The sequence below is a fragment of the Melozone crissalis genome, unplaced genomic scaffold (assembly GCF_028551555.1).
Source record: "Melozone crissalis strain CALT ecotype California unplaced genomic scaffold, PUWL_Pcris_2 ptg000029l_1, whole genome shotgun sequence".
Classification (NCBI taxonomy): domain Eukaryota; kingdom Metazoa; phylum Chordata; class Aves; order Passeriformes; family Passerellidae; genus Melozone; species Melozone crissalis.
In genome coordinates, this window is record NW_026535807.1 from 68,261 (window position 1) to 356,618 (window position 288,358).

The window sequence follows — 288,358 nt, forward strand, 5'->3', positions numbered from 1 at the left end:
TAACACCTTATGTCAACCTAGGAATAGCACCTAGAGCCCAAGTAGAGCCCACATTACAAATTCCAACTCCCCAGGCCTGTCCCATTGCAGCAGGCCTTGCGGCAGGGCAGAAGAGCTCCGGCACAAATGTGTGCAGACACCCGTGACACAGAACGTGACAAACAGGGGGACATGAAACACGACACGTCATGCTTGTGGTGAGGGCCTCGAGGGGAAAAGGCAAAAGGGACTTCAAAGACACACTAGGTAACACACAACACTGGACAACATGACACAGACCAGAGCTGTTCTGCACTGCCCGCCTGAAAGCTGCCATCAAAAGTAGAGCCTCTCCCTTTAGCTGTCCTAAGAGGCCCTTGGAGAAGATTGCTTTTCCCTCTGCTAATTTTTAAACCCGTCCCAAGAACTCCCAACCCGCTACTCTACCATCTCCAGGCCGTGGCCCCTGACTTATCTTTTGGATGATCGGTGATGGGAATCCACGTTGCACCTGAAATGAGTCTGCCTCAGAGGGCCTTGTGATCACCTGTGAGCCTCTTGGTCAGCTACAATAAAGACAACCAAAACCAAAGTGTGAGTCCAGAGTTACGTGGGCCAAATCCCACCAAGGCAGCTACTTGCCCTCTCCTGAGTTTGCCTGGCGCCTTCAGGCTCCAGCTTCATCCTGATTCCAAGGATGTGGCCTTTATTAGGAGTGGCACCTGGGTTAGAGAAAGGCAAAGTTAAATGGCATTGCTGTGAGTGCAGTGGATGACCTTGTGTGCTGTAAGACATGGGAATGCCTCTGCTACGCTTCTGAAAGCCTTGGGATGGGGGTGGGGGTGCCTCAAATAAACAAATAAACACCCTTTCTCACCTGGCTGTCTTCAAACCTTCCCCCACCCACAATAACTCCTAACTGGATACCTGCTCACCCTCCCTCTCCCAGTCACAACCCTCAACTCACCTGAAGCCTCAATCTCAAACATCATCCTTCACACTGGGCAGATGCCTCTTGTGACATGATGAATCTGCTGAAAAAATGTAATTGACACAACTGGGAATCTCTGGAAGCTACACTCCTCCTAAAAAAAAATACAAAACAAAACAAGAACAAAACCAGAAATTACAAATGCACTTTACCACCCCTAAACACAAAACCCAAAATCATGAATCTAAATACTCTCTGTATTCCATGCTGTTTACTTCACAGTATTTTCCAAGCCTCTGTGCTGCAGATGCCCAGAAACACCTGCTGAAAAGAAGCTGAGGTAGCTGAACGAGTCTCCTCACTGAAATGAGAAGAGAGCTCTTACCCCAGCACATCCCAGAGAGGGAATGAAGCCCCTCAGCCAAGGCTGGGGTTAATATACCCCTGATTGTGCCCGCCTCTCGTTCCCATGGCACCCGGGAAAAGGGAGGGGGCAAATCCCACTGGGTATAAAAGCCCTCAGAGCAGCTGCAGCTGTTTGGCCCCTCTGACTTGAATTCAAGGGGAGTAAAGGGCTTGTTATAGAAGAAAACACTTCAGAAAAATAACAGTGCTTTCTTTTTTGCAACAACTACTTGGAGCAAAAGGGCAGAAAACTGGTAAGAAATAAAACTTTTTGTTTAGGTGGCATAACTAAGTAAATTGGGTAATTTGCTGTTAACTTACATAATTATTCCTTAGTGACTACTAAATAGTACTTCCCATGTGACTAAGCTGTGTGGAGAAGAATATTAATGATATGAGTAGTCTAAGTCTCCTTGGGACCTCTAATTCAGGCTATCTACATTAGAAGTAAAAATAAGAAAAATAAAAGCCTCCCAGGCAGTGTAAGGGTTAAGTGCATGTCAGGCTCACCTTTCTCTGAGATACTTGGTCCTACAGCACAGAAAGAAGTGCCCTGAAATGGAGTTTTAAACCCTTAAATGCTAAAAAAGGCAGAGCTTCCTTACAGTGAACTCCTTAAAAAGAGGAAATGGGGCAGTTACCTCTACTGAAGCTAATACAATGGTAAATAAATAGTTTCTGCCCTTTAATTTGCTCTCCTTAAATATTGGGAAAAGAGGGGTTTTTCCACGCTTTAAATCTCTCCAGTGATGAAAAAAGAAGGATTTTTCCCTCAGTTCAAACCCTTAGGATGGAGGGATAGCTGGCCTTCTCCCTCAATTTAGGTCTCAGAACAACAAAAAGGGGGTGGCTACCCTTAATTCAAACCCATAAGAAACACTGTCAAGGTTTTCCCCTTCTTTTTAAACTGCCAAATAATACAGAATGGGGACTCACTGTCAATTAACACCCCTAACAGCATAGAAAAGGCAGAGATTCTTTCAACTGAGACCATTAAAATTGCAGGGAAGCCGAGTCCCTACCAGTTTGAACACAAAAAATAATGGAAAAGGAAGCTTTTTCCTTTCCTTCTAAACCCTTTTTCTCCTAATAACCCCTCTCCTTTCTGGGAGTGCTCTGGAGGGTCTGGGGCTTTGGAGAGGGACTGACACAATAAAAGGGGAAAGTTGAAAGCCCTCTCCTGGAACTCCACATGCTGCCTGGCCTGCTCAGATGCTGCCCCTTGGTAAAAGGGCTCTTCCCTTGGCGTTTTCTCAAAGTGATGCCCCGTGCCCGGGTGGGTCCGGCTGCTCCCTAGTCTGTGCTGGATGCTCCGACCATAGTTCCTGGAGAGACACTTGGGATACCCCTGTTAGCCCCTCTGGCCTAGCAGCTCCCTGTGCAGGTGTGCCCGGGTAACCCTCTGAAAGCAGCTGGTCACACAGGGGGCTGCTAGACCTTGGACTGGGGGTTGAGGTGAAGAAAGATCCTGTGAGGAGCTCCTTCCCCTACACAGCCCCTCTTCTGCCCCTTAAACCATGGGGTGCCAGACTTTCCTTTCTAAGCAAATTAACAGCCTTTCCTCTCTGTGTGCCCATGGCAGAAACTGCGATTCGGCCTCCAAAACTGCAGAGGACAATTTCTCACAGCCCGCAGCTGCCAACACCAAGAACTCTCGCTGCCCTTGCAGTGCCACGTGCCTCCTGCGGATGGACGTCGACACTCAGCAGGGGTGAGTTTGGTTTTACAGGGTACAGGGCCGGCACAGGATTTCTCCAGGAGCAAAGCTGCCCCCACCGAGAACTCGGGGTGCCCTGGCAGTGCTAAGCACCTCCTGCAAACTCAGGAAACTCAGGGGGTGGGGTTTTTTTTGTGCAGAAGTTCTCCCAGACCAAAGCTGAGAGCATCTAACCCTAACCACAACAACTTAGCTGGGTCTAAAACTTACAACCTTTGGACTGGCAGTGTGGGACCCAACCCACTGTGCCGCCGCTGGCCCCTTTCTAAAGCATTCCACTGCAGTCCTAAAACTCTGCCTTTTCAGAGGGTGTTTCCTCTGACCCTGACCATAATCTTCAAAATATGCTAAAGAATCATAAAAATGGCTTTGAAAAAGCCCCAACAATACCCTAAAAAGTCCCAGAAGAGTCCCTTCCAAAATCCCCTAAATACCTTTAAAAGTCCTGGAAAAAAACCTCAAAAACACATGCTCAGTCTCTGAACTCTACCTCTTGCTGTCTAGCCCACAGATGTCATCCCTACCTTTTTGCAGTGGGTCTATTGTCCTCTGAGGGTTCTGTCATTGACCTGGTGTGTGAGGGTTGCTGTCTGGTCTCGCTGTTAGGGTTGCTGTGCTGTGCTGCTGTTGGGGGAAAAGGCTGTTTTTAGGGGGGCTGGTTAGGCTGAGCTTAGGGCTGGGGTGAGGGGTGGTACAGCTGTACCCTGTACCCCTGATCTCCACTGGACTGTCCAGCCCTCAAGCCCTCTTTCTTTACCCCTCAACCCCTCTCCTTTGCCCCTCAGCCCCCAGCTTCTCATCCTACAGCTGCCCCTGCCACTCTCGGCATCTCTGTGTGTCACTCACTGTCCCCTCTCCCTGTTCCTCCCTCAGCTCCCAGCCTCTGTCATCCTCAAGCCCCCACAGTGCCCCTCAAGCTGCCCCTCAGCCTCCATGTGTTGTGCCATGAAAAGACCCCAAAAAAACCTAAAAATTCCCTGAAAACCCCCAATCTTCAAAATGTCCTAAAAACTCCATGAAAACCTAAAAATAGCCTCAGAAAACTGTTAAAATACACTGAAAGTACCCTACTTTTATAAAACCCCTAAAACAACCCTTAAAATCCCCAAAGAACCTTTAAAAATCCCTAAATATACCCTAAATAGTCCAAAAAGAGCTCTAAAAATACCACAAAAATCCTTAAAATGCCCTGATAAGACCCTAAAAAAACCTAAAAATTCCCTCAAAAGCCCTCAAAATACCCTAGCCCTAAAAAGTCCTCCGCATACTCTCAATAGTCCTAAAAAAACCCCAAGAACACCCTGGTCCCCACACAATTCTTAAAAGTACTTAGAAAGCCCTTAAAATACTCTAACAAAATCTTTTAAAAGCCCTGAAAAAGTCCTAAAAGTATCCTAAACATTCCCAGAAAATTCCTGAAAAACTCCTCCGAAGAAGCCCTAAAATATCCTTTTAAAGCCATAAGAAAAACCCTAAAAAACTGCTTAGCTCCCAACTCCTACCTGTCACTCTCTAGACCACAAACATCATTGCTACCTTTTTATTAGGGTTGCCGCCTGCAGCTGCTGGGAGAGTTCTGGGGCTGCCCCAGCACTGGCCTTACTGCCTTGTGCTGCTGTTGGGGAACACTGGGGTCCTAGGGGTGCTGTTTAGGGTGACCGTGGCGTTGGGTTGAGGGCTGCTGCACCTGTACCCTAACCCGACCTGGTACCCTGTGTCCTTTGTACCCCTAACTCTCAGTGTGAGCTCTCCATCTGTCAAGCCTCCCCTCCTTGCCCCTAAGCCCGCAATGTCTGTGTGTCACCCTGAGACCTCTGACATCGTCCCTTGGCCCCCTGGCCTCCACCGTGCACTCTCCACCTGGTTAGGGGTGGTTTTTAGGCTAAGGTTAGGGGTGGTGTGAGGGCTGGTTCACCTGTCACCCTCAAGCAGCCCCCACTTTGCCCCTCAAGGCATCTGCTCCCCCTCACCCTCTTCTTGTCACCCTCAAGTTCCCCGCTCTCAGCATCTCTGTGCCACCCTGGAGCTCCCCAGTTGCTCCTAAAGCCCCCTTCTGCTCTCAGCTCCCCCCATGCTCTGTGTCACCCTGCAGCCCCCTCCCCTCAGCCCGCAGCCCCTTGTGACACCCTGCAGCCCACAGACGTTGTCCCTGCCTGTCTTACTTGGGTGTTGTCCTGCCGCGAGAGCTGCGCTGTCCTCCAAGGGTTCAGGCTCCTGCGTGCTGCTGGAGGGGACTCACAGGTGGGCGGTGGGTGAAGTAATGGATGGAGCGGGAAGTGTGGTGGGACGGGTTAAGGGCGGAGTGAGGGATGGAGCAAGGGCGGGCTGGAAAATAGAGTAGGGTTAGGGGCGGAGAGGGGGACGCAGCAGTAGGGGGCTGAGGTGAGGAGGTGTTAGGAGGAAGCATAACTCCATAACTCCAAGACCAAGTCTGCAGCCAACGAGAACTCTGAGTGACCTGGGAGCGCCAGGCAAACAGATGTAAGGAAACTGGGGTGGTGAGTTTTGTTTCCCATGGAAAAGGGATGGCATTTGCGTCCGTGGGCCTGCACCCTGCCCAGGACCTTTGGTCTCGAGTGGGCTGCCACCTCCTAAAATTCCAAACATCACAGGTGAGACAGGGGGGTGGAATTTTTACTTGGGGTAGAAACAAATTTTGGATTTAGCTGAAGTCTGCTGGTCAAACTTGTGTAGTCTGTTAATTGGTGTGCTTGCAAAAAGGCCTGCAGAGAGAACAAAGGAAGTTCAAGGCTACTTAGAAAGGAATGCAGGTGTCCAAGCTGAAGAGAGATAAGGAGGGGAGGCCCCCACTGCAGAAAAAAGTGAATCTGGGCTACAACTGACTGCAGTCTCTGTGTGAGTAAAATTTGAGGTTTCACTGGCAGCCATCGCTGAGTGCTGAGGGGTCCCCTGATCTATAGGACAATTTGGGAGGGGTATAATTTTAACTCAAGTCTTGGGACAGAGCTGATAGCTCCTTTAGGACAAGAATATTTACATGTAGAAGCAATTCCCTCACTTTCATCTCATTTTATTTAATCCCCAATAATTCAATACATATCACAAGCGATGTGCAGTTCTGGTTTTTCCCTGTACACTATTTGTACAAAGGACTTGGACACAGCACGCAGTCATGATTCAATGGAATAAATCCTGGAATCCTGGTTTACATTTCAAAGGGTATCACTGTGAAAAACATGTTCACTCTCCTGTGAAAATTGAAAAAGTTTATTAAGGGACAATAGGAGACAAGGACCATAAAGCAAACGTTATTAGGGCTGGCTGCATCGTGGCACTGAGCCAAGACCACACTGTTACCTTTGGGGATACCCCTTAAATACCTTTTCTCCTTTTGCCTGTTGCATATTCATAGACCCTTATGCATATCCATAAAGTAGTTTACATTTTCCAGAAACTATTTTACATGGCCCCTCCTTGAGCCTGCTTTTTAGAGCATGTGTTTTTCTTGGCTGTGGTTTTGGCTCCTTCTCTTTATTGCTTCCAGTTTGGGCCTGTTATGAATAAGAAGCTTGACTAGGCCAATATTCAAGCAGCAATCAATTTATTATTTAATATGGTAAAGTATGAGCAATACAGCGCTGGGTACTGTGGGGGAAGTTGTCCCTCCAACTGCACACTGATAATTGGTGGTTATAGGTATTTATAGGGGTACTCATCAGCTTTTTCAGCAGTTTCTATTTCCAATTTTTACTCATCAGCAATTTTTGTTCCAAATTATTACATCACAATTCTATACACTATTGTGATTTTAGTTTCTCGGGATGTATCTCAAAGGAGTGTCCCCAGATGGTGGTGGTCCAGTTTCTAAAGAAGGACAAATCCCATCTGGTGGAGTCCAGCTCCCCAGAGGTGGGTCCACCTTTTAATTGCAGAGACTATAAATCTCATAACAGTGATGTCCAGCTTCCCTTTGGTCAAAACCATAAATCCTTAAGGTGATGTTCATCTTCCTTTCTCAAGCTGTTTTTCTCTGCTTCAATAAAGCATGAGATAAGCATATTTCCTTTATATATATCCCAAAGCTATATTTTCAAGGATATAAGTAATATTCTAAAATTATCTTCAAAAGGGTATTATTGCAGAGCTCTTTATGGATTAAATGCAAGCAAAAAGCAACATCCTTAACAGTTTAATTCCAATGCTCCTAAATCAACCAGGGTTAATTACAAACACAAGATAGGTTCAAAGGCCTTTTTCCATGCTTTATTTTCCTCCGTTATGATTAGAATTCACAGCTCTCCCATTGTTGGGGCCCACACATTTCACACTCACAAATACACACGTTGCCTGTTTGTACCTGACACAAAATACAGCGTTGTATTTCACAGGCCTTGGTCTGTATTTTATTCAGATGGAGAGTGCAGACAGTTGGCATATCTGTAGCAGGTGTCCTCATCCTGTGTTAATTGGATGTTATCCCATCCCAGCAGGCATTTGAACACAAGCATAGCTATTTCACTACTATGTCTAAGCTTAATTAACAGTAGAAATGCAAGCTATATCTTTATAACAAAGTTACCTTACTATCACACATATAAAATGTATTTTAAGATTTGTGAAAAACCAATATTATAATATGTATCTAAAACATGGTGTTGGCAATGCATATTTGCAGATCTGGAATACTCAACTGCCATCATGGCCACATCGAAGTATGTGTGCAGCCCAGATCACAGCCCTGCAGTGCTTATGGTCCCAGCCCTACAAGTCCCCTTTCTGAACCCCAATGATTTTAGATCTTAACTGACCAGCTTAATTTCACTGCCAGCTCTGTTCTTCCAGCTCCAGCTGCACATTTCTACAGCTCTGCTTCAGAGCAGTTCTGCTGCCATTTAAATGGCAGCATCCTGGTTTTGGATCCAGCTCTAACACAATTCAGATGTCGCCTGAGACTCCCTAAGCCCACCCCACCACAGATATCCCCGCCCTGCATTGATTTTTTAGCTCCATCCATAGAATTGCCATCACATGCCCAGACAATATCCTGTCATAACTGGGGTTTTGAGGTGCAACCTCCACACATCCTGTTCTACTTTCAGTCACAATACCCAGCCCCTACATCTGTGTCACAGGCCTACAGTGATTGTGGGGAAAGAACACTATAGTCTATGTGCCAGCCCTATGGTTCCCATGCCTTACTCAGCTCTGATGCCATGCAATGACAGCTCTAGGCCCAGCTCTTTCAGATCTTGATGCACAAGCTTTATTTTACATCCAGCTCTCTTCTTCCAGCTCCAGCTCTGTGTTTCTCCAGCTTCAAATGGCAGCATCTGGCTCTTGGCTCCAGCTCGGCAACAATTCAGCTCCCGCACGAGCCTCTGGAAGCCCATCCCACCATCCATATCCTAGCCCTGCAGTGATTTTAGCTCCCACCGAACAGGCCCCAGTCACTTTGCCAACCCATGCATAAGTTCTGGATGCCCACAGCCCCGTTCACAGCTGTAGTGCCTTTGCCATTTTCATTCAAATTGCCAGCCCCGCAGTCCACTTCCCAGCCCCACAATGCGCCCCAAGAGGTGCCATCACAGGGGCAGGCAATATTCTGCCATTGACGGGGTTTTCAGGCGCAAGCTTGCAGCCCCCTTTTCCCACTCCACACATCCTGGTCTACTGTTAGTCACAATACCCAGCCCCTGCATCCATGTCACAGGCCTACAGTGGTCTCGGCGCAAGAACACTCCAGTCCCTTTACCAGCCTTAAGGTTGCTGTGATGTGTTAAGCCGCAATACCAGTCCCACAATGATGACAAGCCCAGCCGCAGTGATTTCAGCTCTTTCAGCTCTTGACCCACAAGCTTTATTTTATTGCCAGCTCTCTTCTTCCAGCTCTGTGTCCCATTCTGTGATTATTCCTCAGATCCACAGTGAGAATCCCTTGTAGCAGTGACCGTTTCTGCAGCACTGCAGTCCCCACCCCGTCCCCAGTGATTTCAGCTCCAGTCCCACAAGCTTTATTTAACTGCCAGCTCTTCTCTTGCACTTCCTGCTCAACATCTTCACAGTAGTGCCACACAATACTACTTCTGCTTCTCAGGACAGGATCTTTGTTTTAGCTCTAGTTCTTGAGCTCAGATCACAGCCCTTACAGCAATTTCAATTCCAACCATGCAGTTCACCTCCCCGCTCCACAATCCCTATCCCAGCCCCACAGGGGTTTTACACCAAACCCTACCATATTTCTGTCTCCTCCAGCTCTGCTGCCTCAGCTTCAGCTCCTCAGCTTCCTACTGGCTGCAGCTAAAAGCTGCTCATGCTTCTCACTGCACCTTGGGGCTGTTGATAAGGCCACAAATCAGTTACTGCCATGCTTTCAATTTCAATATCTCTAGAAGCTGTCCCATCCACCCACCCACCCCTAAGTGGCAACGCTAAGTGGCATCCCAACTCTGGGGACACTGGAGGCCTGAAGCTCAACATCCACCTTCCCCCTCACCCTGGCTCTCAGCCCAGCACCTGCACAAAGGCCCCCTCACCTCCCCTCAGGCAGCTCCAGGGGCTGGGAATAGCCACTGGACTCCTGCCCCCCCATCCCAAAAGGCACTGTCGGGCTGGTTCTCGGGCCCTAGAACCCTCTGAGCCCCCACACCCTCAGCCCCTCGTTGGTACCACAGGGCAGGGGCTGGGAACCCCCAGGCATAACCTGCAGGCCCCGTCCTGCAGCTCCATGCCTTCCTCCCATGGCATTTATCTAGCCTCAGCATTTCCACCACTCCACATTGTTTTGGGCCTGACTCATGCCAAAATCATTATTCCACACCCTGCGGTTTTATGTCCCCACTGCTCTCACAACTGGTGTTTCAGCCCCAGTCCCACAACCCTTACCGAATTAACACAAGATATCTAGTAAAGAAAACAAATCAAACCAAAAAGATGTATTAAAACGGGCAATAATAAAATAACACAATTAAGAAAAAAAACATTACAAGTAAAAACAAAATAAAGTAATAAAAATACAAAAAGCAAGCTTTATTCCTCGTATTCTGAACATTTCTTTAAATCCAGAAACCGCGAAGCGGCTACTTCCCAGCCCCCAGTGACAGCAGGCGGTCCCCCTCACTTCCCAGCCCCCAGTGACAGCAGGTGGTCCGTCCACCCCGCCCCGCCACTCCACGCCCCATACCAGCCGCCGGCTACCCGAGCCATGCAGGGCGCGGCAGAAAGAACCGGACACGGCCGGCCCCCAGATACCGCCGCAGGCGCCGCGTCCGTGCTCACCGGCGCTCCCCCGATCAGCTGCCGCGGGGGTCCCGTCCTGGCGCAGCGCCGCTCCTCGGATCGCGCATCCGCAGCTCCCGTCGCTCCCCGCTTCACCGCCGAACTGACGCCATTGCCCCCCCCCCCCAACGCACGCTATTTATGCCCACGGGCAGACAGCCAGCCAATCACAACCCGAGGCGGCGCCTGCCGGCTCCACCAATCCCAGCCCGCCCATTCCCGCCGCGTTCGGCTCCGCGACTCCCCGCGGTCCCTTCAAGCGCTGCTCCCGCCGCCGCCATTGCAGTGGCCGCGTCCGCCCGCTCCCCGCCGCCTGCCCGTTTCCCTGCACCAGAACCTGATCCCGACCAGGACCTGAACTGGAAGCTCCCGGCCGCCCTTCCCGTCCGCAACAGCGCCGGCCGAGGCAGCGGCAGCGGGGACGCTGCTCCGCCGGCTCCCAAAGCGGCGGTGGCGGGAGCGGCGCCTCAGACGTACGGGCGAGCGGGGCCAGTCTGAGGGGTCCAGCCGCGACTGAGCGGGCTGAGATTGACGGGACCGCTTCCGGATTGAAAGGGCGGCTGTGATTGGACAGGGCGGACGCAGAAAGGCGGGCCGTGATTGGCAGGCTTGGGAGCCGTCAGGCTGAGGCCCGTGGGAGCGTGGGGCGGAGCTCGGGCTGCCCGCAGGGCTCGCAGGCGGCGGTGGTGCCGCTCGCGAAACCCCCGTCCCCTTTTCCGGCCCTCTCTCGTGCCCAGGTCCCGGCGAAAAGACCCCCGCAGAGCCCCTGCCGGAGCGCCCCATCGGCACTCGGGGCAGGAGGCGGAGAGCAGTGTAGCCCGGGAGGGGTTCCGGGTCGTCTTTGCGACAGCAGGGCGGACCGGGGAGCGGCGGCGATTTGGTGAGGGGAAGGCTCGGGAGCGGGGAGGGCGTGCAGCGCCCGCTTCGGGCTCTGGGTGCCTCTTCTACCGCAGCGCTTCCGCTTCTGCGGGGACTTGGCCTGCCCCGACTGGCCGAGATCAGCATCCTGGCCAAAGTTAAGTGCCCGCGTCCCCCTGCCCGCCCTCCGCCTGCTGCGGGCTCGCTGCTCACTCTCGTCGTCGGATGTTATAGATGATAAAACAATATTGGCTTTCACATTCATAGATTAGCTTTTTGCGTTACAAGTATTTTGATATGGTAAATCTTATACTTACTTTTAACTGCTTTGTATAGTGTAATATGCCAGTTTATGTATGCACTGTATATTTCGTATGAATACTAGCGTGATAAATATATCGAAGGCTTTAGCAAAATGTTAAAATAGAAACTAAAGTACTTCTATGTAACTAACTCAGAAAATGGTGTAAAGCAATTATTCTGTTTCTTATAACTGCAGACTGCCCCTACCAAGTGATAATAGTGACAAAAAGAGCTTAAGCATCCAGGAAGCATTTATCGACTCTTATCAGTGTTATCAGGGAGTGTGAAGCAACAGGATAAAACTACAGGAAGAAATAAAATGTGTAGACCTAATTTACAGAATGTTCTGCAGACAAGTCAGAGGTTAAAACCAAATGAGAGAGTTCCTGGAACATCAAAAAGTCAAAGGAATGTTTGAATAATGTGTAAGTTAATGAATATGCATGTAACCTCAGCAATGTAGCAGTATATAGTGAACATGATTTTAAGCTACCTCTGTGCTCTTTGGCTGTGGCTAAAAGCATCCCAGTGCTGGATTATTTTGTCCTTTTATCCTTTATTAAACTTTTAAAAATTTTAAAGAATGAACTCTGTTTATCACATCAGTGAAGCTTAAGCTGATCTACATCCAGGTGTTTTGGGACCTGCTGGGGGAGGCCATCGAGCTAAGTGTGGGGCTACTGCAGTGGAGGCCAAGTATTTCAACACAATAGCATAATCAGCAACATTAATTAATTTTGTGTTCTTCATGCAAGCCTCAGCCTTAAGAACGCTACCAGCCTCTACTAGGATTAATAATACGCATAGTAAGTGTTACTAGTATTAATATTTAGGTAAGAATTGTTAGTGTCAACACTGGTAGTAATTATGTTAGCTGGTATTTACTGTGAAGCTCTGCTCTCCCACAGTATGACAAGGTCCTGAAGCTGTCCTCAGGTGCAAAGTTAGGTGAGCACTGCTGTCCTTACCACGATGCCCCGATGGAGCCACGCTCCAGAGACGGGCAGCAATGAATCTGCAGATGCCTTCCCAAGGTGACAGAGCTCGCCCTCCCTCCCACCTGCAGTCAGGGGATGTGAAGGCAACCATTGCTGTCCTCGGCTTCATCATCTCCAGTGCAGCCAAGCACAGTATAGACAATGAGTCTCTGTCAAGTGAGCTGCAGCAGCTGGGACTACCCAAAGGCAGGGGAAGCCCTCAGGGTGGCACCATCAGCCAGACCTGCTGGGATGTTGCTTACAGTTCCCAGCCCTGCCTTCTTCACACCCAGATGGAGGGCAGGCTGCCTGCTGTGCTGTCCTCCATCACCTCCCTTCTGTACCATCAGTCCCTGGGGGCTCCTCAGGTGCTTTGGTGAGGTTTGGCAGCTGCAGGTCTGGTGTGAGCAGAGGGATTCTTCTCTTGTCTCCCCTCATGAGCAGAGCATGCCAGCCAGCTGTGCTGTTTTACATGTCACTGACCCACAAAATTGCAGAAGACTGAGGACTCGTAACAGGTGCAGGACAGGTTCAAAAGGAACTTGGGACAAAACCTCTGTCTTTGTCAGTCCAAAGGGACAGCAGAGCTCACATCTGCTCACAATAATCCTCTGGAGAGTGGAGCAATGTTTGTATGGAAAGATGACTGGGGGTAAAATCAGTGGAAACCGAGTTACATTTGTATCCTAACAGGAGTTATAATGGGACAGAAATTTTAGGGTAAAATACAGGTGCTGTTCCCAGGATGGAGCTGGGTTGGCATGCTCCACGATGATTCCCCATACAACCATAAGGACCTGCTAAGGAGGGGTGCAGTGGAATGGAGATACCACGACCAGACTCTGCCAAAATCCCTGGCAGCAACTTGATGGTACTTTGAAGCTGATTAACTGCATAGCAGCTGTGAGAGAGGTGTCTTGCTGCTAAGCCAGCAACATGGCAAAATCGCTTTCCTCAGATGAATGTGGTTCATTATAGCCTAATTGTAATATTAATGCACACCTCCATCCCAAAGTTAACTGCCTCCAAATTACAACAACCTCTCATTGGACATGAGCTCTATACATTTTTGGCTGTATCTTTGAAATTGAAGTGAGAGGATTCTATACCAATCAGTAGCAAATATATGCATGAGTAGAGTCATTCAAGCTTCACCTAAATATAAAGAAATACTATAAAAGTAAGCCAAGAATGGAGAAAAAGTTATTGAAGGCTCCACCATAACTGCTGGGATCAGTCAATGGGCTGTCTTCTCCCCTATAGGAATGCCTGTTGGGTTAGAAATGCACTCTGCCTGCTGAATATTTTTATTGGGAACTACAGCTTGTATGGATAGTGCTTTAAATAAGCTTTTGCAGTCAAATACTATCACTGACAGATACCATCACCAAGAATCCCTGAACCTTAACCTGTCACAATTTTATATTTATAAAGAGTATAGTTCCATAAACTGTTCCATAAAATTCCAAAGTGGGACTCCATGGATGCTAGCAATTGCCAGCAGCAGGTAACATATTCAAATAAGAAGTCCTACTGAGGGGTAATAAAGTGGGAAGACCTGCTGAGGAGTCTCCATTACGTTCTTGGCCTATTTCCCTGAATATCAGTCAGACTTCCCTCCAATCCAGCAGGATTGCTCAACAAAGGGTCCCTGTAAGAGGATGCTGACAGATTGGTCAGGCACAAGGGTCTCAGCGTTTCTGGGGCACTGACAGCTGGGCAGCTTGTTCTTCCTGGGATTTCTTGAGCAGCGAAAGTGCTCCATAAGCGCTTCTCAAGTAATAGCCTCCTGTGAAGGACAGCAAGGAAAGAACTCAGAATGGTCCCAATCACAAGTACAGGCAGATTTCTTTGAGGTCCCCAAATATGCACAGGGAAGCACCCAGCCACACACATAGATATGAGAGTCCCTGTATTCTATTGCCAAAATATTTACACACAAAAGTGAAACAGCTCACTGGCTTGCAAAACACTGGAGGGTGTGTTCTCAGCTGCTCAGAGAGATGCAGTGGTTGCATGTCCTCCATATTACACAGCAGCACCCATGGCTGGTTCCTCTCATGCTGAGGAAAGCTGATTCCTTAAGTGACTCCTGAGTGCTTACTCCTCCACTCTTGGAACACCAGCTTTATTCTAAACAATTTCCAAACACTGTTACAGTTTCTTCCCAAGCTTTGGAGGTGGACAAAATAAACATGGCTGTTCAAACAAAGTAAGACAGTCTACCAGTGTTCATCAACTTGAAAGCAACCACCCTCAATGGCAATAAAGCAACAACTGAATGTGAGATTTGTACTCTGGAATCATCCCAAATAATTGCATTTGGTTTTAAAACAACAACTGATCTGTCACCTTCTTAGCATTCCCCATAACATCCAACCAGCTCAGGAGATGGTGTGTACAGTCGTGCATACTCCACCTTTATTACAGGGGTAGAGAACAAATTAAAGGCATGACAGAGTTGCCAACATACAAAAGAAGCTGCAGGGTCTCAAGAGTCTCAACGGGAGGTAACAGACCTCAGCAACCAGGAGAAACAAAAGACATACTGTCTGCTTTTCTTTTTCAAGTCAACTATTTGAGTGGGAGTGTCCAGGTAAGAGGTAGCACAGTCTCTTCAGAGGTATTCAGATGCATTCTATGCCCACAGTAATATTTTCTGTATTACTGACAGCATCCCCTCTCAGCCTTTAGCATGGCAACAAGATTAACACATAAAATTCATGCAAGACCCATTAGACAAACTTGACAATACATTACAGTTGAAATGCACAACACCAAAGCACTGAACTTTTTTTTTTCCTGCACAGCAGAGCTAAGCCAGTGCAAATGACAGGCCCAGCCAACAGATGGCCTTCCTTTGCTGCATTCAAAACAACATGACCATAGTCCAGTAAACCTTTCTGCTTCTCAAACATGTTCATGATCTCCAGCTTCACATCTCAAGTATCTTCCATGCTAAGATTCCTAACAATGCACTCAAGAATGCTCTGTACCCCAAGCAAGGTACAAACTAGTGCCAAATTGGAGGAATCATGGCATGAATTCTCTCACGCATACAGCATGCAAGAGGATATAGCAATTTCAGAAAGCCAAGATATAGGAGAACAGGAAACCTCCCTTCTGATGGCTCACTACAGGGGTTTTTGGTATAGAAACCTCTGAACTGGACTTCACTGAGCGGCAACACAAAGCTGCTCACAGCAGGCAAAGGCAAGAGGTGCACACAGCACCAAGAAGCAGCACCTGGACTTCGGGAACACAACTTTATCGAGCTCCAGAGGGGATGACGTTTGGGAACAATCCTTGCTGACTGGAAGCAATTCAGGCCACAGAAGCAAGAGGAGACTACGAATGCCTGGCAGCAGCAGCGCCACTGCGCGATTTGCACTCAGGGCACTGTGGCCGCACAAGGGCAGGACAAGCACGAGGCGGCGGCACCCAGGGAAGGCGCGAGGTCCCGGCTGCGGTACGGCATGTTTGTTACAGCGTGAGGCGGCGGCACCCAGGGAAGGTGCGAGGTCCCGGCTGCGGTACGGCACGTTTGTTACAGCGTGAGGCGGCGGCACCGAGCGGAAGAAGCCGCGCCGTGCGCGCCGCCGGCCCGGGGCACTGCGCGTGCGCAGCTGCGGCCGCTCCCTGCACATCGCGGCTCTCCCGAGTCAGCATCACCTCCTGTCAACCAGCAGGTGGGGACAGCGAGCTGCACCAGACGCAGCTTCCCCCGCCACGTGCGCATGCGCAGTAACTCACTGTGCTGCGCGTGCGCCGCTCTGCGAGTCGTCGCTCGTCCCTTTGCTCTTTTGAGTCCTGCTGCTTACGTGCACGCGTTTTTGCTGGGTGTTTTTATGTTTGAGTAGTTTTATTACTGCTTTTTAATTGCGCATGCACGGCGCTGCAGAGTTCGTGTTCACGGGTGGGATCCTCTGTTGTTATCTCGTTGTATTTCATATTTCTAGAGTCCCGTACTGTCGCAATCATATTTCTAAAGTCTCGTACCTTCTCAGTGATATTTCTTGGGGGCAGTTCTTCGTAGTACAGACTTCTGCTTGTTGCTGCTTCTTAGCCAGGGCTCGTTCCAGGCTCTCCCTGACTGGCCAAGCCCACCCCCTTTTATCCCAGTTATCTTCACTAGGTACAGCTGCAGCCCAATTAAGGACATCGAAGTTGCAGCCCATCAAAAACAACCGGGGTTTATCAGGGCAAGGCCTATATACTGATATTCAAATACAATACAGATATTCAAGTACATTATTTCCCCCTTTACTTTTAACAATTATACAAATACAATACATATATTTTACTGGGACTCCTACTATAATCCTCTGTGCGGCACACGTACAGCCTTCTTATCTGCAGCGTTAACAAGCAGAAGAGCCCAGCCCGTGCTTAGGTTTGGGAGGAACGCATCAATGCACAAGATGGACATTTCAAACAAGGCAGGTCATTGCAGTGCAAACACCCTGGCATGTAAGGGTGGCACAGAACAAAAGACTACTGCACAGTAGCAGAAGTCAGAATTTCCAGTAACGTGGAAAAGTATACTCTGCTTCTTACCCCCAACACAGGAGCCCAGGATGGACACTTGGAGCACATCCGGCAGAGCACCAAGGCGCTCTGCAGGAGCCACAGCCCTGAATACTCACGGTGGCACTCAACACCTTTGCATCCTGTCAGCCTCACAGCTCTTAACTGGCCCCAGGATGGGATGAGGCACTCAATCCTGCAGCGTGTTCCCATTCACACATGGATCTGTCATCAGTGGCCTCATCAGGGAGATCTGGGCCCACCACTGAGGATCAGGTCTGACTTTGAATTGCTGGATCCAGCAACCAGCCACAGTTATTCCCGATGTCTCAAAACCCTGGGAACTAGCAGGGCGCGTGCATGTGCGAACAAGACAAAATGCATGTTTGCACAGACACCTGCATGGACACACGTGCGGTGTGCTAACAAAAATCCGCTGGCATGGACCCACAAGAGCTTGCACAGATAGGTGCACTCATGGACAGAGATCTCACAGCACAGCCACATAAATGGCAACTAATCTGGCTGCTGCCAGTGTCCACCCATCTGCAAGGCAGCCCTCCTCGGAGAAGGCAGCTGGGTCTGGTGGCACCATTCTTCCCAACTGGTGCAATCAGACCCTCTACTCTTCACCAATTCCACTGGGCATTCACCCATGTCACTCTTTCATTTGCAATGAAGCTCGACAAGGCTGTAGAACATCGAACTAACGCATCACTTCAACCACATTTGTACGTGGAGCTCCTTACATCGCTCACCTTCGTGGAGTGGTGTTTTGTTACAAAGACTGAGGGAAATTTTTTTTCAATATCCTTCAAGTCACATATTTATTAGGGTATCAGAACTTGTAACCCTATTAGGGTATCAGGCTTGTAACCCTAAATGTATTGAATGCATATAAAATACTGACTACTTCACTGTAGGACATTTTCTTAAGCAGTACCATCTACCTCAGCAAGGATTGAACATTTATTATAAACTTCAATTCACCTTCTTCAGAAATGAATTAGAAACATCTCCACATATGCCTGGACCTTCACTTTTCAGATCAATGTCCCGGAGCTGTATTTCAACTAATTACTGAATAATGCTTGTAAGTGTTGGCACTGAATGCCTAAAGTTACCAGAATGGGCAGAGAAATGTGCCATTTCCTTAGCATTCCATTTTCTTTCAAATCTTACAGATGACAGGCTAACTTATGTAATGCTAGCAAAGTTAACTGCAAATCACGAGTTCATTTCAGCTGGTAAGGCACATCCTTTGCTCTGCACAAGTTATTTTTACATAGCGCAATAATAAACTAAACTCATAGCATTTCAACATACTGCACTCTTTGCTGACACATTGTTTACTGAGGCAACTACAAAACAACACATATCTGTAGGACATACAATTCCAATACATGTATAAGAATTTATTGTACCACCATTTATAGAAAGCATTTCAATCCAAAATGGTCAGAACAATCTAAAATATCTGGGTAAGAATTCAGAAACATTAGTGAAGATATCCCACAGACTCCAGCTTTCTATGCTTTCAAGTGTAAGTTCTGGTAGATATCCACATTTAAATGAAATAGACAATACCAGTAGAGATGCATACCTCTTTCATCTTTATTTATAAAGAAGTGACAACACTAGAAAACACATTGATAACCGGCGCTTTGAACAGTGAGGGTGGGACCTAAAAAAAGTCTGATTAAACTGAACAACCTAAGGTCTTTATCAAGTTGCGTATCTGCCAGGAATGCTGAAATGCAAGAGTTTACACCTGCAATATTCCATAATGGAACAGCCACATGATATCAAATATAATCTCAGATTTCCAAACTGGTACATAAAAAAGCCATCACCAAGTATTAAAAGACCACTGCAAGTTCTTATTGCTTTTTGAATTAAATAATAGTCTTCATATAAGCCTAAATCCAAACAATCTCTAAGGTATCTTGCTTATCCTCCTGTTCATTCATTAACAATGGAAGCAATCAGTTATATGATGCAGCAAAAGAGGCATTTAAGAACACCTTAACAAAACCTATTTAAGTACATGGGCATCCCCACCCTCCCGCTGAAACCCCCTATAACCACTTAGTGCCAGTACAGGAGCAAAACTCGGTAAGACAAAGCCAGAAGTCTGACTACAGTAAGAAGAAAACACAAAGGGAGATAGAGCTTCCTTAAATATTCAGAATCTGACGTCTTCCAAAACAAAGCACAACATCCTCATAATTTAAAAAGGGAAGTTGCTTTCTATGTATCTAATCTGCACACATGCTGAGTAGTTTTCAAGTCTACTGAGCTCCACTGTGCAGCAGTTGATTTTGAATTCAACAATGCTTCAAAAACTACAGTAATATTCAATGCGCATTTTACTAAGGAGAGGAATAAAACAAATGCATGTTGATGTTGTTCTTGCCAGTTCAGCATTTCTGCAGCAATTCTGTTTGTTTCTTGCAGTATGAAAGTTCTACCAGCATCAGTCTTCAGAGTCATCTTCAGAAGCTGTCGGAACAACACAGTGTAATCAGAAGCCTTGACAAAAATGTGTGAAAATTAAAGCATTTTAGGATGAGTAAAGGAAATAAAGGTGATTTTATAATATTAAATAGCAGACTGCAACACCCACCCAAACCTTCAGTAATCACATAACTTAATTCTTAAATGCATCTCATGTCCTAAAAATGCAGCATTTTCAAATCAAAACTCAGTAGAACATACAATATGCTGTGCCCTCCTACTCTCCTTCCTCAAAATAAGAGGGACAAAACTTAATTAAGCCAGAAATTCAACTTTTATATAGTGCTTAGCGTGGCTAATTCCAGCAGTAGTCAGGGGAGGATATACTCAATCCATGACAGTAGCACCCAGCGTAAGTTAACACTAAGTTAACGATTTGGATACTAAAATACCTAGAATGATCCAGCAGAGATGGAAGCTTGGTTGCATTAGTTTGCTGATAGAATTTAAGGGGGGGGAAATGAGGTGGCAGAAAGCATCTCACGGCAGCAGAGCTCTGAACCCCGCTCAGACACGGTTCAGTACACACAGCCCGCGGCACCGCGCGCGTCACCCGCGGCCAAGGCCGGCCCCTCGCTCGGGAGGAGCCGCCGCCGGGGTGGCAGCGGCCGAGCAGCCCCGGCAGCGCCGGCCGGACCACGCGCCCGCCGGCCGCGACCCTGCTCCAGCCCCACGGCTCGCCAGCGAGCGCAGGCACGGCCACGAGACGGGCGAGCGGCCGGGGCAGACCCTGGCGGGGGACGGGGCGCCGAGCAGCCCTCGCCCGGCGCAGTGCCAGGGCTCTTCTCTGCCCCAGGGGGGACCCGGGCACGGCGGCCAGGAAACATCCAGAGGCCCGTGGCCGTCCGCGGGGATGCGCTTACTTGGTCGGGGCCCAAGCGAGCTGTCCGCAGCTGGGAGAAGAGCGGCAGCGCGGGCGGAAGCGGGTACGGCTCGGACGGAAGTACCGCAGCGTACGGCGGGGCTCCGGCGCCCGGCCTGCGCCCGCCCCGCGCTCACGGCTGAGCCGCGCTCGTGTCCTATCGGCCCTGGCCGCGCTCGGCGTCGGGTGGGTGCTGCCTGGCCGGACGGAAGGCGCGGCGGCTTCGCTCTCCGGAGAGACAGCAGCGTGCGCCCGCCGGTTGGAAGGGCGCAGGTCTGGAGTGGCCAAAAAGTGTTACCGCTGGGCACGGGCGCACAAAAAAGTGCTCGGTTCTCTGTTCCCGGCCTCCCTCGCTGCTGCTCCCGATCTCCAGCTTGGAAGAATGTGCAGCCCTGAGAGCTCCAGATACTGAGAAAATACAGATTTGGGAGCCCTGGACAAAACAGGAAAAGGAAGACGTTTAATCCAAGCCAAGATTCCAGCTGTAAAACATACATCGCTTTTCCGCTTTCAGTTTTGATGGGTTACCTATGTTTGTCTGTGAGTCAAAAAACCCCAGAGAAAAAAAAACCACAAGAAAAACCCTCCCCTACACCCTAACACGTTTTAAAATGCCAACTAATCGCTGCAAGTGTTGCAGCAGCAGAGGAAAAAGGAAAATAAGCAGCCTGTAATTTTTATAGGCTCCTTTGTCACATATGTGCTTAAAGTAAATCACCCAAATAATGGTTTTAATTCCACATTAGTGCATACAGCAGTTTACTGATTTTTATGGCTGATGGTTAGACTCTCTGAACACTTAGTATTTCAGTACTACAAGGAAGGAAATGCTGAGCACAGATGTTTGCAAACGGTGATAATAAGATAATAAGTTACTGCAAAGTAAAGACAAGCTCTTGACGTCACAGACCTACTCTTATTTATGCAGAAAAAATACCTTAATGCATTCAGTAAAAAGTTATCAGGAATTCCTGGCTGGTGCTGCAGTGGGCAGAGATACAGCGGGCTATGCCTGAACATTTAAAGATTGCTCTGTCATTGTTTGAGCCGGCCTGGTGGAGGTACTTCTCATATCTAATGCTTTTAATTTTTTTTAGTTGACAGCGGTAGCTGAAGCCCGATGATGAAGAAGTGTGTTTTGGAGATGGCAGAGGCTGGAGGGTGCTGAAGTAGTTCTTTTCTTTCTTGCAGGGCAAGGCAAAGCCATTCTCCTCATCACCACAACTCACAGGAATTGAAAGCTGGGGAATAAGAAGAGGGTTTTAAAGAAGTGGATGGCTCCAGTCGGAGCACAGGATCTGAGCCCCTTAAGATTAGACCACAAAAACAAAATTGCTGTAGGTCTGTGCCTAATTCCTGCTTCTCTCTTTTTACTACCTGTACCCAGTGTATGCTTGGTCTGGAGTATCAAAACTAGACAATCTGTTTCTGAGACAGATCTGAATTTCAGCGCACGTGCTCTTCCTAACTAGCATCGTGCTGCCTGCAGCCTTTCCACATTCTCCTTGCCAGGAAAATACCACACGTACTTTTAAGACATCAATACAAGTCAAGAGCACTTGTTGATCCTCTGCTCATCCAGGCATAATTTTGGAGATTCAGTATGGACCTGTTGGGACAAGCAGAGGCTCCAAGCAGCCTCTCTGATGTGAAGCATGTCACTTCTTGCAGTCACCCTCCTGCGTATTAGCTATTTCCTACCAGGTGAAAGGAGGTGTGCAAATTCTTCTGGCATCAAAAATTTTATGGCACATGCCACCTGGGCACATTCCTCAGTATGCCTCTGGCAGCTGCCAGTTCTCAATACTGCTTAAATAGTTCTCTGCTCCAAAAGAATTTACTGATTTTCTTGATTCTTCCCAGCAGATTGTAAGTGAACCTGACGGAGCAGAAAGTGAAGAGAACATATTTTTGTGGGCACTGGTTTGGAGCACAAAATTTAACTTCGGCTCAGAACCCTTTTACAAAGATCTTCGAATACTACCAAACTACAACAGAGACTGGCTGCAAGTGAATGAAAAAGCATACCAAATCTCCTTTGCCCTTTAAAAGATAGAAACTCCCTAGAAGACAATTATATTTAGCAGTGCTGAGAAAAAATGCTTTAGGAGTAATCAACACAGAAAAGGTCCTCTTCTTTTTATGCTAGGTTGTCTACTTTCCTGTTCCTTCTTTAAAATTGTTTCTCTACATCTGAGAAAAAATAGATAAATTAAAGCAATTTTCCCGTGTCACTCATAGACAGGAAATGGTGATGTGTTTAAACACTGATCTAGTGTACAGAAACCCTCCTCACATAGCTGCAGGGACATTATATATATCTCACCTTCCTAGCGTAAGTTACTTTGAAGCCCCTCTGGGTAGAAACACAGAGACAAATGCAATCCCATGCATTGTGCTGCTCATACCCTCTCTCCTCACAGAGACTTTTCCTCCCCAAAAGCAAAAAGATACAAGGGGCCGCTATAAGGTCACATGAACCAGAACACAATGAAAGAGGGGGAGGATCTATAGGCAATATATGCCCAGTATTGTCTGTTCCTTCAATAGCTCTTAAGTGCAAGAAAATTAGCTGTGACTCTTTTGACATGAAGCGACCACCAGTGCTACTGAGGTGTTGCTGGATTGGAGTTCCAGAACTCAAAGTATTTCTGTGAAGGAGTAGGAATGTTAGGTGTTTGCTCCTGAAATCTTTCTCTCCAAACAGGTACTGTCCCTTTGAGAGTAACAGGCATCTCATGTGGTTGTTTTTATTTAGTGCCTTCTTGGTTTTGGCAGAGGTGTTCCTTCTTTGACTGACCTACTCGTGTCAAGGCTCCTACTTGTGAAGGCTCCTTTCTTTGACCTTTCTAAAACAGGTGGCAAGGCAGTAGTTGTGAGTGAAATATCTACTATGGCGTTGTAAAGGCTTTTGTTGCAGTTTTATGATGTAGCTTCTATGGCAATGGAGAGGCTGAAAGTGCTATTTCCATGTGAAAATATGTCCGTTTCTCATGTCTGCTATGTCACCTCATGTTACCACATTAAATGGTTGAACCCACATTTTATTTCAAGTTTATTGATAGTGCAGGTAGAGAAGGAGAACACAAGCTGAAAATAACATTATGCATGATTTTTATCACACGGACATGCTGTGCTGAACCTGGAGGCATTCATTGAACAGAAACTTGTTTATCCAAAACAGGCACAGTCCATTGCATAGTTTATCCATATGATCACTCTGTGGTCACTAACCCTGGTTTCAGAATTTAGTCACCACATTAGGCAACCAGTTATTGGGGACATAATTGTCAGTTATTCTGAGAATCTTTGTCTGACTGGCAGAGTTAGATGAGGATCCATCTAACTCTGGGACTGGGAAAAACCTAAGCAAAGCAAAGGAGAATTTTCTAGCTCTGCTATCAGCTCCATGCCCAGTAGACAGCAGGAAATAATGAATAGTCACTGTTGCTTGTTTTAACTGATGTGATATTTCTCATGCTCAGGAAAGAGACTGATAGCAGGCATTGCAAAGCCACCCTTGTCACATCTTTAATTTTAAAAGAGGTTTGTTTTGTGGAAAAGGCGCAAATTAATAATTTCTCCCTCCTCAAAGTATTTCAGGCAAACTGGCCTTTTCCAACAGAAATTCCTTTTAACCACTTTAAGTCCTAAGTAGTTGTTCTTGTAAATAGAGAACTGAGATATTAGGCCATAGTAACAATAAAGTCTCATCCCAGTCTATTAAAATATTGAATGGAGATTGATATCTATCTCAGGCAGCAATATGCAGGGGCAGGAACTGTAGTATTTTCCCCCATTTTAAATTATTAAGCTCTGGAATAGAGAGGGTTTTTTTCAGAATTTCTTATCAGCATTTTGCCTACATGAGCAACTAAATAAGCATCTTACCACACCCTTTCCAGGGATAAGATAATTCATATATGGGTAACTATTTTCTGTGTGTCTTATAAATACATTGGGAGAAGCCTAAATTTTCTCTTCAGTTGATACCACTATTAAAGAGAATTGGGTCAGAAAGAAAGGTTTGAAAAAGTCTCAATTTCTACAATTTAATTTACTTTTCCTCCTTTTACCTGAGAATTTTTAAAGCCAAATGCCTTATTATAGTTTTCCAGTTGGGAATGTAATGCAGCATTGGTGGATTCACTGCCAGTCACAACTATCAACACAGCTTGAATGTATCATACTGGATGCTCAGAGATAAGTCTCAAGATAAGTCATAGAGTTATTTGGTTTAATATTTTTTAAAAAATTATTGGGCAGTTTGCTATCTGCCTAAAGCACTGCTCCAAATTTATCTGTTTTTTCATTATTAATTGGTATATAGTACTCTAAGGCAGATGGCATATTCAGGTAAAGCAGAATGTAACAAAGGAAGAAATCAAATGCAGTCCTCTTGGCACTTTGTTTTCCTACTAAACCCTTATGACACGTTACTCATTATTTAGCTTACAAATTCATTATTTCCACTGTAATCTTGCTGGCTTGTGGCACAGGTGCAGAAAAGCCAAGCAGTAAATAACTGAACTAGGAATCTTGAGAACGGATGTCAATAATTCCATGGCCATTTCAAAGTTCTTTGTGTTGAACCTAAATGTGAGATCTCCATTCTTTTGTTAGCTCTCCTGAGAGAGATAGGATTGTTAATATTCATCTTCCTCTGATACGATTTGGTTTCAGAGGCTCCTTGGGAACCAGACAGATCGGAATAATATAATCATCGTAAATTGCTTGTGGCAAAAATTGTATATAAGGCCGCTCTATTACATACGTTCAGTCTCTGGACAGCAACAAAAACATCATAACTGAATTATACTTTTAACAAGATTTTGACAATTGATGAAGCAAATGCAACCTTTAAAACCAAAAGTTCCCTCCCCCTCTCCTTATCATGTCTGAACTGTCAAGAGAGAAATCTGGTCCACCTCCTTCATGAATTAGTCTCTCTATTTATGTATTGCCTTCCTCAGTGTTTCCATTTGCTACAAAGCTAGCCAACCCAGCTAATTTTGTTCCAGCATTATTAAAATTACTATTACCATTGCAAATGTTTCCAAGGGAGATAATATTAATAACACTCTCTCTCATCAGATCCTGTCAGTTCCTGGAGTGATTAATATTCCTGTCTGCAAGAAGCATCATATCATTTAGAGAGGGCATATTGCTGGACTCATAGGCTATTATTCTTCATGGTCTGTGATGAGTGCATTGTGATGTGTTATTATTGCTTTACTGCTTACACATCTTGAGATACCTTATAAAGCAGTTAGGAATAAGATGAAATTCAGATAGATTCAGCTCTATCTCACACTCTGCAGTAGTGTATCTGTATATCTGTCACGCCAAAGCCATGACAGATATATAAAATGCATCTCTCTGAAGACCACCACAAGCAAAGCATGCCTGTTCATGTGGCAGGAACAAGTCGTGCTGTGGAAGCGGCAACATCTCAGTGTGCTATTAAGGTGACTTTTAAGTTTCCATTCAGATTTAAAATCCACTAGTTGTCACCTTGAAGCACTATCACCTCCAGACTGTGCAGGAAGGTGTTCCCTTTCATCCTTGAAGAAAAAGCAATGGCAAAATTGTCCACTTTACAGTGGAGGCACGTGTCTTTTCTGAGGCAAAGAACATGGTTTCATTTCTGTGGTAGCAAACATTGCAAGACTACGCAGCATTTGCTACAGACAGAACAGTTCTGTCTCTGTCCCTGGCTTATTCTGCAAGGGACAACTTTAGTAGCTAGGCTGGTAAAAGAAAAAGCTGTATAATTCTTTCGAGGAAGTTGTCTTTTTGTCATTCTGCCTTCTGGGCACAGAGTCCACTCTGGAATCTACTACACTGTGTCATTTTACAGTTGTTCTGCTCAGAGGGTGCTTAAAACTGAGCCAGTGGCAACAGAAGTAAAACAAACAAACAAAAACCAGAGAACAAACTAGCAGGGTGGGGAGGAGCATGAGGGGAAGCGAGGGGCAGTCACGAAGTGAGGGACGGTATGCCCAACAGTATTTATCTGCTTTTGCAGTCTGTTTTGCTTTTGTTTAAGATGTCTGCTCTTTGGGCAGGAAAAATATATTTTTCCTTGGCATGCATAACAAATAATAACAGCAAATTTCCAAGAAGGTTGTCAGGACACACTGGATCTTTATATATGTTCATATTTTGTTCTCCCAGAGATCCTACTTGTGGGTTTAAAAATGACAGAAGTAAATGATTGTCTTGCTAATTAAATCCACATAGGGACCTGTGCTATACAGATTACATTTTAATTGGTTATTTTATAATTTTTGCACTATATCTGAAAAGCGGGTTTCATGCTAGGTTAGTACAGATTGAGCAGATTAGTGTCTATGTATGTGTGGGCAGTGTATGTGATAAAAGGATGTGGATGGATAAATTTGCACATATTTTTCCCTAGAATTGGACTTTTTGCAATTCACTTTCCTAAATGCTCCTTGCTGTCCATCAAAGAAAATTGTTAATTTATTAATCTATATCTGGCCTACGAGGAAACTAGAGGTTGCTGAAAACAATTCGGGAGTTTACCCCTGCTATAAATAAAAGATGGAATATGCAAATTGTCAGAGAAGTCAGCTGAGCGAGGGAGTTTTATAGGTAGATCATGTAAGTCAGATGACTTGCAAGTAGGAGAAAACCATGCAATGAAAAAGCATTCAGAGAATAGAGACAGAAAAAGGAGTGTTGAATCAATGATGTGAAGCAGAAGATAATGAATGAATTTGAAGAAAATAGGAGATAAGCAAGATTACCAGCTTGGTTTCATGCAGGCCATAATGGGAAAACATGACTATTACTAAATCTGAAAGTGAAGAGGGTACAGTAACCATCAGAAAAGGTACTAGGGTCTGGGTAACTTCTCTGTCTGAACAAAAAGAAAAAAAGGGACAGCTAAATAAAAATCCTAGACATGAAAATTGTTCTGCAAAACCAAGTCACAATTCCCTTGTAGCATTCAGAAATAGTCTAAATTTTGTTTTAAGTTATAGTTTGTATTTGATGGAGTTATTGCTGAAGAGATTAGCAAATCCTTTCAGTTCAGAGACATTTAAATTTAGCAACAGGAAAAAGAAGTTTGTTGAGTGTGGAATCCACCCCTGCTGCTCCAAAACAATCAGAAACAGGAAAAAGTAATCAAAAGGGAGTTTTAATGAGTTATAGAGCTATTGTTTACTGGGGAGGGCTGAAAGCCTGAAGTCCAAGCCTGGAGGACCTCTGTGACCCTGCACTGCCTCTTGGTGGCAAAATATTTGCTTGAAATTACGTCAAAACAACACAATGTGTGTGTCTGAAGGCCAAGGGGGTGGGGGGAGCACTGAGAAAAATAGTGGAAATTCCCTGAGTCTCTGAACGTACTGACGGCTTTCCCTGAAAAACAAGGCAATAAACAGCAGCTGTATTTGTACATTCAAGCAATGTACCACAGGCAGTGTCTCTTTTGGCTGTACCAAACCAAAGGCTTGCCTTGTCAGACAGCCTCAGAAACAGCTGCGCCCCTCTTTGCTCCACAGCTGCTGAGCAGGCATGGGCTGTGGGGCTGATGGTCCCAGGCACAATCCTGAAAGGCCAGGTGCCCGCAGGGCGTGAACCGCCAGGGTGTGTGCGAGGCCCAGGACCCTCTGTCGCCCGGGTAAAGCAATACTGCTGTGGTCTCCTGAGCCTGCCAAAGTCAAAGTTCCACAGGGGAATCTGGAAGCTCTTCTGGAGAGGGACTGGAAATGGGAAGCTAATTTTTCCAAGGAAATAATTATATAGAAGTGCTGGGGTTTTGAGGGAGGAGACTTCTGTTGCTTTCCCAGAACCCTCCCCCAGGTAAAAAAGCACGAAATTAAGTAAGTGCACAAAGGCAACTGTAGTGCTTGCCAGCAGTTCTTATTCAGTAGCACATGTCTGAGAGTAGCACCTACCCAGTCAGGGAAAGACGGTGTGCCTCTCTGCCTGTCTCTATTGACTTCTTGGATGGAAAAATCTCTGCCTAAATCTTTGTGTCTTGCATTAAATGCAAGTCAGGCACCACGGAATTGGTATAGACCCCTCCAGCTCTCCCAAAAGCATCCAAGTAAGAGGAAGACAACCAGAATGAAAATAGGCAAAAAGATGCAATGTTTCCCATGGAAAATGGACGTATTAAAATGAACCACAGACCTTCACCTCAAGAAATAGCGATGAGGTCTGTGAGCTCTGCTCAGACAGCCGTCAGTGATAGCAAAGAATCTTGAGTTAGGTAAAATAACAGATGACCTGTTCAGCCACATACTGCATAATCCAAAGAATTTGTCTACCCATCCATCACAGTAATACTCCCAACAGAACAAACTGAGCAGGGTATAAGCCAGATCCTTGGCAAAAGTACAATATGTATGATGGTCACGAGCTAGCTGGCCCATCTAGGCATTCCTCTCCTGTGTTTTACAAACTGCCTAATTCCATTCAGTGGCACCATGCACAATTATGTAGCATCCCAAGAGATTCCCCTGGCAGATGGAAGAAACACATTTTGCAATGTGGAGCTAGACAGGAAGCAACTCACAGCAGCTTCCAGGTTATCAGTCCCCATGAAAATTTTGATTCTTCCAACACCCTATTAAAAGAAGGCTTTCCCTCTGTATAGCACATGCTGGCCAGCATGATGTCACCGACAACACTTAAATTTTGTCATTTTTGGCGCAGGCAATCACCTGAAGAAGACAGATGACAGTTATGTCCCCTACAGGGAACGATATTTAAGACAGTACTCAATGTTTAATACGGATTGAAAGTGCTGTTGACAAACTGTCAAACCAGACCAAATATTTTTATTTCACCAACACCTACTACACTATCAACAGGTTTGTTAAGCCCCCAGATTTTATTTCACTTTCACCTTTGTTAAAATGCAAAAGAGCCATATTTTATCTGCACAAGGTCCCATGTGGTCATATGGCTATCCAGGGAAATGTAAAACAATAGCTTTGTCTAGAGTTGTGTCATTTTCTTTTCACTCATATCACTCCACCAAGAAGCTGAAATATTTTAATTAGATACAATATGTAAATTCAAGTAAGAATTTAAAAGCAGAATTTAAAAAATCATAAAGAGACTTTTTAAGTGGCCTCTAAAATGCAGATTCTTATTTTTTGCAAGGTAAATTAAAGATTTTTAGTCCTTTAACATCCACAGAACCTACAGCTGCCACTACAGCTGTAAGACAGCATTTCTGCAGCTCAGAATGGAACAAAATTGAAGCATTCAGGCCCACTAACTGCATCTGAAAATTTCATACACACTCAATAAGATATGCTTGTACATTGACATACTGGTTTTCTAGAATCTGTGGTCATGAGCAGTACTTAAGACCTAATAAGGTCTTACACTGATAGAATTAGCATGTCTAATTATAGTTGCATTTGGTATATCTATGTCATATATATAGTCATATATATTAATAAAAAGCTCACCTCGATGTTGTACATGTGTTTAATAAGAACCAAGGTGTTTGCTATAAGACACTCTGTTACAATTGTAATCTACAGTAACTGCAATATAAGTAAGGCAATACTACACAGTTTTTCAGCTTTTACCATGCTGAAAACTTTAGGTGAAAATTTTGAATTCAGAATCAGATTGTGGATTTGCACAGACCTACCAGTACGTGTAAGAACATTGTGTTTTCACACATACAACAGATGCCTAGCTACAATCATTCTGAATATTTTTTGTCACTTATTCTTCAAACTCACAAGTTCTCACAAGCACTTGTTCCGCTGTCAATCTGAAAAGTGCCAGCAGGTCTCAAAACGTTGCTTACTATTTAAATGCAAGAAATCAGTTTGACTTTTGGAGCAGGCGGGGGGGGGCAGGAATATATATATATTCCTGTATATATAAAATAAAAAAAAAAAAATATATAGTATCTATTGTATATATATATATATATAAAATTTTTTGAAGTCAGCAGCAAAATAAAATTTACTTTCTTGATGAAGAAAAAGATGTTTTGCCATGTTTTATATCTGTTAACAAAACTGGATGTGGGAAAAAAAGACTTACAGTAATAGCCACAACTACCCCCACCTTCCTCACTGCTCACTCTCTCTCCTGCAATTGTGTAAAGCAAGGAAGTAAAAAGCTGGTAGAGACAGAAAAACATGTTTTTCTTTGAAAGTCCATCTGCAGAAATATTTATCAGCTGTTGGCAAAATGCATACAAAATAATATTCTCTTTTTAAAAGCCAGGAGCAAATAGGTGCTTTTTTCACTGAAAAATGGAGGACATTTGAAGTCCCTGTTGTTGGAAAATGAAAAATATGTTTTTCATTTGCTGATTTTGTGGAGATTTTTACTGCTCTCTAAAAGTTGATTAGGTCTTTGGCCACTTAGATATGCAGTATTATCCAGTGTGTTTTTGCCCCTTGGTCAGTCAAAATCTTCCTTTTTCATGAATCAATATCACCAAAACTAACCATAGAGAAAATAATTTAAAAACCCACTTATTTATCCAGGTGCTGTAAATAAAGGCTAGATAATCAGGCAAGGGTGGGTACATAGGAAGAGACGTGCTGTGTGCGCACCATTCACAGTAACAGCAGCAATAGGAGCCCTGGCAGATTGCCCCCAGAAGGGTCCTGGTTTTGGAGGGCAAAGGAACCCCAGTGGGGGAGGTCTCTGTAGAATACACCAGATACACAGTTCAATCAAAGCAAACCTTTCCCTTGTTTAATGTAAGAAGTCTGGCAAGTCTCAGGGTCCAGGATGGTCTTGTGAATTAGGAGCAAAATCCTTTCCCAGTTCACATTGACCTCTAGAAACATACCTCTTTCTTCCCAGCCCCTCTGGCTCCCTTCTCTTCTCAGCTTACAGAAAGGAGAGTTCCTCTCAAAAGAAACACACTTGTTTTCAGAGTCCTTCCATACCAGTGCTGAAGAGGATCTGCAAAAATGGATTTAAACTCTTCTCCCACTACAAGGTGCCCAAGGAAGGGGAAAAAATGCTAGAACAAATTCTTTTTCCTAATTTCCACCCATCATTTTCTCAGTTCCCACTATGTTGAAACCACCGACCTTTACAAGACTTTGAAATACCCTTCATTATGACAGGAAGGACACTTAGAAAATATGTAGAACTGCAAAAAAAGTCCCAGAACTAGCATGACTTGAATTCTAATTTAGTGAAAAGGTATGCAGAGCAAAACAAGAAATTGTTTTTAAACAATTAAAACTCTGTATCTCTGTTTTAAGGATAGGAAATAATCAGCTATAATTACCCCTGTACAAAATGGTTTTATCACTATTGTCTTAACTAAGGAATACACAAAAATCATGGAAAGTGTATGCTACTGACATGGCTAAGCAAAAATAGAGATGTCCTGGAGTGATGGAAACTCAGGAAAAATATTTTCTAGCTTCCTGGAAAAAAAAAAATCCAATATCCTGATTTTAGGAAAGCAATATACTTTTATCCACATTGAGAGTATATAAGCTAATGTCTCTGTAACTTTGAGCAAACAGTCTGAAAAATGGTGCAGGCTAAGAAACTGTGGAAGACTCCTGGTTACAGGAGAAAGGATAGAGACAGTGATGACATGAAGACAGTGATTCTGTCCTCATGAATCAAAACACTTAAGAAAATTAAATAGTTTTAAATATTGTCACCTGATTAAATTTTGTCCCTTTTTCTCTGCTTGGATCAGAAGTGGACTCTAGGAGCTCTGACCCAGCTTTAAAGCTTCATAAATGCTACCACCCAGCATATACACTTGTTGTGTGTCTTGTCACTTCAGTCCTCCACATTAAAATTCCTTCCGCTGAACTTTGTTACTCTCCTTTTGATGCTCATCACTGAAGATCAAAGTCTGGGATTGGCATGTAGACCAGAGAGGAGGAATCATTACAGGAGAAACTGCAGTATGAGTCCATTCTTTATCAGACACTAGGGAATTCAGAAAGTTTTTTGTTTACAGCCCAGCTGCAGGCAAGATCTTAAAATCAGACTTCACACTATGTTCCACTTGAAACACAACCATGGATGACACAAATTTATGAGAAGGCAAGCTTCATTCATTCCAGGGCTCAATGCTTTTGAAAGAAAGTATGCTACAAAATGGGCAGAAGATACTCTTGCTCTGCTTTGACAGAGTGGTTGTACAAACACTTTCTTGTGGCTGTGTACACATTCTTCTCCTGGTGATGTCTAAAAATGTTCCAAATATATAAATGGGGACTGATTCATTCAGGAACAGTGTTTATTTGGCAGTTCTGCCTAGAGGACATCAAAGAAGTGCTCCAAAGTAGGCTACTCGAATACCTTCCACAGAGAAATTTCAGTGAAATTAAACCTAATGTCAAAATTAGGAATAAAAGGGATCTTTGCACCCTTAAACAGCTATAATTACTTAGAAATGCTTGCTAGAGGCAAAGCCATGCCAGACAGAAAAGAGAGATTTCAGTTTTGATGCTCCACATGAGGAGCATTTCTGAGTGCATTGGTTCCACGAGGCTTTCATGCATCCTGTGTTGCTTATTCACCAAATTACAATCAGTATTACTGGAGTTTCTCACCATCCATACCAGTGCCTGAGAGCATGCTCAAAAAGTTAATTGCCTGGCTCAGTGAGAAGTAAGTCAGAACTGCAGGAGTGCCTCACATCTTTCCTCGCGTGCACTTCCACTTGGAGCACATTGACTTGCACTGCAGCCAGGACATGGAATAACACCCTGGAACCAGTTGGCCTACTCTAGACACGGCAGAATAGAAAAAATGGTCTTGGTTACCTATGAGAGAGACTGAAGAAACAAGGAGGGAGGTGCTCAAAATAGGAAATGTTGGGCATTTCACAACTTTTTCATCTCAAATAAGGATCCCAGCATAAATGGCCCCAAAAGATAGATTGACAAGCAGTTTATCCCACAGTCCAGGCCACTGTGAAAAATGTTTCCATATTCTGATCACACCACTTTTGTATTACCTCTCCTCATGCAGCATAACATCACATTTTAAGAGCTAGGTTTAAGTTTTTTCCTCCAAAGAACAAAGAAACACCCATGAACTGGGAAGACCATAGCAGCAAGCTTGTGTCTCATTACATTCTTCTTGCATTTATGACTAGGCTAAAGCAAGAAAAGTTACATACAGCTTGTAGTTAGCTTAAAACATACTGGTTTCTCCCCTAGTTTGGTGACAGAACTGAAGGAGAGCTTGTCTGCCTTATGACCCAGATCAGTCAGCTTATCAAGATAAATTGCGTCTCTTGGCAAACTGCTTCTCCCTTTAAAATTCACTTGCGGTGAAAGGACAGGCTTCTGTGTGTATGAAAATCACTAGAAACAATGAGAAACCCTTCTGTAAGGCATCTCTATTCACTACTGGCAATTCAGGTGGCTTGGATTACAGCAGGCATGAGCCACTATTACATAACAGCTTCCCCTGTTACCTGCTGATTACCAGGGGTAGAGTCATAGGCAAAATAATTAGTCTAGATTTTGAAGGCAGCCACTCTAGGATTAACAGCATAGCTTGCTGGCAGGAAATCAGACAGCTTGATGGGAATCCTCCATTGTAGCACTCTACTGTCAGGAAGTATTTGGTGAGAAAGTAGCTGAATGCAAAGAAAAGGGTGACTTCTGAATGTTGCTATATCCTACTGCTCTATCCTTAAACCTAACACCAGGAAAATTACTCAGACATCCAAATTGCTCAGCTTTATGGGTGGAGCTGACAGGGGCTTTGCATTTGCTGTGAAAAGATGATCATGTAGGTAGAATTTATGTCCAAACCCAATAATAAGAACAAAGATTTCTCACAGTTTATGATTTTCATCTACTGCTTTTGTTTTTATGCTCTGAAGTGCACTTTAACCACCTATCAGATACAGCTGATCAGCAGGCTCTTTTAAAAGTATCCACCAAATCAGAGCTTCAGGGTAAAATTTTTGACACTGTCTATGAATGCAGAATTACAGATGTTTATATTAATTTCAGCTATGCTTCACTGGCTCTGCTAGTGGCAGGCCTTCAGTGATGCAAACTGCAAACTATAAGCCTGAACGTAGTTTTCTCCAGGACTACAATGGACTGCATTCAAGCTGCAGTGATTTGCTGAAAGCTCCACTTCTGACTACTAAAGGAGGCTTGATCATAACAGGGAAACTAATCAAAGAGCAAAGCATGAGATATCAATATTTTTTGCACTACTTGTACTGTCATTAAAAACTTGAAAAAAGAGAGTGGCAATGTTGCCGTGTTCAGTAACCTCTCCAATGCAAAGTCAGAGGGGCAATATTACAAATTTATATTCCAGAGATTGGTGGCACAAGATCAATATTTAATCACGAAAATGAAAAGTGTTTACAAATGCTTCCAGTGGATAGGATTATCATATGCCACTTAACATCCAGACTGTTTAAAGAGGCAGCAATGTAGGCACAGAGAGGTGGGAGCAGTGGTGCATAGAGAGGCACTTTCCAAGCTTTCAGTGTAGGTTATGGCTTGAATTATGAACTCCCTCTATATCTGTTATGGCACCCCAATAGTTAATATGAGTCTTTGTCTACGGGTTGCTTCGGAGACGGTTCCTGTATCTCAGGAAGCAGAGAGAAGAGAAGTTTCCTGTTTTGAAGAAGGTTTAAGAACTACTTTCCTCCAATCAGGCAGCAGATGCCTGGGCAGGAAATGGAGAATGCAGCTGCCAACCCCACTCTGGGTCAGTGGTTGTACTAATCAATGCAGCCAAGGTCTACCACAGCCAAAAAAGGCCCTAGTGATAAGTAGGTTGCACAGTAAAAGTGAGGATTTGTGGTGGAAGGTGCCTGGATTGAGACTTTCACTGGCGCGAGACCAAAACAAATCCAAATACTGAGAGGAAATGGGCGTTTGTCTTCCTCCCTATATGTAGCTCTCATACAACAGATTGCACCGAGTACAGAGCCATGATAAAATGAGGTGTGTAATTATCGTTGTGGTTCAAAACAATGCTCAGAGTAACCATCATTGCTGTAACTTTTCCTCTCATTGATGACCCACTGCTGTTGCATTTATTGGGGGATATCAAATGCATGGTCCCATCACACACGGGAAACCAGTCAAAATTTCTCCAGCTGGGTGAGGTTTTTTTCCTCCCCTTTTTGAAATGAAATTTAGCAAGAGTGTTTACTGACTTCAAGAACTGAAATTCAGCTCTTGAAGGTCCCCAGTGCTGATGAGTTTCTTAAAGCCAAGTCTCAGCCTTTTTGACTTGGTGACCAATTTTTATTTCACTGACATCAAATTTACACCTGCGTAACATTTGACCCTCAATGGTACTGCTCCTCACTTATGCTTGGTTATTTTGAGTGATGTCTGAAGCACCTGTCTGCCATCCTTCAGCTCACAGGTCACAATTTGATTCTTTTGATGCTATTTCCTCTCATGCTTTGTATAACAGACAGCATCTGCAAGGAGGTGAGAGTCTGGAGAAAAACAAGTAACTGCAGTAGGCCAGTCCATCAAAATGTACTTTTAGCTACTCCTCTGTTTGTTGCCAGTAGAGCTGTATTGACATTTTCCAAATACAGGCACCAAGTGCTTCAGACTGCAGAACTGTCACATGCCATTGAGTAAAGATAGACTTGTTTCTGGACGCATCCTTGCCCAAGCAAAGTTACATTAAATGAAGTCATACCTGGGTAACACATTGGCAAAAACTAATCCTGGACATGAGAATCAGGTATCTGGGCAGTTGAGTGGCAAAGAAAATTTCCATGGCAATGAGCAATGAGTAGACCCAAATGTGGCATTTCTCAGATTTTGCACAATTGGCTACAAATCTTCTTTTCTTACAATTATACTAAGAAGTAAAAAGCTCATAAACTTGATGCATTAGAGGAACCTCAATGGCACTGTGAGACTGAATGGAAACACGTAAATCTCCATCCTGAGAGGACTGGTGCTCTTACTAGAGGCTCTGTACTGAAAATGATGAGTGAAGCAATCAGATCTTCATTTGATCAAGTGAGAGTCAAAGATATATTTGGAATATTTCAGAATTCCTTTGTAAGGAATAAAAACACAGACTAGTTTTCCAGGAACTGATACCACTATCCTTGTAGCCTCCCTCTCCTACGGCATGCTGGGGTCTGTACACATCAACCATCTTTCAAAATCTAGTATCTCTCGTAGTCTGAAATGAGCTCTCTTAACTATGTAATGGACAGCATGTCTGCAGTGTTAGTCATTAATAACTGGTAACTGTAATCCCTTCTCTTTTATTGTGAAATAGTGCTGTGAAAAAATGTATGCTGCGAAGTAACAAACTGCTTGTATGGGACAGAATACTAATCATGTAGCTATAACTTTCCCATACTTCTTTTCCTCTCCACTTCCTTTGTGTTTGTCTTCATTCAGCTTCTCTTGCCTTTAATGAGGATGTAAAATCAGGGGCCAAAGCTATTGTGGTTACGGACAGTATAGTCAGAGGGAGATAGTCAGATAAACTTTCACAGGTATTGCCCTGGGAAGTTTTGAGAAAATTCAGAGAAAGAATTAAAGTAATCCCTTACCTTTGCAGCTGGTGTTTTGAACATGTTAATCACTTGTAAGATGTTTACAAGAAAAATGTTGTTCCTAATTAACCAATGACGTGAGGGGTATTGATTGAGGACCAATCAGGTCCAGCTTTATCAGAAGAGTCTATAAAAAGAAATTGATGTCTAATAAACTCAGCATTTTACCTTCTGAGACCTTAGAGTCTATATGTCGCTTTATTCACCCATCTCAATACAACAGCGACAGGCTATGACATATATACAACACATTCTTTGCAATCAGTTTTGATGCAAAGAAGAACACAAATGTAGAGTGAAGGCAGCAAGCAAACTGTTTGTCATAAAACGTATATTGGTGCTCAAAAATAGGAAAAATTACCATTACATGCCAGGAAGTATTGTGCTGAATTGTTCTGAGATGAGCAGCTAATACTGTAAAATTTTGATATGAACAAGCTTTGCTTTCAGACACTTATGTTTTAGCCAGGCAATATGGGCTCCTGCAGGGTGAAGGATTTCATCTCAGTCTCCAATGGACATGACAACATTTGTTTTCATTTTTGTCTTTCAAAGAAATTTTCACCAATAATCTTTGAGATCTCATCTGAGTGATGGACCTTCAACTTCCTTCTCTATCAAGAACTCTCAAGAGAATATTAACTTCTCACTGAAGAAACTTGGAGTACTACAGAACTACAAATTTAAGACACATCCTGCCGATGCAACTCCAATTCTAATACAGCACATCTCTTGTGGTTCGCCAGGCCACTGAGGAATACTGACTGGTCAGGACTCTCACTACAGCACTCCCTACTATTCTGTCTCTGAGCCTGACTTGGTGTCAGCCAGCCTTTTGAGGAGAGAGGAAAAAGAAACCAAGAAAGTCTGAGAGATGACATGCCAAGTCACTGAAGGATATAAAGTTCCACAGACACAGGTAGCAATGACTTCTGGCTCCAGTGCCACATCACAGAAAAGGTAAATAACTGAAAAGTGTTTACCTACCGGTATTTACTGTATTTACCTATTACCATGCTCAGCTCATCACAGCTGCCCATATTTTACATTTAAATTTATCTGACATACCAAGGAATGCTTGTGGTTATTAAACTTTTTTCATCCTGCTTTACTAAATTATTTCACTTTTTGTAACATGCAGCACCACTTTACTGCAATAATTGTAATGCTTTTGTAGAATAACGTTAAAGTAGGCCTGATCGGCATGAATCCCTGCCAATATAACAATTTTTCCCAACACATTCAGCCTTTCAGATGTCCCAAGCACACTTACAAAGAGAAACACAAGGAATTAGCTATCCTATGTACCCTGTGCTATAGATCTACACTCTTGGGTTTGCCAGGTCACCAAGACAGATGTGTTGTTGAACCACTTCTCTGTGTCTTGTAGTTTCTTTGGGGGGCATACTACCAGCTAGAATGTACCAGGTAATATCAAAATAACATGAAAATAGGTGATTTTTCAGGCAACTAAGACCAGATGCATATAAAGATTTATAAAGCAATGTTGGTTTCTGAAATTCTGCCTACTAGGAACTAAGTTTAGCCCAATGTCATTTTGAAGTCAAATGCACCCTCTTCCCTCACCCCCAGTATTGTTAGTTCAATGCCAGAAAATTTCTTTTAGTAAGGCCACTGACACAGAAATAGTGATAAAGTAACTCCAAACCCCAAAAATCCAAACCTATAAACCATAAAGAAAAAGAGACAGAAGGGTCAAAGGTCATGAAAAATGCCCTGAAACACTGCTTATAAAGAAGCAGACCTCATCTTGGCAAACACCTCTGTGGAATAACATAAAGAGGCTTAAAAATAACAATTAGGATGCTTAGGTAGTATATTATGATAGACAGACTCTATAGAGCTCCATTAAAATGGCAAAAAGAGTGCTAGCTTATGTTACAATGATAAAAAAATAAGACTCCAGCATGCTAGATAGCTTTGATCTAACAGGGCACTCAAGCATATGGAGTAACCCTACTTAAAACAGATTATATGCACTTGATTACCTTTAAACATGTACTTAAAACAGCTGCTGGATGGGGACCTATAAACCTAGAACATTCATCTGAGTTTTAAATTCATAAAATTTGTCAAATGGGTAGTTGGGTTATGTTAATCCCTATTATATTATGTAATCCTTTGTTAAAAGACATCTCAGTATTAAAAGTTAGTAAAAATTATTTTTAAAATATATGCTTCATTTATTGCTATAGATTACTTAATAAATTAGATGTGTCAATTCCACCTCCCATCAATTAAGTCATGGGTTCTCCCTGGGGAAAATGATTTTTCTGTTCTGAACTCTGCTTACCTCAAGGAATGTGTTATGTGGTGTAGACTCCACCCTTTAAAACCTTAATTGCAGGATATGCTTGCAAAAGCAGAGATTCCTCTTCTGGCTGCTGAAACTTGATTTGATCCTTAAGCATCTCCTGAACATGTTCACATGCATTCACCTTCCCATTCTTCCATTTATAATACAGATCATTCCCCATTATTTTTCAAGAGGATTACAGAGTAAGCAGACAAATTTCAAGCCGTTATTTTATGGTTCTTACTTGCCTTTAACTACAAAATTCTCACAACATTTCATCATTTCAGTACAGGAAATTGCACCCTGGATTGTCTTTTAGGCTAATAATAAAAAGAATATAAGGCTTTTGCTTACTAAGTACACTTTAGTTGCACAGATTTTCGGGGGTTTTCCCTGTTGAATCCAAATTGTAGTCTAATTGCCCATGCAACAGTTCTTGGAGCCCAAAATTTGTCTGAACTGCTCAAGAACACATTCCTTGGTGAAGAGTACAATATCTTGTAGCAGTGTATTGGTTACATTTTTAACCACCAGAAATCAGTTCAAAATTCAAACCAATCAGATCTGACAAAAGAAAGGAGTCAATAACTCTTGGAGGTACCCTGGCACCATGCTCTTCCCATTAGGAAGCAGATTTGAGCACAGGCAGTCAGAAACTTGTGAGAAGCACTCAGCCTGTACAGAGCTAGGTCCCAAAATTAACCTCGGGCAATGTCTGCTCCTTAGCCAGGCTTTGAGCTAATGGCATGATGTTAGGAACGGGAGTTCCTAACTCCTGACAAGTTCTCGTTGTCGTTTAATATAGGGTTCTGCTGGAGTGTTCAGCTACTTCCACAGAAAAATGAAATTTTTCACAAATCAATTGTTTGGCTCAAAACCTATGAAGTATCATGGTTCTTTGTCCTACAGTAGACCAAAAAAGATTTTGTGTGAAGGGCACTATAGAAATACTATATTAATTACAACACCATCTAGTCTAATTGCAACATCTCTTTTACCATGGCTTTGTTTAGATAGTAACATATTTAACCATTCTTCCACTATGTATTTAGGTTTGAGGAAACTTTGTAGTCTAGACTATGTTTTTCAGTTTATTTGGAAATAACCCCAAATTCTGCAGCAAATATTCTCAATTCTTCTGTGAAAATTTGTTTCTTGCCTTCCTGCTGCCCCTTTCCCTACTGTTTTTGGTTTTTTGGGTTGGTTTTTTTTTTCAGCTGTTTAACCAAAATGTTATTCTCCTGGAAAACATATTCAAGGAATTTTTCCCAAATCACTCTTACTGTGCTTGATTTTTTTAAATTGTGCATTCTTTTTCCATTGTGTCCCATAAACTTTTTCCCAGCATTTACAAGATCTTAAATCTGTATTCTTGAAGTTATTTTACATGCTGCTTTGTATTGACATCTTATTTATTTTGCTTGACACAGACATCAAGGCTGCAGGTGGCAAGAATAAAATCAGGGATCAATACATGAAGATGGGAGAAGCTTGCATGACAGCTGGTCATAGGTGGACCAGGGAAACCCATTTTGTTCCCTGCACCAGGGCACAGACCAGACACATTATGCTGTGAGGGACTATATAGGCCTTTATGTCAGTCAGAGTAGTAAGGAAAGAGCTGCTACTGTGAATTTATCCACCTCCAAAACCATACAGCATTGCAAATGCATACTTAGAGCCGTAGTGAGACAACCAGGGTCCTCCAGAGAATCAAATTCAGCATTCCTGGATACCAGCTTCAGTGGGAGTCACTCAAGCCCGTGCAAAGAATTCCCATTTCTGCTTCCCATTCCCATTTCCCATTTCTGCTTGCTTTCTCTCTTGAGAGGCCTGTGTGCTACAGTGCAAGGCACCCTGCGCCCCATCAGTCACAATGAGAAAAAGGTCAAGAAAAAGAAAGGTCAAGAAAAGACCTTTTCTGTACTACAGAGCACCTGCCAGCAGGATGATGTTAGTTATTAGGCTCTTTGCAAAAACACAACAGCATTTAAAATTAAGTTTCTCTGGATAGTGTTAGCAATTGTCATGGTTCCTGGGGGATTCAAAATGTCAAAGTAAGAACTGACAGCTTCATATCCCTACTTGGACACTGGGCAAGTATAATGTGGTACTTCTCCCCACTTCTCTCCTCTCTCTGCTGGCTTGCCAAACTCTGGGTTTGCTGCAAACAGCCGTCCTGCTCCGGGAAGGAAGGGTCCGTCCCAGACTAGGGAAGCGGATCTCGAGGTCAACTTCAGCCCTCCTGAGATTTCTTAGCCTGGGGGGGGCGGGGCGGAATCTGCCAAGTTGTGCTTACTTGCGTGAGCAATACCAGCCCCACAGGGAAACGTAGCAAGGCGATATAATGCCTCCATTAAGAGGAAGAGGGCGATCCAATTTTGTTTGGGTGTTAGTGCTGCTACCAGCCCGAAAACTAGGTGCTTGCGTTAACTTCGTTGAGCCAGATGCTGACTTATGGGAGAGGGCTGCAGACAGCATCCTACAGCTGCCTGAAACTGTTCTGAGCAAGTGTGGTTTGTATGCGAGGGACCGTGCCTGGCTCCTCTGCACTCAGATCCCGCTTCCAGCAGCAGGTGCTGTCGGCCCTGCAGGGATGCTCCTGGTTAGGGAAAAATGCCTGGGGCGGGGCTGGGGCCTCCCCGAACCTCGTTCTCTGGAGGGTCCTAGGCTGGGGCCGTCGTGTTTCTCAGGGGAATGGAGTGGGTGGGTGGGTGTGTGTGTGAATGAATAGATTGAGGGGGATGGATGGAAGGGGGGAAATTATGGAGAGAAAGGACGACTGGGCAGGAAGAAAAGGATGGAGAAGGAAAAAGATGTAAGGAGAGGGGGGAGATGCAGGCGACACGGAGAGAGTAGAGAAAGCGGGAGAGGGGATGGAGAAGGGGCTGAAAGGGACCATGTAGAGCGCAAAGGGGGACCAAGGGCGGTGGAAAGGGAGTGGGGACACGAAGGGAGGGGGGGGCACACGAAAAGGAGGCCGGAGGACCCCGCCGCGCCTTTAAATATTCGCGCGCTTGGGCATCCGTGCCGCATCCACGTCCTGCACTCCCCACGGGGACCCCCGGACTCGCCCCGCGGCGGGCGCTGCCTGCACGCAGTCGGTCGTGCCCCGCCCGGTCCGGCCCCGCGCGCCGCCGGCCGTGCGGGGCCCCGGCGCCGCCACCGCCCCCCGACGGGCCGCGCGCGGGGCAGGGCGGAGGCGCGCGGCGCTGACCGCCCCCGGCCGGCACCGCCACCCGCCCAGCCCGCCGTCCGCGTCCGGCCGTCCCGCTGCGCTCCCGTGCCCCCGCAGGGGCTGTAGGGCCGGGCGCGGCCTCGAGGGGCGAGGGCGGCGGGGCCCCCGGAGCCATGCGCTGAGCGCCCGGAGCAGCCGGCGAGCCAAGTTGGGGTGGAAGATGAACAACGCCGGTAAGTGCGCGGGCCCGCCGGGAAGGGTCTCTGCTTCTGGACATCTTCTCCCCGGGGCCGGCAAACGCCGGGCGGGCTTCCTTCCTTCGGCTCCCTCCTTCCCTCGGGCCGGCACATCCTCTCACCAGGATAGACCCCCTGCACAGGCACAGCTCCGCCGGGGCTCGCGTCCCCCTTCGTCCCGGCATCCCTCCTTCGGGGCCGGCAGGTTCTGGGCCGTGCCGCTGGGGCTGCCACCTCTTCCCCGTGCACCCTCCGTCCAGGGCCGACCCTCCTTTTCCCTGCAATCCAGCAGGTGCTCGGTGGCTCCCCGAGGCTGTGAGTGCCCATTGCTTGCCCAGCCATTGAAGGGTCAAGGCCGGGCGAGGTTAGGTGTTCCGAGGGCAACCAGGCTGGCAGACCGGGGAGGCTAAGGGACATGGCTGTGCACCCACTACTCCCTTGGATACACTCAACCGTTCACGAAGTTCCTAGAAAATCTGCTGTGAGTTTCTTTCCAAGAGTATATTTTTGGGGGAAGGTTATGTTTTTTGCAGAATTTGCTCTCTAAGGCAAACCCAAACCCTTCCTCCTCCTTTCTGTTAACTTTTCAAATTTTTCCTTGATGGAAACTAGGAAGGTGAAAGAGACGGAATAAGGGAACAGGCATTCAACAGTTGACACAGAAAAAAGAAGCCACTGGAAAATTGGGGCAAACTTTAAACTGTTCACCAAGACTTTCCAATTTTCAGGGATGAGGCATGTGTGCGAAAAGCACAACAATATAGGAAACAGTTATTGCTAACTGGAATTATTTAGAAAAATTTAAAGCTCTTTCTAGAATTAAGGATGAAGAGCAACAGATCTTCTTTGTTAGCCCTAAAAATTTCCGTTGTGTTTGCTTGTTCCAGGTAAACATTGCTGGGCACCTCACTTGCCATGTATGGGTACATCCCAAAGCCCAGAGATTTTACCGCTAGATATCTTGCCCTACAACTGTTCTATGTTGGGAAACTATGATTCATTGTTTGCCAAAGCATAGTAACATAGGATTGGAAAAGTTACTTTCTGTCAAATCCAAAGTTATACCACTCCTCTGAATTTAAAGCAAAAAGGTTCTTCTTCCTCTAGTAGTCCTAAAATCTGGTGATAATTCCATTCTGTTTTCTGATCCTGGTCTGGATTCTGTCCCTCCCAAGAGACAAACTCATTTGAAAATGAAGCCATCCAAAAATAACTTCAGCAATGATGCCCCTACCTGTCTTTCTTCATCTCTCCATTATTTAAAACAGACCAGCTCTAATCTACCCCTGTTGTCAGTGGAAGTGCAGGGTAAGGAATATTAGATGTATCCACTAAACTTTATTAGTTTTGAGGAATGTAGGACCAAATGGGACTGCCTTCATTATCAAAAGCGGCGCCCATTGTTATTACTGCTTTTAATAATTCCTCCAATTATATCCTAAACAAAAACTTTTCAGGTAGCTCTCCTGCTACTCCTGGTTTCCAGACCAGATTCAACACCATTTATTCTTGTGATTACATTGTCCTTTTGCTTAAAAATAGTTCTTCTCCTCTTCTGGTGTTTACCTCCAGGTTGTATTTATAGAGTGCTCATATCCCTTCTCAGCCTTTGTTTTGTATGTTTGCACAATGCAAAGAATGTCTCCTCCATCAGTGAAAAGCAGAACTTCCTACTGAATCTGAAGGAGAGGGATATTTATTAACTGGTACAACTTGGGCACCAGCATTAGGCTATCATTGTATTATAGTAAGTAATGCATAACGCCAGTAAGTAGAGTCATATGTGCAGGCATATATGGCAGCCTTGATCCCACAGAACTTAAAATAATGACAGACTGAGAACAGGAAGGGAGATATGGATTATCCTCAGAGATGCAAAACTGATATGAAAAGATGAAGCAATCCACCCAAGGCCACAGGAAATCTGTGGTAAGAGACAAGAGACCAGACCAGCTTCATATATAGGACCTTCTAGCCTCTAGTAATTTTTTTGCCAGGTGGTGAAATGATGTAAAATGAAAAGCGTACAGACGTTAGACTCCCGATTGTTCAGAGATATAAGCAGACTGTATATTCTTTCAGCTGCTACTGAAAGTGATATAGGGAAAAACGTTGTATGGACCTGTCAGAGAATTTTAACCATCATCTTTGGCTCCCAGGAAGCAATATGTGAAACAACAGGTTGTCTGCCTCAGTGCTAAGTTACTGTTGTGAAAACAGAGCCAAGCTGGTAACATCGCAAACGCTTACAATTACATTAAAAAGAAATGTATGGTAGTACTTTAGAACCAAGGTTATTTGTCATGTACCTGTGGTTTTTTGTTGCTAAGCCCACCAGCAAGACTTATATGTGCGGTCTGCTAGAGACAGTGAAAACACGGGAGAATTTTTATGATCAAGATGGTTTTGGTATTGAATCATACCCTTTCCTGATTTTATTGCCTTTTGATTTCTTCCCCTTCTCCAACACTGTTTCATTGTGGAATATTATGCTGTTGTATTATAATTATAGATGACTGCAGTAAAGTTGTATAGTGACAGAAATTTGTAAGGTATTGATCTGATATCCCAGCATCATAATGCACTGATCTGATCATAGAGTACGTGTTCCTGTAACTGTATGTAGCAGCAGAGTGGGGTGGGCTTTGACAGCCCAGCTGATAATATTGCAGCTATGACTTTTAAGATGATAAAATTCCTATGGGAATTTTTGGGACCATTACTAGTGACTATAGGTCTATCTTCACACTATGGAAGATTTATCTTGCTATATGGAGAGTACCTTTGATCACAAGAACACATATTGATAAGATAGATACTTCTCAAAAGTATCAGATTTACAAAGAACATGAAATACCATTTTCATAAATATCTGAGGCGTCTAGGGGCCTGCTGATTTTGACCTCGTATTTCAAGTTCCTGAAGTTTAAATTTGCAAAAGCCATGTAAATATCTAATACCTGTTCAAGTCAAACTAGTACCTGAATCTGGACTGGAACCCCACTTAATAGGAAGAATTGCAGTCCTATATCATTTGAAAATCCTAGTCTGAATACGTTTTCCATTTCAAGTGACTCCCATGCAACTGTTTCCACTTCTTATGTAATTTTTGTAATCTCAGACTTTTCTCCAGTAGTGGGAAAAAAATTATGCACTTGTATGCTGTAAAACAAAGAGAACAAAGAGAAATATTGCACAATTAATAAAATGGAAGAAACAATAATAAATGGAATGTTTCAATGGAAGAAGCATTATTAAGTGCTGGAAATAGAAGCAAGGCAGCGCTAAATGGAAATAAGGGCTTCATTTTTTAAATCAACAATTAATTACAGGATTAAAATATGGTGATACTAAGATGTATAGTCTGCCTTTCACTGACTTTAGACCAAAATCATCTAGAAAATCAGTTTTAACTTCATTCTGATATAGCTATGTGAAATTATAAAGCTCCTGATCAGAGCTGAACAGGACTTTCTCGTGTCCTTGTCTGGATAGTCTCCCTCTACCTCCTATTTCTCAGACACTTTCTATCTGTGGATTTCAATCCCTTCTTCCTGGGCAGAAGCAGTGGCAGATAAAACTTGGTTTCTACCAGGATTCCCAGTTTGGCACAGTCCCATCCCACTGTTGCAGTATTGTCCCTTCACCTGCCGTGTCACTTCCACCCAAAAGCTCTGCAAGTCCCTGAACAATGCATTTCTGCCCTCTGTCCTCAGTGCCTTTGCCATTTTAACAAATGTCTGAGTTGAATTAGTGCCAAAGGCATGGAGGAAGCACAGGTCCACAAAAGTTCGTTGGTCAGAAAATGCTACTTTCACCATCTTAAAAGAAGCCTGAACTGGATTGCAGCACCAGTCAAGGCTGGAACCACTATATGCACTCTGGAGCTATGTACTTTCTTGAGTCGCTAGCACAGACCATGGCCCTGGGACACGTGTACAGTATATCCAGGCAAATGTGAAACCTCAGTGTTTAGTAGTTCTCAGTGGTGGTGTTTTGTAGGTATGGTCCCTTATAAACCCTAATTAAATTCTAGGCTAAATTTGAAATCCTAAATTTGAAATTATTTGAAAGCGGGTAGTTGCGGTATTTCTGGTAATACCATACTACAAATTATATATTGTTTCAAAGAAACACTTGAACAGTGAAGGCTGCATGGGTTGCTTGCTATTCCAGGAGAGCTATACCAGGTGACCTGCTAGACTACTGTTGATTGCTTAGAAACTTGGACGGGAGGAGACTAATGTAATTTAATTTCATATGCATCATCAGGAATAGAATTATGCAGGGTTGCCTGGAGGAAGGTGGGCAAGGAGAGGAAGCGGTCCTTGTCAGTACAAGGAAGCACTGAACAATAAGGGGAGGAGCAGGCTAAAGGAATTTGTATTCCCCAAGAGTTTCCTTTTAAGCACAAGGTGGGTGTGTCTCCCTCCAACATAAAATACATCCTAAAATAAACATGCACAATTATTTGGGAGCATACACGTTACTTATGGTGCAATGTTGCATTTAGAAGTTACAGCCAGAGCCTTTCAAGTGGCTCAGACAGCAAAGGAAGCAGAAATTGAAGCAGAATGAAGTTGTGATAAAAGGCAAGAAGCTGTGGTTTCTTTTGTTTGGGTTGTTTTTTAAATGAACACTTGCATTCCTCCTGTTACCTCTTCCTCACACTGCCACCAAAGAAAAAGGAAAATTGTTTAAGGAGACTCACAAAATGCAAGATCAATGGACAAAGCAGTTAGGAAAAAAACGATGTAAGGAAACAGTAGTGACCAGTAGCTAGCACAAATGGGTAGGAGAAGGACATGACAATGCCTGTTATCATACTGTGAACAGGCTCCATTACCATATGTTCTCTTCCAACAGCAGTGTTACTGAAGGTACCAGAAGGAAAAACTCAAGATTATTTGGTCCTTTTGCTGTACAAAATTATCACTGGAGGAAAAGTGGGTAATTGTTTAAGTTGCATTTCTTTTAAGTGGATGTCTACATGGTTATTTTACTTAAAGGAAATGAGTTCCTGTCATTATTTTATTTCAAATTTGTTTATACGACAAAGCTTGGAAGGTCCCAACACTCTCTAAAGTCCAGTCTTTTCCTCGTTATTCGCTGTTTTGGTACAGACACTCTCCGAAAAGAACAAGGATGGGAATGGAGAAACTTCAAGTTTTGTCACATTCCAGGAACAGACTAATATTTGCATCCTACTCTTGGATATGCGTTCCTAGGAAAGGCTAGGCACTGCAGAAAGTGGTGTAGTACCTCCAAAATGATGGGTTTTTTCTTGGAGTTAGTCCTGAAAATGTTTTATTAGGGTGGTAAAGGTGTAAAGACTCAGTTTTAGCTAATAACAAATTCATTCATTTTACTACCAGAAAGTTAGTTTAGGATGTTCCATGATTTCAGTAACTAATTTAAAAATGTAAAAGGTAGCTCTCGCTGCGACATCAGGCTTACAAGATACTAAACCCACTTCTGTTGCCTCCCTGTTTTTAACTGGCAAGAGTCTCCAGTACTCTACAGCCTTCAACCACTGCCTGCAAAAGAAGCAATGTTACTTCAGCAACGGCTTCTGATTTAATGGGTGGGGAAAAACAAGTTACCCATTTTGTGATTAGACAGACACCCAGCAGCCTAAACCAGCAGTGGATACTGTGAAACACCGCAGTAACTGCAGACTGGTGAATACACAGTTCTCTCTCCCTCCTTTTTCATGAGTTAAGTCTCCCACATGCAGCTGGATAGGATAAAACTCCAGATAAAGAATAATTCTTAAGCGGTATATGCAATAAGGCACCTGCTTATAACAGATTTTTCATTCCTTCTGGGCTGAGATCACTGATTGAGTTTTTAACCAGAGAAAATCTCTCTGGTGTCTCATAACTCTAGAAAGACTGTTTTCTGATTACATCAGAATGCCAAATTGTCAGCTTCTTTCTGTGTATCAGAAGAAATTTCAGGAAGGTTAAGAAGATCAGAAGAAACAGCCTTTTATGTCTCCCAGAGTATAACCAAACAAATAGGCCAGTATTATTTCAGTACAAATTACTCCAATTATACTAGGATAACAATAAGAAAAGTACTATGCCACCAAATATTGGAACAATCAGAGAATCTTTTTCAAGCATTTTACATTCAGTATTCCTTTATTCTCAGTACAGTGCACAGCTCAGTTCTAACTGTCTGCACTTCTATGTATCTAAAGTCCGCATTTCAAAATGCTCTAAATGCAACAGCACAGTAGCTACACTTTCTGAAGCTCGTATCATGATTTTGGGTAGGATTTCACATATGAACAGAGTACCAGTTTTTGTCTTTTGAGATGCTGTTCTGTTATTTCTTGTGTGTTGTGCATGAAGATTATCCATGAAGAATTGCTTCTATCTTTGTAATGATGAAGTAGTTTGTTCTATGCTTTTCTTTACAATGGAGTGCTCTCCTTTTTTCACCAGAATGTGTAAATTAAAATTATAATTAGAGATTTCTGATTGCTTACCTATGTAATTATCTATTGATGGCCAGGAAACAGCAATAGGAGGAAGCCACTTCTCCCTACTTCTTACCATCTGTAACCATTTGTTATGCTGGCTTCTTCACACTACATATTTTATCTCATAAAAAATTGCACCAGGGAGGATCCCTATTGCTGCCTATTTGTGCAGTCTTTCAGCATTTCATTTAGTTTTTGAAGAATAATAATTTCAGGACCAAGACAGCTGGAAATGACTGTGGCAGGCAAGCTACTGAGTAAAATGGTGATATAGATACAATTTAATTCACGTAGCTTCAATCTACTTTATTGCCAGTCTGCTTGATTTCCCCTACATATGTGTCAGCACTACCAGTAGAAACACAAGGCTGGCCTTCTGTTAAATACATAACAATAAATGCATTTACATAAATACATTTAAAGTACATTTTGATGTTTAGAGAATTTTGTACCTCCAAGGCATCCTGGCATTTACAGGAGGGATGGAGGATTTTCTGACTAAAGGGCTGAAGAAGCTGTACACTCAAAACATTACTTGAGTTTAAACCAGTAACTGTCTTCATGTTTTGGGTTGAAGTGTGATACATCCTTGGTTCTGCAGCTGTACATCTTTCCCCAAGTGTGTTAGGGCTGGATCTAGTTCAGTTCAGATGTGACCTTAAACTATGCTCACTGGAATAGCTACAGCGTCACATGGAGGGACAATCCATATGCTTAGCTCCTTCAGTTCTCTTTTCAGCTTTTTGTTGGCTGGACTGCTTCTGCATTACAAGTCACTGATAAAGTGTATTGCAGGATATATTCTGCTGACTTTAATAAGAAACCAAGATGACTGACATGACTTTTATCTCTTTTCTCCAGAAATTTCAAAACCACCATTAGCACCGAAACCAAAGATTATTGGTCATCTTTCTCCAGCACCTGTCTCCAAATTTTCTCCTTCACTGCCAAGAGCTGATATTCTTCACCCGAACTCTGTGTCTAGGGGTCCGAAACCACCTATTGCTCCCAAGCCAAAATTCTCAGCTGACACTGAGGGCAAATCCAGTGTTTCTAACAACAATAATTTAAATAAATGTGCAAATGGGAAACTGCTGTGTCTTGGTGGAGAACTGTGTGAAGGAAACCAATGCAATGCTGATTGCCTAGGATCTGAGGCAGATAATGAATACATTGTAGTTCCTGAAGGTGAGCTGCCCAGCAAAGACTCTAATGATTTGGAGCATGAGCATGATCAAAACCTAGATTCCTCTGTGGAAAATGAAGTCTCAGAAACTCCAGAAAAGGTAGAGAAGGAAGAGGATAACATTGCTAGTAATGAGAACAACAGTAATCGAGAAGTCTTCAGAGATGAGCACCGTAACTCTTCAGCTACTGCTGAATCAAGGGAACCAGACTCTGAGGAGTCATCCAGAGACTGTGATCAGTTCAAAGCACTTTGTGAGGAGTCATTAGATGCCCCGGATAGGGATAGCAATGCTACCAAGAATGTAGATGAAGATGAGGATTTTGTAGGTGATTGTGCTGAAACCAAAAACAGGCAAGAAACTTCTTACAACCTGGAACTGGTCAAGAACAGTAGTGATTGTGAGACTGACAGTGATAACATTTTGAATAGAGATGAGAAAGTAATGGATGATACTTGTAGAGATACCATTGCAATGCCACTGCCTGCAGATGAATCGATCCCAGCTTGTGAGAAGGTAGGGCAAGAGGAGGAACTGCCTGAGATTTTAGAAATGGCAGATGGGTGTCTAGCACAAAATGATGACCGCAGTGTGCATGCAGAGCTTGATTTGAACATGGAAGGGGACTTAGAAAATGATGACTGTGCAAACCCTGACATGCTGCCTGAGGATGCCAGTGAAGAAACAAGTCCTGAATTAGAACTGTGTGGAGATGAACGCAGTGCCAAAAACGGTTTAGCAGAGTTCACCCATCAAGCAGCAGCTGAAGAGGAGGAAGTAGACCCAAATGAGCACAATAATACAAACACAGGAAATGCCAGTGATGGCTGCCAGATCACTGAGAGGAAAAGTGAGAAGACATCAGAGGCAGCCTGTGAAGGAAGCAAAGTCTCTGGGAAAGGGGAAGAAGAAACTGTGAATGCAGAGAATATGGATGACGGGTGTCAGATTGCACCTTGTGAGAATGAATGTCGCGAGGAAATACCTGTGGAACATTCAGTTGAGAGTCTTCAAACAGAAGAAGCCTCTCTGCATGAAGATGGCATGATTTCTGATAGTCTACATTGTAGTCCAGGGACGGAGCCAGAGGTAGAAGCTGTAACTGTTGAAGAGGATAATGAAAATACTCTCGAGACCTCTAAGTCAGATGAGTTGCAACTGAAAGGCAATGAGGTGGAAGCAAACAGCCTCAGCAAAAGTGTCCAAAGTTTGCCTGAAGAGGTCCCACTTGAGGACAACATAGAAATCTGTAAGCATGGCAAAATTAATGTAGAATGTGGGACCAAACGTGTTTTGCATGAAAATCTAGCAGTCCCTGAAGTGGTCATTGTGACTGATGAATTGGAGGAAAGAGAAACTAGCAGTGATTACCTAGATGATCCTTATGTGCTTCCTGAAGAAAATGAAATTGTCCATGATGTGCAGACTGATTTAGGAGCTGATCACAGTAAAAAGGGTAAATTAGGCATGGATGGTGAAAACAACTTGCTGCCCATTGATTGTAAAAGTATTGTCACTAGAACACGATCTCTCTCTGGGAGAATGCCAGGCTATGTCCCAGAAACTGTTCCAGAAGAAACTGGTCCTGAAATTGATTTACCCTCTTCCCGAAATGGCTGTGGGACAGAAGACTTGAGCAATAATTCCTTTTCATTGGAAGGAAAACCAGTGGAAGCCAACAGGGCTTTACCAACCAAGTCAAGACGCTTTCTTTTATATCCTCGATCTTATTCTGTTGAAGGGAGAGAGATACCTATCTCTGTTTACAGAGAAAGTGATGTCTGTATACTGGATGGTGTTAGAATAAAAAGGACAGAAGATAACTTGTCCTTGCCTTGTGTCAATGGTTCCTCAGGTAGTTTTTCCCAGCAAAATCATCTCTCATCGTGTGGGGTATCTACTCCATCCTCAGTTGTTGATATACCACCTCCGTTTGAACTTGCCTACATCACCAAAAAGCCAATCACTAAAAGTTCGCCTTCCCTTTTGATAGAGAATGACTCACCTACTAAGTATTCCAAGAAAAAGAAGTCTTCTTTTAAGAAGTTTCTAACTCTAAAGTTCAAGAAGAAAAGTGAGAATAAAGTTCATGTAGACGTTAATGTTTCTTCTTCAAGGTCCTCATCAGAGTCTAGCTATCATGGGCCTCCTAGGCTGATGGAGCTGGAAGGAAGGAGCCTAAGTAGCTCACCTCAACTAAAATCTCATGTGGGTAAGCTCCGTGCATCTGAGTCTTCCTCAGCTGTTCTTTTCTATAAGGATGGTAAAAGAAAAGGAACGCCCAAGTCCTTCAGCAGAAGTGTGTCAAGGGTGGAGTCCTTTGAGGACCGGTCCAGACCTCCTTTCATGCCACTGCCATTAACGAAACCTAGGTCTATTTCTTTTCCAAATGCTGACACATCTGACTATGAGAACATTCCTGCTATGAGTTCTGACTATGAAAACATACAAATTCCTCCTCGGAGATCCACCAGAGCAGGAACTTTTACTGAGTTTTTTGAAGATCCCAGCAGGGCATTATCTGCTGCTAATGAGAATGATGGCTATGTGGATATGAGCAGCTTCACTGGCTTTGAAAACAAGCAGCAAACCACAGACCAGGAAACAGAAAGGTACTGTAATAAATTATTATGTAAGACATGCTAGCCTTGGCCAAACAAGCAAGGCCTTCCCTCCTAGGTATCCTAGGCAGATTCTCCATGTTGGCTGACTTACACCCCTCTCAGGAAATGCTTACAAGAAAGATTGGAAGAATACAAGATAAGCCTTTATCAGTGAAAAAAATAAAAGACATCAAATTAACTCCTTACTTTGTAAATGAATACTGGATCTGGATCCTATGATTTGCAGGCAGAAACCAAAGAATATTCAAAAATATTTGGTTTATCCAGTGGATCTAATTTTAGTGACTGGCAGGGGAAACGGGGAGAGTTTGCTTTGTTCTTCAGTAAGAAGGGTTTCTGACTTCTTGACTGAATGAAAAGAGAGCCTATATGCTGGAAGGGGCCCTGCTTCATTTTTTAATTCCTGTGAATTTCTCAAAACAATAATATATACATAATTTGTGTTTCAAAGTCCATCAGTTAAATATAGACTAGAAAATCTCAAATCATGAACTAATCAGACTAGACATTGAATTTTAGAAGTTGCTTTAAGGGCTGTCATGGCCCTTGGACAGAGCTGCTAAATTAGAAATGAATTAAATAGTTCTGAAATCATATGCACTGCTAACATTAATAACAACCTTTCACCCCATTCCAGCAGGTTATTTGCAAACATGAAAATGTCTTTTTCAAAGGAACGTAGGAGCAATGCATTCAACACCTTTGAATTTGAACTTGCTGTCAAATTATAGCATACAATCAGTGGAATGCAGAGATGTAAATAAGAAGAGTGTTTTCTATTAAGTTTGTGTTTAACAGGTAATGAGATAACAAGGTGCAAAGCGAATGAAAAGGAATGTCTTTAATGCAGTTGCATTTTGTTAGAGCTGTATGAAAAAGATAAAAATCTTAGAAATAAGGTTTTCATGCCCATTTGCATCCATCATTCTCTAAAAGATTTAATATTCGTGTTTCTTTGCAACATTTATTTTTTCTGCTCGTCTCTCTTGTCATTGTGGATAGAACAAACCATGGGCATTTCACAAACCCCTCTTAGGGTACTTTGGATTTAGGGAGTAAAAGAACTTTTCTGTAATGCCTCTGAATGAGTCTTGCAAACCATTTCTAAGACACAAATGATGTGGGGTCGTGAGTGAGACATGGGAAAAGAGATTGCATTAAGGCCTAAGCAGTGGATCCAAATGCACCTGAAGCTGAGGGGTGTGGAACACCGGCCTGTGGTTTAGCTCTTTGGAGACAATGGCTGCCTGCAGTTTTGAGAGCTCCAGTGATGCTGACATGGGGACATGGTGGAGTGCAATGCAGCTTCACAGCACACACCACCACATCCACAGAGCAGCAAAAGCTACATTACTCACTTGCTTTCAGTGGTTTGCATTTTACCTAGCACACTGACATTTGCTTTTGAAAAAGCTGGACAGTTCTTTGTATCCATGAAACACCACCCGTTGTAGGTAGTTCTTGAAGAACCAAGTTAAAAATATTAGGACTATGTCAATTGCTGTGACTTGGGCCCATTTATGAACTTCCTGTGAAAGCCTGTAGTTTCAAAGGGAGAGCCAATCCAAACTGGTTCAGGAAGTCGCGAGGTCAAGGCATGAACATAATCTTAAGCCTGCTGCTTGTTGTGCATGTAGTTTTTGCCACTGGGGGTGAAATGAAGGCTAGGCTCCTGTACAGCTCCTTTATCAAGATAACCAGGGTGGAGGGGAAGAGCACCAGGCAGACATAATTACTGCTGAGATAGCTATTATTTGCTATATTTTGTCAGCATGTTTTGGACAAAGACATGCCTGAAAAGCTTTGATGAAATGTAAATACACATCCCATGTCCATACACATGCAGTGGCATAACAGAATTGAAGAAACAGTGTATGGCCTAATTGAAAAGCAAAGCAAATTGTACAAGCAGGTGCACCTATTTACACATGCATACATGATGTATGGACATGGATGTTTTATTTGCTGCTAAAGTAGTTTGGCCTAAAATGCCTTGCCATGGATTTAAGATTTCTAGTAAGAATATCTATCTAACATACCTCTACCAAAATGGCATAAAAAATTTCTTTGAACTGCAGCTTGCCCATATCCAGAGGCTTTTTTCAACTGTTTGAGACTACAAGTGTGTTGGATTAAACCCTTGCAATACATGGTTTTTGAGCCCATGAACTTCTTTTTTGTGCATTCACCTGTAGAGCACTTGTGCTAAACATCTGGTTTAACATCTGGTTTACCTTATGGAATTGCTACATTTTTGATGAATAACCAAGTTCAACTCTTCTATCACACTTCAGAGAACAGAACATGAGTGTTATAAAAGATTATTATAAACCAGGAACCTTCCCTACTGTGAATGACTGGGGAACAGCAGGGCAAAAGGGGACTTCGCAGAAACTCTCTGATGAGAAGATTCACTGTTTAAGTTTCTTGCTTAAAAGGACAGACATTTGAAGTTGCTGCTATGCAGTCATCAGGAGAATCCTAACAGCAATACCAGGATTTTAATCCGCTCTGAGAAATACAGTTGTAGTATTATAGAATCACAGAATCACTGGGTTAGAAGAGACCTTCATGATCATTGAGTCCAACCCATTTCCTGACACCTCAACTAAACCATGGCACCCAGTGCCACATGCAGTCTTTTTTTAAATGCATCCAGGGATGGTGACTTCACCACCTCCCCGGGCAGACCATTCCAGTACTTTATCACCCTTTCTGTAAAAACCTTTTCCTAATATCCAGCCTAAATTTCCCTTGATGCAGCTTGAGACTGTGACCTCTCATTCTGTCAGTTGCTGCCTGGAGAAAGAGTGACCTCCACCTGACTACAACTACCCTTTAGGAAGTAGAGTGATAAGGTCGCCTCTGAGTCTCCTTTTCTCCAGGCTAAACAACCCCAGCTCCCTCAGCCATTCCTCACAGGGTTTGTGTTCCAAGGCCCTCACCAGCCTTGTCGCCCTCCTCTGGACATGCTCAAGCGTCTCAATGTCCTTCCCAAACTGAGGGGCCAGAACTGTGCACAGCACTCAAGGTTTGGCCTCACCAGTGCTGAGTATGGGGGAAGGATGACCTCCCTGCTCCTGCTGGCCACACTATTCCTGATACAGGCCAGGAGCCATTGGCCTTCTTGGCCCCCAGGGCACACTGCTGGCTCGTGTTCTGTTGGCTGTCACCAGCACCCCCAGGTCCCTTTCTGCCTGGGCACTGTCCAGCCACACTGTCCCCAGCCTATAACGCTGCAGGGGGTTATTGTGGCCAAAATGCAGGACTTGGCACATGGACTTCTTAAACTTCATGTTGTTAGTCTCTGCCCATCTATCCAACCGTCCAGGTCTCTCTGCAGAGTCATCCTACCTTCCAACAGATCGACACGTGCTCCCAGTTTTGTGTCATCTGCAAATTTACTAAAGAAGGACTCAATCCCATCATCCATGTCATCAATAAACATGTTGAACAGAACTGGCCCCAGCACAGACCCCTGAGGGACACCACTAGTGACTGGCCATCAGCTGGATGCAGCACTGCTCACCACCCCTCTCTGGGCCCGGCCATCCAGCCAGTTCTGAACCCAGCACAGAGTGCTACTGTCCCAGCCGTGGGCTGCCAGCTTGTCTAGGAGTATGCTGTGGAAGAAAGTGTCAAAGGCCTTGCTGAAGTCCAAATAGACGACATCCACAGCCTTTTCCTCATCCACCAGGGGGGCCACCTGGTCATAAAAGGAGACGACCTACCCCTCCTAAACCCCTGCTGGCTGGGTCTGATACCCTGGCCATCGTGTAGATGCTGCATGATGACAGTCAGTATAAATTGCTCCATTATTTTGCCAGATACTGAGGTCAGGCTGACTGGTCTATAATTACTAGGATCCTCCTTCCCACCCTTGTTGTAAATGGGCGTCACATTGGGCAGCTTCCAGTCATCTGGAACCTCACCAGTGAGCCAATACTGTTAGTAAATGATGGAGAGTGGCTTTGCAAGCTCCCCTGCCAGCTCTCTCGTCACCCTGGGATGAATCCCATCTGGTCCCATAGATTTATGAACATCCAAGTGGCTCAGCAGTTGTCTGACTGCCTCCTCTTGGGTAATGGGGGGACCGTTCTGTTCCTTGGCACCATCAACCAACCCAAGAGGACAGTTGTCCTGGGGACAAGCCATCTTCCCACTAAAGACTGAGGCAAAGAAGGTGTTAAGTACTTCTGCCTTCTCCTCATCTGCAGTTACTAAGTTCCCTCCCTCATCCAGTAAAGAACAAAGGTTGGTCTTACCCTACCTTTTACCATTAATATATTTGTAGAAACATTTTTTATTATCCTTTACAGAAGTCATCATTTTAAGTTCAAACCAAGCTTTGGCCTCCCTAATTTTTTTCCTACATGCTCTAGCAGCCCCCTTATATACTTCCTGAGAGACCTGACCCTCCTTCCAAAGGTGATACATCCTCCTTTTATTCTTAAGTTCCTTCAAAACCTCTTTGCTCATCCAAGCTGGGCATTTAACTCGTCGAATCATCTTTTGGCACAGAGGGATAGTCTGTTCCTGTGCCCTCAAGATCTCTGTTTTGAAACTCACCCACCTTTCCTGAACTCCTGTTGCATCATATGGGCATGGAGGATGGCCACTAGAAACTCCTGGAGCCTTTCACTCCTTGGATAAAAAGTGCAGCTGAAGCAATAGGTGCAGCTAAAGCACGTGATTGTTTTTTATACAGATGCAATTTGCCCCTTCCTATGACAGTTAATTCAGGTGAACTCTGGCCCAAAGTAAACCGTAAGGCTACAGTTGTTTCTGTCCCAACAAAGAGCAAATGAGTGGGAAGCATTCTAGTTGCTTCTAGATAATTAAAATAACCTCATATACAAGAAGTAGTGGTGAAAGGAGAAGCAACACCAAGTTTCCAGATGTTTCTGACGTTTTATAGAAAACATGGGCAGAAAAAAGACACACAGGTCAAAAGCAGTTAGCTGGTTTTGACCTGTACAACACCTGCCCATATGGTGGCCGTATCAAGACTTCTCATCCCAATGAACAGTTCAGTTACCATACTTTCCTGTTTATGGTAAAGCTCAAGGAGAATTTTGTCAAGAAGATAAAATCAACTCATGCTTTGTTTTTTCTGCTTGTCCTAGCTAGAGCTGCTCAGTACAGAGGATATCCAAACAAGATAACACATGTTCAACGCAGTTCAAGCTGTCTATTGGCTCACTGCTATGTATGATAATAACAGTTTTGCTGACATTACCCTGCATTTGTAATAGAGGCAAGTTATATCTATACTGGAGGCAAATCTCCACAAAGCAGGCTTTGAGCTACAGAATCAGCATAGATTTTAGATAGTTGATTTGGGAAAGATTTTCTCATCCTTTCTTTTTCTTGCTTTCACAGGAAAACAAATTCTAGCTGCTGATTTCACTCAGTTCCTAGTTCTCTACTTCTTAAACCCCCGCTCTGTGACTACACTAAGATAGCATGCATGTGTAGCATTGATGAGAAGCTTTACAAGAGACAGAATTTTGGTTTTGTAGGTCTAGCATTTCTCAGGACTGGTGATACATTAATGTTTATTATGGAGGTAGTGGTCTACTAATGGGGCTTAGCTCCTTTAAAGACCTGTAGGGGTCAATTGTAAGAAATTTTGCTGACAATCATTTAGCTGAAGAGAACCAAAGTGATCATGAGCATTGTGAGAGGTTTTTAAAAGAAACGTAATTTTTAAAAAAATTGCTCATAAAAATCTCTACATAGTTTTTTGGCTTGTTTTTTTTTTAAATGTCAGTGTGAAACATGCTGTGCTCTAGATCTTGTAGGTGGGAGAAAGTCCCATAAAAATGCTGTCACAGAGGGAAGAAGGATCAGGGTCTAAGCCTAGAGATGAGGAAAAGAGACATTGTCACTTGTCATCGGGTGAATAGGATAAAAAATAAAATCTCATGAGCTTTCACCACTTCTTGAATTTTGCAGCATAAACCTGAAAGAAAGCTTTGTAAGTTCATTGCAGAATAAGGGATCTCAGTACTATACTTGACTTCAGGACATGCACAACCTATTGAAAATCTTGACAACAGCCTCAGCCAGCTCTGACATGAGTCACGTTTTTATTTCTGTTTACTTGAGTATTGTCTGAATTGCAGCAGGGAATTTGAAGGTGACAGTGGTTAATGCAGAATTCAAGCTGCTCATAGACAGGGAACAGTCTGCTGGAGATAACCCATTGCTGCTGGGCAATGGGGCATGCTTCACCTTGCACTGTCAGGCATTAGAGACAGAAAATATTAAGTGCTCTTGGATGGCAGAGTTTTTCTAAGAAGCGCCTCTGAGAAGTGTCTCTAGACAGTATCAGTAATGTCAGATTAATACCAAAGAATGAAAGATTTTAATACATTGCCTACAAGCAGGTATCAATTTTCCAGCAACTCCATGATTGCTGTCCTGTTTCCTCATATCTGTGGAGCTGTTTGTCTTGGTTCATGCTGGAGATGCAAATGTGTAGGGACAGTATAAGTCATGATAAAGCCAGTGTGCTCCCCAGCATAGCTTTGCATTGCATATCACCATCCTGCATACATAGCACAGCCTCAGAAAACTGCCGCTACTCAGACACAACGTGCTAGATCTCACCCTGGCTTTGTTTATGAGAAATCACAGTCTCATATACCTCCCTGGAAATGGTCCAAAAACCTCAGCAGATGTTTGCTTTATTAGTAGATGGACTCCATAATGATGGCTATTTTAATTATCAAATTACAGTGCAGAAAAGAAGAAATGTGTTCACATCGCCCTCTTCATGTCCTGAGAGCTTTTATGCCTGGGTTGACTTCTCTGTCTTCACTGTTTCCATTAAATGAACCAGAAATACATTTCAGTGGGATTAGACAAGAGGAGAGAGTCTGCTGTGCAGAATTGTCCTGGATGATGATTATGGAGCTAGAAGTGATATTGGTGTGATTTAAGCAATGCTAAAAGCACATGCTACCCCAGCTTTATCAATATCACAGGGATACTCAAACTTCTTTATCTCAAAAGAAATACAGCTAGGTACTGATGAACTGAGACAAGGGATAGTTGCATATGTCTGCTGCACAGTTTCCATCCAGCTATTCTCAGCTGTCCCAAATTAAGTACCTCTTCAGTCTCTTGGTAGTTTGTCCTTATGCCTTGAATATGTTCACTAAACTTGGATATTAACCCACTGCAACCCCCTCATGGGCCCTCAGGGCAGGTGGACCTCATCAAGGACAGCTAGTTTGGTGTTTCTGATGAGTTTCTTATCCTCTTACATTTCAGGTCTCAGTCTGCATTCTTAGTTCTGAGAGTTGGCTAGAAGAACTCAGAAAAGATTCTTCCTTAACACACATGTCTACAGAAGTAATGGACTGCATACAGTACAACACAACTTTGAAGTCAAATCTTCTGTTCCTTAAGTAGAAAAGGGCAGTATGTGAGGTAAAACTGGGCACCTCAAAATCTTTCCTTCACTCTTTCTACTTTCACATTGCTAGCCATAAAAAATCCAGACACTGGCAGTGAGATAAAACTACATCACAGTGAATACATCCAGGGCAAAGGGACTCAGTGAGAGTGACATATAGTAAGTTGTCTGGACAAGTAATTTATCTTGCCATTTGATTGCAGTTTTAAGAAAAAACATTGCTTCAGTGGCTAAAAGAGAGATAAAATATGCATGCCTAATTGAAAAGTCCGAGAAAAAAGCCCCAACAAAATAAAGGAATTCTGTAGTTCATGACATTTTTCTGATTGTTTCATTTGCAAGTAGGAAAAAAAATAGATACTGAAGTAAATTCTGAACTAAGCCATATTTTTGAATTGCAGAATTAAGATGGTTTTGATTTTCAACAATTATTTGGGAGAGGGGCCAGAAGTATTTAATGTATTCATCCCAGCCAAATATTACAAATCTATGTCATTTTTAATCATTCCAAAGCTGATTTTCCAATTTAAAAAAACCTCAGCCAAAAAGTACAGCAAACTCTAATTTTAATCTGGGAAATGAACCCAACCTCTTAGAAGACAGCGGAGAGCACTTTGCTTCAGCTCTACAGATTAGCAGTTAAGCTCTGTTTCTCTCCTTCTGGAAGTACTGTTTTAACAACTGGGTGAATCTCTGAAATGCAAGAAAACTGAGTTCACTTGATCCTAGCTTCACTGCAATTTTCCCTGGTTTGTTCCCAGGCTGCATAGTGTTGATAAAACAATTGATCCTGGTAGTACAGGGAAATAACAACTTGCCTTCCATCTTAAGAGTCCTGCAGGGCAGAATGGTGTTCATTATGTTGAACTTACTGTGAGTATTTTCCATGGAAAGTATGGAATAATGAACTGGCAACAAAATGAAAAGAGAACATAAAGACTTTGCTATCAAGTTTTAGTGTCTAAATTACACTGCCAAAAAAATAAACAAAGTAATAATAATCAGGAATATATCCATAATTGCCAGTCTGTGTTATGTGCCATGTTAACAGTTTCATTTTGTGAAATGTATCATCTTTTTCTAAGAGGATCCAGGACTCATAGTCAGAAGGACATTAGTAAAAGTGTCATAGTTGGAAAAGTGAAATGGAATCTGGGTGATAAATGATACTATGCCAGATATTCATGTGGGGTACATTTGTACATCTGAGGATGTGAACAGCAATTTGTGATTTGACTGCCTTGATGATTTGTGCTAGAACCTGAAATTAGAATGAGCTGAAACATTTTCCAAAAGGGAAACATTCACGAAAGAATTGTATGTGAAGCATACATCTGTTTTGACAGAATTTAAAGGAACTCTTATATGCTGTAGCCTAAGATATAGGAAACCTAGTCTCTGCTTCTCGCAGGTCTGCTTTTCCAGATCACTTTGAGTGATGACTTTGAATCAGCCAGCAGTAGTAATTAGATTATGAGTTTCTCACAACCCAATGCCTAAAACACCAGCCACAGGGAGAAGGAAATACCTACAGGTTTTGGTCGCAAGACCCAAAAATGGACACAGTCCTGTTTCATTTCTAGAACATGTGAAATAATGAACCTTTTCAGGTACAAAAATATACCTGATGTACCTAATGTACCTTTTCAGGTACAAAAATAAATTTCTACACCTCAGATGTTGCAACAAAGAAAGACAGTGGTCTCCTGGTCAAGTTCTGTATGAACTGAGCTAGCAGTCAGAGCTTTGCAGTCTACATTCTGCCCTCTTGGGCACTCTTCTACTGCTGGATCTGAGAGACAGATGTTGTTACTGCATTGAAAGGGATCTCTTAAAGCCGTACATTACAAGTGTAATTTCCATTTGGAAATGGCAATTACAAACCGAGGGTGTCCTCCCATTCCTAATACCAGTTTTGAAATTCCGTGTTCTGCCCTTATTCTGCTATGTATGTAACCAACTGTTATTGTACTTATGCATGAATGAAATTTAATTCAGTAATACTATAACAATGCTTAGAGATAATTCTTGTATTAGGACTCATTATTGTACAAGGTGTTTGTAACTTCACTTCTAAACAAGGTACTATTTGTAAGAAATTAGTATTTTGTCTGTCATAGCAGATTCAGACTTTGTAAAGTACTGGTGCTATGTTACTTCTACGTTTCCTAAATTTAGAAGAAATTATGCTTTTTTTGAAAAGAAAGAAAAAAACCCTGAAAACTGTCATTACCTGCATTGGTAGTATCATTTTCTCGGTAGTCTAAATAGCTCTAGGAATACTAGTTTTAAGTCTTTCCCCAATACAACTCTAAAAAGGTTTTTAAAAAGGCAGTGTTCTCTACCACAAAAACCAATGCCTCTTTTGTCCACCAGTTCTTATGTCTTTTGGAATCAGATGCCAAGCATTCAAATTTCGTTTAATAAACAGGTCACTAAGAAGTCTGTCTGCAGCAAATGATGATTGATTCAAGTTGAATTTTATGTTTGTGTTTCACTGACACAATTCCTAAGCTGGCATCCTCCTTTGAGTTTTCACAACTATTATCACTTACAATTATGTCAAACTGGATATTCTGAAAGGATTATAATGAGTTGCATCCATTTGCTGCTATGTTGATCACATTTGCCTAACTGACACCTAATCACATCTCATCCAGACTAGATTCCAGAAGCAACAATGTAGTCCTGGTTGTACTCTGAATTTCAGGACTATTTGTGCAAAAGTACAGAGCAACTGCTGTAGGATACGGACCTAGATTCACTAAGGAAGAGGATTTGTAAAGATATTCTAGTTCTGCGTAGCTCACTATAGTAAATAAGCTCCTTGTGCAGGTATGAAAGATATCTGGATCTGATTCTTACCTATGTAAAATTTTAAACCTGTTTAATATGCTTGTTAGATAACAGAACTGTCCACCAACACAGAACGTCTCCAGGGCCAGGTTTGTGTGTGACAAATGTGCCTTGGTTCTGCTTGGCTCCATTTGCGAAACTCCCACACGATGATTGATGCAGATCTTTTTCTGAATTGTCCATCTGCAATGTTTTTATGAATTCTAATTCTTTGGGCAAGTAGTACTGCTTAAATCTTTCATTATTGCTGTTCTTCTCCAGTGTGTGCCTTTGTGCAGAAATCATCAGCTTGGCTGCCTGAAAGCCACTGACAGTCTAAACTCAAGAAACCTCACTGCCAGCAGAAAGCAGCAATGCTAGCAAACATGACTGTTAAATAGTTCCAGATAGATTTTTGCATCTCAGCTTGGCCATAAGAATGAAAACACTACTCTGTGCCTTAAGCATGGGCATAATCCTGGGGTACCCAGCCTTCTCTCTTAAGGACAAAGTGAAATCCCTTTTAGTTTGCAGTAAACAGAATGAGGAGAAGTAAAACTGTGCCTCAAGGGAGATGGACAAAGTAGCTCTGGTTTAGACCCTGTCAGGGATCCACAGTTTCCAAAGCCTTAGGTCTAACCTGTGCTCTAAACGTGACATTGCTTTGGGATTACCCACTTTACACAACTGACTGCCTAAGCACAAAATTGAGAAACATGCCAAAGATCAAAACAAATAATTTGTAGTAAAGCAGTGGTTTCAGCTTTGCTTCCCAGACAGTGGTCTCCCCAGAGAGGTGTACGTATCATATTCTGAGATGACTATCAGGTGACCAGCTGAAAGTCGCTTCTAATTTATATTTTTTCCTTCCCTTTATTAATGATGTTGTAGGTGGTTGGCTTATTCTGTCACTGATTTATAGAGAGGAATAAGTCTTACAGAGGGTTGTATGAAATCACAGGGTCTTATGCTGCTCAAAGATCACAAATACAAAGTGAGTCCACTGAAGTCAGGATGAACCCTCCCCATTTTTACATCATTGTATCCACAGTCAGACTGTCACTGAGATAAGTCATTTTATAGAGGAGAATACAGCAAAAGTGTTGGGTGGTTTCACAGTCAGAGGCCATTTGTACTGTGACTAGGGATTACTCAGCAAATCATTTGAAACCTATCCTGATAATTGGTGGATGTGTTCCTTGTTAGCTTCTGTCCCTTGACAGAAATGCAGAATGGAATTTCAACATAACGCAGATATACGGTGTGCATGGTCTGGGAAGGAAGAAGTTTCACAGCACAGTACTTCTGTCACCGTCAAGCACTCAGGTCTTCATTATGCCCACATCCTTTGCATTGCAAGGATCCAACATAGCAAAAGGTTACCTCAGATGGGAATGGTAGGGTGACGGAGATCAACAGGGCTCTGATTTAGCAAGGGAAAGAAGGAAAAGAGAAGCATAAAAAGAATCTTAAAGGAAACCTCTGCTGGGGATGTTGGATATAAAAGCTCTGGGGTGCCTTTGAAGCTAATGATTTATTGAAAGTGAAAGCTCTGTGATGGCTGACGTGATGTGATTAATATGTTCAAAGGAGTCCCTAAAGGGTAGAGCTGCCTTTAATAATATATTATGTATTATTGGCTGCCCCATTGTACCTTCTGGCATGGTGGGACGCTGGGTGTGGTGCAGCTGAGCGTCAGCCCTTGCTAGTTCATTGCCAGGTCATCTCTGGGGAGGAACTGTTCGCTGTTTACAGGAAATGCAGGACAAGGGCCGAAGGGCTGGGCTGAGCACAAGCTGAGGCCACCACAGCTCACTGCCTCTCCCTCATGGTTGGGAGAGCAGGAAGGGGGTATGCCACTTGTCTGAGGCCCAAGGACACTGTTTTGTTTCCAGGCATGTCCAGCTTTTACTGCTTCTTTGTTTTACCTAGTGTTTTAAAACTACAGGACTGGGGAGAGTAATGGTGCTCACAGGCAGTGATGCACCCCAGGGTACGTCACTGAGCCTGAAGTGTGGATTGGCTACACAGGTGCCTCAAAGCAAAAGCCTCAAAGCTATCCATCCTGGCACATCTGGGACATGGCTAGTGAAACCTCACTCTGAGGCTTTCTCTTATCCCTTCTCTACTGATAGTGCCCCAGGCTGGGCCAGAGGATATTCCTTAAGATGGAGCCCGAACACTTTTGTGCTTCCTGCATTCCCTTCCAAAACTAGAGCTGTACCAGCACTATTGTTCTGTGACCATCTCCAGGAGCAGTGGTTGAAGCCGGGAGAGTTTTGTCCCCAAAGTTGTCTCGAAAACAGCAAAAGCCTTATGCACCTGATCAAAAATCCTCTTCCCCTCGCCTGTATTCTGTAACACAACAATGTAAGAAGGAGCAATATTCAAATTGAAATGCTTGTGGAATTAGAAAGAGCACCTTTCTGGCCTTGCCAGACAAACAGCTTATGCCTCAAAGTGTGAAATGTGATTATCCCTGTGTTACCTTGCCTTTACAGTCTGTGTATGTTATTAGCAGGCATCATGTGTTTCTTGACCTTTTCAGACTTCAGGTACAATATTTGCCTTGATGATCTGCCATAGGGAACTGACTGGCTAAACATATGCTGCACTAATAGGCATTATGCTGCACTAATAGACATTTCCTTTTATTATCTTTAAATGCATTTGGACTTTATTTTCCTTTATTAATGAGCCTTCCTTTTGCAGAATGAATTAAAACAATCATTTATAAATTGATACAGGGAAATAAATAATCAGTTTTAATAAAACAGGGTACTTCAGCACCCCATTGCATCTCCCAAATTACTCAATCACTGCATTGAGTTCATATTATTTTAGTTTTTTGCAATAAGAATGTCACTGTCTGAGAGTTTGAACTGGTAACTACTGGGCTTGGGACTTGAGATAGGGACAGGGATACTGCATGCAGAAAAAAGCAGCATTCAATCCTCTTGGCCAAACAATGGAGGGCTGGGGTCTTTGCAGGTGTAGATTATTTTTCCTTCCCACTGGATGGCATAAATTTTACATATGTGAGTTTTGCATAATCCAGCTGTGTCCAGGTGAGATTCTGATCTTGCATCGAATACATTATAATTAGTTATGAGCTAAGATTCCTGTGACAGGGGAGTTTAAATGGGCACAGGGTGGGGTCTGTGGATGGAAATGTTATGGCAGCAATTTAGTAGTCATTTGTAAATTTAGCATGCGCTATCTGAATTGATATGCCAAGCTCATCACCACTCAGCTGGCTTCAGGGAAGATATACTTGTAGAGGATGTACTCTATAGAGAAAGAATAACTGTACCTTCCAAAGTAGTTTTCATATAAGATTGGTTTGGTGACTCAGTTCAAATAATTGCCAGTGAAAACACCAATACACACAGAAAAACATTTAGGGTCATAACTTTCGTTCATTTTAGAGCTTTGGTGGATCTAGGTCTAAATGAACTCAACACTGCAGCCATTCTCTCTTAGGCAAATATTTGAAGGATGGTCTTTTAGCAGTCGAGAAACATGGTCTCACTAATGAATGGATGAAACATCCTAGACAAAAAGACATTCTGTTACCCCACAACAGGCAGAGCAGAAGTCGGTGCATACCTCATAAACACAGACTATGCCACTACATGTAAACATTGAATATGGTGAGCCCTGTGTTGATAATTACTGACAAAAGCACCTTTAATGTACTGGTAGGAATGGAACCAGGGATGTGATTTCTAGCCTCTTCTACCGCTTTCTTCATCTTGTGGTGAAATTTTTGGCCAAATATTTTCATGATCTTTACTTTCAGACACTTCTGAAACCATAAGAAACTTTGAGAAAATATATCGGGGGCTCTTTGGCCTTCATGTATATTGCTGGTAATTAATTTGCATCATCAAATTTGCAGTTTGCAACAGATGCAAAGAAAATAACTATTCTCTCTTTCTCTGTCCTGACACTGACTGGGAAGATAGAGTGAAAGACCACAGGGAGGCAGCAAGGAGGTAATCCAGGTAGTCTGGGTATCTGAATGCTGAACAGATACCTGTTAACCAAATGATGTCACAATGGTTGAAACACCAGCACACCCTAGACACTGTTTTTGGGACACATTGAGCAAGATATCCTTTGCTGACCTCTTGAGTTTCATTAGCTGGGATCATCCTTTAGGCAGTATGTACCTTATGGAGACAAATTATTAGTTCATTTCAAATATGAACACAACAGAGGTTCCTCAAGTGCTGCACTTGTTCATACCCTTCTTTAAACTGAATATGAGCTCCTGGACTCTGCACATGAGGGAAAATCTGGAGGCAGAACAGAAAGGCTGACAGCCACACTTGCATGGGAGACACATAGCCCTGTTTGCAGCTTAGAGGTAAATGCAGATATCTAAGGAGTTTCCTTTCTGAAAGGAAGTAAGAATCTGGTCAGTGACCTTGGGAGTCTCATCATTGTCCTCTCACTTACATTAGCTCATCTTTGCCCAGCCTTCTGTTACTCTAGCATTGGCTTTGATGCTGTGGGTTTGTTCACATCTGGCATCTCCAAGCAGATTAAAGGGATGAAGCAGAGATGTGAAAGGAAGTTAGTGTTTCAGAGGAAATGGGAAGTATAGAAATAATATAAACTGACTCATCCAGGCCCACATTACAGACTGATCTGCCTGGCCAACATGTCTACTAGAAAACACGGCCATGTCAGATTTTGATTCTCAAGACAAAAGACTCACCCTCTTGGCTGAACACAGGAACCTTGCCCTAGAAATGTAAAACGCTTAGGGCACTGTGGTGTATAAGCTGTATATAAACTCCTAGAATGACACTGTGGTCAAAAAACCAAATGTGATCCTTGAATGTGAAAACTCAGTAAAGTCAGGTAGGATTTGATGGGTGTTACAGCTTATATGCACAGCTTGGTACTCATTTTTTTCCAGTGCCGGAATAATGAGTTACGTGTTGCAGTACCAAGAGCAGTATCAAAACTGGATGGCAGCAAAAGTTGGTGTTAAAATGATTGGTAAATTGAATAATGCTAATGCTAATAATAATTTGATGAAGTTCAGAGATTTTAGAATTATTAAACCATAAGTGGCATGACAGAGTAAGACACCAAAATCTTCACCTATTTCATATAAAAGTCAAAATTAAGGGACAACTTGAATACAGCTTGTAAGTACACAGTAACAAAATCTGAAAGACTGGCCACCAGTTCAGCAAAGGTTTAACAAGATCCAGCAACTGGAATTTGGAGCTAGGCATATACAGATCGCTTTAGTCATGCTTTGTGGAGGTTTTGAGATCACTGGCCATTTTAATTGGAAAAAAATTTCTTTAATAAAATGCTGTGAAGCCACAGGCCTGTATTGCGCTGGCCTGTGTTTCACACCAGGTCCAGTACTCTTACTGCACAGCTTTCTCTGGGTTTCTGGAGCTGAATTCATGTTCCCTTGAAACAATCCCGGGATTCTGGAACCTGAGTATCTTGTAGTTTAAATGACATTGGTATTACCATTATACTTTTCTTGTCCTTTTGATGTTTTCCCAGAAAACCCATTGCCACAGCATCTAACTTCCATTTAAAAATGTTAGTGTGATTTTACTGAATCTATTTTGAGGGGTTGACTATGGAGGAACAAAGCAATTCTGCTTCCAACTAAGTATGAAGTTTTTACTCCAAACTGGGCCAGAACAATCATCTCTTGGGGAAGCTTGAACAAGTTTGTTTAACCTCCCATTGCTCCTTTCAGAGTCTTCTGCTTGCCCAAATGCTTGCCTTTGAACATAGCAGCCAAAAAAAAACCTGCTTTATAAATTTTGCTTTCCAAGCCCTGCAGTTCTGCAGGGATTTTATATGTCCGAGCAACAGTGAGTCTGGGAATAACACAATTGAACTAGTCTGTTCTGTTTTTCTGCAGTGCCTACACTGAGCCCTACAAGGTGTGCCCAGTCTCTGTGACACCAATGGAAGTAGTCACATCAGATGAGGAACAAAAGAGTTCAGAAGATGATGAAAGCAGCCTTGGTGATCCCAGTCTCACCAACAAGGTAAAAAAACTCTAAAAGTGGTTAATGCATGAAACCTGGAGAAGGAAAAGCAATTTGCAGAAGATCCTGGATTCTTAGCTGTGTGTATTTTGTCTGGTGCTCATTTCGAAATGGCAGAGCCATCCGTCCTTTGCTCCCCCACTGCACTAGGAAAAATTTACCTCTACAGCACATGGCAAAGGCAAAGAATGTAGTCTGAAGATGGACAATGGAGACAACATAAACAGCAAGAAAGGCCTAGCTTGAATGTCAGGAAAAAAAGTCTCACTCCAAAGCATTTAGTTTCCATCTTGAGAATTTAAAATTACATTGAATCAAAAAAGACATATGGAGAAGACCTGCACAGTGCACAAACAGGGACCAGTAAGCAGTCTCTCAAAGGTCTCAAAACAAGCAGGGCAGCTACTGAATCAAAAGCAGCAGTACATAAGAATGTCTTTGCTGCTCCTTACACATTTCCACTGTTTCCAGACTCCAGGAATCATTCTGTTTTGCAAACATTTAACATATCAAAATGTGCACTCCTGTGCACATACATAAAACTGAAATGTGCTGCAGTTGGGAACTACAGACTTGTGTGCCTTGAGGAAGCACCTACTTCAGATGCCTTTCAAGGGACACCTCTTGATTTATATAATTATGCAGATCCTCCAGGACAGCTGCAATCTAGCTCTTCAAGGATGGATCTGGAAGACAGATATGGACTACTTTTCCTTCACTCTCACTGGTTCGCAGAGCTAACTTGAAAAAGTGAATTGTTCTCATAATGCCTCAGTTTACTTACCATTAGCACTACTGTAAACTGCTACATAGTGCATAATAATTACAAATGGGGCATTATAAAGTCACCCAGATTGTGAAGCTTATAAAACTGCTATGAGCCTCTGATTGTGGCAGTAGCGCTCTTGTCTGAGTACAATCGAGCTACAATACACCAGAACACAATCAAGCTGCAATACACTCTGAAGTACAGCACACACATAGGAAATGCATGAGGAGATGAAATTTATCCATGTTAGCATGGCAAGTTAGTGGCACACACAGCGATGGAGCTTCTGCTTCCATGTTTTCACGAGTTGCCCTGCTTTGAAATGCAGTACAAAAGAGTACTCCAGAGAAGTGACTTGCACAATACTTCTGATTTAGAAAATTGTTCTATGATCTACTTGTGCAGCTCTTAGGCCAAACAACTCCATCCTAGCCCTATGGAGGCAGTTTTGCCTCCAGCCCCACCACTTTTTTAAGCTGGATCTGTTTAGTTCAGTTTTTTAAGGATACCAGTCTGGTTCTGATAAAGGTTGTACAAACAGCTGGGTCAGCACAACTGAGAACTGGCACTATGTTTAAAGGGGAATGACTGGCACTGTCACCAAAGTGCCATCAATCTTTATGATTAATATGTCACAGGCAAAATTCAGGGACTTCAGTGTCACGTGGTCTGTCCAGAACAAGTCTGAAAGTGTCTCTATGCATTGCCTGTCTTGGGTTATTTAATTGCTGTTTGTTTAACCAGGAAATTAACTCTGAGATACAAAACAGTGTTTGTAGACAGATTTCTGCAAACAGAGGATTGAGTGGGTGCAGGTCCCTCAACTATTCACTCTCTGAAACAAAGTCCAAGTGATTATTATAAGACTGCAAAGCTACCAGCATTTTAAAATCTTTACTCCCTGCAGCCAGTCATGTGCCTAGTCCTGTGGTATAGCTGTCTCCCAGCTCCCTCTTCAGTAGCTGCCCTCTGGGCCTTGCTCCAAGCCTTTGCTTAGCAGATGGAAGCCATGGCAGCCATGTAGGGACCCTTGACTTTCTGCTTTGCTGAGTCTCTTACCAGCATACTTGGTCTGGCAAGCAATGTCACTAAGACTTGATACTGCACTCATTTCCTCTGAGTCCACTTTTAGTCACTGAGGGCTGCATTTCTTTGCAACTACTAGACCACTGTTTTTGCTCCTTACTTCATCACTGCTGAAAAAGTCAAACTTTTTCCAGTACATTCCTTTCAGTACATATTTCTATGCTTTAGCCATCTCTTACCATAAGGATGAATCGTGAATTAGGAGCAAAATACTATTAGCCACTTGCACCTCAGAGCCATACAGTTTGCTTCTTTCACAGTTATCTCTTTCTTCCAAGATGCCAACCAGTTAAATAGATGCCTCTGAGATTTCAAACAATGTTGTCTGGTGAAGTACTGAACTAATTCTGGAGATATTTATTGCCATTTAGTTTAGACACTTTTTTTAGTACACAATAAAGCCCTTTATCCTGTTTGCTTCCACAGGTCTCACTGACAGCAGTCAGAACAGTTTGGAATATGACCATTTTGATAAAGAACTCCCCTTTCCAGGTGGTATATCCTCAACAGCTATGAAGCTAGCCTGTTCAAAGTTAAGCTCTTTCTGCTTCTTTGACAAATTTTGGACCTGTAAAAATCCACAGAAAATTTCACTCCCCCTTCAATAACAAGACATTTTTCAAACTTGCCATCTGTATTAGCAGCTATTACTTTGTGCTGTATTACTAGTATTTGAATTGAGGAAAATGGCCTGTCTTCGAAAGTCCAGGATACCAGACACTGAACAAGAATAAAGTCTGGTCACTATTTTTACTATAGAAATATGTCAGTTTAAAGTGCTCTCTAACACTGCTTTACTTTGTAGAATGAGAAATCTCTTAATTGCTTCTGACTTCTTCTGTTGACAGAAAGAAGGCCAGTCCAGAGCTTACCTCATTGCCCAGGAACTAATGTCTTCAGAAAAAATGTGAGTTTGTTTTTATAATCTACCTGTTGCGCTTTTAAAATTAAAGCTATGTAGACCACCCTTCCATATTCATTTGATGGCAGTTAATAAAAGTTTGTCTCTCTCCCCAGATATGTGGAAATGCTCCAGTTGTTACGTATGGTAAGTAAATAATTTTAATCACTGAAACCTAGATACCCTTTTATTTAGCTGCAATTTAAAAGACATAAAAGCACTGAAGGGATTTAAGTGAATTTGAGGAGGAATGGCTTACTGTGAACCATTCTAATCTATTATTTGTCATCTAGAGGGAAAAGCCTTGGCCAACAGTTGGGGTTTCTTGAGGCTGAGACTGGTGTAAGGTGCATAACAACCCTAGTGCAGAGGAGATGGTGATAAACAGGGGTGGACACTCTCCCTTCACAGTGAGACAGATGGGATTAGAGCTGTGAAGCATGGGGATTTGGTTTCAATGGACTCACTCTTGCATTTAAGCTTCTTGTTTTCTAATAATGCAGTATTGGTAATAGCCAGTGTGCTCTGGGTATCCACACTGTGTCACAGTGTTTTGGTTTAAGACAATTTAAGAGGCAGATACTCCAAAATTATTTACCTCTCCATTGATTTAACAAATCCCTTTCCACCAATAAGGAGAAAGGAACAGGAGTAGATATAAGTGAAAAAATAGCATTCTATAAAAAAGAAACAACAACAGGCAAAAAATAACAGTAATCCTCACTAGTTACAAAGTTGTTGAGCTCTCACGGACTACCGGAAACAAACATTAACTCCAAAGGGCAGAGTAACCCCTCTCCCAAGACGACGCCCCCTGCAGCCCAGAGCGTGTCGGAGACAAAGGGAAAATGTCAGACAAACCCCTAAGACGGCGCCTTCCGCAACTGCATGTGGGGAGACAAAGGTGGCAGCAGCCCTCCCCGCCTCATCTCTCCAGCAGCAACAGCTCCATTGACAAAGGTGGTCGGCACCCTCGGGCATCTGGAGTTTGGGAACTGAAGAATTCGGTGAATCTGCAGTGCCAGCCTCTCTGCATGTCCCTAGGCTGACGGCAGCCAACCAGCATCAGCACTGCGTCCTCCAAGCCACTGGTGCTGATGCTGTGCTGCTCTCTCGGGTCCCTGTTCTGATGGGGGCTAGGGAGAAAACGGACTCTCAAGCACAGAAAGAGCAGTGGCTCAACCCCAACCAGTGCCGGCCTTGCGTTGCAGGCAGATGTTGCAAAATTCACTCGGAAAGCTTTTCATTTTGAAATGCAGCCTCTCAGGTTGCTGCCCTGAAGCAACTCTCTTCTAAGGCCAGAGGGAAACAAAAACAAGCCAAAGCCTCTACCTGCACTGCCTCAGCTATCTTGCCCTGCAAGAACAAAAGGGAAAAGAGCAGAGCCAAGAGGCAAAAGAGCTCTGCTTGGGCAATGTGAACATGAAAAAGACAGGCACCTTCTGGTTCTGCTTCTGGTTGGCCATGGAGTCTTAATAAGACAGTAACAACTTTGGTCTCAGGTATAGAATACCAAAACATTTTGGGTTAGCCAAGACACACAGCTAAACACCATGGTGAAAATACAGATTCTGGTGTCAGAAACATGTGAGAGAACACACAGAAATAATCAATTTTAGTCCCTGATAGAGAATTCTTGCATGGCATAAACTGACTGGTAACTTTGTCCTGGAATACTCTGTGTCCCTTTAACAGATCTTCCTCTGCTTCCCTAAAGACTGGTACAGAGCTTAGATGGCCTTGCTGTCAGTATCTTCCTTTGCTGTTAGTTGAAAGGTAGTAAGGAATAATAGCCACTACACAAAGCATACTGCTGCTGTTTCCACTGCTGCTTGGAAAGAAATTTCCTGAGAAGGGAAAAAGTAACCCCACGTTGTGCTTGGAGGACGTCTCAAGCACTAGCAGTGCAACAGGAACTCTGATGGGGACAAAAGTAATGAGGTTGGAATTCAAAGGATACTAAGTGTGACAATGTCACTGAATTGGGAGGGGTTGTCGATTCCCTCAAGGGCAGAAAGGCCTTGCAGACAGGCCTTGACAAGTTAGATAGGTGGGTCGTCATCAACCACATGAAGTTTGACAAGGACAAGTGCCAGATTCTGTGCCTGGGACAGGGCAACCCTGTCTGTATATATAGACTAGGGAACAAGAGGCTGGAGAGCAGCACTGTGGAAAGCACATAGACAGTAGAGTGAGAGTATTTAGTGGAGGTGTCTAGGAGAGGCCTCTCATTTGCATTACATCCTGGCATTTTCCATTCACCTCTAGGAGATAAAAGTGACTTACTAATGCCAGAAAATTTTTCAATAAAATATCCGAACTTGAAATGCCTTTCAGTGCCTTTACACACAGTATAAATGGCTGCACACCCTCATGGCTGCTATAGCACCATGTTACTGTCAGGCTGCCTTGCCTATGCTATGAGGCAGGAAAAAAATACTTCAGGACTATTCCCCATCCCTTCCCTTTTCTGCTTCCTCTGGTAAATCCCTGTGTAGTGAAATTTGTTTCCCTGCCTGCCCAATTCACTGGATTAAAGGGATCTTACGAATATTTAGCATGTTCTCGTTTTTCCCTAGTTATGAAAGAAATTAAGGAAAAGAGAAAGATAAAAAAAAAAAACAAACAGAAGTTAATATGTCAAATGAAAGTGAGAAATGGACCAAAGCAAACCCTTGAATGAATGCACTCATGGGCAAAGTTAAGCCACTTATTGGTTGTGAAATGTCAGAATTACTATAACCATGCACTGTGACATTCCCTGTCCCGATTCCCTGGGTTAGAAAGTTTAATAAAACCTTATCAATTTGAGAACTGGAAGGACCCATCAGAGAGATGAGCAGTCACCAACCGTATGAATTTTAAGAAGGGCAAAATCACAATTTTGATTAATTATTTCCTTATATAGTGGAAAAGTTCATATGTGTCTTGACCCATACACTCCTTTCAGGATTACAGGAGGCATTTTTTCAGCAGAGCCAACAAGCAAGTTTCTCAGATAAGATGTAATTGTTTTTATGAGTTGGCTTTCTAACTAGTGAGGATGTATGAATGGAACCTGTGTCAGAGGATGAGGGAGAAGAGAGAAACGGGCAGCCTGTTTTCACACTTGTCTGCTAGTTCAGGAAGTCTTTGGTTTAGAAGAAGTCAAAAATCTTTATGGGAAAAGGCTCAGAGGGTATGTTTCTGAGTTTCATTGATTGTCTGTCACCCTGGCGTATCCCGTCTCTAAGTATAAGCTGACATCTCTATGATACCTTATGGTATAAGCTGACATCTCTATGATACCTACCTACTGCAGTGGCATTCAGAAATAATCTGCAGGTTTCTCCAAACATTTGCAAACACGTTCAATCTAGAAAACACTGTCACTTTTTCTGTCCCAACTAATGTTGAATCTTTGTATTCACCTGCTGCCCAGTGTATTGTTCAGAATATTTAGAGAAACTATTACCAATATTACAACATGCAAATCCCTTAAAATGTAGGGGTAACATTGATTATTACCTAACCAAGCAATATTTTCAATACTGCCGTAACGCTAAAAGTTACAATAATTCTAATTATTGTTCCTTTTTCCATATTTGAATAGTTTTAAGAATAATCACATCAGCAAAAAATCATGCTTTCCTGTGCACTTGCTATTGACACAAGTTCCACTGGCAGATTTCAGAAGCAACCAAGAGTGCCCACAGTCACCAAACTGATCTCAAGGTACAACACAACATTCATGGCCAGTTAGGACCTTCCTTGACAACATTCCTCAATCCAGGCATGCATTTCTGTTTCCCATCACCAACTTTCTCAAGAAAACAGTTTCTAGAAACTTAGCATCATGTCTCAAGTTTCATCTTCTCATGTAAATCCACATCTTGGTAAGAAAGGCAAAGAACTAAACCACACCCAAGCTACTTTCAGAAAGGAAAAAAAAGGCTTTTCTTAAGCCTGCAGCAAGAGCAATTTCCCATCTCATTTCCAGGCTTGGCTAGTGCTGCTGTTCATTCAGCATAACAGATTCTGTTTGGCCTTTCAGTGGAGACTTTAATACACTGATTGATTGCCAAAATGATGACATTTCCATACACCCACTCTGCTATTGAACTGAAAGACTGGAAACATTGTGTTAGCTCACAAACTTGGTATCCGTTGGTGTGGAAGTAGTGATAATAATTTAAAAGGTTAGCTGTTGCTTGCCCTACTCAACGGTAATGCAGTTCTCTGGAGCAGTAAGTTCAGGAGTCCTTCTAGTCTGAGCAGGTGGAACTGGCAGGGCCTTCTAGTCCAAGCTGATGACCTCTTGGTACTCAGAGTTTTTTCAAAGTCGATTAGTCTTTGAATCTCTTTCAGGATCACTTAATCTTCAAGCTTTATCATTCTGTCTCCTATTATGCTTCCCCAGCAGTGCAGGCTGCACTTGACATTTTTTTCTTAGTACTTCCTCCTGAACAAAATGCTGCAGATGGCTTTCTCAGTCTAAAATTTCACACATCACCAAGATGGTTTATTTGCTTCCCCTCAGCTGGTCTGTTTCAAATGGCTTTACAAGATGTACACAAATGAAACTTGGGGTGACTTAGATTGCTTCAGGATCCCAGTCTGTATGGGACCAAGCATTTCCTTGATAGTGTACCATGATCACATTTATTTTGCCTTTCATTTTTAATAGTGGACCGTGTTCAAGTTTATTTTGCCTTTGGCTTTTGTAAATAAAATCTCTGTGTGTGCAGAAACCCCTTTGAAGTTATTACTTCCCTCCAAGACATTTACTGAATTAAGGACAGCTCTGCACTGAAAAGACATCAGCCCCAACATCTCCTTTGAAAAAGAAAATTGACCCTGTTTCCTGGTTTGTATTTTCCTCAAACAATTGACCACAATTGTTAGAAACAAAGAGAGCCAGATTTATGCTTCCTAAGCATTTGGAGATATAACTATGAATATGATAAAGATCGATATGTGCCAGTTCTCCAGCCTTCAGAGCAGTTTGGAATTCAACCCTGCACTGGACATCTCAGTGTTCATGACTGCAAAATAGATCTTAGGACTTAAAAAAGAACAAAATAATCGTAGTGCTCAAGCCTCTAACTTAAGAGTTAAACCTCATTGATTAAACTCTATTTTCAGAATTCTTATATGTGGCACATTCTCAAAACCAAAAATTAACTGCCTAATTTAGGAACCACTGCTAGATGTTAGAAAAAACACAATTCCATCTATCTCATTATCCCATTCCATCTTTCTAATTATTTACACTTTCAGTGAATGATTTGCTGAGCCTTTTTTACGACTGTGAATTTCTTGGATGATGTTCAAACTTCTGCTGAACCAATCAAGTCATTACTTTCCTAATAAAATGTTTTAGTGAATGCAACGTGCTGCCTAAGCAAAGAGCTAGCTTGCTGTTACGCCCTCTGAAGCTGTTACAACAGCCTAAGGACATACTGTTACAAAAGAATAGCCTGTCCTTACTTACACTAGGCTGATTTTTGTTCTCATATATTTATCCATTTTTGTGTTCATCAGCAGTGAGAAAATAACTATGTATTGGCCGGGGAGCTTCCACAGTGGAAATGCTGAGCCAAAATAGCTTTCAGATAACCTGTGTATCTCTTAAAAGGAGAAGGCAGCCACACCAGCACATCTGGATCAGGACAATTCCCTGGTAAAAAGCTGCACTGATACAGTATCCTCAGTGCATACTGTACAGTCTGCTGGTTCTGAAATTCATTTGCTGTGTTTTGGATGAATATGTCTATTTGGCTGCATGTGAATGTGTGCTGAGGTCAGGGTTCCTGACCTAGATTGTACCCTGTATGGCAGGATAAGGGACTAATTGTGGCTGCTGAGATAGCATTTTCTGCTGTTCATCTGGCATTGTTTCTGCTGAGTCTAGTAGTGAGAAATGTGAGATCGCTGCTCCATACAGATCAGGGGTCATTCAGTCTGCTGTAGATGATGTGCCACTCTTTAATTCAGGAGTGCCACTTTCATCATTCGGAGAGGGGCTGCTAACTGTGATGCAGATACCTCCAAGAATCTCCATGAGTCAGACTCGGTTCATAGGGTACTGTACAGCACCTCATGTCTGTACTTGGCTTTAATATGGAGGCTGTCTTTTCCCCCTTTGAACTCTTCACCCTCCCCTCAGGTATAAGGCATAGATGTCCAAAGGAGCTTTGGATTCTGCAATATGCAGAATCTATTAAATCCACCTTCATTCTAGAAGTGAGAGTGATTGTAAAATCCTGCCCCATTTTATGCAATTAGTGTAGACTTTATTTACATAATTTGGGCTGCAACAAGATTTTCTCTTGTTCTCCCTAGCTGCCTTAAAAAGTGTCAAATATGATGACTTCCCATTAGTATCGGTCCATTAAAACACCAGCTTGACTACGGAAGCAATTGCAATTCTAGATATACATGTAAAATTATTTTGTATGCATGTATGTTGATGTATGTGTGTATTTTGCTGAAAAGCATAAAAGTCTGGATGCCAAGTGGGTGTTGTGATGTGAAGAAGGTAAAAACACGCTGTGTGTAGACATGATTTCTGTAGCTGAAGTGCTGGTATCCCCATATGAAGGCAAAGGCAGAAAAATAGCTGCAGTTTTCCACTAATGCATCTGCTCTGTACACTTGCTCCCTTTTTTTTTTTTTTTCCCAGTGTTATTCCCTAATGGAAACTCACACATCTATTTTAAAAATTGTAGAAATATCCCAGGGGAATTTATTCACCCATCAGACCATTCCCTTTTCTTTAATACAGTCTAGAGATATATGCAGAAAAGCTGATTCAGCCATTACAGCTGTAGGGGTCAGACCTCTGCTTCATGTAGATTTACATAGTTTTTCTCTGGCAAGAACAGCAGATGATTAACATCTTCAAAGCATTGCATTGCATCCTTTTGAGTTAAGATTTCTTTACCTTGTTAACAAAAATGTGAAGCTAATTCAAAATTCGGGAAGCAGTTCAGGTCTGTTCTGCTTTGTACGCCCTGTGTTCCTCCCAATGAGACAATGTAATAAAGAGCAAATCAACTTTGTTTTCAAGACCTGGAATCAAGGTCACCCATAATCCTTAGACTGCAGGCATTCAGAGTTTTTCTAATTCAACCACAATCTAGCAATCTGTTCCTTCGAGTACAATGTGCACTTTTTGTTCACAGAAATGCTATTTGTTTCAGATATTTCTCTTGGCCTATTAAAGAGTGGCTTTGCTCTATAATCATCATTTTCTACTGGAACGTCACAGTTTCTAGATCAAATGCAGGCCTGATGCTAGAAACACACTGTGAGCCAGTGAGAAGTAACCTCAATCCCCACCTGCAGAGGAACTTCTGGTCAGACCATAGGACTAGAAATTACTATTGGCAAAGACAATATTAATGGTGGCGTACTCCCTTCTCCATTCTGTTCTCCTGCAATTGTGGTCAATATGCAAGGACTAGGATTTTCATTATGACTAGATTAGAATTGTCTATGCTAGTGCTTTAGAAGATGAAAAATAAGAAACCCAAGTAAATCTAGCAACTGATCAGCATTTCTTGGACAATTCTAAAAGGTCTTCTTTCAAATAGTGCTGTCTGTTTAGCTACACCTGTAAGTCAAAATCCCAACTTTCCCTTCTTTAGTGTACTCAGCTTTCTAATATTCATAGTTGCTTTCAACACACTGCAGATGGCAGAACCATTAGCTTTTTACAGTAAAGGTAGAAAATAACTTCAGTCCTATCATTTTCTGACTACCTCTATTAGACTGATTGTAGTAGTCCCCAGTTCCCAGGGATTCATCCATCTCTATTGGATGAACTGATCTAACTTGGCCTGTTCTGTTATATACAGAAAAAAAGAAACAGACATTCTGAATCCAGAATGAATTACTGCACTCCAAGTTTTTTTGAAGTAGAAGTCGAAGAAAAGGAGTCACCCAGCATAGCATATATGTATGTATGTATACACGTACAGAGAGGCAATTTTTTTCTCCAGGGTAACCTACTTGCCTGATAAGTCATAAGTCTGACACGAGATTTTCCTTCCTTTCACTGGGGTCCTGCAAGGTTAAGTGTTCTCATTTCACTCATTTTGCTAATAAAGGCTAACATATATACAGGATTGCACAGTTGAAATTTGCAGGTGGACTCACACATTCACCCCTATTGTTGGAGAGAAATGATACATAAACTCACTGTTTCTGCATCTGTTCATAGAATCCTGGAAGCTAAACCCAGAATTAACTCTTGTCCAATTAACTACACCTCTTGCCCTTTTATTAGAATATCACATTTCATATAGATGTTGAATCCTGTACAGAACTTTCTTGATAAATGCTCTATCAAAAACCTCTGGTTGCTGGCATTGCTGACTTTTTTGTAAGAGTATCTAGAAATAACTACCTGTTACAAAAGTATCAAGGTTACTGATCCTAGGTAAATTGGGCTACTTTTCTGTAGCCTAGAGCCACATACTTTTTTTTTTCCCCAAAACTTCACACACCCTAACTGTTTCCTGTAAAGTCAGCCAGCACTCCCAGCATCAGTAAAGCGTCTCATACCCCAGCATCCTGCGGGGAGGCTCATCACCTCAAAGAGGGTGTCAGATTCTTTTCCAAGAGCCAATCATATGTCAGTTAGGCAGGGCTCCACATAAACCATAAGATACTGTTGAAACCCTGCATTCCTCCTGGTCTCATACTCTCATAACAAACTCCAGACTACAGTCCCCATTTACACCAGAGAACAGAATTCTTCAGAGGCATTTCTGGAGGGAAAAGACATAACTTGTGTGTATTAGTGATGTTCACAAACAAAAGGAAAAAAAACCAAGCCAACAACCTTTGTGGCTGTGGGGTTTGAGCCTCTTTGTTTCACTTCATTATTTGTAGGGTTTATATCAGGAATGTTAAGGATATGGCCATTTGACGGCTATAAAGGGCTTACTTATGGATCCCCAAAATGTAATAAAAAGGTTTATGTTTCAGAAATGTATTTTCATAGCTGGCTTGCTAACCTTCTGTCACCTAGGCAGCTTGGGTTATGCTTTCCATGCACATGCAAGTACAGGCATAAGACTGTGTGAGATCTGTAGGCTCATCCAACCCTGGATGAGTTTGAGCTTTGTAGCTATCACACCAGAGTCCTGAACCAAACAATTTCTGTTCATGAAGCTGTTTTAAGAAAGTTTTGATCTATCAGGGAATTATATAGACTCAGTGTTTACTACCTCCTGTACTTAGACATTGGGCTTTTGTGAGAGACTTGGAGGCCTTCAGGTGCCATGACTGATTACAGTTAGTGAGATTGGAAAAGCACTTTGCATTTGATTAATGGCTTCACAGACACTCAGCATTTTCAACAGTGACATAATTATTTATAATGGATGTTTAGAGTGATTACTGTTATGCTGCAGGGTTTTTGTTAATCATTAGAAGGCTGGCTATCCAGGCAACTGGAATTTAATTATTTGTCTGAGAATTCATTATAATCAAGGGGACAGACAGTTAATAACTAATTAAATCTAGTGAGATGCTGTGGGAAAGGAGTGTTAATCCTGTTGCTTGTTGTGGTGGAAAGTGGACAGATACAGAGCTGTTTGATGTTAATTTGGAAAAGATGACATCTTTGTAATGTAATAGATTACTTAAGCACATCACTAGTGAACTACAAGCTATTCACTTGTCTAGGCACAATAAGCCGAGAGAACCCTTTAGATTCTTTCCCTTTCCCTGGTCTGGATTAATTATGATGACTGAGGATTTTGAAAGGTTGCAGATTCCTTTGAGTTAGTAAAAGCATCCAGAAGAGAGATTGATTGGTTTAGTTGCTTGAAAAACTTTTGAATTGTACACTGACTGAAACAAGAACTTAGATAGGCTAACTCACATCAGAAAAAATTGGAAATTTAATAGCACAACATTGGGATTATTTATGGTACTGGGGCAGGACATGTTGCAGAAATTAGACCCAGATAATTAGGAAACATAGTAATACTTTTTCAGAAATCTTTATGATATTTTTTTATCCAGGATATAGTTAATCAAAAAGAAAACTGTCATCATGATCGTTTTTTTTACCTAGTTCTAGTGGCTTTTCAGAAAACAAATGTTTCAGCTGTTACAGTTGCTAAAAAACCCCAACATTGTCTATGTGTGACTCTTGAGTATTATCAATTAGATAATCCAGTCATCCCAGTTCACAGAGAGCCAGTGTGGACGTTGCAGTTGACAGTAACAACAGAAAAACCAGGAATTAATCTGAGGAAACTAAAACCTGGTATTGCCTGGAATCAGTTCCTATCCATGAGAGGAGTTTTGAAGGTCTTTGACTAGACTCTTTCCTATTGTGTAAGAGCAGAACCTTTCAGCAGGATCACAGTCATACCAACCACATCTCACCATGCCGAAATCAGTACAGCAACCTTGATTTAATCAGTCCAAAGTGGACAATCCAACGTAAAATACAGATTCACAGTGAAGCATACTCTGATGTGTTGCTCATACCTGGACATTCGCAAGTTTTGTGCAAGTCTGTTCTTTTTAGACTCCTCCTTAATAACTCTATCTACTTTTTAAAAAATTAACTAGACAAAAGCCAGTGTCATGAGAAATGCCATGATAAATCCCAGTATGGCCCAGGGAAGTTCATAAGATTGTCCCTAAAAGTCCAGGGAACAAAAATTCATTTCTGGGCAACTCAAACCTGGGGAAGTATTTTGCTATGCGCTCTGAAATAGGTGCCCTATTATGTACTAGAGTGGGCTATATTTTAATATAGAGGAAATTGCCCCTATGCCTACATAATTTATAAACCACTTCATGATGAAAACCATTTCTTAGATGAGGAAGAAAGGACTCAGGTTTCATAGGGAAAATTATTTGTTCCATACTTTTAAATTTAAGTTCAGTAGTATAGCTAGTGCAATTTCTAGCACAAGGCATGGAGTTGTTAATGTTTTTCATGTCAAGATGTTGGATCCAATGAGGTAAGAATCTCACCCTTCATTTTTAAAAATTATGTTTCGGGTTAAGAAACACTGTAAAAATGAGGCAAACCAGACCCAGGAAAGCAGGGGGGAAAGGAAATAAAAAGATACCAAAGCGTTGTATACATAAGGGTCATATGGCTTGATCTGGTGAAACATTCCATTTTAGGTTGATAGCATTGTAGAATTCAGCTGAAACAGTGTATGAACTAATGGATAAAAGAAAACATATTCTATGATCTCCTTGCCCTACTGAACACTATTGCTGTTGATAGCATAGCTTTTAATTCTTAGAAAGCATAGTTTAGGAGTCAAGAAATTGTAATAATAATTTCAGAAAGGATATTTTAAGTCTGTTTGCCTCATTTCAATGCTGTTGTTCACAGGATTTCTATGAAGGTATCTTGAAAGTGCTCGGAGATGATGATGAAAATGAACAAGAGGAAGTTAAACTCAAGCAAGGTTTAAGTGAACTCCCTGAAATTTATGAATTACACCAAGACATCCTGGAAGAACTGGAAGAGCGAGTCCTTAAATGGCAAGTACAGAATGGCATAGTTTGATGGCCTTAACATACCCTCCCCATAGGAGGTGGGTGAATTCATCGGTGTTCCCTTCACCATCCCAGCAGAAATGAAAAGAATACAATCTGAACCACTTTGGCAGATTTTGCATACAGACAGGAAGGAAGTAAATGTAGAAGCAGTCAGGCTAAGAAATCAAATACTGAAATATGTGTGTAGTGAACAGCCGATGACTTTGAAATGGCCCTGTCAGTCAGTGAGAGAACAGCCAGCTTCATATGCATTATCTCCTGCCACTTCTCAGTCATCACCAAGTGTCTTCACACCTATGGCCTGAAGGTCACAGGCTCATGCTGTGGAAAGCAGGAACAACTTACATCAGAACTGATCCTAAGGATCATCTGCTTACAGAAATCTACATTGCAGTTGTGTAGGTCTCAGTTAGGGACAGCCCCTTGCTCCCAGCACCAAGGCAGGGATCTGCTACCCTAGGTTTCCAAGCCAAATGGACTCTGGCAGCCTGTTAATGGGACTCCATCAAACATCCTTACAGGGAAAAGTCTTTCCATGAGAGAATAAGACCATGAATAGGACAGACAATGCTGCAAAATTCATTCAGCTGAGGAGGCCCCTGACTTAAGCCAGGCTGCCAGGTTCTATTGAATGAAACCCCACACCTCCAACTTGCCAAACTCCAGGAGGCATTGGTCACTGAGAATGGATGATCCTATTTCTGTACAGCTACTGAGCAATTAAGGAAATCAGTTAAAAACTAGTAGAATTCTTCAGTAACAATCCTAAATGTAGGGCGCAAGTCTCCTTGCAGCCCTACTCTTCCTAATCAAAGCACACAAGAAGGAAAGGAGAGGCTAAAGGGAACTGTGTTTTGGTTTGTGCCCACCAAGGGACTGTTGAGAGAAAGACTTAAAAAGTGTCACTGATGATTTATGATTTATACACTTAGAACACAAACAGACACAGTGTTTCTGGGATCTCAAATGTCTTGGGTACTAAAAAAGCCACAACCCTACTCTGCTGCCAGTTCCCTAAGACAAAAAGAACACAACCATAAATACCCTGAGTGTTCTGTCCAGAACTACTCTGTGGCACTGGGGATAAAAGAGGACTGTATTGCAAATGCTGCCAGCACAACAGATATATATATGTTATACGCCTGCACTCAAATAGGTTCCCAGGTGATTACCACACCTGAAGCTTCCAGTAAGCCCTTCCCTGTGCCTGCACTGCTCAAGACACTCTGTTGCTCTGGAACTCACGTTCCTCTTTTAAGTATGATTCCTTCCTCTTTTGTGAACTCAGGTTTTGTTCTGTCTCTCCTTATATATGCTTTATAAATATTTCAACACTGTGCACCTGAATACTGAGACAGATGACAGTGAGGCAGTGCTGAGAAACAGACAGTGAAGGAGAGCTGAAGATCTAATATTACAACAAATGCTATATTCTCCCCCACAAATAGTACTCAAAGCACTGCAGCAATTGGAAGGTCTATTTACAGGAGCAGGAGCCGTGTCCTGAAATGAGCCTCACAGTGATGCTATGGCAGAGGCACAGCCAAAGGACCAGCCCCCATGGTGCCCATGCTACAGCAGCCTGTGGTGTTGTCAATCTGTCCTGAAGGACTCCTCCTTTCCTGCTGTTCAGCCTAGGCTTTAAGTGCACAGTGTATAGAGCCACTGTGCATCTAATACAATAAGCAAGAGGTATGGCTCTACTTCTTTACTTTTATTTATTATTTGCTGCTTCTTTTCTTTCTGTGAACTTAGGGATGAACACCAGAAAGTTGCTGATGTTTTTCTCTCCAGAAAATCAAGGCTGCATCACCACTCAGCATACATTATGCAGTTTGACAGGAATTTGGCTTTGCTAGATGAAATGTGCCTTAAATATTCCCAACTGGCTACCATGATTCAGGAGTTTGAGGTGAGGCTCACGTGTTTTTTTACATGCACTAAATGCATGGCTTTGCCATGGGGATTACTCGAGGATTTAATTTTTTCGGTAACTCCACCAGTGTTCACACATAGGGTAGAATGGAAGAATAGTCTTTTTTCACAGACCTGGTGCTAAAACTGAAATGAGAAGTTCACTTGTGTGTGATGTGTTTGTTTCTGTCTCTGTTGCCCACACACTCCTGTGTGTGCATACAGAATTTGTGTTGGTGAATCTACAGATCCATGAGTACATATTTTGCTGAAACATATTGGAGTGGTTTCTCAGTCACTTATTAACTTATCAAGCTCTTTGAGGATGTGTTAGAGTTAATAACTAGAATTAAAACTAAGATGACAATGTGCTGCTGAGCTCGCATTCCGCCTGATGTCTGTGTTTCTTCCCTTCCACTGAGGACAGCAAAGCTCCAGTGACAGCCCTTACAGTGTGAAACACCAGCTTCTGAAAGTGGTACACCGTGTCTTCCAGTATCGTGTGATGCTCACAGGTCAGCAAAATCACTCTGAAAAGAACTCAGTAGAAACACTGCCCTGACGTTCTGTGCCTCCACTGTGCTACATATTGATGCCATAACAGCTAAAATAGGGCCAAAGTAGTATGGGATTTCCTGGGAACTTCAATGTGCTTAGTTCAGGAAGTGTCAGGCAGCCTGGGGAGATGCAGGCACTTCTACAGGACAGCCATGTTGAAAAGTCACAAAAAAGCATAGTCAGATGCTTTTAGCCATTACTTCTTGGCTTTTTCCTTCTGTGAATAAGGAGAGGCAGAGTTCAGCCTCACTACCAACAAAGAGGTTTAATTTCTTATTATGTTGAGGGTAGTTATCAGAGACACTAGAAGACAGGTGACTTTGGCAAGGATACTCTGCACTTAATCCTCTATGAAAGTGGCAAGCACCATCTTCTTATCAACAAAACATTTGTACCCAGTACTACATCATAAGTCCTATGCACAGTGTACCGAAAGCTAGTGATAGTCAAAAAAACAGTGCAATTTTGCTGCATTATAGGAGGAAGAGACACAAATTTGCATTAACAGTACAGCTTTAACTTACAGATTTTACATTTACAGTTATACCTTCCCTTTACATTCAGAGCCATATGTATAACTGCTACCTGAGTCTCTCCAAGGGGGGTTATGTTCCTTCTCTGCAAGCCACCCCAAATCTACCAAGTCTGAGCCTGTGAGAAGAGTAGGCTTTCTGAAGCAGAATGTGGCCACTAAAAAGAATTGCGAAGTTTAGAACTGGCTAGGGAAGGAAATGGTGAAATGTAACAATGAAACTCAGTGTTGTCACGTAATTTAGTCAGAATACAAAAGAACAAGGTTCCATAGACATAAAGACAGAGAAATATTTTGGAAGTATGCATATTTGTGGGTGGACAAGGATGCAAGATTTGGTTTAGTTACCCATGGGACAGTAAAAAGGAAGACATAAACCCTGTCCATACAGCCAATGAAGGGCACAGTGTACTAGAAGGGGCTTCTATAAAAGCAGCAGAACAAAGTGACCATATGAAAACTTTAAAATAGCCCTTCTATTCTCTGTTTTCCCATTTCTGTGGTTCACAAGATAAATTGCAAACATGCAACATGATATTTTGTGAGAAAGCTGAAGGGCTTCAGTGAAACTCCAGTGACTGGATTCTATTTATGCTTGAAACAACTTGAGTTCCTCCTTGTCCCATGTACTGACACTAACTGGGAAAATGAAAGCTTTTGTGTGTACTGAGATGAAGTCTACTGGATTAAGATACTACAGAAAATAGGTTTACTGCTTTAGTCCTTCACCTCAAGAAACCAAGCCCCTCTTTGACTGCTAGGACAGAAGGAGTCTGGAGCAGTGCAGTCCTTCAGATTCTCAGGTGCACTTGTGTGATAACTGGCTGATTCTACCAGATAAGGAGGGGTATTTATGAGGGTATTGGTTACCATTTATGGCACCACAACTGAAAGGATTTGTCCACTCAGTCCACAGCTGAGAACAGAGCTTGCAGTGGTGAAAAGGAACACTAAATATTGACTGATGACATCACACAGCCCCTTCTGCCTGCCTGAGTACAGGCAGATGCTTTCCAGAATGCAGGTAAAAGCCAGGTGAAGTTCAAGATGCCAGGGAAGACACAGCACTAGAAAGAGAAATGTGTAGGGATAAGACATTCAAGGGAACAGACATCCATGCCCAGCACCATTCTCAGCACAGAAGTCTAGTTCTTCAATGCAGAATTTAGGAATCTGGACTAATCAGCAAGATAAGAAGGAAGTATTTCTAGGCTAGAGTCTTTAAACTGTAGCACTTACATACTGCAGTCTTTAAAAGCATAAAGACCCAGACACAGAATAAGCAGGTGGTCCAAGAAAAGTAGTCCAAAATAACACTGGTTAAAGGTTTGTATATAATGCAAATATAATTGCTGTCACATTAAGCACTATTGTATCTATCTTACAGAACCTATTTTCAATTATGATTGAGTTTGGTAGTAATTAGTTAAACCCTGCTTGTACAAAACTAGTGTCTCCTTCCTGTGCCCATAAAAAGCATATGATTCATTTAGTCTAACTGCAAGTATAGCCAACAGCATTCATTCAGATGGGAAATCAAAATTAATTAAAAAAAAGAGTTATTTGTAAAGTGGTGCTACTCAGCAATTCTCTTGAGAAACATTTTTGACAGTTTATTTGTACCTGCCAGGTTATGTGAGCCCAAATCTGTATCAATGCTCTTTGCATTGATTCTCTAAGTAAAATGCCATCAAAGATGAATTTTGCTGTGCTGTGGGACACTACTGTGGATGCCCAGTTCCTGGAAGCATTCAAAGCCCAGGTTGGATGGGGCTTGGGGTAACCTGGTCTGCTGGAAGGTGTTCCTGCCCAAGGCAGAGGGCTTAGAACAAGATGATACTTAATGTCCCTTCCAGCCCCAACCAGTGTCTGATTTTGTGATTAGGATTTAATGTTTTAGCTAACAACACCACAAATTATGTTGATCTGAATTCTGATTGTTGTATGTCTGTGTTTATTTGATCATTTACTACAGATTACTTGAATAATCTTTGTCCTGATTCTACAGAGTATGAAGCCACACAAGGTAAAATGAAATTGGTAGAAGATAACTTCTGTTTTGCTAACATTGCTTCCAAAGAGATGCAATATTTCTATACTGGTAGTATATATAAGATGATTCTTTTCAAGATTTTGCGCTAATAGGTTAGATGTAAAATCTGTAAGAATGGATTACTAATTTAGACAAATTATTTAGAACAAGAATGGTATAATTTTATTTTTAATTGAAACATATGGGCTTCCTATAGTTTTGGCATGATGGAACTTACGGAAGAAGAAAACATCTATACAGGCATAGTGCAGACACTGTAGTTTTGCCCTGGTCACCGAGGAAATCTTAGTCCTCTTTGACTTTGTAAATGTTTGGCCTGGTCATTGTAAAATCCATTTGGATGGTTCCCCCTGCCTGATTGTGTACCATTAGCTATGGTATGCCTGCTATACTCTGTGAACTTGGGAGGAACCAAGGAGATTTGAATTGCATATGTGTATTCTGGATTCCTTAACGTTACATTAAGTTGAAAGATATTGCATAAAAAGCAGTTCTGCAAAATCAGGAACAAATCTACTGCTAACACCATCCTTTCCAACACATGAGATAGATAAAGCAGAAGTCTCTTACTCCCACTAAAATCATAGCAAGGTTTAGTTGTAATGTCTGTAGGAGTATTTTCCAGACTGGAGTAAGCAGCAGTAACATTGTATTAATGAAATCAATTCAGCCCTCTTACACTGATTATAAATTCAAACCAACTCATAGCAATAAAGTCGGTGGTTGACTGAAAGTCAGTTTATTCTGCCCAAGAGCAGAGACTCGTGCAAGATTTAGTCACTGACAGTAGCACAACAGCTATACCAGTAATTTAAACACTAGCGGGGCATATGTTCAAGCCCTCTGACCACAATTGCCTATCTCATTTTGGTTAGGAGATGCTTGTGCCATTCCTAGCCAGCATGCTCCCAAGTTATGACCAGAAATTTATAGAAAGCCCTGTGCCACAGGGGAAGGGATGTGAAATAGGGACCTGAGCCGTGTTATGCCACTGCTTTCAGTGCCAGCAAACATGTCCCAGCCCAGGTTATTTGCCAGTGGAGAATCCAGGAATTAATTTGTGTCACCACTTCACACACATTTCTATCAGAAAGGGATGACATCCTCTCTCTCGGCAGTAAGAGTTAGAGTTTAGACTGCCATGCTATTTGGTGGCTAAAGTTGGTTTACATTCGTCTCTCTATATAACAAGATATCGACAAGAATCTGCAACTAGAAAACATTACAAAAAAGACTTCGTGCCATCCTTGATGCCTAAAAGGGACCTCATAAGCTCTCTGGATCAGCACAAGCATGATGCTGTTTCACACAAGAAAATGATGAAGGGAGGAAGGGGAGACAGCACCCCATGCCATGTCAGAGTTGCTAGGCTGTTGGATTCTGAAAATGGCAGAGAAGACAAAGGATGCCCTTGCAATCAGGAGGGATTTGAGTTATTTTTCTACTCTTTTGTGTGATGCATGGGGTTTTTTTCCTTCATCCCTCAGCTGCCTTATTCATTGTTTCTGAAATCACGGACCAAGCCAATGACAGCATGCTCCAAGCGGTGAGTCCTACCATGACACATGCTCCCCTGATCAATAGTGTGGTTTTTACACACCTGTTCAAGTGAATACACATGTCTGCTAGATTCTGAAGCCTCCTCCAAGGTGAGACTCAAGGGCTTATACAGATCTGGTTTACAGTAGTGCAGATGTGGAGTTGGTCTGTGCCCTTTTATGCAGCTGTGCAAGATGTAAGATACTATAGCAAATAGCACAGAGGAGGTTTTTTCCCTCTTAGGTTTCAACTCACTTCTTTATTATTTCATTTTCTGAGCAATGAGAGGGTTGTTAATAATCATTCAGGCATCAGAACATGAAATTCAAAATACAAAGTGAAAAGGCATCACATTAAGATGATGCAGATGAAAGGAAGGAGTGAAATATCAATCTTCTCAGTAAGAGCTTGTTTTCAGGTAGGCTTTTGAGGCTGAAAAAATGAATGCACTCAAATTGTTAGGGAAGAACACACTAATCGGTTATGAAGATGAAAGAACAGATGTAGGTTGCAGGGAGGATGTCTAACAAGCCTAGAGTTTTATCATAACAAGGAATGTAATCTGACCCCTCTGTAAACTAGACTCTGAAACTACAGTCTTCTAAGCAAAGTGGTTTGATTCAACTGGTCTGATTCTGATTTTCCTTCTCCTCAGGCAAAGAATTTATAATCATATTTTCCCATTATTAGAGCAGTCTTTGTACCAAAATAAATATTTCATCCAAAACCTGAGATCTCATGCAAACCTTCCAGGAAAATCTCAGAGCTTTAGGGATATCTGTGTTAGAGGTTCAGAACTCTTAAGAGCTCAGTTCAAACAGATCAAGGCCACACATTCCTGGCACCTCTGCTTCCTTAGATTTCACTCAGGTATATCGGATATTTATAGAAATACTTTTCTGAAGTCAGAAGTATATGTAAGTGGCCAAAATCAAATTTGTGTTGCATTGCCATGAAATCATTTTGTCTCAACTAAGCCATGCTTCAATTTGAAGGATGTCATTGTATCATCTGAGTCGTACACATGTCACAGACTTATAATAATTGCTATAAATAATGTCTGTTGTGGAATAATTCCATTCAAAAATTCCAGATATATTTTTACACTTATTTTTTATTGTATCATCAGAGCACATCTACTATTTTTCAAAACTTTGTTATGGAAGAGATGAAACAAAATTTTCTTCTTTCCCTTTTGTGTGAATGTGGAGGGTTTTGTGAAAACGCAGGTTCATGAGAAACAGAGTTCAATTTTCTGCTAAATCAGAGGTTGTCCTCCTGAATTAACATCCCAGACACAAAAGCCACAACCAGAACTTCTTTTCTTTCTCTCAGTTTAAAAAAAGTAAAAGATAAAAGCAAATAATTACTGTAATTACAGAAGAAACTGAACAATGCCACTTGTTCTAGAGCATTAATAAATTGTCATGTACCTGCCTGAATTTCTAAGAAATAATTTAGACTTGGCGTATACCTGGAAGGAAGATGATTTCTGTTCCTGTGTACCAGCTCATCAAACAACACTCCAAAAATCTCATAGGAGCACTGAATTAGGATCTACATTTTCTATAGAATATCAGTGACCCATTATTAGCTTTTTTGTTGTTGTTTTATGATAATAAGACTCTAGCAGTTTTTCCTGGGGACTATTAACCCAGGATTTTCAAGCGAATTATGACCATAACCTTCTCCACAGCATTTTCACCATATACGAAAATATTACTTTCAAGTTACAGATGTACAAAAAGAAGTACAAGGCACACCATCACCACAGAGTCTATGTCTATCTGTAATTCCAGGAGATGAACTAAGCAGGGTTTGTACTGCTCTCTGAATGTCTATAATCTGTTAGAGGCCCTGAGATGCTAAGAGCTATAAATCACTGTTGCTATTAACAGCTGGTGAATTCCTTGGGGAGGTGTTCCTGCTGCATAGACATCATGATAAAATTATGGAAGCTGCAGTTCACTGCTAAAATGGCCACAGCAGTATTTCTGACACCACTTTTGCAGTACTATAGAGCTTTGCTTTTATTCCTTAATTGTAGGATTGTGAAGGATCTTAGAAAGAAGAATAGTGATAGTTTTAAGACCAATGAAAAAAGCTATATAAACTCAGAATTTTGGGGAACTGGCAGGAAACTATGCCCTGCCTCAGCTGTCCACATTCCCAGATAAACCACTATCCTTCACATGTTATGCGTGTTTGACTTCCTTCAGGAAATGAGTTCAATACTTCTCTGTCTGTTTCCTGGTGAACATGTGTCCATATTGCAAACATCAGCATTTCAGGAGGCTCCTCTGCCAGCAGTCCTGAGAGAAGCTGGGCTGCTGCAACTTCTCTGGTAGAAACCCAGATGAGTAGAAGTAGCGCTGGCATGAGTGTGCTCACAGGAGAACACTGCTTTTTCTGCAGATGAAAAAACAGGTTTTCATTGTGGAAGCTGTCAGTTGGACAGGTATTGCCAGGCTAAAATATCCTTCAGTGACAGGAAAGTCCTTTGCAAATACCTTTTGCAAAAGTTAGCTGCCCCATGATCCCTGATATTTCTTGTGCTATTGCTTTATATGTTGATTCTATTTTATTTGCCTATAGTATTTTAGAAGTGACCTGAAAAAATCCATTTGTTGCTTCCTGCATTCCAAAAGAGATACTTGACATCTCAAATTCTTGAAAATGTGTCAACTGTCAATTATGTTACATGGGCACAGTGAGGCCCTGTGCTGGTCAAGCCTTGTAGGCTTGTAGGTATTTCCATGTATTTGACACCCAGTTACTGATTAAGAATTAAGTATCATGCTAAACAAGTGCAATATTTCACTAGGGTGGTAAGATAGGGAGATTTCAGGCTTATTCAAAAAGCAAGCCTGGATAGGTATGTTAATTGTGTTAGCTGAAATCCAGGGTAAATTAGCCTTGACATATCATCATGTTAACTTGGATATGCTCCTTCTGGTATCTGTGATAACTTTCTCAGTTAGCTGATCCTGTAGACATGACTGATTTGTGTCAGGTAGATACAGTGTATGATCTAATCAAGTCTCACTAATCCCAGGGGTATATTAATGCCAGTCAATGGAGCAAAGGAAAACACTGCCTGTTGAAGCAGAAAACTGTTCTAAAAGGCTGTCAGGTCACAAAGCTGTATCAAGTATGGTCCTTAGTCTGTCGTTTATCTGGGTGTATAACTGAAGATACAGGATACGTGGCTCTATAGTCTAGGAGACTTAGATAGGAGACTCCTAATTTTTAGGCATATTCCAGTGAGGACTCACTTCTCCTGGGTAGCTTATTCTACTGTTCTGATCAGATAAAAACCGCAGCTGAATCCTATGCACAAGCCTCTATTTGAACAGCCTCATCTGCTAAATGGAAGGAGATTTGAAAAGACTAGCAATATTGCAAAGGTACAGACATCCCTTCTTCCTTCTTACATTCATCTGATTTTCTCTATGGGAGCACAGACTTATCTAGGTTAATCTTATTTACCATCTTCATGGATAAGTTCATGCCTGGTGCCAGTGCCCACTGACTGACTGTGCCTTAAGGCCAGGTAAATAGTTAATAGTATCAGAGTTGAATCATAAACTTCCTGGTTTTTGCAGAGCATCCAAACAGAAATGCAGCTTCATTGCCTGCTTACTAGTGTACCCTCTACATTCCCTATTGCAAAGGCATTAATCTGTTATCACAGAATGTAAATCTTCGGATAAACCTAGCAACAGTCTGAAAGTATCAAAGCATGCTTTGGATTATTGGTGTCATGGCTCTTATGCAAAGGCCTTCGGAGCAGGTACTGTACTTTGTCCCTATTTTATTAGTTCATAGAGCCAGAAAGTCAGCAAAGAAGCCAATGTATAAATACCATATGAAGTTAGCAGTTCCTCTGGAAGGTACACTGGGGAATCACAGGTAAAAGAATGGTAGAAGGTCACAGCAGGTGTGAATGCAGGTGATGAGATTCTGTAAAATCCATAAGGCAGGAAGAAGACTTTCTGGGTGTAAATCTTCGGTCTCAGCTCTCTCTGAAATCTAATTCTGTAATACCAGTTCTAAAGAAATAAAACAGTGAGGAGGGGTGAGGGGAAATTTGCCCACTTGTATAAAAACAGTCTCCATGCAGCCTTCTAAATGCTGTTTTTCTCTCCCAGGAAAACTTGCAGAAGCTAGTACACATTGAACACAGTGTGAGAGGGCAGAGTGGCCTCCTCCAGCCAGGAAGGGTGAGTGCTGCTGGCAAACCTACGCTGATAAGGGTATTCTTTCTGGCCAGCAATATCTCTGTGTGGATGGCCATGTTTGAGATGACTACAGATGTTGTTTACTGAGCTATTGTGATACAAGTTGGAGCACTGGTTCATGTAAAAAACATCACTCTGGCAGTGCACAAAAAGAAGGTCATGCTGAGAAAGATATGCATTGTCTCTGCTTTTACACAGAGCAGCCTTTTGGCTTTTCACTTCAGCAGTCCTCAGACACCCCAAGTGTAGGGTATTTTGATGGAGCTACTGCTTTCCTCCTTATATACTCCTATCAAAAGGCTGCAACTCTAGCAGGAATTGCTTTCAGCCTGAAAAGCCTCTTTATATAGCTGGCTAAGAACCTTAAATTAGGGCAATTCAATTTTTTTCAATTTTATATTTTCACCATTGCCCCATGGTACTTTTAATATAAGATGGTGTTTTTAAGCAACACATCAACACAAACATGAGAGAGTGTACAGCTGTCTTGCTATCCACATCAAATGCAAATTTTTTCTGACTTTCAAACCTGTCCAGTTCCCTCAGCTCCAACCTGCTTCTATGCTTCAAAAGATTTCTTTCCTGAGGTCTGCAACTCTGAATTTCCCTTCAGTCCACCAATATCTTTAACAAAATTCATGAAGCAATTTTCAAAGCATGCATACTCATAGCATAAGAATACTCATCAGCCAAATATTGCAAATATTTTTCTCTCTAACATCCGTATTCTCACTTGCCCTTACCAGGTAATGCTTTAACAAATTCTGCAAAGCCCAGCACACAGGTTTTTCAGGATTTGTCTCTTTGAGTATAAACTATTCTAGAGTGGAGAAGTACACTAGATTCTGTTCTCCATCTGAAAAGGGCACATGAGTGTTAATCCACTGATGTAGTTCAGTCAGTTATGGCGGACTTTTTCAAACATTGCTGCAATGAAGTTCTAGTGTGCTTGTTTAGCTTCTTTCACATACACAGTCCTACCTACATACTAAGTAATGAGATGGACTGAAAAAGTATTGTGCTTGCAAAATTATACAAATTATATATGGAGGTATAATTAAGATGGTGTAGCATACTAAAACCCAAGGTTTCAGGTTTTCTCAGGTCTGCCTATTTCAGAGGACTTTTAAGGACAAGAATTCTTTTCGAAAGCTCATTACATGTTAATTTTCAACCTGTGACAATCACCTCTGAGCACAGTCCACAGTGCAGAAAGAGTGGGCTGAGGACAAGTAGGATTCCAACCCATTTTGTACTGACACAAATGTAAGCCATGAAGGGTAGCAGAGCAACCCAGGCAAAGACTGGGTTGGATCTGGTAAGCCAGATCATAGACAGTAAGGCTAGAAACAAGCGTTGAGGCTCTCTATGTCTTCTTGTGCTGATGAATGGTGTTGGCGTAGCTCCTTCCCAAGGACAAATACTCTTTTTTTCTCAGAATGATTCAGAATGAAATCTCAGGATTACAATCTGCTGTTTTCTCCTTCAGATCTTTGTTAAAGAGGGAACGCTGATGAAAGTCTCTGGCAAAAACAGGCATCCTCGACATTTGTTCTTGGTAAGAATTTTTTAAAATTTTACTGTTTCTCTCATATATTTCAATGCATTTATGCAACCCTGAAGCCTAGGAGATTTTAGGCTGCAAGTCATTTAACCATCAACAGTGATGTAGCGAGTTAGTTCCTGTTGCCAACAGGGCTGTAGTCCTTTCACACATCCCATTGGCCCCGCATCCAGAAATATGTGCTGTGCAACCCTCCGGTTGTGCAACAGTTACATACAGCCTTCACCGGGATGCAATTCTGCCAAGAAGTGCAAGTTCTCAAGGGGATGAGGAAGATGAGAACTCCTGAAAACCTTCAGGAATTAAGCTACACACTTGAAAGTCCTAAGACCTTTGAAGACTTAATCAGGAGCAAGAGAGAATATCCTACTGCTGAAGTAGCTGAAAATTTCCTTTGGTCACACTTGGGAGGGATCTTTGAAACTGAAGAACTTGCTTTTAGCTCCTGCTGTCCTGATAATTGTGTGCCTTGCCTCAGTGTCGTTCCTCTAAACACACACCTCCAGCCTAGTGTGGATTAGAACGACAGTTTTCAGTGACACTTTGCAACATTCTTCTAGGATAATTAGGAAAAATGGACCTTTCATCACTTGGCTGGAATACCCTTTACAAGGGTCCACAACCCTCCTGCAAGTACTTGTAATTCCTATTTGTGCATGAGCGTATGCACAAGCTTCTTTCCCTCCTCAATCACATATTGCCATCATAATCAAATCAAAACTGATGAAACCCCACTGTTTTGTTGGACATATGCTATGATCACTTATGCTTTCTATTTTGCATCACACACTACTTTGAGCAGTTAGAGAATATCCGAGACTCCAGGCTCCTGAGCTCTGTTGTCAACTTTTCAGGTAGCGTGTTTTGTAACCACACATATTTCTACGCACTTTTCAATATTGAGGGGATTATGATACTTACCTGTGTCTTAGAACTTTGTTACCTGCTTACCTGTTAATGTTTGAAAAATTCTTCAGAGCTCCCTCCCAGAAAAAAGCCATAAAGAACTGAGAATTACTGATGCTATTAACATTACAATATTGCTTGCAGAATTGATTTTAAAATATATTAATTATTTGCCTGGCATATGTATTTGCTGTTGCCTTTAAATGCTGACAGCTTTTCACCATGGGATCATTGTAAGGCAGAGAGATGGCTTATTACAGAAGCCATATATTTTGCATTAATCCTTTATATTTCTCCCTCTTACTTGTAACTCCTATTTGTGCTTGAGTGTATGCACAAGTTTCTTTCCTGCCTCAATCACATATTGCCATCATAATCAAAGATCAGATGGGATGGGATGAAGTGCTGGTGCTGCATTATTTTGATAGTTTCAGTGGTTTCTGTGAAAATTCAGACTTTCATGTACTGAAAATTATGGATTTCACGCAAATCTTCAAATGTGAGATAGCTGCAGTTCTGTTTTACACAGTCAGCATCAATGGACTGTAACAAGTGCAATAAATGTCAAATACATACTTCCCAATACTCAAACTTTCACTACACTAAACTCTTCTTGATCAGGCCTAGCGGCAAGCCTGTCCCTCCTTCTAGCCTTCGTAGTCAAAGCCCGGCCTACACCTATGGTTACCTAAACCCCATGTAGAATCACGACTTTGATGCAGTCACAGGAAAAAGGCTATGCCAGAAACTCCAGGAGCTGGCGTTAAGAAACAACGTTCTCAGCAGCAGTAACTCTGAAGTCCACTGATAACCACTTAATAACAGATGAAAATTACATTCCTACTGATCTCTCTTCTGAAGAGCTTGCCTTTGCTAGTCTTCAAAATTACTTTGGAATTGTGGCTAAAGCTGGGGCAAAATTCCAAGACATCACTACCCTTTAATCTTCCAATGTGTTTGCTGCTGTCATCATAACCCATTACTATAGCAAAAACGGAAGTGCTACAAACTTAGCTGTTGTAACTGATACAGAGAATTTTAAAGGAAGAACAAAAATCAAGTTGATAATAAACACTTTAGAGGAAAGTAATTTACACATGGGATAAACTTATATAAATTTCAAGTTATCTAAAATGGTTGTATCAGCTTGAAGGTCATGAGTCACAAGAGGCCAAAATTACTGGAACAGAACAAGCACAGAAATTACTTTCTGGCACTCTCTAGTTTGGAAACTATTTCCTGGGGAAAGTTCAGATGTTAACTGCAGAGAGAGAAGTGTCTCTTGACAGCTGGAGACATTACAGTAGCCAATGTCTTGTTAATAGACGCTCTTACTATCCAGAAACAGTGGGTTTTTTTCTTCCTTTCAGTCAGCAAGGCAAATTGTGACCAAATGTGCTGTCATGCAAAGAATGGGGTGGAGCTAGTCATAATGGTCACTTTCAAGAACCAAGAGACATAAACCTGGCTTATTTCCTGATCTAACACGCTGAAGTTGCAATTACTTCAGGCTTTCTGTATTGTACCTTCAGTAGGGGCAGGGAGAGGGTGACTGGATCATTGAAACTACTTGAAACTTATTGACAAATATCTACCTTCAGGTTCAGTGATTTCTGTGGAAGAAAAATCCATGACAAAACCCCAAGACTAGAATAATTTCCTAAACATTTTCTCCTAAAACTGACATTTATTAAAGGCCTTTATCTTCTAATGACCATATTGTAATCCTTTGAAGCCACTTGCAAAACTCAGGTTTGTCTGTTAACAAAAATACCTTTCAGAACTTCTTTTTAATGCTTCACATGTCAGCAGTGACTCAAAAAGATCACCAGAAGATAACATGTATTCCATCAATTGGCTTTGATGGAATAAGTGTATTTACCTTCACTATCCCAAGGAGATTTTTACATGAATAGCATTTTCTGAAGTTCTTAGTAGCAAAGTTGCTGTGACTAAAGCTAAATCAAGATCAGGAACTGGAGAGAATTTCAGAGCAAGAGTACACACCGAAGGATAACCCTGAGAACTTAATCCCTACACATCCCAGGAGATGAGCCCATCAAACTGAAGTTGTAGCTAGAATAGGCTGTAAAACTTGGTGTGTGCTAGGCTTCTGCTTGGCCTGTGCTTTCAAAATGGGCTTTAGTGGTGTGCTCTGAATATTTATCTACTCCTAAGAAGCACTGTATGTCTCTGCACAGCACATATATGCATGACAGTGTAAAGATAAATTTCAAATGTTTCTGCAGGTGTATGTTGTGTGTATCAAAATGTTACTTGAGCTGGCTGTTTTGTGCAGGCGATGGTATTGTTGAATCTAGTGTTTCCTGGCAGGATGTTTTGTGAGTTTTGCTGTGTGTCTGTTTCCTGAGTCCAGTCTCTGTTTACAAGGATGTTGTGGCCTCTGTGCAGCACAGTATGGACTGCTGAAACTGGCAGGTCGCCCCTCACCACAAGACTTTGCAACTCAGAGCCTGTCTCTTATCTCACCCTTCTAAGAATTTCTCTACAAAGACCACTTGTTTTGAAAATGGATTGCAGGAAGCTGCTATCAAATGGGAGACTGTTTAATGCTGTATCTGGCAGGGTTGAAGTATAGGAGATTTTTGGAGTCACAGCTTGAAAAACACAGCTCCAGCACACATTCAGACTGATCCACTGACACTGAGGGCATGTTTAACTCTGACTTGAATAGAAGAAGGCAGGGTTCATAATTAGATAGCCTTTAAAACATTCAGAAAAACCAAACACACAGTAGAAGATTTTAGAAAGAGAGTATATTACGTATGGATGTCAGCAGTTTAGCAGGGCTTAAATTTGTTTGGATCAATCAACTTGAACACTGTAGGTTAGAAAACTTGCATTGACTGTAACATTTTTGGTACTGTCACAACAGAAAGAATTTCAAAAAGAAGGTGGGAGGAAAGGAAAGCAGTGACTGGAAAAAAGGGAACAAAGGATGAGACATATCCTTCTTTCTCTGTGCAGAAAAAGGGTATGTGGTCCAATATCAAACTCTGAGCAGTCTGGCAATCTTCCCAGAGGGTTCTAGCAGTCCATCTCCTCTAGCGCAAATTTCTGAGAGGCTGCAAGATCAGCTTTTATCATCAGCTAGTCTTCACTGCTTGAGGGAACAGTGAACATTTGAAGCAGGAGAATGCATGAAACCACTGGTACTAATACTAATTCTGTCCATACCATTCATATGGCCATCACTAAGGTCTTTGCAAAGGAAAAAGCAGTGAGTGCAAACCCTTTCTTTCTTCATGAATATGTGTGCCTTGCTTCACAAGCTTTGAAATATTTGTCATGATTTCACCGTGTCAAATTGTAGCTAGTGAGACCTCCAAATCACAGCCTACTGCTAAATAGGGGAGAAAAAAAGGACGGGGAAAAAAAATGGGCAGTTAAGAGCAAAGTAACATTTAGTAAAATCTTGGGATATTAAGCAAGGTCGTCATGCTAATGATGTACACCATAATGTCATCCTTTATCAAGAGTAATAAAAAAATAAGCAGGTTTTTAAAGAGATATATAACTTTTAAAATACATTTAAAAAATTGAGTTTGCTATTCAGGAAGCCTCATAGCAGACTATGTCAGGATCCTGAAAATCTCTCTCAGGAGTTCACTTCCTTGGGTTTAGGGCCCAGGTACTGCAGGGACCATTTTAGAGCCAGTGCTCTTTAATATCTTCGTGAACAACAGGGATGCAGGACTCTAAGGGATAAGAAGTAAGTTTGCCATTCATTCTAAACTGGGAGGAGCTGTCAACTTCCTCGGGGACAGAGGGGCCTTGCAGAGAAACCTGGACGAATTAGAAAGATGAGCAATCGCCAACCATATGAAGTTTAACAAGGACTAGTGTTGGGGAGGGGAAAACCTTTAGAGTAGACTAGGCAATGAGGTGCTGGAGAACAGCACTGTGAAGAGGGACCTGTGGGTCCTGGTCAGCAAAACTGGAATATGAGTCAGCAGTGCCCTGGCAGCCAAGAGGACCGGCCATGTCCAGGGGCGCATCAGGGTCAGCATCACCAGCTGGGCAAGGGAGGGGATTGTCCTGCTCTGCTCTGCAATGGGGCAGCCTCACCTGGAGCTCTGTGAGCAGTTTTGGGCACCACAGCATAAGGAGCTAAAACTGTTAGAGAGCATCCAAAGGAGGAACACACAGATGGGTAAGGATCTGAAGGAGAAGCCATACAAGGAGTGGCTGAGGCCACTTGAATTGTTCAGCCCGGAGGAGACTGAGGTCAGACCTGATCATGGTCTGCAGCTCCCTCAGGAGGGGCAGTAGAGGAGCAGCACTAGTCTCTGCTCTCTGACAGGATCCAAGGGAACAGCATGAAGCTGTCAGGAGAGGGCTAGGCTGGATATTAGGAAAGGGTTAGGGTTAGGTAACAGTTCCAGCAGTTCATCAAATTACAGCTTGTTCCGGTATACCCCCCAGGAGAATGGGCAAGCAGGCAAGCCTGCAAGCCATATTGCAAATTATTGATTCTGTCTTTCTTTTCATATAGATGAATGATGTTCTGCTGTATACATATCCCCAGAAGGATGGCAAATACCGACTGAAAAACACTTGGGCTGTATCAGGCATGAAGGTAATACTTCATCTCTATTAAAAGGTTGAATTAAAGTTTTATAGGGTGCTTTGCTGGTGCTTTGCTGGTTTATGTTTCCTATCAAGCAATGGGAAAGAGGGGAGAGACCTGTTATCACAGCATTCCCTTGTCTCTTACAGGAGACAGAAGGAAAAACAGTAGAAAACAAGCAAAAATGCTATCTCTAAGTCTGTGACTTAATATGACAGCCTTATTGAGACTGCATAAATAATAGAAGCCAAAATCAGTTACCCTCCAAACATGAAACAGAAAATATTTATTATCTTATTTTGTCTCCAGCCAATGCATTCTTTTTCCTTTCAATATATTCACTGGAGCTTAGTCTGCCTGGTTTTAAACTCTTGCTACTCAAAATTGACACATGGCTGGTTTTCATGTGCCTTTTAACTGTTTTCATCAAAAGCATTAATAGTTCAAAAAACAATTAGGCAATTTTATGGGGAAAAGGTGTATTGGGAACAATTTCATGTAGTGATACGAAACCAGCTTCTTCTTCAATAAATTTATAAATTGCAAACACAATTAAGCTGTCCTCACACTCTTTCCCTAAGTATTCATTGGCACCAGAACCTATGCAACAGGAAATAGTGGGCCAAAGAGATCTATTGGACCTTCATAACTGTTCTATAACTAATATTCCAGGTTGTTTTTATGTGAAAGAGGTTTGAAGTGACAAGTCAAGAGTCTGATGATCTAGAAAACACACAAGATGAGAATTACTAATCATTAATTTCAGTGGAATGACATAGGAAGTTTAAAGTGTTGTGAAAAATTGGCAGGGGTTGATCACCCCAGGGACCTGAGAGTTTAAAACTAACTTAAGGATCCCAGAAATTCCTAGGAATTGCCAAAATATTCTACTGTTTAGTGAAAAGGAGTTGTGGAGTAAGTTCTTACTGAGATACATTTGAAATCTTGAGTGAGTAACATAATGGTGCTTGTTAATAAAAATGTATGAAACTATGAACCTATGTTTCTCCTCACTGGCTGTTGCTATTAGCAGGCTACTAATATACTTCATGGTAGGGAAAAAATTTTAGCTGAGCTGTAGCTTTTAAGTGGGCTTTTTTTTATTTTTGTTTTTGGTTTTTTTTGCTGTTACAGAGCCTTGTTGCAGGCAGGCATTCGCTGAAGTGCTTCACTGTATAATGCCCACACATCAGAAAAAAAGTGATTTCTATTCATTACAAGCATAGACCAAAATGCTCTGACACTTGGCAGACTAAACATCTCCTAAGTTTGTCATATTAAAACTGAACCCTCATAGATACTTCATCCTTATAGGCTGGATTATGGTTTCTTTTTCCCTTCAGCACACCATCATGTTGAAATAGAGATCATACCTCATTACAACAGCAATACAAAAAACCCTAATGCCCATCTTTTTGCATTGAAATATGAAACAGATGGTAGGGATATAAGAGGTCATATGCATTGAAACTTGTGTGGCGTATTGATTATAGACAGTTTAACTCATGTCCACATTCATGTTCATGGCATTTGTTTCTAGGTCAGTCGCCCAGTGATAGAGAAAGCCCAAAACATCCTGAAGATTGAATATGATGACCATTGCCTGACCCTGTCAGCAAGGTACTGTTCCCAAATGTCCATGGCAGAGGGTATTAAAATTATTTCTTCCAAATAACAAGGTCTTCAGTGCTTTTAAGCACTGACTTTCCCACCATCAGTCTGCAACTACAGCATGCAACAGAATGCCTAGAAACACAGGCAACTTCCTAAATTACACAGTGCCAGAAAAAGACAGGGATGCCACTTTCTTACTCAGAATCAGCATTCGGAGCTCTCATCCTTCCCAGAGCACTTATCGTCTGTGGGGAGTGCTCAGCTACCAGTTAAAGCCTTTTGGTCCATTTCCTTTTACAGGCATATCTGAGATTTCCATAGACCTCCACACTCTTCACAATCCTCAAAATATAATAATGAATTACCTGCCAATTATAAAAGCAAGATGTGTACAGTCCTTCTGTGTTGCAGAGGGGAAATTCTGTTGCATGTCCCCTTTCCCCAGACCAAATGAGGTTGTCATCCCTAGTGAGCAGATTGGGATGCACTGCTTGCATTATTAGGTTGCTTCTTTGCCTTTTGTACTCATATCAAGTCCATGCTTAATTAGGATAAATAAAGTATGTGAGGCAACTGTGAGCTGCGTTTGTTTGTAGATAGAACCAGCATCTGAGACTAAGATTATCCTTCTGAAAACAGAAGGACAGAGGCTGGGATAGAGCCCCTTCCGTCTCCTTGTGCTGCTCATTCTGTGACCAATCTGCCAAAAGTCACCCAAGAACAATTATTCCTCCTCCTTTTTGACCTGGCTGGCAGAGTTAATGAGATACCAGTGAGCCAGTAGCCAGCACGCTCTCCTAACTCCATTGCACAACATCCTTGGCCTGTTACACTCACCAAAAGAAGCACCAAAGACGTGAAGAAAAGTGCAGAAGGCTTCGAGTATCTCTAAAGACTCTATCTTACTGCTCACACTGAGGGGCTGCAAGCTGCACTATAGGCCAGTGGTTAACACATAAAGTGAAAACCTCAAAGCCTTTATATTTGTACGAGACAAGGTGAGTGAACTGAGTAAATACAACATGAATGCCAAGGACTAAAGGCTGTAGACCAAGGATGACCAAAACTCAGAAGTCAGCATGGCTGTATGAGCAGATAGTACTGTAAAGTCTTAGCATTTCCTGCTGAAAATGGTTCATTCACCTGAAGAGCCATGTTATTGGTTTAGCAGGGAGCTACTAACAGATTTGAGCACAACATCTTTATGGAAAAGGCTCATATGCTCTTATATGTTTATTTACATTTCAAAAATATTAATCTTGGACACAGGTATAACTCTGTGGTGCTTATATAAAATACCAGAGAAGATATTAGGATAACACAGTCAATATTACCTCCTGCAAGGCTAATTTAAAGTGATAGTGGTAGCGCTCTGACAAAATCCCATCCTGGTCCAATTTCTTTGTTCTGTGGATGTCCCCTGCTGTCTAGTGAAATGCAGTGGCAACTTGACCCCCTCTTTCTGCTTGCTTAATGATGAATATATGAGCTGACATGGATAACCGATAGCTCAGCACAGAAGATGCATCCCAAAAATCCTACAAGGACCAAATGCGGCAATGGTGGATTAAGGGCTGAGCTTCTGAGTGTCAGAGGTTCAGCAAAAACTCTGCTGAGCTTTCATGCAACCAGTCAAATATCTAATTAAGAACAAGCCTATGCAAATTGACATAATTGATTTTACTTATCAGCATATGGGTGTTATTCCCACATCTAGTCACTAAAAATTGCTAATTACTTCCTAGATATTTTTAATTGAGTGGAAAAGAGGCTTAAGGAGCCAATTAGATACAGACTTTTGCTATGTTGTCCTTCTTACCTGTTTTTCCTAAAGTGGCTTTAATTTCCACCACTATATGGGCCATGATTTCCTTTGTGTTTCTTTTGGGTTTTTTAATCATATATTATTTCTCAAGTGAAGAGAATTTCCATTAAAGAATTAGCAAGACAAATGTTTAAATCAGGAAAATCAGGACTTCTTTTAGTGTTTTCTAGGCAGTGAACATGATTTGTCTGGAAGATACAGACATCTTCAGATTTCTTAGAAAGGGTAGTTAGACAGGTGGTAACTTTGGTAGTAATAAGGAGTGACTAGGCTAAATAGAGCTCTGAGCAACCTGGTCTAGGGAAGGGTGTCCCCACCCATGGCAGGCCCATGGCATGAGATGATCTTTAAGGTCTCTTCCAACCCAAACCATTCTGGGATTCTGTGACTAGTAGTGTGACTCTTGACAGAGGTGATCTCCTGTAACTTAGCTCCTTCGCTTCCAGAAGAAGCTACCCCATTTGTAGTACATACACTAGCTCAGAGTTTCTGCTCCAGGCTTGTTGAATTTTGCACAGGCTGATGTTTGTCAGACAAGGGCTTGTGCTTATAGTGCAGAGGGATGCCAAGTCAAAGATCATCAAGAAAATCTGAAAATCTGGCACATCCTCTCTTTTTGTGCTCCTTTTTTTTTTTTTTTTTTTTTTATTTTTTAAGACCATAAACACAAGTTGTTCTCAGATGTCATGTTTGGTGGTCTTCATGAGGACAGTGTGAGGAAATCACAGCTGAACAGCAGCTGGCAATACCACTGCTAGTTTTTACAACAAAGGCTAGTGGGTAGCTTTAATGTGAGTGGCTGGTATGATCTGGAAAGGGGAGACCATACTGAGTTGCATTCTCTCCAGTGACAGGCTAGAAACCGCTAGAGCTGTGCAGAGTTTCAGAGGAACAGGAAGTGCACAGTTTGAAATCACAGCAGAAAAAACAGCTAAAACAGGCAGGATACCTCACAGCTGTAACACAGCAAATGCATCTGTAAAATAACAGGAACCCACCCTGCTGGTTTTTGCGGATAGCTGGACTAGCAGGCAAATGCGAAGTGCTCGCTGGTTTGCCTTGTCCACAGGGGGCATCTAGGGGCCAGTCTGGAGAATGACTGGCCTCCACTGGGTAACTGCAGCTCCAGGGAACACCCAGCTTCCTTCAATAATTGCTATCCTGGCTTCTTCTGTTCCAGGAGACTGGAGGCTGTCTGTGAAGAAGCTAAAGGAAAATGAATCATTCACACCTCTACCGTGGGCAATACACTTCTGCATTTCCCGATATGCAATTCACCTAAGCAGCCCACTGTAGAGATCGGCATAAACACGCTTGTTTTGAGCAGCCCCTGTATGCCAACACTCTATGCACTAGAGTCCCTAAAAGATAGGCCAGACAAGGACAAAAAGAGCCACTTCATATTGTCCTGTGTGATCCAGGATTGAGCAGCTTATAGCAAAGCCAGAGACTACTTTGAAAAAATTTCTGGGTATTTGGTTCCTTCTCAGTCACAGTCCTAAGCATGGAGCTACACTAATTATCACTCTGAATATGTCCAACAGTCAATTTTGTTCCTGGTCAGAAAATTACAAGTTCAGTGCAGTTGTGGGGAAAAGCAAACATTCATGAAGTGAAACTTTTCTCCTCTGATCAGTTTGTTTCAGTCCCTGCTGTACATGGCATTGACTGCTCTGCTGTATTTCATTCCCCAGCTCTTGCTCAGAAAGGGATGACTGGTACAGCTGCATCACCAAACACATCCCAGATGACTGCAAAGCTCACAAGACTTCGACTTTCCACAGTAGCGTGGAGGTAAAAGGAGGCCAAAACTTTCAATGCTTGAAAAGGGAAGGGAGAGAAAGACAGAGACATGAAAGGAGGAGGGTTGAACAGTATGGAGTTCCTAGTAGCCATACATTCTATTTTCATTTAAATAAGCATACCAAGCTTGAACAGTGAAACTCATCACACCTCATGGGCCACCTCTGAAATATTAATCACACGCCATACTCTGTGGCCTTTGCTTCTTTCTTCTGGAGGAAGATTGTTTTGTCCTAACAACAAACAAGTAGTTATTTTGGATCTATTAAAAATAGCTACAAACTTCACAGATTAAAAAAAACCCTACCCATTAATTACACTAATATCATATACACAATAAAGTCACTATCAGTGCAAACCCCACCAGCAATATTGAAATTATATCAGTGCAATTATGCATATTATTATCTCATTATTTTCAGTTATTCTACTCCCAGTTAAGGAGGCAAAACCTGCATCTGATAAAAATTTAAAAAGCTATTTTAGATTACATAGAGCCCCAGTTTTACTAAATACAGAAGAGTGCTGTTGAGGCCACATCTGGAGTGCTGTGTCCAATGCTGGGCTCTTCAGTATGACATATGGAAACCTTGGGAAGAGTCAAGAAAGTGCAGCAAAGCTGATAAGGGACTGGAGCACCTCAGATAGGAGAAAAGGCTGAGAAAGCTGGGACTGTTCAGCCAGGAGAAGAGAAGGCTCAGGGATCATCTACTGTATGAATACCTGGAGGGAACAAAGAATAAGAAGCCGGGCTCTTCTCAGTGGTGTCCAGTAACAGGACTAGAGGCAGTGGCCACAAACTGAAACACAGGAAATTTCTTTAAACAGCAGCAAACACTTTTTCACCCTGAGGGCAACTGAGCATTGGCACCCAGGGTTGCCTGAGGAGGTTGTGGAGTCTCCACCCTTGGAGATGTTCAGAAGACACCCATACACAGTTCTTGCCAACTGCCACTATGTGGCTTTGCCTGAGCAGAGTGGTTGAACCAGGTGACCTTCAGAGTTCCTTTCCAAATTCAACCATTCTATGAATTATTTTTTTAAGACATCAGAAAGTAAAAAATTAATTCAAAAACAAATCGGACTTGTTTTTCTGGCCTGTATTTGAATCTACTTTCAAATATTTAACAGAAAAAACATTTGAAATTAGTCAGTTTAATCTAAACCAAATCCTTTTTCAACAAATGAAACAATAATTTATTTTGCATCTCTGCCTCTCGTATAAGTTTGAATGCGCGCATGGAGAAACTTGGAGGAATTTGATTTGTCTGTGTTTAGATCCTGTGTGTCGGCAGAAGCCTGATTTCCATACAGGAAACAATCCTTCAAAAGCACAAAATTTGTCCTACTTGTGCAAAATGCTGAGCAGTTGTGAAATCACAATGGGGCATTCATAATAGTTTGGTGCTGAACCTGAAGTAGCACACCTTGTTAGCTTGCATTTAGTTCCACACTGATCGTGGCTCCCTGGGCTTGGAGCAAAGGCACCTGAACATCACTGCCATGTGATGCATTTCAAGAACTAGGAACAGTAAATACATTTTCTAAAACTGCTTACACATATTGAGATCAACCAGAAAGCATGGATCAGATTTGGAGTGGGGTAAATTCATCTTTGCCTCTACTGTTTTCTTTATCCTCCCTTCCCTTATCACACAGCTGTCCCAAGGTGTAATGACAATGAGCTCAGGGGCTTTTCCAATTTAAGGTTGTAGACCTTTTTTTGGATATCATTTCAAAAGCTGCTAACAAAAAGATGTTTTTAAGTCATGTTCCTACCTGCAATTTTCATATGCAATTAGTCAGATACTTTTCTGATGTGGAAGAGTGTTAGGGCCTGACCAAAAATAGATTTATGTGGATTTTTACTTTTTGTGACTCGCTTTAACAGCAGCGTGTGCTAGTCTTTCAATGCTGAAGCAGCTGTATGCCACTTATAGAAGTGCATTAAGAATGAGAAAATTTGGGGATCTTAGTAGGTGAAGGTAGACTGAAATGAGAGAATTGTATGTAATGCAACAGGGCTGACTAAGTGGACTTAGGAAGTGTGGATGCTTCTTCATTTATTCTTCTTTGATTTTAAGCTAAGGGAAAGGCTTGGAATACCCTTGGGTGAGAGGCCTCCTACACTGGTGCCCGTGTCCCATGTCATGATGTGCATGAACTGTGGCTGTGACTTTACCCTCACTTTGAGGCGACATCATTGCCATGCCTGCGGGAAGGTAAGAGCTGTGCCAGCTTCTCAAGGGGGTTTTATTCACACCTCTAGGGCACTGGCGGCCGCTGCTGTAACCTGAAAATTTGTAGCAACATCAAAATGACAATTCGACTTCTAACAGAACCAGTGAGCGCTTTGCTAAATTACCTAGCTGGGTTTCTACTGTTACTAGAAGGAATAACAGTAACTTTTCCTTACGGTCAAATTACCTCCTAAAGGCTAGTTGTTAAAGGCTGACAGGATAATTGTTTTTGAGTGCAGCCCTTTTATCTAACACACAGCTAGCTCTAGAGACAATGAAGAAATAGACTAAAAATAAAGGCTCTGTTCTGGACCAGAGCAGTAGCACAACTACTCCATGTCGTGTCCCTAATAACAGCTGGCAAAATGATCTTCCAAGGAAAGTGAAGAAACTCAGCAGCAGAGCATGGTTCGATCGGTGACTTAAAGGGACCGTTTCCTCTGTGCTCCAAAGAGCTGTTGCCTTTTGCCCTAAAGCTCAGGGGATCTATAAGCTTTCCTGGTTTTATCCCTAGACCTCTGACTAAAGAGATTTGCCTGTATACATAAAACTGCAGTCCTGTTTTAAACCACTGCTGTCTTTTAACCTGATTTTAAAATTTATTTTAATAAAACCAACAGCAATTTTTGATAGGATAAAAAAGCGTTTAACTTAATCTTTTTTTCCTAATTCCACTGAGAAAATCAATCTGTACATACACAGGGTTTGGAGGAGCACACAAACTTGTTTAAGAAAACAATGTTACTTACAAAGCTACGAAAACAGAAGTCATATTAAAGCGGTCTTTCTGTGATTCAGTGGTGGGAAGGTGTAAATTCCTGGAGAGAAGGACACAGCAATGGTGTGCAACCAAATACAGTGACCAATTCTGCTTGGCTTGCAACAGTGTAAAGCTACAGCAATCACATTTCAATCAGCAGGCGTTTCCCGACTGCCACAGATTCAGGAGAGAGTCATGTCTGGTCCACTATCCGACTTCCTCTCCCAGCCAGCTCAGGGGATTTGTTTTGTATGTGCATATCTATAAACTTATATTGTATTTATGTGCCTCTCCTCTTGCTGAAACAGATTGTATGTCGAAATTGTTCAAGAAACAAGTACCCTATGAAGTACCTCAAAGATCAAGTAGCCAAAGTCTGTGATAGCTGCTATGTGGAACTTAAGAAAAGAGGTAAGATTCCTTCATTCTTGACAAAGCTGACAAATCTATTTCCTACTTGTATAATGGGGATGATTTAGGACCTGCCTTCTAAATTGTGTTTTGTTAAATAGTACTCCTCATCTCAAGTTTGAGGCATGTGTACTGAGGTTCTGGGAAAGCCAGGCTCTAGAGCAGCTAAAACTGCTTAATGAACCATAAAATCAAGTTTAGCAAACTGTTTTTTCAGACTGGAACAGAGGAAACTTAGGTTAGCTCCACAGAAGAAATTCTTTGCTCAGAGGGTGATGAGGCACTGGCACAGGATTCCTGGAGAAGCTGCAGCTGCCCTGTCCCTTGGAAGTGTTCCAAGCCTGGTTGGACTGACCTTGGAGCCACCTGGTCTAGTGAAAGGCATCCCTGCCCATGTCAGGGGATGGAACAAGATGAAGTTTAAGGTCTCTTCCAACTGAAAATATTCTGGGATTGTATGATTATAAGCCAGTTCTGTGAGACCTCCCTTAGCCTTTGGATAAACCAGAATAATGATAAAAACAATGTCCTACGAGGAGCAGCTGAGTACTGAGTTTGCCTCCTTTGAAGATAAGGAGTCTGGAAGGTGCTCTCGGAAGCTTCCTGAGGAGGAGACATGGAAACAGTGGTGCTGATCTCTTCTCCCGTGACAAGACACATGAGAAAGGTTCAGCACTTCAGCAGGGAAGGCTCTGACTTGATATGAGGAAACCTTTATTTTACCAGAGGGTGGTCAAACATTGGAACAGGCTTTCTAGAGGGGTAGTCTATACCCCCTGCCTGTCAGTGTTTAAGAGGCATTTAAACAATGCCCTTAATAACATGTTTTAATATTTGGGCAACCCTTAATTGGACAAGCAATTGGACTAGATTGTTGTAGGTTCTTCCTAACTGAACTATTTTATTTTGTGATGTAATTATAGGTGATAACTATTCCCTGTCATTTCCAATTAATTATCCATTAAAATAAAACATGTCTTTGTGGTTCTTCACTGTCCTCATCCATGTGGTTGCTTTTACAAAAAGAAATACTAAAGCTAAGTGCAGAGTCACTAAGAGATGCTTTACAAGGCAAGTTTATCTAGCTATAGATGAAAGTATGAATTCAAAGCAGAAGAGCTACTGCCTATCTAGAACTTTGTATTATTATCCTACTGTATAAGTCTCTTCTGATTTAAGTACACATCCAAATAAAAGACAAAAGGGGGAGAGGGGTTACAGATATATGAACAGAGAGTGAACAGGAAATAATTTTCTTGCACAACTACTCATGTAGATAGTCTCTAACAGTAAGCTTACTACATTGCCAGAAAAAAAGGCATGGACAGATGAAGCTTCGTTTTTCCCTTCTGATTAAAGAAATTCATGCTAGCCAAGAAAACACATCAACAGATGCTGTCACAACAGCCAAAAAAAGCATCCCCAAGCCAATGTGTGTCCAGAAACAGTAACTAAGATTTGTGCTAAACTAATTCTCTGCTTTACTAAGAGCTTTCAAATAATGTGTTGCCAGAAGTGAAATCATGAAGATATTAACTCGGACACATGGGCCTAATGGAAATTTTTAGATACAGAATAACTGTCTCCCACGTACAACTCAAATATAATGAATGGTTCATACAGAAAGAATGTTGTATTAGTGAATCTATCCTGGAAAGGTGTTACAGAACATAAAGGAGAAAGACATCAAAACCATTTGCTTAATGCTCATTTTAAACAAGAAGAAAACAAGCTGTGTTTTGAGCTTTGTCAGCTTTCTTGCAGGCCTTTTCAAGAAACTTTAGGTTAGTACCATTAACTGAGGGTGCCATGGAACCCATTCATCAGACTTAAAAAGGTGATTTGAAAGAAAGGCTGAAGTAAAAACTGTGTGTAAAGGAGACATTGCATGTTCCATAGTTATTTATATTAGTGCATCATGTCTCTACCCTAGCCTGATATATACCAACTTATCCATTTCCCCCTTCCCTTTCTGAATTTTCTTAATCTTGCAGAGCGACCACTAAGTGTGAGCTTCCCTCCAGCTTCATCTAGGTGTTCAAGCAGTGCCTTCTCCTCTGTTTTCCACAATATTCATTATTCATCTTTTAAGAAACAGAAGAAAATCCCTTCAGCTCTCATGGAGGTAGGAACCAAGCTGCCTGAGAAAGGCAAGGAACTATAGAAAAGTGTGTGCTCATATTTCAGCTGCTATGTTTTTAAATTATATTGTGTGCAGTGGGCTCAGCACATGCCTTGGTTTACTTTCATCATGCAATTTCTTTTTTTTTTTGCTTTTCACAGTAGTGTTCACAAAAATACTCTGAGCTCTGGAGATACCACAGAAGTGTCTTGAGCCCACTGAGAGAGTGGGAGAGTATGGTACTTTAATTTGCTCATCAGCCTATGAAGTCTTGAAAAAACTAAAATGCTTTCAAGGTACTAGACAGAACAAGAGGGCAGATCAACAGAGCACGATATACTGGTCATCAGTTACCTTTCTTAAGAAGGCCCTTACTTCTGAAATCTTACTTTGATTTCAAGAGAAATAAAATAACACTTACTTAGGAAATAGACTTACTTAGTGAGTAGTCCTTGGCAGTCAATTCAAGAACATGCATGTTTCACCAGGCACTTCCCCTCCAGCTCAAACAAAACTATTTCAAATCAAATGGGTAAAATCTTGACTTCGCCAATGTAAACAAAATTTCCACCAATTTCAATGGGGACATGATCTCTCCAATTGTGTTAGTATTCTTTCCAGGAACAAGGTGCCAATCATGTTGATGATTGATTCTAGGTAGCTAAACTGCCCCCTGAACTTGAGTACAGTAAAGCACTCCCATTTCTGCAGGCATTTATCATTGTATTAAAGAGACTAGGGTGCAAACATTTTGCTGAACTCATTGTGCAGTCGAGACACTGAAATTTCTTGAGGTTTGTTCATGAAACCATGCCAAAGATACAAGCACGTAATACAAACACACAAATTGAGTACTAAAAGAACTAGCAGGCAGAATTTCAACCCCATGAGGAAAAAAGCATCACCTTTTTATCCACAGGGAAGCAGCACATCTTTATTAACATGAACTATCTCACAATAGCATTACTCCATGTCCGGGAACATTTCTGTTCTGCTGCAAAACACTGCTATTTTAATTCTCAGTCATCTCTTGTATCAGTGTTACAAAAGCTGCTTTTGAATCTATGTCCTTTGTTTCCAAATCCAATACTACTATAGTTTACTGCTGTAACTAATGATGTACACTGCATTCTATGTGTGCATGTGTATAGTTCCATCTACTCAAAACCTGGATTTTTGAGAACATTAAGCCTTCAGACTTCAAAATATTTCTATAAGAGGAGCAAGTCTTCTCAGAAATATTATTTCAAAAATGAAACCAAGTCATTACCAAAGTGATTGACAAAAATTAATATAAAAACATAACAAGGCCCTATATATACCTACGTCTTAAAAGTGTTCAGCTACAAGACTCTAATTCACTTCTGGAAGCATGTACTTTTAAAATATGAAAAGCACCCCAAAGCCACCAGATGTGGGAAAAGGGACAAGTTTGGCTTTCCAGAAAACAATTGTAATCTTACTGACCTCAATAATAACTCAACTGCATATTTTCCATTGGAGTAACTGAGAATTAAGTTTGCCTATAAATATTCAAACAGTTAAAAAGAACAATAATAGCATGCTTATATTTTTTCTGTATCAATACTTTTAAGGTTTCACTTAGTGGTTGGTGTGATGCAAACATGCATAATCAAGAGGGGAAAAAACTTTACTGTTACAAATCCTGATTTCTCCTTCTGTGCTCCAGGTGGCAGCCTCAGGAGAGGGAGCTACCATAAGTGGTTACCTCAGCAGATGTAAGGGAGGCAAAAGACACTGGAAGAAACGCTGGTTTGTTATCAAAGGCAAAGTTCTCTACACCTACCTAGCAAACGAGGTACTGTGTAATCTGTCTTGAAATAGTTTTCTATCTGAGACTCCTTCTTTGCTTCCTACAGGCTGGAGACCAGTAAATGGGAAAGGTATAAATGGTAGTTCTTCCAACTACCTGCTACTGAGACCTGGTGCTAACAGACTGACTTGGCCTGAGTCCTACCTGGACCTGTCACATGCTGCCCTTCATTATTTGATTTATTATTATTAATACTATTTTAAATTGTCAACCACTGGGAACCTTAACATACATATTTACACCTAAAGACTTCAAGATCCTTCCATATTCTCTGGTGCACTTAGTAACTGTCACATATTTTTGTAGAGGGAGAGTACTATGATCCATTTTGGGTGGGGAGGAGGATCTTGTATTTTGGCAAATATAAATAAGACATGCTTGTCCAACTAGCACCAACAGAGAAAGACAGGAGGCAGAAGTGAGAATAATGCCTTCTGTGTTGGCCTTCCTTACAGTCAAGGAGGCTGGGTATCAGCTAGATAATTTTTATGTATTTTATCCCTTATTATATAATAGCTGTAATACAGATGAACTTGAAGTGTGATATAAAGTTTGGTTATAATTGACAGATTTCATAAGCAAAAAACCATAAAAATTTATTTTGCTCAAATAAAGGATATAGAATGCAAAAGCCTGTCAAAGCAATACTTGGTACTTTAAGTCTTTAGAATACTTTGCAAACATCAGATATTTAAACAGAATCGCCACCACCCCTGTGTTGGTTACATGAAGCAATGTTATCCCCTTTAAACAGATGAGGAGATTGAGTCACAAAAGGATTCATGGCCAAAGCCAGCAGTTCAGACTGTTAGCATCAAATTCTGTATCCAACACAATTGCCTTATCTCTTTTAACCTTAAAAGTGATTATTTCTCATTTAGCAATAGGAAAAAAGCAATAATGGGTTACTTTACATTCCTAGGCTGCAATTTACCTTCTAAAAGCAGAGACAAAGGCAATATACACATATAATCTGCCTAAACGTAGTGACCAAAAACTGCAGCTATCAGTAGCAGCTTAACTGCAATTTCATTAAGGCTTATGGTTTTCTTTGACTCGTACAAAGCTGTGTCTGCCAAGCTAAATTCATGGGAGTAAATTAATGATTAATTGCATTACTAACTAGGGAATTTCCAAGCAGCCTTTTGGAAAGCATGTGTGCAGCTTGAGAAAGAGCAGATTTCTAAAAAAGTCACTCATGCTGTGAAAAGAAATGACAAGGTACCAAAAGAACCACTACTTGCAGCCAGCAAATAAAAAATATTGAAATAAACATAACTGGAAGTGAGTCTCAGGCTTTCAGAACTGCTGCTGTACTCTTAGTAATCTCAAGTTTGTCTCCTGGACCATAATGTCAAAGGCAGCCATTAAATGAATGGCTAATTTGACCTTCATGGCCACATGGATGATCATGAAGAACTGGACTTTGAGAGCTAGTGTTCAAGACTCAGAGTCAATAAAACATGTGCAGTACACAGGCACTGCTCCTGTTTGGGTTAAAAGCCATGTGTCCAGCAGAATATCCACACTACCGCTTTTGCAGAACTGTCACAGAGGGGTTGGATCATTTGCTTTTCAGAAAGAGCCCTCAAACTGTTACAAGCCTTCTCTCTACATTTTGGTTCGCTTCTTCACTTTCAGGACAAAGTTGCTACAGAAAGTTTGCCTTTGTTGGGTTTCACCATTGCCCCAGAAAAGGAGGAAGGAAGCGTGGATACAGTTTTTCATCTCTACCACAAGCAGACCCTCTTTTATAGCTTCCGAGCAGAAGATAACAATTCAGCACATAGGTATGGGGATAGACTTCCACATCAGCCAGTGAACTTATGTGGGGATTTTTCCCTCCTTCACTTCAGAACGCCTTTGTAACAGATGAAAAAACAGCTTTCAGAATTTTGATTAAGCCAGATTGCATGGCCTGACTGACATTAAAAATCTACCTGGTGCTTTTCAGTTCCTTCAGGAAGGAGAATTTGCTCCCTTCTGTAGGTAAAGAAGAGACTGAGCCTCAGGAGTCATAGATAGAAGTCTGTCAAAAGTGATTACTGTAGAAAAACTTCCAATTTATATGTTAAATTTACCCATTTCTTAGTTTTCTCATCCACAAATAATTGTTTGGATTTCCCACTCTAATGTTACTGCTTTCACATAATAAGGTAGCCACAAGATTTGTAATAAAAACCCAGCACCCCAAGACACACAGAAAAAGAAATTAGTATTTATAGGAGATTTTGTTGCTTTAAATCATACTTTGCCATATTCATCTTTCCTATTCTAAGACAGCACTGACTTTGAGATTTTACAATAAATGACTGATCAAGATTGTACTAGAAAGCAAGAGTCCCAGTACTCTGCTCCCCACTTTAATCACAGAACTATTGTTCCTCATTAGAGCTGGGATGGAAAATATAGTCTTCTTCAATGCTTTATGTTCTTAAAGTACTTATTTTTCTTAAAATGCAAAAAAAAAAAAAAAAAAATTTGTAGTATGTACCATTTTTCTTTCCTCTACTTTTTAGGTGGATTGAAGCCATGGAAGAAGCATCCATATTATAGCAGCTTTCACTCAATGAACTTGGAATAAATTCTCAGATTTCTATACATTTCCAGCAACAATCTTCTGACTTACAACACTGAACAATGTATTTCAGGCTCGCTGGCCCCACACACTGGATCTGAACGGTTTCCAACTTGCTCTTTTTCTTCCTTCTTACATACACATTGTTGCAAATGAAAATATCAAGATAATAGATTATTTATGGTGATCTTTATGTCTGTGCAAGTTCAGCCTGTACTATAAGCTTCCCTTCTGATCCCACAGAAAACTAAGTTTAACATCAAGACCTGGAAATATTGACTACAGTAAGTAACAGACTCAGTTTTACTTATTCCAGAGCACTATTGTATCTCATTGTGTTGGTTTTGATGTCTACTGTGACATGAGAAACAATGCAGTAAACAACATATGATCATTTAAAGCACTTTATCATTTTTTTAGTGAACTATAGCCTCATTTTCTTCATGTTTCTAAGGAGTTCTGTGGCCTGATTTATTAATTGTCCATTAACAGGCACCAGAATGAAATTATGCCCTGCGTATTCTAAATTGCTTCCACAGAAAATGAAGGAAAAACACAATTTACCTGGTCTACCAACACTTCACTGTGATCCAACATAGTTACTTACTATCAATTTATAATTTTACACAAATCACCATATAATTTACATTAAAGGTTTAGTTTCATATCACTGCAGTACTTTGAAATGCACTCCAGTAACTCTACAGAGCCAGATGCTGAATTATATCTCTCTAAATACTTCAGACTCAAACCCAAAGGTTATTTTTAATTTATTATTAAACTACAGACAGTTTTTATTTAACACATCTACCTAGTAGTGTTAAGATTTTTATCATCTATTTAAATACTGTATCTTTATTTTCAAAACTCCTGTTGTTTCTGCTGTTCTTGTTATGAAAAATGTCATCAAAAGTTGATCCACATGACCAGCACAGCATTTGAAATATGCTGGGTGGACTGAAATGCACTTGTCTGAACCTGCTCTGCTGGAGTAATTTGGAATTCCTGTGGCCACACCTGTCCTATGTCAGACTGATGTGGTGTTTTACACCAGCTGAGGATATAGATCTCTGGAGTTTGGGGGTAGGGTTTTTTGTTTGGTTTGGGTTTGGTTTTTTTTGTTGTGTGGGATTTTTTTTGTCGTTTTGGTTTGGTGTGGGGTTTTTTTTGGTTTTGTTATTTTGGTTATTGTTGTTGCGGTGGGGTTTTTTATGTTTTGGGTGGGAGTTTTTATAAAGAAGATTGAGAAGTGATGTTCTAATCATTGCAATACAGTGATTTTGTCCTCAGTCATAATATTTAACTGAGGAACAGAATTACATCTATGATTAAAATATATCTTTACATAAAAATAACATGCTCAAGAATTTACTTACATTAAATTATATTGGTGGGAATTTTTATTGCTTTTATTTTTCCCTTTCTTCAAGGAACTTAATGGAGATCTGAATTTTTGACCCTAACAATTTTTTTAGAATTTTCGATATTTTTTAAAGGTCTATAATATATATCCAAATGGTAAGGTAGGTCAGTTTATCACCAGGATAAACAAACTTAAAGAAACAAATACACATCTACCACTAAATAAAAAGCTCATTTTGGGGTTGGTTTTTTTTGATCATACATCTGACTTTGACCATTCCATTAAGTATATATTGTCATGTGCAAACAGAAACCAAGAATGAGAAAAAGAAAACTTTTGTATTCTTTAATTAATGGATGAACAGCAAGGTTAACTTTGTTTCATGTAGAGCCATGGCCTTGCTACCAATACACTGTAAATGTTTATCCCCCCTTGAAAACATTTTGCACTGACAAGAAAAATAAGACAACATTGAATACAGAGCAAGATCTCTAACCATGGTCTGAAAAAAAACAAAACTCACTAGAGAATGACAATATTATGAAGATTTAGGTGCTGACATGTAGTGACTGTTGTATGAAGCTTTCAGCTAGAAGCAGGAAATTAACATGAAAATATTTTGTAAAAAATAAGATACAGTGCTATTAAACATTGGTCAAAGTAATGTAGAGAAATAAAAGAGCAAAACATAACTGCAGTTCTACAGGCCTTTCCTTTACACCATTATTACCTTCTTTAATTCCAGCTTTGCAGTTTCAGTTACTGTTAACAGACACTTGCCTATTAAACAGTTCTCTGACAAATAAGAAAAAACATCAAATCTGAAGATGGTACTGGAGGCCTTCTGGTAGAAACAGGATTTATACCTAATTGATATGATGACATGTTTCAATCACACTGATTTACCTTCTGTAAAGCCCACCTACTTTACTTCATCTTGACTTCAGTTACAGATACAAATGGTCTCAATGCAGCATAAAGAGGGAAAAAAAGAAAATGTCCTCACAATTTCAGTCCTACTGTTAACTGAATTTGAGAAAAGCTAATAGGCACCAGAGACAGAAATTTTAATTTCAGAGTTATTCAGTAATCACCTTTTAGAAAATGCTAACATATTAAAATAAGGGTGTATACTCAGTTTACTACCTGACATTTACTTACACAGCTTTTTCTTACTAATTTAACGCTAATATTACTCCTTTAAAACAAAATTTTGTTCCATGTCTTCACAAATACACTAAAAAATTTAGTACTAAGTCACAATGTACGAGCTGCTCAGCCAACACCTGGGATCAAGCTTCTGCCATTTCTTGTTTCAGAATTCTTCTGTTTGTTAATTGATTTATTTAAAAACATTAAGGTTATTAGTTAATATCTGCAAATAATATTTAGACCTATTTTATGGTATATGCCTAGTTAAAAATCTTAAAAGTTATTAAATTCTTTTTCAAATCAAAGTACAAGTCATTTGGAGATAGAGAATACCAACATGACAAGAGGCTATACCACTTACTCAAGCACTGCTGGTCAAGACCTTTGACTGCTGCCCTTCCTGAGCTGGTTCTCTGCTGCTTTTACCACACAGCTATGAATACCAACCAGACTTTCCTATTTGCATGCTGCTTTGATACAAAAGCAGTAAAAACTATGCTGGCTGTAACAACATTAAGTGAATATAACTGCTTGGGAAGGTGAAAGAAGGAGACAATATTCAGTGAGGGGAAAAGGTATTCCTTTAAATATTAAGGGAAAAAACACTAGTCTAACTCCACAAATAACTTAGGAACATAATATACAAGCTTCTGTGTATTAAAAGCAGTGGGATTCTTCAGCCTGGGTAACACTGTGACACCACTTTTCATCAAATTTTGACAAGAAAGTTTCTAGACTCCAGGGAATTGTGGTATGAGGTCAAAGGTAAAACTTGATGATCATGGAGGTCGTCCCCAGCCTTAATGATTTTATGTAGTGATATTTTTCTGCAATCAACAAAACCTACAGCGGACAGCAAACTCACTTTTACTCAGAGACAAACATGGAGAAATGAGGGCAAACCTCCTACTTGTTGGAGGTCACCAGCTTCCTTCTACACGGCCCAGCCACACACAAACCCAAATGAAAGGCATGAGGACTCACACTTTAAAAATCATCTGCTAACACTTAAAAGAGAGACTTAAATTGAATGTGGTATTAACAAGACCAAACAGTTTTGTTAAAACTTTGTCAGTCACTTGTAATTGTTGATTTCTTCTATACTAAGTATTGGTTCTGCTCTGACAATTTATCTTGAAAGTTCCCAGAAAAATTTAAACAACTGAAATGAGAACTTAATAAAAACCCCAAACAACTGAGTTCTACAGTACTGTCTATCCCAAACATTCAAAACACATGAATAACCTCAAACCCTATTTATATTTTATACTACATGGCACACACCAAGTTTTAATCCCTCTTAGTCCATTATGTACTTTTACTGCCACCACCATGGCCAGAGAGAGAGCTTTGGCCTCTTGCAGCCCACACGTTCACTGTAGAGGTCCTCTCCTTCCACGCCTAGAGCCTCTTTCCCTCCCTAGAAGTACGCACATCTTACCTCTGTTCCATAGGGAATTTAGTCCATTCTCCTGAGCAGGAAACAATTTCCGCAGGGTCTCTTCCCTTCTCTTTTTGCATGGCAGCTTTGTAGCTGCCTCATTTTTTCTTCTGAGCAACTATCCTATTTAATGGGAGGAGCTAAAACGTCCTTGTTATCAGCAGGTGCGTTTGAAACTGACCACCAACACAATCCTTTCTCAGCTAAGGCTGGGAGTAGTTCACTCTTTCCGGGCAGGAATTGCGGCCCGAGGCCTCCTCGGGCTAGCCCGTGCTCCGCCAGGAGGGTAGCCCGTTGCCCCGTCAGGGGAGCAGCCCTGAGGAGGGCAGCCCGTTGTCCCGTCAGGAGAGCGGCCTTGAGGAGAGCAGTCCGTTGTCCCGTCAAGAGAGCGGTCCTGAGGAGAGCAGCCCTGAGGGGAGCAGCCCGTTGTCCCGTCAGGAGAGCGGCCCTGAGGGGAGCAGCCCTGGGAAGAGCAGCCCGTTGTCCCCTCAGGAGAGCAGCCCTGGGGAGAGCAGCCCTGAGGAGAGCAGCCCGTTGTCCCGTCAGGAGGGCAGCCCTGAGGGGAGCAGCCCTGAGGAGAGCAGTCCGTTGTCCCGTCAGGGGAGCAGCCCTGAGGAGAGCAGCCCGTTGTCCCGTCAAGAGAGCGGTCCTGAGGAGGGCGGCCCTCGCTCGCGGACAGGACTGCGGGATGAGGACAGGAGCCTTCCGTGAGGAGCAGAAGGGCAAGCAGGAGCTGATGTATGCCGGCTGGAATCGCCCATATCCTGAGGGCTGGATGGGAGAGGGAGTGAAACTACACTTGGCAGAAAGCGGTGGCTAGAGAAGGTGGTATGTTAATTTTAGGCTTTGTCACCATCCACATCCATTTTAACTGGTAGTTAGATACATTTCCCCCAGGTCTGCTTTGCCCACGACAGTAATTGTTAAGTGATCACTCTGTCTTTATTTTAACCTATGAGCTTTTTCATGTCATTTTCTCCCCATCCTGCTATAGAAGAGGAGGGGAAAATGAGTGACTGGGTTATCCTGTGGCTGCAATCCACAGTAAGCTCACCACTGTGTGGTAGACAGATATAATTATTTTCTTTGCTGCTAGTCTAGTTATTAACCTTGACTTGTAGAGTAATCTCAGTGTTCTTTGATGTTTTCCACCTCTGGCATCTTCTATTAATTTCTGTCCAATCATAGCTAAGGCCAAAAAGCAGTTTTAACTAACACTCCTTTATATATCTGTGTATATAAATTTAGCAAATTTCAGCATTATCTAATACAATCTTGCTTATTAAACAAGGGCATGCACTGTTGTTCTACACTTTGTTGAAATTCTTGCAAAAACCACAGTGAAATTTGTCACAATGTTAATGCAGCTTTCCTCAACCTTAGTTTGTGTGGTGGAGCTGTACAGCAAGCATGATTGCTCCTCCACCAGAAACAAGGAAGATAGAGGAGACAAATCCTCCTGCCTTCTAAACCTTTCCTCAACTTGCCCATTAGGAAACACTGAGGGGGGAAAGCAGCCATTCATATTTGGCTTTAGCGTTTTCCATTTTTCCTTTCATTTGGTCACACTTTGATGTATATTTTTTGAAGTTAAAAGAAATACCTGCTTCTAAAGGTATGCACGTCCATATTTTGAGAATTTGACATTTCTTCATGTATTTAACATTACAGCAATAAACACCCAAGACATTTTTGAAACATTTTCCTTTATTTGTGTATTGCAAACATATCTGCACATCACATGCTTTACTAATTTCTGGTCTGTGAAAGTAAGGCTGTAATTTGTAGGTCTAGTACATTAATCACACCTTTACCCCAAGGAGTCAGTTCTAAGAAAAAAACTACAAACAACCTTCCAAAGAAAAATTAAAAAAAAAAGCATACATACTGAATAGTCAACAGCACCTCTTGATTCTGTGATTGTTGCATTTAACTGCTCTCTCTCTTCCATATGTTTCCTTTCAGATGTTATCTTATTCATCTAACTGCTCCTTAAATTAGCTTCTGTAAAAATTATTAGAGTCAAGGGAAACCTACTAGAAGCATTAAGAACATTTTGATATGAGTAGGTTAAGGATAGCTAGTTATGACAGGGAGTGAACATCCGATAGCCTGTAAGAAGACAAGCATTGAAAGGTGGTAAACTCTTAAACCACCTCAGCTACACCCACACTTGTGTCATGCCTATTTGTGTGTTTGAAGGCACAACATACCTCACTCACAGCCAGCTTTGCCGTAAGAGCCCTAATCAATGACACTGACTTTACAAAATTAAATAAAAACTCAACAGTCTGGCGGCGGCGTTTGTGAGAGCTTGCTCAATTGTGAGCCCACCTTTGACTGCATCCTCAGCGAGAACCAAGATACACCTGGAACATCAATACCATCAGCGCACTGGACAGCAACCGCCAACCCGCGACCTCGGGCTTCCGGCTCCTGAAGAGCCTCCCGAGCGAGAGGGACAAAGGCGGTGAACGTACCTTCCCCTCGCTGCCCCGGAGGCCAGGTTCCCGCCGGCACTTCCGCGGCGCAGCCGGAGCGGTGCAGGGCTCGGCAGGCTCGGCAGGCCCAGGTAGCCCGGTAGCCCCTCCCCGCCGCCGGCCCCGCCCCGCGGGGGATGGAGGGGCCGCGGCCGGGCTGGCGCTGGAAGAGGAAGCGGGGACGCGCTACCGGGCGGCGGCGGTGGGGTCACGAACTCTGACCTGTCACACTGCACGGCACACACAACAAAACACGCCCGACCCCAACACAGTCCCGGCCCCCTCCCCTCCGCGGGCCCCACAGCCCCTTGCAGCCCCCGCGGGGGGAGGGAGGGCCGCTGCTGGGCACCGGCCTGCCCGGGCCCGGTCGGGTCACCGCCACTGCACCTTTGGCGCCCAATCCTGAGGTAAAAAACATTTTTTAAAATTGAAGCGGCCTGCTGGGTTTGTCTCGTGGGGGCCAGGACGAGGGAGGGGGCGCGGGGAGGCGGCAGAGGGCCCTACTCTGGACACCCCCGCGAGGGGAGGGGTGGGGTGACGGTGGGTTTAGGGGAGGGGGATTGCACGGCTCCGGTATTTGTCTGGTAAGCGAGCACCGGCCGTGGTCTGGCCTGGTCTACAGCTCCTGGAAAGAGAGGAAACGACCATTGTGGCGTGCTGGGTCGATCGGCGGGGCAGTCCCGTGCCGGAGCCGCTAGTTGCAGCGTGGGCCGGCTGAGGTCGGAGCTGGTCCGATCGCGGTGAGCAAAGTCTGCTGTCCAAGGGGTGTAGGGCGATGGTCGCGGCGATGATGAGCGCGGGACACCCAGAGAGACAGAAGATGGAGTCTGAGCGGGCGGAGGCGGCGGCTTGAACCCGACCCTTTTACCTTTGCCACCGGGAGGGCGGAGGGGAGGGGGCGGCGGGTACTTTGCATACGGGGCTGAAACCGCCGCCATCTTACCGGCCTCTTCCTCACTGCCATGCCTGGGCCTCCTCTAGGCGGACACAAGGCTGTACCGGAGGGGAGGGGAGGGGAAGGGAAGGGGCCTAATGGCGGCGGCAGCAGCCCCGCCTGGGCTCTGGCGGGCGGCCAGCGCCGCCATCTTGTGCTCAGTGAATCCCCGGGGGGCTTTCCCTCTGCTCGAGGGGCGGTACAGCCACTGTTACAAGCGGGTGGCTCGGCCAATGGGCGATCTGCGGGGGAGCGCTGCGTCTGTCGTGAGGTCATTGGTCGGGCCTGGGGGCGGGCCGGGGGCGTGTCTCGGCGGCGCGCGGCGGGGAGCTGCCGAAGGCCCTTCAGCAGCGGAAGGGGCGTGGCGCAGCCAATGGGCACGGGCGGCGCGCGCGGCGTAGCCAATGGCGACGCGGCAGGTCCGGCGCGCTGCCGGCGCCGCTCGCGGTGTTCCGCTCGGTCGGCGGTGTCCGGGTGTGGGTCGGGTCCTGCCGCCGGGACAATGTGCCGGAGACTGCCGACAGGGCTGGGCCCTGTCCGGGCTCCCCGCCCGTCCCGCCGATGGCAGCCTGCTGCAGGCCGCTCGGTGTAGCCGAGTCGAGCTCACAGCGTAAAGAACCTCGTTTCATTAAGACAAAGGAAAAATTTCAATAAGTTTGAATTCGGCCTTTTGTCAGTAGGGCCATACCCTTAGAACCTCTCAAGCTGAATTTATGACTTGCTTCTGAGGTTTCACTGCAGCTTAGGGAAAGATTACTGATTCTACACTGTGTTTTGGACAGCGTATACTGAGCTGGCTGCCGCCCTGTTATGCTGAAAATAATTTCCTGGTGCCTCTTCCTAGGTTTTAAATTTCACCTCTTGTGGTGATTTGGGAGGTTTTGTTGTGGTTGCCTTACAAACTGTTGCTCGAGGCTTTTGCTAGGAAGCTGATTTTGCCTTCTGGAAGTTGACACCATTAAAAAGCTTGGCATGGCTGTGTATGGTCTCTATGCTTCAGCTGGATTTGATCAGATAGCCTCAGCTTAAGGTTCTTTTGTGAAGGTCGAAAGTACAAAAAGCCTTGGTGATAGCACCAACAACAGCGAATCTGTCAGACTCATTCTATAGCAAACACTTGTGTTTTGTGTCTCAGAAAGCTACTATTATGAACAAAGTATCTCTATCTGAAGGGCTTCGGTCATCATAAAGCGCTGAGAAAATAGCACATTATAAGCATATGATTATGTTTCTTGTGCTTCTTGCTGAACATAAAAAAAATAAGAGGAAACACTGAATAGGAACCATTGAACAACTGAGAAACCATCCATAAGCTGAGTATGGTGGAAATGGTTCATAGTCTTAATCAAGTCAACACTTCAATAAAATAATGACGAGCTGTAGGAGAACCTAGCATAAATACAATTTCCATGGGGATGTCTCAAGTTTGATTATCCATTGTTGCAAATAATCTATACTTGACATATACAAAATTACTTTCACATTTGTCACAGTATAAGTGAATCCATTTAATTTAATTAATTCTGACATATTTAACAATGTTAGCTTTGTAGCAGTTACATTTGAATGGATGCTAGAGAGATGTGCATACGTTTTTCTGCTACCTGTGTTGCTATTGTGTGCTGTATTTTTAAATTTTATATTAAATGACTGCTTTGCAATTTTAAACAGAGGTTTTCAATGAAACATCAAACAAGCCAGAATCCAGAAATGCCTTTTTATTACCTACGCCTGAATCAGAATCTGAAGTCTAGCCCTATAATTAGCAGGTCACAATTAAAAACTGAATGCATTAATTGGAAATCTTAATTAAATTTACCTTGGAAGAAATACATCCATAATAATGATAATTAAAAATATATTGAAAGTGGTTTTTTATTGTTTCTTTATCTTTGATTTCTTTGTATTTTTTTTCTAAACCCTAAAGTTGAAGGTGGAGTTACTTGGAATAGGATGAAATGACTCTGCAGTATCACATTATAATAAAGAAATAGCCTAAATAATGGAAGATACATTTTAGATGAAACTGTTTATTTCCCTTATTGCGTAAGATTACTCTTAAGAATGTGGATGAACGTGGTGGTTTGATGGAATGACTCCAATAAATGCCAAGCAGCATTCTTAGCTTGCTGCTTCCTGGTTCAGCATGTGGGGTAGAAGCAGTTTAATGGCAAGGTTTCTCCTGCCTGAGCTGAGGAAAGTGCCTTTGAGATCTATGAATTCTGCAAGCTGCATTAGAACTTGACTTTGAAATTAGTCCTTTCTCATTTATGAAATTAACATCTCTTCTTTACAGCTTAAATAATGGACTGGAAAGAGTATATTAGAGGCTTAATTAAGTAAAAGAATAACTGTACCTCAGCAGTTTGAATAGTATGCATGTCCCATATATGTTTATGTGTATGTATGTATGCGCGCACACACACGTCAATAGCACCTTCTCTTATTTGCCAGATATTTCAAGCAGAGTTGTAAATTTTCAAAAAGTCATAGCAGAGCGAGCTTTAATACTAAGAAAAAACCCAAACTTTTGTGCCTGATGGAGGTTGCTGGCATCTTTCCAAACAGGTTCTCTAATGGTCTTGTTTCACCATGGCAACCAATATGGAGGTGCTGGCTCAGCAGGTAGTGGAGACTCAGCAGGTGGCTGAGGTGAGTGACAGATGATATCACAACAGTTGGTATATGAGATTTTGAAATTAAAAACTTATTAGGGAGTCCCTGCTGTTTACAATTAAGCATAAACAGAACGGAAGATCTTTAAAGAAAAGTGCTGCTTTACACTTGGGGACAAGCATGAAAACAGTCCAACTGGAACATGTTTTGTTCACCCTACTTTGTTCTGGTGGCCCCCATATTAAGACTGTAAGTAGAAACTTCAACATGAGCTATAGAGAAACTTGGCTGTATTATGAATTGTTTAAAAAATTGATATAACAAAATTTCTTGTCATTTGATCATTAGATTGACCTTTTGGGACATGGAAAGCTTCTGCACCTAATTGCAATTGTAATCTAGATCCACCACAGTGTTTGAAGTTACCTGTTTTACTTATGCACCATTCTGAATTTACAGCAAAGTGGTTAACTTAAATCAGTTTTTATATTTTGTGTCCACACTTTAAAGAAAAAAAGCACAAAACCTTCTTAAAGTGATATTAAGTGATTAAGTGATGTCTAGATACATATTCACTGAAGCTTGGATGCTCAACAGCTAAAAAGTTTAAATCAGCTCATAAACACAAACTGCAAGTGTTCATGGCCATAGAAAGTAATTTATCTCCCTCACTATGCAAACTTCAGTCAAAAAATAAGCAAGATCTTTTGTCTCATTAAAATTATTTGGTTTAGCATCCTTGAACTTTACTGTGATTTTTCGTATAGTTACGTAATTAAGAGATTTAATAAATAATAAAGGGCAAATGGGCTGAGAGATAAGGCCACTTTTCAGACATTAGTGTGGAGTTTTCTTTCACCCAATGATCTAAGATTATACATGTATATTAAAAATATTTTTAGTTCAAGAAGTCCTATAAAAGAAGAAAATATAAGTTTAATTCTGATTTTAGAAGTTGATTTGAGATTCCGTACTTAGAAGTACATTTTTAAAAAAGAAATTTCATTCTTTTTAACAAAATGGCTCAGTGAGTGTCCTGCAATTGTCATCTTGGGATAGTTTCAAAAAAACTTCTCAAGTTTCACAGTGAAAATCAACAAGAGATTTTTCACTCTAGTTTTCTGTACCAGGTATGAATTTGGCAAGCTGCATTTTTTTAAAAACACTTCCAAATATACTTGGAAAGAGAAACCTGTAATGGAAAACTTTATACTATATTGGTATAACATCTAAAGCACATAAAATATGTGACATCTGTAATTCCTCGTGCAGGAAATGCACCGTGGTAACATAGTGTGATGGTTGTATCTTGCCACTGGAGAGATCGCTCCATCTCAAGAGTGTATGAAGCTCTGTGATTTCTTCGTGGCCGGTGGGTAAATAGAGGGTTCCATCTCTTTATAGTATTCAGCTGCTGCTTAAATGATATGCCTGTCCACTGCATAACACCATGAAAACTGTTCATGGAAAACCAGTTGTAAGCAGCATTATCTCATTAGGAATTCATTAATACTATGACCATGTTAATATTGAATAATTTATGAATGGCTGACTGCCTGCTATTTGTCTTCTCAGTTTTTAATACAGGTAAATACATAACTAGTTTTCTTTAAATATGCTAAAATTCTGTATTTGTACTCACCATATGTTAGAGAAAATCAAACTTGGCACTGGCTTTAAAAAATTAGAGACTTTTGGAATATGATATTTTTTGTCAATGAAAATTAAATGGAAGAAGAGGGTTATTGACAATGCACTGAATTTTAGGTTATGAACTGTGAGAGACAAGTTGCAACTGGAATAACCTAATGCAAATATTAGTAGCTTTACCTATATCCCCATCACTTTTTCAACATAACTGCCATATATGCAGTGGCATGGGTTTATTGAAAGCTGTGATGCCAAGCACCAAACCAGACTGTCATGCAAGTAGGCTACATTCTTTCTCTTTCTTGAGCAATAGTTCATCAGTTTTTTCATAAAATGGAATGTTTCACAGAAGTTGCTGAGTGTGCTCCAGTGTTGCATGTATTTTTGTACTTATTCTATTTTTAGGACTTTTAAAAATTGTTCTTGTAATGGTTTCAAATGATTTCACTGCTTTTGCTTCCTTGTGCTTTATATAGTGTCGCTTGTTAATTTTTTTTCCAATTGTGCATTTCTGAACGGACTGGATGAGAGTTCCATTTTTAGTGTTTGAAGTTGCCATTACTTACAGTTCATGAAATGGAAGAACAAAGAGCAGCTAGGGGATTTGGAGGGAATTTCACCAGTTTCTCCTCATCCTGTGGAGCTTTTGAAAAGCAGGAAAAATACTTAAGCCTTAATGCAAAAATAAGTAATGCTGCTTTTCTGAAGTATTTATTTAGTACTGTCACTGTACAATATGCAAGTGGCCTAGCTGCAGTCCCAGCACCAACTTAGATCTGACTTGAATACTGTTTAAGGAAAACGTGTTTGTTTTTAAAGTGGAGGTGCATTCCCTGTGTAGTACTTATGATTTTAATGCAAAATTAAAAAAAAATTAAAAAAAAAAAAAGAGCTGTTTTGGGTGGGGTGTGGAGGAAGGGGAGGGAATGTGTGGTGGTGGAAATAAGGGCTATTTCATCTTTCCAACAGCAGCTCTGGTGTAACCAGGAATAATTTTTAGTAGTTGCTACAACTGTCCTTGGCCAGCTCTCTGGCAGCCACAAACTATTCCCGGTGCATCCTTTTCCTTGTCAGAGGCTTCAGGGAGAGAGTTACATGAGGTGACTGTTGAGCCCTGTGCTTCCTGGATCTTGTTTATGACAGTTACAGTGCTGGAGAATTTTCAGTTGTTTTCAGTTCCCTCAGTGTCCTGAAAGGAAACTATCAAAGTCTGAAGCCTTTTGGAAAGCATGTTTTCCCATTAAACTCAAAAAATACTGTATATCTTTGTCACATAAAATATTTTCTTGACCCTCTTCAGATATCTCTGACATGTTACATCATAAGTAGTTCTGCAGTTCAGATTTTCGTCCACATGAAGATATGCTTGAAAAGGAGAGTGGAAACACCGTTGTTCTGATAGAACAAGTTTTTACTTTGTTTTAAGAATTAAGAAGTATGACATAAGACCGTTTATATTTAATATTTTATTGCTGTCATTGGCCACTTGCTCATTTCTGATGATTTTTCAAAGTGGAGTTTTGATGCAAAGTCTTCTTAAACAATTTTTGGTTCAAATACAGCTTTTCTCAAGTTTCAATACAGCTTTTCTCAAGTTCCTGTTAAGGGTACCATGAGCCTGAGAGGTATTCACAGAAAGTGCAAATGGGAATAAGGAGATTGTATCTGGTTTAGGCAGTTGGGCAGCATTTGAACTGAAGACTGTTGCCAGATGTGGCATAGCTGCTGGTGTAATAGAAGTGTGGGGTGTTCCATAAGAGCTGGTCTGAGATTTTCTTTAGCATGCAGATGTGGCAATTGCAGTTTCTTCCATGATTGTTGCCTTTTTATGTGCTATACAAGATCTTGCACTGGCATCCTATTAGGGCAGTTAAACTAGAGTTCTAGTGGTGAATTTGACTTTTATCTGCCATCCTACAAAGGGCCACTTGGGAGTGGTCAGGAGAGCTAATTCCAAGGAGAATAATTGAAATGTTTTTTAGATGTGTCTTACAACTGTCAAGGAAATATATTTGGATATACATTTTTGGCAAAAGCCTATTATTAATTTAATAGCTAAAGCTACTCATTAGGAAAAATATCTATGGAAAAATAAGTCTTTCTGATTTGATTTGAGTTGCAGGTGTAAAACTTGGTACCATATTTTTCATTTAAATTCTTTAGTTGTTTTATGGGTGCAGTTAAAAATATTTGGTCTGTGATTGCTAAATTATGCTTTAATTAATATAGGAAAGAGAATAGAAATTATTCAGCCTGAAATTGGTTTACACATAATGTATTCAAGCAATACAATTACTTTGGCTTTTACTGGAGTGCGTGTAGAAAATGTTTTTCTGCTTAAGTTAGAAAAGATTAGAGGCTTTAAAAATTTCTATCTATGTGGCCAATGGATTATTCCTTCAATTTATTTCTCAAATGCTGTTTTTATAATCAGTGTCGGAGGGGGAAATAAGCTACAGAAAGTACAGCAAATTTGGTTAGTCAGGACAAATATTTATTATATATGTACATATGCTCGTACAAACACACATAGATGCATATGTACATGATGGGTAAATCAGTCAATTACTGTATAAACATGACTATATGCCTATGAAGAAACCTTATTTATTTCTAATGACATAAAATAATGAAATGCTTGGAGAAACTTAACTTCAAACTACTGATTTTATATATACATATATATTTTATATATATACACCCATCTACTGGAAGTTTAATATGATTTCAACTAAAATTTAGAAACTGAAAAAAGTAGAAAAAATAGGGTAAATATACAATTATATATATTTATGTTTACAAAGAGAAAAAATATTAGTAATTTAAACAGAAGAAACCAAATTTGATTTTGCCAGCCTTCAAAATGCACCTAATTGCCAAATACTTTTTAGCTTAATGATGAAAAGGGTAGATGCGTATGTGTTTAAGTGTGTCTTTGTATTTCTTGAGCTTTGTACAGATTTTCTGTGTCACTTAAGGCAAATCATTATTAATTTCTATAAACTTCAGCATATGAAATTATTGCTAGTGGTACTTACTGGTCTGAGAGCAATAGCAGTTATATTCTAGATACAAACAATACTTTCTTCTACACTAGATCACAGTTAGTTGACCTAACATTTACGGTGTACCCCTGCTGTAAATACACTCCCGTAGGTAATTATGTATGGATACTATTTTTAGAGAGATATACAATAGATGATTGTGTTTTCTGTCAAGTTAAGTGCTTAATTTCAATAGTGAGCATACTTCTGTGCTGTGGAATCCTTGAAATTAGAAGAAAATACTAATGCTACTTAGACAACTAAATTATTCATTTGCTGCAGAAACTTTCCTAGTGGAAGTCCACTGGATTTTGTTGTTTATTGTTGTTAATAAGTTTATTGTTGTACAACTTGTCAAGTAGATGGTCACTTTCACAAAATTTCATGTACCATAACTTTAACAAATTTAACTTTTGAAAATCTTAAAAATATTTTTTGTTTTCATCCATTTGTCAGCTTTCACTGCAGCCTCATAAAAATGTTTTGTTGTGGAATGAATTTTTAGAGCTAAAGATGCTCTATGGGAAATCTGATGGATTTTCCTTTCAATTTTGTTAATTTTAAATTATTTTTCCAAGTGAGATCACATGGGACTCACAAGACCTGGGGATCAGGCCCAGCTAGCGTGGGTTTAGGAAAGGCAGGTCCTGCCTGACCAACCTGATCTTGTTTTATGATGAGGTGACCCACCTCGTGGATGAAGTAAAGGGTGTGATTGTGCCTACCTGTACTTCAGCAAAGCCTCTGATACTGTCTCACAACACTGTCCAAGGGAGGCTGTGGCCCAGGACTTAGACAGGTGCATCTTCATGGGGTTAAGAACTGGCTGGGTGACTGGGGCCTGAGAGTGGTGGGGAGTGGTGCCACATCCATTCTTCAGTCACTAGTGGGGTTCCTTAGGGCTGTTTTGGGCCCAGTTCTCTTTAATATTTTTATGGATGACCTGGATGAGGGGACTGAGGCAAAGGCCAACAGTGTTCAACAAGGCCATGGGTCCTGCTGTTGGGTCACCACAATCCCACACAGCACTCCAGGCTTTGGGCAGGGTGGCTGGAAAGACACTCAACAGGAAAGTACCTGCAGGTGCTGGTCGACAGTGGCTGAATGTGAGGTGGGTGTGCCCAGCTCACACAAGAAGACCAATGGCATCCTGCCTTGGATCAAGAGCAGCATGGCCTGCAGGACCAGGGTAGTGGCTGTTGCTCAGTACTGGCCACTGGTGATGCCACATCTCAAATCCTGGGGTCAGTTCTGGGCCCTGCTGTGCAAGAAAGACGTTGAGGGGCTGAAGTGTGTCCAGAAAAGAGCAAAGGAGCTGGAAAAGAGTCTGGAGAATCAGTCACTGAGGAGTGGCTGAGGTAGCTGGGTTTGTTAGGCCTGGAGAAAAGAAGGCTTAGGGGGGACCTTTTCAATCTCGACAACTCCTTGACAGGAGAGTGGAGTCAGGTGCGGGACAAAAAGAAATCGCTTCAAGTTGTGCCACATGGGGTTCAGGTTAAACATACATTGCAAACCCAGAAAACAACGTGGCTGTTCAATTCCAAAATGTTTAAAGAATTTCCATGCGGGTACCTTATGTCTGTCTTGTCTATCTTTCTCCTTGAACAATACAGAAGAATAGACTATTCTTTTTCTCTAGGCTGCCTGGAGTACATTGTGGTGTAAGGTCTGAAGATGGATCAATGAAAGGCTAAGGATTCTACAGCTGAACAATTGTAAAACAGTTTTAAAAGACCTTCTTGCTCTAATTTAGATCTTTTAAAGGGCACACAGCCTTGTTAATAATTCGGCATGGAAGACAAGATCATCAATTAAATGTGTCCTCTAAGAGTCTGGATTTTTGAGAGTCTTTTTTTCTCACATAGGTATCTTGTTTTCTGCAGCTGAAAACTTTGGATCATCCAATAATTAGAAGACACCTCTTGTTTCTACATCTCTCCTGTCTGTTTTCCTCATTTAGCGTGCAATTTTTGTGACCTGTATTAAAGATTGTATACACTTTTATAGTATGTGGAACTACTTATGGTATAGGCAATAGGGGAGTAAATGGTATGATTTCATTAAGTCTTGTGTATTTTAATACCTCTGCTTCCCCAAAGGGACTGCAGTTCATGCTCCTTGCTATCCAAACTGGTTTTTCTTTATGTCATAAATTAACTTTTCTGTATATTAAACAAAGATTTTTGAAAGCAAGCGAAAACTGAAACTGTCCTGTTGTCCAGTTGTAAAAAATCTGATATAACCCCAAGATTGTTTAGAAGAGGATTTGATAAAAACAACTTGTGACCATCCTAGTATTGGACATGTTAATGCAGATACCAGGTTGATAGAATGGTTTGGGTTGGATGAGACACCTTCCACTATCCCAGATTTCTCCAAGCCCTGTCCAGTATAGCCTTGGACACTTCCAGGGATCCAGGGGCAGCTGCTCTAGGCACCCTGTACCAGGGCCTCACCACCCTCCCAGGGAAGAAGTTCTTCCCAATATCCAATCTAAATGTTGTCATCTATGTTTAATTCAACATTTAACATTTTTGCTCTGAAAACAGCTTTGCAAGGGATGTTTTTTGCACTAAGTATTCAGAACTAAATTTGCATTATAGTTTGGTGTCTAGAAAGGTATGGAATAGGACAAAAAACAATAGTATTCAGAAGCAGTGTGAAAGTTAATCTCTGTCATTCAAAAGTACTTTGAAATTATTAAAAGGGGAACTACTTAACATTTTACTTACAGAAGAAAAAAATTAGACAAGTGTATAATCGAAAGTTAAAAAAAAGTATTTCTGCATTTCAGTAAGCTAAAGAATCATACAGTACTTACCTAGTGATTCATTTGAGCAGCGTGTGGTGGTAGTGGTGGTTTGGTTTTGTCAGGTTCACTCCATTTCCAGAAAAAGAAAAATATTCTGATAATTCACTGAAAGCCAATCCAAGTTGGTTGAATGACTGTAACCTTTCCAGTAAATTTAGATTCTAAACTATAGGGCTATCTGATCTTTTATAAATATAGGTATTTTAAAAAGTGTTCAATACCTTAAAACTGAATTAAATTTCTGTGTGTTATTTACAGGTGCCGACTGTTCAGACTTCGTTATCTGAATCTCCAGTGATGACCAGCCCTTCTCAGCGTATCCAGATAATTTCCACAGACTCCTCTGTAGCTTCACCACAACGCATTCAGGTAAAAATCCAATAATTAACCAACTATCATAAATTTTCTTTTTTTCTTCTCCTCCTACTTAGCTTTATACAAAAGCATGCTAAAGACTATGGAATACTTCCTTTAAGTCTTGTGAGATTAGGTAATTTTTAGTGAAAATGAAAATTCTTTTTCCCTCAGTATTGGTGCTGACTAGATGGCTGTATATAATAGTTAGCCAGTGAGGAGTATTAACACAGGTTAAACCTTGCCTGCACAAGCAAATCTCCAGAGCCCTGGCCACACCAAAGGGTGAGATATTGTCAACAGATATCTGAGATTGTCTCCAAGTGGATTCCCCTTCCACTTACTTAGGAGCCAGTAGGAGATTGATCTATTTAGCATGAAGTTGGCCTTTGGGAATGCTGCACAGTGGAACTTTGTTACTGGGAGATAATAAAAAGATGTCATTAATGTATCAGAATGTATTCAATGACAAATTACATAGGACTTAGTAAATTTTAATGAAATTCTAGTGCATATTGATATGGTTACTCTACCAGGCAAAATAGAGATCATGCAACCAGACAAGTGTATCAGAAATAGAAACCTTCAATCATAACAGAATCTTGAAAATTGGCATGTGAAACAATAAAGCTGCCTGATTCCATCTTTTGATGATAACTTTAGGGAGTAACATCTGATGTAAAATATATTGGTAAATGTTAACTGGGGAACATCTCCCTAGTGATATTTATAAAGAAAACTTTGAGAGACCTTCTTTGTAATTTTCCACTGATATAATTCTGAGATGTAATGAAAGGTTTTAAAACAAAATTTACTAATTTCTTCAATGTTTTACAGATTGTGACAGATCAGCAAACAGGTCAGAAAATTCAAATAGTGACAGCAGTGGATTCAGCTGTGTCTCCAAAGCAACAGTTCATTTTAGCTAGTCCAGATGGAACTGGTGCAGGAAAGGTGATCCTGGCAGCACCTGAGACATCTAATGCCAAGCAGCTTATCTTTACCACCACAGACAACATTGTGCCAGGCAGAATTCAGGTAAATACAGTAATTTAGATAAACCATGTAATATTTTTGCGGGGGGGGGTTGTTGTTTTTTGTTTGTTTCTTTTGTTTCTAAATTAAGTCTAAATTGCAGTAGTTTTCTCATGACATGGATCAGACATACTGATTTTAGGCTTCATTGTTCAGTCACAAATCCTTCAGTCTTCACCTACCTCATGTATTCCATTGCACTTATCATCCCTCATCATGTGTTCTCATTCAGGTTCCAAAGACATATGGGAATCCTTAAGATAGTGCTTGTGAGAAGTGCCAGGATTTCTTAGTCTAAGATTCACTCATATACAGAGATACAACTCACCTGAGCAAATTTACATGAGTTCGTACTTTACATTCAGTATCAAGACATTGCAATAAAGCTCTTATGGTTTTTTGTGGGTCTTGAGCATAATCTATATGAACAGAAGCTTTGGCAAGCCAATGATGTAACAATAATCTATCTCTCATGAAATTTCAGATTTCTTCCTAGCAGTCTTAAAAAAAAGAATAAAACAAATGAGAATGTGCCTGGTCTCTCTTATTACTGTTACAATAGAGAATATTTTACAGGAAGAAGAGTAACTTTTACATAAATATTTTTAAAATGTTATTAAAAGTCTTCTAAAATTCATTTTCCATGATAAATAGGATTTCTGACATTACAGAGGGGTTGGGTTTTTAAATTTTTCTTGGTTAAACTGAATGTTCAGAACAGAAGTTTTGGAATCCAAGGCCTTTGGAAGCTAAACTGTTTCTGTTATAGATCTGAGCTCCAGGCTATCCTCTCTGAACCACACATCCCTAATAGTTAGAGAAGAGATAGATGGGAACAGCATCTGAAAGCCAACTGTCTTTGGCTAAAGTATAGCAGCCACTTGAGAGTATTTGCAACAAGAGAAAAATACTGTTGATTGCACAAGTGAAGAAACATTTGTAATAAACAAAGCTAGCAGTTTTATTTGTAATTTGTTTTGATAGGACTGTTTCAAAAGTCTCTCTGTTGTCAGTAAGAACTCTCATTAAATTGCATTTTATACTACTTAATTTCATTCCAAATGCCGTACTTATTCATAAATTCAGTCCCCTCTTCTTAGCTGATACACCAATCTTGTTCTATAGGCAAGACTCCTTACCTTTATATCTGGCTAATTACATCTTTTTATTCCGGAATTTTGCTTTAGATAGTGACTGACTCTGCTTCAGTGGAACGTCTGCTAGGAAAAACTGATGTTCAGCGGCCCCAGGTAGTAGAATATTGTGTAGTCTGTGGTGATAAAGCATCAGGTAAGGAAGCCTTCAAAGTGATATTGAAGAAACTTGCTTGAAAGGATGACTGGGATGAAGGGATGATTTTTCATGTGCTTAAACTGATTTAAGTTATGCTCATGGCAAAAGTAACTGAGTTTTTAAATGGAAAAATATACTCTCTGTCTATACACAAAAAATAGCTAAACTCTGCCTGGAAGAATATTATGTTTTCTCCTTGAACTGAAGCATACAATAAATTGGCTTAAAGATAAAATAATGATTAAATTACTCCTGGTAATTGAAAAAGACTGCTTGAAGCATGTAGTCAAGTTCCCCACAGTGATGTGCTACCATGAAATAAACATGTCACCTAAAAATGTGTAACTGCTCCAAGAAAATGCTTCTTAGTGCTCTCTAACAAACTTAACACTTCCTGGTAGATTTTTTTCTTCTACTATCACAAAACAAGGCAAGCAGAGATTATGTGAAACCTCAGTGCTTGAGTAACACGCAGTAACAAGGAATCTTAAGATAAAATTTTTTTATTTGTCAAGGGGGTGTTCTGTGCTTTCATCCTAGAGAGAAGACACCCTTCTGTCTCTTTTTCTCACTTTCTTTTTCTTCTTTTAAGTGTTTATGAAATTAAAACAATACCAGAATTAATATGGACAGGAAATTTAAATTAAGATTGCATTTTAAATTTTGGTGTAAAATTACTTGTTTTCTGAAATTACTTGAGCTCTTAGCTGATATAGTCTCTAAACGTATGCTATAGTCTGTAACAGCAGATAGAATTGTATCTGTACTTAAACAGAGTGGGAGCTACACCTTCATCAACCACACCTTCAGAAATAGCCTGAGCCTTCCTCTCTTCTCTCCACTCTCTCACCAAAACCCCTGACATTAGGTAAACCAGAAATATCTTGTGAGACTGTAGTAATGCCTTCATGGTCTAAAATGCTGGCATAAATCCAAAACAAATTTAAAGGATGACTTACAGTGTTTTACTTGGTTAAAATTAATATTTCTATGCTAAATTATAAGTAATTTTCAACTGATAATATATATGTTTCCTAGGTCGTCACTATGGTGCTGTCAGTTGTGAGGGATGCAAAGGTTTCTTTAAAAGGAGTGTAAGGAAGAATTTGACCTACAGTTGTCGTAGCAACCAGGACTGTATCATCAATAAACACCATCGGAATCGATGCCAGTTTTGTAGGCTTAAGAAATGTCTAGAGATGGGCATGAAAATGGAATGTGAGTGTTAAGTACTCAGTGTGATATTGTTCCTACCAAATAACAATTATGTGGACTACAATTTGTTAGTGTGTTCTTTCTGTTTTGGTATATGTTGCTGGAAGGAAACAGAACGCTTTGGCAGCATCTAGTGCACCTTTCTTTCATCACCATTTTATGTCTGAGGTGCAGTAGTGGTTTGTTCTGAACCACGTCTCCAAGTACTGTTGCCTTTGAGGAGCCCAGTTACAGCTGCACTTACAATGCATGTGCCAAACACAGCGTATGTTTATAACAGAAAATATTTTGACGTGGATTGACATGAATCTAAATCTAATATTCTGTTTTGAGAATCTGCTTTCCTTCCAGTTTATTTTTGTGGCTTTTTCAGCCAGTGATAGAAAATAGTCTTTTTTTCCCCCCTTTTTAAATTTTTATGTTAATTTCATAATTTGTGAGCAGTGTTTTATGAGGCATTGTACAAAATGTCATATGTTTTAAAATATGCTTTCATGTTTGTATGTAGTATTTCATACATTTCCAGTGCTAGCAGCCAAACACTTGTTTCAATATATTTTTGTTTTCAGTTTATATCACGTGTTCTTCAATTTAGCACTACGTGAAACAATTACAAAGTTGTTTTGTGATACGATATAAGCAGGGTTAGTTCCAGCCACTGAGTTCAAGGGAAGCAAAACTTTAAGCTGTAAATAGGAACATAATTGTTGTATTTGCACTCTGAAACTCCAGACCTGTTGTGACGATTCTGCTGCTTTACGCACAATGTGCTGAATATAAGATGAGATGTTTGTGCAAGAAAAACCTGCTGCAGTTCCAGACAGCAAACCTTTCTTATTCCAATATGATTTGGGTATATGTTTATTGACTTCACTGGCTTTGAGTCAGGCCTCTGATTAATTTATATGTATTCACCAAGCCAGTAAATTTGATATGCCAACTTGGAAGCCCCTAAATTTTGCTTATAGTAACAGCAATAGTAAAAATAAAATCAGGAACTAAGTAACTCTTGCTGGTTGTGAGGATAACTTTCTGTAATATGTTTAATAATAATATTTTAATATTATAAAGATGTACTTTTCACTTTCTTTAAAAGTTACAAATTGCTTCTTGCTTTTTTTTTTTTTCATTAAAAAACTTCCTACACTTGTTCGGCACTTCAGTGACTGAACTTAGTTTGTTTCAATTCTCAAGTATAAATGTAGATTATGAAAGGGTTAGTTTTGGAACACTCTTCCCTAACTGGGAGGAAATAATGGCTGTGAGTGAAGTGTATTTTATGCAGAAAGTATCCTCTCAAGGAATTTACCTGCATCTCTCAGGTAACTTGCCTCTCTTGACTTTTTCAGGGTTTGCATTGTTTTGTGTCATCCAGAATAGAAATCTGCCTAACATTTAGATATAGCTTGTGCCTGTAAAAAAAAAAACAAATTGAAAACACAATCTGTAGAATCTTCCATCTTATCAAATGCCAAAAAAAGAGCAATATTTCCTTCCAGATCAGCAAAACTTGAAGCAAAAGATCAATCTCTGACTTTCTTAATTAAAAGTATATGTAAAAATACACATACTCACAGATATAGTAAAATTGGAGCCTGCGTTTCTTCCCTCTTGGTATTAAATTTCCAGTTTTTAACTGAGCTGGTACACTATCATAACTGCAGGAATTTTACTTACTTTTTGTATTTTTCGTTTGAAATATTTCCTTTCAAATCTGTATGTTTCTATCTTTATGTAGCGGTTCAAAGTGAAAGAAAGCCTTTTGATGTGCAACGTGAAAAACCAACCAACTGTGCAGCTTCGACTGAAAAAATCTATATAAGAAAAGATCTTCGAAGCCCTCTAATAGCAACTCCAACATTTGTGGCAGATAAAGATGGGACACGGTGAGTACCTCAGTTCCACGTATCTTCTTTCATGTCATTTGTGCATATTACTTTGCAGTCACACCTATATGCTTTCTCCCCTCTGCTCTTAGAGGGAACAGAAAAGAACTTTAATGCACACATCATCTGTTTCCATTACCAAGGCCAATGTAGGTTCTGCTTCTCATGAAAGTTTTTATGTCTGCATACAGGTATGTGGTTTTCAGTTCAGAGCTGGCTCTTGTCCAGCCAGGTCAGAGCAATGCAGAGCAACTGAATGATATTCAAGCAGAAAGCATGTAGGCTAATGCTGTGATACATTTGAGTTAGCATTTCTCTGAAATCAGATCTGCAAATGGCAGACTCAGGCTTTGTTCTCCTAAAGACACTAGTTAGGGAGACTCATTGACTGCTGATTCACATCCCAAATACTGATTTCAACAACAGCAAAACAGCAGCTTCCTTTTACTATATGGAAGATACTCCAAAGTGGTTACTGTACCTTGCTGCTGCAGCAATTCCTGCACTGTCAGGTGTCTCCTTAGGCAATGGGTGTGAAAATGCACATCATTACAAACAAAGGCAAGATTTATTTTTTTTTCTGAATAGAATTAAAAAAGTCTAGGTTATATATGACATTTTCAAAACTGTAGTTTATGAATGGTTGAGAACTACATAAAAAAATTGGATATTTTTATTCAGTTTTTATAAGGGAAGAAGTGTGTGTGTTTAATTTTTCATATACATATTCCTTGTTGAACAAATGACACTGCAGTTAGGAAGTTTGGGCTGCAGGTTTCTTGGAGAATTGTTTTTCAGTGTTCTTGTTTGAAAGAAGTACTCACAGAGACATTTGCTTCTTAAAAATTTCCTTGAGCTACAGATCCATTACAGACCTATAAACACTACTATAGTCATTGAGAACCACTCTGTTATTTATGTAGGATGTAGATTTGCATAATGCACGATAATTTGCTGCCTGTGCTTGTTCACAATGATAGCTGTGGGTCCTGTAGTGTAGGACCCCTTGTACTGTAATGTCCTGCAGCCTTGCACCTGTGTTGTGTGCATTGCTGTCATGTTACAGACACTTGGAGCATCACATAAGTAAACTTCTTGCTGACTGTAAAGACTTTCCACTGTCTCCCTAAATTGGATACAGGAGAGGGGGAGGATATTTGATCAAAAAACAGCAGAAGTAAAGGCAGCAGAGATTTTATGCAGGCTTTGATTATGTGACTGTTTCTGACTATATTTTGAAATATAAAAAATATTTTTATGACTTCTACTTAGTGCTGCCCGGTGTCTTGCTTGGAATACAGAGTTATGCCTTTCTCCTAAGTCTAATATAAAACTAAAGCTACCAGGTGACTTCTGAGAGCATGAGACGACAACAGCTTTCCTTAAAGCAGACCAAACCAGAACAAAAAGCAAATGAGAAGATATGCATTTAGGAAGTTCTTATTGTTGTTTTTGTACTGGAAATGATAAGATCTTTCAGTCTTTCTGTCTTTCAAGCTACTTTTTGAGAACTATTTCAGAAAGACTTAAGTCCTGTTAAATAAACTGTAAGCTTCACTAAATTGTTTATTTAAAAACTGGTAATTCCTTTTATGATCTCATGAGTTGTTACACATGCTTCTGATTAATGGAAAATACTGTTGATCATCAGATGCCTTACGCTTTTGAACAGGTCAGCCGGTCTTCTTGATCCAGGAATGCTCGTGAATATTCAGCAACCTCTGATCAGGGATGATGGTACAGTCCTTCTAGCTGCTGATTCCAAGGTATTACTGTCTCTCTTCAGTTCTGAGATATCTATTAATTTGTTCAGATTACTTTATCTATCTACTATATCTCAAACAATTGTTGCACATAGTCTCAAATAGTTGTTGCTCTTGAAAAGATAAGGTTGTGATAAGTGTGAAGAACTGTATGAATGGATATAATAAATTGATCAATAGGATTGTGGTTTCTTTTGGCAAGCATATTTCTGCAAAAGGTCACCTACAGTTAGTTCTCAATATGACGTCTCATCTGTGACTAGGACTGATAATTATCTTTAAATCCTATTTAAAGATAATTGTGAACCATTGTTCTTCCTGGCATTCAGGAAGAAGGAAAAGGTGCATAGGGGAAAAAGAACAAAAAGATTGAAAATGAGGGGGAAATTATACATATTAACTATAATTTTGATTTACTAATACAGTGCTTCCTTTTTAGGCTGAAACAAGCCAGGGTGCCTTAGGAACACTAGCAAATGTTGTAACATCTCTTGCTAATCTCAGTGAGTCACTAAATAATGGAGATACTTCTGAAGTTCAACAAGAAGAGCAATCTGCAAGTGAGATTACACGGTATGCCTTTATATTTACACCTTATTTAGTAATTTGTGTTCTATGTGGTGTATCCTTGTACTCATTCATTAAATTAATTTGCCATTGTTGCATGAGACACAGTATAGATTGCCAGACTGCCCCTACTTAGAAACAAAATACCAGCTCTTTAGAAATCAGTTTTGGCTCTTGTCCTCTTGTGAAGAACTGTGTCCTGTGTAACAAGTGTAGTGTTCTAACGCTAGACCAGATTTGGGTCTCAGAAAAATTAACAATTACTAGTTTGTGACCATGAAAGACTCTGAGAATAGCAACATTTCAGTGCCATTTTATTTCACAGATGTATTTTATGTAAGCTTCTCCTGTGCGATGCTTGTGCCCTAAGCCCTGCTCTTTAAGAGTCTGTATTACAGCAGATTTATTTTTGAGATTGTGCTGCCATAAAATCTCCTGGTAATGTAGATTTAGAAAGAGTTTGAAGTCTTTCTTTTCTTAATGAAAAATATATGAAAAAGGAGCATGGAATATTAAAATTTCCAGCACAGCTTGAGATTTGCAAGGCTGGGATTTTTTTGTTGGATGTTTTTGGTTGTGTTTTTTGTGTGGGGAAGCAGATTGGTTGAATTTAGCAGTATAGGTTAATAAGACAACATACTTGGACTCAAAATTGTCCACTGTTTCTCAAAAAGAAGATTTTTAGGAGGAGCTTAACTGTCGTGGTTTAAGAATGGTATTCTCCAATTTAAGTTCACACTTAAACTATGCTGCTACTTGCTCCCCCTCCGTCTCCAGTCAGAGGCACAAAAGGCAGAGGTCACAGGTTGAAATAGGAACAGTTTACTGGGAACAGCAATGAGACTAGCAAACAAACAGTAACAGCAAAATGAAACAGTAATAGCCACAACATTAATAACAAAAGGTATAAGAAAAATTATTTACACAGAAAAGCCCCTGACAGTAAAGAAATACCAGACCAGTCTGCCCACTACACTGACTGGAAAACACCTCTCTGGGGAGAGAGAGAGAGAAAGCACGAGAGCGAGAAGGACATTAATTAATGTCCATCTGGGCTGACTGGGTTTAAAGGAAGTATAATGGATAGTTCTACACATGAGAAAAACAAGATACTGTACCCAGAGAAAGCAGTCTTATTTAACAGAAATAAAGGAGCATTTTCTAAGTCTTTCATTTGAACTCTTCAAGTGAAGTGAATTAATATTTTAAAATACTTGACACTGCAATGTCAGCTTATGTCAACCTCTTACTCCTTCTTTAAAGCAGAAAAAAAAAATTATTAAAATACCTCTCCCAAAAAAACATCTTGACAAAAAATGGCAAAGAAGCACAATACCATAACAATGTCCACTGGTATGAAATTGGAACACAAAATTCTTCTTTACATTTAAGCTCTGTTAATCCAAAGAGAATTTACAGTGATCTCTTTGGGTAATGATCCAGCAACAGCTTGAGTATAAAGAAGACCAGGGACCAGTCTCTCTTGTGTTACTGTCATAAGGCTTTTAAGGCTCTATGTATACTGGGAGATCAGGATGCCTGCCTATATTTCATCTTAAGGGGAAGGAAATTCAGGCATATTGTCTAGAAGAAAACCACACTGTTCTCCATTGTTCCAAAAAGCCGGAGATCAAGGATGGGGACAAGGAGAGGGACTTTGTTCTTCAGAATACATCTGGTCTGTAATCCTCACCGAATCTGTGAGAAGGGGGAATAGTAAATGCTAAGTGCAAGAGGACTGTTGAGATTTATGCCCAGCAGACAACTAAGCCTCACACAGCTGCTCCCTCAGTCCAGTGAGACTGGTGATAGAATCAGAAGGGCAAAAGTGAGAAAACTTGTGGGTTGAGATAAAAACAGCTTAATAGGTGAAGCAAAAGCCACACACACAAGCAATGTAAAGAAATTAATTCACTACCTTCCATGGGCAGTCAGGGGTTCAGCAACCTCCAGGACAGCAGGGCTCCGGCACGTGCAACAGTTACTTCCAAAGACAAATACTACCACTTCAGATCCCCCCACTTCCTCTTTCTCCTCCCTTCTTTTTATAAGTGTGACATCACAAAGTATGGAATAATCCTTGTATCAGTTGGGGTCAGCTGTCCTGGATGTGTCAGATCCAAACTTCTTATGCACACCCAGCTTCCTCACTGGGGGGAGGACAAGAAGCAGAAAAGGCCTTTACACAGCGCAAGCACTGCTATGCATAACAAAAACATCTCTGTATTATCAACATTGTTTTCAATACTAATCCAAAATATAGCCCCATACTAGCTACAGTGAAGAAAATTAAGTCTATCCCAGCCACAACCAGTACAGCACAAGGCCCCTTTACTAGTACAAAACTAGGATAAAACTGTCAGAGCAAGATTTACAGTATGAAATTCTTCCCTTATAGAGGAGATCTTTTACCAGCAGTATGTGGCCACATCTGTTTGTTTTATTAATGCCCAAAGAGTACAGAGGGACAAAATTGTAATGAAACGTCTGACCTTCTGTCATCCTGAAGAGTTCTTGTGTATGTTGCCTCTAAGTGGAAATATTTTATAGCATTTAATTTGAGCACTGTGAAATTTTTAAGATCTAAGGAAGCACTCTTTCATTGTTTACTTATATTTTAGGGCATTTGATACTTTGGCTAAAGCACTTAATACCACAGATGGTACAACAGCTCATAACTTGGCAGATGGGATGGATCCTACAGGAGGAGGGAATATTCATGTAATCAGTAGAGATCAGTCAACACCAATTATTGAAGTGGAAGGACCCCTACTTACAGATACACATGTCACATTTAAGGTAGGTGCTTCTTTAAATGTCTGACTAAACAAACTAATGCTTAAGATGTATGAGCTCCTACATAATTTCTTGTCTCATATTCCCAATTTGCATTCCTTGCCAGTAGTAATGAGTTATTTAGTACAATTTTCCTTTGACAACTTCTTGTCGCACTGTTGATTGTGATGGACTATGAGAGTACTTTGAATGTTTTTGCTGGTTATTTCACCAATGATAAAAACTAGTTTATGTCTGAACTATATGTGTTGTACTGTACTTTTATTTTTTGCAGCTGACAATGCCCAGTCCGATGCCAGAGTACCTTAATGTACACTACATCTGTGAGTCAGCATCACGACTCCTTTTCCTCTCTATGCACTGGGCTAGGTCCATACCTGCGTTTCAAGCTCTTGGGTAAATGGACATACTCCGTTTGAATGGTTTGCTTTTGAATGAATTTAAGCACTCATCTGAATGCTTCCAGATATTTTGAACTTTTTAGTTACAATATTTTTTCATTTTTAATTAATATTTTAAAATGTGTGAAGATTATGCAATATTCCCTGTTTTGAAGAATAAAACAGAAGATGGCAGAAGGGAGAGTAACTACAATATCTGATGTTACTGTGGTTACATAAACTAAAGCCAAATCAAAAGCAAGCATTAATTTGTAGAAATTAAATGCTTGCTTGATACCTTACTAAAGAACTGATGAGCACCATTTCACAGATAACCCAAAATGGTTTCATAGTCTATAATTTCTTTTTGCTTCTTGAAATACTTGTAATATGCTAATATATGCCTGTTACCAAAAAGTTTTCCAACAGATTAATCCTTATTATGAATTGTTATACATAACATAATTATACATAGGGCAATACCAAGCTGATATGCAAACTACCTAGTGTTGTTTGATTTTCTGCTGTTTATAGGCAGGACTGTAATACGAGCCTTGTGCGTGCCTGCTGGAATGAACTGTTTACCTTAGGGCTGGCACAGTGTGCACAGGTGATGAGTCTGTCCACCATCCTGGGAGCAATTGTCAACCACCTCCAGAACAGCATACAAGAAGGTATGTTACCAGTGCTGCTAACAATACAGGGATGTTTGGATAACTTTGGCCAAAGGTGTTTCCCCATCAGTGGCTAAATTGTTCACCAGGAACCAGGAGAAGGTGAAGCTTTCTCTTGCATAATTATCTTTCCCCTGGTGATTGACAATTTTGTTGCACTGTCCTCACAGAGACATCCGTGGGATAGAAGTGTCCATAGAGGCAAGGCGGTCTTCTATGCCTGACTGATATTACAGAGAAAGTACATCCTAAAATACTCCTTGGATGTGCTCAGAGGGTTTTCTTCCCATCCAGATGTATGTTTTTTCCTCTTAGAATAATGATATCCTCTTCCAAACCACACCAGACTTTTTCCTTCAGGAACTTTCCTTCTCCTCTTTATGGTGTAAAAACACAGCATTTGCCAATTATCACAACAAGCATATTATTGCATGTATAATGGTTTTGGATACTACTGTAATGCAGTAATGATTAATGTATTTTGAAGTGCCCTTGAAGCATTAAGCAACCTCATTTCTTGACATTCTTAACAAGATGTATGTAATTTTATTTTTTAATTCAACATTGGTCTATTGATAATGATGATTATATCCTGAATGGATGAAAATCTGTTATATTTGCTTTTTTTTCATTCTTTAAAGACCTTCCAATCAATAGGATTCATTGGAATGAAAATAATATTTACTTTTAAAAGGAGGAAGAAAACAATGCTACCAGTTTTAAACTCTGCAAAGACAGCATAATACCTGAAAACTACTTTAAATTTACACGTCCGTTAAAAGCAGTTATAGAATACTATTGGGTACCATTTAAAAATACTTTTTTATGGTGTCATTATTTTGCACACAGAAAAAATTAGAAAATAGTTTTTTACTGAGGAGAGTAAAACAGATGTGTTTTTCCAGACCTGAAGGATATTAAATATTTTTCCAGCTGTCTTCTTTGTATATTTTATAGTTCTACAATCAAGCTTTAATCTACTTTATTAGCTTCATCATGATAAAGTAAATTAGACTGAAATTTGATTCTTTAATGGATATTATGCTTTAATTGCTTTCATAATGAATATAGAGTTGTTCCTTGTTTTGGTTTTGGGGGGTTTTTTGTTGGTTGGTTTTTGTTTGTTTTGGTTTGCTTTCTCATTTAAGAGAGCCTGGACAGTCCCAAAATACAACAGAGTGCTGCTTCTTTCCTGGAGTTGAAAAGATCAGTAGGGAAACCTGCATACTGGATGTTCTATGCAAAGTTAGGCTTTATATCTGTTTCACAATGCACAGAACTGTGTATTCCACCTTTGTTCCAAGCAGTGGAGAGGAGTAAATGGGAGGGCTGTTATAGCTGGTTCCACTTCTGTTCTTATGCATCAATGTTGAAAAAAAATATTTTTTTTCTAGAACCTCTACTTGCACTCATACTGCGTTAGCTGAAACCAGCTAATGAAAGAGGATCATTAGTGTTATTTATCTATTCTGCAAAGTTATCATGTTACATTTGTATTATACCTTCAAAATTCAAAACAAAGTAAAGAAATTTCAGAACTTTATTTATTAGTGACGAAGCTGCTTAGAAACTCTGGAATTCTAATTTTCTAAAATTGCTTTTCCTGAGTTTTTCTGGACCACATTTTCCCATTTAATACAGAAATAAAAACATTACATTATGTCTATCTTCATCCATCTCGAGTAACTAAAAATTTGTATCACAATTAATGATTTAAGAAATGTACATTATGCTTTCATTCTTATTTCAAGACTGTGAAAAAAATGGTTCTTCCATTCATTTAATCTTCTTATTGCAGTTCCAGAAAATAGATCAAATCATAATAAACTATGTCAAAGATTCTGTTTAAGCCACATGGAGTCTAAGCAATTCTATGCACTATAAGCTGTATAGAGAAAAATAAAATATTCAAATTAAAATTATTTGAAATACTAGCATTGGAGATTATGACTGGAATAAAATTCTTCTGATGTGTTTTTCAAGGAAAGGTTTTTATCCCTTGTAAACTGACTTCTGAAGTTTGATAATAGTAATTATATATTTTAAAAAAGTCTTAATGTATTCTCTAATGTTTTTATTCCTTGACTAGTTTTAGATATGGAGTCCAATATAAGGATTTCTATTTACCAAAATAGAAATCTCTCCCTTCCTAGGTTAGCAGCTAATACTACTCACTCGTAACAGATCTATAAATAAAATACATCTTTTAAATTGAAATTTTAAGATAGATTATGAACCCAATATAAGCAATGTGATCTTTCAAATGATGGAAGAATCTGTGTATGTGTATTTCAGTGCATTTACCCTATCAGATGGGAAAAAGACTATTTACCATAGCTAATGAAAAGTTCACTCCTAAAAGTATGGATAGAGGAGAAAGTAGCACTGTCATTACTGTTCTTGTATTCACTTTTGTAAAGGCTAATTCAATAATGTTTGAATTTAAAATTAGGGTAGCGCGTTAGTATTTGCTTTGTGCTTCTGTTCATTCCCAGAATCACTCTAGCCATTTTTAGAATAATGCAGCATCATTTCAGAATCTCTGCTTAGAACAGTACTTCACTGGAAACAGTTTGGTGTGGCAGATTATGCTGTCCTGGCGACAGGATAACATTCTGTTGCTAGAATGTTCTTAACATTGTTTGCTAGCTCCGGGTCTGTCTCAGACTTTAAAAATTCACTTTGCTTTCATAATAATTCAGGCCATCCTTATATGTTAAGTGGTTCCAAGACAGCAAAAGACTTGCAAATATCATTGACTTGGTTTATAAAACTTTATTTGTTAATATATTAGAAATGCTTGAGCTCAGATGAAATAGTAAGCAATATCTTTTTGTAGATAAACTTTCTGGCGACAGAATAAAGCAAGTCATGGAACACATCTGGAAACTTCAGGAGTTCTGTAACAGCATGGCCAAGCTTGATATTGATGGATATGAATATGCATACCTTAAAGCTATAGTCCTTTTTAGCCCTGGTAAGGAATTTAGTAATCATATCTTTCTAAATAATAAGTCTTAATATGCAAATTCTTTAGTATTTTTTAAATGAGACTAATGTCTTGAGATGAGACTCCTCATCTCAAGGAGGAGTTGTTGCAGATAAAATTATTGTTTCATAATGATTATCATAATATGTGTCTTAAAATAACTTCAGAGCAACATATCCGTGTTATTTACAGTTCAAATCCATCAGGTGTTTCCTGTATATCCATCCTAGAAGATTAGATTCTCAAGTTACCTTCAGCTGAGAATCTATGAGTAAAAAATTATCTGGAATGTGTGCTAGCAATATTAGCGAGGTAAATGGTGAGGGGGATTAGAAGAAATGCATTTTCTGAGTGACAAAAAGAAATTTGCTTCAATTTTAGTATTTTTAATATACTTATAAGAGGAATAGCTGAAATATAAGCAGAAATACCTATTGTATATGAAACTTCCACAAAATCTTGAAAACTGAATGTAAATAGGCTGTCTTCCATTTGTTACTAAAAAATGACAGCAGACAGCTAAAGCAGTTTCTGAAATATGAAAATTTACTCAAAGAAGACCCTTAAGATTTTCTGGAACGATAAAGAAACTAGAAGTGGCAGTCTTTTCAGCAAAGATGGAAATGTTTCAAGGACACACAAAGGTTAATCTAAAACTGCTGACAGGTTGAGTAAAAGGGAAGGTTTTGCTCAGAAATGCATATTATTTACTTTAATTCAAAGGTATTTACTACTTTGTATTTAATAGAATACAAAGTAAAAGGATATATTGCTATTGGTGTGTTTGCTTGGGGTTTTTTTGCATTCGTAACTATTTTTCTCTTTGTAATAAAAGTTAATTAGAAGATACTGGTGTCCTGAAATGTTCTTTTGAATTTTTGGGGGGAGATTGTCCCATTAGAGTTAGGTTTGTTAGGGGTTTTGAGTTGGAAAAGCAAGAAACTATCCAAACTCAAGGTAGCTCTTTCCTATTTCAAGGGACAAGCAGTTTGGACACATGAGTGAAGATATTTCGGCATACTAAGAGAGGTGATATTTTGTGGGTTTGCTTTTTTTTGCTCTGAGAACATGGCTGTCTGAGGAGCTGAGCTAGCTGGAATTAAAACATGAGACACACTTGAGAAGATAAAGACATTGATCTATCAAGAAAATAACCCTAGATACTGCTTAGCCAGCCTAGTTAGAACAAATCACAGAGGCAACCATTTAAACAGGCAAAGCTAAAAACAAATTCTATGTCATTGCCTGGTACACACATACAGGCTTAATCTTTGTCCACTTTCTTATGGATACACACAGCTCTAGAGAGAAAAGTGAACAAGCTAATTGTGAAGCCAGGAAGTAAATGTTTACCTTTATACAGCTAGCATGTTAAACATCACAATACCAGAGAAATATTTCATTGAAATTAAATGTGAGAGTCTTATAAATACATTTATTTCACAATGTATAGGGAAACTATCGACATACAGAAATGTTTTGTTTCTTTAGATCACCCTGGTCTGACCAGTTCAACCCAAATAGAAAAATTCCAGGAGAAGGCACAGATGGAATTGCAGGACTATGTACAAAAAACCTATCCAGAAGATACTTATAGGTATTTATCTCTAAAGTACCCAAAGTAATGTTGTGGGCTGTAGCTAACAGAAGTATGAAATAATGTCATTGATGATTTTGACATCCGGGGTTTGGGTTTTTTTCTGACTGTTGGTGAGAAAGAACTAAAACCCAATTCATAAAAGCAGGTTTGTTTAAAGATATATAGAAACAAGAATAGCTGTCTAGCTTCCTCCATGTAAATTAAATTTATTAGTACTATCTTGGCTTTTGAGGGGTTTGAGATTGTCATAGTCATGTTTCGAAAAGTAAACAGACAATTTTTTAGAAGTTTGGGGGATAACTGCTTCAACTGACTAATTCACACTGCTTCTTTTTTCAAGTTATTATTTTAAAGTCTCTTTGACAACTAAAAGGTGATTATCATCCTTGAAATGTTTTTAAGTTGCATATGCAGGAAAATGTTAAAACTGTCAGTTATAGCCCTTGGAAAAACAATGGCACATATAACAAGGAACAATAACCGTTTTTCAAACTTCTGTTTATAAGAAATTCCCACATCCTAGTTATTTTCTCCCCCGGGTTTAGTGGGTTTTTTTTTCATTTCCAAGGACTTCTCTGAAATTATTTAGCTTGGGTTTTTTTCACTTCTCAGCTCTTCTGTTTGTTATGTGCTAGAAACAATTACTGTATTTTCTAAGAATCTCCATCAAAACTCAAAATTCATCAACACAATGATTCTCTGCATTTTCAGGGAACTACTCACCTTTGTCTGTAAGATATACTAGAACATGCTGTTTTTTACTGTGAAAGGCATCCTCATGTAAAGAATAAATCCCATACACTTAAGCATTGTGTGGGGGTGGAGTAACTAAAAAGAAGAAAAAAAACCTGTCTGAAAAAGGAAGCTTCTCCCATCTATGTTTTCTGCCCTGATCTTGCAGAATTAACACTGTGGTGCAATGAAAATAGGATTGTCTGCCTCAGAAATATCCTCAAATCCCAAATTCTTCCATGTACAATGGAGCCTTCTGGTTTGATTAGTGAGAGCTGAATATCTACCATAAAACTAAATATAAAGTTTGTTCCATATACTTACTTCTCATAATAGTGTCTTGGGGAAGAAAATCAGAGTTACATTCCTCAAGCAGTGTCTTGTATTTTAACTAATAGTGTCTCTATCTCCATGCTCCCCTATAGACAAGTTTAGAGAACAAATCTGTTTATTTCTGAGCAACTGAGTGCTGGTAGAAATTAAGATAGGGGACAAGTGTTACAATTTTCATAAAAACAAGAGCATAGTTTCAATCTTTTTGCCCTAAAGTTTACAAGATATGGTATATTAGCAGGATGGACCTTAGATATTTTCTCCATAAATATTCAAGCATTTTCCAGAGCACCTGTGGTCAGTGCTACTCGAGGTTAGCTATTACGTGGCTCTGGTTCAGAAAATTTATTTGGTTTAGCATTTGTGATGCACATCTGCCATATGAATGGCAGCAAAATGCTTTCATCACTGTCCTAAATTTCATATTAATGGGAAGTCTAGCATTTCAATACGGTCACTTCATTGTATTGGATATCTGTTAACATCTTGGTAAATAAAACACCAGGGCAATTTGGGAATATTTATGCTTAACAGTACATTCCCCTAAATTCCTTTTCTCATTAGAAGCCAATTCTCTTTTTTCTGTTTATATACATCCAGCCCCCTTCCTGCTATCTCATGTGGCATGAAGTTGCTAGGCAACTGAGGACTATGCTGTTTATAGCTGAAATTTTAATTAAGCATTGTGCTCTTAAAATGGTGCAAATGTTCACACTAATCAACATAAATATCATTAGTCTCAGCATTGTTTGTCCAGAGCTGGGAATTTCAAAAGCAGGCCAAGAAAATTGTGTGTTTGTACGTACATGTTCCATCTACAAAGGGCATTAACATGTCCCTTTCATTGGAAAACTACAAAGCTACTTAGGTTTCATTTTGCTTGCAGGATAGAACAGCAACCATTCTTTTTGTGGTGTAGCCAAATTAGCTTTAATTGCCTCTTTACACCTATTCATGAATTATGGTAATTATAAACGCAGATCTAGCTCTTTAGCCATACAGTATCTTAAACTGGTCTTACATGTATTTGTAATCCACTGAACTTCTTTTTCAGGCTAGCCCGGATCCTAGTTCGCCTGCCAGCACTTAGGCTGATGAGCTCTAGCATCACTGAGGAACTGTTTTTCACAGGTCTCATTGGAAACGTTCCCATTGACAGCATAATCCCCTACATTCTCAAAATGGAAACAGCAGAATATAATGGACAAATAACTGGCACATCTGCATAGAGGGAACAATGTAATTTGAGGGATTGAAGTAATTTTCACAAAACCCGTATAATTATGAAGTTAAAAGAGTAGTGTTTCAGTATGTGCAGATAATACCAATTGTTATCAGCTTCCTGAGAGATTTCTCGTTGTCTTTTTTGATGTTGACAAAATTTAAAGTAGCTATTAAAAGACCTATTATAGGACCTTTCCTGCCACAAGGAATATTTTGGATGCCTTTCATTTAAAAGGCCATAGATTACTGAACATACTTTTCACATGCTTTGTATTTAGAAACTATCAGTGGTTAAAAAGAGTTTTATAATATCAGAGTAGTAATAAAATTACTTTAAAAGTAAAAGAACAGTATGTATATATTTAAAAATATCCTTGGAATGAATGTCTAGCAAATGCCAGGGTATAATTACTAGCACTTTGTAATCACTTCTTGTCAGAGCAACAGCATCATCAACATTCTGTTTATGAGTATGGAAAATGAAAAAAAATGGATATGTCCTTAGTCAAAATGCTAGCAATTTTTGTAAAAATGTAGAATGCTAAAGGAGACAATCATTTAATCTACAAAAAGTCACTTGCTGTTATGTTATGCATGAAATATTAATGTGGATTCTTAAATCAGATATCCACATTATAGGAAACTTTATCTGTTAAATTAGTGCAGTTGTAATACACGGTACAGTACAGTCATATTATGTGCTACAGGAATTCCCCACACTAAAGAAAAAAAGTGTTTGTCACAATAATGCTTAAATATGCAGGTTCCTTAAAGTGTTTATTCAGACAAACACAATCATGACAAACGTTATTCTAAGAGGCAGCCTTTTTACTTAGGGGAAAATCAGTCATTAACCGGAAGAGCAGTAAATTTCAAATAGAGCTGTGTGGTGCTCTTTGAGTATGCTCTTTGTATGCTGCAAATTTACTCCTCCTCTCTGTACTTTGAACACCCTCATAATGTAGCCACAGGGTACAATTTAAGACCTGAAATGCGTAGAACCTCTGGTTGTCAGCAAGAGTTTATTACAAAGCTCTCTCACTTTATTTCTCCTTCCCTCCCTCATGAAGCACTCCCGATTTTGCAGTGTTCTCAACTTTCCTGTCACTCACTTTGAAACCAAAATATAGTTAGGATTTACTTTCACTCATGTACAATTGCAGTTGATGACTGATGCACCATGGAGGTATAAAATGAACTACTTTTTAATTGTCTCGAGTGATGAGCCATCAATATGTCTGCTAGTAGTACTGGCCATTAGGTGCTAGCATAGGTTTCATTTTACTATAATTTACTGTTATGGCTGTTCAGTATTTTAAAATCAAAGATTTTTTTTAAGTCATAGCAATTAATACCTTCATCTACCTGATCCTGGCACATTAGATGCATTAATTATTTTAATTATGTGTGTGTTAGAGGCATTCTTACTTTAGTAGATTTATGTGACAAAACTTATCTAATGGTAAGTTCAGCACTTTGGTTTTTCTTCTGTTATTGATATTTATTTAGAAACATCAACTAGGTTGGTGTTTGTGACTTTTCAGAGTCTGAATTGTAGCCAAAAGACCTTAAGCAGCTTTAGATGAGGCTTCTAAAGTAACAAAAAGAACTTGTATACTTCATGTTTGTTAGGAGGCTGATATTTGTAGCACTTACTGTTACACAAAAGACTATTTAATTTCAGCTTCTGGATGATTTAGTCTTCTATAGTTACTATTTTTAGCACATTCAGAATCTTCTTTTCTCACAAGAGTATTACTGAGTTCCAGTAATGCAGAGATTTGTAATACAGCACTTGTATCTGTCTCAACTTTTGCTATAGCAAATGAAATTGTCATATTGTTCATGCGATGGAAAGTCTGCTCTCTACACGTGAAGTCAGCTGGACTTCAGCTTTTAGTACCAACCATTTGACTGTAGTGCAACTGCTGTGGGATTGTGTCAGCACTTCTGCTGCAGAGTCATTATGTTAAGGGTATATAACTTAAAAATTAAAAGTGATTAATCAGAAACAGTAGCTACCTTGGAAGAAGTAGTCGCTGCTTTTGTTAAAATTTAAAATTTCACTTCTACAAGAAGAATGCATTGAAATATTTTGATTTTTTTAATTGCCAAAAGGATTACAGAACTTCATTTTCTTTCAGAATTTAATAAAAATTATTTAAGCAGATAAGAAGGCATTTTAATGGTAAATTAAATGGTCCTTAGCACAAAAACTAGCCATTGGAAAATTTGGTTTTAAATCTCAATACACACCAGCTAGTTTTTTCTTGACAAACATCATTTCAACTTCCAATTTTTCAAGTAAAAGTGCCCCATTTTCTGTGTGAAAATTTGTTTGTAATTTTTATTACTTGTGATAATAACAATTCAGAAAAGAAAGGCATTTTAGTTTTTGGGGAACAAAATGATCACACGAAATAAAATGTAAAATGTGTGCCTTGCATTACATATGTAAATCGAAACAATGAATATCATGCAGTTCTGTTTACAAATAAACTACACTCCCCACAAATGCAAGGCCACATAATTATATCCTTGCTCAAACCCTGCTAGTTACTTACTCTGCAAATAGTTATTAAATAGCTTATTAGGGATAAAATATTAGTTTTTGTAAACTAAGTAATAACCATGCAATCCATAGTTGTGCATGCATTTAATAGATGAAATGGAGCAGTTCCATCCTTAAGATTTGGATATTACCACCTAAAAGCTACAAAGTCCCTCTGTGCAGCATCATTAGCGTGATTTGCTGGCTTGCAGAGGTCAGAAACAAGCTACTTAGTTCTGATGCCATTAATAAAAAGTACTCTTTCTAACTATACACTACTTTGATTCCAAGACTAACATTTTGGATTGTAGAAATTTGAACTTATGTGTGTGCCTTTTCCTACCCAGGAAAAGGACTTTGTGCTTCCCCTCTTGCTTCCCCTTGGCCCATTTCTCCCCATAACAATCTGTCTCAGTGGCAGCAGGATGCTGTGATACATACAGTGCAGCTGCACAATCAAGCAAGCTTTGCACGGTCTCTGCTGAAAATAATACTGCAACACTGACATAGTTCTTCAAATTTCTGAGGTTTGTTCCATCCCTCCTACAGTGACTGGAAGATGGTAACAGGCTAATCTTATTAGCTTTACTGTTAAATTAGTTTTGGTTATTTTTCTCCTTGGAAAGTGCAAACTTTTCCTTATGAATATGGGACAGGAGAGTTTTTTAATATTGTAACAATTATTGAAGAACTATTTCTTGAGTATTAAATATAGAAATAGCTTGTTTTCATAAAGGTGAAATTTAAATGCCAAACTTGTTTTCACAAGAAGTTGGAGTCAAACTATCACAGTCACAAAGTGATTCTAGGAAAAGTTCATCTCACTGAAGCTCTACTTAGTGCCAAAATTTATTCTCTTCAGAAGTTTTGAGGTTGTATTTCTGCTGCTCTTCAAATGAAAATATTTTAACTTGGCAGAAATACAGTAATGAATTATCTGATTAGATTTATCTGAACCTGAGCAAATGTGTATACTCGTCATAATTCAGTTAGACAAATGTTAGAACTCTTTGGTGAGACCGGGGCATGATAAGGAGGCAATGTTGGGAATGATAATGAGGCAGTAATGTCCACTGTGCTTCATTTGTTTTCCAACTCTTTTGCAAAGGAACTGGATTTCAGTCTTGTAGATAAAAAGCATTTGGGACTAGCTTTGTCATAATGATTTTAATTACATTTTTGACAAATGTAGGAAGGTATACTCTTTTCTTCCTTTTATTTACTTACATTGGACTGTAGAGTCAGAACTAATACCATGTGCAAAAGTAATCTTTCTCAGCCTATTTACATTGCTTATAAATTGTCTGCAATGCTTTTGGTGTCTGTGGAGTTACTCTGGCATGAAACTGGTAGAGGAGAAAAAAGTTATCTCCAAGGAGAGATCCTTCTAAGAAGTCATACAAGACTTTCTTTTAGCTGCCTTAAAATGTTAGATCATTTAGAAGGCTTAGTTTTCAGAGCACACTGCAGCTAGAAACTATTGTTGCTCTCCACTGATTAGCTGGCGTCATTTGCCAAGCCTCCTTTCACCATCTTCTGAAGCCCGTGGCCCCCAGAAAGCCATGATGCCTCTGGTGAGGAGCTCTGGTTCCAGTGTGTGCAGAATCCAGCAGCTCCGCATCACCATTACAGTTCCCTTTGGCAAAGGGCAAATTCTGAGGCTGCCATAGAGAAACCAAGTCAGGGCTGAAGCTCCCAGGTGAAATCAGTTTCGTGACTCTTGTTTCTCCTTTGGCAGAGACTGTAAAACACTTGTGTGGTTTTTTTACTGTTCTGTATAGTACACAGAACTCACAGAGTCCTGAATTACTTCATTCAGGATACTGCAGGTGTCAGTAGGTTTTCCTGGCCATTAAAGTTCAGACAGTAGTTAGGATTCTTTCTTGATTACCTGTTGTTTAATTAGTAAAATACAATAATAAAATAAAAAAATTAGCACCAAATAGCATGACTAGCACAGGGTTTCAGGAATGCAGTTTAACCAGGAAGACAGAACTGGAAATGAATGGGCTGCTCAAGCAGTGACAAAGCAGCTTCCTGCACTAGCAGCACCAGTCAGGGCCCTGTTTGAATCAGGAGAAGTGAGCAGTAAAATTGGCAGGTCAGTCAGACAGGTGTACCAGCACACATCTACTGGATGATACCATCCTGGAAAGACCAAAAATGTTGATTTTCTATTTGAGATCCCTCTCTTCCTCCCCTGTTACTCTTAATAGTGCAAAACCAGGTGTTTTTTTCACCTACTCTTGTCCATAAGAGGAAAAGCATAAATCCCAGAAAACACAGGCAGATGCCCACCTGTTCCCAGGGTTTGCCACACTAGCTATACAGCAGAGTTTTTGCAGTAGATGGCTTTGGTGATAAGCATGGGCCAGCTGACAACAGCACACAACAGTCTGCAGTCCTAACGCTTCCCAACATCCAGCAGGGATCAGCGAAATGAGGGCATGGTCACCCTAGAGAGGAAAGTGAGGGGCAGAGGAAGGACAAATTGCCAGCATCTACTGGATCTTAAATGACAGGAAATTAGTGTAGAAACAGCTTTATATGAAAAATTACCAAGAGGGGATGGCAAAGGAGAGCAAATGAAGGCATTTACTTTTTGCACCTTTTCATTCTAAAGTTGCTGAGTCATTTTAACAGTAAATACTCCTGAATTAAGTTCAGGCTTATTGTTTGATGCCATTAGCCCATCTTGTTAGATAATGCTACAAGCCTACTTCAGGTGCAATCAGTGTTATCAACATATGGGAAATTATTTGTGAAAAAAAAAATTACAACATTATTTATAGTGGGGTTACAAGATAAAGTAAAATTCTTTGTAAAGTTTAGATGCTTTAAGCATCTGAAGTTTAGATGTTTTTATTGTGAAGTCATGCTAAGTTCATCACAGGTAGTACTGTTGTAATGTTCCATTAATGCCCACAGTCTGTTCAGTCCTCTTTGTTACATGAATGCTTTGAAAATGGCTTATTATTGTTAAATTCCTGCCTTTCTTTTTAAGGGGTTTGATAGAGTTGTACATGTCTATTTTGTGCCTCCCACCGTTGTGCATTTCTGCATGTTCAGTTCTAGAACTCACTCGAGCAGATGATGCATATGTAAATAGCTGTATGTATGTATGCGTGTATGAATGTATATGCTTATACCTCTCTGTCTAAATATTTTCTGTACAGTGTATAGGAAATGTGTAGTGTATGTATATATGTACAGATATGGAGACATTATTCATCTATTATGTGCTAAAATTTTTTATTCATTTGCTAAACCATAGCTTCCTAATTTGGTGAATCCTCACAAATTTCAGAGCTTTGCACCTTTTTTCTAAACCAGTCTGAATTCACTATTTGCTGTTCAGAACTGACAAATATATTCCATTAATTTTCTGGCTTTTACATTACTCTCTTTACCTTTTCTCATTTGACCTATAGAGGTCTGCAAGTCAATAGTTAATTGAGCATATAAAGCCTTTTTAAAATAAGGAATAAATAACTATAGTCATAGAAAATGCTTCCCTGCTCATTATATACTCATTCTCTTCCAAGCCCTCCTGAGATACTTTTGTAAAGTTGTATTTTTTGTGAAGCTTGGTAAGAGACTGATTTTTTGGTTTTAAGTCTTCATCTGTGGCTAATTGAAAGTAAACCAAGTTGCCATTTATCACTGAACTGCAGCACACAGAAGAGGAGGTAATGGATGGTGTTTAAGAAGTCAATAGTCATATTGTCATAGTGATCTCATGAAACCAAGCTGTGAGATAGAGACTGTGTGCTCTGGTCAGTGAAAAAGCAGCTCTGGTACAATTAAATAGTAGGGACATTGCAGGTAGTTTATTTCTTGGCAAGTATCAAGACATCTTCAGGATTTTCACAATGCATTTCAATTGTATATTCACTTTCCAAAGTTTTTTATTTTGCAGCCTAAACTGAACACAGCTAGTTTCTTAATTTAGTTGTCAGACTATGTCCCTTGCCACATTCTGTCCTCTCCTGGGTCTGCAATCTGTGCAGCCCCTGCACTGCCTGTGACAGACCCACTCCATGTGGGACATGGACACACAGTTGGGAAATGAGATGCGAAGTAAGACCATTTCTTATTCATAATGAGGACTCAAACATTTACATTATCAAAGCTTGTTCTTCTTCTCTTTTGATGAAGCTAAAAAGGAAGCCTTCCATAAAGTAAATCTGTTAACTGTGAGTTTTTTAAAAAAAGCATTTCACGGACCATGCAGGACAGTAGTTCAGCAAGTCTTGTTTCTGTCATTAAAAAGGTGAAATAGAATTTTATGGGCATTTATTTCCACCTTCTGTGCTCACTGTGGCGAAGACTTGTGTATGTTTAATCCAATGAAATGACACTAATCAAAATAACATTAACTTTGTGCATTAATTAAGTGAACCACAAGTCTGAGGGAATTTTGGAAAGTTTGCTTTGGAAAATGCTGAGAATGTTCTATTTCTTGGTGTATTGGTTAGCGAGCATTTGTAAGCTTTTATTTCAAATATAGGAATAAATCTGTAGCATTTCAAACCCTTATTTCTACGATTTTCAGCACGAAAAATGTGTAAATTAACGTCAGGAATTTCTGTGACAGATGTTCCTTCCTTGGTGTCTGGACAATTGGTGGTGTTTGAATGCTTGCTTTTCTCTTTAAAGCTGAATAGTTATTAAGGTCACTGTTCTGCAGGAACAGTTTTAAAGTTTAGGAAGCCAATTGGGGCATTAATGCAAGATTGAATCTGTTTAAAAACTCAACTGTCAATTCAGGAAAAAAAAAAAGAAAAGGCAAAGTTCAGTGAAACCAAATGTGTTATATCCACATTTGAATTGTTTGTATTCTGAAGGACAAAATGTGCTCAAATTTAATGGCAATAAAGGCTCTGCAATAATACAACACAGGTCCACTTTATGGTATTTTCATGATTGTGGGTTAAAGCAGGACTAAGTAAATTTAAAACAAAAAGCACAGTCTTTAAGAAGAAAACATATTACTTACAGACTGTAAATGTTAAATTTTCCATATATGGAATCAAGATCAAATGTTCAAGTATTTTTAATAATTAATATGTACTCCGAAATACACTGGAAGCCAGTGTTCATAGTTTCCTAACTGAAAACTGCACAGTTGTATCTGTATTGGCATACTAGGGAATGCTGAGCTCCTAAAAAACAGCAAATTTTTATAGAAGGAAGCATTTACTTTCAGTTCCTTGGGATATTTTCTGGAAGTCTGTATTCCTTTATTCCTTATAATTTAGAAAACGATTGTTTATTTTAAAACTGCAAAAGTTTTTCATTTATCACAGCTTCTTTTGTGAAATCAGTATTATTGTGTGTGATAGCATTTAAAAACAATAGCATGGGGTTTTTTTAAACTAAATTTTATATCCAAGCAATGTCTTCAGTCACAAAGAGGAATTTGCATTGTTGTGTTTGTATATAGAGTATTGCAGTGCATGATTTAGCTTATGCATTTTATTAAATGCTGTTGTGATATTATATTGTTGCGGTTAATACTAGTAGCTAAATGAGGTTTCTACCATTAAAGTGAATTACAAATATAACTGCATTCTTGAGTTTTATTTTGAAGTTGATTTAAGTTTCTCTTGAACAGGAGCTCTCTAAGCCAAATACATAATTTAGTATCTTTTAGGGAGAAACAGCAATTTGCTTTCACCACAGTGATTATCTTAGGAGATTTAACCGGGTCTGGTATAGAAAAGAAATCTCATTAACTTACTGACTCCAAGGAACTTCTCTAGGAGGAGAGAGGGCTTTTCCTAAGGTTCTAATTCATCGTGAACACAAAAGCTTTGAGTACCCCGGAAGTTGTCGCTGCGGTGCGCGGGACCCGCCGCGCCCCTCACGGCCCGCGCGCCCCTCGCGCCGCCGGGCCCTGGCACAGCGCGCGCCCTCCGCGGGTACTGCCGGGGACGGGATAGGCGGGGCGGCGGAGCCTCCGCCAGGGGGCGCGCGGGAGCGCTGCCTCCCCTTCCGGCCGCCGCCGCGATGCCGATGAAGGGCCGCTTCCCGGTGCGCCGGACCCTGCAGTACCTCAGCCAGGGCGACGTCGTGTTCAAGAGCTCGGTGAAGGTGATGACCGTGAACTACAACACGGCTGGAGAACTGAGCGAAGGCGCAAGGTGAGTGCGGGGGGCGGCGGGAGCGCGGGGTGCCCCTGCAAAGACACCAGGGCTTGCACGGGCCGCTCCCTCCACAGCGACAACGGGCCAGCCGTTGTGTGCTTTTCTCTTTCCTTCCAGAAAGTTCGTGTTTTTCAACATCCCCCAGATCCAGTACAAGAACCCCTGGGTGCAGATCATGCTGTTCAGGAACATGACTCCCTCGCCCTTTCTTCGCTTCTACCTGGGTAGGTGGCGCCGGCCGCGGGGACCGCAGGAGCCGCGCAGTAGTGGCTGGGTCGCGCCGCAGCGTGGTGACCGCCGCGCCTGGGCCCTTCTCCCTCGGCTGCTTGAGCGGAATAGAGCTTCAGCCGTTAGCAGCTCCCCATGACTCACCCTCATGGAGATTTTGCTTTTCCACTTGAAATATTACATTACACATTAACCGCAGGAGGAAGTAGATCCTTCATTCCTGTGCGTGTAAAAGCCTCTCGAAATGGCATACAGGAGGAAGTGGTATCATTTGATACACTATTATGAATTTTTCTTGACAGACAGTGGAGAACAAGTTTTGGTAGACGTGGAAGATAAAACCAACAAAGAGATAACAGAGCACATTAAAAAAATCCTGGGGAAAAGCAAGTAAGTAGCATGCAGTAAGCTAATACATCATCTAGCATAGATATTACAAACTTTTGTGGAATACAGAAGGAAATACTACTTTTCCTGGATAAAACTGACACAAGCAAGATAAAGTCCACAAGGTAGGAACTGTAACTCCATCTTTCTAATAACCTGGGTCCAGGGAAGGGAGAGGAAATATTGCAAGTCAGACTTCTGATAGTAACAAACAGATCTCTTTTCTAGAGAAATGCTTGAAAAAGAAGAAAGAGAAAGGAAAAAACTATCACATCCAGCAACCTTCGGGCCCAAGAAGTATCATCTGCGAGAATGCATGTGTGAGATTGAAGGCCAAGTTCCCTGTCCTGCTTTTGTACCATTGCCCAAAGAGATGAGGGGAAAATACAAAGGTGCCATGAAAAATGAGGCATGAGCCTGACATTTCAAGATCTCAAGTCATGGAGCTATTTTGCCTCAGGACTGGACAATGAAGGTGCTTCAGTGAGAGACAAGAGGCAGCAGTTCCTGGGAACAGGAACAAGCAAGTTCATTCAATACAGAGAACTCTGCGTCATAAGCCTTCTTACAACTACAACTAGAATTATTAAGTGAAAAATAAATAAAAGTTAAAACTGGCACAAAAAAAAGCTGTGGTTCTACGAAGTACTGCAGGTCATTACTGGAAAACAAAATTAATAGTCTTATTTCTTATTCATGCCTGCAGGTAGTCAATTATGGCAAAACTAAGATCATGTTTTCTTTGGGGTAGAGTGGCTAGACTAAAAAGTTAAATCTTAAAAGTAGCACAGAATTCCATAATTTGTAGAAAGTGGTGCAAAAGTCCATATTGTACCAACTAATGACAGACAAATGATAATATAACTCCAGTCTCAATTGAACTTTCCTAATTTATGTAGTTATGAATCAGAAACAGTTCAGAGTCTCATTTCCAGGAAGATACAACTTTTGCAGTTGATACTGCAGCTCTGAGAAGCACTGATCAAGTCAGCAGTATCAGCAGGAAAGGAGAATGGGAAAATTGGTGTATAAAAGGCAAGTTTTACAATTACCAAAAAAACCCTTTCTGAATCATTACAGTTTCTGCCTCACCAATTACACCATCCCTGTAATATGTATAAACATGATAGATTGTACTCTACTCTACAGACCTTTACATCAGTCTTATATGTACAAGTCACTGTAGAACTGTATTGCAGCATTTCTGAATTAGTTGAATACAAAATTTCACACTGATGCAAGCATCCTGTACAAATTGCCAAGAACAAACACAACACAAAATAAACACGTTGTTTTATTTCATCTCTTTTTACAAAGTTTTCATACGGAGTAGTGCATGCAGTTGTAACAAAAGTCAATGCTTATTAGTTATTGAGCTTTATGCTTAACTCATCTTCATTCCCTTGTGCCTTGCAAGCCACACAGCAGTCCCTATACCAGCAAAGGTCTTCACATTAGAGGTGAAGACCATTCTTATTAGGTGTCTAGTCTATCACAGTTAACACTGACAAAGATCATGAGGTATCCTAGTCTGTTACCTGCTTGTAAAAATAATGTATTACATATACAATAAGAATACTTCAGGTATTAGTGTATTAGCCAGAAAATATAAACAAGGCAGGATAGTTGCAACCAGGATAAAACCACTTTTTATTGAGAAAGCTGTAGCCACTGAAACAGTTTTTCATGTTGATACCTAAAAAAGCATTAGGTTATAGTGCAGGATGCAATCCTCCTGACTAGCAACCAAGACCATCCTAAATAAGTGCCTTTTACTATCTCTTAGATAATTCCAGGGATTCTGTTTAGCTATCAACAATTTTTGCTGCCTTCACGAATCTGGTGCTAAGCACCTATGTTCTGTCAAGACCTTTAAGAATCCTGTGTTCTTCTACTTGGTGCAAAATAAAACTTGGGGACTAAATCAGCTCTAAGAAAACATCAGTATAAGAACTTCATGGTCTTAAGCCAACCTCTGCTACACACCTTTTAAACCCAGAATTAGGCTACACCAGACAGACCATCAGGCATCCTTGACTGGCTGGTCTGAGTTACTTCAACCCCTTGCTAGTTGTATTAAGTGAGGATATAGATGGTTTGGTCTTTTTAAACAACAGTTCCACAAGTCCCTACCTCCATTTACTCACAGCTAGGAACCAGAGTTCCTGCTCTTTAGGTAACAGAGTTACTTGTCTCTAAAATCTTACGCAGTGTTGGGGTTACAACTATGCCAATATCAGAGACATGATTAAAAGATATGTCCCATTCCACAGAACTTCACGCTTCTGAGTAAGGCCACTATTGTTAGTGCTATACAGTGTGATCTGCCTGATTTTCCTCTATTTCAGTTCTAAATAAACCCTTCAAGATTACCTCACCACCACCACTCCTGCAAACAGTGATTCCTGCTGATGGGTCTGTGCCTCTCAAAGATAAAAATCAAAGCAGTTAGATTCCATCTTTCTCAAAAACCCTGCATTTGCCCAGCTGTAGGTCCTCCTGCATCACAGGTACTGGTTGTCACCAGATCATCCCTCAGGCCACAGGATAACAAGAGGTCTGCAATCTGAAGTTCCTCATTTAAAATAGGTATGCCTCATTTTCATAAAAACTGAGGGGAATGTAACATGAGAGAGAATTGCCATTTGGCACTATTGCAGCCAGACTTTGTCTCCCAGCTTTCACAAAATTCCAGTGGCATCTCAGCTTTCCATTATAAAGAAAATTTTTTGTTGCTTGGGTGCTACAAAATACTCCACTCTCACAAATATAACAAACATGATCATTCTGTCACCCAGAGGATTTAAAGGAATGTGTAGATTCCATAATGTAATAAGCAATTGGAGGTTCACCCTTTTTATTACAGATAGAAGTGTTGCTGGCCTGATGCTCCTTTCCCTGGAAATAAGCAAATGCTTGCTCCCTCATGAGCAGGCCTGAAGCCAGCATGATGCTACAACACCATCATTTTCGCTCAGAGCAAATGGGAAACCAGAAGTGATGAAGCATCCAAATTTTACTTGGGAATCTTTATACAGATACTAAAAAGTTACTCATACTAAGATCAGTTAGAAAGTTTTTCTCAGTCTTAAGATCCCTTTTATGTATTGATTAGCACTGCATAAACTTGATCTGTGAGTCTGTACAGTCAGCACCCAGAGCATCACAGTAGCTCTATAACAACACATTGCCAGAACACCCTTAGCAGTTCAACTATCCTGGGTCAGGAGAAGATGAAGAAGTTTTAGAAAAGTTTTCATCTCTTTTTAGTCAAAGCCACACGTGAAAGGCCAACACTACAGCAGAAAGCAGGAAAGAGGGCAAACCAATATTCCAACCACTTCCACATCATAGTTCCCTATTACCACTTAACCCCTGGACCAAAATAAGCATTCAGTAAGACCAGTTAGCATTAAAAAGTGCTGTAAAAAGTTATTTTAAAATTTCTTACTCTAAGTTTTTGAGACCAGCAGCATTCCTCAGTGATTCTTTCTTCAAGACTGCGTAGTAGTGGCTATGTCTAAATGAAAGTGCTTTAAAGTCAGGATTTTCCCAATTCCCTCTTGTGATCTGTACTCCTGTCTGTAAGTATCTGCTTTACTTTCCCATATTTAACAGCAGACTGAATTATTACACAACCCTATTGCTGCTTCAGCAGTTAGATTTCTCCTTCTGCTTTGCTAAAGTGTGTTTCAGTTCCTTTAAGTTCTCTGTCAGTACCTCCACCTCATCCAGTCGTCCACTATGTTTGGCATCAAATATATAAGCTTTAATATTATCTATCTGTTGGAGAAGCAGCTCTTCCTCTATAGCCTCCTCCCCAGAGATCTCACTGCCATCCTCCACTTCAAAGGGATTGATAGAGGATCCCTCTTCAAATGGATTCCCTGAATTCCAACTGCCCCCAGGCTTTTCAAATGGATTTTCGTCCTCTTCAAAGGGGTTTGAAGTACTGCCAGGTGCTCCATTACTTTGTTCATCCTCCTCCTCACTTTCAAATGGATTATATTCTTTTTTATCACTTTGCTGAGCTGTGTTAGAGAAAGAAACCACTGGAGAGGTGTCTTTGGCAAATGGATTAGCAGGATCTTCTACTTGAGGGGTATCTGCTTCATCCTCAAAGGGGTTTAGACAGGCTGGCTGATCACGGTCTTTGTCACACTGTGGGACATTCTGGGGTTTGAGTGTGAAGGTCGAGTGCTCTTTTGCTGGCAGCTGCTCAACAGGAGTTTCAAAACTTGTGTCCCCTTTGATCCAAGTAACATCCAAATGCTGTTTGACTTCTCTGAAGTCTAAGGAGCGTGTCCTTGAATGCTGAGACATGAATTTATGGTGCTCTCTTTCCCACTCTTTTTCACGAAGGACCTGAAGTTCCTCCCTCTGTATCTCCTCCTCTTCTGCTTGTTTTTTAGAAAGCTCAATAGCTTTCAGAGTTTGTTGTTGATCATATTCATCCTGAAGCTGCATCAGGTTCTCTTGCAACGTATGGACCTCATCTATCCTATTAGCTGCCTTTGCTTGCTTAATAAAGGATGTGATATTGTCAATCTGCTGAAGAAGTGGGTCTGCTCTCTCGCTCTCTCTCGAAATGCTAGATGTGGGCAACCAGCCTTCAGATTTTTTGACTGTTCCTTTTTTTATGTGAGTTTCATCACCATTAACTGCAGATGCAGATACAGAGATAAACTCCTTCTGCTTTTCCTCTTGTCTTCCCTGTGCTTCAAGAGCAACCTAAACCAAAAAACATGTAGTAATAAAACACTGCAAGCTTGAAAAATTTCATTCTAAATATCCATAGATACAAGTTAGCCGATCTTAAGACATTGTTGGCTGACGCTTAAAGGGATCAGCTGCCATTTTGGTTACTCTGCAGAAGATTCTTACTTTCATACCACATGTTTCCCTTGAGTTTGTGATGATACTGATGAAAAACTCATGACATCTGCCTCTACAAACCTGAGGGAAACTAGGAGCAACAATTCTCTTTATAGAGGAAAAAAAAAAGCCTAATGCAGCTGTGCAAAGAGTGGTCTAGATTGATCTGGACATCAATCATATCACATAGAACATCAGTTTTTAAGGTCACTGAATCACTGGCTTTTGGAGTGGGATTATTCTAATTTCTCAACTTATACTTCAAGATGAAGTTGGCTTTAGTTTATAATTAAAGATATCCTCCCTCCTAAAGGAAAAAAAGCCTCTCTCCCTGCAGAGGCATCCTTATTCTAGTATGTTCTTTTCCACCAACAAAAGAATTTTCCAAATTCTACTTATGTGAGTGAATTCCTGAACACAATTTCGAAGTCAGTATAAACTAACACACTAACTTCAGAGCTTGCTCTGCACGCACTGCAGCAGAAACAGCCCATGCACCCAACTCCCTGCTGCTTCCTAGAAGTGTCCACCTTTGTGCCCACCTACTTCTGTTCTGGGCAGAACAAAGCAGCAGCTAGGCAAATCCCTGATAAAGGGGATGGGACAATATGCATGAAAAAATAAAAAACTGAAATCCAGTGTTGAAGGCGGCGACTCATATCCCCACACAGCTCCCAGGCTTGTATCTAAGAGAAAGCCTGAAACAAGATGTAACAGATCCCAACCTGTCTTACCATATTCAGTCTTCTCTTCTTCAGTTCTTCATACTGATCCTTAGTTGGCAGGGACATTAGGCCAAGCAGTTTTTCCTGGCAAAAATTGAAATATTTACAGCATTGCTTGCAGGTATTCAGCCCATTTTTCAAGTCCTTGAGAAGAGAGATACTACCAGCAGAAACCCCACAAACACATCAAAGATGCTTCTACACTGCAGTCCCTGCTGCAGGTCTCCACACATCTCTGCTGCCACACCTGCACTGCTGTGTGGGCTCATACCTCAGCAAGAGGAAGAGCCAAGGCACCTCTTGGGTTCCCCAGGCGCAATGCTACTCTGAGTGAAAAATCTGTGTTCAAGACAGCTTATTTAAGACAGTCATTAGGAGAACTACAGAAAATGCAGAAAATGTATAGAACTAAGGCCCCTGTCAAAATAGTTTCAAACCACAGGGATGCCTGGCAAAGAAGAGAACACAATCTAAAATGTACATTCATCTCACAGCATATGCTCTATTCACCTGAACAAAAAGTGTAGCTGAGTATCTTATCATTCGCTGAAGTTGTAGTATTTTAGGATGAGGTTGAGGATCTTCGTGCAAGCCTAGACTCAAAATCTTCTTACTGAATCAAAGAAAACATACAGCTTCATCAGTTCAAAAACAAAATCAGGAAAAATGCCACAAAAGTGGAGAGACAATATTGGATCAAAAACTTCTGATGTTCTTTTAGATAAACAGTTTTGGATATTACAATTTGCAACACTTTCCACTCTCAGCCTTAGAAAAACAAAAAAACCAAAACAAACAATTCCTTTCCCCTCAATGGTGCTGCTACTTGTTTCCTCTATGCTTATTCTTCCCAAAGAGAAATGCATGAATTTTAAGGCTGGAGAAGAAGTAGAAATCAGTGGTGTACAGGAACAGCATCTACCTTTTCAAATGCTCTTTACAACTGAGCAGATATATTGATCATCCATATAATCATTTAAGTCATAACAGAGATACATACATGCTGGGGGGAAAAGGGAGAGAGACAATCTTTTACCTTAACGCATCTATAAATTCATACATTTTTTGAATCTCCACCCTCAAGTCATTAGCATGATCAAGGTTGTAGGCTGACTCCCCAGCACTAAAGAATAAACAGAACTTTACTGTAAGTCATGCATCCAGTTAACAACATGTACAACACTACTAGTTATCCAAGATGACCAAGATTCAACAATGATAAGAACTGCTAACACTAAAGGGCTGAATAATTTTATTTCAAGCTCATGTTTAAAAAAACTTTTTTTTTGTGACAAAAGTGGAAAATTATAATAATTTTGCAAACATAAACACTTCATAGAAGATAACTGTATTTATGATTAAACGCAATTATTTAATAATATATAAAAAATTATTATTATTTATATATTATTACTTACTACTCTAGGAGAAACTGTATTCTAACACAAAAATGCCACTCTAAAGTAATATCTAAAATATACATATGCTTAGCAAATGTATCTATTTTGTGGGGATTTCTTTCCAGACAACTTGGTGGGAAAAATCTCTAAGTAACTAACTACATCATTAAAGCACAATAGTTACCTCCACTAGCATTTGTCAGAAAGCAAAAGACTATGCTGGACAGGGTGTAGTATTTAAAATGCTTGTCAATGACTGACCATATGGGGATACAATTATTACAGGCACTTTACTAGAGTCACCACTTTATTGATAAAACAAACTAGGACTTAGTGGGGAAAACTCTTCATGAGTTTTTAGTTTCCCTGTCCTTTTATATCACAAAAATAAATTATAAGCATCACTTTCTCAAAAGCAACTTTGCTATCCACAGGATTCTGATTTCCAGGACACACTACTAGTCAGAAATCTTTAATTTCACCCATAACAAGCCTGTTGTTTTCTGACATTTACTTCTATTATCCAAGACATCTGTATTTTTACTTTTCTCCAGCTGCCAAGCCACATAACCCAATCTTTCATGAACTCATGACAAAAAGCAGTAACATCTTAGCAGGTTTTTCACCTTCTGTACTTCTTCCTATTGCAGGGAGTGTTTTTACAACCATGCTCGTTACTAATTTTTCTACAACCATTAGATCTAAAGGACAGGTATAACAGTATTTATTAACTTTAACTTTTCAAAAGGAAATGCTTCCTATCAAAGACCAATGCATGTATTTCTCTCACTATATGAGCCAAAATTATAACCTGGCAACCTCTTGCAGATAGAGCTGGAGAGACTTAAGTTACCCCAGTCAGAGAATAGTACTGCGAGAAATTACACACAAAACTGAAACATGAAATTGTTGCTTAACCACTGCAGCACAGGGTACCCAGCTACACGCAGAACAACTGCCAGGTGAAGGTGCTTTACACAGAACAGAAGTGTTCTAATGATCTGCTACGGCTAGCACTCCTTGGAAGCCAGAGCATCCCAGCTGAGGACAGCAACAGCTTACTGCAGCTGTTTTGAAGAGGCTCATTTACACAGTAATTGCAAGCCCTGTACTTCCCTTTTTTGCAAAGATGACGTGTCAAAGTATGACAGCAATGCCTCACTGGGAAGTGGCTTTAAAAAATTAACAAATCAAACAACATACTCTGTATGTTACCATTAATAATTAATTCAGTACTACTTTGCTGAAGAGCATCCAGAAGACAACAGATAATAAAGCACTGATTTTTCTTTAAAGTTACACACTCCTGCAGCCTTAGTACACTACTTCCTTACTACTTCTCACACTTGGAGGAAAAATACATGTTAGCCAGCAATGGGACTTACTTCAGTGATTCTGCCATCCTTATGTATTCTGGGGCCTTCTGGTCCACCTTCTCCATGCAGAGTCGGAGTTTCTTGTTATAATATTAAAACAAAATGTATAAAAAAAGAACTGACATTAAAATACTAATGCAAGAACTTGTTGACGTGAATCTTTTCATGCTGCTTGTGCAGATTTGAAGATAACCAGGTGAAATGCACTTTAACTGTTCAGGATGACAAGACTCTCCAGTTATCTCCAGAACACATATGGCATTGTCAGGAACAGAGAAAGACTCACTGTACCCCTATAAGGTGGACTCTGAATCTTGAAGGTGTTTGAATGGCTGACTTGGACAACTTCTAGCCTTACCTCTCTTCACCAACAAGAGCACCAACAAAAACTCTAATTAATTCTAACCAGGGGAGCTTGTGAACTCTACTGAAAAGATATCTGGTGATCATCAGTACCTGCTGCAAAGAATTTGAATGTAATGTTGATAGAGATGGTTCAAAAAATGCATTTCCCATCAGTGTAAGGACTGATGGCAACAGTGGTGACGTCAAGTTCCAGTGCAGCCCAGCTATCAAATGCACAGTATATCACTCACTGGTTTAAACAAGTTCACAATTTTAAGAGAGAGGCATGTCTGAACTACTAGCTCCAGATGATGAGAATGAAGACGTATTTTAAAAATACGTGGGAAGCTAATGTGGGCTATAAATACTATATTGAAATTGATTCCAACATTTCAGATATGTCTTTGCTACATGGCATGAACACCCAATGGTCTCTTCTAATACAAGTCAGTATTAAGTCATAGAGTTTAGACATAAGGTAACAAGCCAAAAGTCAAGTAGTGACCATATATGCAGACATATATGCTGTAGCACAGAGCTTGACTTACCTCATAGAGTTTCACTATCTCTGGTGTGTATTCTTTCTCATCAATCTGTTGCTCTCTTTTCAACAGGGTGTCTTTGCAGTGCTGACAACAACGTATTCGTTCATCATCCTTCTCATCCAGAACAGAGTTCACGCTGCTTATACTGCTAATGCTGCCACGGCGGGAGCCGTGGACACTGCTGGGTGAGGAGTTTGGGCTTGTATGAGAACCCAAGGCCTCTCTGCTGGCACTAGTGAGTTTGCCTGAAAGTTATACACGTGTAATTTCACAGTAACTGGAAAAGCCAACAGATTTTACCAACACAAACAAACTGCCCTTTAACAGAAACTTTACATTCAGGTGGTACTAAAAAACTAGGTTGAAACAGTCTGCTGAAAGACATGCAAGGATTGCATGACAACCATGACTGCAAGTCAGAATTTGGGTCTTCACTGCAAATCTTGCTGTATTTAAAACTAGCTAGAGAGCAGACTGTTGAGCATCACCGACATTGCTTATGCCTGCGAGCATTCTCATGTTTGAGCCTGCACAGTCACAAAACAATGTGTAGAACAGGTATGATAATGGCATCCAGGCACTGTGCTTGCACACTCTGAAAAGCACAGTTAATGTCTTTTATCTCCACAGAACATACAGTCTGCTCTCCAGTGCAAGATGAGAAAGATAAAAGTTTCCAGTGGTTCTTAAAGACCTACACATAAATTTCCCTAAGTTGCTGTCCCAAGGTCTAACATTTGGACAACACAGACAAAACTGGAAAAATCCAAAATATTGGAACCTTGGCTGTTCCTAAAGCTAATAGCTCCATAGTTATAGTACTCAGTAGAATAAATAATACCTATATTTACCAGGAGTTTCTACTTTTTTACTTCTTAGTATTTTTTTATTTACTATTATGACTATTACTTCTAGTAAATTTTTCAGTGTTATGCAACACTTCCAAATCTGAAGAAGAACAGAGAAAAAGAATGGAGAAATAATTCCTTGTATTGTGCTTCACAGGCAAGAGTCTGCATGAAACTGAATGGAAGTTTTCTGCAGAGCCAGACTATTAGCAGCATATTTTTTTCTAATGGCAAAAAGCCAGGGTGCACCCAAAGTGAGCTAAGAAAACAAAGAATTAACTCTTAAGTACTTACTTGCCAAAGGAAGACTGACAAATTCCATGCACTTCTTGCACATAATAGACCCACAAAGGCGGCAGTGGTGACGTCGGTTTCGGATACTGAACTTACTGCCACAGTCTGGGCAAAATGGAACATCCTGATCACTGACCCAAGGCACAACAGACTTCTCTATAGCTGTGAGCAGGAATATACACCACATAAGTGTTCAATTGATTCCTCAGCTGGTTAGACTATAGGGGCAAATAGTCTCAGATAAGCTCACACTAACCTCTTATTTTAGCTGACTCAGTGTTTGCTCTGTCAAATGATGTCAGCTGGTTGAAGATAAATATATTTAAGAAGATTATACTTTTGCAAGGAAAAAACCCAACACAACTCAGCCCAACAAGAAAAAGAAACCTGTTTTTTTTTAAGAGAGAGGAGTTTCAGCTGGTTTTACACCAGACTTATGCAACTTTCATTTTTTTTCTAATTCCATATTCATACCAGTGCTAAACAATGACTTATCAAACCTGTACAAATCAGGACATTTTGGACATAATCTTTTGCAGCCAACATAACTGCATCTGAGCCAAAATGCAGGTGTACCATTGGCAGATTTTGAAGGATGAAAAGCTGGAAGAATCATGATAAAAATATTGGGGAGCAATTTAGTGAAGTAAACATGGAGAAAATAAAACAGGAGAACAAATGGCTCTTGAAGCATGTGAAAGTAGCATCTTCAGCTTGAAAATGGTGCATAGAGCCAGAAATAATACCCATAGCACAGAGTCAAATCATGCACAGTTCTCAAGGTAATGCATAAAGAGAGTCATAGTTTAGGATCTTTTATAAAATGTATCCATACTGAAATAGCTTTTTTTTTTTTAATCTAGGAAACATTTAGAAGGCTGGAATATTAAGAAGCACCAAATTTACCTTTTCTAACCTGATTATTAACTTATTGACTTCAACTACATAGTGATCAATCCTGGCTGCTCGGTGTTTCTTGAATTCAGAAAGATGGCTTCTCATAGCACCTGCAGGGATAACAGAAAGTTGTCCTGATCACCCAAGTACTCTGTATGGATTTAAATGCCACATGAAAGACAGATATCTCTTCTTTTCACCCTTGTCATGTTCAAATTCAATTTTAAAGACACATTGGAACCCTACATTTTCACAGTGTTGTTGTAAATAAAACATGCTAGTTAAAGCCTAATATTCAGGCTAGCAATAAACAGTGGTTTACTTCTACTACAGAAAACAAGCAGCACTGTGTTAAAAAGAAAATCTGCAATAATTTTTTTTCTCCATCTTCATTACATTTACAATTACATTTGGTAAGCTGTTACCTACTAGTAGCGTTCTCAAAACCAGCTCCCTTTAGTTTCCTGGCTACATGTTGAGCAAAGGGAAGAAGCACACCCAAGGATTACTGAAGGTCTATGCAGCAGCAGTTTTGTTTCAGATTTCTGATCATCTCTACACCTTTAGGGGCCTGAATCAAATCCTTGATGACAGTTTAGATTCGCCTGAATCAAATCCTTGATGACAGTTTAGATTTGCAGAAAACTGGTCACCAAGTATTGAAAAGAACTATATAGCATCTCTAAGATATCTACAATTCATAGTCAATAATATTGGTTTAAGATTACTCCTTTTCCAAGTAAGGTGGATGAGGTATTAAAAATCAAACTTACAGACAAAAAAACTAAAGACCCCAAACTAACCAACCAACCCAAAAAAATATCTTTCTTCCAGCTGGCAAAATTCAAAATCAGATGTTACTTTTTGCTACAACTTATGTAAATGTAAGAATCTCACTTCCTCATGCTAACGGGGTAAACAAAAATCTCCAAAGATGCATTCATAGAAGCGAAAGAGTCCCTCTGGGTCACTGATTTAAGCCACTGCTTTGGAGACACAATCCCTTTCACTGATCCATCAAATCACATGCCAAAATCTCTATGGTTTATCTTCTCAACGCTCATCAGAAAGCAGTTCTCACTTCTCTAATGTTCATAAACCTTCTCCCTAAACTTATTCTTAGCTAATATTTACACTATGATTGCTGCTCAGATAGTTACAAAGTCAAAAGTAAAGAAATATACAGAACTCAGACCTTGCAGACCCAAAGGACTCAGTCCTAGTTTGGCAGCACCATAGTGGAAACTTTCCCATGATCCACAAAAGATGGTGCTGCTTCCTTCTCCAAAAATAACCATGGTATTTCAGTTATAGTACAGGCAACTGCCAGTAGCAGTATTTATAATTACAGGCTCAGTCAATATCCTTGAAATTCTACAAATGTAGATTTATATTCAGAGGAGTGGAGTTTGTTTGTTGTTTGGTTTTATAACTTGGTCATTTTAAAGTAAGCCCCCTTTTAATAAGAGGTGATTGCCGCCGCTAATCCAAGGAAAAAAAGTTTTAATAGATGGATAATCCTTTTGTTGAACATGCAAACTAACAGCTACTTTAAGTGTAGCCCAAAAGCTAGAGATTTTATACACTTATAACTTAGCTTTTAATTAGTGGGTTTTCTGTTTTGTAAGGTCACAAGATGAAGCTAGCTGCACAGAGGTAAACACAGACTAAGCAGATCTCAGCAGGACAGCAACAATGACATGACTAACAGCTCCCTGAAGGGGAGCTTGGGTACTGATTCTATACATGTCTTTTCTTCTCCCCATTAACCATGTTTTACCCACACTCCACCCAATGCAAATAGGCTGCTCAGTCAGTGTGCAAACCATAACCCCTGCTAGCGAATCCAGTGCAGCACAGACACAATTCCAAGCCACTTCAGCAATAATGTAGCACTTTCCCGACTGAGTCCAAAAGTTATCCCCACTGTGTATTGCTTCCTAGCTCTCCTACCTACTTCCTGAGGCTCCCACATGTATGGATCTACTCCACCATAGCTGAATGATTCATATCGTTCCTGAGATCCAGAATCAGTTCTGTCATCATCTTCTTGTTTCAACAACTTCTTCTTTGCTCTTTTGGCCTTCTGGACTAAATCTAAAAAAATAAACCCAAGTTATCTAACATATCAGGTAGTCACCAAATATTTGTCATGTGAAGCCAGTATAGAATATTCCTCGTCTTTTAGCAGAAATACTTTTCCTGGATAAATTTATCCTCAAAATATTCTTAGAAGAAAAATGCAGTTCAGAGCACCACAGACGACACAAAATGCTCTCTGTTGTCTGTCATAAAGCAGCATGAGGTCCTAAGGACAAGAGAGAAGACCGTTGTCAGACTTCACTGTAAAACAGTAACATATCTTAAACTACGGTACCTGTCTCACTGCACGGGGCATCATACAGTTTTATCTTAATTCTCATAATTCCCTATTATTTTCTTCAGATTCAAGAACGTTCAACACATTCCTTGTCTTATTACACAAGCTACCAATTTCAGTGTGCTTGTAACAGTCCAGTGTTAGGGTTAGGGTTTCACCAAGAAAATTAGTTAATACTTCAAAAATCTATCTCAAGAGGGGGGAAAAAAAAAAATCAAGACTGCCAGGCCACTACCTCGAGCATACTAAAACCAGAATTTGCAGGAACCACAGAGAATTATCACTAGATTTTAAACATTCTTCTCTCAATATAAAATGACATTGTCAATATAAAATGACATTGGGTACACAAGGGAGTAAAATAAGGGAAATGTCTTAGTAAAACAAAATTCAAAGAGATTTTCCAAACATTACTGAAAGGTGGAAATTCATAACAGATATGGAGCACTCCCAGCATCTCCTGCTAGCTCCACCATCCACATACTTTACCATGTAACAACAGTTCTTAACTTCACACTTTAACTGCAACCACAGTTTTATCTACTGTCAAAACAAGAAATTATTGAACTGGAACCTGGCAAGTACCAGAGACTCTCCATATTCTCCACAGTCTTCAAGTAATTCTTGGGTATTCACTGGGTTAGTATAATTTTGAGTTTTCCGATAAAAACAAACAAGAAACCCAAAAATGTCAATAGTAAAAATTGTGCATAAAATCAAACATTTGAAGAGCAACGTCCGTTAGCCCCTGCTTTAGAATCAATTTATGGAAAGTATCGGGAGAAGGTGAATACTGTGCTTGGCCCAAGGAGATTTACGGAAGAATGGAACTGCATACCTCGCCTGTAAGTCCCTTCAATTAATATTTTATTGTTGTCAGACATTCGGGAGCACTCGAAATACGAGCAGGGATTTCCCACGACCAAGCCGAACGCGTTTACCGCGGCCACCCTTACTTCGGAGCTGCGCCCTGACGTCCCGGTCTTCGCCCGAGTGCTGCTCCTCGTAGTGCGCCTGGAGCTGCCGGAACGCCTGGAGATCCTTCAGGCACAGCGGGCAAAGGAAGCCCTCGCGCACTTCGGTCGGGTCCCCGAAGGCCGCCGGGCAGCCCGACGCCATCGCGGCCGCGCGCGCTGCCCTCAGCGGCTGTCGGGATGCGGAGGCCGCATCGTCATCAGGCACTGCCTGAAACGAACCAGGCCAGGGCCGTGCGACCGGCGGCACATGAAAGAAGGCAGAAGGCCCCGGGCTGGGCGCGAACCCCTCCAAGGGTTCCCCTCCCGGTCCCTCCCGTTCCTTTCCGGTCCCTTCCGGTCCTTTCCGGTCCTTTCCGGTCCCTTCCGCGGCCCCGCGCAGGCCCCGCCCAGGGCAGGAGAGAGGCCGCGCAGGGAGATGGGCGGGGCTTGAGGCGCACCGCCCGCCGGGGGAGAGGCCGCTGAGGGCTGCTCCGCCCGCCTGAGGGTCCGTGGCCCAGCGACAGCCCAGGGACGGCCCGGGAAACGCCCGGGGCAGGGCCTGCCTCACCTCAGCGCCCGGGCGGCCGGTGACTGTCTACAAAGCAGGGCGGCCGCGGCCCGTCCCGGCTGCCGGGAGCGGCAGAGCGCGGCTGAGGGCGGGGCGGGCGCTGAGCCATCGATGAGAGGAAAGGGCGGGGACAAGGAGGGCTCGTCCGACACGGCGGGGAGGCTGCCGAGCGCCGAGCTATCGATGTTGGTCGGGCGCGGACGCGGAGGGCCGGCAGCGTGATGGCTGTCTCTTCTGAGGCCAGGACCGCTCGCTGTATCCAGCCGCCTTGCAGTAGGCCCCGGTAACGGGCCCGCAGAGCTGCAGTGACAGAGTCCTCACCAGTACGGGACGGTTCTGTCACGTAGGGGACACACGTCCCGCCGCCGCCCCTTCCCGCCCCGGTGCCCTGGGACCGTTCCCACAGCGCTGAGGGGTCTGTGCTGAGTGTCCTAACCGCTGAGCACGCTCGAGAGGACCACCGCTGCCAATACCAACACGCTCCACATTCCCTTTCCCAGCCTACCTAATCTTCCTAAAGGAAGTGTCCCAAAACTGTAAACCAGAACAGCCGGTGGCGTATTCAGCCGTAGACGAAGCCCAGGAATCCCACTACTTGCGTCCTGACAAAGATTTGTGTGAATCAACGGCAGGGCATTTCCAGTGTCCCCCTTTCTGATGCCGGCTTTTGTTTAGTCTCAGCTGGCACCAGTCCCTTCTCTCACACACTCCCAGTCGAATAGAAACAATAGGAGTGTGTGACCACACTTTGGCTTCATGTGTTGGGATTACAAGCTCTTGGAGGCAGAGATTTTTTTTCGTGGCAATGCTATTTACACTTGAGTCCTATCCATTAAAGGTGGACTTTGATTCATCATGCCCTGCTCTTCTACCCTCTATATTAAGCCCGGATCGTGATGGAGTGGGGTGGAAGAGAACCAGCCTGAAGCTCAGCGTCTTCGAGGATTCACCTGCTGTGGTGTCTGGATTTGCTGGAGCCGGGCAGTTTCCTGGCGATGAGCCATACCTGCGCCACCAAGTGGCACCAGCTGCCTTCGTTGTTGCTCCTTTACACGTGTCTCTAGAAGAACTGCAAGATCCATATCGCAGAACTTTTAGGGAGGTTTCTGTTGGTGTTTCAGTTTTCTGGTTCCCGTTTCATGTGCTTGATTTGTCACGAATGTGTAGGGAACGGGCATAAAAAGGGATGGGTGAAGGATGGGAGCCGTGGCGGTCACTAGATGGCACCCCGAGCCCGTCCGGGAGCAGCCGAGCGCGGGCCCGTGGCGGCCTCGGCCGTGCCTTGCGCCCGCCTTCGCTGTAGAGGTTTTTTCTCCTGCCGTGGGCTGTGAGCCCTGTTGACCCGGGCAGTCCATCCTGTCTTGCCGTTCCCAGGTAGTAAGAATCAGGTGTGTAAGGAAAAGCGAGGCTGTACAGAACAGCAAGCTGTTTCTTCAGCCCTGTCTCTCCACAGCTTCACTAACTGCTCTATTTCAAAAATAAAGGGTTAAAAGCTAATTAAAGTGGTAAATAGAACAATTGAAGTCTGGTAGCCTCCTGTTGGGATACAAACCATGCAGTGAGGACTACCTGCAGTGAGTTGTGAGGAGGAAGATGGCATGGTGGGGTCTGCACAGGAAATCAAACATTTCACTGTGTCTTCACTTAATTGTGCTCCTTTGCATGTTCTACATTTCACCTCAGATATGAGAACACATCTCACCGAATGAATCTTCTTCAAGTACTGATAAAACACTGTGTAGTGTCAATCACTCTTGAAAAGAGAAATTTAATTCAATGTTTTTAAAGAAAAATGCCACTTGTTTGCTTGTTTCTGAATATAAGTGGCCTTCATCCCTTCCTGAGAAACTCATTCCCCATGAAGTGACTCCACCTCTCAATATGATTTGGGTCTTTATGAGGGTATTAGACTTACTGGAAATATCTCAGAGACAATTAGAGAACTGATACTACAAAATTAGGCCAGATACAGTGATGTGTGGAATGCTATCAGTTTCCTCAAAGGGAAATTTGAGTTTCCATATCCCTTAACAGATGTTGAGCATGATCTAGTTTTGTGCTGGTATAAACAAAAAGACTTTGGCTGCTGTTATTTGGTCAGTCTCATCCCACTTCCCCATACAGAGAGTGTTCACAAAGTGAAAACATCCAGATCAGTCTATAGCAATTCAGTTTACAGTGCTTCAAAAATTTATTTGTCTTCATCCAGCTAGTTGCAATAGGAAAAGGTATTTGGGGACAAATTAAACCTTACTGCAATTCTACAGGTTCTCTTGGGGGCTTCATTTTATCAGTAATGGTTCACAGGGAATGAATGCAAGCAAACAGTAGCACAGAAGGACTCGCTCCAGCAGTTAAGTTGGACTTGTACTGCCTCATCCTGCCCCTAGGATATAAAAGCTCGGATGACAAAAGCCCACATCTCTTAGGTAACTCCTCTGCCACAGTCAAGGTCCTTTGCAAACAGTAAGAAAGTAAGTGGTAAAATATGTTTGTGAGTTGTGATAACTCTTAACTGTGAATTTTAGGACCTGGTCTGTTGCTAAATTGGTAATTGCTACTGATGTCCAAGAGGAGAAATTTCAGTGGGCTGAATTTTGGAATACGGCTGAGAAGGGGGATGCAGTTGGTCCTGTAGCCATGACACAGCTCAATCGGAAATATGTTCCAGTTGGCGTCATCTGTGTTCTTCGACTTCTTGTAATACCTTCAGTACTATTTGGAATGTTTAATAATGGAATCTGACCTCTGCACAGGCGAGGTAAATGCTAATGATGCCTATCTACTTCTCAGGGTATTCAAGTGGAATGTTTTTCACAAACATAGTGAAAAAAAGGTTTAAAATACCTGAAATTTAACAGCATTGAGTTCAGTATAGACTTTCTAAACAGAGTGTAAGCAGAGTGAAAAATCAGACTGTTCTTCAGAATGTTCTTTGTATTCCCTAAATATTCCTTAAACAAAACGGTCACTTAATTTAATTTAATGCTGTTTTCTAAATTTACCTAAATTCAATTTTAAAATTTAATGATAGGTTTTTAAAAAATTAATTTTAAATTTCCTAACATTGAAATAGGTAGCACAAAACTCATCTTATAATGTTAATGATCTTTTTTTTAATTTATCAGAGAAGATGGTTTATTTGCTTGTTTAGGTGGATCTGACCTAAAATTTCCTGTATTTTTTCATTTTGTTCAGAGAACTAAAATATTTTCATGTTGCTGTTCATTTTACCAAAGCTCATATATTCAGTATACTCAAGTTGCTTATACTAAACATTTTGATACATAACAAATCTGTTTAATTGGTCTTTGTAGACAGGATAGAAGCCACATTTCCATGCCAAATCCACGATTTTTACTGTGTTTGCAGTCTCATCAATCCAAACTGACAACCTCATGGTTTGTAAGAGTGGCAGCTTGTTGAGCCCCTTTTATCTGATTTGTTGATTAACTGCTTGGATACCTGCAAGCCAGTCATCATCTCAAGTTTGTTTGGTCCCTTAACACTGCTGAATAATCTGTCATATTGGTCCTGAGTGCCATGGAGTGGCAGCACTTACATAAAGTAGGTGAATTATAAAGAGGAGAGATGGGAAGATTCAGAATTTCTTTGCATTTACATTTAATTTAATGGTTTAACTGTAAGAGACATACACCACAATGCCTGGATTCCATTCAGGGGTCATTTCAAATGTCAAGTACACCATATTGGAGTGCTGTCTCTTCTAACCTCTTGTCTTCTCTTTTGTCTACAGGCTTGTGCAGCAACTGATGCCCTTCTTGAAGACAGCATGTCTAAAAGCAATAAGTAGAATACCCTCACCAGTTGGTATTTTATAGGGAAAGATTTATGATTTTTTGTAAGGTTGTTGCTCTCTTTTTCAACACCACTTGCTTGTTCAAAGTGGTGTTTCAACATCACTTGCTCTTTGTCTTGACTGTTTGACTCAGAGAACCTTTCATAAATTCTTACTATATTTTTCATTTGTCTTGACTTTCCTCCTCTTCCTCTTCTTTTTTCACAAAGCTTCTTCAGACATCCCACACAGTACCAGCTTCAAAATCAAGAGGGAATTCATGGTGAAAACATATGCTTCTCTGTGAAAATTACTTTAAATCAACAATCATATTTCAGGCAGACTCTTCAGATCAGTTCCCCTAGTTTTCTATACCAATCAGTCTATGCTGCATCATATTAATTACATCCATTATAGAGAGAAGATGGCAATGAAGTAACTATGGCATGTTGGATTCTCGATTACCTGCATTCCATTTTGTAGGAGTGTTTGTGCAATCTATGAAGTCCAGATTCCCCCTCTTTCCAATGTGTATGAACAGGAAGAAAGTGAGGAAATGTTAGCTGTAAGTGAGGAAGGTGTTCCTTCAGTCAACCCTTCTGTGGCATACTGCTGTCTTGTCTGGATCACTGGCTGTCAGTTCAAACCACAGCGTCTGAAATAAGTTCAAGAGCTGGTTTCACCCTTTGGCTGGAATCATTCCATTGTACTGGTATCTGAATGCCCATGTGTATCAGAAACAGGTATCCTGCTCTAGCGTACCAATACAATTTATGATCTAGTAACACTCCTTCAGCCAGTGCTCCTCCCATCTTGTGGAATCAGAGAGGGTGAATTGGCTGGTACCTGACAAATGTTCTTTCCTTTGTTTCCTTCTTAGTAAATATAAGCTGTATTGGTTTCATCGAGGAAACAAAGCACAAATGTCTTCACATAGGTCTAAAAGTAGTCTTAAGGCAGGTACATTAGCTCATTTTTCTCAAGGAGTTTCCCATCTGGTTTTATTGAAGGTCTTTGTGTCCAGCCTTTCCTCATTACCCTGCAGGGGTGTTCACGCTGTTCTTATCAGAAGGGGAAGAGAGGCTTCTGCACTCCAATGCTGATACCCATTTCCTAGAATCAAAAGGATTTCCCTGTCTTCATTTTTTTGTGTCATGTCTCTGTACAATCTAGACCCCACACAGTGTCATCCCTCTTGCATTCTCTACTTGACTTTTTTCAATCATATTTTTTATTTATAACGGTGTCCTGACCTGACTGATGCTTTAAAGTTGCAGCTGACCCTTTAATGTTAACTGAGTGAGTTACCAGGGAAGCAGTGACTCTACTTCAGCTGTGGTGATGATGATGCTGTTTTCAAACTTTCTTCAACTAATGAGCCATTATAAGTAGTAATAAAGTTGTTTGTTGGGGCCACATATCCCTCGGAAACACTCAGCCCATGCTAATTACTGTGGGTCAGCAAAGAGGTCAAGGCTCATAAGTGTGTGGGAGGGGGCATTGAACGGTAATACTGAGAGGTGTTGAAAATAGTTGCAGGGAATGTTCATTATACAGCTGGTTCACATGAACTTTCTCGACCCATTAAAAACAAAACTCATTTTGAAGACACTTGTAAAATCTGTGCTTTACAAATCAAGCTCCCTTATGTCTCAGTAACTGGTAATAATACCCAGATATATGAAACTGCAGTGGACTCAACAAAGAACTCATCTGTGCAAGGTGGGTTTAGTCTCAATTAAAGCTAGAAATGAGATTTTGTGTGACTGTGCTGCCACATTAGAGCCACTGCACAGCTTTGCTCTGTGGAATTAATTCAGATTCTGCAGATTTTGCTACTGACTTCCATGACCTTTGGACCAAGTCTGCTGCTGGTTTGTTCTCATTCCTGAAGAGCCCCAGCTTGTCTGACAGACAGATAGAGCACTTCCTCAGGGAGCAGTGCAACTGTAAGGCCTGATACAGTTGTCGCCGTGTGAGTGACAGAGCAAAGCTAGTCACTTGTGGATGTTTGCATGGCTATTAAATTCTCCTAAGTTCTAATAAAAAGTGACAGTGAGGGGAAGTTGTACAATAAAAATAAGATGATGAAAGAGAGATGTGCAATTAACTAATTCTTATGTTATAACTAAACAGTATATTTGTATCTAAGTTGTTCATATTGCTAAGAAATTGCACTATATTTACTATTCAAATAAGCATGGCATAATAGGATAAAAGCTGCTTATTTTCTGCTTAGTTTCTTAGCCAAACTCCAGAGTCAAAAAGCTTTTTAGGTGTAGATAAATCTGACAAATACTTAACTTTGAACCTGTGCGTGTGTGTGCTTCATATTCACAAAAGTGTGAAATCCCCTGTGGTAGTCAATGCTCTGACAATGATGTCTGTAGGAGAAAGAGTGTACTTGCCTGTTAGTATGTCTGCAACACTGCAGAAAACAGGAAGAAATTAATAAATAGAGGTGAAATTTTCATGCAGATAGTGGAAGAAAATGTCCTTTTGCTTAAAACAAGAATCTGGACATTTTGAAATACTGGAGTGAGTTAAAAAAAAAGAACTTTTGAAATATGTAATCCTTGCTGTAACACATGTTTACCCAATTGGTATTTTTTTCTTTTCTGTTTTTCACTTATTTTGAAGATTTCATAGCAAGTAGTGTTCCCCAAGGTTTAAGAAGCATTGATTCACTGCCAAAAATGGTATATGAAATGGTATTCTTCAGATAAATCGGTTTTTCCCTGATAAAATGCAAATGAAAAATTTTAAAAAGCATCATATACAGAAAGTGTGCTGAAGGAAGTTGAAGTATATGGAATATCCCTACCTATCTTCTCTAAGGATTTCAGCACTTGTTTTTTAGAAGCCACCTGTCAATAGAAGATGTCTGTCCATTGTCACATACTGAACATCATATTACCTCCAAAGTTAGAAATTGTTTGAAAGACCACATGAAGTCTTGATCAGCCTGTGAGCATCTAACTTCAGTGAAACTTGTGAGATGATGAATTATTTTTCTTCAGGGTAGCTAAACTGATTTCTGCAAAGCTGACTTCTGTAACTGAGGAGTTGTTCCAAGTCAGCTGATGTGTCTCTATGATCTTGAGGATGAACGTTGATGGAAAATATACTCATTTGTTCGTAAAAATAACATTTTAGCAAAATATTGATGTTCTCTAACCTCTTTGAATGTGCAAGAAGTGATATGAGTAACACAGTGTGCTCAGTAACTGCATATCAATTGCAAAAATCAGTAAATCTAGTGTTTAGACCCACAAACAGGAAATCAGCTTCTTGTCAAGTTCCCTGTGAAGTGTGTGACACAATTGATGTGAGTTTAGCCCAGATGCATAATTATGTGTGTCATACAGGTGAAAGATCTTAAAAGGGAGCCTATCATCCTTCCACTTCAATAATGAAATAGTTTTAAGTACAAGCATGTGCTGACTACCAGCATGCAAGGAGATTGTACATAGAAAAATACCCTTTGTTGTTATTTTATTTAGCTTGAGTTGGTTGTATGTTTTTCACATTATTGCAGTGTGTTTGCACAACCAATAAGGACACCAGAGTTGACTATTCTTGTTTATTGAATAACTCATATAAAATAAACACTTTTGGAAATCTGACTACAGAAAGTAAAAGCATTCCTTTGAGAGAAGAAAAATCAGAAATCCTCACTGAAAGAGAAGGATCTCTTCTTGCTTTATTATTAAATGCCTGAGGAGAAGGCATGATTTCAAGTGGCATGACTGAAGTGTGGACACACCAGGGTGGGAGTTCTTGTGTGGGCTGTACACAGTCAGTAGGGGTCACAATGTGTGCTTGAGATGTTCAGGGATGCATTAACCATTTTCACTCTGTAGCCTCTTAGGTGAAGAGGGTTTTCCTGTGCCAGTTCCAAGACAAACTATAAAGTCACTAATTTATTTTGTTCCAGCTGAAACTGTTCCTGTCTCTCTGTAGTGCTTTACTGTCTGGACAGATTGTAGTGTACAAGGACTCAGGTGTCCAGAATGTTATTATTTAGAACTGAAAACCTGCTCTGTTTAATTTTGAAACAATTGCCATATGTTCTTTTTTCTTCCTCACTATTTACTGATTTCTCTGATGTGAGAGGAAAAGATATAATTATTCTACTTCAGTAGCATCATAACAGAAATTTAAGAGCCTGTTTTATTCATTTAGGAACACACAGCTGGATTATTTTGGGGTCTGGGCTCCTAAGAAAATAAGCACTCTTCCTAAAGTGGGGAAATTGAAGATTCTCAGTACTTGCCTGTTCCATTCAGATGGGTCCTTTAGTTCCTTTGCTTTAAGTGTGTGACAAAGCCATTAACTTGGATGGGAGCATTAACACACTTAAAGGTGGGTGCAGAGGTCAGCAGCAGGAAGCCAAAAAGAAGTGAACGGGATGTTTTGGTGATTTGGTGATTTTGGCAGTTTACTTCACCAAATGCAAGTGCTACACAATTATTTTCTCATTCCTCTGTTTCATTTTCCCATTCTGATCTCTTTCCTGGGTGCTGACGCTTTTCTTCTACCCTGTCTCTGCTAACATCATCTACTAAATCAAGCAACAAGTTGCCTTCATGACAAGTGAATGTCTCCTGAAAGTTGCAGGGACCTGTGTCATCTGAGCTGTCAGAATTCCTGTACCTTTTTCCAGGATGCTGGCGTTTCTCACCATATACATCTACCTCATAATTCCAGCCTCTTTTGCTAGGACGCTGGTGCTTGTACATTGGATATCTTCTGCCTGGATGTTCTCTTTTGGATAACTCATTCGTGTAGGTTAGCTGTGCCCTAGGGCTGTAAGCAAACTGATCCAACGGTGACTTTCTGCCGGGAGGCTGTTGCCTTTTCAGCTCCGGATAGACATCAAGGTCATCTTCCACCTCCCTTTTTCCTGGATGCTGCCTCTTCTGAATGTCTCCATAAGATGCCTCTTCCTCAACATCTCTTTTTCCAGGATGCTGTCTCTTCTCCAGATTACTTAGGTACTTTTTCCCGGGGTGTTGTCTTTTGGAAAGCCGTTGTAGCAGAGGGGCATTTGATTCTGTCCAAAGAAAAGAATAAGGTTAATAAAACCCCATAATCCTCCCTAAGGAAGTTGTAATAGGAATTTGTGGACCAGGATCATAATCTGTTGCTTTTTGAAAGCCAACTCAGTATTTCCAGCTACCAGTCATAACCCTATTAGCATATCTTACTCATTCTTAGGCTCTTTTTAATATTTCAGTGCTTGGATCAACACAACCAATTCTCAGCATTGATTTGAAGAGAGAGAATGGCTTTTCCTGTGGGCACTTGGGGCCAGCTTGTCTTCCACTATGGAAGGACCCAGTGCTCCCATTTACTGGAAGGCACCTCTGTGCTGTTTCTTGCAATCCCTGAGTCTGATCTTCCTTGCTGTGACAACTGGTAGCAGAGCATCTACAAGGTGGGACATGCAGACACTGGAGCAGCCTCTAGCATTCCCAGCCGTGGAAAAAGCCTGCCTCTGTTGGGGGGTAGGCACCAGTGGATCAGGGCAGCAGGTGAATGGCAGCACCCCCACCTCGAATTTACATTAGGTGCAGGGTCCACAGCTGCAGAATGTCCTTCATGGGACCTCTTAGAGCTTCCCTAGGGAAGTACCTGCTGGACAAGCAGGTTTTCTCTGACAAGCTTCTACCTTTTTATTATGCAGCAGCTGCTTAGGGATAGTACAGCCTTTCCTGAGCAAAGAGATCTTAGAAAAGAAAGCATCTGTGAAGAACTGTCTGTCAGTGTATTGTGGCAGCCCTCTTATCCTTCCCTTCCCCTTAGTTCCAGTGCTAAGTAAAAAGATTAAGACCTGGAAGTCATACCTTGATTTCTGAGATCTAATGATCTCAATCAAGTGCTGTGCTATTACCAAATGGGTGTCCCCAGTGATATATATACCTTTATTAATCTCTTCCTTTTCAGCTTTCTTGAGGACAGACTGAAGAATGAGGCTTTCAGATCTCTGAAGGATGTCATCCAGGGGACTTTTTCCCATGTTCTCACTCTCCTCTGGAAGGAGATGTCCCCCCTTGAAGCAAACACCACACGAGGTCAAGCAGAGGAGTAGCAGTGGCAGCTGGATGGATGGCATTTTGGGACAGGGGTTCCTGCAACTTCAATTGGACAGAGAACAACAGGGGAGGAGGATGGAGCAAGCAAACCAAGCAATAACAGCAATATTTCCAGACACTGGAAAACAAACATGGCACTGCTGCAGGGATTGAAGTCTCTTAGGGTCTTTCCTAATTTCTGTTTTTAACCTCTCCGTTTGTTTTTTATCCTTCAAAGCATTTAAATTCTCCATAATTAAAACCAGGTAGTTCATTTTTCTGGCAGAATAAATATGATATGAACTTCCTGAGGCACAGGTGATTCTGAAAAACAGTGATTTTACTCTGTCTTCTGTCAAGAGGCAAACATAATTTCCCCCTTGAACTCTGTATGCACAAGGTGTAGACATCTATACCTGCTATCTCCATCAGGCAATTCCCTTTGCTAAGAGTTAATTTTAAAATGATACTGAGATTAGCAGCACTTCCATTCCACCCTTAGTTAAAGGCAAACCTAAATAATCCCCTAGTTTTTTGCTGTCTTTTTCTATACATTTAAAGTAGCCATGTGCTGGGTATTTGTCAGGCTAAGAAGACAGCTATGCTCTGTGTGGCAGGGAGATATCTTGCATGGAAACAAATTAGGGAAGTACCTTATATTTTTTTCAGAAACATAATAATAATTGTATCCTCTATTACGTCTTGCCCAGATACCAAGTGTTTTCCTATTTCTTCTAGCTAGCACTGAATTCCTAACATGCTTAGGGATTTATTTTACAGTAAGCAGAGTTCCTTCAGTAGAATGGAATACATCTTTAATACTACTGTAGAAGCCATTTATCTTATATCTTCAGAACATAAAAGAAATGCACAATTTTATGAAGTCCTACAAATTTCCCAAATAGAAAATGAGTTCATTACCTTTTTTTATTGGCAGGTTTTTATCAGTTCTGATCAAATCCTTGAGTAATAGCCCTAAGAACATCACATAGGCAATTTGACTCAGAGCAATCTTTAGACAGAAAGGTAAAATCTGCTAAAAAGGAAATTATTTGATAAATTACCTGATTTGTAGTTTCAGATTTTTGCTTGATGCATCTGCCAAGTCCTTTAAAGCTGTTTGTGCACCTGAGCTTCAGTTGCCCTTTTGCTGCTGCAGGCACACGGAGTGTCCAACAGAAGCGTTGCCGTGTGCTCTCTGCAGGGCTCACGTCTCTGTACTTATAGTCTACTGCCTCTGGACCCTTTATGCAAACAGCTCTGAGGTAATTTAGGGGATATGATGTGGGGGTTTTTTTGGTTTGTGGTTTTGTTTTTTTTTTTTACTGCTCTCAGAGAGCTGCATTTTGAATGCATTTAAGATTCAGACAGTTATCTGCTGGCCTCCATAAATCCATGCTCAGCTCCCAGAAACCATTATTTTCCCATTCTCTAAAGAGATTATGTTGAACTTTATGTAACTCAGCATAAAGAAAAGGAGGTTTTCTTTGCTTAACAAAACAAAGCTTGTTCGTCCTCTATTAAGCAAGTGTTTTGGAATAAAAGCAGAGAGGTAGGTAATTCATTAGGCTAGGGAAGAAAGACAATGGCAAAAATGTAATGGATTAAATTTAAGTAAGTGTATACCCTGGGTTCTTATTCTGAATGACACTATACAGTTTCTGGCTCACAGTTACATATTTTTTTGGCATAGGCTTCCACAGAAAGTATTTTAGAATATGAGGTGCATAACATTAAATATTAAAACATGTTTATGTTGCTGCTATGTGCTTCAAAAAGCATTATACTATTGTGACTTGAAATAAGACTGTCTTTAACCTGTTGTCTGCTTAACATACTGCTCCACACAGTACTGTTCATACAGGGCAGGACAACCCCTTGGCATCTCCTAGGTGTCGTAACCCCATAAGGTCTCTCAGGTACAACACCTGAGTTTAAACAGTTACTGTATTGCCCTATGAAAGTGGGCATCGATGAAATGGGAAACTGCCCAGTTTCATTCTCCTTAAAATCTGCTTCTTGACACACTTTTGAGCTTACTTTTAGAGAACGTGTAAAGCACTGTGTTATAATTACATCCCCATGCAAAGCTCCTCAGCAGGTGCAAAATTATATCCACAGTGCAATGCCCAGGACATCCAGTCTGGCCAGCTTTGCCTCTTTGCTCAGAGTTATTTTATCTTATTTTGGACTCATTTAGTAGTTTTAGTGCTTTGTTTAAAGGAAGAAACTTAAAATTCAGCACCTCAGAGAGTCAGGGTTTTTAATGAAAAATGTCCTTTTTCTATTTCACAGCTGGAAAACTATCTGATTTTTATATGATATCCTTTCTTTTTTAGTTCTGTTTTGCCTTTTTCCAGCTACATTTTTTTCTGTTTCATTTCCCCCACAGGTGATTTTTCTATTTAAAAGATTTCTGGAGGTTTGTTTTATGAGTGTAAACATTCTTTCCTCCCCCTGACTGCACAATTACTCATGGCACTGAGATGAATTCATGGGTAGGAGGGAGAGTTTGTTTCCTCAAACTCCAGAGTGTTTCAAGCTATACTTTTTTGTCCTGTCACAAATACATTGACAACCCAGACTTGCCCAGAGCTTCTGTCAGCACAGGGTTTGGCTCCCAGTCCACATCTAAGTCTGTGGTAGGTTCTAGAATTGCAGAGATGTTGAACTACCACATTTCACACCTAAATACAGCATTTCAGCATCACTGTGATCCTCAATCCTTTGTCCAGCTGCTGTATTTTGTCACAAGTGCATCAAGTCCCTTGATCTTTTGTGTCAGCTCAGTTGAGGAAGTTCCTGAATTTTCTTTTAAGCATTCTCAAGGGCACCCCAGCTTCTCAAGGTGCTTCTAAATGAAGAAACTGGGAGGAAGACAACTCCTCCAAAACCAGAGTCAGAGCCATACACGTGATCTGTGAGGACTGAGGTCTGTGTTGCTCCCCTCTCCAGCTTGCGTGTTGCATGTGTTGCTGACTGCAGGCACTCGCCATGTGGCACCAGGACCCTGGTGCCTCCATTTGTGCTGAGCACTTGTCCAGCTCAGTGTTGGCGTTCATAGCAGTGGGGCCTTCACATTGGGGCTGTCACTGGGCACAGAGTTGGTCCCTAAAAAGATCTCAAAGGGGAATAATGAGAAAATCTGCTGCTAACCCTAGTCTCATCTCTATTTTAAAGAATATAGACATGTTTTGTACAGTTAGTCAGCCATGAGTTGGGCAGAAAGTTCTCCTTGGCAGATTTTTGAATTTTTACATCTTATTTCGACTGCCTTGCTCTTGTCACTGTCAGAGATAAGTAACTGAAGTACATTGCTCATTTTTAGTATAGTCATCCCTCCAGGAATCCTGAAATATAGAAGTTGTTATGGGAACTGCTTTTCTTTACCTATAGGAATAAAAAATACTCTTGTTTGGAATCTATGGCTCATTGCATTTGTTACCAGTTTCACTAGGAGACGCTGAATTTTAAGTGGTTTGCCCTTTGCCACAGATCCGTAGTTTTAGAATTAGGAAGTGAGACCAGAATCTGTTCTGGTCTAAAGTTAGCCTTCCTTTATAGAAAATAGGTTTGGTTTCTGGTAGAACCTCACAAGACACACATCTTTCCCATTTAAAAGGTTACCTACATGGCATTGCTTCTGTGTGCAAGAATGAGAGAAATACCTTCACTGACTACTTAAGGCATCCCATTAATTTTTATTAACTGTACACTGTCACTAGGACTGCAATTTTGATCTTCTCATCTCTTTAAATAACTTTAACCTCTTGGATATTTCCTGAATTGTATTTCTTGCAATGACTGCAAATCTAAGCTGTTCTGTCTGAACTTCCTCTTGTTGAAAGTGCTGTGAATTAGTAATGACATGTTTGCTAACAGAAATGAGAGTCAAATCAGCTATTTTGTTTTCTCTGGAAAATGTAAAAGCACAGTTTCTTTACATCACTCCTCCCAGTTTGTTCCTTGATTGAACTATTCAGGCATAAAATTAGGGAGATGGATATCAGTAATAGGTGGACAATTCTCTCTTTCCATGTGATTTCTTAACATGATCCTTCCTGCATAAGAACAGGTAAATAGTTTGCCCTGAAGGAGGATGTATTGTATTTTTGTGAGAGGTATAATTCCAGCTTTTCTTTGTTTTGATTTTAATGACATCGGAGTGCCAGAGTATGTACAGCCACAATGATCTTTAGATGGTATATTTTTAGACGCATAATATAGTTTTACAAGGAAGGCAAGCCTTCAGGAGCACAAACCTTTTTAGGGCCAAAGGAAATGCATTAATATCTGAAAGTTTTCTCTCCTCTTAGAATTAAAAAAGGACTTGTGATCTCCCAGAACTGTCAGCTTTTCGTGGCAGTAGATGTCACTACAATAGAAGATATTATACCTAATCTACAAACCTTGTATTAAATATTAATAATTAATGAAGGGAGAGTTTTAAGCAACTTCTGTCTGCTAGTCCCCAAAATTCATTTGCTAGGTAAATGGACCTAGACAGTTCTGAGTGGATGTAATGACACATGAAGGAGGTTTCTGAAATGCAGCCTACTGGGGTCACCACCAGTATTAGCAAAAGTGATCCCTTTGTGTAAACGTGCCCAGCCAGGAGGCTTCACTATGGGCAGCAGATCAGCTTATCATAGCCCAGCTGGTTTTGCTGCAAGTCATCACAAAACCAAAACCCTTGAGGAATAATAAGGACAGCTTTCCTATTTATTTTCGTTAGCTGTGAATATAAAATCTAGGAAGGGAAACAAAGGTAACTAGTCTATCATGTTCTCCTTCTTCCAGCACTGAGCCCCCTCCACAGTACTTCTCTTGTTGCCTAGTGCAAGAATCTGTAGAGGTAAACACTTGTTTGTGATGTAAGCTGTGCGGCCTTTTAGGGGTGAGCTTTAGTTACAGCCAGATGAAAGAATTGGGCTGGAGAATCTGGTGAAATTATTAGAAGCTCTGCTGGCTGATGTTGAATGGCACTTGAAGCATGACCTGAACATGGTGAGGACGTGTAAAGGATTCCTTTTGAAGGCTGTGTAACCTTCAATTGACACCTCGTTGTCAAAAATTCCAGAAATGGCAAAACCTTTTGCTCTGACTGTAAGGCCCAGACTTTCATAGTTTTGCAAACATTAAAGTGTTGAAGCCTAATTTTTTTAATTCATTGAAACTAATAGAAAACCCTTTGAGGAAACTTAATATATGGAGAGATTAGGCCTTCTGTTTTAAATAATGAGTAGGATGAGTATTGAAGGAGATTGAGAACATTTATTTCTTTGTGAGGAAGCCCTTAATAGAATTACTGAGTAAATTCCACATGGAACACATACACAGCTCTCCTCATCAATTTCAATCCAAAAAGGGAACTATTATATTAGAAGGAAAGGGCAGTATTCCACATATCATTAAAACTATTGCCAAAAGGTGTATAAATAACATGTTGCTTGTCTCGGCTAAATAGTTGTATTGTTCATGAGGAAGCAAACCCAAAGCATTATGACATTAATGCCACATATTGGTTAACTGACAGATCTTTCAATATTAAACAGCATATTAGGCAGCCAAAACTTGACAGGCTTAATTGTGTACTTAAGAGTCAGACTAACTCACAGTTTATTCTTTCTGGGAGGGTGGCAGTTTGGAATTAAAGATCTCAATAGATTCATTGTAGTGATTCTTTATTTTGTAATTATCTCCACAATGTTTATGCAGAATCATTTCTATAGTTTTCTAGTCAAGTGAGCCCTGTGATTTGGGAAGAAAATTGCCATCATCAGAAAGACTATTTCTGTGCCCTGATTCTTATTTCAGGCACAGTCCAGGATCTTTCAAAACAAATGTCACCAAATGAAACAGACATGGCTCTATGCCTCCAAGCACCAAAAAAACCTTCCAGCTGCCCAGCCTGTTGTTTTTTCACAGCTACTGATGACAAGACTCGAGATCTTGTTCACTTCCAACAGTCATCAGATGAAGCAAATTTACAGCTCAGTTCACCTTGCCAAAATACTATGTTTGAACTGGGGCGAGTTTCATCATATAGCAAGAATAGATTTGGGGAAATTTGATTTAGAATGGTAGAAAACATTCAGCTTACTTTTCAGAAGCAAGTCTGATTCACACTGTGAGGTAAATTGCAAAGTCATTTGGATGGTTGTAGACAGAAGATCACTACTTCCATAGAAATCAAAGAAGTGACATGGTGATGTGCTTGCTCTGTGCCTGTCCCTTACACTCACTGCTAAGACATACTAATTATGACAGAGAAGCTATAATTTGGTGTGAAGAGATGGAAATTTGTGAGGTAGAGTTGCTAAGAGATTTAGTGTTTGGCACCAAGTGTTTGAAAGTGCTGATTTGGATTTTGAAGTCCACAATCCTCAGCTTGCAGCCAGTACTCCTGTCCAGTTCACTAGAAGCAATCAGCAGAGAGCATATTTGGATAGTCTGCCTGCCAGTCCTGGCTGCTTCAGTTGTCAGGTACAAGGCTCCAAAGCTCCTGAAGGCTTGACACAAATGGTGCATCCCCAGTGACTGGGAATCGGAGAGCACAAGTAAGAATAGGATGTAAAAGCAGAATGAAAAGTTCCAGAACTGTTCCTTGTGCCTCACTGTAGAACATCATCCTCTCAAAATTTAAATATTTCTATAGCAGCTTTTAAAATTAAAGATGTGTATATCTTATTGTTGCATTTGACTGTTGTAAAAGACAATGTTCAAAGTTCATTTAAAATTATTCTGTAAAGTGACCTCTAGCCTGGCTTTAAGGATGCAGCACAAATGTGATTTACCCTTAACTTGTATATGTTGATGTGCTAAGAAAGGGAAATGGGCCCATGGAAGGACCACCTCAAAAAGGCAGATGTGTTTGTGCCTATCTATACACAGCACTTAAGAACTGCTCTTCTACTGGAGGAGCATCCTGGAATCAGACGTAGAGAGGAATTTTGAACAGGAATCTGGTTTAACTAACAAACTTAACTTCTGGTACCAGTCATGTCAGCTGATCTGGTTGAATTAGGTAACAGTTCAGGTATTGCTCCTTCTTCTCAGGTGTTCCTGTCTGCCTGTGATGATGAATGTGTGTAATGCTGGATTTTACTTATGAACCGTTCCTGTCTATTTTGTCTAGTATCTTTGTCTTTCTTAATAGTTACTAAGTTATTTGGTCTACTCATTTTGTGAGGGCTTAAATTTGCTGACCACGTTCCTGCAGTAAGATTAGACATTTTATCTTTTCAGCTACTCATTTTGGTGGATTGTGTGAACTAACTGGTTAATATGAGGGACGTTTACGGAGTACTCAGTATAGAACTGCTCCCTTGCCCACTGTGCACAGTCATTTAGATGGAGCTTGATGTGCAGCTGAGAGACTTGGAGGGGGAGGAAGGTCTCCACAACCAGTTGCTCAAGGCCATTTTCATATTGTACTGTGAGCTACATAACAACAATGACCTTTATCTAATTTGCACCTTTATAACTTTCATACTCATTGTAATAACAATAGACTCTTCCACGGGTGCTTAATGGGTTTGTTTATGAGCAAACAGCATAAAGTGAGAATCAATAGGTATTCAGATGCCAATTTTGGGGCAGGAATTGCAATTATTGAACAAATACTAGGTATTGTTCTTTATGGGGCAATAAAGACACACATGAGGTGATCTGCTGAGACCAGGAGTAGTATTGATTTTTAGAAATAGCTTCTGTGATATTCTTGTGGATTTCTCTTCTCATTAGTCCAGCTGGCAGACTCTGTGCATGTCAAGGGAAGCTGAGTGAATGAACATGCAGCACTGGAGTAAAAGTTCCTTGAGTCATTTAACACCTGCTTCTGCTGAGAAGACTGTGAGGCACAAAGTCTGTATGCCTCTCAGGTTTTGTGTCATTCTCTTCCCCTGGGTGTTTTCAGCAAAGCCTGAGCATGACCAAAGATATGTTTAAAAGTAGCTGGAGAATGGTTTGCAGATGCAAACTACAGCATGTATGTTGTATTTTTATAAGCACCAAGCTGGGAGACCACATGGTTATTTGATTAGAATGGAGCCTGAGAACTGAGCTGATTTTGTTTCTGTCTCTTACATTGAATTGCTCTGTGATTTTCAGTGACTCATTGAGGCAAAAATCCAACTATAGTTAAAATCAGAGTCAGACTTTTCATAGATGGTAACTGGAATTAAGTAAGCTCTTAAATATCAGAGTTTTGTGTTCCCTGTCCACAAATAAGCTATGAAACAGAGAGTTTTGATGCTTGTGATATGCTTTAACAGTCACAAATTATGACAAGAGAAGTAAAAATTGTTATTTATAGTTTGTTGGGATTTTCCCTAGGGAGCAAGTAGATTTCACCAAGCCCGGTGGGCAGGGCATGCAAATCTTGCTAAAGAAAATGGTGAATACAAAACTCGTGTTTAATCTGACTCTGGTGAAGCTTTGTCGTAGTCAATTGTGACAAAACCGCAATTTTATATCATACATATATTAAATATCAGCAATTTCACAGGATTCTTTCTACAAATTGCTGATGCCTTTAATAAACAGTTTTCTCCTCCAGATTTCTTTCTTTCCTTGTTGAAGCTGCTATCAGATTTGAAATGTTCTATGTTGACACCTAAATGGTGTGATGGAATTCTAGAATGCACTCCTGGAATGGCTGGTGATAGTCTTCCTTGAATGTGGTTAATACAAAGTTAAAATGTTCATAACATTCTATTTTATAGCTTTTAATCAAAAATATGACCCAATATTTTGACATTTGAAATAGCTTATCAAGACATGCAGGTTGCCTGGCGCTGGCATTAACTCTGTCCCAGCCAGAGTGGTTACAGAGGAGCTCTGAACTATACATAAAAAGGGCTCTGAGTTAGCTTGTTCTTTCCCTTGTCTGGATAAAGAAGCCAGTTTTACCAGTCAAGACAGGTGCAATGTGCTCACTCTGTAGCAAACTTAAATTGCAAAGTTGTTAAGTCCTTTTCAGCCTCAGGTACCTACAGATTATTTAATTATAGAGTTAGTGATCTACAGTAGTAGAGAGTTTGGGGATCTTATGATGTAAAACAGTACCTGATTACAAGTAGATCATGGTTTATTTAGACTTCTGCTTCAGAATATGGACTCCAAGGTGATATAGTCTGGACTACTTAAAAATTTAGCAGACTACGAGTTCTGCAGACTATAAAACTTGTAGTCTGCAGAACTAACTTCTGTTAGTTCTACACTAACAGAACTAACAGAACTTCTTTTTTCTTCTGCACTAACTTCTGTTCTTAGAGTTCTCAGCTTCCTGACAAATTGACAACACAAAAAATTAAAACCAATGTAATGACAGTGAATTTACAATTAAGTGGTGACATTTTCAAAGGGTTATCTTTCCCATTTTAAACACAAAGGAAGTAGCCAGGTTTGCTCAAGTATTTGTTGTCTTGGTTGCTTTGATCCTTTGAAGATCTGACAACATACGGAACAGTGGCAGCTTCTAGGTACCCGGTACTGTCCTCTTTCTCTGGCTGTGAGAGCAGAAGCCGAGCCCTACTATAGCATGTGAATCAACTGCAACCCTTGAAATTGTATAGATGTAGAGTAAGTTTGTGATTCCAGCAGAATTTAACTGCTATCTCCTAGGAACCCAAGTGAAAAGATTAAGTTAAATGAATGATATTGTGTCATCTGACTTGATATTGCCAGAGGTTGCTAAAAGGTCTTTGCTTATTTAATGTTTATCTACTTCAGGAAATATATTAATGTCTGAGCCATGTAAGGAGACCTGGTCTGACTGTGAGAGTGGAGGTAGAAACTGCCAAGGGGCCTCAGTCCCGGCTCAGGTGATGCAGGTGTGAATGCCAGAGCAGCTCCTGGATGGTCAGACGGAAGTTTCCCTAACACTGCACAGGCTCTTCTGTGCTGTTCAGAGCCCAATGAACCAAAGGGGAGCTATAGCCATCCTATTATCTTTAACTGGTATAAAGTAATATTGTCCTTGTGTTATTGAATTTTCAGCGTCCAAATGATGATGGAAATTTTCCAACCAGATGTGCTTTCTCCAGGATCCTTGCAGATGTTTCTAATTAATGTGACTGTGCCTGAACAATTTTGTCTCGATAACATGGCAATACTCCTGGTACTCAGGCGTGTAAGAGTTTAGACTTGACTTGTTCAAACTTGTATTCATCTTATTCCAGTAATATTAACACAAATCCTGTAGCTTGTCTAGCAATGGAAATAGAACACAAATAACAAACAGTTTGTGTTTTTAAAGAGACTTACATATCCAACTATGGAAAAACAATCAATGACCATTTAGGTGCTTCTGACTGAACAAGATGTCTTTAAATTAAGTCTCACATCTCATATGAGACTTGGAAACAAGAACACCCTGACTTCCTAATTGAGCCACTGAAGAGGAAAGAAAAAGTTTGAGTTGTTTGGCCAGGTGACATGTATGCTTCCACCAGGGGTCTTCAGCAGGGGAGCATTTTTCCTTTAGGCATCTGTCACAGGGAACAACTGCCTTTAGGGGAGCAGAAAGACTAGGGAGAAAACTAAAATACTCACTTGGTGACCCTGAAATTAAGCAGAAGTTGGTGATAATTTTCTTCATTCAAAGAACTCACTAGTTTTAGAATGAATTGGTGGTGCAAGAGTTGGAGCACAGTCACCCAGCTGGAGGTACTGAGAGTAGAATTGGAGCAGCTGGTGTTAGACCAGTGTCATCTGTGTCACTGTAAACCATAATCAGATCTAATTGTACACAAGCACTGAAAAGACACTCTCATTCCTCTTTCTTCCTATCCACACTGCTCCAAATTCATGCTTGCATAAATTGTAGGGACTGCTCAGCCCCAGTTGATTTAATTCAGCATACTGATCAGACGTATCAAGAAGGGTCAAAATTTGGCACAGAGCTAGACATTCCCATGACAAAGGCTGAAATGATACTCTGCTTTCATCCTGATGTAATAAGACCTGCTTCTCAGTGCAAGTAAGTCTAGAATGGCAACAATTGTGTTGTTGATCTTTGCTTCTTATGTCAAGGGCAGGCGTGATGTTATCTGCCTTTTTAGAAAGACCTGAATAAGCTATATGTATTAGCACTAGGAATTAAAAGCCTCTTGAATCTGCTTACCTGAGCCACAAAAGGGAAGCTGCCAAGTTGCTCTCATAATTATCAAAACGTTAAATCTTGTATGGAAATAAGAGCCAAAGTGATTAAGAATTCATTTGCAAAGGAAGCAAAGATTACAAACTTGTTTGTTTTCTCACACCTGTTCTCCACTTCAGCAGTACAATAAAGCAAGGCATAGTTAATGCACTTTTCCCTAAAATTATTAATGTACTCAGGGGAATATGATCAGCTGAGGCTTTGGAGATCACACCGCCATTTGCCCAATTATACCTAATGACAACACATCGTTCCAGCAAAATGTGCCTATTCTTTGGTAGGTTACATTTCCTCTCGGCCTTTTGCTTATTGATCCAGTAGTACATCATGCAGAACAAACTTCTTTGTTGGCAAGTCGTGTTTATGAGAACAGAAAAATCTTTTATGTTACATTTTTAACATCTGACCAAGTCAGTGAGAGGAAAAGCTTCCTGTATGGAGCATGACAAATTTTTGTGATTTTTGTAAAACAAAGCAATAAGTCAAATGTCTGTATGTTTTGGGCTATACAGATAATTCATGTTTTGTGTTCAGTATTTCTTTCTGCTTTGATGTCATAAAGCATCTTAAACTATGCATTACATGGCATTTAGAGTAAATGATCACTTTAATCTTTTACTCCAAGCAGCAAGGCATATTAACTTTTTTTTTGGGGGGGGGGGGTTTGGGTTTTTTTGGGGGTTTGTTGGTTTTGTTTGTTTGTTTGGGCTTTTTGTTTGTTTGTTGTTGGTTTTGGGGGGTTTTTTTTGGAAGTGGAAGGGCTCGAAGAAAGCTTGAAGAAATGTTGTATCCCTGACTAAAACACTTAAAACATTTTTGTGTCTCCTGTGAGTGTTCATGACAAGTACAAGCTGATGAGTAAGGGCAGGGTTGGATTCTGAATGCTCTTACAAATTGTCTCTCTTGTTACTTTCTTAATAGTTGTAAACTGCAACAAAAGAAATTGTTTTTTCAAATGCAGAACCATATCAAGGTAGTTCACTACCATCATTCAGCACTTTCTAGTTGGATTACTTCTTCTGGACCACTTCTGTGTTCTTCAGACCCTTTGGAGTTTAGTTATTAAAATTTTCAGCCTCATCATTATTGCTCTCCTTCCTTCCAGCATTTTTCCTGCAGTTCTCTCTTGTATGCTGGCGTCGTTCTTGTAAGAACCTCCAGTTTTGTTCTCACAAACGTTCCCACCAGTATTATGAGCTGGGAGAATATACATGGGCTTTGTATTCCCCTTGTGAAGCCTGAAAGCACTGAGTCTGAGAAATGAAGCTGGCCACTGCTTGAATCCATTTTGTCTCCCTCACAGCCTTCATTTTCTGAATGCATCCTCAGAAAGATGGCAAGCCTGGCAGTTTTTACTTAGAGGACAATATGAAAACATGTTTTTTCTCTCCCAGTGTATGAGAACTGGGAGTTTATCATTCAGTGTCACAGAGAAACTTATTATGCCACCAAAGCATTCCTCCCAAGCTAAGTATTGATCCTTTGTTCTTAAGTAAACCCTGCAGTTAATCATAATTCTGAGACATCTCATTCCAGTGACTGGATCAATAATATCTTTGATGGTGTCCTGCAGTGTTTTCCTGTCATTCCTCGGGACCTCTCTGTCACCTACTGTTCTTCCAGATCTCAGTGCAATAACCAGCCCGATGCCAGCCCCGTCCCAGCTCCGCTCGCCTGGCTGGGGCGCTGCTGCCCCCTGCCGGACGGACCTGCCATCGCGGGGTGCGGGGCTCCGCCCGCCGTGTCCCCCGCTGCCCCGTGTGTGTCCCCCGTGTCCCCCGTGTGTGTCCCCCGTTGCCCGTGTCCCCCGTGTCCCCCGCGTCCCCCGCTGCCCCGTGTGTGTCCCCCGTGTGTGTCCCCCGTGTCCCCCGCGTCCCCCGCTGCCCCGTGTGTGTCCCCCGCTGCCCCGTGTGTGTCCCCCGTGTCCCCCGCGGCCCCCGTGTCCCCTGCTGCCCCGTGTCTCCTTGTGTCTCCCCATGCCCCCCGCTGCCCTGTGCTCAGCCTACATGAGTGCAGCCGACACGCGTGTGACATGTCTGCCCTCACGTCTGACTGCTGGGCACCCCCTGGGGTTACACACTGCAAGGTGTGGGTGCCCACAGGCAGCGCAGCGTTCCACTCAGTGCCGTGGGTGCCCAAGGGCGGCTGTGCGGTGCACGGGCCGCTGAAGTGGGACCCAGCGAGCCCAGGTGCTGCGAGGTGCTGACAGCGCTGGGTAGAAGGAGATTGCACACAGTCGGTTTACACTCACACTGTGCAGTACCTGTGCCTTACCAAGGGGAAAAGCTGTCCAGGCTTTCATTCCAGTGCTCTGCACAGCACCGGCATCTACGGCAATCCAGTCACACAACAAGGACACATGCTGGTGTATGCAGAGAAATTGTGCAGATCAGCTGTGGGGCCTTGGTGTCCCTTGCTGACGCTGAGCATTATGCTGGGCTGGACCTGTGCCCTCTGAGCATCGGGTGCCCTGTACCTGGGCAGTTGAGAAAGGTGTTTTTAATACAGGTGTTTTTAATACAGGTGTTTTAATACTCCATCTGCAGTGGGGGTTAATCACATTTATCTAGCTCAAGAGCAATGATATGAGGCTGACTTTCTTGGAAATGCCACATGAAAAAGACTAAATTTTTATTAATATTTGCATTAATCGCTTTTCTTTTACTAATTTCTTTGGCTGCATTGGAGCAGTTACAAGAGACAGAATATCATGCAAATGGAAGGGTACTTTTCATTATATTATTGCATTACACCATTATCTAGAGAGTAAAGTGCATCCTTCAAAGTTATAATGAGCCATAATTTCATTGAAGGCTCTCTAGGATTTCTGGACCGTGAGAGCAAAGCTACAGTAATTTAGTCACAGGGACCAGAAAATTAGATGACAGCCCCTTTAATACTCAGCTGGGAATATGCTATTGATCTGAGATACCTCAGGCTGGAGTGTCTGCTGTGGTGGAAATGCATGGATTTTACCTTTTAAGGACATTTCAAGCCATGGTAACTATTCAGAGCCAACCCTGGCATGACTGTCCTTTCCTGCTCCTTCGACACAGAGGTCAGAGCCAAGGGTGTTTGGCAGGGAGAGGTGGGTTTTCCTAGCTCTTTGGAAGGCTGTGCTTTAGTCAGTGCTGAGGGGGCCGTGACTCACCTGCGCGGGGGTCACACCTGGGGGGGGATGCCGGGGTCTCAAGGCGAGGAGCCACCCAAGGGAGCTCAGCCATGGCTGCGCCCGAAGGGGCCGGGCCCAGAGGGAAGGGGCTGCGGCAGACGGAAGAGGTGAGTAGAGAAAAACTGTCTGGAGTGCGAGTCTGCCGCCACCGCAGCACAGAGACCGAGAGCCGCCCCGGCGCCCGCCGCGGCCGGGAGCGGAGCGGGCCGGGCCGAGACCCCGCGGAACGGGAACGGGCCGGGCCGGGACCCCGCGGAACGGGAACGGGCCGGGCCGGGCCGGGCCGGGACCCCGCGGAACGAGAACGGGCTGGGCAGAGACCCCGCGGAACGGGAACGGGACGGACCAAGATCAGCGGCAGCGGGACCGGGAACTGACATGACTCCGCCCAGCCCAGACGTGACCGCGGCGGCATTGCTGGGGCGGGGCCTCACCGCGCATGCGCCGTGGGGAGGGCGTGCCCTACCGCAGGGCCCGCCCGCGCAGGTGACGCCACCGCGCGCGCCCGCCCCACCTCTCGCGCGACGTCACGCGGCCGGGCCGGGCGGTGGCGGCGCGCGGGGATGGAGCGGCCGCCGCTCGGCCGGTGAGTGACCGACGGACCGCGGGATCGGGAACGGAGAGGGAACGGGATCGGGAACGGGGCGGGAGAACACCCAGAACCGAGGGACGGGGCGAGGGGACCCCGCCCGACCGGCCCCGCGTGCGCCCATCGCGAGCGCCTCATCCACCCCCAGACCCGCCGCTCGGCCGGGCTGTCTCTCGCCGTCCCCGCTCTGCGGCCGGTTTGGGACTCTCTGTCCAGGTCGCGGCCCCGCCGGCCCGCTCGCCCCGTTCCGGGCCGTCGTCCGGGACGCAGGGCCCGGGCTTCGCGCGGAGATGTCCGGCCCGGCGGTGGCGAGCGGCGCCCTCGGCCCCTGCCGTGGCCCCCGCGATCGCCCCGATCCCCGCGGCCCCCACAGCCCCCCGGGCCTCCCGGGGGCGGCCCCACGCACGTGTGGCCTGTGCCGGAGGTTCGCGAGGCACCGCCTCGGCCCTCGCTCTGGTTTGGGGCGGGCTGAGGCGTGTGTTCGCTTCACTGATTCCTGCTCGCCTTGGCTGTCTTTGATGAGATGGTTAAGACACGAATTATTTCATGGCGGACTCAGAATTTGCCGGCTTAAAAGCAGATTGTCAGTGATAGGCCTTTAAAGTAAAGAGCTTAAGGGGTAAAGCAGCAGCTTCGAAGCTTTATGAGTGCCAAAATTCACGACACTTGGAGCTGACGCTGTGTTTGTGACTTGTGTGCAGCTGCTGTCACTGGAGACACGGAAGTACCTGGTGTGCATTAGTGACAAATGCGGTGGCCAGCAAAACTCCCATGGTGGGTGGAGGCATCGCTTTCACTAAAAAAATCTATCAATAGGGAAACTTAATGAGGCTTCTTGGTGGGTAGGAGGTGTAAAGGTCTGAACTGAAGGTACAAAGATCTGAGTTGAAGGCTAGGGGAAGGGGAGACAGAAGAGGGTAATGGAACTCCCACTGCATCAGTAAACAGTGTCCATCATCCACAAACCTTAAAATCAGGTGTTTCTGCAGGTTGGAAACCTTTAGTAACAGCACACTAAAGGTGTGCCTTGATCTGAGCCAGTGCCACTGGGTTCTCCTCAGCCCAGGGAGTAAGTGCTGCTGTCCCTGTTGCTCACCGCTGACTCTGTTTTACTCAAGATTAACGTGTGGCAGGTGACTCCATTTTTGGTCATGATCCTTTTCTTAGGGTAAATTCTTGGTCCATCTGGAAGTGTCTAGAGGCAAGGAAGGCCCGGTGAGTACTCACTGGAAGGGCTGTTTTTGTCTTGGTCCTGGGAGAGCTCTTCCCTCTCTTGTCCGGGGACAGTGGCGCTCCCCAGCTTGCAGGGCTTGCGCTGCTCAGCAGCTCTGCAGCCACATAGGGTTCTGGCACCGAATGAACAAGTTTGTTGGAGCTTTGTATACACTGTGTCCAGTTCTTTTGCCTGATAAGCCCACCCAGCTGATCTGGAAGCCATCCAAAGTATGGAAGCAAATTGAAGATGGAGAAAGATCTACTTTGTGTGGAATTTGCTTTAGAAAGAAATTGGAACTTCAGGTTTCCATGAAATCTGGGGTTTCCCTCCTCCATTTACCACATAAAATTTACCACATTTACCACATTGCTGAGTTTGTTTTTCCAAGCAGTACTGTGTCATAGTTTGAGCTGTCTCGCATCTTATTTAATCACAGCTGAAGTTCCTGTAATTAAAACCTATGTCTAATTCAGATACAAAGTGGAAGTCATTGGAAGTCTTCAGATTTTGTTTCCCTGTGTTTAGAGCGGTGCATTCTGCAGGAAATGGGTTGTATCTAGTGAGTCAGCTCCTCCACTGCTTGGGTGAATGGCCTGTGCCTGACTGTGAGCTAGCAACTGTGGCTTCTCTGGAGTCGGGCAAACCTTGTGTTAGTGTTTTCTCTGGTCTTTCTGAGAATTGTTTTGAACCATTCAAAAAGACTTGGTGTGATAATATCTTGGGCTTGGTTTCTAGGAATTTTTGCTTAGAGCTCTGGAGGAGGAGTCTTCCCTTTCCACTGGCTTTCCCAGCACGTTTACTGGTGCGGCGTGTTCTCATCAGGTGGTTCTGTAGCTGTCTGTCTGCCAGTGAGAGCTGGGTTTTGGCACCTGAATTCACCAAGTGCAAGGTGTTTCTCAGGTGAGCTGGCTGGTTGGCTGCCTCTTGATAGACCTGGAGTCTCCTCACCCCTGAAATAGAGGGAGTGGGTTTTGCTGTCCCCTAAGGCCTGATGAAGGCTGATTGCTGTAGCACACTGAATGCTGTTTGGCACAGAGGTTGTGCACTCTCCATGGGGGATGGAGCTCCTGTGGACTTGAGCTCTCTGGGGCCAGGAACAGGATGGTCTCTCAACAGCAAGACTTGTAAAAATGGTGTGTAGGCAATGAACCCTGGGTGGCCTGGGTGACATCAAGAAGTCCCTTCCAAGGTCAGCAAATCTGTGAACTCGGCACAATGTTTCCTAGAGGATAAACTGACATCCCTAGAAAGAGTGAAGATGGCTGAATGAAAAGGAACATGAAGGTGGCAGTCTAGACATGCATTGTCTGCACTTCTAGAAACTCAGTATTCTGCTGTGATTAAATATTGAAAATACTTAACTCCCCTAAGCAGTTGAGACCCTGGATATTGTTACAGGACAATGATAGCTGACCAAGCTGATTGTTTGGTCTTGAATTTAAGCTCCAAATTCTCAAAATTGTTCTTCCAGCCAAGCTGTTAAGGAAAAAAGAAAGAAGACAATTAATTGTGTAGAGTTAAATATATTTTTGCAAAATGTAATGTCTTCGTACTTTCAGAAACATTTAATGGTAATGCAGATCTAGTTGACCCTTTTTATTTATAAACTCATGTACCAAAAATACAAAACACTTCTACCAAAATAAGATTGAGAACTTTGATTTGGAAGCTAGATCTGACACACCATGTGAAATGCAAACACAGAACAGGAGGTCTCTGCCCCAAAAACGTTTACGTTTTATTAACTTAAATCCAGACCTGAAAAATTCAGAAGTTTGCCAACACTCCGGAACATTTATGCCATGCAGGTACCCCCCCCAAGTGTGTACTTTATGTGCATGCTGTGTTGGGGCTTCCATCACACTCTGTGTTGGTCCCCGTTTTGGACAGTGGCTTAATTCTTTAGTCTGACACTGGTCACACAGGCACTCCTGTGGCAAAATACTCAGTGAACATCAACGCATTTGGTGAGCTGGGAAGGTTTGTCTGACTCAGGGCAATCTGTGATATGATCAAACTTCATTTGAATGCTTAGAGGATTTCCCTCCTTGAGATAATTTATTAGGTTAAAATAGTCAGAGTATGAGGTAACTTCAGAGGCTGCTTCTGATTTTAAATACATCAAAGCTAGCAGAAACCCAGTTTTTCAAATGAGTTAATTCTTTTCTCTGAAGGGGACTCTGAATATGTGTGCTGTTTTATTGTTTATCAGGTATTAATGGCGTTTCTTATTATGCTTGTTAATTTTGGCAGGTCTTTCTCCTCTACAAAGAAGCTTTGTTGCCAAGACTTACTCTGAAAATGACCTAGAGTACCTACTGCAGATGCCTGCAAGTGTAGAAGCTGATAAATCATATCTTCTTCCCTCCCCTGACTTTCCTGTTTCCTCTGGAATTTATACGTCTAAATTTTTTTAAAGTTAAACGTCTGTTGATGGCATTTGAATTACAACTGTGAGCATACTTATGCAAAGAGACAAGCTATCCTGAGCACTTTTGAGGTATGTATGCCTTCTGTGACTTAAAACACATGGAAGGGGAAGCCATCTGATTAGGGCAAAGAGAGTTCTAGGTGTACATATTCTAGATTTAGGCTGATGTGCACTGTTTTGCATGGTTTTAGCAGCAGAATATACATATACATAGTAAGGCTGCAGGAGCACCAGCTGGCATTTTATGGAGGGTGACCTTGGTTGAACCTACTGTGGGAGTACTCAAAAGATTGTATTTAGAAAAGCTGTATCCACTGCTACCCATTCAGTTCCTAAATACCACCATGGTCTGCAGAAATTTTCTTCTTCAAAGTGTGTGTGTCGTTGAAATGTGCCTGGGAGGCCATGGTGGTTGCTCTATTTGCTAAGGTAAAGCACTCACATGAAGTTACAGAGTATTTGCCCTGAATTTGGAAGCATCTGGCATGAAGGTTAGGAAAGAAGGATATTTTGCTTGCCTACCTGTGCACAGGTGCTGGCACAGTGGTCTCTGCTCCCAGAAAGAGGCAGTCTCATTAGACAATATGCCTGTGATGTACAAGTTACAAGCAGAGCTGGGTGGGATTTGCCTTGTTGCTGTGCACATTTGTCCCACTCAGGTAACAAGAGATGGACAGCCTTGGCTGTTTCCGCAGCATGGAAAGTAACCAGTATGCACGGTTTTATTTTCCTTTTCGTAAAGCCTCCTTTGGAGGCTTTTAGCTGTCTATACATATTCTAAACCTGGAATGAGGAAGCTGGCTAACCGCCTCTGTATGGGCTTAGAAGAGGCTGGTGTGCACTGATAACATCTTTTCCTTCTGTAAACTACTTGGACTCCTTATCCCTTCTGTGATGTAGATGCCAGCGTTCCAGAGCAGTGGCACTTTTGTCAGTTAATGGTGGGTTAGAGTGAAAGGCAGCCAAACACACACCTCTCTGGCTTCCAGAAGAGACATTCATTAGTGGGTTTAGTTTAAAAAGGAAAACTAGTTGTGCTGAAAGTAGCTACCTGACTGAATCATTCATCATGCACAGTTGCCGTACAGGATATATTTAGCAGACAACATGCCTGCTTTTGTTGATAAGCTCCAGTGATTCAGGCTGAGATGATGCTGGAGGGACACAAATCTGACCTACCTCCCTGTCTGGCTTAAAACAGCCTGATGGTGTTCCTGTAACAGGAAGGCAGAATGGGCTGTGTTGCAGTGCAAGTCTGAACTGTTATGGGCAGCGAAGCACAGTGGTTGGGAAGGAGATCCCTTACATGTGCTGAAGGAACTCATTCACCTGCAAGCAGAGCGGGGCCAGGGATTGGCATCTTGGTGAGATTCTCTGTTATGACTGGACAGAAGTTGGTGTAGCACACTTAAAATGTGTTTCTCAGTCTGCCTGGACAGTGTTATTTGGCTGTGGCAGTGTGCAAAAGCAGCATTGGGCAGAAAGGAGAGCATTGTTTCCTGTAAGCTGCTTTCATAGAAGCTGTAGGAACACACTAGGAGTGGTTTGCTGAGCTGCCCATTGCCACCTTATTGGTGCTTTATGCAGTGTACCAGGGATGTGGATTCTGCAACCCAACTTGGTGCATTTTTTTTGGTGGTATATAAATTGTGATCTCTGTGATCCTATCAATTAATGGTGCACATTTCCCAAAAAAGCTGCCATTCTGTGAAAATAGAACAAGTCCTGCAGTATCTTTGAATACCTGTAAGAATACCTAGACTGAATGTCTCCATGAATGTATATTCCTAAACAGAGTATTAGTCTTTATTTCTTTAACTGTAAGATAATGTTGACCTACCTTTGTAAAACATTAAGTTTCATGAAAAACATAAGTGCAGTTTAATTATTCAAACTCATTTAACTAAAAGTGAATTACTAAAATGCTGGATGACAAGGAGATTGAGTATAAGATAAAGTTTTCTTTTGATGTAAAGAAGTGGTCTGAAAGGTGAAATTGTGTACATTAGAGAAAGTTGCATTAAAACTGTTCTACAGGTTGTCTAAAAAGTTCAAAGAACATTAGAGGACACTGCAGTGTTGAGATGAATGGTACTGCTGTTCATTCAGCTGGTGGGATGGGTTATGACAGGAAGTTTGCAGATACCTACTTACAGTTTTTTCAGGCATAAATTTGGCGAATTTCAGTATATTTTGGATTTGTGTTAGCTGATGGTGTCCTTAACAAATTCCATAGTGGCCTTTGATACTGAAGCTGTTGACTATTATTTTCCTGGAAGCCAGTTGCCATGGTGATTATCCTGAAGGCAAATAAATGTGTTTTTTGTGGTTCCCAGCTTTACTAGTTTTGAGCAAAAGGACTGTGGCCTTTTCTGGGATCACTGGAAGTGCTGCACCCATAGCATTCCATGTTTGTAAATTCACTGCCCGCTGAACAAGCATTTCATGCTTTAGTGGGTCACAGTCATAAGGGGTAGTGTGACTTGTCTGTGAGAAGCAGTGAGTGTCCTTGCTGTGATCCTGAGGTTGAATAGCAGTTAAAATGGGAGAAATGAGCACAGAGCGACTTTGGGTCAGAATCTGCTAAGACTGAACTTAGCTCATTCTCGCCAGTAATGGCAGACTGACTAGTAAGGCAAAATCTCTATTGGTGAAAGCCAGTCCCACCTAGGTGCATGGGGCTGCGGTCCTTCCCTGTGGTGGCTTTCAGCTGGGGTAGCCTCTAGCTCTGGTTGCTACTGATTTATATTAAATGCTTTGTGGAGGAAGATATTCTGCATATGTGAGCCTTTGCATAACAGAAGAACTTGGCTATGCATTGGGTACCTGTGAGAAGTTTTACTGCCTGGGCTGCAGAGCATCCTGTGGTAAGAGGAGCAGAGAGGGGGGCTGAATCGGTGGCTGCTTGCTGCTCTGCAGAGCAGTTCCTGTGCTGGTCATACTTTTGCTGTGGGAGTTAGTTCTCAGCTGGTTTGTTGTGCTGAAAGTTTTGGTTCTGGTTTACTGAAGTCCTTTAAATGCTTCTGGTGTAATTCCAGTCTGTGGGAGAAGTACAGGGTCCAGTACTGTACAATCTGTTTATTAATAATATATTAATAGGGCCAGGTGAAGAATTTTGCAGGTGATGCAAGATGGGGAGTTGATAGACCTGATGATAGTACTGCCGTTCAGAGGCACCTGGATAGGCTTGAGGAATAGGCAGGCATGAACCTCATGAGGTTCAATGAAGGGAAAGAGGAGGCTCTGCACCTGGGGAGGACCCACCTGGTATAGCTGGTGTTCTGTAACCACCCATGTACTGAAATTCCTATCATGTACCTGTACTGGGAGCCTGACCAGCTGCAAAGCTGCTCTGCAGCTAGCAAACGGGTGTTCTGGCAGAAGCCCGAGTTGCACAGCAACTCTGTAAGGAGCCATTAACTTGTGTCTTGCTTTTGGCTCTGATTATAAGCCCACACCTTCTCAGTGGTAGCTGAAATTCAGCCTTATTTCAAATAAGATTGCTTTTTTATGCTGCTTTGAGTGAAGATTTGCGGATTTTTTAATGTGGACTCTACCGTGAATGTGGGAAGAAACATGATTTTGGCTGAGGTTTTAAATGCATGACTACTTGTTTCCCATTGGCAACAAAGTAGTCAAGCCCAATTGCTTTATACCGGATTATTGCCTCTGTGCAGCTGGATGTGGAGGTGGATATTAAAGAGCAGCATATTTGTGAGTGGCTGCTTTGCTGTGCTGGGTTTGTGCAGTTTGTGCAGTTTGTGTGTGTGTGTGTCTTTAAAATGCATGATAAGATCTTAGAGAAGAAAAGAACCGTAGATACGCACCTGTATTTTTATTGCAAAAGTCCAAAAAGTGAGCAAAGCAGGGAATTCCCAAGTCTGTGTGGTAGCAGTTGATGGATGGCTGACATGGGTCCTGTTCCAAAAGGTGCTGCTCTGAGGGGATAGGGAGTTGTGGCTGTGCTGGTTCCCTGGCCCCTGAAAAGAGGCCTGGCAGCGTGTCTGTGTGCTGCAGGGCAGGTGCCCATGGTTCTGCTCACACGGTGTCTGTGAGGTACACAGGCCAGGCTGATGCTGTTCCTACTCGTTAGGGTACGTAGGAATGCAATTATATTGTTCCTTGTCGCAAGCTCTGCTTGAGCCTACCTGGGACTGGGAGAAGTGGCTGTAATGAGTCAAGTCAAAAGCACCTTATGGATGTCTCCTGTTTCTGTTGACAGCTGATAGCAGGTTTTTAACATTGAGAACAGGTAAGAAGGTGTGGGTGGCGGTAGTCTTTTACTGATAGGTCCTCCCAGCTTCATGCAAGCTGACTGAAGGACTTCAGTGTTTGGGTAACCTGAACATCTTGTTTGTAGTCCTGCAGGGAGGAATGTGCTAATGCTTGATTAGAAAAGGCTCCGTAAACAAACTGGCCCCAGATTAAGGCCACTACTGTTATACTAATACAATTTTTTTGAAGAGTCACACTTAAGTAAAAGCTCCCTAGACTCGCAGTCTTGAAAAAGGATCAGGAAGGAGAGTTTTCTTCTGAAGAGCAGGATGAAGCTGTCAGTGGTTGAGCAGCATCAACGGTCAGAATAGCGATGACTATTGACTTCTGGTGAGAATTTGTCTTGCCAGATTTGTGTCACATTTTAAACAATACTGGTAGAAAGAGCTGGTTTTGAGTCATCAGGGGGACTATTTTACCACTATGTGTGAGGTTAGTTCTACTTCTTTCACGAGTCATTGTAAATATGATACTTTCAAAGGGCTAAAAGCACATGTTAAAATCACACATAGTGTGGGGTGTGGGTTGATGGTAGATATCTTTCTTTACAAGCCTGCTAATTTAACTTGTTTTAACCTCCTTACAACTGCAAGCCTGGAATAAACCTTTCTTTTAGAACTAGAGTTGCTAAATCTTGCCAGCATCTCTGCTGGCATTATCACAGATAATTCTGCTAGGAGTTAAAATGAGAGGCCATCTCTTCTTTTCTTTGTATCGCTAGCATGGTTAGACGTCTCTCTTTAATGCCAGGAATAGGTGTGGTATAACCTTTTGTCTTCCCTTGGAAATGAAATGAAAATATCTGTATTTCCATTTTATGGTTCACTTGTTCCTGACATTTGAGTCAGCTTTGACACATAGAAGATGGCACTGTCTCTTGGCAGACAGGCAGTGAGGAGATAAGTGCAGCTTTGATCTCTTCCCTTCACCCCTTTCTCTCCTGAAAAGATCCTGCCGAAATTCTTGCCATGGCCTAGTACTGTTACATTTTTCCAGAGACTGAAGAATCAGATCCAGATAATGCAGATCTTAATAGGAGAAGTTAAAAGTAGGAGTGCAACTGACCACTAAAATATTTGAGATGCTTCAAGGAATTAAATCCATTCTTTTCTTTGTGGAAGACACATTGTTTTGAATATTTGCTTTACACTTCTTCAGTCTTTTCCTTTGGGGAGGAAGTTTCTCTGTTTGCAAAATGCAGTATTTGAACTGTAGAAGTGAAATCACTTGTATTCTGATGAGTCCTTGCTGAAGCTCTTGCAAGTTCCTGTTTCTGCAGCTGTTATGGCCATAGCATCAGATAGGAGGTTTTTGATAACACCATCTGGGAGTAATTGTGTACCCTGTCTGTCTACTTCCTCTCTTTAACGTTATTCCAAAGTTGTTATAACTGGGTCTATGGTCAGATTTGTCCCTCAGTCCTATCTTCCTTCAAATATGAGTTATTTTCTTTTGTATTGATTCATATCACAGCCGTGGAAATATCTGTGCCTACAAAAGCTAAAATTGAATGCCATGCTATGGTTCTGAAAGTGAGCCCCAGGGGACAAAAGAGGTTGGAAATGTCTTAAATTGTCATTTCTGTAATACTTCTGGTGTTGTGAAAGGACAGCTTCAGATCCCTGCTTGGACAGTGGCTGGAGGTGTCCCTTCAGTGTTCTTCAGTGAAGCCCTGAGTTCAGAGCATGCACTTGGCTGGTTTTTAGAACACCGTAATAGGGGTGCAACATTTTTTCCTTTTGCAAAAATCAGAGGTGTTTTAGAGGAAATTCTTCTGTTTGGCTTAACTTCAGTTTGGTTTTGAGGAAGAGTGAGTGAGGATGTCAGTTTTCTGAAACAGGCCACTAAATTAAGTGAAAGTGTCAACTGTCAGCCTTCCTGTGGCAGACCACACAGTTTTGAATTGCAGGTTTCCTCTTGAGCCTAGTAAAGCCAGCTGTCTTTATAATAATTCTTCATCCACTTTGTTTTTCTTCTAAAATCCCTGCAGATTGTACTGTTAGTGTTGTCTCCCAAATTTTAATTATGTTCACAAAAATTTCAAGGAAATGTACATGATATATGTAATTGTCAATGTCAACTAATCAGAAGACTCTAGTTAAATCTTTCTTCAACATTCACTTAGCTTTCTTGAAGCACTGTTTTTATATAATGTGATGGAAAATAGCCTATATGTAGCCTTTTCCAGAAAATAACGTTTTTAAGTGGTTTGAGTAGGTTCCAGTTACACTGCTGTACACTGTTCATAAATGAATCTGAAGCTATCAACAGGAGAAATCACGGAAGTATAACCTTATGAGAGCAAATTTTAAGTTTGGTTCTCTGCTGTAAAAGTGTCACATGACCTTTAGGCAGCTTCTTGATCTTTCTGTGGTGGGGGGGTTGCCTGAAAACTAGGGAAATAATGATAATTCAACATAATCTAGGAGCATTTGAAGCGTGAATTCACAGACTGCTCACATGTTATGGTAATATAAACCTAGAAATACTTTATGTAGCTAAGGAATTCATCAAGGATGAAGTTCTGCTGAGCTGTGGAACCAGCAGCATTGCCTCACAGTCAGACTCCGTGGCACACCAGCTCTAGATGCAGCAGTGCAGTTGGGAAAGGCTTCTGATAAATAGGCAGGTCACCAGCTATAAAAATACAGCTGAAACATTTTGCTTTCGTTTTCACATGAGATTTTAACATATCACAAACACAGAATGATTATGTATTGGTACCTCTGCATAGTTAGTAATTTTGGAGAATCTTGATCTTTACTTTATAGCTTTGATTCAAACAGTGTAACCACTGAGTTACTGAATGTTCAGAGAGGAGTGGAAAAGATGTCAGGAGTAGAAAAGATGTCACTGGCAATTGGTTGTACTCCAAAGCAGCAGAACCATTTCTGAAAACCAGTCACTCAGCTTTAGGCCACTTTTGAGTTATTATTACTCAAATAAACATGGAAAATTGCCTCATCTTTGGTGATGTTGTCTATGGTTCTTAGATGTGAACTTCTACTTTGCAGAAGAACCAGCAGTCTTTATTCCGCATTCAGAGCAATGAGCAAGCAATACTTCCTATAGGGAGGGCATCAGTAGTGTAGTGGTTGCCCACAAGTGTTATTGAAGGTACTTGATTCTGATGTAGGTGTACTCAGGAAGATGTTTATTAAAAAGAAATTGAAAGGAGAAAGGGATCTGTCACTCACTAAGGTAGTGTTTGGTATATGCTCTGTGACTGACAATAAGTGGAGTTTTATCTACAGAATTAGTATTTGAGCTTTCAGGAACGTAAACTGTACGCATTAGTTCTGCTGGTCAGCAGAACTAATAATATATTTATTAAATATAAATATAAATAATATATTTATTAAATATAAAGTTATAGGAGCTGTTTCAACAGGATGTGGATCTGAGAAGAGGCTGATGTTGAAAGATCACCTTCTGGTATGTTTGATCTGAGCATGCTGCCCTTGCACACGTGTACCATTAATGGATATAGTAATAGAAATGGTGAACTCTTTTTGGTGTGCCAAAGCATAAAATCTGCTGATGAAACCTTTGAAGTTGCTATTTGTTAATGTGTATGGAAATGCATGGGAAAAAGTGACTGTCTCCCTCCCCACCCCTGCTTCAGAGAGGAGGACAATAGGGGATCTGCTCTCACTCCTTTTTCCTTGTCACATACTCACCTCTAACAAACAAGTGCCTGGACTGTGTAGAGCTATTTTAGGCTTGTGAGGATTTTAGGAGAAACATTTCATGTTTCACATGGGATCACACATAATGCCATTTTTGTCCCTGAATATCTTAAAAATCATGTAATTCATACCTAAACACACTGCCAGTCTTTTCCTCTAACAGTGCTATCAGCCATACTCCCTTTCTGGTCTTGGCCTGGGGAGGGTCTTTGTGTATCTATATCTCGTGTTTCTGGTTTTCCTTTTGGACTTCAGTAGAATTCAAAAAATATTTTCTTGGGTAAATTTTGGAGGAGGAGGATGATAAAGAATTATGTATGTAAAACTGTAGGTATCTTTTCCATTAAAGATAGTATAGTATTGTTTTCTGTTTTCTTTCTGCCTATATTCTGCCATTTACCTAAGGTATTTGTATTTAATTAATTCTTGTATGTCTTCTTCCATTCTGGCCCAAATTCTCCACTCAGACATTTTCAAAATTGTTCTATTGTAATAGCTAAATATATACATTTCTCTAGATATTGGATAGCCATGTTACTATCCTGTTTTCTTGAGTCAAATTACTCTGTTACTGGTGTCTTCCTCTTTAAATGTTTTCCAGATGACAGCCCTCTTGAATTTCACACCCATTCCAGTTTCTCATGAGTTCTTTTTTCTGATAGCATTAGTTGTTAACACACCCAGAGCTTTCTCTCCTTATTTGCTCTGCTGAGCAATGATGCTTTTAAAATATCTTAATCCTCCTTTGGATATAAATCGCTTGCTAGGGTTCCCAATGCCTTTAACAGGTGGCTTTCCAGTGTGTGACTGTTGCTTCTTTAGTCTTTCTTGCTAAACTGTTTGCCTGGATACAGACTCCATTTTGGGATGGGTTTCTGAAAATAATCTGGGATTTCTCAAATTAGGCTGGGCTTTTTCTTAGCAAAAATTGCTTCTATTCTGAAACAACTGAAAAGTGCTTTTCTTTTACCAAATAGGATGAATTGGAAGCATCTCCTTCCTAAGATCCCTGCTAACTGTGATGACAAGTCTATAGTGAGCTGTTAAATTGACCTGTTTATGAAATAAAAGGAATGTGAGGATTATATAGCTAATTGTATTTCAGCATCTTTATTATTAAGGGTTCATGGTGTTCTTATATGGCATAAGAGAAAGGTATTTGAAATATTCTATAAGAAGGTAGAATTTTTCCTGTTTCTTTTGCTTGAAAATAATTTTTCTTCCCCATTTGTGTAGTCCTGTACTGTTTGTTTCTGTAACGAGTACTTCAGCTGCAGATAAGTAATCTCTAAACTGATTTTCAGTAGTAGCTTCAGAGTTCACTTTGTTTACAAAGAACTCTGATTTTGAAGGGAATTAATTAAACTGATTAAAGTAAACTTTCACTTGGATAAAGTCTAAAATCAGAGGGGCAGAAGTATTTTCAAACTTGTCAAATTTTTTGAAATGTTCATGTTACAAATGTGATAAAGAAAAAAAGAAAAGTGAAAGAGTGGGAAGAATTGTCAAAAAACATCAAAGCCAAGATGATGGCTTCGCTTTGTAAGTATGTGAAAGTGAAGGAATTTTGATTAGCCCGGTGCAATAGTTTCTCAAAGTTCAGAAGAAAATGGAGTTTCTGACAGCAAATGGGAGTTTTGGTGGTGTGTCAGTTAGGGCTGTGATTTACACGAGGGACAGTACAGGTAGTTTTGGTGCCAATGCCTGTTAGTGCCCACCTGTGGGCACTCCTTGACACAGACTCTGAACTATGGCAGCTGTGAAACAATTTGAGTTAAAAGCAGCTGCTGATCTGCAGGTCCTGTAATGCTGTAGGTCATCCTGTAGTGCTGTAGGTCATGTCTCTGAAGACCTTGCTGACAAAAGCTCTTACAGTTACTATGAATAAAAAATAACATTGAAACTTAAAAAAAAAGTAGACAAATAATGTGACTGAAGTTCTGTTAGTGACACCTCGTGTGACCAGTACTTCACACATTGTACTAGTTCTCCACTAATGCTAGTATAGAAATGGATTTTCTTCTAAAGGAAGATATTTTTCAAAAATGTGTTCGTTCATTTTTTCCAAGTTCCTAATATTTGCTGTCATCACTTTCTTCATATTCTAGCATCCCACTTCAGTGGATCAGAGTAACCCTTTCTTCCTTTCTTTCTGTCTTGGAGGTGGGAATCTGATGAGGAATAAAACAGTCAAAATACCCCTTTTGTGCAGAGTTCTTGGGGTGTTCATCTGAAGAATAGTGTGCTCCCTGTTTTCAAGAGCTGTTTGAGTTAATGATCATCTTTAGAAAATCTGGGTGATCTGGCTGTGTTTCAGACTAGTCCTTGAGGCTGCCTAGAGAAGTGTGGTTGGCGTGTCTGGTCTCAGCTGTCCTCTTGTCATCTCCTAGCCAGCACCTGGCCTTTGGGTCTTCTGCAGGAATTGGCAGGCAGGAGCTGCCAGGGGACAGAGCTGCCTGTGCAGTGAGCTGTGGCAGGTGCAAGTGTGTCCGAGTGCCCACAGCTTTTCCCTCCTGTGAGGTGAACACCAGAGCCAGCTGTTTGACCTGCGCTGGGAGCATGGAGAATGCCTAAATAGGAGAGGAAAAGAAAATCTACATGGTGCTGGTTGGAGCCCTAGCATCTTCCTCTGCTTTCAGCCTGTGGTGGTGGCAATAAACCCCAACATAAAATGCTCCTTCACAAGAGCTTCTTGATTAACTCCATAAGATTCAGTTTTAACTTCAGTCATATTTTTATCCCTTCAGTTATTTGAAAGAGTTTAAAACAGGACAGCTTCCAGGGGCGCTTGCATTTCAATGGAAAAAAAATTACTAAAAAAAAAATTAAAAGTTGGAATCATGCTCTTTCTTTGCTGTTTATATATATCTTTCCTCTGGTTTTCAGTATTGTATCTCATACCCAATTTCTTTTGCAGTTCTCTTCAGTGGAGGGACTGCTGTGGGTCAGCCATGCTAAAGGGCGTATGATGGAGGCAAGTACAAGTTTATCCTTTCACTATTGTCTAATGTTGATTTTGCCAGTTTTTCCTTTTGAACTGTTTTGTTTCCCAGGGCTTCTGGGAAATAATTGCACAAATGAAGGGCTGTATTAGAATGTTCTGGGATATAATAATGTTGTAACGTCTGCTGAGTTGGCTGTATATGTAATTGTGAATTTTGTTCCTGATGTAGTGTATTCTTGTACAAATAAGAAATGTATGTTTTTGAACTTTATGGTATAAAGTATTGTTTCCTCCCACTAACAGAATATAAAAGTGGTTGTAAGTAGAGAAAACAAAAGTGGCCACAAAAGTTGAATCCTTATGAAATAAGTGTGCTAATCAATTTTGAAGATTCACAATTCTTCACACTTAGAGTATTTTTTTTCCTCAGAAGTAGATACTAGAACAAATAAATACTGGTAAGGACCTTCATACCAGATGTGTAATTTGCAAAGCTCTTTTCAGGCTCACAACAGACTCATCCTATGGAAATAGAAGTAGGAGATGACTACAAAGGTCCCATTAGGAACCTCTGAGAGGCTGTATAATTTCAGAAATATGTTGTAGAATACAGAGGATGGTCATATCTTGTTTGTAAGCTCACTGTGGGCTGGTTTGTTTCAGGTTGGTTTGTAAACTGCCATAGGGTTAATTTAAGCGGGGTAATTTTTTCTAGCAGATAATGCGTGGAATTCCAGTTAGACTCAAGTGGTGTTCTTTAAGACCAGCAGCATTGCCAGTGATAATGTGAATAGAGAGCATGCAGGAGATCAAAGAGATCCTGGCTGGAGAGTTTACCCATCATCTTAGATAAGAGCTGCAGTTCTTCAGTGAGTCCTGACTGAAAATAAATGCTGAGTGAATTAGCTAAAATGGAAAAGGCAGTTATGGGTCAGCTGTCCGGTTTGTATTTTATGTGCCAAATAGTTTTGGGACTCTTGCTTTTTTAGATGGTGAGTTTTGTTCACTGAGCCATTTGGTCTGTTGGTTTTTGCAATTTTTTGTCCCAAAACATAAATTGAGTACAGTCTAACTTTCTGCAAAACCTGTTGCCTGAAGGGGAAAAAAAAGATTAAGAAAGAGGAAGCCCAAAAGCCAAAGCACACTACTAGACAGAAAGGCACTTTAATTCATTTAAGATAGTGTTAAGTATGTAGGTATGTTGTTTTCTTCTGCCACACAATTGCTGCATGAATGTGGGTAAATGTATGTTTCTTGGATGTAGTTTATTCCTTTGTGTTTAATGTGTTATTGATTAAACTGGCCAGTATATCTACACTCAATGCTTATAGCATCTTCAAAGCACAGAGGTAAAATCCTGCATGATTCCAGTGTTCTGCTTTCTGTAAGTACTGAGTTTCTTCTTGCCTCCAACTAATAGCAGTGACACTTGAAAAAAAGAAAGAGAGAGGCAGCTCTTCTGATATTTTTGGATGGCAATTTGAAAAGCATTTTGGAATATCTGTTTAACCCATTGTGTTAGGTTTCAGATACACAGAATCTAGAGCACTCCAGTTGTAAACTCCAGTGCATTCTGTTTCTGCAGCTGTTCTTGCATAGAAATGAACACTCTCAAATCCCAAATATGCTGAGTTTCAAATAATTCTTTTCTAAAGCACTGACTGCTTTCTGCCAAGATTGAGGTAGACCTTTGTGAGCTGATTTCTATATTTATAGAAGCCTAATCAAAGTTTTCTCTTGCAGAAAACAATGGTCAGCTTCTGAGCATGTGATCTCATGGTGCTGATGTAAAACCCTTGCAGTTACTGTATCCTTCCTTTCTTCCTCCCTTTCTTCCCCATATCTTTGCTGACCTTCTCCCATAGTTGTTGCTATGAGCAAGTGCTGAGCTGCGCTGTTGTATAATCCAGTCCTGCCTCAGCCCAGGGAATGACTCGGGTTGAGATCTCTAAGAACAGCAGTTCCTGTGACAGAGGCTGAACTGCACATACCTGGTGCTGATCCCTTGCGGATTTGGTTGCTTAATCTACTTTTCAAAATGCATTCTTGTTTCCTGTGAGAGCTGTGGAACAAGACTATGCCAACTGAAAGCATTTCACTTGCCTGTTCTTGCTTGAAGATAGATTTTCACATCAAGTTTCCAGTGCCATCAGTGGATGCTGGCTGTAATAAGCCATTTCTCACTATGTGGAAATGAATAACTTATTTGGAAATGTTCTGGTTTTTTGCATGTATTAAATACTGTTAAGTTAGGGCCTTAGTATCAGATCTTTGTCAAAGAGCAAAATTAATTCTGCCTAAGTGACTTAACATGCTTTTCAGAAATTTAGCCTCATGTTAGATGTTATTATGGGCTTGTTCTTAATAAACAAAACCCCACTGGTTTCTTCTTGCTTCTCCCCTTTTTGAACAGCATTTGTACCTTTCTTGCTTTCCTACATCCTTTGTGCTGGACTTCTCCCCCCAGGCAATGAATGACTTGTCTCACACAAGCTTTGGCTTCTGCGTACAGCCTAGATGCAACTAATGCCACGTGGAGGGGTGCTCCAAGGACTGCTACATTTTATTTTGTTAATGGCATGTTTTGCACATTGGATTTTTAACCCACACTTGCTGCATGGATGTATAATAATGACTACTCTTTTGTTTAACATTAGATAAGCATGAGATCACCGTGGCACAGCTGCATGTATAGTCACTCTTGAAGCAATTACACACCTAATTGGCTGGCAATCTTGGCATTCTCAAAATAAACACAAGCCTTTTAAAGAAAGGGGACGTATTTATGTATGAATAGTCAAATAAACTTGTTGGGTGTCATCAATGGAGCCGTCTGGCACTGAACAGTTGTCTGATGACCCTGATCCTGGAGGCAAATCCCAAGATCAAGAAACCAAAAAACAACATGAATCAGAGCAAAAATTATCCAAAATAACGCATAATGCTTTGGAGAACATTAATGTCATTGGTCAAGGCTTGAAGCACCTGTTCCAGCATCAGCGCAGGAGGTCGTCTGTTTCTCCACATGATGTCCAGCAAGCTCAGGCTGAGCTGGAGCCTGACCTGGATTTGGAAAGCCAGAGCGTCTGTGCTGAAATTGATGGTGTCTCCACCCACCCCACAGCTCTGAACCGGGTGCTTCAGCAGATCAGAGTGCCACCCAAAATGAAGAGAGGGACCAGCCTGCACAGCAGGTGGGGCAAGGGAGATGCCCCGAAAGGAAGCCCGCAGATCAACCGAAGGTCTGCTCAGGATATTCAGTCGGGTCGGCCCAGATCATCATCCACTACAGATGCTCCCACAAACTTGTCTGTGATGGAGATTGCTTCTTCTATCTATGTAGGTGGAGAAGAGGCCACAGCAGCAGCAGTAAGTTACTCAGATTTACCTTTGATCTTTATCATCTCCTTGTATGTTTTCTTAAGCCCTTTGAAATCTTGTTTTGAAAAGCAGGCTTCTTTCAGCAAATTCAAATGGTGCTGTGTTCAAAAGCTTCTTCAGTGGTGAAGCAAAGAGCTTAAAAGATGCAAGCATTAGTCATTTTCTCACATGGCAGGTGGCTGATTTTACATGTATTTGATCATTGAAATGAGAGCTACATTTGAAATATATTAGGTTGTTTGGATGGCACACCTCTGTCAAACAAGGAGGGATAGGCTGAGCAGCAGCCAGAGTGGTCCTTCTTAGCAACTGTTAGCTAGTTCCTGCAAGAAAACCTTCCATTTACCTAGATGACTTTTTAAATTCCTCTCTTATTTTCTTTTGTATTTTATAAAAGTAAAGAGTTCTAGTGTGAGTGGATGGTGTTGTTGGTCTTTTAGGCTGTGAGAGGCTCTGGGAACATGGGCTGCAGCCTGCGCTACTGTCCAGCCCCTCAGTGCTGGGTTGCTTGTCTGTAGTTTAGATCATCCTGGCTGCTCTGCTGCTGAGGGATCACTGCTGTCTCCTTCAGTTTGTCCTGCCTGTGTGGGAAAAGCAGTGATGAAATGACAGTCTCCGTTCTGTGACACGTTCTTGCAAAGTTTGCCTATCAGCCTATTGATGATATCAAGAAGCAAACAGCATGTCTGACCATTTCTCCCCTTTCCCAGATCAATTTAGTTGAAGCATTCGTGAAGTTTGATTGGTTTTTTTTGTTTGTTTGTTTGCTTTTTGGAAGACTAGCTTTCTGATTAGCTAATTTTAGTTTGCTGAGGAAACTGGTTCAGAGAGTCCTCTGAAAAACAGCCCTTAATAACAAAGGGGTCTATGTGTTTCCTCTTGCAAGGAGTCTGCCTGGAGCTGTATCTGAAGCTTTTGCCTCTTGCTGACTGTTACAACAACAGAGATAGTACTGAAGTAGTTGTGAAAAGCATGCACTCTCCTGGGCTGGTTAACTTTGCAGTTAGTCAAGCCATTAAAAGTTGAGAGAAAGAGACCTCATAACAGCTTCGGGTTTACTTGCATATTGCCTCTCTCTTCATTGTGAGTGAACTCAGGATCTTTGTTTCAGGAGAATTTTAGGGAAATTTGTTAGTTTTTTGAGTTTGTACCCAAATCCAGCAACAGAAGTTTATAAAGCAAGGTCTGATTTGTTGATTTCAAACTGTCATCCCTTTACTTCATGTATGAGCAGGGAGATTGAACAGGCCGAAGCATATTAGGTAAGTAATGTGGGAATATGGGGAAAGGCCTTTTCTCCCAACTGTGCAGCTTTGTCTGATGAAATGTTTGCCTGGATTGGTGGTTTCCAAAGCAGAATGTGGGTAGGACAGTCCACTGGAGTGTAGGAAGGAAATATTTTTTGGTTTGTTTTTATATTTATTTTCCTTTATAGTTTGTGTTTCTATGTATGTTTTAAAATAAGCATATTATAATAGTTGAGTGGTAGATATACATAGTTTATAAATAAGCATACATGTATTGGGAGTCCATGCTCAAACATTTTGTACTGATTGAGTGTGCAAAATTTGGAAACCACTGGGGTCACGTGGCAGGAGTGACAGGAAAAATGAAGATTGTTAATCTGATAGCATTTTGCTACAGCATCTTGCAGGTGTGAGAACAGGTTTAGGAGTCACTTTTTGGCATATAAGGCCTTGTGATTAGGCGAAGCAACCACTTTGACCCTGCAGCTGCCGCTCCTCTGGAGCAGCATATCGTTCCTGGCCTGCCAGGCCGTCGCCCCCGGCGCCATCCTTGGTGCTGCTGGCTGTGGCCTGAGGGAGAGCGGCTGCACAGGCTTTTGAGAGAGGGGGACTGGAGTCTGACAGAGGAAAACTGAATGAGAGGGGAAAGGCCACCTTTGGGGACTAAACCATGGGAGACCTCTGTGATCAGGTGACCCTTGGTAGAGCTTGGTGAATTTCTAGCTGCTTTATAATATTTGCACCATCTTATGACAGACAATAACAATGTATACTGTAGGTCTAAAGTGACACGGCCAAGGAAATACTGCTATGGAGAATGAGACATAAAATGAGAGGGCGATGCGAGTGTCAATCCCTTGTACTGGAATCATGTTGCATGTGCCTGTTTTTCTGTTACTACCTTTTGTCTTTAGCAGATAGTCTTTAGGAGAGGGAAGAAGGATGGGCGGGAGACTTGGACTCTTTCTTTTCCTGGGAAATTTTCGCAGGTCAGGGTGGTGTACCTCATTTACTCTCTTGAGAGCAGGTAACAGCACTATCTCACAGTGTGGCACAGAGGTTGGAAGAGTTATTTAGTAGTTTAGTGCCTCTCAAATGTGGGGATCTCTATTTTCTCATGCCTCCAAGAGCCAGAAAGGTCAAGACTGCTGCAGCATTGCTATGCAATCTGTATAATGTTGAGAGCTGTAAAAATCACATGAACTATGCTTGACTTAATTTGCACAGGAAACAAAAAGTGAAAATTGAAAAATAGAAATGTTGGGGTTTTTTTAGGGAGAACAGCAGAATGTTGTCTGATGTTCTGTGAAAGGCACTGTGTGTCTTTGCCATATTAACATAATATCTTGCTATTATTTCAGTCTGAGGCGTACTGTCTTGGCTATGGCATGTGTCTATACATACTAGGTTTAAAGTTTGTTGATGCCAGTTGAAGTTACAAATTAATGGGAGACAGCTTGCAGGTTGAATGCAGATGATTGTACAGCTTTAAATAATATATAGCAGCCTTTACTGAATTTTCAGTATAGAGATGCAATGCATTTGTAAATTAGCTCCATGTAAATTTTAAATCACTGATATAATTATTAGCAGAACTTCTTGGTTTGTCAAATCAGTAAAGCATAATGCAGTCATTTGGTAAATCACCCTTATAACAGATGTTAGTGCTGTTTTCATTGGAGAAGCCAGCTTAGCATTCAGGCTGCTGTGCTGCTGGAATTTATCACTATAAATTAATGAGTTGTTAAGTTGCAAAAACTAACTCTTCATTCAACAATTTGTATTGGAAAATTATTTACAACACACTTCAAATGAGAATCAGTAAAGAGCCAGGAAAAATCTGAAATCGTTGGAGCAAACTTAAAGTTTGCTGTAAATTCAAACTTTAAACACTGTCTTTAAGTTATGAGGTATTGAAGTTGTTTCACACAGTATTAGTTTAACCCTAAGTTCTCCTATTTTATTTAGCCTCTCACTGAGACTAGATTACATAATGAAGCTTAAGAAATAGAAATAAATTTTTTGAAGTGTCTGGCAGATAATGCTCACTCATCAGGGTTGAGAGTCCTCTGGACCCCCAGGTTCTACCAAGTGTGTATGGATTATCTCTGCATCTAACTTTCACTTAACTTTTTTTGTTGGTTTGTACTCACTTTCTCAACACTTTGCCTATTTGTCTCCTTCAGCTTTTTGTGATGTTATCTTTTAAATAAATTTTTGACCTTTTCCTTTTAATAAAGCCACAGCAATTTCACTTCCTTGGTTTTGGTGTTTGCTGTTGACAGTGATGCTACATTGACTCACCTTCCCTCAGCAGAGAGTATTTCCTTCAAAATTATTTAAGAATTTCATAAATCCATCTATAATTAGAAAAATGTCACTGAGCTACAGCATTGATCCATCTGTTGTGAACATATGGGCTATACAAGCTACAAGGAACAGAGAAACAACTCATAGAATGGAAAAGTTGTGATTTAATTATGACAAGAACTATGAAACATAGGATTTGCTTTTGTGGTTGGTGGTGAAATTGTCAGTGCTTCTTACTGGAACGACAGGAGCGTTACCTGTTGCAGAACTGTTTTGCAGGCATGGATGAGCAGGAGCCCACGTGCTTCAGTCTTGCTTACTACTGAAACTTAAAGACCTGTTAAACACATCTGGGCTATTTCCATATCTACCATGTTTTGTGGATTCGAGCCCTGAGCATCATCCTTCTGTGCAAGGCTGCACAGTGATTAGAGTTTATGCTTAACATTGCCTACATAAATGCTGTGTTGAACTTGGCTAAAGCTTGTGATTTATTTTCTTGTTGGGTTGGTCCTGCTCAATGCTGTTACATTTCCTTTTTAGCAGTAGTGCTATGTCTGAACACAGATACTTTTCTTTTGGAAAAGGAAAGAACCCTTATCAGCTTGGCCGTGTCCACGAGGTAAATTGCAAAAGTGCAAAAGGAAATTTTGTAATTAAATTCCGTGGTATACTAAGACACTCAGGCGCCCGTCATGCGGCAGCTGTGGAAGGGCAGGGCTCAGAGCAGGGAAGCTCTAGGAGCTGAGTTTTCCAGCCAGCTCCCCAGAGTCCCCTTTTTCCTGAGTCGCATGCAGAGTACTGTGTGCGAGGAGAAGATGTGTGCAAGATATGGTATTGATATTAGTTTGTCTTGGACTTTTTGAACTTCTGAAAGCTCCTATCGCATTACTGTTTTTCCACCCCTTTTTTTCCTGGTGTCTTTGTTCCAGCTATATGAACCAGATGGAAGTCATCTTTCTTCATGTGCTGGGCACCATTTTGTCATTTATGTTGCATTTTTAAAAATAGGTGTAGCCAATGTGTGTCTTTCACTCCTGATCCTCAGTTTCTGGCATGTGAGATGTCTTCTTAGGCCTCACACTTCCTTTTTCAGGAGCTTCCTCTTTCCCCAGCCTGCTTATTTCACATGGCAGGGTCAGTTTCCAGCTGTCTCCTGATTAGATACACCTACACTTTCCTTTTCATGTCTATAACCCCATTACAGACACACTCACACAACCTCCCCCACTAAAAACTGTGCCAGAAAGCTTAGGAGGGTGATGTCCTCAAAATGTTGTATTGTTAACTGAAGTGGGGGGTTGGGTTGCTTAGGTGTTGGTGTTTCTTTCCCCTACCAATGTTTTATGTGTGGATGCTGCAAAGTTTTGGAGAGAGGAGTCTTTATTTCTCGTCAGTTCTGCAAAGCCCCTGGGCCAAGGTTAGAGCCGGGGTGCTGGGGCCAGATTGCAGTGTTACTGCATCGGCACTGGGGCTCACAGAGGCAACAGAGCTGCCTGCTCAGGCTGTTCAGAGAGCTTAGAGGTTCTCTTACCACACAACAGAAGCATAATACAATCTGCTTTAAGCACTGGTTTATGTGAAGAACGAGGTTAAGCCTGGAGCAACTGTCAGAGTTTAGCAAGGGCTGTGATAGTGCCTTTCAGGTAAAGGTGGAAAACTCTGGTGGTGTTGTAACTTTGCCTGTAAATAGGTTGACCTTATGTTTGTATGGTTCTTCAGAATAATAAGTTTTGGATGAGCCTAATGCTGTGGTGCTGAGGTCTTCCACTCTCATTGAAGGAATGAAGGACATTGAGTATTTTGTAGTGTAAAGGAGAATAAATTCTTAATAATCCTCTGCACACAAAATGTTTTCAGTTCACACGATTGTTACATTCTCTGTTTTCTTAGTTTGTTGTTGAAATAGAAGGGCAAATGTTATCCCAAAACAACAGATCAGATTTTTCTGAATACCTCATTTACATATATTTGCATGCGCAATAATCCTGCCACATGTTGTTAGGCTTTGTATAGAAGCTGAGAAATGAGATTGTCATAGCATTGAAAGTGTAATAATTAAAATCTTGCTGAGATACTTCACTTGGGCTTTTATTTCAAGCAGTCTAAATATTTTTGCATAGATCTTTTCTTGTAGAGGCAACCCACTGAGTTGAGAAAATCGGGATTGTGGTTGTTTGAAAATGGCTGAGCCTGCACGGATCTCATTTGGGTCTCATGTACTTACAGAGCTTTTTGTGAGGTAATTAATTACGTGTCAAGACCAGAACAATATTGATGTTTGAGAGATATGAAATTATTGGTACTTTGGTGAGCAGTTGTGTCCACATGAACTTTTATCCATGCATGTGACCCACATGCATGGGTCAGCACCTGGCCTTGTGGAACCTCACTGTGATTTTTACCATGGAGATCCCTGTATGGCTTGCTGTCACCTGGGCATGACACCAGTGCTGGTGTTGGAGTGTGGCTGTAGTGAGGTCAGGTTATTCAGTCTGGATTCTGGACAGGCAATTGGTTTGGAATGTTTGGTGGAAGCCCTTGGCTGACACCTTCTGGCATCACTGAGAAGATAGACCAGCTTGGATTAATTTAGTATGAAGCCATTTGGTGGATTTGCAGCTTTTTGCCTCCATAGGCCCAGACATTTTCTGGTTGCCATTTGTTTGTCTTAGGGCTGCAGGAATGATGAGAGAAAGGATTTACTGTCCTGCAGTGGGATTCTCATAGACCCGCTTTTCAAGACTCCACTCGTTTCAGTCCTACTATATCCTGGCAGAACTTCACATGTCCTCATCCACTTGTCAGTTTTGACAATAAGTTTTCATAAATATTTAAAATGTCTTTGGTTTTGGTTATCAACATAAATCTATATTCTGTTAATGTCCACATTTTAGAAAATTACTGCATATACTTTCGGCATAAGTTTACAGTCTTCAACTTGCAGCTGCATCAATAATTTTCCAGCTAAAGTAGATCCTATGGGTATCACAAACCTACCAGCAATAAGCTTGCTTTTCTTAATTACTTACAGTGACTCCTTCCAAGTGTTCACACTGGTCTGCACACTGCATGATAGAATAAACAAGACAGCAAGGAGCCATCCGTTCAGTATATGTAGCACAGTTGTGAAAGAATGAACAGTTTCTCTCCAACTGTAAATAGTCTTAGTGGTAACTTATTTGCCAGGTATTTTTTGCAAATTCTTCTGTCCTAAACACCATGCAATACACCTAGGAGAACCACCTGTGAAAAGGGAGAAGATAAGAGTTTTTTATAACATTAAAACCATGTGGAAAATCTACTGTGGCTGTGAACAGTATGTCCTGGATCTCTAAAAGATGACTTTGGCTTTAACCCATTTCCCCAAAGAACAAGCAATCTTAGCACCATACTCTAGTGTTGGCTCTCCAGTTCAGCTTGCATTGGTGGTGTGCATTTGGTAATTTTTTTTTTTTTGTAACTGATGGAAGTAAAATATTTGTAGTTTTGGTCGTAAGGGACTGGAAATGCTAAAAATTATTTCACTTTCAGCCTCTGCAGCTGAATCATGCTCAGCCAGCACCAACTTGCGCAGTTCCTGTGAAGGGAGAACTTGTACTCTTTTGGGAGGGTGAAGCAGGGGCTACCCTGACAGCCAGGTGTACACAAACCTCGCTAGACAGTGCACAAAGAGCATTTCAGGACAGCAGGAGTTTATCTCTTTGTTAAAAGGGGCCCTGTACACCCCTGGAGCTGCAGATCCGGGCTCCCAGCGTATCCGAACAGGGTTGTGTCACTGTGTCCGGGGCAGCTCTGGCTGCCGTGTGCCTGTGCCGCTCTGCTCCCAGTGGGAAAGTCAGCCCAGCGTTTGTGCAGGATGATAGGGTTGCACTGTTTGTGTCTTGCAGCAAGATAAGATACTGGCAGTTCACTGGGGTGGCTTAATTGCAAGTTGAGACAGGTCAGGAGTAGGCTGAGGGTTATTTCACAAGCTCAGAAATTAGTCTTCAGTTGCTTAATTGCCCCAGAAGCCCGTTCTGCAGCTGGCACTGTTTTCCCTCTCTGGGAGCAGTGACCTTTGTGCAGCAGAGAGGGGCATTAGGCTCAAAGTCTTGTGGGCAAAGGATACACACACACACACACACACACACACACACACACTCTCTCTATGGGAAGAGCCAAGAGTTTTAGTATAACTGAAATCTGAAGGGTCTCATCATTATTAGTCCAGATCTAATTTTTGCAGAAGGAAAAGTATTATTGGTATTAAAATGTTATGCACACACTTGTTATTTTATAATCTCTCCCCTCAGTTTACAGTCACCCCTCCAGTGTTCCTCAGGTCCTACAGTTGGTGATGTTGTTCTGGGCAGGGTGGAGGTGTTATCACCTCGAGTTGTCAACAACTAGTGTCCTTCACTGGAAGGTTACTTGGTTGCTCAATTATAAGGCTAAAAATGTAACCTTCTCTAGGCAGTGCTGTTAAAACTCAGTGCTGCATCTTCTGCTGACGTGTTCAGCCTTGATAGAGCCAGCTCTGGAGACAGGTGCATGCTGCAGCAGGTAGCAGAGCCACTGCAGATGTGTCATCGATGTTTTTGACTGGTCTGCATCTTCCACGGTAGAATACCATCCAACATCATCCCCAAATCTCTCTTAGGACTGGGGTCAATTTCAGTAAAATCATGATTTTGAGCCATTGGGAAAGGAGCTGCACCATCTTTATCCCCGTGGTTTTTAACTGCAGGGATGTCACCAAAGTGACAAATGCTTTGTTTGCCTCTTATTCACTGTACCAACACTGCCTATGATAGTTACGGTGCTAGTATCAAATTTCATGGCAAGTCCAAAACATTTTAAGTAATTTCTGTTTGTAGATTTGACTGTGATATATTGTGACGATGTTCACAGGGGTTCTTGGATAAGGGAAGAGACGAGGATCTGACTCTATGTTTCAGAAGGCTTGATTTATTATTTTATGATATATATTACATTAAAACTATACTAAAAGAATAGAAGAAAAGATTTCATCAGGGCTGTGATTGGCCATTAATTATAAACATTTGACATGGGCTAATCTAAGATCCACCTGTTGCATTCCACAGCAGCAGATAATCAATGTTTACATTTTGTTCCTGAGGTCTCTCAGCTTCTCAGGAGGAAAAATATTAAAGAAAGGATTTTTCATAAAAGATGTCTGCGACAATATATATCTTATTTGTCATCCTTTTTGCAAACTTGTCATGAGTGCTTTCTGAAGCAGTTATGTAGAAATTCTAAGTGTAATTTAGTTGGAAATTAATGTTAAAATAATAAAACCTGGGCTTTTGCTTTGCAGTGGCCCGCCCATGTAGGAAGTGGGCGGCAGAGAGGAGAGATGTTGAGTGGTACCATGACACTCTGCCAGGGTGTTAGGATTAGGCAGGGTTGTGGCACCACTGGGTGTGTTTATCTGCCTTGTGCAGTTTGCAGGTGGAAGTCCTGAATAAAAGAGCTAATCTAATCTCCCAGTTCCAAATGGTGTGCAGGAAGGAAGGACATTTTACTGGGGCATGTTCAAATATTTTACAACTATGGGAATGCTGTGACTTTCCTGGTGAGAAGTGGAAATCTGCTGTACTCGAGCAGCAAACCGGTGCTGGCCAGGAACAGAAATATGGTCCCTGAAAAAACAAAAGTAATTTTTACTCTAAGCAGCGCAATGCTATGCCCATGTCCCACTTTCTGTGAGCGCTGAATGTGGCAGGACAGGTGAGTCTTACCCAAAGTAAGACTGCCTAACCTAAAGCAGACACGGAGGCCTGGGTTAGCAGTGTTCGGGACTGAGAGAGGCAAAGTCGTGCTGATGGTGGCTGCAGCCTGTGCTGCAGTGGGGGACATAGGCTTCTTTTTCCTCTCAATCAGCCTAATTTGTGAACTTGTTGAGAATTTCCTTAGGACTACACGGCATGTTTTAAGTTTGTGAGTTTCTGGTGATTTTTAAATGCGAAGGGTTTTGATATACCCCGAATATGGAAGTGTTCGTGGTAGGTTAGATGAGGCTTGGAGCAACCTGTGCTAGTGGAAGGTATCCCTGCCCACAGCAACAGGGTGGAAGGAGATGGTGTGTGCAATGCCCCGCCGGTCAGTGGCAGGAAGAGGTGCTGGGCCGTTCTGGCGGCGGTGCAGGTGTGGCGGTAGCGCGGTGCTGTGCCGCCGGTGCGGCGGTAGCGCGGTGCGGGTGCGGCGGTAGCGCGGTGCTGTGCCGCAGATGCGGCGGTAGCGCGGTGCGGGTGCGGCGGTAGCGCGGTGCTGTGCCGCCGGTGCGGCGGTAGCGCGGTGCGGGTGCGGCGGTAGCGCGGTGCTGTGCCGCCGGTGCGGCGGTAGCGCGGTGCGGGTGCGGCGGTAGCGCGGTGCTGTGCCGCAGCTGCGGCGGCTCCTGCCCCTGCCCCTACCCGGGCGCTCGGGCCGCACAGCGGCGCTCCGGCCCGCAGGGGGCGCCGCGGGGCCGCGCCGTGCAGCGGCCGCGTCTGATAACGCGGGGGGGACTCAGAGTGACCTACAGCAGCCATACCTGCTGCGTGCGGAGACCTGCGGCTCACCGCCTGCATCCAGAGCGCTGAGGCGTCTTTAAGTGTTTCATTTTGAAATACATATAAAATAATGGGTTTATCGAAAGGGTTTATCCTGAGAACGTGTAGGTTTCAAAATATGAAGTTTTAGTCTTCCAAACCTTCTGCAATAAGAAAATGTCTCTCCTGTTGGTTATCTCAAAAAGTCCCTCTGTAAGAGGTTATCAGGAAGATCCCTTCCTCTTCATTTACATGTGTCAAGCATTGATGTAGCCTTCATACATACATATTTCTTCTAGCTTTATATGGTTCTAAAAGATAATTTTTTAAAAAACTGCTAAAAACTCTGTATTTGATATACAAGTAAAAAGCTGTAGAAGATCTCTGTGAGAGGGATATTAAAACCAGTAATTATCTTCTTTACTGAGCATTTTAGAAAACAAAATTATTTACACGATATTTTTTACCAAAGATTAATTCCAATTGTGTTTTGTGTTCTCATGAAGGGGTATCAGGCAGAGGCACTAGTTCATTATGTCAAGTTCATTTTAAATTTGAAAATAAAATTTTGTGCCTTTTGCTGAAATCTTGCTTTTTCTCCATTATGTTCCTGGATAAAAACAGAAGAATTCACCAATTGAGCTATTGCACAGGAAATAATTGCTGTAGGAAGGTAATATTAGAAAAAAAAGTGACGATAGCCCAGCAACAGGGGACTAAGGCACATGTTCCGAGCAGGAGCCATTAATTAACTGTGAAGATCATAAGCATCAGTTTGGAAATGCTGAATGTGAGGCCTTGGCACCAGAGACAAAGGAGAATGTTACTACCATCAATTCTGCTAATCTGGCAGTCCCATCTCGGTCTGATGTGGATTATTTCCCAGCCAAGCTGGCTCCATTCCTTATCTGTATCTCTGTGACCCAGACTCTGAGCCACAGGAGCCTGTTGGGGAAGGGAGAGCTGAGTGTCTGTGCAGGAAATGAGGCACTCTGTGTCCCAGGTGCAGGACAGTGGGCACCCAGCCCTGCGGTGAGAGGTGATCACCCAGAGCCGTTCGGGGTGTATCTGCTGCCAGGCAGCATGGAAGCAGCGAGGTTTGGGGGCAGCAGATAAGGTGCCCAGCTGGCTGTCCAGGCTCCAGGGTTTTACTCCAGTGCTATGGTGGACTCCCACACTGCATCACTGACTGACTGCGTATGTGCACACACTCACACTCTCTTACACTCACGCTCTCATTCTCATCTCACACACACTTGTCCTTTTGGTCTCTGCCGCAGTAGGCACGTGAGCTTTCCCGGGCACACAGCTGTTCAAGGTGTTGGTATGGATTTTCTGAAGTAGGAATTGAACAGTGTGCATGAGGCTTCTGAATATAGCCAAACTGCAGAACAAGAAGTACTGACCCAGTTCAGGGAGAGGAGGATGCAGCTGCTAGATGCAGAATCCCCATAGCATCTGGTGTCTTCTCTGCCAGTACAAGGAAGTGCTTCTAGTGTCCCAGTCCTTTTTGTTTTCTGTACTGTCAGCTCTCCATGGTCATCACAAAACTGAGGCCTGGTAACTGGGTAATGTACATTCAGTATATTCCAAAAAAAGGAGGGCATTATGAAAAGGAGTCCAAGTTCTGTCAGAGAATACTTTCCCTGTACAGAACATGTCTGCTTTCAATACCCCTGAGTTACCTCTGGCTGGGCAGAATGCTACTGAATCCTGCTCTCATTTCATAGCTGGGCTTTCGGTGCTGAAGAGTGCATCTATAGATGTTACTTTTGAATAACAGTTATAAAATAAACACCCCTGTTTAATCTTCTTTTAACTTTCCCTTCAAGGTCTATTTAAGGAACCATACTGACTGTTCTCATAACCTTCCATGGCCCAACTGCAAATGTCTCTTCTATCTCTAGTGTCCAGATCACCTGATGACCTTAAAAATAGGCTAGAAACATTTTCCTTAAGAAGGCAAATGTTCTGGCCTAATATACCTTCCTTTTTCTACAAGACTGTACAATCATGCATGGTAGTAATCTGTACTTACCTAGTACCTGCCATTGGGAGGGGTTTCGTATGGAGTCCATGCACAGCTGACTCCTAACAGCCAGGTGCACACCATGACCATACATGCTGTGCTGTCTGGAGCCCCAGATTTGTCTTAGCTGAAGCATGCAATGGGATCCCTTTTAGCCACTGTGCCAGTATTTGGTACCCAGTGAAGCTAAGGTCTGAGGAGAGTGCTAGTGAGCAGCACAGTCCTGGATAATCCAGCACTGATACTGAGTCAAGACTCATCAGGGACATGCTCTGGCATGGGAGCTGTTCCTTATCCAGTAGTTTTGCTGATAGTTACTGAGAAACTATTTTTCTGTGTAGGTAAGACCATGTACTGGAGTGATCAAGCCATGGCCATTTCAGTGTAGTGCACAAAGGAAGCCTTTCTATTGCATGCAGGAGGCAATTACAAAATGAGTTGGAAATAAAATCCTAAGAAGTCCAAAACTAAAATGGTGAGACGGGACTACTTCAGAAACAGAATTGTTCCCAGATATTTTGAGCTCCTCATTGTGTTTGGGGTTTTTGGTTTACCTCCTTCGTGTGTGAACATCCTGGCAGCTGCCCGAGCCCATGGGTTGAGAGCGGGCTCCCTCTGCACAGCACCGGCTGGCACTGTGTCTGTCCTGCCTGCTGGACTCCTGCAGCCCCTCGGAGCATTGCTGCAAAGCGAGGTTAGAGCCATGCAATCCCCTGTTCTGCAAGATTGTGCTGTCCCCCTCACTCACCAGTGCTGTGAGCGGAGGAAGAACACTTTCAGGATCCGAAAGCCACTCTTGTCACGGCATTTGAAGAACTGCAAGTGTACCTATTTTATCACACATCTTTATTGCATATTTATGGCGGGGAGGGAGAAATACTTTCTTGAATTATTTTCTAGTGATTGCAACGGGGTCCTCTGTGCTGATTCCCGGGGCGGAGTCGACACTCCCGTGCCACTGTGCGAATGCAGCAGGAGCTGCGCGGGGGCCGCGTCCGGTGTGGCTCGGCGGGAGCGCTGGGACGGGCTCGCCCTTCAGGGGGACCCCGGGGCGGGCGCGGCGCTCGCCCGAGCCCCGCAGGGCCGGGCCGGGGCGGTGCCGGGGCGGTGCCGGGGCGGTGCCGGGGCGGTGCCGGGGCGGTACCGGGGCGGTACCGGGTGTGTCTGTGCCCGCCCCCCGCAGCGGCAGGCGGGAGCGCCGCGCCCCGCACTGCCCTGCCCGCTCCTGTCCCTTCCTGTGCGGCCCGGCCCGGCCCGGCGCCGGGCTCCTCGGGGCAGCGCTGCGCCAGGACGCGGCGCCAGTCCCGGCGCCCGAGGATGCGCAGCCCCCGCTGAGCGCCGCCGGCTGCCGCCCCTCGCCCGCCGCGCCCCGCGCTGCCCGGCCCCGCGCTGGACCATGGTGCAGCGCTTCAGCCTGCGCAGGCAGCTCTCGAAGGTGGGTGCGAGCCGCGGGTCCCCGCAGAGCCGCGCCCGGGCGAGGAGCCCCTCCGCCTTTGTTGGCGCCGGCGCGGACACAAAGGCTCGGGCGGGCGGGGGTCCGCCGGGGCCGCTGGTACCGCAGCGGTGCCGGCTGCGGGGTCAGCGCAGCCCCCGCGCTGGGCCGGGGGTACGCGAGAGGGGGCAGCGGAACTAACGGGCGTGCCCGAGAGGCGCCTGTGAGAGCGCTCGCACGTGTGCTTTGTCCTGGGCAGAAGGTCCTTAGCGGTGTGAGCCTCCCAGCGACATACCTGCAGGGACGGGGGGCACGCCCTGCCCTGTGCAGGCTCAGTAACCCTCGCTGGCAACACGGGGCTTCAGAACAAAGGAGCTGCCGTGTATAGCTTTTGCTGCTTATTAATTGAAAGTGTTCGAATTCGTTTCAGGAATCTGCTTTAAGAGAGAGAATAGTTAATCCAAGTAGTCTTGCAGATTGTCACTGAATCCAATGCATGTAGTTGCAAAAGCATTTGGAAAAATCCATCCGTGAATAAAAGTGAGTCTGTGTAGAACGCTGCATGTATGAACCGTTCTAGAGCTGCCAGCACAGCCCTGTTTGTACACCCTTCCCAATGAGCAGAATTTACTCTGGACATAGGAGTTACAGTATTGGACTCTTAGAAGGCAAGCTGAACTTTCACTTTACATTTAAGCTGTTCTTCTCCATCCCTCCCACTACCTTTTGTGTATTTGTAAAGGTTTTAAAATGCAGTCATCAGAATTCTAAAATGCTGTCATCAGCATTTAAAATGGGTCAGAATTCGCATCCTGCAAACTGTCTTGGGAAATGCTACAGCTTTGCAATAATGTGGTATCTTTCTAATTAATTTGTAATTTTTTTACTACCTCCTCATCTTGCTGTGGCCATTTCAGGGAAAAGTGAAACTTGCATCTTCTAAGGGTTTGCCTTTTTACGTGTCAAGCTGTGTCCGCAAGCAGTAGAAGTCTCCACAGACACTTTGGAGTTTAATCTTCCCCTCAAAAGAGACTTGATCTAGTTAGTAATGAACTTTGTATCTAAGTTTTATTTATGTAGGGCAGCCAAAATAGTTTAAAATGAACTCATTTGGATAACTCCATTTTAATCCTTGTTTTTCTAGGTGAGCAGGGTGATTTGGAAAAATGTTTTCACTGATTTTTCACCAGTTTGTTTTTCTGGCTCTGTCCATTTTTGTGTTGTCTGACACAATTGTGTCTCGCACTGCATTAGCTCTGATTGTGTCAAACCTACTTTATACAATTGTCTGTCCCTGATATACTCTTGACTTCTCTGTTTTAATTGTAAAAGTTGCGCAGCTCTTACAGTATAGTGAACTGAAGGAGAAAATGAGAGCTTGGTCTGCGTTTACCGAAACAAAAAGCATAGTTGTGTGAACAATTGGAAGAGATTATGTTTATCTCAGTTTGGATGTAGGATGAGAACTGCATCTCCCTGTCTCCTCACTGTGCCTTAGATGGGACTAGGAAGTCCCTGTGTGTTGGACACCTTGGCGGAAGAGAGGCAAATGGTGCTAAAACCATCTTTTGTCTGCTGGAAGGAAAGCATAGAAAATATGTATGATTTTGCTGATACCTTTATCAGCTGAAATGCAATCACTGCCAGACTGTATAAAAATAAACTGTAACTTTATTAGTATTTATTCAGTGAAATCCTCGATTCTTTTATGGATGGTGACTTACACTTCAGAGTTGGCAAATCCTTTTGTAGGACCTGGAGCACCTGCTCCCAGGGTGTGTCTGCTTCTTGTGTGAAATTGGGCATTATTATGTGGTGTGCGTGTGTTATGCAGCTGCAAGGTCAAAATTGCAGTTTCTAACCACTTTTAATGGTAGACGCTTCAAATAGAATGTGCAGATTTGAGAGCTGCAAACTGAAAATGCTGCCACCGGTGCTTATAAAACTTGAGCAAAGCAAAAACAGGACTTCATGCAGGAAGGAGAAATATGGCCTCATGATCCAGGCTTTAATCTCCAAGATCTGGTTTTCTACGGGGCTATTTGCAGTGAATGACTTCCATCAAATCATTTCAGTTTTCCCAGTCTCCATCTTCCACCTATGAATGAGGTTAATGCCTTTCTCTTATTTTCATAATGGCTATCCAGTTTTAAAATATTGTTCTGGAAAGGGCTGTATAAGCACTTAACTGTATCTTAATTTATGAAATGTTTGCATTTGATAACCAATGTCCCCTGGCCAAATTTGCTTTGTTCACTTTGTTATCTTCTGGTTCTGTGGGAGGTCTCCATGCCTTTTTTCTTTTCTTTTCTTTTTTCCTTTTTTTCTTCTTTTTTATGTTTTCCCTTCCTCCTTAAGTATCCAAGGTATTTTGAGAGTATTTTGGTTCAAACTGCTCTCTATCTTGTACTCCTTGGAGGCCCTGCAGTTACTGTCACCCAAGTTCCCAAGAAGTGCAGTTGCTGATGTGTTGCATTTGGAGAAATCCCTCACTGTTGGGGTGGTAGTACAAAACTGTATCTAGCTGTTACACAACTTGAATTTTTTCAGGTGTTTTAGATGGGTTTATGAAAAGAGAATAATGGAGACAAATTGTACTCTATTGGAGGATGTTTTCCTAAGTTGTCATGACTCCCCTTTTTTGAAAGGTACTCCTTTCCTGGGAAAGATTCCAGTGAGAGAAGTAGTTAAGTTCAATTTAAAGAAAGAAAAAGCCAAAAGAAGTAATTTTTGTGAACTGTGATTGATACTCCATTCATTTATCCAGCACATTAAAATATTAATAATTTCAGGCCAAACTCTTTTGCTGCCAAGTGCAATCTGGATTTATCAGCATCTGAACTGTCTCTGTGTTGCCACTGGTGTGCGTGGAGCTTATTTATGGGAGAGGAACTTCAGTGTTTTATGTTGAAATAGCGTCGGAATAGCTGAGCTAAAAGAAGCTTGCCTGTGTGAAAGTGACAGGGGGTGGCTGTGTTTGACAGCCCAGGCTGCATTTATCTTTGTCACTGACACAGGTAAAAAAACTTCTTCCTGCAGTGCTGCCCCACCTTCCTCAGGTCTCTTAGCTCTTGAGTTGCCTGTGGTGTCGGGCAGATACCGCAGGATAGAATGTGCCTGTTCACTACCAAGTAATAGCTCCTGCGGAGTTCTCGGTAAAACTGTCCTTGGAGAGATATCTGGTGTAGCTTGCCTACACTTAATAATGAGGAAAAGTTAGAAGTAAGAGGAAGATTTGGAAATTTTATGCATCAACATGATTTTCATGTTTTACAGAGCAGCAGGCATGCAGTTTGCCTGTGGCTCTTCAAATTTGCCCCGCTTGTGAAACTGGAATGGCATTGTTGTACCCGTGGCTGAGCAAGGCCAGTGGGGTAGTTAGATCTAATGAGATCATCTGAGCTACAAGGACATATTTGTTACCACATTGGTAGGTCAGTGGATTACCTTTAAATTAACCTTTTTCTCTTGATAGATGTGATGCAACTTACTGCTGAGGGCGTCTGATAGAATGTTGCTCACTCTCACTGCAGCCTTTGTAGTGTGCTGCAATTCTGTCCCAGGCACACCTCACCATAACTCAGGTGTGTGCCCTTGCTTGGGTCGTGCAGGGGATGAACTTCTCCCAGTCAGTGCAAGGGCAGTTATTCAGAATTTTCCTGTTGCTTCTAAGGAAAAGGTAGCATTAGGTTGGCTTGTGTTGGCCATTTGAGTGCCCTGTTATATACAAGCCAACAAGGCATTGCAGTGTATTGTTCCTCACATTACTTGGGTTTGAATCTGTTCTTGCAGATATTTTGCATGGTGTACAGGGCAAAAGGCTTGTCTACAGAAAGCTGAGAGGTGGCAATGTGCAAACAGGGTCTCTAAGCATTGCTGGCTGTGCTGGTTTGGAATGAGTGACTAGAAATGCTGTGAACTTTTCTAGGTATAATGGGTTCTTAAGAAGCTTCCACTGCATCGTCTTGCTCAGAGGAATATGTGGGAAGATGTTACAGAGATGCTACATTCATTTTACGAAAGGAAAATGGGCTTCTAGTGCTCTGATTGAACAAGTTGGAATATCAGCTTTCCTGAGGAGTTTGTTCTGTGTTGCTGTAACAGCTCCATGAATGCCGTGACAGTGAGGAAGTAAAATAGACTCGAAGCACCTTTCACATTGGTAATTAACAGGGTCTGTAAAACTACACCTGCAGAGATGTTAGAGGTAGGATTTGGGAACTTCTCTTTGTGAAGAAAGCATTACTAACAATAATCCAGAGCCAGTTGGAGGTCTGGCAAATTGCATGTAATGGCTCATTGCCAAATAGACTTTGAATGTATAAAGCTGTAAACACAGACTATAGGGGAATTCAGCTTACATAAAGGCATCTTTCTTTGTAATATTGAAATTCTGCAGCTTATGGCAGTTTACAGAAGATCATCATACTTTGTAATAGGTGCTTACGGGTGGCTGGATGGCAGTAACAATTGGAATTTCCTCCCATCAGGGATCAAAAGAAGCATTACAAGTGTTGGCGGCTTTACTCTGAATTAGTTACCTTTAGGAGCTCTTTGTAGAGATTTTGGCTTGTGTAGAATTTTCCCCTTCCCCCTCAATTCCTTGTGACAAACCGTTGGCTGTTTCCTCAGCCAGTATTTCTTCAGGGGCAGAGAAAAGTTTGCTGTCATTTTGCAAGTCTTTCTGTTGTGGATGTGACAGTCAGTGATAAAGGTGCACATGTAAACCAGGTCCTTTCCAGAAGGGACAGAAAAACCCTTATGCTAGTGGGGGGCCTTGGAAGTTCAGGGGAAATGAAATAATGGTGTCAGAGGAGTTAGTTCTTAACATTTATTTGAATCCAGTTTGGGTCTCCCTCTTGTGACAAAGAATGTGACAATGGCTTCCAAAATAATTCTTATCAGAGATTAATTGTGAACAGTTGTGCTTGAGCAGAGATGAGGTTGAGGTTTCATTCACAGGGTTTTGGTTGTTCAAAGATGGGGTTTGCCTGTTCTTTCAGTCATATTTGCTCAGTGTTCCCAAAGTGGAGGGAGCTGACTTGCTCACCTTACAGCAACCTATTCCTATGGACAGGAAGAGTAAAGGAGCAAAATGGTTTTTGATGTGTTTGGGTGTTTGGTTGGTTGGTTTTGTTGTTGGGTTTGTTTGTTTTGATTTTTTCCTAACTTGAGACACAGTTTGGATCTCCCTGAGATCAACTGGTATTGGAATAGGGAGGTCAGCATTCCTTTCTTGAGTTCTCAGCTTTGATACAATTTAAAATAGATAGGAAGAATTGCTAAGGAAGCAAGCAAGGTTCTTGTCCTTCAAAGATTTGCTGTGAAGGTTTTAGTATGCATGGAATAGAAAATTGTATTTGGATTTGAAATATGAGTAATAAAATATTTCAGCAGCATATTATAAGTACTGTTGTTTGAGCTTTGTGATAGAGCATTCAAATAGCACACACTTAGCAAGAACAGAATCCAAGATCACCAGAAGGCAAACTGAAGTTTTGCTACAAGAGGGGTTTTGTTGAGTTTTTTTCGTGGAGTGCCCTTGGTAAATGTTCAACTGCAGCAAAATATTTTCTCTGTGTTATCTGCATATTTTGTGGTCTTACTTAACTCTTGGGATCCTGTGAACATTGAAGTCATGTTCAGAAAGTCTGTAACTTGTAAAAGTCTCCATTCTGGAATCACTAGCTTCTCCCAAAGAAAATGAAATGTTGCAGTGCTTCAGTTAGCACAGGATGGCCTTTGTGCAGGCACAGTTTGTGCTTGTTCAGGCATGTCTGCCTCGGAAGTGCACTGAAACCCACTGTGCTGTGAGAGGTCCCACGATCCTGTTGATAGTGGACAAAAACTTAGAGGGGAAAGAAATATTTCTATCATCAGGAAAAAATCATTTCAGCCTGCTGGCATTGGCAGCAGGAGCAGAGGAAATTAGGAATTTCAGGTTGATGGAGAGGTGGTGCTTCACTGGAGCCTGTGGAACTAATGTATTGGAGTGGGACTAAAGTTTCTTTTCTGCCCACCAAGAAGAATATAGGATTTTACTAGCTTGCATGAAAAGTAAAGAGGAAGAAGAAAATACTGCTTTTCATGCCAGAAGAGAGCAAGAAAGCTAAAGACTGCAAAGAAGTCATTGTGCTGTTATAGATTTAAATAATTGTGTCACAAACTGCTGGGCAAGGGGCTTTTCTTGGCCACTGAAGTTCAGTCAGAGTGCAGGTAGTGTGGCTGAATCTCCTGTCTTTGCAGACCCAGATGAAGAATCACTCGATAGGTGTAACCCTGCAATGCTGCGTGGAATACTGGCAGGACTGGGGCACCACAGAGCTCTGTGGCCTCAGTGCTACAGGTTTCTCCAAGCAAATGCCTGTGGTGTGGCTGGCTAGCGAAACCAGAAAGCTGGTTGCTGCAGGTTTTTGGTTTCAGAGCTCATCAGCTGTTGTTCAGCTGTTTTTCACACTGAATGAATTATAAACATCTGCCTTAAAGGGAAATCCTTCCCGTGTAGAGTCTAGTTTGGAGGGGCACTTGTTCTTCTGTTACTAATGTTCTCAAAACAATTGAGGTATGTTGATCTTTTCTTGTTCATCACTAACTACTTAATTTCTACATAGTCTTCGAGAGTTTTCTTATGTAAAGTACCATGAGAATGCCTTCATTCACTGTGTGGGAAAAACTGTGGATAACTGGGAGGGACAGCAGGTCAACTTTAGCAGTTCACTGACAGCCTGTGCCAGAACAGTGAAGATTCAAAGCAAATCCTTTTACATGAGCCTAGACTTAATTATTTTGTTAGATATTTGGAAATCAGGACTGTGCTAGGTTTCATGTTATCCTAATATTGGTAAAATTTGGGAAATATGGAACTTGCTGCTACTGCTCAGAAATGCAGAGAGTGGACTTTGCTGCAGATGTCACTGGAGAGCTGCTGGAATTTAGTCAGCCAAATGTTTATTGTTTAACCGATAAATATTGAAATTGTATCCTTTTAGAATCCAGGTTAAATATACATAGTGGTGGAAACAGGGTAATGGAAGGGATAAACTTTCATGCTGTTCTGCTTTTAACTAAGGAAGTGGCTGCACTACGTACTGTGCAATTTGTGTGTGGTGCTTTGCTGCCGTTGCCCTATGTCTCTGTGGGTTTTTGGGGTGCCCATTACCTGGCCGTGCTGCAGAAGTGCTCAGGTTGATGCTGGCAGCTGCATGGGGCTGGCTTACCTGGAGCTGCTTGCTCCAGCAGAGGCCAGGGAGCTCGGCTCTCCCTGCTGCTGCAGGTGCGTTCCCGTGGGCCCTGGCTGTCTCCCCTGCTGCTGAGGCTGGTCACTGAGCCTGGGGGCAGCTGGGGAGAAGTGACACCCGAGTGCAGTTGAGCTGCTTGTCTGCTGCTCTGTGCACAGCCTCAGAAGCTCTGACTGATGTGGCGTGGAATGAGCACTTGGTGGAGTTTGTGCAGCTTTGCAGTGCCAGGGCTTTATAGTGTTAGCCAGCACACACGTGCTGCAGTGCACTCAGCCTGACTGCTCAGGCTGTTCAGTAGTTTCTAGAAGTCATGCCTGAATTCTTGTCACAGTTCATCTCATGGAAAATTTTTAGTACGCTTGGACATGGCTCAATGATCATCCTCCTCTTACCTGCTCATGTCCTGGCCCAGCATGGCCAGGTTTCCATTTACAGTGTGTGTTACAAAATGTTTTTGTAAATTCATCCATCTGGAGTGTGACCTTGTATTTTTTTTAAACGTATGAAATTAATAGTTTTAGCAAAGTAAAGGGAAATTTGACATTATTAACTTCAAGTTTAGAAAGAAAAAGTGTTTAAGGTTAAGGTGTGTTGAAGGGCAGCCTTCCAGTGCCTAAAGGGACTCCAAGAGACCTGGAGAGGGGCTTTGGACAAGGGAATGAAGTGACAGGACAAGGGGGAAGGGCTACACACTGACAGAGAACAGGCTTAGGTGGGAGATGGGGAAGAAATTCTTGACTCTGAGGGTGATGAGGGCCTGGCACATGGTGCCCCGAGAAGCTGCCCCTGGCAAGGGGTTGGGACTAGATGGTCTTTAATATGCAATTTAACCCAAACCATGCTGTGATTCTATGAAATGCTAAGAAGAGTTGAAACAAAAAACTTGACCCTGTGAAGTGTAAGCAGTTTGGGCAATAATACAGGGTTTGTATTATCATGAAGACTGAATTTTACATATAGCTGGTCAAAAATTGTACGTATAGTTTTTAAAAAACCTCACTGTCCATCAGCTGCCCTCTGTCTAACTCTGTCTTTCTAGTCACTGAAGATTCCCGGTCTAGAGTTCTAGCTGCTTTCCCCTAAGTAAACCCGATTTCTAGATTAAATTACTTTTCTGTTCCAGGAGGTAATTACCTGAGAGATTAAATTCTGTGTATGAAGAGAATGGTGTTGATGACTTGGCAGCATTTCAGCTAGAGGCTTGCTGCTCAGTGCTGTAAACCTTATTGTTGTAATTTCTGTGCTGAAAAATTATCTAACAGTATTTCTATCCTGTTTTTCAGAAAGGGCAGTAAATTACTTTAGCTACTTTGCTATGCCATGGAGAAGGAACACTTAATTACTCAAGTGGCTCAGTGGATATTTTGGCTGAAACTCCCTCTGCCACTGCAGAAATTCGTTCTCTTTTTAACAAATTGAGACACTTTTCAGCAATTATTTGGCTGAGTTGCTTATGAGGGGGTGTTTTCATCCACTGCTCTGGACTGTCCTCTGGGTGAGGTTTATGTGTTGTCCTCTGTGGCTACTCTTTGTTGTCTTACAACAGCTCTTTTCAGCTAACCAATGACAGTTGTCATTAAAAATGTGTGGGAATACTCCAATTAGGAAGCAGAAAACAACTAGATACTATTGGAAAAATTTTATTGCCTACTTTAAGACCAGGTTTTGGGATGAGGAGAGTTGTGGGGCAGTCAGGACAGAGAAGACAGGACAGTGACCGCTGCCTGTCAGTATGTTCCTGCTGTATTTGAGTGTGAGTCCCTCTGTGAGATCAATGCCAAGGATTGCACAGCTGGAAAAGAGGGGTGGTGCTTTTGGTGGGATTTGCTGTGTAACTCCTACTGTACTCTTTAGCTGCCAAACATTAGTTCCAGTGAGCTGGGTTAGTGAAACATGCTCTACTGGAACTGTTCACCTACCTTGGGTGATGTTACTGAAAGCTCAGGGAGCAGCTGTGGCAGCAGCTGTAAGCAGGACAGGGATGCAGAACTGGGGCAGCTGGAAAGGTGCTGCCTGGGGGAAGGAGCAGCCACGGGCCAAAGAAGACGCTGCCTTTGCCATTTGTTTCTGAGGTATTGATTAGAAGGAATGGAAGCTAATTGCCATAGCAACGAATTTCACTCTTGCCCCACTCTTGTGTGTTAGTTAGTTTGGGTTATGTCCGTGGCACTGCCAGGCAGCCACAAAGCCTTTTGGAGCAGCCGGTGCAGAGGGCGTTTGTGTGCACGGGGAGCTGTCGTTGGTGCAGGTGGGCTGTTGGCAGCGTGCTGTCCTGGTGGGCCCTTAGTGACCGGTGTCCCAGCCAGGCTGGTGGTGGTCTGGGACTCTGCAGCTGTGAATGCTGTTAAATGGTGATTTGGGGAGGTGACCCAATCTGTGTGGCCTCATCGTGACCCAGGTGGGGACCTTACCATCCATCTGAGTGGTCATCAAGACCAAATATTAGGCAAGGCCTGTGTGGTGAGTTGAGATTAATAATGAATGAATATGTCTTGGGAGCAATGCATTATTACAGTAAACCTTAGAAGTGTACCCACCTGAGTTTGACCAGAGCCTCCTGAAATAATTTTTACTAATTTTTTTAGAATATGCTTTGAGTTAACCGAGACTGAGACAGGTGAAAATTTTAAATTTTAGTGAAGAAAAAAAAGAAAAAGTGGTGATCACAAGAAAGGACTTGTCTTCCAAATATTCCGCAGAATAAAAGCTTAAAACAGTGTGAAGGGAAGAAATAATGTGATAATTCTGATGCATTGTAGGGTTATCAGCAAGCTGTCCATTATGGTGACTTCTGCAAAGGTTCACACTCCAAATATGAATTTAGAGCATGTGAGTCCTGGAACTACCTGTGTTCTTGCTGAGCAAGAAGATAGGAGAAGGTTCCCTTTAAAAACTGGTAATAGTCACTGATCAGCTGATAGGGACTGCTGTCAAAACAAAAGGTATGCTCACTACCTAAACTGGAAGTGCATTTGTTTCCTCAAACTGTAAGCCCAAGTGAGCTTACAGAGCCCACGAGCCCAAGCTCGTGTTTTGGCTTTGCAGGAGGGCAGAAGGAGGAGTACAAGATTTGTCCTTTTTAAAACCATCTCTTGTTGTTACCAGTTTTTTGAAGTATTTCTGCAGTTCTTGCCCCTTTTTCATTGTTCTGTCTTTAAAGAAGGCCTTTGCAGATGTTGCTATTTCTCAGGTCTACTGGGTAGATGTAGGACTCAGCAGTGGGAGTGGTTGGTAGGTTGGTGTTGGGGGATGCATCCTGGTGGACCACCCTTGGGACAGCATGTGGCAGAGCAGACTGCCCCTGAAACAGCTCTGTGACAATCAGGGTAGATGGCTACTAAACAGATAGTTCCTATAGATCCAGAAAGTATACTCATGTAGCTTATCCATGTTTGTGACCAGGAGGGAAATGCAGCAGGGTGTCCCTTGGACTTGGTTTTCACCTCTGCATTTCTTGAATGACCATGGTAGAGCCAGCCAGGCTGATTAGTAATTAACAGAACACAATCTGTGTGGAAACATGCTCAATGAATGAATTCACATGTCTTTCTTTTTGAGGCTAGATCTGTTATGAATAGATGGTGAACACAGTTGTCTACCTGCAAGGCAGTGTGCTGTGAGTGGACAGTCTCTCACTTCTTCCCTAGAAGAGTACACTGTCTAGACCATCACCCAACAGTTCTCAAAACATACAGGGTCTATTTGCTGTGCTTACTAGAGGCAAGAAATATAAGCCTCATCTTACAGTGTTTCCCCTGTATCTTGCTTGGGATCGGTTCAGCACCTTGTGCTTTGTGGTTCTTCATGTGGTTTCCTCCTGGTCCCCGGGAGAGCCTCGTGTCTGTCCTGCTGGAGGGATGGAGCAGGTGCAGTGTGTTTTTTAGCTCTTTCCAGTCTGACAGCTCTTATTTTTTTCCTCTGGTCCTTGGCTGGTACAAGGCCCCTACTGCAGCATACCAGCCAGGTGACAGGTGTTCATCTATCTCTCGTGGGACTGCACAGTGCACAAGGTGTCTGTGCCCTCTTCAGCAGGGCACGGGTTAGATTTGTCTGCAGTTGACTCCTTAACCTGTAACAGGAGCCTCAACAATCTCCTCTGGCAGGTTGTGGAGGAAGAGATCTTGAGGTTGCACCTTGGCCCAGAGCTCTAGAAGAGGTGTAAAGCATATCCTTCAACTCAGCAGTATTCCTCTTGAAATAAAACATGAGGTGTTTTCTTGTTCAAGAGTATGCTGGGGTTTTGCTTGTTTTTTAAAATAAGCTTCCAAGACAGTTGATAGCAGAGCTACTTTGCTTTTTTGGTTTTATTATTATTCAGAAAACTTTGTTATTCTTCAGACTCTCACTTGAGATGTGTTTCTGACAGGGGCAGGGAGGAGGTATTTTTAGCAGGCTCAGTGGCTCTGCTTGCAGTGTGTTCATGCCTTGCTTGTTCAGGGTTGCAGTTGCTCTTTCAAACACGCATTTGGGGCTCCTGCCAAGACACCCAGGGCACTACAGCGTCGTGTTACAAGGTCCTGCTTTGTGCAGGCAGAGCTGAGCCCGGCAGGGCTGGCTCTGGGCTCTGCCAGCCCAGGGCTGTGGTACAGCGTGTTTGGCCAGCGGAGGGGTGCTGGGCCTCGCACTGCGTGCTGCCCTCGCCGCACGCTCAGCATGGAGAGCTCGCTGCCTGCCTCTGGAACCGTATGTCCTGGGCCTTTCTCCTTTCTTGGATGTCAGCTGTGCTGGGGTTGTGGATGTGACTGGTTTGCTGGGCAGAGCCCTGAGTCACCTTTGAACAGCCTGGCTCTGCATGTCTGTTTGCTGTTGCTGCTGGAGTTTGCTTTTAAAAAATCAGTCAGCAAGGTGCTGTGTGTTGTGACACCAAGGGAATGAAATCAAGTGTCTCCTGTCCATCCTCTCATCTGAGTGATTTAGTTTTTTCTGCTGCTGTCTTTCTGCTCCACAGCAAGCAATGTTTGTGGCTCATCTTGTGCTCAGCATTAAAATAAGGAAACCCACTTGCGCTGCTGAGATGCTGGTTATGTTTTATATGCTTGATCTCTTCTGGATGTGGCAGTAAAAATTGCTCATTGGGACATTCCCCATGAATGCAAAGAATCTGTCGTTTGAATGGTTTAGTGATTAAAAAACTTTGTAATACCAGAAGACCGTTTCAGGAGTATGGTTAATTCTACTCCAGTTACGGTGATTTCTTCCAGGGAGCTTTAAGGTCTGGCTTCCTCGTGGGAATCCTTTGGAAAGTCTTCTGGAATTTGTCCCAAACAGCACAGAATGTGGGGAGTTTGTCAGAAAGTGTTATGTACAGATTCAGTGAACAAGAGGGAATATGAACGGCAGAAGAAACATGGCTGAGATACGTTTTAGTAGTGTTTTAAGACTTCTTTAGCATATAAAGGCTGCATTTTATCAGGACAGTAAGACAATTCTAGGAAACTCCCTGTTTTTCAGGAGAGAAACGTGCTGGTCTTTGAAAGTCTACCTGCATATTTCAATGGAAATATTTTGGTCAACTAAAATGGGGTGTTTCACAGAGAAAACAGTGGTGAACCCCCCAGGAGCTCTTTCCCCTTGGTGCAGAGGAAATCCAGTCCCTGCTGGAATCGCTGCCGTCACTGCGCTGGTTGAGCTCTGTGATGTGCCCCTCGTGTGCGCTGGCTCTGCTGGGCTGGGTCTGGCAGTGCTGGGATGGCCCTGTCCGGGCTGGGCTGCAGGCGTCCCTGCAGAGCCGGGGCAGTGCCACGCGGCCAGGCTGCTCCCTGGGCATGGCATGGGCAAAATAACGCTCTGTCTTCAGCCTGAGCGTGCTCCTTCCCAGAGCACAGAGCTGCATTGTTGGGACAACGAAATGTGAAAATACTAAAAGCATTCAAACTATTTTCTTTTTATTTGGGAGCCTTTTGTGGAGCTCTGCAAAGCAGCCAGCCCGGTGTGTAGAGCCACTGGCAGAATTCAAAGGTGAGCTGGGAGTAGAAGGAAAATCGTAAGCTTTTTGGTTTTTTTGCTGCTTTCAGTTAAGGGTTCTTGTATTTTTATAGGGGACATCATCAGTGTCAGGCTAAGATGCCTGGATACATGTTGACTGATCTGTTTAAAAGGAAAAAACATTTTTAGTCAATCTGGTTTCAGGTGGTTTATGGTATGTACTCTATTTCAATGACTAATACTTTGGGTTTAAAAATTCAGCTTTCTTGTGTTGTCATCTTAGCTACAAGTATCTGGGACTTCAACACCTCTCCAGCAAAGCCAGAAAGGATCAGATTTTCTGCTCTTCATATTCCAGCAGTTGAAGGAAACATGGGTTAAAGGGAAGAAGGTTTCACTTTTATGCTGAGAGGAGAGCTGTCAAATTCAATGTATCCAAGCCAACTTAGTGAGCATAAGGCCTCAGGTATATTATTGAATTAACAAACAAGCCTGTATCAGCTAAACTGCAGTAACCCATCACGTCCTGTGCTTGCTGCACACTTTGGGCTTATTGCAAAGTAGAAACAAAACCTTGGATCCTGCCTCGCACATGTGGTGACCAGGAGGACTCACACTGGCAGGTACGGTGATGGACACACAGCCCGCTCCACGTGTCAGCGTAGGCTTGTTAGTTATGTTATGAGCTTCAGTCACTGAATGGCAAAACTCAACCACTAAGACAGTTGCTGAAGAGTGAGATGTTTTTTGTGGGTTCGTACTTTGGTTGATTTTTTGTGATTTATTTTTTTTTCAACTACTTTAATAAAGTGAAAATGTGAAAAGGTGAAGTTTGGTAGCTCAAAAAGCTTTACATGCTAACCAAAAGTAATCAATTTGATATACAGATGTGCAGCAAAACTAAAAACTGGCAAATTAAATTCTGGTTGAAGAAAATTCAAGCAATTTCAACCACAGCTGTGTACCTTCCCAAGTTGTCATTGGAGAAAGCAGCATTAAGGCTAAAAGAAATGTAAGTTTTGGGGAGAGTGTGTATTACGTGTCAGTTAGACTTAAATATTAAACACTGTGGTAATGTTCATGCCAGCAATATGGAGAAATGACTAACCAAGTCTTCTTGAAAATGTTCCATGTCATCACTCTGCAGTTTTTAGGTTGCTTTATTGATAAACTTAATCCTTTATGCAGACTGGGCATTTTGCCCTGATTGTGGTTTCTGCTGAACTGGAGCCATATTGGATAGTGTGCTAAGAGTCTTTATTTTTAATCTTCTGTATCATGAAGGAGGAAGATCATGTTTTAAATGCAGATTTGTAACAGATTAACCAATTCATTGCTTATTAAAAAAACAGCACTATGCTTTATGGACAAAACAAGCATGGGTTTAAAGCCCATGCTGCAGGTCTCAGGTCTGCTGAAGTTTAAATTTGTTTTCCCCTTACTTTCCCTTGTGGCTGGAAGCAGATCCCAGTGATCATGAAGCAGCAGCCATTGATGAGGTGTAGGCAATTATCTTGGACTTGTCAGTTTTTCCTGTACCTGGAGAAATGGAAAGGAGACAGGACCAGAATTTAGTGCAGTTTTGCATGTCCTTTGGATGTAATTCTTTAAAGCTCCATTCTGTATTTGAAACTGGAGCTTAACCATTACTAACAGATTAAAGTGAGGCTTTGGATCATCACATGAGTAGCCAGAATAGACAAACTGTTTAGTCTCCCCTAGAGAGAGGCTGTTATAAATACTGAGAAATCCATTTCTAACTAGACATCATTTAACCATGTATGCAGATCTGGTCTAGTAGCAATCTGGCTGGTAGCAGCTGGATTTGCTTCATTATGACTGTGGGTGAGTCAACTTGATGCAGCAGCGATCACAAGAATGCTGTTGGAAAATGTCCCTGGTGTTGATCCCTCCTGAAGGGGGACTTGCCCATCCCTGCAGCCATTCCCCCTCCAGCACGTCCCTGGGGACATGTGCTGAGTGACAGCTGCTCTGGCTGTGGGCTGCCCTTGGTGGTACCCCGCTCCTGAGCTGCACGATCTCAGCCTGCCATGCTCTTTCCTTCAGACTCACCGTGGTGGTTTTGTGCTGAACTGGTTATGAAAAGTCCCATCAGTATGGCTGCACTTCACATCAGTGCTATGGGATGTGAGAATTATGAATTAACCTTTCTCTCTCTCATTTCCCCCCCTCCCCATTCCAAGTGCTAATGGAAACATTTGGAGTACTTCTGGAAACAGGTGTGGAGAAAGGGAAGGCTATTTTTCTTCTGATGATTAAAACTGGGGCAAGAATCTGTGACTAGTAAAAAGAAAGCAAGTTTGTGTGCAGAGCATCCTCTGAGGGAAATCTGCAAAAGACAAATATAGTCAAAACTGGCTTTATTCCAATGGGTGTGTACAGAGGAGGGGAAATCCAGCTCTGTGCAGTGACTTTGAAGTCTAGGATCTTAAATTAGAAGATAAATGTTAAATAATGTATTAGCTTAAAGTGCTTCTGGCCCAAATGGTACCTCATACGATTAGGCTATTGCAGCATTTGTAATCACATACGGGTCCATAATTTGTATATGCCAGCAAAATGTTCAGGTGGCTTCAGCCCCTGTCCTGGGCAGTAAGCATGGGAACAGTCTGGGGGGTTTCAGTTTGGGGATTAGTATGGATCAAGACCAGGGATCTCTGATTATTGTCTTGCAACTGTGCAGGAATTTAGTAATCACCACAGAATTAAGCAGGAAGCCTTATGCAAGAGGCCTCACATCACTGAGGTTATTGATCCAGGAGTGCCATTGGGATATTAAGTCTTCACTGCCTCTACAACATTCTAGTCAATAAAGGCCACTTGGAACTTGAATTTTCTGCTAATTTCTCACTCTCTCACATAATGTTCTGCATTACTTCATATTTGGCAGCATTCAGACTCTTCTTCATAAATGGATTTAGCCCCTGCTGTATTTTTTTCCATAACCTTTGGTTTTAAGGGGTCCTGCAAAGAGTTCTCATCTTGTTACAGGGGGTCGTATAAGCATCTAATCTCCGTAAGTTTTTAACCTCTATCAAAGCTCATTTGCTCCCACCCCTGCAATTAGTCGTCTTTCCAGTTTTACTGAGTAACTTCAGGAAATAAATACTCTAGAATGTAAGCAAGCTACAAGCTGCCCCTGGCTGCATCCCTGTACTGAGAACACTTGTAGCAGGGTGCTTAGTGCCCCATCCCTTCCCTGCCCTTCTCAGTGCTGGCTCAAATGAGGAGACTTGGTTCTTGGCTGAGGCACTTGGAATGTCTGTCTTCCCCCACACAGCTGAGGCTTGATGCCATCATCTGGCTCCAGCTGCAGTGGCTCTGTCTCCTGCTGTGTCAGGCTGTCACGGAAGGGAGGTGAGGAGTTCCTGCAGCAATGAGGCCTGCACAGCCTTGCTGCAGGATTGCAGCATGCCAGAGCTGTTTGAGTTTTGTTTGCATGGAAGAGTGCCTGTTGGTGCTCTTTGTACGATGTTTTTATTTCTTTGTGCATGTAGATGTCTCTTTTTTACGGCACGGGACACCAGTGCTCTGTTGCCATACAAAGTCACTGAGAAAAGCATGCATTCGTTTTGGATAACTGAGACAGAGTCCTCTTATTGATGGTGAAATTCCCCCTGGTAGGTTTGGTTTTATTGCTCTGTAGCAATAAAACTTTTGAAGACTCTCTGATTATATTAAGAAGACTAATTAGCATATTTTCATGGATCTGTTTTATTGCTTTATGTGGTAAAATTATCTATCTGAATAGTAGTAAAATTCATGTGAATCAGACTGGGTTGTACCTAACATCAGCTGCTTCCTAAGTAAGTCTAATGGCATTCTTTCTGCACAAGCACTTTCACCATCCTTCCCTCTCACCCCTGTTAAGTCAGATCTGCTGTTGTTAACGGAAAAAATATCTTGGGCATCTGGAGGTTTCTCAGTATAAATACTGCTTTCTGAGAGGGAAATCTGCCATATGAATTTGAAACAGCTCCTTGAAAAAGAGACTTTCTTCTTTTTTCCCTAAATGTCTTGCTGTTGTGTTAGGTTGTGATTCCAAATCCAATGTGTGCTCTGAACTTGTGCAAGAATAGAAATTATTCCGTTTCTGCATTTAGCCTGGACAGTGGCTTTTTAGTAGACATTTCTCACTAGACTCTTGCAATGGAGTGGATGCCCCTTGGCCCGTTGTTGCTGCCCGTCGCTCTGCGGCGCCGCGGATGGAGTCAGGCGCTCTCCGCAGCGCTGTGCAGCGCGGTCAGGGTGTTGGTGATGAGACCCTGCTGCAGGCCCTGGGTGAGTGGGTGATCACAGACATGGGGCAGATGTGGTCTGGGATCCTCGTTTGGTACAGGTCAGTGACTAATACCAATGTTTCTATTTAAGAGCCTTTTTTACACCTTTAATGTGTTTGTTAGTGGACTCAATAGTCAGAGAATATTAATATTTAATACTACCATAGGTTGATACATTTTTAGAGATCCTTTTACCATTTAACCCTGAAAATAGCCACAGAGAAATAGTAATGCAAATGTTAGTTGAATTAAATTTCCTGTAGTTTCTGGAGTTTGCAGTCATTTTCACGTCAGTATGTTGCAGTTTGCAATCCATGATATTATGATCGGTTGCGGTCGTTTCATTTTCATTTGTGTTCTTTGCACATCTTGGCCCTGGTTACTGCAGTGCTGCTTCCTGGGCTCTTCCCAAGGCATGGAGCTGCTGACAGGTGCAGCTCTGAGGGAGCCGGTGCCGCGGCAGAGCCTGACAGAGCCGGGCGGGAGCGGCAGTGCTGGCAGCAGTGCTGCTGCCCTGCAGCTCCCCACTGGGGCCCAGGTACACCAGGCACCTGTCAGCGATGGGAGGATGGGGACTGCAGGTGACCCAGTTGCAGAATTGCACCACAGACTCTTCTGAGAGCCACCTTCCTCTTGCCTTTTCCCTCATCCATTGTCCTTTATGTCCTGTTCTGTGATGTCACAGAAATGACCACAGAAACGCTTTTAGGGCTGTATTATTTAACATCTCCACCCCAACGTGGCTTGTCTCCTTCATGAATCACATGTTACCACTCCTGTCCTGTGGACTGTTTTCATTCTCAGTTCCTGTTTGTTCTAAATGGCCTGTGCAATGCCCTTGTCATTTCATCATAATGCTTTTTCAGAAATGCCACCTGACATACCAATATAATTTGAGACAATGTATTTTCAGCTATTCTTCCTCTGATTTTGGTTCTTACAAAATACATTTTTGGGTTTTAATTCCTCTTCTCTTTTTTCCTAATGAAAACTGAATTTTGCACATAGGAATATTTTCTTTCACATTACCTGTGATCTGAGTCAGTTAGGAGTTTCTTCTCTGTTACATTCCTGAAATTTGTATTTTAGGAGTTAACATTTCAGTGCAGAATTTCTTCACATTACTTGTGCATTGCTGCAAGTGAAGAAAGTTATTGGAAAAAACCACAAACCTACCAGCACTGTGATGTCTGTCAGAGTCTCGAAGAGTCATTGTCTCAAAGGTTCAGACATAAATTAAAATGGGAAAGTTCAGCCCTTGTATTGATACTGGTGGCAGACGTGCTGCAGTACACATGCAGTGGGGAGCTCCTAAAAGGCCACTCCATTCCTGTCAGGTTGGGTGGTTCCTGATATTTCAGCCTTGGGAGCACCTCGCATACTCTAAATATAATGGTTCTGAAGATCCCAAACTTAGATTATGTATGGCTTGTCTTCGGATCATCTGGGTGAGTGATAATATTTGCTATGAACAGAATATCAGTGAGACAAAGAAGAGCAAGGGGAGAAATAGCCATGCAGGTGAGGGTGGCCTTTTACAAATGTGTCTGAAGGAGTGGGGCTGGGTGGCATAAGGTGCTGTGAGTCAGAGATGTCAGACAGGGTGATGAGCCTTTGCTTTACCTCTTCGAAATATGATAGTAAAACACATTTTCTTTGACAAAGAAATTGAGGGTAGGGGATAAGAGGTGCTGAGGTTTCTTCATGCCCCAAGGTCAGCTGTGGTAACAGTGCTGTGCTGGCACTGTTGTGTACTGGAGTCCTTCTGTGACAAAATCAGAGCTTCAGCCTTCCAGGAGATCACGTTAATATTCGGAAAATTTTGTTTAGTGAATATTAAATAGCGTTTCAGCACTGCTATAATTAGAGCTTATAGTTTATAGGTGGATTTATGTCCTGCTGTGCATTTTTGAATCTCCAGTGCCAATTCTGCTTGGCCTTTGCTCCCAGGTCTGTTATGTTGTGTTGCTGAGGAGCAACTGTGTCACTTAGACTCTATTGATCTGCTCTTGATTTGGCCGTCTGTTACCCTGAACTATTTCTCTGGCTCAAAGTATAGTTTTAAAAATAGCGTCGGGCGTTGCAGAGTGGCCGGGAAGGGCTGTAGCTTTAAATGCCGTGTCCGGCCGTGCTGCCGGGCTGGAGCCGCGCTCCCAGCGAGGAGCCGCGCTGGGCCGGCCGGCACTCAGCCATGCCCGCCCGGCAGCGGCGCTCGGGCGGCGCTCGCTCCGGCCCATGGCCCTGCCCGGCCGCTGCCCGGCGCCGCGCCCGCCCATGGCTGCGCGGGGATGCTTATGTGGTGCTGCTGTACCTGCGTGTGCTGTGAAAGCGACTTCTGCGAGCCCGCGAAGGTGAGCACGTTGTACGGGAACAGTTGTAGCTGTCATGTTTGGCTGTTTTATTTAAGTCTCCGGTAGAACTTGACCTCATTTTGTGCATCAGCCTTGGAAGCCCTCCATTTTTCCTCTGGGCAATGCTGTTGAATTTCAGTGGTTGTTTTTTTTTAATATAGTTTTTCTTTGCTTTTGAAGCTGGGAAGTGCAAAAAGGCTCCTGTCTGAGTGAGTGTTACAATCCATAAACAAGATCAAATGTGGTGCTGCTTTTTGGGATTTTCTGTTTTTGTTGTTTTGCGGTTTGGTTTGTATGATACAGTGAGTGATGAAAGAGATGGGAGATGCAGAAGATGCAGATGCAGCCCAGTGTCAGAGAGAAGTATTTGCATTGGTAGCTTTTTTAATGTGACCTCTTGTTTTGCTGTTTTTAGCTGTGCAAAATGTATTTTCAGGAAGTAGTAAACAAACTGCAGAACCATATTCTTTTCCAGATAAAAAAGAGTAAATGTGCTGTCTCCCATAGACCCAGTGACCTTCAGAAATGATTAAGTATTTTTCTTCTGTTTCATTGAGCTGTGTAGCTCAGCATTGCCCTTTTTCAGTCTGCATTAACAGTAAACTGTATCTTCCCCTCCTCCCCCATTTATTAAATACCAAAGAGAGACAGTAAGGTCTTTGATGCTCTGATCTGCAACACAAAATAGGAGCTATTTCTCTTTGAATTGTTGCAGTTAGCTCTCCATGCTCTGTGGTCCAGTGTTTGAGGAAAAAAGAAACCTGGGATTCAAACTGGTTTTTTGACATAGCTGATGGTTTACCTGGGGTCTGTTACAGTCCGCAGAAGACATGGTTGAAAGGTTGAATAGTATTCCTGTTGTGTTTGAAACACATATGTCTAATATATTTATTTCATTAACTTCGATTTTCCAAAAAGAAAATAATACCTTCAATATGTGTACTTTGTCTCACTGCATTCATTATTCTTCATAACAAAAGCGACACACAGGTCACTCTCAGGAAAAATGCCTGTTGTTGAGTTGCAGAGGTGCAGACTGCGGTGGTACAGGGCAGCAGGAAAGCCCAGGGGGTTACAGATGTTCCACATCACAGGTTGATAGATATGCATGCTTTGCATCTTGTCACACCGAACTTGAGGCTACTGCATCACCTCTTGAGAGCTGAAGAGAGGAATAGTGAGCACAGGATACCATGTTCTGTGCTCTCTAGGCCAGGTCAGGGTAGTCTGAACAGCTTTCTACCGTATGTTGAGGAGATGCTGCACTGAGGGCTATCTCTAAAATGGAGTTCTCAATGGGGATTCTTAGCTTTTGCAGGAATACTGAAAGCAGCATAGTGATTTCAGTATTTACCTAATTCAATGTTCCCTGTGGATTTCTGGACAAGTGCCCTGTTGCCTGACCCTGACAGGTGCTCGTCATCCCTTGAATGCGTCTTCCTCTCTGATGTCTCGTTGCTTGCTGTTCTCTTCCAGAAGGCATCTGTGCCACACGTGAGCGGCCCTGAGGAGGGCATGTTCATGGGCTGAGGGGACTGCCCTTGCTCACAGTGTCTTGTCCTTTACAAGCTGTGTTTGCCATTTGGAGCGATCTTAGAGATTTAGTTGGTGTAATGCAGGAACGCCTGCAGCACTTGGAGTAAACAAGCTGCTTTTGAACAAAGCAGGAGTCTGAAGCAGCTGTACTGTACGTTTGTGACAAGTATGATCTTATTTGGTACTATGTGTGTGTTGTACTACAAAGGCTTTAAATAAGGAAATATGTCAAGAAATGCTCTATGGCAATGGCAAAGCAGTATATTCACAGGAAGCATGAATCTTGTTGCTTTGAATTGCTTAATATTGTATTGTTGATTGGATAAACTTCAGGGAGGAGTTTTGGTTATGGTCACAGTATGTGTTGTACCTGCAACAAATACTACAGTTAAAAATAAATGAAGGAAGTGTAGAAGTATAGTTGCTGGAGCCCTTCAGATTAAACACTTGGAGGGGATGTGCATGTTAAAACTCAGCAGAGACACATCCCCTGAAAAAGGGAGAATCTTTGCTCTTGCACACGGCTGTTCTGTGCAGAAGGATCATGCAGAGGCATTTGTCCTTCCAGACTTCAGATCCAGTTTGCTCCAGTGCTTTGCAAGTCAAAGTTAACTTGCAACCATAAAATTAAGCTGTGTTCTTTACAAATGAATATATAATATGCAATAATAATCTCTGTTCATCAGATAGCAGCTTGAAGCATAAAAGTCTGGGAAGTATTAACAAAAATTTTGTCTCTCAGGTAATGAGATATGACTCAAACACTGGGGAAAATAGGATGAGATTTTAAAAAAATCAGAACCAAACAAAAAAAAACCACACATCATTTTACATAGTCACTTTCTTATAAAAGCTTGTATAAACTTGTTTCTTAATCCACCCTCTTCTGCTGGTTCCTGTACTTAACTTTTGCTCAGCTTTACCTCGTTTCCTATCCTTATTTTTGTAACTTCTAGCCTGATTGGCACTCCCCACTAGAAATCAGGAGCTGCTAAAATAAACATCCATGGTTGTTATTTTGGCCGCATCTTTTGCTGTGTCATCCCTTATCACCTCCTACGAGTTCTTGTGTATAATTCAGTTCTTTCCTATTTTTCCGACCAGATTGTTGTGTCCGTTCCCTTGGACATCCCTCACCCTCAATGTTGCCTTGTTTATTCAGTCAACACTGATGATTTTCTGCTTGACTAGTCTAGCTTTAGGAAACCATTACTGAATTGGGCCATCAAGCCTTACTTTTTTTGCTCAAAAATATATTTTTCTCAGGATTTCAGAAATTTGAGGTCAAGAAGGTGATGTCTTTGGCCACGATGTTGTTTAAAAGGAATTAAAGGGGCTGTAGACAGCCTCTTAAGGGAGACTTTACACTGCATTGTGTCAATCCCTTCTGTCTCTGGGATGTCAGTGAGTACTTGCAGGCCAGGCTAGTGCCTGGTCCCACATGTTCCAGTCCTGCTTGAGGGAACAGCTTGTGCAGTGCTCCTTGCCTCAGCCCACCATACTGGGCTGGTAGGCGTCAGGGATGCATGTGCCTGAGGGGCAGTTGGGGAAGAGGGAGGTCAGCTTGTAGCTTCAGCTACCTCTTAACCAGTTAGTAAGCGAAACATTTGCTTCCCGAGAGGCAGGGGCCCTGGGCAGGAGGAGTCAAGCAGGGGAACATGTGGAGCCCCCTGGATCCCCCTGCGCTGACAGCAAGGCGCTGTGGGGGAAGCCTCTGTGACCAGCCTTCACTGACAAGGCTGCACTGGAGCTCCCCTGTGGAACAAGTGGTGTTGGTTGTGACAGAAGCTGCCTCTGGGACAGCGAGAATGATGCCGTGTGGCAGCAGCATCTTTCATCATTGCTCCCAACACCAGGAAGGGCTGCAGCTGAATATGGGTCTGCTGCTGACAACTCTGAGGAACAGACAGCTGGCTGCTTTACAGCTAAACTATTTTTGGCACTTGATGTGACACATGAAGTCACATCTCCATTTCATACTGAATTAGGTACAAGGCCATGGGCAAGTCGCCCTGCAGCTGGCTTTACCAAATCCCAAGTGAGGGTTTGTCAACGTGCCTCAGGCCATTGCTTGAGGGATGCTGCTCTTGGCACCAGTGCCAAATGAAGCAGTCCCAGGTCACCTTTTCCTCCAGTGGTATTTCTGCTGTCTTGCCTGATGGTGAACCACATTTCGGAAAGTAGTAAGAACATCCCCAAGCATCTTATCACTTGGCTCCCAGTGAACTCACATATTGGCTCTAGAGGGAGCTGCTGTCCTGTCTGTCCCCAGGCTGTGCCAGTACAGGGTTAGGCAGGGAGCTGCTTGGCTTGGACCCCCCTACAGAAAGGGAATGCCCAACTGCATGCAGCATATGTGAAATGTTTCCCCTTTGTGGTTGCCCACAGCCCTTCTGTCCGGGGCAGGGACATGCCCTCTCCCCTCTCTCCAGAGCAGGCCTGTGGGGCTCTGTGTTGGCAGATGTACCATTAGCGCATTCCTGTTGCAGCAATCATCACTCGTGACTGTTTAACTATTGTGAGTAAGGTGTAAAGACATTTCCTCTTGGTGTCACAGTGTTGGTTTCCTGCTCAAGCTGTTGTCTGAGGCAGGCAAAGGCATTGTACTGGAATTTTTTATTGAATATTTTTCAGAGTAATTTTTCATTTTTTCTCACTTTTTTTTTTTTTAAACCCATAACCATGGTGATCTTCCCATCATTTTGAGGGTTAATTGCTCTTAGGCAAAGGCTGTATAACTTTCAGAAATCCCCATTTTATAATCTAAACAATGAGCTGTGCTGTGAAAAACACACAGCAAGACTTCCTTGAGCTGTCCATCTGTTTGTGTGCTTTCCTTAGCCAGGTTTAATTTGGATTTGGATTTAGGAGCATGCTAGAGACACCTCAGTACAGTTGCTGTCAAGGATGACCATAGGTTTGTGTGGGTGAGTAGCTGGAGCCCGTTAAAAAGCAAAGCTGCTGCAGCTTCTGAAGATTCAATCACTCAATACAGTATTTCAGAATAACTGTAGTGTGTCACAAGGAATCACACTGGACATGTTTTTTGCTTTTCCTTTTTCTTGACAGTAAATCCAAGGCAGCTGTTTTGTAGAGCGGGAGCATATATGCACCCTGAGCACTTGCTGAAGGAAGGTGGAAGGTAATTTATAAATGAATCCACATGTGAATGAGCAGTTGTTCCTAGGGATGGTTCAGTGCAGCAGTATTTAGATCTTCTGTTTATATTTACCTGAGAGATGAATGAACAGAAATATTCTCCCTTACATATGCTGTTGTGCAGGATTTGGAATCACAGAAATACTCAACTAGAAGTAAATAGTGACCCACAGAGTCGCTGGTATCAGACGTGTGGCAATGTTGCAACAGACAGACAGATCCACAAATGCAGGATGTGGAAGTAGTATCTGGGAGATACTCAAAAGCTTTCTGGACATGGTCCTGGACAACTGCTGGCTCTTGGTGGCCCTGCCTGAGGAGGAGGTTGGACCAGGTAAACTCCAGAGGTCCCTTCCAACCCCAACTGATCTGTGATTCAATAACAACCTTTAAAAAGCAAAGCATCAGAAAAACAGACTCTTATTCTAGATCAGGTGTAGGTCATAAAGAGCTTATTGCATCACCAAAGTGGGTGAGGCAGGAGAGTTTGTGACACTTTTTCGTTTCCTTTGAGACCTGCGGTAAGTTGTGCCATATACAATGACTGTGTTGGATCCAGAGGAACAGGACATTGGCTGCTCATGAGACAGTGGGGCTGGTGCCACGTCAACCCATGTGTTTCAAGAGTCATGTGCTGCAGGTGGCATGCAGGGAGGTGACTTGTGATTGTTGATGGCACTTAATCTAATGTGTTATGGGTACCTCATAGTAAGTTGTGAAGTTTAAGTATCTCTTCATTGTACCTGCTGGGGATTCTGTGTGTGCTTATTCAAATGTGCACTTAGGTAATGCAGATCCAATGAAATGGGGCCTGGGGGGGCTTTTACTCTGCAGATGTGGTCGGGCACAAAGAATGGTGGGGTTTTTTCTCCCCTGTGATTTTTATTTCCTCTGAGGCATTGATTAGAGATCTTGCTTACTAACAAACCAACTCCCTTTTAACTGTCATCAGAGATTTTGAGTCTCTGCTCCTGTGCCTGCCTGAGGCTGGCGACCATCTGTCCGCCCCGTGTGGAGGGGTTGGCCAAGTCTCTATGCCCAAGCCTGCACCTGCCATGCACTAATGATGCTGTTGAGTGGTGTTTCCAAACAGGAAGTCTAAAACCTATGACTTTCTATGAGTCTCATAGATTTTCTGTCTGTATGACTGTATTGCCTTCAGCACAGTGGGAAAAGGAAGCCAAACAAATTCTGAATGTTTTCATGGTTAGTTTTAGCTGCCAGTCAGGTGTGCAGTCACTGGGAAGGTGATTAGCCCAGGCACCTCAGGTGCTGTTAGCTTCTTTCCGGGGCTGTGCAGTCTCACTCTGAGCTCCCCTGAATCACTTTGCCCTCCATGTGTTTATTTTAAGTAGCATGACAATTTTCAGTCACACTTGTGAAGCTCCAGGCTTCACGAGGGGAGGGAGGAGGAAGCAGGAGTTGCCCCCTTGCAGCAGGCTTGCTCTGAAAGCTGCTGTTTGCTTAGGCCAGCTGCTCTGAGTGTTTAAACGCAACAATCCATCTTCTTTATGAATGACCGGTATGTGCTTTTACTGAGGAGTTTTAGGAGGGTGAAATACCTTTAAAGGAACTGCTGTATTTAATCTTCAGCAGCACCAAAAGGCAGAATCATGAGGTGCTTTCTGGGCCGTGTGATGCAGAATCGAGACATTGGAAAGCGTGTACAGGAGGGAAAGCCTGAGAGCATTAACAGTTGAGAATTTGGTAAGATCTTGAGAGAGAGAAAGCATAAGGCCCTCACATGATTTCACCTGCTTTGTGGCATAATTCCAAAGCAGTTCTCAGTGTACCTCCTGGTGGGAGGGCACACAGCTCCCCTTAACTGGACTGTCAAATATTATGGAAAATTGTATTGCAAGAGAGATTGGCTATTGAATTCTAACCCCTATTCTTATACAAACATTGATCATTATAGTACTTAATTTACCAGCATCTTTTCAGGACAGATTGACCATCATCTCAAATTAAATAATATGTCAACAGCATTTCCCAGGGACCCAGTTTGTGCTTAGTCTTCCCTTTACAAAGCCTTGTCGATATGGACAAAGTATTTAAATTATCTCAGTTCTGTTCCAGAACTGCACTTATTCAGCCTTTTCCTTTTGAATTGGAAAGAACCCTTTTTGTTATTTCCGAATAATATCCACACAGCTGGTAATTATAAAGCATTATCCCAACTTGGTTTATTCTGTTACTGCTGTTCTAGTTCATTTTCTACCACAGGTGTAAGGAGATAACCTGGGCAGATTTGCTGAAGTCAACTGACTTTAAAAGGTGGGGAAGAGAAAGTTTCTGCCAAATTTTTCTCTCACAAAACTTGTGTCATGAGAGGAAGAGTGTACTATATTGGTGTAATTTATGGTAATTATCCATACACACATACTAATTATACCAAACCTGGAGTAAATTAAGCTGATAGAAACTCTTTACTGCAAAGTAGTGTTGAAGCCCCAGTAGTTCTGTGACACTGATCTGTGCAGATTTCAGCTCAGAGCCTCTGGGCTGCAGAAAAACTGGTGATGAGCTGTTGTTTGGTTCTGAGACACTGGGTCAGTCCCATGCTCGCTCACTCTTACTACTGCCGAGGAGAAAAAAAAATCAATTATGAAAAGAAAAAGAAAAAAAAAGTTATATTAAATTAAATTGTGGAAGTTTTGCATCAAAACTGTGGATCTTTCTGGTTTTCATCGTCTGTCATTAAATACTAAAATGTCCTCAGTCTGGAGGAGGTAGAGATTGTTAAGAATGGATTGAGAAGCCGTTGGTTCATAGGCAGTTAACAGCAATATGATTGTCCTGGTGTGCTGCACAGATGCTCCGTGCTGCTCGTGGGGTGGCGGCTGGTTGGCAGCGCTGCTCTCTGGGCGAGGCACGGCCCGGCTGTGCCGTGGGTGCTGGGTGATGCTCCCAGGCCAAGCATGCCCTGCACAGGCCAAGTCTTCGTGTTTGTCTAGGCCATAGGGAGAAGTCTGATCACTGACAGCCCTGGAAAAATGTTAGTGAAGTTACAAATTCCAAGAAGAGGTGTCTTTACAAATGTGTATTACTTGCAAATGCATGTCCCTACATCTCAGAGACAACATGTGCAGTACTGATATCATGTATAGTGTTGGTCCCACTGATTAATATTAATTCTTAGCACCGATTTTCCATTGATCTCTCCAGAGCTCCAGGGTTTCTACAACTCAACCTTCTTGAGAAAGCAGTTGATATTTCAGGAGTCACAACAGACCAAGAAATTATATTCTATTTATAATAGAAGTTTCCAGCAGCTGAGTTCCTGTAGAAAATGAATCAGTTGCTTCCCCAGGTGTCTGGTTTTCCTCTTGATGGGGCAACAGAGAACCTTAGGGTTATGGGAAGGAGCCCGGGTAACCCCCGGCGCCGGCCAGTGTTGCAGCCTGCGGGGTTTTTTGCATTAAATACGGAATGATGAACCGTGAGAGAGGTTACAGTTAAGTGTAACGGCACTTTTGTTTTGTAAAGCGCGTATTCCCAATCACGGACATGGTTCTGCGACCCGGCAGTAGCGGTGGGTCGGCCGGCAGCTGTGTCAGTGGAACGAGCCGGGGAGCTGCCGGCTGGTCCCGCCGAGCCGCGGGAGCGGAGCGTGCGGGCAGCAATCGCGGCCGCTCCCCAGCTCCTCGCCGGGACGGGGGCCGCGGGATCCAAACCAGGGGTGGAGGCTCCCTGCGGGACGCGGGCGGCTCCGGCGAGGCCTCCGTGCCGCGAGGGGGCGGGCGGGGCCGCGGCGCGGCGGGCGCGCAGCCATGCACGGGCGGCGGGCGGCCGGCGGGAGCCATGCACGGGGAGCGGGCGCTGCTGCCCCGCCGGGACAAGGTACGCGCGGGCCCCGCGGGGCGGCCGCTCCTCCGCCGGAGCACCCACCGCGGGCCGGGCCGGGATGGGGGGCACGCTCGGCTCCAGGGAGCCATGTCCGGGTCGGGAGCCGCCGGTGCGGCCGCACCTGCCTGGTCCTTCGCGGGTTCGCGGCGGGTACTTGGCGGGTGGATTGCGCTGAAACAGCCTATAACCTTTTTTATTATTTTTTTTTCTCCATACGTGGGGTTTGTCTTTTGAAACTCACTTTTTTCCTCCCACTCGGAGACACCTGCTCGCAGGGTTTGCCGCGGCAAGGTGTGCATTAGGGTGCCTCTCAGGCTCCATTTTTCTGACCATAGTAGATCGGTTATAGGTTTCACTGTTGCTGCTGTTCAGAGAGGTGAAGCACTAGGAATGACTGGGGTGTGCTGTACTGTACAGTTAAACCGTGTGACTTCTGCTCTCAGTTACCTTCTTGGTCTCTTCGCTCTCTCTTGAGCCCCTGCCCTTGTACTGATATCTTGGAGCGCTCGGTCTGCCAAACTGAGGTGCCCTGTTGCACGTTTGTGCTTGAGTTTTCAATTGTTTGAGGTGATTAAGTGCAGTCAAGTATGAGAGGTTTTGCTTTTTTTAAACTTTTGCTGGATCTCTGTAAAATATATGAAGCTCTCCTGATTGATACTGTCTCCTGGCCAGCTGAAAAAAGGTACAATTTTTCAGAATTGGTTGGCATAAAGAAGGAAAGCTTTTCTGTTGGTGAAGCTGCTGATTAGCACTCATGTTTCTCTCTGTCTCTGTGCTTAGATCGAGCGATTGGAAGTCAGCAGCTTGGCACAGACCTCCAGTGCCGTGGCCTCCAGCACTGATGGCAGCATCAATGCAGACTCCGTTGATGGGACCCCGGATCCGCAGCGGACAAAAGTGGCCATCACACACCTGCAGCAGAAGATACTGAAGCTGACAGAGCAGATCAAAATCGAGCAAACAGCCCGTGATGACAACGTGGCAGAGTACCTGAAATTGGCCAACAATGCAGACAAGCAGCAGAGTGCCCGCATTAAGCAAGTGTTTGAGAAGAAAAATCAAAAGTCAGCCCAGACCATCTTGCAGCTGCAGAAGAAATTGGAACATTACCATCGAAAGCTGCGAGAGATTGAACAGAATGGGATCCCTCGGCAGCCAAAGGATGTCTTCAGGGATATGCATCAGGGTTTGAAAGACGTTGGAGCAAAAGTCACTGGCTTCAGTGAGGGAGTGGTTGACAGTGTAAAAGGTGGACTTTCCAGTTTCTCCCAGGCCACACATTCAGCAGCAGGAGCTGTGGTTTCCAAACCCCGGGAGATTGCTTCCCTCATAAGGAACAAGTTTGGGAGTGCAGACAATATTGCTAATCTGAAAGACTCCTTAGAAGAAGGCCAGGAAGATGGGACAGGTGGCAAGGCTCTAGGTGTTATTCAGAACTTTCAGTCAAGCCCAAAATATGGCAGTGAAGAGGATTGTTCCAGTGCCACATCAGGCTCGGTGGGAGCCAACAGTACAACAGGAGGCCCTGTGGGAGCTTCCAGCTCCAAAACAAACACTCTGGATATGCAGAGCTCAGGGTTTGATGCAATACTGCATGAGATACAAGAAATTCGAGAGACACAGGCAAGACTGGAAGAATCATTTGAGGACCTTAAGGTTCGCTACCAGAGGGATTACACGTTGATAATGCAGACCCTGCAGGAGGAGCGGTACAGGTATGTGCTGTGGTACTTCGTTTGACATTCCAATGCTGTGATTGCAAAGCACCAGAGGTGTGGATGGTAGTGCTCGGCAGGCTGTTCCCAGCAGCCTGATTCAAGTGGATGGTTCTGAGGTCGTCTCAGGACTATTCCCTCCCAGTTCTGCCTTTTATAAATATTTCTATCTTACTGCTCACCTCCCTCTCTGTACAATAAAGAGATTGTAAGGAAAAAGGTTATTTCAAAATGTTTTCCAGATAGAAAGTGAAGCTGAATAAGGTGTCCCAAAGCCAGGAGTAGTATGTTGATGCAATTACTGGTATCACACAGTGCTTTGCCCTGCAAAAAATCCTGACAATATTTGGATCAAAACAAATGACAGGGAACTAATGTGGACATGACTTGACCCTGCCTTCTCCAACACTCAGATCCATATCTACCAGAGAAAGAAACATTCCAGCTTTCTTCAAGTTCTCTAAAAATACATGATCTTGCCCATGTGCCAAAACTAAGATACCCCTTCCCTTCTTTGCTCAGTCCACAGTGGCAGCACCCAGGGAAATGAAGTTGAATTAAATGTCAGATACTGACAGTGCTCTTGTTGTGATTAGAGGGCACTGGAAGCAGGTGACCTATGTTTCCATGAGTCTTCCCCTCACTGGAAGGGAATGGAAAGGTGGAGCAGTTGCTGCAGGACTGCTGATCCCTGATGAAGTCGCAGGGGAGAGGTGACAGTGGCCTTCAGTAAAGGCGGCCTGGCCGGCTGCCCCCACCTCCCTGCTGAGGAAAGCTGCCCACGGAGAGGGACTGAGGGAATACTTCCCTTTCCTTGCAGGGTAGGAGAGGCTCTCTGCAGACTGCCCTGTGCTGTCCTGCCGAACACCTGATGTCCCCCTCGCGCATGCTGGGAGCAAGGGCTTGACTCCAGGCTCTGACGGGAAGAGTTACTAGCTGCCCTTCTGCAGGCATCCCGGACAGGATTCTTAAGCTTTAAATAACAAACGCAAAGCGCAAGCCCTCCTTCTGATGAAGGACAGTACGCTGTTGTCATGAGGTTCTTTATGGCCTTCATTGCTTTGCCAGGATGTGAAACACAACCTGAAAGGCACAGCAGAGCTGCTGGGGGTGTGTACAGGCTTGCTGAAGTGCCCTGTGCCACTTGCTGCACTGGTTTGTGCAGTGTAACATAGAGTTGCCCTACAGCTCTTTAGACATGCTTATGCCAAATCATTAGAAAAACCTCTGGAAAAGGCTAACCTGCTAGGATCTGGTAGAGACAGCAGGCTCTCAATGTGCTTTGCAGAGCTTGGGCAAACAAAGCCAGACCAACACTACTTTCTAATCCTGCTTTGTAATAATCAGCAGTTTGACTGAAACCGGCAACCAGCACAGCAGCTTTGGTTCCTTGTGCCGCAGTGTCATCAAGTCATCCCAAAGCAATGCAGAGCTGGATGGATCTTCTGCTCCTCAGAGAGGAGAGAGGTGCTGTTGTCTGTTGCTGTGTAGGTTGTTGTTTCACACATACAGCAGCAGCCATTCATGGTGGAACGCTAATGCAAGCACAGCATAGCTGAAGGAGTGGCCTGAAAGTACAATAGCAGACCTTGGGGACTGATGTGTGCTGTCAGCTAAGCGGGCTGCTTACTGCCCAGCACCTCTGAGCAAGGTTCACATAGGTCCCATACTAGCTCACCATGAAGTCATATCTGTTATGTTATGTGCCATTAACCTTTGCAGAGCACTCCCCTGAGGTCAGCCCAGACCCCAAGCACTAACCTGGGCAGCCTGGAGTGAAAAGCAGGGACAATCTGCATTTGGCTTATAAAAGCTTAAGACAGTAATTTAGACCTGTCATTTGGAATGTTAATGCAAATTAATTAAAGGTGTGACCTTTAAAAAGGACCAGTCAAACCACCCTTGTCTGTGTGGGTGACTGCATGATCAGCAAGAGCTCATGGGTTAATCACAGTTAGATGACTACAGGACTCATGTAGATTCTTGTTTTTATAGCTTCTGTATTTTGAACTATCACAATGATAAAAGCCAACATCACCTTAGAAGTGGACGGTGATGTAATGTGTCCAAGGGCAGAGGGTGCTCCTGCCTTGGCAGGGAGGTGTGGTGCCTGTTCCTTCAACTGGAACCTGTCTTGCTCCTCAGCTCTCTTCAGAAAAAAGCTAAAAGAAGGGAAAAGAAGTTGTGATTTAATGCTGGCAGGCTGAGGATTCAGATTAATCATAATTGGTCTTTAAAGTTGTAAATATCTCCTAACTCTGCTCTGTTTATGGGAAGCTTTCAAAAACAAACACAGAGTTGAGTTGGAGCTTAAAAAAAAGTTTTTGGAGAAGTCTTTTTCTTGTCAGGTGACACTGAGTGCTTGCATTGTACCTGGAAGCTGGAATGAACATGCCATGACATTTTCTCACCTGGTCTTAATCCATTTCCTCTTTCTTAAATTGTCTACTGTTATGTAGATTCTGATCTTTTTTCCCGTTTTTGTTTGTGCAGTTTCTGTTTATCAGCCATGGCTTGCCTCATAGGTTTTCCATGACCTCCTTCATCTCCTCCTCCCCTCCCCTCTCCTTGCTTCCCGATCTTGTCTGCCATCCCTGTGGCTACCGGTTTGCTAAGCCCAGTCTCAGAGGCAGGGACTCGCCTGTCCAGCTGCTCCAGTTCTCCCGCCCTGGTGCAGGCCTGGCAGCCCCGTGGCAGGGCCAGGGTGGGCTGTGCTGCCCAGCACGTGTGGCCCTTGAGCACTGCTCTGCTCCGCTGGGGCTGAGCCACTGAGGAAGGAAGGCTCTGACGCTGCTTGGCCATCATTGTTTTCTTCTGCACCCGGAGCAGGCGCCTGAATGGCTTGTTGCTAATCTCATTAGTGGAAGGTGGCAGTTGTTTACTGGTACGAGCAGGGACTTTCTGTGCTATCAAGACTGAAATAAAGTTCCTGCTGAGTATTTTCATCTTGCTTGTCTCTTCAGGAACCTGTTTGCACATGGCAAAACCATAAGCTCACATATTTGGAGTGTGGCCAGTCTAAGGTTTTGGGTTTCTTCCCAAGCCTGACAGCCTTGGAAAGGGCATTTAGGTCTCCCATGCTCCTGTCAGAAGAAAACCTTCAGCCTAAAGGCTAGTCACTGGTGCTTCCATTTGTCTGGGTTCTAATGTAGTCTAATTGCCACAATTCAGTCTGTGCTCATGATGTGTTTTAAAACAGATCAGAGGAGCTAAACCTCTGAGGTCTGGGAGGGTTGGCAAGGCTGTTCTGGAGTGTGGCCAGGCAGTGGAGCAGCATGGTGGTGCTCACCCAGCCAGGACAGCACCAAAACATCCCTGCAGAGCTGTCTGTCCTCCTTGCAGGGAGGCTCGGAGCTGGAAGTACAGGGATATGTGTGGGTGTCACGAGCAGCTTGTGCTCCCTGTTGGGAGCAAGCTCTGTCCTTCATCTGTCCTGCCAGATCAAAGACTTGGAGCATACTAGAAATAACTTCTGGTTTTACCTGTTTACTCCACTATTGGAAGCACTGTGGTCAGTAGCATAAAGATGTATTTAGTGAAAAATAAAGATTACATGAAGGTTTGTATGGCATAGCTATAAAAAGGAAAGGATCCATCTTGAGAGGCATTTGAAGACAGGTACTAAACTTCATTCACAGTCTAATGCAGACGTCTTTGTAGCATTACTTTGATCAGAGTTTCTTTACTCACCACAGCACTGAGTGCAGATCAAAGCCTTTTTTTATCACATCCCTCCCTTCCATATGCTGTGCTAGCTGTGCCTTTTGCAACTATTACTTTAAAATGCCTTAAAGCTGTTTTTAAAAAATGAGATGGTCATAATTGTGTTTCCGAGTCTTTTTCAGACCACTTTCTCAACTCCCACGCAGTGAGCCTCAGAAACATGTGGAAATACAACACGGCTGTTTGAAATGAAGTGTTCCCATATCCCACACTTGAACCAAGCACCCCAGCTATTTACTGTGTCCGTAGGAACAGGTCTGATGATCTCTGTGATACTTGTGACAGGCAGCATTGGTCTGCTGCACAGAGATGTTTCTGGGCTGGACCTTATTCTTTTAAGGATAAATTTCACATTTTAAATAGTAACAAAATAGTCCTTGAGGCATTTTCCATACATGAAGAGAAGTGGGATTTGATTATTCAGGGCACTGCTATATTCACAGACAAGTTTAGTTTGTTCAGTAGACCCTGGCACTGATGAATTAGAGGCATGTATTTCATCTTAACCCTCTTGACAGGTAGCCTATCCCTTTTACTTGTGTAATACTCCCACTTAAATGCAAATCAGCTTTCAATAGGGAAACCCTGGTTCTGGGCCCCGTAAGTGCTTTGTAAATTTGAACACCAGTAGAAAGCCACTGAAGAAAATTTTCTAAATTGTAGATATTGGGACAAGAAGTGAAAAGAAGCTGAATGGAGGATGTGTCATTTAAAAAATAAGTCAGGGTAGGTTAGTGGGGGCAGGGGTGTGGTTTTTTTTAAATAACCCAGTTCTAGCAGTTGCCTGACACCTTGAGTTCTGGAAATGCAGGTGATTCTTGGATGCAAACTGCAGCAGTTCTGGTGTTGAGCAGGGAGTGAAGTGTGGATTGGGAATGAGCTGGTTGTTCTGCAGTCTTCAGGGCAGGAAGACTGGAGCCAACCCTTCTGCTAATCGTGTTCTGTTTAAACTCTTAACTATACAGATTAGCAGGGTTTCCTTATGTTTCCTGTAGATTGAGGTAGTTTTGAAGTTATTAAAATACAATTGTTTCCTGTTAGAGAACAGGATTTAAGCTGTTTGGCACCAGCTGCTTTATGAAAGGTGTTATGTGAGAGGAGGTTAAAAAATACAATCATGCTATTTTCGGAAATGCTTAAGTTTCTTTTTGTGTAAAAGACACACTGCTGAATTTTGTAATATAGTAACAAACTGAATATGTTTCAAGTAATTGATGCTGCCTTTTGGGCTTGGAGTGGGTTTAGTTGTGATTTTTTGGTTGTTGGCAAGTTTTGTTGTCAGTTTTAAGTCGTGTGGGAACAAAGGGCAATATTAATTATCTGGGCTCCTTCTTTGTTAGCCAGTCTTCATATGGCCATTCCCCTGTCAGTCCTGGGAAACCAGTTCTGGTGTATCCCGGCACAGTTGCAGAGCTCTTCTGGCACCTTTCTGGGCTCAGCCTTGTCAGCCGGCAGTTGTCTTGGTTTCACTGCAGGTTGACCACATGCATTTTACTGCTGCAAATTATCATGCTGTCAGAAATGCTGTGTCTGACTCCTTAGTTTAAAGTAATATTGCATTAGGAACATAAACAAAAATTCTTTTCATACTTGTCTATTAAAAACAAAACACTAAGACTGTTTTTAAAGGCTGGCTTTTGACTACAGATTCTAAAACCCAAAAAAAAGTCTTGAAAAAAACGAGAAGCAGGATTTGTGTCTTAGTTTCAGAACTTGCAATTAAATTCTTCATTCTAGATAAATATTTCTTACTCATCTTGTGGGAGTTTTTTGTAGGAATTAAATTCAGTGGAGTCAAAAGAAAACCAAAATTTAAACAAGGAATTATCTCTGTGGTTATATCCTTAGAAATGTCTTGGTTATTAGTATCAAGATTCAGATGATAAGGATTGTGTGGTAAACTTCATTCATGGACTTTTTCCATCTGCTACAATGAGTAGATGGTAGAAAAGGCCCAATGGCCACCACATCTGTGTCCATACCTTTGTTACCATCAGAGCTACCATTTCAGTTAATTTATAACTCTCTTAGGGAGAAGCAAAACTTTATCTCTCTGAGTTGTTATAACTCAATTTGTTTAAGCAACCCTCTTCCTCAGGACTGCTCCTGGTTCATTCACCAGGAGCAAACTGAAAAATAAGCCTGCGGGTTAGTGATTCATGTGTCCTTCTTACAAATAATGTGATGGTATTTGCTTGTTAAGTTGCATCATTCGTGGGAGATAAAGGAAAAGCAAATCAAAGATCCATGTGACCTCATGCAGAGATCAGACAGTAACACCGTGTTCTCTGAGGCATCAGTCGCATGTCATTTCCGTGTCATTTTTATGCCCATTACTGTTCCAAGTGTAGATAAAAATGCTTAGGAGTTTATGGTATTATAGAAGGGAACTGTTTGGTTTACACAGAAGTTTGGTGAATACCTCATTCTATTCTTATTCTGTCCTCGATTTCTTGCATCACTTAACAGTTACCATGCAATTGTGTGTTTTCTGCAGATTAGGAACAATATCACAGAGTTTACCTGGTAGAAAGAAGGAATTCCCAGCAAGAGGGCATTAGTGCTAGAATGTGCTGTGTGCTGACTGAGGCAGCCATGCTGGTTTCAGGACACAAGCCATGGTGTTCATTGCTTGTTTGTCACTGGTGTCATTTTGCCATCCTCTTCTCATTAAAGCCATTGTACCATGTGTTGTCATTTCTAGATGTGAAAGACTTGAAGAGCAGTTAAATGACCTGACTGAGCTCCACCAGAACGAGATTCTCAATTTAAAACAGGAGCTGGCCAGCATGGAGGAAAAGATTGCCTATCAGTCTTACGAGCGAGCCCGGGACATCCAGGTGGGTGATAGAAGCAACGACCCAAGTCCTGCCCTTTGCCTGCTCTTTCAGGAACTCATTCACTTTTGAAGTATGCCTGCACTTCAGTATTTGATTTTGATCCTTGTAGCTTTATTGCTAAACTACTGCATTCCAAAAGATCCTTTTTCCGTTTCTGACCTCTGGGTATCTCTCCAGGTAACATCCTCTGTAAAGCAGGGCTGTGTCCCACACAAAGGGAACCTGCTGCTCAGCTGGAGCAGAGCAGGAGACAGAGCCCACTTTTTCTGCAGGTTTTTGTATTAGACACTCAATGGGCCGTGACCCAAACACTTTTTTGCAGTCACGTTCCCAGTACACGGCCCTGGGGTGTGGTTGTGTCACTGATTTTACAGCAATGGTCACATACCTCTAAGGAAAAATGGCTTTGTGTGTGCACTGCATTGAGTCAGGAAACAGTTCATTCTGTTGGCTTTGAAGAAATAAGGAGGTGTTTCTAAAAGAAAAGCTTCTTTTAGTATGTAGAAAAGGTTGTGAAACGAGATCTTGAAGTTGGAGGCCCTTCTACAAAGCAAAGCAGCTGCTGACCCTTACAGAAAAAGGCCTGTTCAGAAACAAGTCTCTTGACTATTATAAGTACTTGCTGTGGTAGTTTTAATAGATATCTCAGTTCTGATTGCTCATGGGAAATATTTGTAGTGTGAGCAGAGAGTTGTTGGTTAAGAGTTCTCCCTTTTTCTTGCCGAGGTACTTCAGCCAGGTAATTTCCTCTGAAGACCAAGCAGGCTATGCTGTTCATACACCAGCTGTAACTGATTATCAAACGTTCTTCCTGGTCACTGCTGTTCCGGACAGCTGAGCAATTCTGCCCTGTGCTTTCAGGGGTCTTAACCAAGGAGAGGCATTCGTGTTTCATTGACCCCCACAAACATGATGCAGTGAGAAATGTAACAGGTGACAATGACCTTTAAGTTAAATTTAATCAGTGTCTGTGGACAGTGGTACAATGGCCCCTGGCAGTGTAAACAGGAGGCTGTCCCTTGGAGGAGTGTTAGAACAGTCGGGTTTTGTTCTCCTCTCTAAATTCAGATGGCAGGAAGATTGAGTTGAAGTGGGATTTCTCAACAGTTTTTTTTTAATCTTCATCGTACGATTCAGTACTTTTAGTGTAATCTTAAAAGTTGGGACAGCCTATTTTTCAGCACTGCTGGGGAAGAGGGAAGTGTTTTGTTGTATAAAAAACTATTTAGGAACATGGGCTACTGTTGCAGAGGAACAGTCCTGGTTCCTTTTTTGGTGATCAGTCTGGGAAGGACTGCTGCAGACGGCCTATGTGTCCGGAAATTCAGGTGACTCTTGAGGGAAGATTGGTAGAAATACTGTAACTTGGTATTTTCAAGAGCAGAAGTCTCTCTTGGTGTTAATTGCCTGAAAACCTCTCTCCTTCTCCCTAGCCCCCTGCATTGCATGTCACCGGTATTTTAGTGCAGGTTGGGTTGGTCCAGTTGGGGTTCAGCCCGGTGAAAAGGTCTGACAAATCCCGCTTGAGTCAGTGGGGCTTTAAAGAGGTGGATTTGTGCAGGGTAGTCTTCTCCTTCCACCTCCTTTCATTTTGCCTCTTCCTGTAGGCAGTTCCATAAATCTCATGCTTCTTACCCTTGTAGATGTCTTTCCCCAGCCCTCACAGTCAGCTGGAGCTATGCCAGTGCCACAGCTTGCTGCAGTCTGGAGAAGATATCCTTCCTGCAATGGCAGCTGTGCAGTCCCAGCCCTAGTGCCCCTCAGACCTTTCTCTGAGCTCACAGCTCATTAAGCAAGCAGAACACAGCTGAGCCTTTGGTAATTATTTTTGTTGATGTAGTTTCTGCAAGGTTGCCTAGTTTCTGCAAAGGGGTCAGATAAACACAAGTGACTCCAAGGAAGGTGATGGAAGTTGAGGTTCTGGGAATGCACATCCCAGAAGAAGATTAATTTTTCTGGCTAGGCACAGCACTTCTGTCCTCTGAGTGGCCTCTTGCTGAAAAAGCTGAAGTGACCAGGTGGCTGGGTAGCCCCCTTCTGGCAGAAGCTGTGGGTTTTCCTGGCCTAGCATCTCCATGTCAAGCTTTCTGGGTGTGGATGAGGCACCTGGGGTATTGCAGGCTGCAGTGCCCAGTCAGCAAGGGGCTTCTCACCTCAGATATGGGAAATGGCACTGCTTCCTCTGCTCCCACAGCAGGGCGGGAGCTCAGTGCATGAGCAGTGTGAGGTGAGGGGATGCTCCTGGCTTGGCCTGGTTGGTGAGGTAACAGATGTGAACTTGAGTAACCCAGTACGTGCTCTTGCCCGCAGGAGGCGCTGGAAGCGTGCCAGACGCGCATCTCCAAGATGGAGCTGCAGCAGCAGCAGCAGCAGGTGGTGCAGTTGGAGGGACTGGAGAACGCCACAGCCAGGAACCTGCTGGGGAAGTTCATCAACATCTTGCTGGCTGTCATGGCTGTCCTCCTCGTCTTTGTCTCCACTGTGGCCAACTGCGTTGTGCCCCTGATGAAGACTCGCAATAGGACGTTCAGCACTTTATTTATAGTGGTTTTCATTGCCTTTTTGTGGAAGCACTGGGATGCCATCACCGGCTACTTGGAACGATTCTTGTCTCCCCCCAGATGATGGTGGCAGGAATGGGCTGCGCCGCTCGCTCCTGGTGCTCTTGGTGAGCAAGTGTGGCAAAGATTAGTCAGCGACTACTCTGCTGAAGTTTTAAAGTGTCCGAGTGAATTTGTTTACATTTAGAATAACGTTTTTTCTCTGCAAGATGCATTGCAATAGTATTTTTTAGATTTTACTCAAGAACTCTTTTCGTGAGAATCCTGGATAATTTTTATGTAGCATGGTTCTCTTTGGATGCAAATCTTAAGATTCTTTAAAGTGTACAAAAGAAATGAATAAAATACAGAAATTTGGAGCATACCAATGGGCAGTTTAAATTGTGGCTTGAACTACTGTACTAAACCTGTCAGGAAGAAGAGAACGTGGTTAGCTTAAGACGAGCAAAGCTCAATCTAGTGCACAGCCTTGAATGATGGTACCACAGCAAACCTGTAACACTAAACTTTTACTGTGAAGTCTGCTCACATTCCATGTCCGAGTGTATGCATTGAGTGGTTTCTTTCCTTAACAAGAGAAAAACAACAACGTGTGGATCCCTCTCCCAGCTCAGCATCTGGGTTCGCCGTTTGTGTTAACCTGACTTCAGTAACTTTCTGTAAGGCTGGCTAACTTGGCTGAGTATATGGAGTGGAAGCCTCATGCCATATACAGTAACTGCACAGTCGTGCTACACTATTTTGAAGTAGTCCTTGAAATACATATACTCTTTAAGCAGAAGCCCTTGGTCGCACTTTTAAGGTTTTTTTTTAATATATGTATATTCACAGATTTAAAAAAAATCCGAACAACATACTTGAAGAGTGTAATACTCAAACTCTCAGTGCTTCCTTATTGTTTCTAATAGGATTTTTTATTATAATTATTATTATTATTATTGGGGTTTTTTTTGAAGGGGTTGGGAGGGTCATTACTTTTTTTCTTTGAAATAAAGAAGTGATGTTTTTAAATGAAGAAATGCGTGAATAATTGTGAGCCGTCTTGTCCTGAAGCAGTTCTGAGAAGGGCAGAGAGTAGTTCCTAGTGTCAGGCTGTCAAATGCAGCACTGTCCATATGCCATTTGTCTGTCCTCCTGAGCTTAAAGATGCAGCATCATGGAAAACATCTGTTTTTTCCATACCTTTTTGTCATGCAGGGCTTTTTTTCCTTTTTCCACATGTGAAGGATGCTATGTTTGTATTTTTTGTTTGCGTGTCATCTCTCATTCCTGGCCTCAGGATAAGAGCAAGGAATTTCTGTTCATCTCTTCCTAGGGAAAAGACAAGTTCTTTTGAGGAAAGAAGTACTGACTCAACAGTTCACTTAACAGAATGGTTATCACAAAAATAGTTCTAATTAAAAAAAAAAAAACCTGAAAAGTGAAACCAAAGTTTTCGTCCTGTCAGGCTCTGGTAAGATTATTTACGTGTCTGTATCTGTAGTGTGCCATCCTCTTTTTCAGCCACAAGGGACAGCACTTGGTGCAGACACCTGTGTGTGCAAATCTCAAAAGGGAATGCCAGCTTCAAATGCAGCCCCAAGTCTTCACAATGTGCCATTACTGGTGACCTGTTGGTACAGGTAGGCAGCCCTCAAGTCCAAGGAATCTGTGTTCATTCTGTGCTGATTTTTAACTGTTGTCCTTTTCACCATAACAGTGCCAAGATTCATCTTTTGTCTTCATGAAATCTAAAAAAAAAACCTCCAGGATTCTGTCAAAACCATTTATGGTGTTTAGTTAGATCTTACTGTTTTCCTTCATTCCAGGATCAACTTCCCTCTAGGAATCAAATGTTGCCCAAGTGACCTAAACCAGTTGAAATCATACGTGGGCATGTATGAGACATGTACAACATACATATACACACATACATAGGCATTGTGCTATGGTACAGATTCTGGGTTCTGAGAAATTCCCTCAAACAAGGTTAATACCTTGAGCGTTTTCTGATTTCCAGCAAAGGCAAGGCCTCCACTGTCCATCTTTCTTCCTCCAAGGGTTCTTTTTTTCTGTAGTCACAGGAAATTCAGGTGCCCTTCCCCCAGGGATCCCAGTACACCTCTCTGTCACCATGTGCACTAATCTGCTCCTGTCCTAATTAAAACAAAGATTGACATTTACAGCTGACTCAAGCCCAAACTGCTTGTGCTTTCTGCAGTGCCACAGCCAGAGCAGAGGTGTGTGGCCATTCCCTCCCTTGCTGCTGGCTCCGGTGAGGCTCTTCTCTAGTGACTCACATTTCTTGGCTAACTATCATCTTGCCATTTTCCAGGTTTTTTCAGAAACAAATGTGTGAATAACAGTAAGAACTGATTTGGCACATAACTGAAATACTTCGTTGCCTTTTTTTTCCTGAAAACTGGCCTTTGTACCTCTTTTTCTCAGTCTTGTACATACTACAATTGCTTAAGATAGGTTTTCATGTGGTCAAATCAGGAAGGAGTTAAACACCAGTGGCTCTGGACATTTAGTGTCGGTAGTATTTAAGGAAGTGTTGTCCCTCTTCTTTATATCCTAATTTCATTTCTTTTCTCAACTCTGTCATATTCAGTATCATTTGCTAGCTTGCCAGAAGGTGCAGGCTTAATAGAAACTGACATCTCAGAACTCTTTGGTGAAGGCCATATACATATGGGTCTGGACAAAGTGTCTGTCTCTCTCTCTCAACAGTTTCTTCCATTCCAGAAAGTTGTCTGCAGTAACGTCATGTATGATGCTGCTAACGTCATGTATGATGCTGCATCCACTTCTCATATCCTAACACAACTGCCATGTGTTTTGCCTTTTGCACTAGCAGAATATTTTGGGGTTTTCCTCCCTCTTCAATTTGAAAGCCTGTGATGATTTCTGATAGCTTAATGATGATGTTGTTGGAAATGTGATTCTAGCTTTAAAGCTCCCTTTCCTTGTACATGGTTGTGTTTGCTTTCCTGATGGAGTGTTTCTGGGTGACGCGTAGAGAACAGTTTCTGCTGTGGATGTGAATGCGTGCGTGTGTGAGTACCTTTAATAGCCTCCTTTGTAGATAAAAACTTTTTAGTGACCATCTCTGAGTGGCAGAATGTTTCCCAAAACATTTCATATTCGGAGTTGAAGTGATTCAGAAATTGCTTAGATATGTTTAGCACATACTGCCTCAGCACATAAAAAGGGAAAAATATAATGGACTGTGTAAGTTCCAGGAGCAGCACCTCCTCATTAACATTTGAGAGTTCAAGTGAAGTTCATGTTTCCCCTATTTCCTTCAATATAAAGAAGAAAGAAAATCTTGATGCAAAAAAAAAAAAAATTTAAAGCTTTTAGAAAGTTCTTTTTTTCTCTCAGCCTCATTAGTTTATTTCAAGGGTATTCAGCATGCTCCCAGCAGTTACTCTATTGGTTTATTCCAATCCCATGTGTGCTTAGGTGGGATCAGGTGAACTGCTGACTTACATGCGTGTTGCAGGAAAGCACTGTCTGTCAGCTTTGAAAATATGCATTTTTAAAATTAAAAAAAGAAAAGGCATTATAACAAAAGAAGCCAAGCTACAAAGGGTTCAAGATTGAGTAGTTTTGCCAGTTTTAAAATGAATTCTGGAAGTGGCTAAAGAGTTACCCTGTGTGTCTGTGTTGTGTATGCCAGGTGGTATAGTCGTAGGCAATTGACTTAGCTGTAAGTGTGTTTTAAAAGTGTAAAAAAAAACCAGAAAAACTCACTTGCACGGGTTGAAAAGTACAGAAATGACACTTGTGAACGTAACACTGTAGTTTATAGATCTTAAGCTGCTAATTGTTGAGAGAGATTTACATTTGTCTTGTCTGATTGTCGCAGATTTATCTGTGGCAATTTTACTGTATATAAAAAACTTTAAATAAAGACCTCAGCTATTAACACCGGTCTAGTTTGGATCTTTCTGGAGGGGCGAGGGCAGGGGAAGGGAGGTGCTGTCATGGAGAAGAAGAGGGGTGTGTCAAAACTGCTGTGCCCTGAGAGCTCAAAATGTCGGCAAGTTCTCCATAGCTCTGATTGTCAGACTTTATCCTACACTCAGCCAGCCACACACCACTAGGGCACAACAAAAGTAAGCTGGTGTCAGTGTCTGGTCTTGCAGGTGTAGGAAAGGAGCAGCAGCATTGCATTCGTCCTCATTGATCCTTTCCAGCCCCTTTGTGCCTGGGACAGCCTCTGGCAGGGTCCCTGCAGCCACACTGTGACTCAGTTTGCAGGTCAGTTCAGTCAGACTTACCCACCAAGTGTCTGCCTTGGAAGGACCAGAAGTTGGTCCTGTATTTTTCCACCACTAGTCGGTAGCCTGCCCTGTCCCAGATGAGAACAGCCCTTGCCTCTGTGGACTTTGTCCTTAAGGGATTTCAGGGCCCACTCTGTGTGACATGCGTATTTAGAGGCAGGTGCACTTGTAGCATCACCCGTGTGTCTCAGGGAGCTGGTGATGGAGCAGTTCCAGGCCTGGCTCAGTTTGGATGAGAAAGGCTGCAGCTGCCAGGACAGCACTCCTTAGCAGAAAGCTCCCTCTCCCTGAGCAGAGGCAAGAGACTGCACAATGTTGGTTGAGCCCCTGCTGTAAACAAGAGGTATTTTGGCTACTGTGTTTCATAGAAGAATTTCTGAATCCTTTATTATTTGTACAAACTGAAAGTGAGCAGATTCCTCACTGGTGTGGAGAAGATACTTGTTCCTCTTGGGTTTTGATCATGTGGTATCAAGAACAAAGAACCAAGAAGGGAATGGAAACAATATTTTAAGGATAAAGGTACAGAGTCCTTTTCTCTGTTTTCACAGAGATGCAAGTACTGTAAAACCAGCAAGAGATCAAAAAGCAAAAGCAGCTGTTTGCAGGATTTTCCCCCCTGTAATCTCCTCACAACCAGAATGCAAATTCCAGCAGTTTATAGATGAAGCAAGTGCATGGTGCTGCTTTTGCTAGAGCTGTCTGACTCAGGATGGGACATGGTTGTGAGGGTAAATGGTTCTGCATTCTTTTGGGACGGTCACCTGAGAGGTGCTGGCTGTGGCTCAGGAGCAGCAGGGGACCATGATGAACAAAGGTGAAAGCACTGGCCTTCTACTCCCATGTCAACAGATTTAATCTGATAATGCAGGGGATTAGGTGGTGTTACTCAGCTTTTTGGTTAGTCTGTGGGAAGTGGTTTGATAGCTCCACCCAGGTCCTGAGGAACAAACAGGGATATGGCAAGGGTACAGCCAAGCTGGGTTGCAGCAGTGGAGGTGAGGAATTGGCTCATATTTCTCACTGGAGCAATCATTCTCCCCGGCCAAATAACATCACTTTGATGTGCTAATAGTGGAAATTTTTGCAAACAGCCAGCTCCCTACCACAAAATACCAGTCTTTAAGTTGTTTCTTAAACACGAAATCAACTGGTGTTTAAGTGTTGGTCAGTAGTTCATCAGCCTCAGTGGATCCTCCCTCACTGACTGGAGTTAGAAATAGGAAGAGGGTTCTTTGCTGCCTGAGTTAGCATGAAATAGAATATCCCAGGGCAAACCAGCTCTGCTGAGTGGCTTGTACTCTAGCCAGATCCCCTCTGAAATTAGGAATAAGAGTCACCTTGAATGTGTTCTTGGCCTTTGTACCAGCCTTGTGCCAACCCTGGCCAAAGGGGAAAAAAAAAGTAATATTGCCTGAGAAGGGCCAGAGCCGGATGGGAAGATATGCAGTGTGTGTTCAGCCCTCTTCCTCAGTGCAGCTGTTCCTGTAGTCCTGCCTGCTTTCAGCTGATAGTCTCCTTGACTTAGAACCAAGAGGTCTGAAGGCATTCTAAAAGTTCCTCCACTACACATAAAACAGTGTTTTCAGATTGGGGTCACCTATCAGACCTCTGTTGCAACAGCCTGAGGACACCTCTGGCTCCAAATCATTGTTTGAAGAACGCCTAATCCTGATTGTGCCCTCCAGGGAGGAGGATGCCTGAGAGCCTGTCTGGCCAGGATAGAGAAGAGTGTGACAGCACATTGCGCCATCTGGTCAGTCAGCTCCTCAATTCCACCTGCTTCTGGCACTACTGACACATCTGCACATCACCGAGGTGCCTCCCCATTCCCTGAGGGTGAACAGGAGCTCTGGGCCGAGCCAGCCCCGTTCCTCCTCAGCTCTGCTGAGCATTCCCTGAAGGGGATGGTGCTGACACAGGTGAGCACACTGAGGGGGAGGCAGCTGCTTGGTTTGCTCTGGGAAGGAGCTGTGACAGCATGGCTCATACTTGTCTCAGACACACCCTGAGAACTAAACGAGATATTTTACAAATATCCCATCCTGCTTACCTGGGCAAAGGATCCTGAGAAGAGAACAGGGACTGAATGAGGAAGCAGGTGACATTTCACTGATGGAGCACTCCTCAGCAGAAAACATCTTCAAGGAAGCAACATCCCTCCACCCTCCTGATTGTTGTCTCACACGTCTTGAAGCAGTTGTGACCCTTGGCATGGGTAAAATAGTCCTCTCCCACACTGCTCAAGAACTTGGGTTATGTTCGTCCAAAAATGTTTCATTGAAAGATGGTTCACTTTTTTCAGATCAGCTCTCCACCTCCATTGAGCACATCAGCATTTCCCGTCCATTGCTTTCCCAGCTGGCAAAGGCCGGTTGTTGCTGGGCGCGGCCAGACTGGCCCAGGCGGGGCCAAGTCATCGCTACCCCGAGTGCTCAGAGCCGGGCCAGGGGGTGCCTGGGGCACTGCTGCCGCGAAGTTACAGGGACGGGATCTGGACCGGCTGATGGGAACCCTTTTGATCTCGGAGTTAACGGAGGGGCCCTGAAGGCTTCCAAGGCTCCGGCCCGAGTGACCCGCGCGGGTCCCGCCGCGCCCTGAGGGGACTCGCGATCCCCTCGGCTCTGAGGCCGCCTGGCGGCGATGCCTGGCACTGCACGTGCGCGCGCCCGCGGTCTCAGGCGACCCCTGGCGGCCACGTCCGGCAGCGCGGGCGGAGCCCTCGGGCAGCGGCCGGGCCCGGGGGCCGCGGGGCTCTGGCCGCGGGGGCTGCGGCTTGGCCGCCGTGCCCCTGCACCCCGCCGGGCCGGGCTGCACCCGGCATCGGCGGGACGGTGCGTAGAGGACATGGGAACGGGCGCCGGCAGCGGGGCAGATGGCACAAGCCAGCCCGCCGGCTTGCAGGCACTGCCGGAGCGCCCCGGCTCTGCCGCTGACTGCTCGGTCAGCGCTGCCGCGTCCCGGAGCAGCGCTGTGCAGCGCGGGGGGACGTGCAGTCCCGGACCTGCTCGGTCATACAAACACCTCGCCGAGGCTATCCCGGGCTCCGGGGCATCCCGGATGCACAAACGGCCTTGCCATGCAAATGTCCCGGCCGCTCCACTGCAGGGCCACGGGCAGCAGCTGCAGCAGCACACCGAAGTCCCTGTGCTGGTTCTGCTGGGCAGGACCCCTCTCCCCCATGGTTCAGCATCATTACAGCAGTAACTCAGTGGTTATTACTGCTCGGGTGCAGTCCTGTTTCGTGTTGGCTCAGATGGGGAAGAGCCTCTCTGTCCCTGCTCAGGCTTTGCAGGCCCTCTCCCGATCCTGCACAGGGCAGCCAGGCCTGCGCTCGGCTCCGTGTCCCACCTGGAAAGGGAATAGGCAGACACAGGCTGCAGCTCTGCAATGCCTCGTGCTCCCTGCTCTGAAGGGAGCCATTCTGAGGGGTAATTGTTCATGGGACATGCTTGACAGCCCTCAAACCAGCAGTCACATAAGGCTGAATGCTCCGCTTCTGTTGTTAAGCATGGCTGGGTCTGTGATTACAGTGGAAATCAGTCATTTGTCTGACCTAGACCTTTCCTCTCTTCTCCTCAAAGTGGGGCTGGAGTCTACAAAGATCTGCTGACAAGCTCCTCCCTGCTTCATCCACTGCAGCTCTGCTGAGCACTCAGACCTGATCTCCTGCTGCTGCCTCTCCTGTTCCCATTCCTGCTCCCATTCGTGATGTCTTTGCTCACAGTTCTGGCTCTAGAGCCTTGGTGTCTCCTCTGGCTCCCAGAAAACGTCCTGTCCTATTTGCTGGCTTGTCCCAGAAACAGAGGGGAAACCATGCTGATCAAGGCTCCCCAAGCACCAGCCTCAGCCCTGCTCTATTGGAGTGGTGTCCCCACCTACAGAACTCACAAAGCAACTTTTCCTTGGATGCAGGGTAGCTTCCTAAGAGAAAAGGAAATTGAAAAATCATTTGAAATTTTGAGGTTCTTCGAGAACAGGACAGAGAGAACCTAGCAACACTGGCTACATTGATAAATTCCCCGTTTCCTGACACGGGCTGGGAAGGAGGTACCCCTGCAGTGGCAGGACTGCACAGTGATGGGGGCTGGAGGTGGCAGACAGGCCAGCTCAGCAGGCGCATGGTAGTGCAAACAGAGCTGGCAAGCACAAGCTGCCTGTGGCCCCGGGGCAAGATAAACCTGCAGATTTTCAGCCTGAAGGTGTTCCCTCCTATTAGCAAAATGCCCGTCATCCTTCTGCCACATCCCCCTTAGAGAAGTTGCCAAGAGCTGCACCTTTTTCCAGGTGTTACCTACACCATTAATTACTGGGGGCAAGGCGTGGCCTCATCTGAACGTGGGGAGGCTGTGAAGTGAGGGCTGTGGGGCCAGGGCACAACTGTGAGTTGGGAAATGCAGGGACTGGTCTGGGTAAAGGGCTTTTAATTGAGCTGCTGAAATCCTTCCCCCTCTCCCCATCAACAGAATGAAATTGGGTGTTCTGCTGTCCAAGATAATGTTTTTTTTTGCTCTGGTGTATGGACAGTTGTGGGAGCTGCTGGTGGAACCCCGTGCAAGAATTCAAGGAATGTAAAAGGTGAGTGAGCCGGCGTGTCAGGTCCTTGTGCGGGGGAAGCTCAGCCCTAGGGCGGGCTGTCCGCACAGCAGAGCCGAGCCTGGGCCCGGGGCTGGGCGCTGCAGGGCCCCGGCGGGGCGGGCGGGCCCGGGGGCTCCGGCACCGCGGCCCCGGCGAGGCCGTTCCTGCCGCGGGGGCTCGCAGGGAGCCCCGAGCCAGCTGCCCTGCAGGGCTGGGACACCGGGACAGCCCCGAGCCAGCTGCCCTGCAGGGCTGGGACACCGGGACAGCCCCGAGCCCCGAGCCGGCTGCCCTGCAGGGCTGGGACACCGGGACAGCCCCGAGCCGGCTGCCCTGCAGGGCTGGGACACCGGGACAGCCCCGAGCCCCGAGCCAGCTGCCCTGCAGGGCTGGGACACCGGGACAGCCCCGAGCCAGCTGCCCTGCAGGGCTGGTACACCGGGACAGCCCCGAGCCCCGAGCCGGCTGCCCTGCAGGGCTGGGACACCGGGACAGCCCCGAGCCGGCTGCCCTGCAGGGCTGATGAGCCCAGGGGTGTGCAGAGGTCAGTCCAGGGTACCCCTGCATAGTCAGGGAGCCAGCAGCCCCAGTGCTGTGTCAGCCCCCAGCAGCTCTAACAGCCAGTGCAGGAGTGGGGTGGACAGTGCTGGTGCCCCAAGTGCCTTCCCCCAGTGACACCAGGCCACATCCAGGCTGCAGGCATAGACTGAGCATCAGGAAAGTTCTGATGGCCAGTGGGGGCCCTAAGACTCACTGCTGGCTCCACTGGCAGCAGCACTTCAAGGCCCCACTGGACGAGCACCTGTTTGCTCCCAGAGGTGGGAGGTCTGGTGCAGGCTTTGGGGAGGGAGAGAAGGCAGAACAGAGCAGGAACTGGCTGGGCTTTTCTTGCCATGCTTCCTGTGGCCACTGCCTGTGGCCATCCCTCCTGTCTGAGACCAGACCATGATTTTTAAGGGTGCTGGTTTTGCTTCTCTGTTAGCCTGCTGTAGCCCTGACTCGCTTCCTTTCCTACTGCTGTGGCATTGGGAATGCTGAAGGATGTCCTCCTGTTCCCATCCTGGAGGCTGGCAAAGCAGGGGCTGCTGTACTTTGCTCTGTTGCCTTCAGCACAAGCAGCGTCAGTAACTTGTCAGGTCACTGACACAGGCTGAGGTTCAGGCTCCCCTAATCACTGTTCCCCCCATGGCCTCCTGAGCAGCAGCGAGCCAATACTAATCACTGATTGAGTTTGCTTTGTTTATTGTTGGCTTTCAGCTTGTGGGCTCTTGCCCAGGTTTGGTTTGGGTTTTTTTTCTGGAGCATCTGGAACGCCAGAGAATTTCTGACTGTGCCGGTAGTCGTCACAAGATCCAGATCATGACAACCCATGCCTGTCCTTTCAGGGGAGGTTCTGTGGAGGGCTGAAGATTTTAATCAAGTAAGCTTCTAAAACAGGCTTGGAACTCTGGCTAAGAATGTGTTAATTAATACTCAGGGTTCCTGCCAAGCAGTGTGGGAGGCCAGTCCTCCTCCAGCCAGGTGTAGGAAGGTGAAATTACAAGGTCCCTGATGGTATTGCCTAAGGTCTCTTGGCGAGGTGGGAGAGATGTTGGAGCGCCTGCCATCCTCCAGTGCATTCCCTCTGTCCTGTGAGGGGCAGATCAGTTTTCGTCATGGTCAGAAAAAAATAAAAATCACAAAGCCTTGTTGCTCGTCCACCTTGAATCACTATCAGCTTTGACAAGCTTTGTCTCCTGGCTCCCAGGATACTGCCAGCTGAATCTAATCCTGTTGATTTGATAATATATCTAATCTGACTTTCTTGAAAATGCCCAATATATGAGAGCTTCTGTTTTCCTACTTGAACCATCTTCCCTCTTTGCCTTCTTTCTCTTTCCCAGCTGGGGCCAATCTGTCTGGGAAATAGTCCAATTTATTTCCATCTGATGGGAGCGGGTCCCAGCTCCATTCCTTCCATCTACTTCGGAGTTGAAATCAGCCTAGGTCGTTATTTTGAAATCCCTCATTTTCCTGCTCTGCATTTTTGCTGCAGCTTTTCTCCCTCATCAGAGGCATCAGTGGAAACACTTCCAAATATCTCTTTCTGAGGGGTTTTCCCAAAGCAACCATCACACAGTCAGCATGACCTGGATGATTGAGGTCCAGACAAGGTGTTCCCCACAGTTTAGACCTTCCCGTGGTCTGAGCAGAAGCACCAATATCCCATATTGGATAAAACTGAAACTAGCAGGTCTGGCCAGGCCTCAGTCTTTGCACAATCATCCCCTAAGGGTCAGGGCACCAGCGCTTTCTCTCCTGTGCCCCTGGTGGCTGCTGCTCACCCTGAGGGACAGCCAGGTCTCTGTTACTCAGCAGTGTGTGGTTAATGCACCCTGAGGGGATGCCCTGGGTGGCCCCGGGCCCTGGCGCTGCCTGTGTGGGGCTCCAGTGCTGCTCCACATGGGGAGGGATTTGCTGCCCTTGCCATGGAGCCTACCTGGGGCTGCAGCTCCACCTCTGAAACGGGCCCTGAGCTGCTTCTAACTTTATTCTGCTGACAAGAGAATCACAGCTGAATTGTCCAGTTTATGGATCCCCGAGTAAATTAACTGTGATTAATAAGCCACTGCCAGAATGAACCACGCTGCAGGCTTATCTGTGTAATCCCTGCTTGTGTGTTTAAAGACTGACAGGAGTGCAAAAAAAAAAATCCAGACAAAAAGATAAGGGCTGAAGATGCAGGATGGTGTCTTGAAAATTTAATTTAGCAGAGAAAATATCCCTTCTAAAACCACTTTATTAACTGCTGTCAAGAGAAAGCCATTTGGCCTTCACGTGCTGTGGATGAATTCAGCCAAGTTGTGTCAGACTGCTCTGAAGTGTGGCGAGTGCCATGACCCAGGCCCTTCCCTGGGCTCTGGGTGCATAAAATCTGCATGATTGCTCTGCAGTGGGGCTTGTCAGCAGGGACTGCAGCTGGGGTATGAATCACTTTAATTTGTCATGTGAGCTGGTTTCACACCAGCATCTCCGGAGGGAAAATGCTGGAAAATGGGGAGGGAGGAGAGGGGGAATGTCAGATGCTACCCTCCTCTTCTATCCCCCCCTCCGTGTTCTTGATGGAAATTATTTTCCCTCTCCACCAGCTAATGACTAGTCCTAAATTAATAAGATGGAGAGAAGTGGCCACTATCAAATGTATGGGTTTTGTTTTCACTTCTGAGTCGAAGGTGGCCGCAAGTCATAGTCTGTAATGATGGGGGATGTTATCAGTCACACAATCTGACATTTTGCCAAAAGGTCTCTTTTTTCTCCTCTTTGAAGTGTGAAAATAAGGGATGTTGTTTCTGGTGTTCTGTAAAGAAAAATGTGAGTTGCAGAGCCTTAAGGAGCCATTAGATGAAGGAAACCAAAGAAGGAAAGAAATGTCAAGAACTCTTTCTTCAGATAATTACACAAATACTGGACCTCTAGGGACACTTAATGGAAAACATTTTAGGAAGCACCTGAAAATCTGCCATGAAAATTTCCCATCCTGGCCAACCCATTGTCTCCTGCATCCTTTATTTGGATAATCCTGAGAAAAATCAAAGACTCAGATAATAATTTGATTTTTTCCTTTATCTGGTATTTACGTATTCAGTTGCTGTTAAGGACAAAAAAAATGAAATTACCCACTCCTGACTGAGTTCCGTCAACACTTAGGTAAAGTACAGAATTGTACAAAACATCTAGATTCCCACTGCATGTTATCCTGAGCAGCAAAAGCATAAACCAAACATAAGCCCTCTATGGAGACAAATTATTCACCCACCAAAAGAATTACTCACTGTGGGCAAGTAGGCTTTTACAAGGTTGAATTTTAGGCATGCAGATGAATGTTACAGCTGGTAAGAATTCATTAGTCAATGAATCTGCAGCAAAGAAAAAGATAAGGAGACAGAGATTTGTTTTTCTTAAGTGGAAAGGGTCCCACATTGTGATGCTGTAAAATGAATGCCCTGATCTCTTCCTTTCTCAAATCAGAAAAGTGTTTGGTTGTCTGTTTTAGCTTTAAGCTCACAATAAGATCTCCTGAAATTAAAGAATTACTTATTTTCTTCAATAGAGTGGTACCATTAGCCATCTTGAGAGAGGGCTGCTCCCTAGAGAGGGGCAGCAAGTGTGAAGGTGCAGTCCAAATGCCTTTTCCAGTGCTCCCCTCGGCAGGTGTGCCCAGACCAGGGACCCGTGTGGCCGCGGTACAGCCTGGTGTGCGGCTCTGGGGGCCCCTGGCAACCTCAGGCTGGGCAAGGAGCTCCATCTCGCCCTGGTCGTGCAGCCAGCCGAGCCCTGAGCTCTGGCCAGCGAGCTGTTTGTCAATGTGGCCTTGCAGCAGGCAGCTCCTCACAGCAGCGAGCTGCATCCTGGTAAACAGCATATGTGAGAAGGAGCTGGTGGAGCTGCCATCAAGAGTTTTCCTTCTTCCAGATTCTGGCTCCCCCGCCAGCCACAGACCTGCTGCTGGAGTGAGCAGAGCCTGGCTTGGCAGCGTGGACGGGAATTGGGAAAAACCACCCCACAACAGACGGGAGCTGCGTGCGGCACCGGGGCGGCTCCTGCCGCAGCACGGCACACCTGTGCTACCTGTGCTACCCGTGCCACCCGTGCCACCCGTGCCACCTGTGCCACTGTGCTACCTGTGCTACCCGTGCCACCCGTGCCACCCGTGCCACCTGTGCCACTGTGCTACCCGTGCCAGCCGTGCCACCTGTGCCACCTGTGCCACCCGTGCCACCCGTGCCACCCGTGCCACCCGTGCCACCCGTGCCACCTGTGCCACTGTGCTACCCGTGCTACCTGTGCCACCTGTGCCACCTGTGCCACCTGTGCCACCGTGCTACCTGTGCTACTGTGCCACCTGTGCCACTGTGCTACCCGTGCCACCCGTGCCACCTGTGCCACCTGTGCCACCCGTGCCACCCGTGCCACCTGTGCCACTGTGCTACCCGTGCTACCCATGCTACCTGTGCTACCTGTGCCACCTGTGCCACCGTGCTACCTGTGCTACTGTGCTACCTGTGCCCCTGTGCTACCCGTGCCACCTGTGCTACCTGTGCCACCTGTGCCACCGTGCTACCTGTGCTACTGTGCTACCTGTGCCCCTGTGCTACCCGTGCTACCCGTGCTACCCGTGCTACTGTGCTACCTGTGCTACCTGTGCCACCTGTGCCACCGTGCTACCTGTGCTACTGTGCTACCTGTGCTACCTGTGCCACCTGTGCCACCGTGCCACCTGTGCTACCTGTGCCACCTGTGCCACTGTGCTACCTGTGCTACCCGTGCCACTGTGCTACCTGTGCTACCTGTGCCACCGTGCTACCCGTGCTACCCGTGCTACCCGTGCTACCTGTGCTACCTGTGCTACCTGTGCCCCTGTGCTACCCGTGCTACCCATGCTACTGTGCTACCTGTGCTACCTGTGCCACCGTGCTACCTGTGCTACCTGTGCTACTGTGCCACCTGTGCCACTGTGCTACCCGTGCTACCCGTGCTACTGTGCTACCTGTGCCCCTGTGCTACCCGTGCTACCCGTGCTACTGTGCTACCTGTGCTACCTGTGCTACCTGTGCCACCTGTGCCACCGTGCTACCTGTGCTACTGTGCTACCTGTGCTACCTGTGCCACCTGTGCCACCGTGCTACCCGTGCTAGCCGTGCTACCTGTGCTACCTGTGCTACCTGTGCCACCTGTGCCACCTGTGCCACCGTGCTACCTGTGCTACCTGTGCTACTGTGCCACCTGTGCCACTGTGCTACCCGTGCTACCCGTGCTACTGTGCTACCTGTGCTACCTGTGCTACCTGTGCCACCTGTGCCACCGTGCTACCTGTGCCACCTGTGCCACCTGTGCCACCTGTGCCACCTGTGCCACCGTGCCACCTGTGCTACCTGTGCCACCTGTGCCACTGTGCTACCCGTGCTACCCGTGCTACTGTGCTACCTGTGCTACCTGTGCTACCTGTGCCACCTGTGCCACCGTGCCACCTGTGCTACCTGTGCCACCTGTGCCACTGTGCTACCTGTGCTACCCGTGCTACCTGTGCCCCTGTGCTACCTGTGCCACCGTGCTACCCGTGCTACCTGTGCTACCCGTGCTACCTGTGCTACTGTGCTACCTGTGCCACCGTGCCACCTGTGCTACCTGTGCCACCTGTGCCACTGTGCTACCTGTGCTACCCGTGCTACCTGTGCTACCTGTGCCACTGTGCTACCTGTGCCACCTGTGCCACCGTGCTACCCGTGCTACCCGTGCTACCTGTGCTACCTGTGCCCCTGTGCTACCCGTGCTACCCGTGCTACCTGTGCCACTGTGCTACCTGTGCCACCTGTGCCACTGTGCTACCTGTGCTACTGTGCTACCCGTGCTACCTGTGCTACTGTGCTACCCGTGCTACCTGTGCACCTGCGCTGAAGGCTGCTGCACCCGCCCGCCTGTGGGCAGCAGGCATTCAGACATGCCATCCACATCTGCTGCTGCCCAAAGGACCAGCTTCCTCGGTTTCTTTGTATTTCCTGAATCCATTCACTCTTCTCTTGGCTCCTCTGGTACTTCCCTCCCCCCTTCCCCCAAAGACTGTGTGGAGGATGCG

General features: G+C 42.4%; 6 protein-coding genes and 2 long non-coding RNA genes across 15 annotated transcripts; 5 read left to right on the forward strand and 3 right to left on the reverse strand.

Moving 5' to 3' along the window:
• Positions 1–18,529: 18,529 nt before the first annotated feature.
• LOC128939876 (uncharacterized) lies at positions 18,530–20,427 on the reverse strand. Its single transcript, XR_008483263.1, has 2 exons — positions 20,314–20,427; positions 18,530–19,435 (listed from the first exon to the last, which is right to left on the reverse strand). It is a non-coding gene; the product is annotated as an uncharacterized LOC128939876 (long non-coding RNA).
• Positions 20,428–42,495: 22,068 nt separating this feature from the next.
• FGD5 (FYVE, RhoGEF and PH domain containing 5) lies at positions 42,496–117,677 on the forward strand. The gene is made up of 21 exons (XM_054280907.1): positions 42,496–42,574; positions 49,929–52,866; positions 69,051–69,180; positions 71,884–71,942; positions 72,053–72,083; positions 83,299–83,450; positions 85,224–85,380; positions 85,810–85,897; positions 88,448–88,498; positions 90,013–90,071; positions 94,216–94,287; positions 95,795–95,863; positions 101,292–101,375; positions 102,907–102,986; positions 106,500–106,599; positions 108,693–108,830; positions 109,917–110,019; positions 112,014–112,144; positions 113,832–113,960; positions 115,617–115,765; positions 116,495–117,677. Exons 1-21 carry the CDS (start codon positions 42,562–42,564, stop codon positions 116,529–116,531), a joined length of 4,770 nt encoding a protein of 1,589 aa, XP_054136882.1. The 5' UTR covers positions 42,496–42,561; the 3' UTR covers positions 116,532–117,677.
• Positions 117,678–123,212: 5,535 nt separating this feature from the next.
• On the forward strand, positions 123,213–158,890 carry NR2C2 (nuclear receptor subfamily 2 group C member 2). Of its 7 annotated transcripts, none has more exons than XM_054280677.1 (15): positions 123,310–123,729; positions 126,492–126,575; positions 134,304–134,414; positions 135,237–135,437; positions 136,622–136,724; positions 137,766–137,945; positions 139,681–139,828; positions 141,501–141,594; positions 142,031–142,164; positions 144,780–144,957; positions 145,229–145,350; positions 145,869–146,008; positions 148,848–148,985; positions 150,489–150,594; positions 152,717–158,890. In XM_054280677.1, exons 2-15 carry the CDS (start codon positions 126,516–126,518, stop codon positions 152,889–152,891), a joined length of 1,890 nt encoding a protein of 629 aa, XP_054136652.1. In that variant the 5' UTR covers positions 123,310–123,729; positions 126,492–126,515; the 3' UTR covers positions 152,892–158,890. The 7 variants fall into 7 exon arrangements, with proteins under 7 accessions (XP_054136659.1, XP_054136652.1, XP_054136655.1 ...); XM_054280678.1 differs by having other exon boundaries at positions 123,318–123,396; XM_054280679.1 differs by lacking the exon at positions 123,310–123,729 and adding an exon at positions 127,812–127,911 and having other exon boundaries at positions 126,490–126,575.
• Positions 158,891–161,421: 2,531 nt separating this feature from the next.
• On the forward strand, positions 161,422–163,503 carry MRPS25 (mitochondrial ribosomal protein S25). Its single transcript, XM_054280898.1, has 4 exons — positions 161,422–161,583; positions 161,704–161,810; positions 162,117–162,204; positions 162,430–163,503. The coding sequence occupies exons 1-4, from the start codon at positions 161,450–161,452 to the stop codon at positions 162,614–162,616; spliced, it is 516 nt and encodes a 171-aa protein (XP_054136873.1). The 5' UTR covers positions 161,422–161,449; the 3' UTR covers positions 162,617–163,503.
• A 1,921-nt stretch (positions 163,504–165,424) lies between these two features.
• On the reverse strand, positions 165,425–177,177 carry RBSN (rabenosyn, RAB effector). The gene is made up of 11 exons (XM_054281046.1): positions 176,843–177,177; positions 175,460–175,603; positions 173,516–173,616; positions 172,866–172,911; positions 172,610–172,771; positions 171,471–171,712; positions 170,587–170,657; positions 168,838–168,924; positions 168,312–168,414; positions 167,811–167,885; positions 165,425–166,932 (listed from the first exon to the last, which is right to left on the reverse strand). Exons 1-11 carry the CDS (start codon positions 177,003–177,005, stop codon positions 165,853–165,855), a joined length of 2,274 nt encoding a protein of 757 aa, XP_054137021.1. The 5' UTR covers positions 177,006–177,177; the 3' UTR covers positions 165,425–165,852.
• A 7,670-nt stretch (positions 177,178–184,847) lies between these two features.
• Positions 184,848–187,327, reverse strand: TRH (thyrotropin releasing hormone). Its single transcript, XM_054281119.1, has 2 exons — positions 187,135–187,327; positions 184,848–186,265 (listed from the first exon to the last, which is right to left on the reverse strand). The coding sequence occupies exons 1-2, from the start codon at positions 187,325–187,327 to the stop codon at positions 185,688–185,690; spliced, it is 771 nt and encodes a 256-aa protein (XP_054137094.1). The 3' UTR covers positions 184,848–185,687.
• A 14,806-nt stretch (positions 187,328–202,133) lies between these two features.
• Positions 202,134–217,238, forward strand: LOC128939902 (uncharacterized). Its single transcript, XR_008483267.1, has 3 exons — positions 202,134–202,208; positions 205,681–205,927; positions 216,740–217,238. It is a non-coding gene; the product is annotated as an uncharacterized LOC128939902 (long non-coding RNA).
• A 312-nt stretch (positions 217,239–217,550) lies between these two features.
• TMCC1 (transmembrane and coiled-coil domain family 1) lies at positions 217,551–275,652 on the forward strand. Of its 2 annotated transcripts, none has more exons than XM_054280917.1 (4): positions 217,551–220,135; positions 262,838–263,772; positions 270,200–270,335; positions 272,646–275,652. In XM_054280917.1, exons 1-4 carry the CDS (start codon positions 219,590–219,592, stop codon positions 272,958–272,960), a joined length of 1,932 nt encoding a protein of 643 aa, XP_054136892.1. In that variant the 5' UTR covers positions 217,551–219,589; the 3' UTR covers positions 272,961–275,652. The 2 variants fall into 2 exon arrangements, with proteins under 2 accessions (XP_054136892.1, XP_054136893.1); XM_054280918.1 differs by lacking the exon at positions 217,551–220,135 and adding an exon at positions 253,451–253,513.
• The last annotated feature ends 12,706 nt before the right edge of the window (positions 275,653–288,358 follow it).

Coding starts and splice junctions, on each gene's coding strand:
- FGD5 (XM_054280907.1), top strand. Junction 83,451..85,223: donor GAAGAGCGAGTCCTTAAATG/GCAAGTACAGAA, acceptor CTGTGAACTTAG/GGATGAACACCAGAAAGTTG. Junction 113,961..115,616: donor ACACCTACCTAGCAAACGAG/GTACTGTGTAAT, acceptor CTTCACTTTCAG/GACAAAGTTGCTACAGAAAG.
- NR2C2 (XM_054280677.1), top strand. CDS start 126,516: ATGGCAACCAATATGGAGGTGCTGGCTCAGCAGGTAGTGGAGACTCAG. Junction 136,725..137,765: donor CTGTGGTGATAAAGCATCAG/GTAAGGAAGCCT, acceptor TATGTTTCCTAG/GTCGTCACTATGGTGCTGTC. Junction 148,986..150,488: donor TATAGTCCTTTTTAGCCCTG/GTAAGGAATTTA, acceptor TTGTTTCTTTAG/ATCACCCTGGTCTGACCAGT.
- MRPS25 (XM_054280898.1), top strand. CDS start 161,450: ATGCCGATGAAGGGCCGCTTCCCGGTGCGCCGGACCCTGCAGTACCTC. Junction 161,584..161,703: donor GAACTGAGCGAAGGCGCAAG/GTGAGTGCGGGG, acceptor CTTTCCTTCCAG/AAAGTTCGTGTTTTTCAACA. Junction 162,205..162,429: donor AAAATCCTGGGGAAAAGCAA/GTAAGTAGCATG, acceptor TCTCTTTTCTAG/AGAAATGCTTGAAAAAGAAG.
- RBSN (XM_054281046.1), bottom strand. CDS start 177,005: ATGGCGTCGGGCTGCCCGGCGGCCTTCGGGGACCCGACCGAAGTGCGC. Junction 175,604..176,842: donor CGTCAGGGCGCAGCTCCGAA/GTAAGGGTGGCC, acceptor TTATTTTTTTAG/ATTTAGTCCAGAAGGCCAAA. Junction 166,933..167,810: donor AGAAGAGAAGACTGAATATG/GTAAGACAGGTT, acceptor TTTTTGGTTTAG/GTTGCTCTTGAAGCACAGGG.
- TRH (XM_054281119.1), bottom strand. CDS start 187,327: ATGCCATCCATCCAGCTGCCACTGCTACTCCTCTGCTTGACCTCGTGT. Junction 186,266..187,134: donor AAAGGAAGAGATTAATAAAG/GTATATATATCA, acceptor TTCTTTGGACAG/AATCAAATGCCCCTCTGCTA.
- TMCC1 (XM_054280917.1), top strand. CDS start 219,590: ATGGAGCCGTCTGGCACTGAACAGTTGTCTGATGACCCTGATCCTGGA. Junction 220,136..262,837: donor AAGAGGCCACAGCAGCAGCA/GTAAGTTACTCA, acceptor CTCTGTGCTTAG/ATCGAGCGATTGGAAGTCAG. Junction 263,773..270,199: donor CTGCAGGAGGAGCGGTACAG/GTATGTGCTGTG, acceptor TGTCATTTCTAG/ATGTGAAAGACTTGAAGAGC.